Below are 273,413 nucleotides of genomic sequence, written 5' to 3'. Positions count from 1 at the left end.
TAGTTTCTTTGCAAATGTGCCAGAATTTGTAAACACGACCACGCAACTTTGGGGACCGAGAGGGGCGAGGCTGGGGGGGGGGGGAAAGGAGTGGGTCCGGGTGAATGACGAGGAGGCCGAGGGGTGGGCCGAGAGCTGCGAGCAGCTGTGGTTGGAGCTGAATTGCCCAGGCACCGTGTGGGCTGCAGCGTTATTTGTGTTATTCTCTGCAACATCAGTAACAGCCCTTGTTACTATTGTGAGTCGACGAATACTCAGTCTCTCTCGGCCGGGGAGCCTTGCAGAGAGGGACTGCTCCTGGACTAAAAATAACTGGACCCACCCTCTGTATTCCCCCCTCCCAGGGCTGCGCCTTGGGTGCCCTGCCTGGGGGTCAGGTCACGGAAGCCAGAGACTTGCTGGTTCAGAGCAGGGCAAGGGGAGCGCAGAGCATCTGGGCTCTCCTCCTCTCTCGGCTGAGGGCTATCCCCTCCCCAGATACTTACCTCACCATCCCGAGTTTATTTTTTTTTAATTATGTAGAAAATATCCCTGTATACAAACAAGCTTATTGCAGATCTGCAAGATTCATCCCCCCTAACGTGTACGGCCCACCTTTGTGGGCCAGTTAGAGGATGCATTTTTTATTATTCCTGGCGGAGGACTTAATCAGTATGAATGTCTTTGTGTGCGCGTGATATTCATCCCCCCTCTGGCCTCTGATAACCTTCCTCCCTCCTCACCTGTCTGGCTACAGGTTTGGTCAAAGTGTCTGGAGCTGACTGCAATGAATCTCACTCTGGGTCGAGCCCAACCCCAGGGACTTGACCGACTCCGCAATAACATTTGGCGACTTGGGGAAGAACCCCCCCATTCCCCAGGTTCCCTCGGAGCCGGTTTCCAGAAGCCCTTTGGCTTTTGACTTTAAGGCGCCGCGCGTCGTTCCCAAGCCTGGATTCTCTGCGCATCGCACCAGCAACTCCTGTGCTTTGGTTTCTAATTCATTCATTCCACAACTCATTTGGGGCTCCTGTGACTAGGACGCGAAGGAAGGGGAGATAGTAAGAAAAATGCCATAATGCACAGACACATCTTTACACACCTTACGGGGGAACTGCAGGATGTGGGGGGCATGAAGGGGGAGGCGACAAGGGTCCGAATAAAGCAACCTATAGCCTCTTATTTTGAGAGTCACCATCACCGGAGAGAAATCTTTCAAACCCACTGGCGGGAAGGTGCAGGAGCTTGGGAATGGAGACCCAGAGAGGGACTGGCCTTTGCGAAGAAAGCTGGTGAGCAACCGGCTTTCGGTTCCTGGAGCGCTGGGCCCTGGCTCATCCTCGAATCTAACACTTGGCTCCCCCCTCCTTTAATTTTTTTTTCCCTTTCCTTCCCACTCACCCCTCCTTTTCCCCAAAGCTCTCGCCGAAGTCACGACTCTCCCCTTTGAACATCCTTAACCCGCTCCTTTCCGCATCCCTCTCCCGCAGCCGGGGCGGGGCTCCCCGCAGCTGGCGCCAACCCCGCCCCCTGGCGCTCGCAGCCGGGCTCGCCGCGGACCGAGGGATTTTCAGCACCTGCCTCGGTGGACAGCTGCCGCGCCCTGAGCCGCGGGGCCGGGCTCCCCAGCCTCGGCTCCCACCCCAGGGAAGCCTGTCCAGGGAGCAGAGGTTGTCCCTCTCTTTACCTCCCGGCCCCATCCATGCAATTTTAATCTATATCACATCGCCTCCATTAATCTCGAAGCGAGATGGTCCATTAAGTGGGATCTGGGCACCCTTCAAGGCAGAGAAAACCGGGAGGGGCGGGGGGCAGGCGAGAAAACCGGGCTCAACAGCGCCGACCCATAAAGTGAGAGGGAGTTGCAGCAGCTATTGATTCAGAGATTCGTCAGGGTGATTCCCGGCTCTGCAAGAATTCCCCTTTTCAGTTCCTTTGCATGCAGCCCCAAATCCATTATGCACACACACACACACACACACACAGAGCTATGCCCCTCACCCTCCACTCAGTCCCACCCTCTTCTTCAGAAAGGGGTAGAAAGGCAGCCAAAAAAAGAACCCCAGAGCATGCACAAAGTAAGCCTCAGCTCATACTCACAGTCTGCGGCATGCACATGACATAATATTACTTACCCAAACGGGAACTCCTTAAGAGAGAGAAAGAGAAACATAGGGGGAGGGAAGAGAAAGTGGAGACAGAGAGGGAGACAGGAGAGAGGAGAGGAAAAATCCAACAATTAATTTCCAGACATAGTTGGGGGGGGGCAATGCGGTGATGTCCAGGTTTTCTTCCACCCGCGCTGGCTTTTTATCCAGTACAGCCCTCGGTCTATTTCTGGAACACGATCAAACCCTGATGCTATTTTTAGCAAGAACTGAAAAAACCTCCACACACAAAGGCATTTCGCTGGAACGTTACATCCAAAACATTAAATGTGCATTAAGCGCCCCCTCCCCACTTGTTTCTGCACCACCAGACTCGCTTGCATTACTGCAGGTGATGTTTTTCAAAGCGGAAAAAAATACCCAAATATTATGTTTTCCCACCCTCCCGTTAACTCCCGTCTGCCTCTGCCTGTTGCAAGCTCCTCGCAGTCTCCCCAGCAGAAGGCTTTGGAGTGGTTGTATTCTTTTAGAGCTGCCTGTCTTCATTGACCAGATTCCCTGATTGCTGGGGGGCAGAGGGGGGGCGGGGAAAGGGGGTGCTTAGGCCCCTTCCCCAGAGGAGCTTCCCAAGCAAGCTCTGGAGTCTAACGCTATCCACGATGGAGATTCCCAAATGAGGGAGAGGAGAAGAAGCAGAAGAAAAAAAAAAAAAAAAAAAAAGAGCTTCCATACCCTTCCCACGTTTCCCACCCATGCTTTGCAAAATCGCGCTGTGTTTGCAACACACCGCCTTTGGAAATGTATATTTTGAAAGCTGCATGTGCGTGCGTGTGTGTGTGTGTGTGCGTGTGTGTGTGTTTTGCGTTCTAGTAAATTCACTACGAGAGGGCTGGAGAAAATAGACTCCTGAAGGCAGCGCGGAGCAGCCGCCTTGAGTCTCCTCTGCCAGCCTGCGTCAGTCAGGAGCTGCTGACGTCACGCGCAGATTCTCCTCTTCGGTGGGTCGGCTTCGGCGGGGAGGAGGCTCCCGCTCGCACTCGGCGCTTTGTGCTCGGCGCGGGCGGCCGCCACCCGGGCGTGCTGGCTGCTGCGGCCCGAGGGCGGGCCCCCAGCTCGGCGCCCCAGCTCAGCCCCAGCTCGCCCTAGCTCATCCCCAGTTCATCCCCAGCTCGCCCTAGCTCGCCCCAGTTCGCCCTAGCTCGCCCCAATTCATCCCCAGCTCGCCCCAGTTCATCCCCAGCTCGCCCTAGCTCATCCCCAGCTCATCCCCAGCTCATCCCCCAGCTCGCCCCAGTTCAGCCCCGGCTCGCCCCAGTTCAGCCCCAGTTCATCCCCAGCTCGCCCTAGCTCGCCCCAGCTCATCCTCAGCTCATCCCCAGCTCGCCCCAGTTCATCCCCAGTTCATCCCCAGCTCGCCCCCAGCTCATCCCCAGCTCATCCCCCAGCTCGTCCTCCCACCCGCCCCGGACCCCCCGCAGCCCCGCGCGACCCGGCGGCGGCGTCCTTTCCCCGCCCTTCGGCGGCGGCCGCGCCCGCGCAGGCAGGCAGCGAGGGCCGTGACTCGGGTGGATCTGGGCGCCGGTGGGGCAGAGCGCCCTGGCTCCGCGAGTGACGCAGGCGCCAGCTCCTAGGGCCGCGCGGTGCCCCCGCTCTCGCCTCCCCCCCGCCCCTCCCCCTCTCCAGCTCCTCTGCCCACGCATCCTGCTTGGTCTCCCACGGAATCGGCCAGCTGCAGCCTCCCAGAGCTACAGACAGATAGACTCCCGGGCAGGGACAAGCGAGCCTGCAGCTGCACGCGCACACGCACACGCGCGCACACACTCCCCTTTGTAAATGGCCAGCAGCGTTTAGGGGCTCCCCGGGATGGGGGGCTGCTTCCCAGGCCCTGGGCCCCAGGAGTCACGGGGGGGGGGGGAGGGGAGGGCCGGCTCGCTGCTGCAGCCTCACCCCCTCCTCACCACGCAAAAAGGGAACCCACCTCCGCAGATATCCTGATGGCAGGGGAGTCGCCAATAAACAACTTTTGTTGAATGGTGAGGGAGGAGAAAATTCAACAAAGATGCAGATGCTCAGTCCCCAGCGACATGACCAGAACTTTTAAAGACTAGGTGATGGCTTACCCTTTCTCTCTCTCAAAGACCCACAAAGAGACCTTTTATTTTTTTCTTCTTCTTAAAATAATATCCCTGAAAAAGGAGCCCAGTGGATCAGTGCTATTTTTAAACCTATCCGAATGGAGCTTGTTTCCTGAGGGTGACAAAGTGTGTGTGTGTGTGTGTGTGTGTGTGCACGCGCGCGTGCGCACTCACATGCCTCGGTGTGTTGGTTCTGAATCTGAAGGTTTCAGCAGAAGACCTGCCACACCTCAGTATGACAAAGGGTTTAGGGATTGGCGGAGTGATGGAAGTGGGAAGAATTCCTGCAAATTGAAGGATCTGAACAAAATCACACCCTACAGGGATTACCCTGCCCAAATCTACACAGCATCCTAGACCCAATTCACATAACCCTTGCCCGGACAGGCAGAGGGGACACTGGAAAGCAGAGACCTGGCTTGATACCTGGTTTATCACCTTTATTCACCCTCATCCTTAACATTTCCTGACAGTGGTTTCCCTTGATGCCCATAAACAGTCTTCCAGAGGTTGGTTACCACTACAATCTGGGACACCAGGCCTGGGAGTGATCATGGGCGGACCTTCCATCAGTGTGACCTTTAATACCCTATCTTCTCCCTCTTCACACCTTCCTAGGCTTCACCGTAGCTTGCCTCAGAGATTTTGATTTAAGCTTAAGCCCATGGTGTACCCTCAATTCCTGTCTGTGGATTAAGTTCTGCCTACCGAACAGAGACAGAGGGCAGCAGCCCATCAGCAGCTGCTTATTTTTAGCTCCACGAATGCATGTATGAATGTAAGCTAGAATGGGGCTACAGGGGGAGGTGTGCAGTCAGAAGAAGTATCAATGGGAGGTAGGCGGCCCTGGGTGTTGCACTGAAGGTGGCTTATCACATGGTATCATGACATGTGGCCTGATGGACAGGAAAGCTTCCCTATCATGTGGCAGCAGCATTTCAGGGCAGCCCTCTTGGAGTCATGAAAACGCCAGGCTAAGGATGATTCTAAAGGCACAAGAGTGGGTAATGTTTCTGGAGACAGGAGACTAGGTATGTGCAAGCATTAATTCATATAAATGGGCACCTTCACAGAGACCATCTAATTCCTATGTAGAGAGGAGACCACTTAAAATAACGTGACCTACTTACTACGGTGGTTGGATACCATCGTGTCTATGTTGAGATCAAGGCAGGTTCATTTGAGGTCATGGTGGGGTCCCTTGACATCTTTCAGCAAACCGTGACTCTAGCTCTACCAGACGAGGTAGACTTGGAAGTAGAGGAAATGTGCTCAATGTAGCAGCCAAAACTGTACTCCTTGAGCTTTAGTGGACCTGTGGACGCAGCGTCTCCCCCTGCCAGAGGGTGCCCCTCTGCCACCACCGGGTTTTGCTACTGGGATCTGCTACTGGGATCAAGCCTCCTGGTCAGACTGCAGGTGAGGGTGTGCCTAGGAAGCTCAGCAGAAACGTTTGCAGAGAGTTAGTCCTCAGTAGCCAGCCTCCTCCATTTCTCCTCCGCATCACTTGAGCCCCTTTGGTACACGCCTGGACTAGAGCTGGTTGGTGTCCTTGGCTTTCTGAGCTCTCCTACCACCTTTTGCTAAGTGCCATGGTGGCCAATGCCTGTTCAAGCATTCGAGCGAAGCACCTAGGGCATTCATGGACTGATGTGGAACCTCTGCACACGGAAAACCACCTTCTGTACCGCCAACCCATTCCTGGGCATCCCAAGCATGAAGACGACTCATTTCCCCTTATTCTCCCAAGAGGGCCAGTGGGAAGGCTGTTGTCACCAAGCCCTTGTAAAGAACCAAGTCTCCTTTCTTTCAGGGTCAGTGAAGCCCAGAAATGTCCCGCCTCTGTCTCTTGTCTCCTCCCCAAGCACCAAGAAAAATGCCAGTAATTAAAGTACTAGGCTTACAGAAGGAAAAAACTGCAGGTCCCAGGGGATGAACCAAGGGGAATAGTTCAACACCTCTTTGCCTAAAGGTGTTTCCCCGTGAGGTAGTAGACCTATTTGAACCTAAATAAGGGATGGAGCAGGGGAAAAAGAAGCCAGTGGGTTTTGAGCACCAGCACTGTGACAGACACTGTGCTGGGCACTTTTACATAAATGATCCAATACTTGAGGCAACTGTATGGGTGTCATCATAACAATGTTACCAACCCAACTGGGTTGTTGAGTACAGAAATCACTCCAGAAATATTAGTTATTATTCTTCCCAATTTAAAGCTAAGGAAATGGAAACCAGGTAGCTGAAGTGACTTGTCCAAAAGCCTTAAAGCTTGAAGTTGGTAAAACTTGGTATCCGATAAAATTCATATCTGCGTGGCTCCAACACTCATGCCTGTACCACTCCATCATGGGGCCTCTATTCCAGGGCCTGGTCTCTTATATCCCAGTTCTAGGCACCATTGCATAGAATTGCAGATGTCTGGGACTTTCTTAGCAGTGGCCTGAATAATGAAACTGATTCATTCTCCCTTTGCCAGGAGAACCACCCCCCTAAAAGGCCAATCTGTGCGTGAGAAGAAACCCCCTCCAAGTCTACCAAGGAAAGCACCTGCTGGCTCAGCCTCATCCAAAACTCAAGAGATCTATCCAAAGCCAGCCAGTGTGGAGAGGAGATGCAGCAAACTTTACGTCCACCCAGCCATGTTTACTCCTCCACTGAGGAAGCAAGCCCTTTGTGTGGCCCTAGGGAGGAGTTAGAAACCCCCCAGTCCAGTCTTCCAAGAAAGCTGTCTTTAGGGGAGAACAGCAGTAAATATGCATTTGGGTTGGCCAGTGATCCAAGTTCTCCTGTCTTCCTTTAGAAACTGGCATCCCTGCTCATGTTCCCGATTCTGAAAACTTCAGGAGCTAAGGCATTAGCACCATGGGGGAGATGAGCCACAGCATGCGTAATGCAAGCTGTTCTACGATCCCCTTCCCCTGTTAAGTACGTGTTTTCATTACTTACCCTGATCGAGGTACATTCAGTCTTGGGAAATACTTCTTAGAAGCCAGCATATTTGGAGGTTTGAGAGTGACATTTTTAGGGACCACTTGCACGCTGGAAGAAAGGGACTAGAATCCCACCACCAACCCCCGTTTTTTGTGTTGCCACCAGCATTCAAAATTCTCAGCTTTCCACCTCCAAACAATTGCAGTGTTCAACTTCAGAACAGTTAAGACACTATCTCTTCTTCACACACCTTCATTATCAAGGGGCAAGCTCTTTCAAATGCCTTCCTCCCTCCCTACGCTACTCTGCTAGACACCCCAGAGAACCAGATGATAGGGTTTCCCATGCCTTGTCAGATGAAAGGCACATTTGGGAGAAGGGACTCAGAGGGTCACCCAGGAATATCTAGAGTGGGTTTCATGGTGAGGATCTAAGCAAAGACGAGGAAGCCAGAGCAAGCACACAATAGGTGACTAAAGCTACAGAGGTAGTGTGGGGTAGGGCTCAGGATGCCAGCATGCTCTAGTTTAGCAGAGGCTAAATAGAAGAGGACCAGAGCTTGAAAAGCACAGACTATAGGGGGGAAAAACTCTCTGAGGGGTGCTTCAAGATGCCTCTGTGAGTTTGGCTCTAATTTTGTGGTTGATAGACCGTTGCCTACCATACGTGAATTTGGTAGGTGGGAAGAGCTCAATCACGAGTTCATGAATTAGCTACACTTTTTATCTTTTCACTGTTGAAAATGCCTTGAAACTAGCTGCTTGGATCACTATATCTGATAGGCCAACAGGAAAAAAATGGGCTCCACATTTCTTTAATTGGTAGTCCAATAAATACAGGCTGTGGCGCAGAGCAAGAATGCACTAACATATTTGCTGGACTGGCCAGTTTTTTTGTACTTATTGGCAAGGCTATGAGTTAAGTAACAGATTGAGTCTGAATCATGTCATGAGACGAGAGACTTGCAGCTCACCTGTGATAACCCGGCATCTTCCATTAGCTCTGGCTTACCAATAAAAGTGGAAATAAAATGAGGTGGATATGATTTCTGGGTATGGTGGGTTTTCCAAGAACCACACTTTTTGTAGTGATTGTCTTTGAGAAGGAGAGCACAATGACCTAAACAAATTCTGATTTGGTCAATCCTGGCGTCTGTTTTATGGATGAGATTAGCATTGTGAGGCCGGACTAACATCTATCGCTTGGCTGGGGATCCCTGAAGGGCATTTGGGTCAATAAGAAGCAACAGCAGACAAATCTTACAGCCTAACAGGGTGGATCTCATGACCACTGGGCTTCTAGACAGTGCTGGCAAATGTCACTTACCTCACCATCCAGGAACCTGTGGTTCAGAACCCATGAAGAAAAGCCTTGGGCCTCAAATGAGAATGTCTAGAGTGAAGCCATCACAATGTGGTAAAATGAAATGCAAATTTAATTGGAGGGGGGAAAAAAAGTCTAGATGATTCCATCCTATGTTCAGGGGCAGTCCAATTCTGAGAACCTTTCTCCTTCTCTTCTTCCTACCTCCACGTTCTCAGTCAGTCCACACAGTCTTTCACTATAAGCTCTTTCACTATATCTGACTGAGATGAAGGGATTTCTGGTCTTTCCTTCTAGTTTTAACTACGTCACACCCCGATACCTTGAGTACCTTCATTGAGTGTGACTGCTCTGGCAGAGAGTCTTGCACCTTCAATTAGGATGGGCTGTGGCTTTCCTGACCTAGGGACTGACGGCTGGGCTGCTGGGCATGAAGCGGGGATAGGAGAGAGGGGAAACTAACGTGAGCCATCTGAATATAACTCAGCAGGGAACTTGCCAAACAGTGAGCAAAGCCGCTGCCCATGGAATGGGAGCCCGGGAGAAAGCGGGGTGGGTGGTGAATGGAAGAAGAATGGTGATCAGGACGGGGTAATTATGGCGAAGGGTTAAGAGGAAAGTGAATGTAAGCGGCAACATTGCAGAAAGCACGAGGCAAAGGATGAGGTGGGTCCTGGGTGTCTGAGGACTGCTTTGAAAACTCATCTGGTCTCCTCTTGATCACTGGCGCTCCTACAACAAGCAAGAATGAAAGGGATATGGCGTCAGCAACCTATAGTTCATCACTCACAGTTCCCTGTGAGCACGCAGTTCCAGGCTCTCCCCTCCCCTCCTTCAGTGATATTAGTTTGCCTTCCCTGGGAGTGGCCGGGTCTGGGGTGGGGGGTGAGGGGGCAGATCCTCAGGGCTACAGTTGGATAAAGGGATGCTCAGCCTTACCAGCAGATGGCCAAATAGGAGTTCACTTTAGATTGGCAGGTCGGGACCAACTTAATCACCAAGAAGTCACATTTCTGGCAAAGCAGAGCTTGTGGTAGTAACAGGCCATCCAGAGAGACCTGCTTCCACTGGTAGCTCAGGGCCAGGAAGTTACATCACCGACGAATATTTTTAACTGCACCAGTTTCTTTAAGACAGTGACAGCACCCAGAAGGTGCTGCGGAAACCCTACTCTCGGATCTGTTGCGTTATTACCAGGTACCATTCTGATCCCATTATGACATCACTCTGCCTATGGGAGAAGGGGCAGCCGGCAGAAAATCATGAGGCAGGGGTGGAGGAAGTAGGTAAACTGGGCGTGGCTGATGTCCCATTATGGAGATTCAGAGATACAGCAGTGAAATTGCGGACCCAGCACCCCACCCAAAGGGGAACGGGAATCCTGTGACTCGCCCACATCTCAAATCCCCAGAAAGAACCAACGTGGAAATGCTTTGAGTTTCTTCTGCATTAAGTGAGAAAGTTTACATCTTTGCATGGTACAGGAGAGTTGAAATAATATTTGGGATTCTCTCAGGGACCTAGATACCTTTGAAATGGGTGTTGGCGAGAGACGGGCCTTAAGAAAGATAAGTGGCCATGGAATTTCTAATTCCCAAGTGACTCAATATCAAGGGAGCTTAATTATGAGCCAGCTTGAAACAGGGAAAGCAGTGACTCAGGCCAGGATCTATATGTAAAGATCAACGACGTGGCTCCACTGTCTTTATTTTCTGCAGTTAAAAAGCCCAGTCTGGACCTCGGTTTCAACCTGCGTCAACCAGAAAGTCAGAACTGACACTGTGAGTGAAGGTCTGGTCCTGACTCTGCCATTTGCTCCTACCCCAAATCTGGAACATGTCACTCAATATCTTAAATTCCCAACTTCTATAATGAGCGTCCTGCTACCTGCCTTACCCACCTCACAAGATTTTATTTCTAAAATGTAGGTGTGAACATGTCCCACAGATTTAAAAAGGCCTCGCCTCTGTAATGGGAATTCTTCTCAGGCACCGTGGTAGTGACCCCGAGTTCTTCAGTCTGGGCATCACAGCGAGAGCACAGACTGGGCAAGCACTATCATGTACTTAATCGTCTCATGCGCTGAATTTTTTTTAAAAAGCCAGGTCGAAATGCTCTAGAATCCAGGGATTTTAGGGAACAATCCCATAGCCAGGTATCCCCTATTATATTGAGTGGTGAGAACAAGATCCACTTCTAATTTCCCGTGGGTCCCTTGGTTCTCGCTTCTCTTTGAGTTTTCACTCAGGAGAATCCTAAGAACAAGGAGGGCCCCTCAGGACGTCTGCTGGGCTCTGGTGGTGCCAGGAACTTACTTCACCTTCTAGGTTGTGGCTGCCTTATTTGTAAAAACCCCGCCACACGTGGTTGTGGTATTAAATGAGGTCATACAAGTAAGATGCCTGAGCACTGCGATGGCACCCAGGGAACGTTAGGTGAAATTATTAAGGCAGCAGAAGAGGCCAAGCTCTGGAGTCTCATCTTCCTTGGTGCCTCAGGTTACCTTAGTTTCTCCTGGGTTCAAGGCTCCGAGAAGCTCAGATGCCTCAAATGGATCCCCACCCACAGGGCAGGGCTGGAGGACCGCTAAGGAATTTCTACCAAAGAGCCAGTAGAGGGAGCTCCCAGGTAAAACTGCTCTTCTCTAGTCTACATTTGCTTCATTTCTCCCTAAAACAAATCTCTGCCCAGAGGCCACAGACTTTTTCTCTACCAGAGACCTTTTTACTGAGGGAAAACTAGAGTGCTCAGCAGAAGACCCAAACCCAATCCTGCTCTCAGAGAGCCCAGGAGTTCTGGAACTTGGGAGGCACATTGAGTCCCATTTGGCAAGGTTCAACTCTTGGGCTCCAGGTGCAACTTGGTATAGAAAGGACAGTTCCTGTTGGGGCTGAACCAAGGAGATCTGGGGCTGAGACTTTGAGGCTAACACTTCTCTCACCGTGGAATTTGGAATGTGCTCTAGCTTTCCAGTCCCCCTCTCTCCACAGATACCTAGAGTTGTAGGCACTGAAGGACCTTTATTTTAAACTTGTTACGAGGCCGTCATGAAGCCTGGCCACTGTTAAGCAGCAGGGTGAAGGAAATAGTCCTTGCCTGCTGTTAGGAGCCTTTAGACCCAAGTAGATGAGAAGCTAAATGATGGACACGGCATGTCTTTCAAAGACCTAAGGTGCTGCCGGAAAGGGGCAACATGGATTCTGCTGAGGATCTGAGCTGAGCTTTCCCCGTCCCTTCTGTGCTCAGATTCTTCAAGTCAACCAGGTGGCCCACTCTCAGGGCACAAGACCTTTCTTCCTCACACTTAGTTTCTGGCTCACAGTTAATCAATGCAATAGTAGGAGCCCCAAGAGATAGTGGGAAATATTTCTAGTCTTTCTTACAATTAACATCTGCTCACAGCCTGATTTTGATTAGCAGTGGCCTCATTTCTTTTAGGGTACCCACGGGGCTCTGTGCCTCACCTACTTACAGGATGATACATAGCTTAGGAGGAACCCAGAATGAGGCAGAGACTTGACATATAGGAAGGTTACATATATATGAGGGCTTCCTCTCCCTCCTTCTGCTGGCGTGATATCAAGATTAACTATAGCTAATATTTATTGAGTATTTACTAATCTCAAGTACTGTGCTCATAGGTAAGTAGCACCCCATTCAATCCTTACAACAACTGAGTGAAACAGTTCTTATTGCAATTTTATATCATTTTATAGTTGAGGAGCTGGGACTTAGGCTAAATAGCCTGCCCTAAGTCAAACAGCTGTTAAGTGTAGTAGCTGGTATCCTGAAATACAGGGCAGCCCCTCTTTGAGCCCTAGCTGGATTTTCCAGAACAGACAAGAGTGGAGTTCCCTTTGGTATTAGAAGTTTCCATGAGTACGGGGAACCTGGGCACACCTTAAGTCCCAACCAGGACCGATGGAAATATCTGATGTTCCTTCTCATTCCATTGTTTCCTTTTCATAGGCCAAGTATGACCTGTCTCACGAGGAAGAATTACCACCAGGCTGAAGCAGTTCACCTCCTCTTCCCTCTCTCACATAATCCCTTCGACTCTGGACTAACAGTGGACAAGAGGGACTCGTTACATCTTTGGCAGATGCGTCGGACTTCTATAACTTGGGATGAACTGAATGACCAACATCTGGGGACCTAGTTCAAGGATAGAATTCTTTAGGGCTCATGCCTGTAAGGAAAAGGCTCTTTGGGAACTGCCATTAAGAATAACCTGGGGGGAAAAAAAAAGAATAACCTGGGGGAGAGAGAGGTAAACTATGGATTTTATCAGCAGCTCTCAAATCATGACTTCATCAATCCTGATCTGTAACTTCGTTGGGCTCTATTTACCCAACTCTGCTTAAGGGTTAGTGTTGGCCCCTTTGACATGGGGGCTTGGACCATGTAGAGCAAGTGCAGGCTGCAGAGCAAACCTCACAGGAGGTACTCCTCATAATCCTAGATGACAAAGACCCTGCCTTCAATCACCCCATATGCTTGGCTGCTACTACCCACCCTCCTCTTGAAGTCAAGACAAGGAAGCTGTCCAGTGAGAAGGTAGGCTTCTGATGACATGGAGGAGAAAAAAAATGAAGGAGCTACTGCCTTGAAGAGCCTGAGAACCACTGGCGACAGGAAGAAGAGAGGACTCAGGCCCAGTCTTGTCTTGTCCTTTCAGCTCCATGTCTCTAGGACTGACACCAAATGTTTTGACTCATGGAATAAGTTGCTGCTGCCAGCCACCAGTAGGAGCAAATACAGAGGTTCTAATGGGCTTCAAACAATATGTTAAGTTGCAAATCGAAACACAACTTTGGTCTGGATTGTAACTCGGGAGAATTATTAATGTTTTGATTGGGTCTCAGACTCATGCATACAAGGGGCTTATTACGATTAGGGATTTATGGTCTGGTTGACTTCCAGGCCTTGAAATGGATGCACCAAGCCCTCAGCAGGGACCAGACCAGCCTGTATCATTCTGCAACCTGGCTTCATGTGCATCCTGCTTAGTTAGAGAGTATTTATATTTTCCTTGAACTCCCCTTCAAATGCCTAACAGTCCCCCACGAGGGACTTGAACGGGTGGGATATTAGGGACAGAGATGCCTTAAGAATAGAGGAAACGCTAATAACAGCAAGAATCCAACTGACCGCTTTTCATACACCAGGCAGTGTCCTAAGCTCTTCATATGTATTCATTTACTTATTGTAACCACAGGAGGTGGGTACGATTATTATCCCCATCTCATAGATTGAGGAAACAGAGAGGTTACTGAACTTGTCTGAGGTCTCCGAACTATCTAGTAGGCAGGGTTTGCATCCAGGCTCCCTGGCTTGTGTTCTGAGTCTCTCTTCTTAACAGAAAGATCTCCGAAGTGCTGGGAGGGGCTGGGCATGTATAGGTCCCAGGGGAAAAGGAATCCTTATTCAGTCTTGCGTTGTATTTGCTGTCAATTGTCTCTGGAGTGCCAGACATCGTGGGGACAAGTGGGACCAGGGAAACCTATTGTCTGAGGTCTGAACAACCACTGACCCCCTGCATCCCACAACCATAAAGGAAGACTGGTAACAAGGACAAACTTTACATTAGACTCATACATGCTTATTCTTCCAGACGCCTTAGGAGCTCCGTAAGGACAAGAATTATTCAGCTTGCTCTGAGCAGCACTCATGATATTGCATAAATTATAGGGCTGGTCAACTCTGACCCTTGCTTCAGAGATGAGGTCATGAAAGGCCAAGTGAATCACCTAAGTTCTCTAGGTTAGGGCAGCAGAACCTCGACTAGAGCCCAGCTGACACACCTGCTTCCACCAATTAATCACAGAGTCTCTGAAGACCAGGGGACAGACAAGAGAATGTAGTGGTCGCTGATGAGTACTGAAGCCCCTACCTTCTAGAGGGGGAAAAACCCAAAGGTGTTCCTTTAATCTGTCTAAGGGAAGTAAAACCTGGAGGGAGGGTCACCTTGCCCCAGGTCACAGGCCAAAGGAATGACCTCATTGATTTCTGCTCCCAAATGTTCAGCTCACCAGATTCCTTGAACACAATATAGGTGGTAAAGCTTTTAAAATTCTGAGAGTTTATAAATAGCAGGTTAATGTAGAGTGGGAGAAATCCTCATGCCTTGGTGGAAATGACTAACAAAGGAGTTTTCAGGGAGGGCTAGTGGCTATTTTACTATTCCTTAAAAAAAAATCCTCTCCCTAAATGATTCATTTTCCAAATATGTGTTAATTCAATATAGAAAAGTAAGTAGAAGCAAATATCCCTTGTAGTGAACTGGGATCCTAACTCCTGTCCTAGATTGAGGCCACTCCTTGGAAAGCAGATCTTCCCACGCTCAGTGGTTTTTTAATACCCAAGATGTAGTGGTCAGGGTAAATCCTATTGTTCTGAGACCCATGAACCCTAATGTAATCATCCCATGAGCTTCAAATAGGATGAACTGCCACAAAATCCTGGCCCCCTCACCAAACATACCAAGTGTCTGGAACAAAAAAAAAAAAAAGTGGATTTTAATGGATGGAACTTCTTCTATTTCAAATGATATATCCACACCAATTAACATGCTCATATGAGCACATGGATGAAAGGATTCCTGACAGAATGAGACACAGGACAGAGGAATCTGGAACAGGGAAAGGAAGCCTGTGGTGGATTATTGGTCAAGCAAGGGCTTTGTAAGTTCCTAAGAACCTAGGGTTGGTAAAGGTCTTACCAAAGGAAGAATGTGAATTGCTAACGGCCTTTTTTTACCTACTAGACTTGCCATGATGGCAAGCGGGATCCATGTCTTAATTATCTCTGTATCTTCAGAGCCTAGTATATGACATGCTGTCTAGTGGACCCTCCATACATTTTTGTTGAGTTCCCAATTTTTCATGAGGCCAAGGGGACCGGGTAAGGGGTTACTTTCTTCTGTTCTCCACTAGGAATAAAGCCACTGAAACTCAAGATCTAGAAGGAGAGTAGAAGGTCATACTTGCCTCCAAGGAATCCCTGAGGGACACTCACAATGCCCAAGGAGGACTTGGAGATTTGCCCCAGTGGATAGGAGGAAACTCAAGTCTTGCCTCTGGGCTCCATCGAGCCAAACACAGATAATCTTCTCACATCTATACTGTTGAGGTCCAGATCTGTGCTAACCATAGACTGAGCCCCTCTCCCCCTACCTGGATGTCTCCTCTTTTCAGGAAAAGAACTTACGGGCTTGGAGTTGAAGCAAAAAGTCCAGGAAAGTTTCCGAGTCCTCTCCCTGCCTTAGCAGTATCAATGGAGAAGAGTTCCTTTGGCTATCAGAGGGTAAGGTGGGGAAAGATCGATTTTACCCAGCATCTCCCAAGAGGAGTCCCAGCGTATGTGGGAAGGTCTAAGAACACCCTGGTATCTTCACAGGAGGAAGAATCCACCCAGGAAAGAAAAGCACCTGGTAGAAATGCCACAGCACGACATGCCATGAGAAGATGCTCCCACCACTTCTCTGATGTTTCCTTGGCTCCACCAGGGACCAGAGGTACGATCATGAAAACAACAGTAAAAGAAATAACACTAACTCAGTGAGTCAGCATCATATACTTTTGAGGTAGGTACTGTTATTTCTCAAATTTTAAATGTCAAGAAACTGAGGCTTAGAAAGTTTAAATAACTTGTCATAAGTCACATAACCAACCAAATACAGAAGCCAAGACCTGAATCCAGGTCTGTCTGCCTGCAAACCTTGAACTATTCACCATCAGACTGTATTCAGGAAACTGTGAGAGTCCTACCTCCCAGAGTCTACCTCTGCTAACTGAGATGGGAGAGAGAGGAAGACATGATTTAAAAAAAATTGTAACCTCTGCTTATGGGCACACACAGCCCGGTGCAACGCCTGTATCACATACGTGGAATACTCCAGAGTGCTCTTGGACAAGCCACCTAATGTCTCACTTCATTCTCGACAGGGTAGGTATTACAGTGTGAATACTCCCGTTGTTCAGGCGAGGTAAGCAGGCCACAATGAAGCTAAATAATTTGTTCAAGATCACACATTCCCTTGCTTGCTTGAATCTATGTGGTCTGAGGCCGAATCCTTGGCTCTCTCAACTGCAGCACATACCATATATGCCATAATCACGAGACATGCTCAGAGTCAACTAGCGTTTATTAAATACGCACCATGGCCCAAGCACTGTGCCGGCCTCTTTCACAAACAATAAGTAATTATTCATCGATTGGCCTTCCCATCCACTAACTGGGCTGTTGCTGTAGCAGCTTCCAAGTCCCATAAAGGTCACACAAAAGCAGAAGAGTGATTCCTTTCCCTCTTTTCTCTAGGTACTCCTAGTAACTTAGTCTAAGCTAAATGTCTCACAAAGGGGTGTTCTCTCACCTAAAGGACCACGCAAGAACGAAAAACTAGATTAAGGCTGAAAACACAATTCTCAAAGCCCCTGAACCCACGATGGAGGGTCAACGGTGTCTTTGTTCCCTAGGTTGGATGCATTTTTAATGCCATCTGATTTCCACTCTAGTCCACCTCACATTCCTGAGGTGTCCTCTAGCTTTGCTCCTTCGAGGGTAAGGAGGCAGTTGATGACAGAAGGGAAAATTTCCTTTCCATTACGGTCCATCAGAATAATATAGGACTATCTCCCTCTTGACTCTTTGAGCCTTAAGCCCGACTGTCAGTTGAACTGTCGATGTCAGTTGAACCTACTGCCGAAGTCATTTTTGAGAACCTGCTGTTAAATGATTAGCACCGTTATTCATGAAGCAAGCTAAGTTTTATTTTATTCATGTGTAGACGGTGAAATCTAAGTACATATCAGGCAAAGGGTCTGTTTGATGGAGCCAAGCTCAGAAGTGGTGGGGAGGGACCGGATGGCTACTTCATTTCCAGGCCAGGCTCTAACCCAAGGCTTCGGCAGACTCAGAAGGGATCAGCAGATGACTTCTGTCTTCCAAGCTGTGATACTGTCACCATGAACTGGTGGGCTTTTCGCAGAGTGGGACTTGGTTAGAGGAGAAGACAATCCCAATGCATCAAAAATGGAGGCTGCTGAAGGATCTTGTTTTTTTGTTTTTGTTTTTGTTTTTGTTTTTTTTCTCCTGCAGATGGGATTATTGCCTTGATGAGGGAGCATGAGCAACAATGTTCTCAGTCTGGTATCTGGGTTACTTCTCACCTCCTCCCGCCTAGTCTGGCTTCTTGGGTGTGCAATTTGTGTGGTCATACACGGCCCTGTGCTCACAAGGGCTTCATGCTTGGTTTACTACTCTAACGTCATTGTCTTGAAGTTGATAATTTTGCCTTTGAACTTGGGTTTTGTAAGTCAAGTCTGTGGGACAGTGGACAGTGTGCGGGTGGAGAAGATACGCGCCATGGACACGCTCCCCATCCCTTGCTGCCCGATAGTGCTGGCGGTCCCTCGAGGGTAGAGAATTCCAGTGGGAGCTCAAGAGACTCAAAGCCAGGGAGACGCAAGTCTGGGAGTAAGTGGGGGCATTGACGGTACTGAGACGTAGTGCCGCTTGCTCCAGAACTCGCTTCAAACGCGGAAAGACGGCAGTGGGGTCCTTTGCAACACTAGTGGACAAGGGACCCTAACATATAGTTTCTTCTTTGCACCCCCCCGCCCCCGTATTTGCCACCCATCTATGGCAGAAATGATGATGTAGGAGGAAAGGGAAGGACTGGACAGCTAATAGGTCATTTTCCTCATCAGGGAGCCCAAGTCAGAGAGCATTGGTAGAATGTTTGCATTCAAAAAGAAATAAAACCAGTTGAGTACATTTTGTTCAATGTTTCCGTCACTCAGGTAAGAACAGGATACCTACGCACGTACGACTGATGAAATACGAATTGCATAATTCTGGTGAGTCTGCAAATAAATGCTCTTGTGTAGCACGCAACAATATAAAGATGGATGGTAAACTTCATGCTGATAAGTTACATTTTAATTTTTTATTTAGCACAGTAAACAGCAAATAAAAAACACGACAAATTGAGAGAAATACTCGAGGAAAAAAGTTTTATGTTTTAGCGCCTCTGTCAGCACTTTTTTTCCTGCTTTTTGAGCAAGGAGTCCTACGTTTTCATTTTATACTGGGCCCCACAAATTATGTAGCTGGCCCTGCTCCTGCCCTGATTTTTCTTTTGAGAAACGAAGGTGAAAAAGACCAAAAAACCCCCAAAGGTGAAGCCCCGGGGCTCATACAAAGCGCTGAAGGGAAAAGCTGCACTTGGTTCTTCTCCTGATGGGCGGACGGGCACTCGCGGCCGGGCCTGCAGCGCCGAGGACACCAGCGCTCCTGAATGAGTACGAGGAGACCCAAGGCCGGCGCAGGGTCACCAGGTGCACTCAGGGCCCAGACCCGCCCTGAGTGGGGACAGCAGGTGGAGGCGAGCGCGTGGGCAGAGAAATCCGTGCGAGGCACACACTTGTGCCCGTGGGGGTCCCGGCCCCGCAGGCCCCGCAGGCCAGGGGGCACCTGGCACCTGGGGGACCGTGACGGGTGGCTGTGCGTGGGCCTCTGGGGTCCTTGGGATGCACCGCGGGTGGCCGGGGACACCGAGGAGTTTGGGGGCCCGGGAGGACCCGCAGGGCTGCCCTGGCCACCCGCTCCTCGCCCTTCCCGTCAAAAGGGGACACACATTTGCTGACTTAGGTAAAGAACAGAAGTGACTGCCTTCCCAGAGGAATGACGCCAGGGACCCTAGTGGCCTCCGCGGCTGTCGAAGGCTGTCCCTCGTCTTTCCTGGGCACAAGGTGGGGGGCAGTGCCCGGGCCGGGGCTTCCGCAGCCGTGGGCAGTGGGTGGGGAGCACTGGCCCGCTCTCCCTCCTCCCAAGGGGGTCCTCGGGGTCGCAGTCAGCGCCCCCTGCTTGCTTAGCCCGAGGCCTCAGTCCGAGAGCTGCGTCCCCTGCCCGCCTCGCCGGCCTGTTTCGGAGTCGCACAGGGGGCGCTGGGGTTACCCCAGCTCTGGGGGCTCGCCGGCCGGGGTCTGACCTCCAGGCACCCTCCCCCAGCCTCTGTGCCACCCCTGGCTGAGGAGACTCCCTCCTCGGTGGCCCAGCCCAGTGCTCCCCTAGCTCCAGGGTGCACAGGCTGCTACTCGCCGCTTGACAGGCAATCAGCACCCCGTCTCCGACAGCGGGCCCAGTGCAGAGAGCCACTGCCCACCGGCCCTCGTGCTCCCCGAGCACTGCCCACTGGCCCCCGTGCTCCCTGGTGCACTGCCCACCAGCCTCTGTGCTTCCCAGAGCACTGACCGCCAGCCCCCGTGCTCCTCGGTGCACTGCCTACTGGCCGCTGTGCTCCCCAGTGGACTGCCTGCCTGCTCCCGTGCTCCCCAGTGCACTGCGTACTGGCCGCTGTGCTCCCCGGAGCATTGCCCACCTGCCCCCATGCTTCCTGGTGCACTGTCCGCTGGCCCCCGTGCTCCCCAGTGTACTGCCTGCCTGCCCCCATGCTCCCCACTGCACTGCCTACTGGCTGCTGTGCTCCCCAGTGGACTGCCTGCCTGCTCCCGTGCTCCCCGGTACACTGCATACTGGCTGCTGTGCTCCCTGGTGCACTCCCCACTGCCCCCATGCTCCCCGGTGCACTGCTCCCCAGCCCCCGTGCTCCCCGGAGCACTGACCACTGCCCCCGTGCTCCCCGGTGCACTGCCCGCTGATCCCCGTGCTCCCCAGTGCACTGTGGCTCCACAGTCAAATGGTGCCCCCACGTCTGTACTTAAAGGCTGTGTGGGGGTGCATTCCCCCCCCTGGAGATTTGTGTTCCACCTCCCAGAAGTGGCTGCTCTTCAGAGTGGAGGTGATTCAGCTTTCCTAGAAGATCATTTGTAGGGAAAAAAATACAGTACTACCGCTGAGAGTGCTGCCTGCTTCCCTAGATTAAAAAAAAAAAAAAAACCACCAGCCACCCTGCTCTCGACACATGGAATTCCCATTGACGAGGCTCGGCCAGCACCAGGCACTGGATTTTTCCCATGAAACATAAAGCGCGGAATGAAAGGTGCGGGGGCGCCCAAGGCGTGACCTCCTTTTCAGCCTTTTCTACTCTCCGGAGGATTTGAACCCTGGCCCCCAAGGTCAAATGGCTGATGTTCAAAAGTGCCCCCGCCCCCTCCCCAGCTCCGCGTCTCTCCCCCAAGCTGCTTCCTAACAAAGAAGGGCTCAGGCCGTATAATGAAGCCCTGCTGGATTTACTCCGTTAGAGAACCCCTGGAGTCTTGGCCCAAACTCCTCTCCCAGGAGAGCCACCTGTTGCTGGCCACCCTGCCAGGGGCGGGAGAGCGCAGCCCGGCCTCCCAGGCACCCCCACCCGCAGGCCCTGCGCCCCGGCAGCAGCGGGTCCCCTTCGCGCCCGTGGGGACCTGGCGCCCAAGGCAAGGAGGCCGCCTGTGCGGCTGAGAGGCCCTGGCCAGCGCCCCCCACCCCCCGCGCAGCCCCCCCCTGCCCGTCCAGCCTCTGCGGTCCTCAGGCTGCAAAGTTTGCCAGGCGCCTTTTCAGGCGGTTTTCCTCTCCCCGACCGGCCCCAAGAAATCATGCATAAAGATTTCCCTCTACAGGTGGTTGTGAGCTGTAGCAGGTTTTGCTCTTGCAAAGGAAATGTGTTTTGTTTCTGTTTTTCTAAATTTCATTTTACCCACTAGTGGGGCTTTAAAAAAATTTTTTTTTTCCGATCGCACCCATTAAAGAGTTAGCATTTTCCCCAAATCATGAGAAGAGAAATTAAATTCTCTATGCAAGAAATGTTACCACTACCATCACCACCGGCAGGCCCTGCCTGCCTCTCCCCACGCTCCCCCACTTTGCTCTGACTTCATGAAGCCCTTTTTTGCAACTAAATTTTCATGGGCAAAATGATGACAAGAATGAAGAGACTTGGTGAATGAGAATCAATCCAAAATCGGACAAAAGTGGGAGAAGCACCTGCCCACTACAGCATCCCCCTCCTCGACACCCCCCCCCAACAAAACATTAGGATGGGGGGGTGCGGGGGAGCATCCCCTCCCCAGTTTAACACCACAGGCTCCTCTTCCAACTGGCCTGCCTCCTGCAAAAATCACATACACACAACCACAGAAATCCTGCCTGAGAAGTCTAGGCAATTGGTACAAATATAATTGTTCAGTAAAAAAGGCAGTAATCATGGCCAGTCACACAGACCTACTCCTCCAAACATCCACCAACTGACATCATAAACTTTGCAAAAGCCAAACACAAGACAGTGCATGGTAGAACCTACCTTGGCGAGCTCCTTCACTTTTTGTGCAAATGTTCCCCTCCGCGCGCTCTACATAGATTTCTAGGGAAATTTGGAAGGACTGGTGAGGGGGTGGGTGGGGTGGGGGAATGAGGGTAATATAAATAAGGAAGCATTCTAAATGCACCACGCAAAAAGCTCGGGATTTCACGTTCTGTGTCTGCACTCTTCCCGGAGCAAAGCAAAACAGTTCGCGTTCAGTGCCAGACTTGGAGGGAGAGGGAGAAGGGAGAGGGAGGGGGAGGCAGGGAGGGGGAGAAAAGGAGAGGAGAGAGGGAGGGGGAGAGAAAGAAAGAAAGGGTGGGGAAGGCTGAAGGAGGGAGAAGAAGAGGAGGAGGAAATGAGAGAGGGATGGAGGGCGAGGAGAGGGGAGGTGAGCGAGGAGGGAGGGGGAGAGAGGAAAAGAGGGGAAAGGAGGGGGAGCCGGAGGGAAGGAGAAGGAGGCAGCCCCCCGCCCACGTGCCCACCCCCACACCTCCAGGCACCTCCCGAGTAACTGATCAGAGCAAAGAACTCATCGCCCACGTTCAAAAACCGGGCTTGGGGACCGAGTCCCCATGCACACGCTCCCGGGATCTATTTATAGACAGACCCTAATAATATGCATTGCATTCTGAACGTAAATGTGTGTGTGCACGGATCACATACAGTCCCTTTGACAGGTATGATTTTTTTTTTTTTTTGGCACTGCAGTGCGTCTGATTGTATCTGTGTGGATTTTCTTCTTTCTTTTTTGCATCAGGAAAACATGCATCAATTCCGAAGGCGTTGGGTGGGGGCAGTGGTGGGGGTCTCCGTGCTACTCAAACCCTGGCTTCCCCCCTACTCTCGCCCCCCCACCCCTGCAAAACTGGGATATTTGCAGAGTTGGGGCTATTTGAAAAGGCTCCAGCTCTGGCTCAGTGTAGCACGCCCAGTTCCAGCAGTGTGTGCTATTGACCTGCATTGACGTCAGTGCGTCATTAGGTCTCCCTTAGAAACACTGACTTTCAAAAATAGTATCAAATTAATTCAGTTGGAGCCTGGTGAAGAAAGGCTACTAGCTGGAATCAGCCATAAAACTCCAGAATTTTCAGCCCTAGATCTCTGCTTCTTTTTCTAGGAGCCAAATAGGAATCAGATTGTATGGAAAATGCCATTGATGGGATTTTTTTTCCCCTTAAGAAAAGGGACCAAATTAGATTGCAAAACCCAGAACTGCTTTTTTTTCCCCCCTCCCCTCCTTTCCTCTTTTTTTTTTTTTTTTTCTGATCTAAAAATAACCCCTTGCTTGAGCTGACTGCGGTATCTTTTGTGTTGCAGCTCTCTAAAAACTGTTGTTTGGAGCAGTGTGGTCCCGGGGAGGGTGGAACTCAAGTGCAGATATCGATCTATTGTTATTTGCAAAGCCGGGAATTAATTTTAATAAAACAGGTGCACCTTGCGGTGGCAGTGGGTGGAGAGGGAAGAGGGGGCACCGTGGGAGAGATTTATGCCATTCACACTTCCCTGCTTCGTTTTTTTCCAATTCATCTTTTTAAGATATAATTCCCACCCCACGTGTCTCACGTGGCCTCTGACCAGCACATGCAACCCCCATTCATACAAACACAAAGCACCAGCACATCCACACTTGGCAGGGACAGCACGGTCACGGGCAAAGGCTCCGGGACAGTCCTTCCCGCGGCTGCTTGGCAGAGGGGACCCAGCCACGGCCCACCACAGCCGGGGTACGAGGCGTGGGGGGGCTTCACGGAGGTCAGTGACTGCATTATAGGATTCTGCATTTACTAAAAAACCTCCTTTTTTATGGGGCACGACTGCGCTCTCCTCAGAGCCAACCATGCCACTCCCGCGTCCGCCTCCCATCGCACGGTTTTGTACACACCTGTGAATGGTCACATACGTGACTGGAGAGGGGCCGCCCCGACGGAAGCGAGGTGAGCGAGGCTTAGCGACTCGGCAGAGCTTTGGCGCGGCGCGGGGGGGTGTGGATATTAGATTTTTCTGTTCTCGGAGGAGGTAGTTTACAATAGTTTTGCAGAGTCTTCGTTCCCCACATTTCTTGCTCCCCAACCCTTTCTCTCTGACCCACTCTCCTCCAAAGAGCTGCACTTGGGCCTCTCGGTAATAAGAGGATTTGGTTTCTCTGACCCATTCAGTCTTGGGCCTCTGCTGAGACTGTTAATGAGGGGACTACTTAGGACCATTGTGCACAAGGGCCCTCTGAGGAGGCCACTCGGATGGCAAGGGACGTGGGGGGCCTTGGGTGGGGGACAAAGAGAGCCCAAGACGTATTCAAATCATTTGACCTAAACTGAGCGGCCTTACATATTTTGGGGGGTACACCCACCACGTGGGGTTTCCATTTCGTGATTAGTCCTCTGTGCTTATCACGGTTTCCTACAAGACTGAGGACCTTTCCCTGCAGTGTGGTTGACACAGAGGGGGTAACACGTTGTCAACCTCAAGCATGTCCAGACCACACTCCTACCGCGCTGGGCTGGGGGCAGGGATGCGGGGTCACCCGGGAACCACCCTCCGCCTGCGACTCATCGGCCCCTCGATCAGCCCGAGGAGCATTAAGGGCAGGTCAGGAGGCTGTGGGGCTAGAGTTTATCTGAGGACACTTTGTGGTGTCTGGAGGAACCTTCAACTAATAGCAGACTGACCACGTGCCCTTGTCTTCCCCGCCTTCCTTTCCTGGGGGTTCAGGGAAGACAAGGCAACAGCCCGCGGTTCATGCTGTTGCAGCAGCAGCAGCAGCAAAAAGGCGGTGCTCTGAGCAAATCCAGGGTTCCCCTTCTCCCCCAGCCCAGCACTTAGAGACTGTGGTGTAGACACTGATTGCTGGATGCTTCCAGGCCTCCAGGCACCTGCAAGCCACCACCCCAGCTCGCGAGGGCTCCCATACACACTTCATCTCAAATGCATTCATTCACAGAAACACACAGTCATTCATGCACCTGCACACGACCACACTCATTCATATTTTAGCCACAACTGCAGCCCCGAGTTCTCCTGCAAAGGCCGGGACAGCGTACACAGCAAGGACACGCCTTCGCAAGGCTGCGCTCCACCCTCCCGGTTGCACATGCACACACGGCCTGCTGCCTCCTTCCTGGGGGGGGGGGGGCGGGGGGGCAGCTCTGAAGTGTGCAAAATCCTGGCAGGAGTAGGTTTTCGCCGACACGGTGGACTCCCCGGCCTGTATACACACCCGCTGCCCTCGTCCACGACTAGCTCACGCACAAGATGCCCAAGCGCTGGCACAGCTGCAGCCACCCAGGTGGACGAGTGGCTGGCTCTGGCCCTGGCCCGGCCTCCCCCCCGCACCCCCGCCCCCAGCCTGGAGAATAGGGGGCGGAGGCAGGGGCTCGCGGCGCCACCCGGGACTGTGCAGGCCCAGCTGGCGGCTCGGAGCCCGTCCTCTGGGCCTAGGAGCAAGCCCTGCGCAGAGCTGTCAAGTGGCACCAGCACCAACACTTGGCCTTTCGAGGTCATGGAGGTCCTTGCTGGGCTGTGCACCGAGGACGAGAAGCTGGGGTGCCCCCTGGCCCCTCCAGAACCACTCACTGTGACCCTCTGCCCCCAAGGTGACCTCTGTGGATTACTGTAAGACTCTGATCTCTGGTTAGGCCATGGCGGGGGGGGGGGGGGGGGGGGGGGGGGGGGGGTCCCTGGCGGGGAAACTGAGGACGGGAGGGAACGCAGTAGGGTGTTCAGTCCCAGTCCTGTACCTCCCTCTCCTTCCGGCTACGCGTGGTCTGTGGCCGCGGACCGCCTCTAAAAGCCCCAGCTCCTGTGGGGTGGCCCTCGGGACAACTACGGCTAAAGCCCTAGGCGGCGAGTGTGAGCCTGTGTGAGTGTGTGTGTTTGAGTGTGTGGATGCCTCCCGACCCGCCAACACCCTAAATCCACACGCCGCACCGGCCCCGGGGGCGCCCGCGCACACTGCCGTGGGAAGGCCTGCGGATGCGTGTAAGTGGGGCTCGTCTCATGTGCCCAGCGCAAGGTGGGCTTTCCCCGTGGGCTGCGCGAAACTAAAGGCGAGCGGGCCGGGATGCTGCGGAGCGAGCGGTCCTCACGGGCCCCGGGGAGGAGCCGCAGGTTAGCGGCGCACCAGCCTTGTCACCGCGGCCAAGTCGCCGGACTGCTCCGAGCCTCAGTGGTCCCCTCTGTAAAGTGGGGATGAAGCAGCGCCGGCCCTTGGGGTTGTTACAGGGACCGGGTGCAGCAGTCCGCGGGGAACGCCCGACGCAGTGCCTGGCGTCAAGCGCAGCAGGTGTCAGCCGGTCACCGAGAGTGAGCACGCGTTCTACGAAGAGCCGGCGACGGGACACCCGGGACTTCCAAAGGCTTTGAACCAGGACCACCAATAAGACACTCACTTTGTAGCACAACCTGCAGACAGACGGACAGACACACACGGGCCTGCGCACAAACTGAAAGGCAGTTGACCTTGCAACTTGCAGCGCACTTTGCTATTTCGTTCGTTCTAGTTTGTCCAAAAAAATGCGGGTCACCGCCACGTAGGGGGCAACAGGGATCCGGGGGCCTTCCAGGGAGCTCTGTAACAGACACTCGCTTGAAGGTGACCGCATAGAGACGGTCTCCTGCCATCTTCCAAACACGTGTGGTCACCTTAGCAGCGGGACACCAGTCACAGATGCTCCGCAGACGGTGAGGCTCGCTCCAAGAACACCCTGGGCTCGGTGCCAGCCAGCAGGGGCCGGCCGGGGAGCCTAATGAGCAGAACCCGGTGCTTGCTGTGCGGCCCCCCTGGTTGGCCAGCGCCGTTGCGGTCACCCCCGTCTCAGGCGGAGCACCCAGTGCGCGAGGGACAGGTCTGCCATCCGTCAGTGAGCAGGACACCTATTCCTGGCTTCAGGAACCTTCCCTTCTCATGATCGTGACAGTCACCAAATAAACGTGCTGAGTCTCAGACGATGGTAACGGGTCTTAAGAAGAAAGGAGAGAAGGGAAGAGGGGCTGGGAGGACCACCTGTGGGGGACCAGGCAGTCGGGGTGCCTGCAGGCTTCTGAGCAGAGGCCCGACGCGCGGTGACTCCGGTGACTCCTACGGGACCCGCGCCCCTTGAGAGGGCGCACAGGTAAAGGCTCCGGGGCACAGGGGACGTGTTCCAGAAGCAGGAGGAGAGCCAGGGTGGCTCGGCCTAGCACGGGACAGGCCGACGAGGCCGGATGACAGGGCCCGAGGAGTCATGACAGATGTCACCGTAGGTCTTCACCTGCCCCTGGATGTGATGGAAACCCCCTGGAGGGGTTTGTGCTGGAAGGAGACACGGTCTGATACAGGTTTTGAAAGAGTCGCTGTTGGGGCTCCGTGGAGGACGGGAAGGGTCAAGGGGGGCAGCGGGGCTGGCCGGGTCCCCTAGGGGCGGGGAACGTGGGCAGCTCAGGCGGGGTACCCGGTGCGGTGGCAACTGGGCCGCAAACGACATCAGGCCGCGGGCCGAGCTGGCACAGAGCTGCGTCCTCAAGGACGAGCTGGCGGACAGAGCGAGGGAGGAGGGCGCGCTCCGGGGGCGGGGGGGGCGGGGGGGGCGGGGGGGGGGGCAGGCCCGGCTCTGCAGGGAGCGTCAGGCCCCGAGGGCCGCAGTGGCCACAGTGCCTTGGGCGCTGCTCGCTCCTGGGCTTGGCCTCCGGTTCCCCGACACTCGCACAGCGGCCCGTGGGCGACCCCAGCGCCCCGGGGTGTTCCCTCCCCGCGCCCCCCCTTCCACCAAGCGCCTCCCCAGGTGGCCCCTGCGCCTCTCGAGGAGCCCGGGGGACGCCCCTACACCCGCTCGGGTGCCCCGGGCCGCCTCCCCGCCCCCAGGCTGCGTGCACCCCGCAGCTGAGGCGCTGGGGGGCGCCCGGGTCGCAGGTGGGCGGGGGCGCTGGGGGCGGCCCGGGACGCGGGTGGGCGAGGGCGCTGGGTGGGGCCCAGACGCGGGTGGGCGGGGGGTGCGGTGGGTGGGGCCTGGACGCGGGTGGGCGAGGGCGCTGGGGGGCCCTGGGTCGCGGGTGGGCGAGGGGGGGTGGGGGGCCCGGGTCGCGGGTGGTCGGGGAGGGTGGGGGGCCCCGGGTCGCGGGTGGGCGGGGGCGCTGGGGGCGGGACCCGGGATGCGGGTGGGCGAGGGGGGGTGGGGGGCCCGGGTCGCGGGTAGTCGGGGAGGGTGGGGGGGCCCCGGGTCGCGGGTGGGCGGGGGCGCTGCGCGGAGGAGGGAGGCCGCCTTGCACCACCCGCGCCTCCCGCACGAGGCCTCCCCAGGCTCGGCGGCAGCCCCGGGCGGCGAGGGCGGGGGTCCCAGGGCCGGGGTGCAGGGGCGGGGGGGTGGGGGGGCAGGTGCCTCCAGGCGCCGACCGTCCCGCCTCGGCCTCCCTCCCACGCGTGAAAACCGCGCAGCGGCGGCGGGGGCGGGGGCGGCGGGTCACGCGGGCGGCACGGGGCCCTGCGCCGCGGGCACGTGAGGGGGCGGGGCCTGCGCCCAGGATCCCCTCTCGCGGCCGCTTGCGTAGGAGCCTGGCCCCGCCCCGCCCCGCCCCGCCGCGCGCGCCGCCTCCCCAGCCAGCTCCCGCGGGGGCGGGGTGGGGGTGGGGGCCTCCCCGCGACAGCGCCCCCGGCGCCCCCGCCCCCGTACGTCCCGCTCTCCCCGCCCCGGGTGCTCGGAGACGGGGGGGGGGGGGGGGGGGTGCCGAGAGCCCCTCCGGCCGCCCACGCGCCCCCCCTCCCCCTCCGCTGCCGCGTCCCGCCCGCCCCGCTGCTCCGGCTCCGCTCGTGACTGCTTCGTGCCGGCAGGTTCCGCAGCGCGCACGGGGCGGGGGGGGGCCGGGCCTGCGGGCTCCCCTCCTGCCCGCCCCCGCCCCGGGCCCGTCCTCGCCAGCAGGACGCTCTTTGTCTCCGTCCTGCACCCGGTTGCCCCCCGAGGGTGAAGCGGGCCCCGTCCGTCCTCCTGGGCTGCCTCCCCCACCCCCACGCCCACGCCCACCCCCTCCCCCACCCCCACGCCCACGCCCGCCGGCAGCGGAGGGGACTGGGCGACCCACGGCCGGCCCCGCAGCCCCTTGGTCGCGCACGCTCCGGGAACAGCAGTGGAAAAACAAACAGGAGCCTGCGGGAGCCGAGCCAGCGCCGCAGCCCGGTGTCCCCCCCCCCCGCCCCCGCCCCCCGTGGGTCCCCGGGCACGTGCGGCCGCCCCCGCCCCCGCCCCCGGGAAGCTCTTGCGGTTTGGACGCTCTCGCTGCCCCTGGTACCCGGGCGCAAGGCCCGGCTCGGTGCGGCCGCTGGGGCGCGGGGCCCCTGACGCAGAGCTCCCGAAGGCGGCCCCTGCCCCGCGGAGGCGTCCTGCTCAGTGAGGCGGGGTCGGCGCCCTCGGGCTGCGCATGGACCCCCTGGAGAGAGCACCGCGCCCTCTGCCAGCCCGGTGGACGCTGCAGCCCCGCAGACGGACGGACGAAGACACCCCGTCTCCCAAGTGCCAGTGGCCTGGGCTGCAGTGTCCCTGGGAGCGAGGCCACTGCGGCCGCCTCGTGACCTGGGCCTAGGGAACCCAGGGTTCCAGGACACCTCAACAGGCTGCGCACCAATGCCTCGCGGACAAGCTGGATCGGCCCCCACGGGAAGTCTAAGCCGCCGGTTGGGCCTCCCCGGCCCCCCTGTGCCAGTGCCCGCTGGATGTTGGAATCTGGGTGCTTTAAACATTTTTAACATTTAACATGTTTAACATTGGAAACGTGAGGACGTTCTTCAGCAAGCCTGTGATGCTCCAGGCCGACTTACGCGGATTTCCCGTTTCCCTGGATAGCACAGCAACTTCTTTGACTTAGATTTCATGACCTGATAACTGCTGGAAGGGGGGGCTTATGTGCAAAGGGCCCCAGGAGAGGGCTTCGCTGCGTGGGGAGGAAAGGACGGGGCGGAGCTTTAGGATCCTTTGGCCACGTGTTCGTTCATTCGTGATTTTGGGGGGCTCACCGTTCCTAGGTGTAGGGAAGGAAAATTTTTCTCCTACTTTTTAAGGTTCCTCTGCCTGGTCTAAGAATCAAATTGTCATGGGACAGATGAATGGGGGGAAATCACATTTAATTGTGTACACTTCGGGCGTCCACACAGACACGAGGTTCCAAGACAGGCAAAATGGGGCGTCTGTGTCACCTGGAAGTAAGGAGACCGGGGTAGGGGCCTGGGGCCTCAAGGGGAAGGAGTGCAATTCACAGGAAAACAAAACAGAGTACATGTTTGCTGAGCCAGTGTTTGCTTGAGCTTCCAGAAACGGTGGGACATGGACTTTGATGAAACAGACGTGGGTCGGTTCTTCCCGGCTGCCCTTCTAGGTCGTGTTAGGATATCCTATATCCGGGGTGATAGCTCTCTTCTGCGAGCAGAGCAGGTCCTCCCGAAATCCTCCAGGCGGTGGGGGAAGGTCGAAGTTTCTTCCTAAGTCTTTAGGCCCTTTGTGTCTTCAGCTGGAAGTACTCTGCGTAGTAAAGTGGCACCTTGGGGGCAGCCTGCCCTTCACCCCTACACCTGCTTCGTGCAAAGCACTGGGGAAACCTAGTTGAAGTGACATGAGCTCTTATGGGGGTAGTGTGGGGGCCACTGGAACAACAGTGAATGATTATACCGCAGTGAGGCCACTGATTATACCGCAGTGAGGCTAGGGTGCTCCTGAGGTGCGGTAAGGGCAGAAGCTGCTGACCCCTGCCCTGGGGACTGTCTGCGCAGTTCGGTGACCGGGGCCTGCAGCATCGCCCGCAGCTTCCAACAGGCGAGGACCACCAAGGTCTCCTGCAGTTCTGCTTCATTCTGGAACCGCAGGTAAAGGTGCAGCCCTGTGGGACTGGCTGATCCCAGGGGCGGAAGGAGAACACAAATGGGAGAGACAAGTAGTGGTTTCCGCTCCAGAGTGTCCCCCGTCCTAGTCCCGCTTCTTTGGCCAAGGCAAGTCGTGATTAGGCTGCCAGTAAACGGAGCAAGACTACAATCTTCCGCTTGGGGAGGCCGGTGGGGAGGAGCGCTGAAGAGACGGGCCAAACACACGACCCGCCGCGGCCTCCCGGGTTGGCGATGCTTAGGCTGAGAGCAAAAGCACGTTACAGCCGGGGGGTGGGCAGACAGGCAGGAGGGGATGGTCTGCGGTCACGTAGGCCACAGTCTCTGACAGCACTTCGCGGTGCATTCAGGGCAAGCCGGTCACCGGCCATGCGCACTTCCTCCTCCTACATCTCCGTAGAGTAGGGCAGTATTCTTCACCTACCCTCCCTTCCTCTGTGTGAATCTCTTTTTAGGGGCTTGCCCCCCCCCTCCCCCGCCCGGCCCTGTTTCAAGGATTGTCGGTGGAGAAACGTGCTGATTGATATGGTGTATCTTCCTGGAAAAAAAATGGGCCCAAATTACATTCTGGAACCGTGTATAGTAGTTAGACCTTGGCTCAGAACTGGCGTGCTATTAGCTCCTCCTATGTTCCTTTGGCCAAAACAAGTCACTAGGCCAAGTCCAACACCAATGGGGCAAAGAAATATACTGAAAAAAAAAAAAATCCAGCTCTTCTAGTGTCGCAAAAAAAACAAAACAAAACAAAACAACAACAACAAAAAAAACGAGATCAGCAACAGAATTAGGGCCACTCCAAATTTCCAAAATTCCATCTGTATGGCCTTAGTCACAATCGTCCCATGCTCATGTGAACATGCATGAAAAGGTTCTGCTGGGAAAAAATCACGTATCAAGTGCTTTCCTCTAACTTCCCATTCTCCTAGTCCTCGCCTTCAGATTTCCTCCAGATTTTTCTAAACTATCTGATTCCCTCCCCCCATTTTTGAACCTGTGAGGGCTGATCCAAGAGCTGTGGCTGGTGTGTATCCACAACAGGTGCATGCCCACCTGTAGGGAATATCGCAGAAGTTGTTCTTGCTGGGTATGGAAGACTGGGTACGGAGAGATTACCTCTCGAGCACATTCACATTCTAAAATATCCAGATTCCGGATACCTTACGTTAATTTCTGACCTAGGGAGTTGATTTGTGGACCCAGGATTTGATCCGTGAATCTTTGATCTCCCTGTTTCCCACGCCCTCATTTTGGGATCCATCAGGCATGGGACCCTGGGCTCATACGCCAAGAAGACCACTGTTCTGTCCTCCCTGGGGGAAGCCATGCGGAATAGGAACTGCAAGCGTGCAAGTTTCCTAGTCTCCACAGTTGTTTATAACACTTCTCGTTGCCTCTGCACAGCTTCAGGTGCGAGAACAATTCCAGAAACATTAGTCTTCATCCTTTCTTTGGAAAACATACATTTGTCTAAGAAAGAAAGCACAACTTTTTATTCTCTATTCCACAGGCTCAAAGCCCTCAATGGCAGGAAGTTCTGCTCAGTATCTAACTCTAGTCTCCGTGGTTAAAGGCCATCCTTTCTCCTTTCTCATCTTTCACATCTTTGCATAGAGTGAAATCCACTTCTCATGTTGCTTTTATGGAAACCTATTTGTTCTGTGGTCCCAGAAAAAAGAGCTGGTATTGTTTTCTCTTATTTCACATTTACAAAGAATCACAGAATGAGTATGATCGTCCCCATAGGCACGCGCGGTACCCTGAACATTGCCTTTGGAGCCAGGCTCTCTGGGTTCCAGTTCCAGTTGTTCTACTTACTGGGTGTGTGACCTTGGACACGTCCTCAGGCTCTCCTGTCCTCAGTCTCCTCGTATGCCAAGTGTGACTATAGTAGCACGTGTCTCACAGAGTTCTCTCGAGGGATGAGTTCATACGTGGGGGGCTTGGAATAGTGCCCGGCACATACACGCTCAGCAAGTGTTACCTATTATTATCCTTCCTTAGCGATGTAAGACTTGGCCATTGTCTTCAACCCAGACCCCAGGGAGGAACGTGGCACTGACCACGCTGGGGGTGGGGGGTGTAGCTCTTCTCTTGTCTAAGGTGGTGAGGGGATATGGGCACTTGTAGGAACACACAGAGATGGGTATAAGGGGGTGGATTAGTATTTAAGATCTTCCTAGCAACTAGAATTTATCAAAAAAAAAAATTAGTTAAGTAATGGGCTCCTCTGCCATCAGAAGCAGGCAGGCAAATCCTGAATGCCCGGCCAGACTTGTGGCATAGGAAATTCTAGAATTTGAAGAACAGACGTTGTAAATGGTTAGTCCAGGGACTGGATCTCACTGCAAAGGTGTTTCATTTGGGTCGCAAAGTAGTTCTTAAATGAGTTGCCAACAGATTAGGAGATTTTTGCTGAACAATTTAGATTTTTTTGTTTTTGTTTTTGGTTTGGTTTGCAGAGTTGGAAGGTCTGGCAACCTGAGCCTCCAGTCCTGCGTGGGAGTCGTGGGGCTGAGCTGTGGCTACTCCCTTAAGGAGCCCGCTTTGCAGGTACGCAGGCCACCGCCTCCGTCCGGGCCCTCCTCTCGCACTTATGGAACTCCCTGGGCTCCTGTGTATTTTTGAATTTACGGCACCTGCGGCCGAAGGTTCGCAGGGGAGGACAGACGGAAGGCTGTCACCTTTGGGAGGGGCCGACCCCGGTGACCCTGTCCTACTGCTGGACTGTGTGGCGCGGTTCCCACCGCAGCACACACCATCCCTTAAACAGGCCCGCCCACGCCTCGCTGAGCCCGGGGATTCGCACTAGGAGCCCCGAAAGTGGACCTGGGCTCGGGGCTCCTCTGTGACGGGCTGAGGGAAGGCGTCGGTGTCCCCTCCTCACTGTCCGCCGAGCAGCTCTCGCTCCTGGCCCCCGCGAGCCTCAGGCAGCCCGGCCCCACGGGTGAAGGCTCCGTCGCAGGCCGGGCAAGTCCAGGTCCCCTGTGCCGCCGACCCTCCAGCTCGAACAGCCCTGCCTGTTGGCTCACGGGCCGGAGGCAGTGTCCCCCCACCCCGGACGGTGCCTTAAGGGCGAGCGTGCGATGGGAACCCCATACCTTGGGGGTATATTTTTGGGGGGGGGCGGCTTCATTACACAGGCACAGTTGATTCAGTCATTGGCCCCAGGGATTAACCCAAACTCCAGCCCCGCAAAGTCCCCAGAAGTCAGGTCGGAGGGTCCGTTCCAAGCCTCTGCATGCACGTTGGCTCCCCTGGCCGTCCGGCCTCGCCCCGAGGGGCCCTCCCCGAGTCACCTCAGTAGCAAGCTCACGGGGGCTTCTAGGGGGCCTGGTAGGGATACCAGTGCTCCTTTGACATTTATTCTTTTTATCACTGAAGAAATTCCAAGGGTTTTAGGAACTCTGTGCTGAAAGTCCAAATACAGCTCTCTTATTGTCAATCACAGTACCACATCGACATTTGAGTTTTTTTGTGGTAAGATACACGTTTATCATCTAATGTACGATTCAGTGGTATTAAGAACATTTATGATGTTGTGCAACCATTGCCACCATCCATTTCCAAAACCTTTTCATACCAAGCAAACTCCGTACCCATTAAACCCCATTAAACAGTAACTCTGCACTTCCCCTGCCTTCCAGCCCCTCCGGGCTACTGTCTGTTGCTATGAGTTTTCTATTCTAGGAACTTCAGGGAAGAGGAGCCTTGCAGGGGACCCCCAGGTGGCTCCGTGGTTTAGCACCACCTTCAGCCCAGGCCGTGACCCGGGGTCCCAGGATCGAGTCCCGCGTCGGGCTCCCTGCATGGAGCCTGCTTCTCCCTCTGCCTGTGTCTCTGCCTCTCTCTCTCTCTCTCTCTCTGTCTCTCATGAATAAATAAATAAAATCTTTTTTTAAAAAAGCCATGTAATATTTGTCCTTTTATGTTGGACTTATTTTTCATTTAGCATAATGTCTTCAGAGTTCATCTGTGTGGTGGCAGGTATCAGAATTTTATTCCTTTTTATAGCTAAATAATATTTCGTTGTACCTACGTACATTCGGTTTACCCATGCACCTGTTGGTGGACGCTTGGGTTGCTTCCCCCCTTGGCCGTGGTGAATAACACCGCTGTGAACATTGGTGCAGAGCCATCTATTGGAGTCCCTGTTGTCAGTACTTTGGGGTGTTTATGGCCCTGTTGTATATTTTTTAAAAAATTTTATTTATTTATTCATGAGAGACACGGAGAGGCAGAGACACAGGCAGAGGGAGAAGCAGGCTCCATGCAGGGAGCCCGATGTGGGACTCGATCCCGGGTCTCCAGGATCAGGCCCTGGGCTGAAGGCAGTGCTAAACCGCTGCACCACCCAGGGATCCCCCTGGCCCTGTTATATTTTAGTTCAAATTAAATGATAAATGTCCAGCTCTTCTCATTGTTCCGTAAGGCAATAAAAACCCTGGTGCTTCCATCTTACAGATGCAGAAACAGAGCAGGCACTCAGAGCTGGAAACCAGAACCAGCAGCTGGGTCTTTGGGGCACTGTCTTCCTGCTAGACTCCCGGTCCAGATGACAAGGGCTGTGTGTCTTAACACTGATGTGTCCCCAGGACACGTCACTAGGATGCAGTCAACGTGTTTTGAAAGAAACGACAAATGGTTTTCGTGCTTTCCACTCTGACAGTGGTTCTGGCCAAGCTCCTTGTGTCGGGGGCCCTATTCTCCCCCTGTCCCCTGTCTCCCTGTACAATACTGCCCCACCCGAGGGACTCGGGCAAACAAGCCGTTCCCTGTTGGCAGCTCAGTGATGGAGCTGTTCCAGTCCAGCCGCGCAGGAGGCTGTCTGCGGCGCCCTGGCCAAGCCCCAGGACCCAGGAGCGCGTCTTCACCGTCGTGCACGGCTTCCCCTGAGCCCCAGGCCTGAGCCCCTGCAGTTCCGGGGGGCAGGTGGCTCCTGGGGACCAGGCCTCTGGGGGACTGTGGCCCAGGGTTGCTGAGGCTGCTGCGGGCTTGCAGGCCCCCTGAGCCCCCAGGCGCTCCTGGGCTTCGGGAACCTCAACCCAAGCCCCCTCGGGTTTAGAAGTGGAGACAGATGCAGTGTTGGTGGGGACGCGGCGGCTGGGCCATTGCTTTGGAAGGGAGAACAGGGGCGGGTGGTGGCCGCCGTCGGGGCTGTGGGGCCCTGCCCGTCGCCTGCACTGCCCCGCGGGGGGGTGCTGGGGGCTCCTAGGCCGCAGCGGGGTGAGACGGGGTCCTGGGAGAGGCGACCCCAGGCCCAGTGAGGGAAGGGAGATGGGGCACGGCTGCAGAGCCGCGGGAGAGGCGGCCTGGGTGCTCAGGGACTCGCTGGAGCTTCCTGGAGCCCGGAGCTCATGCAGGTGCTCAGAGGAAGCGTTAAAGGTCAGGGGCGCAGGAGGCTTGGGCGGCCGCAGGTGTCCCAGGTGTGGGCTGAGGCTAAGGGCTGAGGCCGCAGGTGTCCCCGCTGTGGGCCTGAGGCCTAAGGCACCGAACACGAAGGTCAGGTGGGAGCAGGGTGCACGGTGCAGCCAGGCAGGAGGACAGGGCTATGGAAGGCCGGAGTCCCTGGGGTGGGGGGGGACGCACACATAGCGGCAAACGAGGGGCCCTGCTCCCCGGAGCAAGGAGCGCTGGCCCGGGCGCTGGAGATGGAAGCCCCAGGGGCCGGCATCCTTGGAGCCCTGGAGATCCAACCAACCGGCTGCGGAATGCCCACAGCCACCGCCCGCTGGGCCCTCAGAGGCTGCAGGAAACGGGGGGCTCAGGGGCGACCCCAAACAGTGCCTGCCTCGCCCTGCTCTGGCGCAGTAGCCCCGACAGGGAAATCAAGGCACGGGCAACGGGGAGCCAGTGGTAAAAACCAGAACTGGATTTCCTGAACCAAGGCTTCCGTGATAAAACGGACTTTCTCCCAAGGACAGCGCGATCGTGGTGATCGTGACAACGTGCCTGGCGGGGAAACCGGCTGCCTGGTCAACATAACTTAAAACTGAAATTTGAGAGGAACAGGGAGGGAAAATATCCATCTGCCGTGGAAACTGGAAACTGGAGGAGCCCGGCCTCAGTGGAGAAGAGAGGAGCGAAGTCCTCGGCTACGCGGTGATGCTGTGACCCCAGACTGGCCGTCGCGTGGCTCAGCCCACCTCAGTCGGGTAGGAGGAGCGTGTCGGTGATGCTTCGGTACTTCAGTCAACAACGAAGAAGAGTCCGCTTCTTCCGGAGCTTGCGGTGGTAAGAGACGCCCAGCAGGCCCCATTCTTCGCTGGCTCCCCCTAACCGTGCTCACGGCAGCCAGCCAGGCTCTTCACTCTCCATCACGCCATCTGAGAGCGCCGGCCACTTCCTCCTGGGACCCTGACCAGTACAATGATCCGATACATGACATCAAGTTGGGATTGTAACGTGAGGCCATTACACGCTCAAAGCCATCCCCGAGGCTTGACTGGGTGACGTGTACGACATGAGTTCTGTGATGGTGAGGATGCCCTTCACGCAAATAAGTTGGACCCATTGCAATGGGCCCAGCAGTAGGACTCAGGTCATTCATTCATGTGAAGGAATACTTGTTGAGTACCCGCTGTGTGCCACTCACTACTACAACTGAGGAGTCAGTGGGCAAATGTCCGGCTCTGCCGGTGTTTTCAGTGTAATGGGGGAGAAAGACGTTAATCACTTAGCTACAAATATAAGTACGTAGGCAGAAACTGTGACAGATCCTTGGCAAGGCGACTCCCAAGTTTCTTCAAGGAGGCTAATATGGAGCAACTTCCTTTGTGGAGGTGACACTAAGCTCAGCCAAGCAAAGGTCAAGGTGGGGGGGAGGAGCGCTGTAAGCAGAGGAAGGGTGTGCCTAAAGATTCTGAGGCTGGAAGGTTTTTATGGATGTTCAGGAAATCTGGGAAAGCCCCCCACACGTGTGGAAACTGGCTTTACGCGCAACGGGGAGGCTTTAGCGAGTTTTGAGAGGAGTAGCATGATTTGATGTCCTACAAGCTTGGTGGCGGTACCGTGGGGAGCACAGGTGGGGATGAAAGGAGAATCAAGTGATGGTGCTGTGGGGAGCCCTGGCCTCTGATTTGGCTGACGGTGTTGGGAGGCTCCCCTTATCCAGGGGCTTCTGCAGCCAGCGTGGGGGCGCGAGGCCAAATGGGCTCATGGGCATGACAGCTGGGTGCCCTGTCTGGCGGATGACATTCCTGACCTGATTCTCCCTTTCAGAAAGATGAGAAAGCAGTGAGGGGAGCTCCCTTGGGGCCTAAGTCTGACCCACAAGACAGAACTTGTTGGGAGGTGGAAGTGTCTGGAGCAAAAGGGGGAATTCCTAAGAGAGAGAGAGAGACATGCGATTTCACGGTGTGTGTGAGAGAGGAGAGGGAGAGTGGGGAGAGAACGGGACAGACACAGGTAGGGAGAGCCGAGGAGACATGCTAGAAAAGCCAAGCTTACGGACTTCAGGAAAGCAGCTTACGGCTACAGATCCCGAGGAAGGAGGGCTCAACAGGTATGGGAAATACTGCAGTAGTGTGCGGGCTTGCCGTCTTCGAGTGTCGCGGACTGGTGGCTGGGACATGGGAGATTTGTCTCACGGTTCTGGAGGTCAGGAGTCCAAAACCAAAGGGTTGGCACACTTGGTGTCTCCTGAGGGCCGTGAGGGAGAATCTGTCCCCGGCCTCCCCGCTCGGCCTGTGGATGGCCATCTCTGGCCTGTCTCTACGCTGTCTTCCTTCTAGTCACACCTGTCTCTGTGTCTAAATTTTCCCTTTTTATAAGGATGCCATCGCGGGGTGAGTGAATGCGGCGTGCTGGCATGCTCGTGAGACCGAAGCTTCCGGGTCAGTGGGGGGAGAGGAGGCTAGAGGGGTGGGACAGCGAAGGCTCTGAGGTCTAGGATGAAGAGTGTGGACTTCATCCTGGAGGCTGTGCCCAGCATGCGTGGACCCCATCCAGGGGATTTAAGGGAGGGGGATACGATTAGATTTGGCTTTTGTGTGGAGAATGGGTTGAGGCAATCGCGAAGGAGCCAGAAAGACTAGTGAATGGGCAGAGGCAGAAATGAGAGAGAGAAGGAGAGAGAGAGGGAGAGAGAGAGGGAGAGGGAGAGGGAGAGGGAGAGGTTGCCGAGGGCTGCCCAGGGCAGTGGAGCGAGAGGGAGGAACCATCACGTAGAGAACTAGGGGGAGAATTCAAGTCTATTAGTGACAATTTGTGAGGGACAAGGGGAGTGGGGAATTTAGGATGACTCCCAGAGAGTGGGGTTCAGGGTGTGAGTGGACCTTAGTGACGTTCGTAGGACAGGGACTTGGGGAGGAAGAGTGGATGTCGGAGAAGATTAATTCTGTTTGGACATGTTGAGGTGGAGACGTCTGTAAGAGCCCGGCAGGAGTACGGGGTGGAAAGGACCGTCTGTGCACCCTGGAAGTCAGGGGCGAGGGCCAGGCTCCAGTCGGGTCCGGGACTGGCAGTGGTTGACGCCTTGCGCTTGGATGGAGTGACCTCGTACAGACTTTGAGTGGGAAAGAACGTAAGGCTCACAAAAAGCCTTGAGGAAAGGAGCTCGTCCATGTGCACCAAAGGAGGAGCCTCCAGAGGCGGCGGTGCAAGACCGAGCTGATGGTCCCGGAGAGGGGTGCGGCGAAGGTGTGGTCGCGGGGTCACGCGGGACAGAGTCACAATATCGTAGGGGACAGCGGTAACTTGCCGGCCTCTGGGAGACCAGGGTAGAAAAGGAACGGGAAGGACACACCGGCTGAGGCGGTCTGGGGGCACTGGGGTCCCTTCCCGCGGTCCGCTTCACAGAGTGGGTGCAGCGAAGGCTCAGGAGCTTGGGCCGGGAGCCACGGGCCGGGTGGGGCCGGGGCGGAGGACGTGCCCGGGACTCGGGAAGCTCGCCGGCCGGGAGACCTCAGCTGCAGGGCCCGAGGACGGGCCGGCCAGGGCTTCTCCATGGGAAAGGCCTCGCGGCATCCAGGCGAGGGAACAGTGACGAGCGGGAGAGGCCAGGGGTACGGCAGGGAGAGGGGTGGTGGGGGACCGCAAGGCTGGGGCCAGTGCAAGGGGAGCGCCCCTCGGAAAGGCTTGTGGGGCGGTGGGGGCGGCCGGGGGACCCGAGAGCCACCTCGGGGCTGCTGTCCAGGGTGTCCTCCCCCGGGATGTAAAAGGTGCTCCAGCTCTGGGGCCGTGAGGGGTGAGCCGGCCAGAGCAGAAGGGGGCTAACTGGGAGCTTCCAGAACAGTCGGAGTGACGGCGGGCCAGACCCCGGGCCGAGGCTCCAGGGATGGATCCAAGGCGTCTGTGAGGTCTTGGGTTTCCACGCCCCGCCGTAGAGGAAGGCACACTCCCCTTCCACGCTGCAGCCTCAGCCTCATCCTCCCATCAACCCACTCACCCTCCCACCCCCTCCATCCGTCAGTTTATCTAGTTGGAATCAGATTTATGCCCAACCCAGAAGTGCCGATTCCGACAAAGCTAACAGGTAGTCACAGACTTTCATCCTTGAATGATGGGTAACTGCCAAGAATCTGCATTTTAGTCTTGAATCTGGAAACAGCTGAGACGCTACCTATGCCGTCCACCTTCTGAGGCGGGCCCCGCGACCACAGCGCTCTTTCACGCATGCGGCTTCGTGCGATTATCCCAGCACCTGGTGACCCGGGCGTACGTGGGGCTACGCTGTCGTTCCATAGCTGATGTAGGTCTCAGTCGATCCCATACCACTGAGACTTCGGTTGTAGTTATAGGAATTTCCAAGTGCTTCGGTACCGAGTGTATTCACAGCCCACCAGAGGGAAGGTGGTACATTCAGTAATAATACTCATGACGGTTGTGGGCAGTCAGCCCCGGGGACAGCAGGCTACTCGGCCGGGAGGAGGCCGGAAGCGACTACCTTAGCCTTGGTAGTAATTCTCTTTCCTTCAGCTCTACCGGGGTATAGGTGGCGTAAGAATTCTATATACGTAAGGTGTTCAGTTCGGTGTTTTGCCATATATAGACGTTATAAAGTGATCATCACGATCAAGCTGATGAACATATCCGTCCCCTCACAGAACTAGGATTCTCCTTTCTTTTTTGTGAGCACACTTCACCTCTGCTCTCTTAGCAAACCTCAGGTATGCGATACCATGTATCATGCCGGCCTTGGCCTCTCCGGAACTTATGTATCCTGTACGATTGAAACTTTGTACCCTTTGACCAACATCTTCTTATAAGCCCACTGCCCCCCAGCTCCTGGCACCCACCGCTCTACTCTCTGCCTCTACGATTTTGACGGTTTTAGATTCCACATATAATTGCGGAATTTGTCTTTCTGTGTCTGCAGTATTTCATTTAGCACGATGCCCTCCGGGTTCCTCCATGTTGTCACAGATGGCAGGATTTCCTTCCTTTTAGGATTTCCTTCTTTTATGTCTGAATAATATTCCATTGTCTGTCCCACCTTTTCTTTAACCATTCATCTCTAGTCAGACGTTTAGGTTGTTTCTGTATCTTAGCTATTGTGAATAACATGCTTTCATCCTGCATCCATCCAACCATCCACCCATCCATCCAACCGTCCATCCATCCATCCAACCATCCGTCCATCCAACCATCATCCATCCGTCTGTCTGTCCGTCCATCCGTCCATCCAACCATCCATCCAACCATCCACCCATCCATCCAACCATCCACCCATCCGTCCAACTGTCCATCCATCCAACCATCATCCATCCATCCGCCCATCCATCTATCCATCCATCCATCCACTGTCTATCCATCCGTCCATCCATCCATCCATCCAACTGTCCACCCATCCAACCATCCATCCAACTGTCCATCCATCCAGCCATCCGTCCATCCAACCATCATCCATCCATCCATCCATCCATCCGTCCATCCAACCACCATCCAACCATCCACCCGTCCACCCATCCGTCCAACCGTCCATCCATCCAACCATCATCCATCCATCCGCCCATCCGTCCGTCCATCCATCCATCCATCCATCCATTCGTCCATCCATCCAACTGTCCACCCATCCAACCATCCATCCATCCAACTGTCCATCCATCCATCCAACCGTCCATCCGTCTGTCCATCCAACCATCCATCCATCCAACCGTCCATCCATCTAACCGTCCATCTATCCATCCACCCATCCATCTGTCCATCCAACCGTCCATCCAACCATCCATCCGTCTCTCTGTCCATCCCTCCATCTGTCCAACCAAACATCTAACCATCCATCCATCCATCCATCCATCCATCCATCCATCCATCCACTCCTCTAACCATGTTAGGCATCAGAAGTTGGCTGGATATGGCACAATGGAGACACCAGATCTAGAATAACACCTGCAATTGTAATCACAGTGTGATTTCCATTACACAATCTGCCATTGTTCTCCAACCCTAAGATATACCTGCAGGAGCCCAACAGCTAAGTCACTGAGGATGAGATGGGGACCACCAGCAGCTTGCTGGTAAACGGGCTCTCAGAAAAGAAAAAAAGGCCTGATTTAAAGTGTTTGCTGGTTCCGTGGTTTCAGCAGTCCCGACACGGCCAAGTTTAAGCTCCCAAAGTGACGTCCCTGAAGATGAAGTTGGGAGGTGATGTTAACAATCGTCACAGTTCTTGGGGATCCCTGAGTGGCGCAGCGGTTTGGCGCCTGCCTTTGGCCCAGGGCGCGATCCTGGAGACCCGGGATCGATTCCCACATCGGGCTCCCGGTGCATGGAGCCTGCTTCTCCCTCTGCCTGTGTCTCTGCCTCTCTCTCTCTCTGTGACTATCATAAAAAAAAAAAAAAAAAAAAAAAAAATTAAAAAAAAAAAAAAAAAAAAAAAAAAAACAATCGTCACAGTTCTTAAGAATAAATGAGAATGACGCCAACCGGTTCCTGCGGGCTCCTGCGAGCTGACGCCAGCGCGCCTGGCTCCGAACTCGTTTTCCAAGTGTTGTGTGGGGCACTCACTACCTTGCGGCTCTCCTAGCAACTGGCCCTGGTCTGGGCGCTGTTGTGTGAGCGAGAGGCCCAGAGGCCCGGCGGGAGTCTCCCCTCGTCCTTCCTGCTGCCAGCCCTCAGGCCGCGGGTCAGGGGGCAGGGGCGCCGGCTCTTAGGCCGCGGGTCAGGGACAGGGGACAGGTGCTGCTTGTCGCCGAGTCCTGGCCTATTTTCCTGTCTGTGGTCAGGATGGAAGGAACTGCCACCGGGTGAACGGAGTCTGCGGACCCGCTGGGAAATACTTTGGCCTCAGACTCCGTCTATTTCCTGACTTCCACGAACTATCCCCCCCCGCCCCGCCCCCCGGCGTACTTACAGGGCACCTGCTGTGTGCAAGCTCCTGCTGACCTCTGCAGGCTTGGCTGCAGGACGAGCTGACCGGGCCGGGCTGGCGGTGAGCAGTACGGACTGTCGCCTGGGCTCGGAGGCAGTCACGGTGGAGCCAGGCCGAACCCACATCGGGTCCTGCCCCCGACGGTTCACGTTTTGGGCTGCGTGCCTTTTTGGTAAGAGCCCTCTTCCGCGTGCGGCCGGGCCCAGGCAGCCGGGGTGCGGACGGCCGACGGAAGGGGGGAGCCAGGGCGCTGACAGCCTCCCTGGGCTGGCAGCACAGCCTGGTCCTCGCCCGGAGCCAGTCCACCAGACGCTGAAGGGTGCGGGCATGGGCGTGGGCTGCAGCCTCCAGCTCTGCTTCGCCAGCAAGGATGGAGCAGCCGGAGATGACCGAGTGCTAGTGGAATACCCCCAGGCCGGGCCAGCAGCAGGGGCCCTGCTGCGGTGATCCGAGGCGGCCCAGCCAGGTCCTGGGCCACCCCTACCCCGGGGATGTGGGCGGAGCGATGTCGGCAAGGTGACCCCGTGGCCTGTGTCCCCTCCTCTGCCTCTTGATGACAGAGGCCCCGGGAGGCCTCCTGGGGCTCTTGGCTGAGTCTGGGAAGAGGTGTCCCAGGGAGGGGGACCTGCTCTTGGGGCCATCTGTCCCCGGGGAGGGGACCAGGGCCTTGGCTGATGGACACTCTTCCCTGGTGCCCTCTGCTCTTCTGCGGCCTCCGCAGGCTGCCTTGGGGGGGTGGGGTGATGCAGGCACAGGTAAGGCCCGTGGGGGGGTTGCTGCCGGTACAGGTGAGGCCGTGGTGCTGCGGCTCCAGGCTGCCCGCCTGGGCCTGGGCGCTGTGACCCGCTTTCCGTGGGCGACGGCCCCCTCCGTCCACCCGGTGCCCACCTGCCTGTGCACTGGGGCACCCCGGTTCCTGGGAGCCCCATGTCCAGGGGATGATCCAGGTGCATGTGCGCACGAGAGACAAGGTCGCGAACGTTGCCGCCGGGAGGGGCCCATGGGAGCAGTGGCAGCCCCAGGCCTGCAGATAGTGATACCAGCGGGCACCTGCCCAGGCCTGTGCCACTGCGCACGGCTCCCCGGCCCAGGAAGGGTCCCCAGAAAGGACACGGCAAGCGGAGCCCAGGGCCCAGCGGCCCATCCACTCGGGGCCCCCAGGGGGCACCTGTCTCGGTGCCATGACCTTGCACTTGAGGCCCTTGGGATGCGCCAGGTAAGAGGGGGTAGAGGCTCGGCGGCCCTCCTCTCCCCTCCCCTCCCCTGCAGCGGGGTGCCCTGGATGGTGGTCGGTGACCGCCCCAATGCGCTCTGCTCACCTCGGTTGGTCCTCAGCCTGGTGTCCAGCTGCCACCTGCAGGACTTGGAGGGTAACGGGTGGAAGCCGGCCTGGTGCCTGACCCCTGGGGCCCGGGCCTCCCGGTTCTGCCGACGGAGGATGGGGGGGCCTCTGGCTTCCTGGACATGCCCGCAGAGGCCCCAGGCTCTCCCCCATTTCTACGACGGTGCGCGGGAAGGCGGTGCTGGGCCCTCCTCCCGAAGGGTCAGCGCCTCTTTCCAGTGGGAAGCGGTACCTCCCTGAAGGGGCTGGGCACCTTGGGACACCGGCTCCCGGACAGGCCCGCATACGAGCGGGGAGGGCCTGCCTTCCCTGGAGGATGTGAACTCTGCACGAAATGGGAGCCTGCTCCAAGCCAGTGCGCCTGGAAGCTTCCCCCCCGCTGAGCCCTCGGGAAGAACAGAACTCCTGTGTGTTGGTAGATGTGCGGCTCCCGCCAGGGCCCTGTTCCCCGGGGAAGCCCCCGGATTTCCTTGGGGAGTGGTCACCTGCAGTACAGAGCTGCTATCTCCCCCTCCTCGCCCTGGGAGCTGTGGAGCATGCCCGGGGGCCCCCACCCTCCACCTGTCACACGGCAGCTCACAAAGCCTGAGGCCTTCAGGCCAAGATGCAGTGCTGTTCGGTTCCATAGAGGGCTGGGAGTGGGAGACGAGGCCCTGTCCCCCAGGTTAAATATCAGGACCCCTCAGCCGCCTACCTGTGGGACGGTAGGGCCCGAAATCATCCTCCACAGTGTGGAAACCCCTCAGAAAGCGACAGGAGGGTGTGTTGGACCTTGTAGAGATCCCAGGAGAGACCGGCTCAAAAACTTCCTTTATAGGGCAGTGTCCTCAGCCCCAGGTGCTTGTGGGATTACCTCAGATGTTAATTCCTGCTGAATAAAGACACAAGGGACACCTGGGTGACTCAGCAGTTGAGCGCTGCCTTTGGCCCAGGGTGTGACCCCGGGGTCCTGGGATCGAGTACCGCATCAGCCTCCCCCAGGGAGCCTGCTTCTCCCTCTGCCTCTCTGTCTGTCATGAATAAATAAAATCTTTAAGAAAAAAATAAGGACACAAGATATGAAACATATGAGGAAGTCCAGCACCACTCATTAATCACCTCAACAGCTTTCTCTGCTCTACCGTGTATCAGGGGTTAGAGATACATCAGGGTACAAGACAGTTAAAAACTTACTACACTGTATGCTGACTCCCTTGGATTTAAATTAAAAAAGATAAAATCTTTGCAGTTGGAGCTTACTTTTAGGTTGGGAGAGATAGACAATAAATATGCACAGCAGACTCGGTAACGATTCAAGTTATGGAGAAGTAAAGCAGGAAAGGGGATTAGGACATAGTGGAGGCCGAGGTCACAATTTAAAATATCATGACCTGGGAAGGCCCACATTCATGCTGAGGTGAGTCAAGTGGGTTTTTTGGGGGAAGAGCATTTCAGATAAAGGGAAGAGCAAAGGCAGATGCTCTGAGGCAGGAGCATGATGGAAGTTTCAAAATAGGAGGTCAGTGTGGCTGAAAAGTAAGAGGGAGAATAATAGATGAAGCCAGAGAAGTGAGCAAGATCGGTTTTTTGGGTAAGGCTTTATGTTATTGCAACTCATTTTTTTTTTTTTAAGATTATTTATTCATGAGAGACCCAGAGAGAGGCAGGACAAAGGCAGAGGGAGAAGCAGGCTCCATGCAGGGAGCCCGATGTGGGACTCCATCCTGGGTCTCCAGGATTGTGCCCTGGGCTAAAGGCAGGCGCTAAACCACTGAGCCATCCGGGTATCCCCTACAACTCACTGGTTTTAAGAAGAGTAATGACAAAATCTGACTTATGTTTTAACAGGAGTTATAATTACTCTAAGATTTTTTGGACCCGATTAATTAGAAGCAAGGAACTCAGATGCGAAGACCAAAGCTAGACAAGAATCTTTGGGGAGCATAAGGAATGGTTTGGGACCATGTGAAGATCTGGGGCAGGCAGTTGGATAATGAATTTCGGGCTAGCAGAGGCGATCTGTGCTTGAGGTAGGATCTTGGAGGTCGTAAGCATGGAGACAGGATCTGAAGCTACGTTAAGTGGGTGAGATCACCCAGGATGTGAGAGGATAGAGAAGAGCAGAGATTCACCGAGAACCAGGGATCCTCAGCGTTCTGAGGTCAGCGGTCCACATGCCCAACAAGCAGAATTCATTCCTGATGAACAAGAAATAATAGTGATTTGAAAAGTAAGAATCTGAAAATGTGTAGGTTGTTAAAGACTCGCGGCCACAGAACCAGGCGAGGTCACAAAACACAAGCGGGTAGAGATGATGAAAAAGAGCCACGCGGAAATCCTACAAGCGAAAGACACCATCACTGCCATGAGCATTCCAAGGCACGAGCAGGAGACTAGACACAGCTAAGAGCTGGTGAGCAGGACAACAGAAGGGAAGAAATCCACCAAGGTGACAAACAGGTAAGTCTCTTCGGGTGGCATCTCTGTTAAATGCTCTCAAGGGGCCAGCTCCTCACCTCCCAGGCCAGGACTCCCTGTTGGAAGCAAACGCGAATCAGGGTCTAGACTTGGAATAAGACTCTTAACATGAAGGAAAGAGGAATTTCTAGATCTGGGCGGATTTGCTGGCAGGACTGAAGACCTCTGCTGACAAGGGCCGACGTCCACCAGCAGGCTAGCGTGCTGGCCTCCGTGACGCCTACCTGGATCAGCTGCGCATCAGTGCCCACCCGAGGGGCGGGGCCCCGGTGCTCAGACTGCTCCCCCTCCCGGAAGGTCAGGCATGCACCGACCCTGAGCATGTGCTGACCGTGCAGCCTTCCCAGGCAGACGCAGTATGCGGACAGGTCCACCAGCCACAAAACCCAGGGATGGGCCGTTTCTCTGCTCATCCTGCGGTGGTGACAGAGACCACCCGGGACTCGAGCGAGTCAGAGCTGGAGCATCGTTGGCTTCTGGGCTGTCCACCTTAGCCCAGTTTGAGAGAAAAAACCACGCTGCGGACCTATTTTGCTCATAAACAACTTTTATTTTTGTTCTCAGTATGTGCCCTTGAAGATTCCAAAATGTCTGGAGTTTCTGATTCTCCTGGGACCAGAGGTAAAAGCCTTGTGCGGAAACACTCAACCTTGGCGCATCGCTCTCTCCTGAGGGGCCAAGCTGGAAGGCCTCAGGGAGAGGAAGCGGACACTCACACCGTATTCCAAGATGGGTAACACAGCGAACAAAGAATTAGTAAAACATAGACTCAGTCTGTAGAGGGCTTCAAATATACATATTCTATATATATAAACCTGTTATATAGGATTTCAACTTATTGTTTCCTTGTGACTTGTAATTAAAGTACAAATGATATAGATGTTGTACACCGCTGATTTCCCCTTCTCGGCCCCCCTCCCTCCCCAACATAAATAACATTACAAAGGTCAGGTGATCCTAAGAGTTTTTGTTGTTGTCAATATTTTGTTTTAAAAATCATTTCCCCTTCCTCCCCTGCAAACTACCTCTGAGAGTTTGTAACACAGCAGCCGGGAACGGACACGACTGGGGACTGCATGGATCTAACGCACAGAGCACGACACGGCTTCTCACTGGCACCAGGCGGGCTTTGGCAGGTCCCACGGACAACAGAGGCTACGGCGGGAAGCGGGGCAGGTGCGGCGCTTTTGTCCTCCGCCAAAGAGGAGGCGGCGGAGGGACCACCGAGAGAAGCCCTAAAGGCATCGAGGTTTTGCACAGCTCCAGAAATGTCCTGGCTCAGTATTTACACAGTTATCTTTCTGCTGCATTTTCCTTTTGAGAAATTTGTGTCGGAGGTTGGCTGGGGGAAAGAAGCAACTTAAAAACCCAAAACGAACCAATTCCCACTTATGTAAAAGTCCCGTTGTAAGTCTTACCCGGTTATTTTCACACACATCATTAGATACTGACAATGACTGGGTTCTTTTCTTACTCTTTTTTTGAAGAGCATGAGAAGAAAGAGGAGAGAGCGAGGGAGCGAGGGAGGGAGGAGGGAAGGAGGGGTACCCTAAGGGGAGCGCCGTCCCTTCTTCAGCATTAGGTGACACTGGATGGTCTGGATTCGGTTCTTGGCCGGGACGAACTCAGGCTGCAGCTTCAGCGTCGATTCATACCACACCAGGGCCTTCTCAAACTCTTCCTGTGAGGGGCAAGGGACAGACATGAGACGTGCTGCCACCGCCCGCCTCTGGACGCCACCGTTTCCTCCATGCTGATAGCGACCCTGCAGCGCCTCCTCAGCGGGTCCCTGTCTCTGAGGAAGCCGAGGCCTGGCAGGAGCACCACCTCCAAGGTCCCCACCACACAGACAGTGAGCCTGGAGCCTGGGAGCCCGGGAACCCGGGGAGGGGGGAGCCGTGCACAGGCTGGACGCGGGGGCAAGAGTGGACCAACACTACCGAGCTCTGGCCGCGGGCCAGGCCCTGTGCCTCTGTCTCATCTGCACAGAAACCCCAAGAACTATGCCTGCCAGGTGCTCCTCGTTCATCTGCCTGAGTTTCCTATTATAGCTAGGGAGCTGGAAGTCAAGTGTCTCAAAGTCACTTACTGTAGAGTTTGAAACAGTTTTTGGTTCTCCTGAGCATTTAAAAATATGAGCATCGTTTGGAAATGATCACTGTCATACTGAAGGCGTTCATGTTTGGCTGAGACCAAGACTTTTTTTTAAAATTTACTTCTGCCATTTTGCTATTTCTTTTTCTTTTTTCTAAGATTTTATTTTTTTATCCATGAGAGACACACACAGAGAGAGAGGCAGAGACACAGGCAGAGGGAGAAGCAGGCCCCATGCAGGGAGCCCGATGTGGGACTCGATCCTGGATCTCCAGGATCAGGCCCCGGGCTGCAGGCGGCGCTAAACCACGAGCCACCCGGGCTGCCCCGAGTCCAAGACTCTCAAAGAAGAGCCCAAACCAAACGGTTAAGTGACTCCTTCGGCAGAATTCCTCGTTCATAGTAGCAACTTTCACATTTACTGGAGACAAAAATAGATTCTTCAATTTTAAGCAGCAGAGGGAAATCTGCACGTTCAGCAGCACCTACCTGGCCAAATTATACTCGCTGCCTTTCAAGTCAAGGATGACACGTAAACTTACAGCATCAAGTCACTCATTCTATTAACCTTTATGGAGAGAACCTTGGGAAGAGCCCCGTGTGGGATGCAAGCTTCAGATGAAAGTGCGTGGCATGATTCTCGTGTTAAATTCAGCCATGACAGCTTTTGGGGGACCCCTGGGATTTTAGGTTCTGAAATCAGTAGCTGTTCCTGACCAGAATGAGGGTTCTAGATGAGGGCTTTGCTATTTTCTCTATAGTATCACCACGAAACTAGTGGCACGTCATCGCTCATTACACGTTCATACACAGACCTCGCGTGTGCCGAGCCCTGTGAAGGGCTAGGAACAGAAAGATGGAAGGTGTCTTTTTCCTGAGGTGCTCAGCGTCCGGGGGGAGAGACAGATACTTAAAAAATTATAAAACAAGGTGAAAATATGGTGGAGACATGCACAGGGCCTTGAAAGTGCAGTGACAGGTACGAAGCCGAGCCTGAAAGCAGGAGGGCACGAGTGCTGATGTCCACGCGGAGTGTTAGGTAAGGTTTTCTGGAACAGGTAATGCTTCCAGAAAACTAGGTAAATCCGACTCTCCTGTTAGTGTTCAACTTACCGGGAGGAGCTACACAGTTGCAAATACTTAGATTTCACTAAGTGAAATAAGCAGTGAATTTCATCACTGTTTTCTTTTTACTTCACAAACCCCTCAGCCATAAAGTGCCCTTTGGTGGCACTGATGATGGAGAGACACAGGACACATAGGAACCTGGAGGCTGTGGACAAGGTCACGAGACATCTGAAAACAGAGGTGCGCCAGGGGGACAGCCAGGCCCAGGACGGGGGGACAGCGAGGCCCAGGACAGGGGGACAGCCAGGCCCAGGACTGAGGACAGCGAGGCCCAGGACCGGGGGGACAGCCAGGGCTGCCACACGCCCCTCCACGCTCACCATCGCCACGTAGACGTTGCCCAGCGTGAAGTGGTTGACGGCGAAGTGCGGCGCGATCTCCACGGCCATGGTGGCTACTATGACGGCGTCGTTCCAGAGCCTGGCGTTGTGCAGGATGTTGGCCAGGCTAATGAGGGGCACGTCCTGCGGCGGGAGGACAGGGGCGAGAAGGAAAGGATGTGGGTTTTGGGCTCTCGTGGCCGGGCATCCTGGTCACGAAGAGCGCGGCCAGCTTTCCCGGGCAGCCCCTGTGGCCTGCTCGCTCGGGGCCCATGCAGGGCTCACGTGGGAGTAAACCGGCGCGTCACTCCCTTCACTGGGCAAGTCCTGCCTCAAAACACAAGGCAGAAGAGTCAACCGAGTAAGCAAGCTGCTTAGTGAAGGCGCCGGTTTGCACCGGGGCAGGCCGTCCCCGGCCGACACCGTCCCGGGCCGCACCGGGAGGCCTGCTGTCGTACCGAGTGTCTGTGTTCCCTAAAGATTTCATCTATTCACCCGTGAGACACAGAGGCAGACACCCCGGCGGAGGGAGCAGCAGCTGCCTGCGGGCCCGATGCGGGACTCGATCCCGGGACCCGGGGCCCCGGCCTGGGCCGAGGGTAGAGGCTGCGCCGCTGGGCCCCCGGTGCCCCTCAGAGCGTGGAGCGCAGGGCCCGGGCATCCCGTGCGTGAAGCGGCCTCCGGGCCCCAGCCAGTCTGCGGACCCACAGTGACAACCGGCATTTGTGAAAAGGTCGAGGTGACCCGGAGCCGCAGGGCCTTTGTTTTTGTGGAGAAGGACGAGTCAAGGGCCAGGAATGGCCGATCACCAGACGCCACGGAGGCTGCTTCGGGTCTGGACGCGAGCGGCGGTGGCAGCGAGACCCCCAGGCCCCGGGACAGGCTGCGCAGCCGGCGTGCCTACAGGGCCGGGCCGAGGTGGGCATCCTCGAGGCCCCCAGGCCCCCCCAAGCCCCCAGGCCCTTCCCACTCGGGCTGAGCACAGGAGCGCGGGAGCGGGGCTGCAGCTCACCTTCATCTGGTGTGGCGCGTAGTGCAGGGCCTGGCGGAGGCAGTCGATGGCCTTCTTTCCTTGGCCCTTCACTCTCCAGTAGAGGGCTGCCATGCTGGAGAGCACCCAGGAAGTCTGGTTCTGCGAAGGGACGAAGGCACAGGCCGTGAGGCCGGGGCTCAGCAAGGGGCCGGCGAGCCCCGAGGCTCCAAGCAGGAGCACCACCCGGGCCGCCGCCTGCGTCCCCCCTCCGCGTGAGGACGCTGCAGCTCCGGGGCTGAAGGTCTGGCCCGAATTCGCTCAACCGCACATGGCAGCTTCCTTCCCGCGAGTGTTCTTTTGGATTTAAATTAACTTATTAAAAAAAAATTCACTGAACTTTTTGAACAGGTAACTCGTTTGCATGTTTCAAAGACCAGAAATTACATGAAGTTGTAAGTGAAAACTCTCCCGCTCTTTCCTGTCTCTATTGGACACAAGGAAACACTATTTTAGTTTTTGGTCCTATGGAACTTTCTAGGATTTCTTTTTTTTCTTTTTTTTTTAAATTTTTATTTATTTATGATAGTCACAGAGAGAGAGAGAGAGAGAGAGAGGCGCAGAGACATAGGCAGAGGGAGAAGCAGGCTCCATGCACCGGGAGCCTGATGTGGGATTCGATCCTGGGTCTCCAGGATTGCGCCCCGGGCCAAAGGCAGGCGCCAAACCGCTGCGCCACCCAGGGATCCCCTTTCTAGGATTTCTTTACAGGTTATGTAAGCAAATACGAATATAGGCTTATACTCCCCACTTTCTCTATGAGGCAACGTATTACTTTTATGTAAGAGGTAACAATCATTTGCACTCTGCTTTTTTTTTTTTTTAAGATTTGAGGGACAGAGAGAGAAGGAGAGGGGAGGGAGAAAGGGAGAGAGAGAGGGAGAGGGGAGGAAGAGAGGGAGAGACGGAGAGAGAGCAGGAGCATGAGCAGGAAGGGCAGAGGGAGAGAGAATCTCAAGCAGCCTCTGCTGAGTGCAGACCCTGACGCGGGCTCAGGGCTAGGCCTGGCCTCCAGGTGCTGAGATCGTGACCTGAGTCGAAACCGAGAGGATTCAACTCCAGATGTGGACACGGGGATATGTGTGTCATCAGCACACACAGCTCCCCATACGCTCGCGACAATTTAATCACCCACCAGAAAGTACCTGGGTCCCTGTTTCCTTACAGCCTCACTACAGTGTTAAACTCTTCGACTCCGTTAGGAGATAAAAAATGGGGTTTAAATATGCATTTCTCTTACGAGTGGAACGGACCACCTTTCATGTTTGACAGCTCTTTGTATTTCTTTTCTGTGAAGTATCTGTTCTTACATTTTGTTCGCTTTTCTGTAAGGTCTTTATTTCATCTATTTAAAAAATTTCCTTATATACATATACGTACTAGGGAGATAGTCCCTTGTCTGTGGTATGAATCACAGATACAGTCCCTCAGTTTCCTGGAGTCTGCCTTTGGACCTATGGTTTTTTTGTGTGATGTAGGTTCTGATTTCTACATAGTTCAGCTTATTAATTTTTTTAAAGAAGATTTTATTTATTTATTCATGAGAGGCAGAGACACAGGCAGAGAGAGAGAAGCAGGCTGCATCCAGGGAGCCCGACGTGGGACTTGATCCCCGGTCTCCACGATCAGGCCCTGGGCCGAAGGCGGGTGCCAAACTGCTGAGCCACCCAGGGATCCCCAGCTTATTAATTCAGATGGCTTCTGGATTTTCAGTTGTAGCTGACAAGATCTTGCTTACTTCACGTTTATCAAGAAATTTTACCATGTTTTTTCCCCTAGACATTTTTATAGTTTCATTTTTTACATTTAAATCCTTGATCCCTTTGAAATTTAACTCGGTATAAAAGACAGAGATCCAATTTTAATTTTCCCAGGTTACTAGGTTGTCTCAATAAAACTTAACAAATAATTCATCTCTCTTCCCCCAGTGAGATGCTACTTTTACCATATACAAAATTTCAGTACTTAATTTAGGTTAGATTGTGGATTTTCCCATCTATTTCATTTGCCCCTTTGGATGCGTGGTCTCTTACTCCCAGCCATTACAGATGAAGCAATCAGAAAACTTCCCCTGCTTTCTACCTTCTTTCTTTCTTCCAATCTAATTTCTTGGTGATTTAATCATTCTTCATTGTCAGGGCATTACAGTATTTACATTCTGTTCTATCACCCTATTCCCCACGTTTGTTTTCCTATTGGTTGTGCACTTAAATACATTAATTGATCACTGACATTACTTTTGGGTGGTTTCCCCAATCATCTCGTGGTTGGTTGAGGTTCAGCCCAATACTGTTGGTGGGAACGGTACTCTGAGATTGTTGGCATGGGCTGCACTGCGCTCCACCAAGATTCACAGGTTGAAACCTCAGCCTCTCGTACCTCAGGATGTAACTGTATTTGGAGATAAGGTCTTTAAGGAGGTAATTAAATTAAAGCGTGAGGCCTTAATCCAGTAAGACTGGGTTTATATGAAGGATTTATAGAAGAGGAAGAGACTTCAGGGTCCTGAGTGCGGAGGACAGCGGGAGGCTAGCCACCTGCAGCTGAGGGGAGCCTCAGAGGAAAGCCACCCCAGGTCCCGGGCCCGGGGGCTCCACAATGGGTGAGAACACATTTCCACCGTTTCAGGTACCCCGTCTGTGGTGCTTTGTTATGGTAGCCCTATGTGTTCAAAACTTTGTCTGCGGCCTTCGTACCTGCAGGACTGCTGGCTGAATGTAAAGCCACGGTTCATTCTTTCTTTCTTTGAATAACACGTGTTGGCATCATTCCCTTGCCTGCCTCCCGGCACGGAGGGCTGCTTCGGAGCAACCTGAAGCTGCCCGATTTATTCCCCCTTCTTAGGGACTTCGTCCTTTAGACTGGCTTCTCAAGGATTCTTTTTCAAACTAAAGTTATCTTTTTTTTAAAGTCAATATTTCATATATATGAAAGAGCATATTTATATAATTATCTATACACATAATAAACGATTACATAAACATACTTATGCTGTAAAACATAAAATGACTGTCCCAGAAGCTGCCACCCTAGTCAAGAATGAACGTTCTTACACTATTCCCATCTCTCGCCTTTTCTCCAGAGGCACACACTGTCCTAAAGGCTGTGTTCGTTATTCCATTGCTTTTTATTTTTATTTATTTATTTATTTCTTATTTTTTTATTATTTATGATAGTCACACGGGGGGGGGAGAGAGAGAGAGAGAGAGAGAGGCAGAGACACAGGCAGAGGGAGAAGCAGGCTCCATGCACTGGGAGCCCGACGTGGGATTCGATCCCGGGTCTCCAGGATTGCGCCCTGGGCCAAAGGCAGGCGCCAAACCGCTGCGCCACCCAGGGATCCCTCCATTGCTTTTTAAAACACCGTTCCATTGCGCACACACACGCACACATATTTGCTTCAACGGTGTCATACTCAGTGTACTCCCTGTGCATTACAGAAGTCGTGTAATAGTGTAAGGAGGCTTCTGGGACTTGAAGTTCTTACTCAACACTCTATTTCTAGAATTCATCCATGTTGTGTGTAGCTTTAGCTCATTCAATTTGCTACACAATTAAATGTCCACTAAGTGAACATACTGTAATGTATTTATCCATTTTTCATAGATGGGGGCTCTGAGTTACTTCCTGTTTTTAGGTTTCCTGTTGCAAAATAATGTGCAGAGTTTCTCTAGTCTAGAGTAGATACCTGGCGGTAGGTAGGACTGCCGGCTTACAAGACATGCAAATGTCCGACATAATGAGGGAATGCTAAGTTGTTCCCTAAAGGTGCCGGAACAGTCTAGCATCCCATCGGCAATGCTTAGAAGTGCTTCTTGCTTTGTAGCCTTTCTACTTCTCAGTATCATCAGTTGTAGTAAAATAGCGTCTTACTGCAGCCTTGGTTTGCATTTCCTGATCATTAGTGGGACTGGAAATTGTTATTTGTGTTTATTGGCCACACATATCTTTTTTCAAGGGAAGCCTCTGTTAATATTTTTTTTAGGTATCTATTTTATTATTTATCTTTCTCATCAATTGGTCTATATGTTCTGCATGTCAGTCTTTGTATGTGGAACGTGTTATACATACTTTAACTCTGGCTTAGCTCTTTCATTTAAAAAATGTCTTTAATTTTAAAAAGTTTAAATTTTAATGTAATTGAATTTATTCACATTTTCTTTTCTACTTAGTGCTTTAATATCCTAAAAAATCATTTTATATTCCAGGGCCAGAAGGATCATCTCCTACATTTTACTCTAATTTTTAAGGTTTTTGTTTTTGATACTTGAGTCCTTGGTTCACCTGGAATTCCTTTGTATGTGTAAGCTATGAGGTGAGGATGAATGAGCTCAGCAATCCCCTCTCTCCCTATTGGTCTCTCCATAGTCCTGTGAATGTCAGAGTATGCTTCAGGTCTTTCTATTTAGTACCCCCTTGTCACTATTTCTGTTTATCCTTGAGCACAGGGCATAATGGCTTGTTTTATAAGTTTTCATAAAAGTAAGGCAATTCTCACCACCTCATTTTTTTCAATAGTGTCATGTCTGTTTCTTACCCTTCCTTGTAAAGGGTTTTTAAGTACCCTAAAAAAAATTTGTTGGTATTTTGATTATAGTAGCATGGACTCTATAAATCAAATTGGGGAAAACGGACATGCTTATGATGTGTGTCCTCTTATCCATGAACATTATAGATCTCTTTATTTAGGTATTTTGTAATACAACTTTCAATAAAGTTGTATCACTTTGTGAAGACAAGGCTTACAAATTTTTGTAACATTTGTTACTGGGATCTTTATATTTTTATGATGATGGAAATTCATTTTGGAAATTATGTTTCCTTACTTTTTGCTGCTGTATAGAAATTTAACTTACTTTTATTGACTTTATAGGCAGCCATCTTGATAAAAATGTTATTATTTCAAAAAATTTGGGCAGCCCAGGTGGCTCAGCGGTTTAGTGCTCCCTTTGGCCCAAGGTGTGATCCTGGAGACCTGGGATCGAGTCCCACGTCGGGCTCCCTGCATGGAGCCTGCTTCTCCCTTTGCCTGTGTCTCTGCCTCTCTCTCTTTCTCTGTATCTCTCATGAGTGAATAAATAAATAAAATCTTAAAAAATTTTTTTGTAGTCTTTTGGGTTTGCTATGTAATAACATAATTTCTGAATAAGATTTTGGTTTTTTTTCTTCCTAATACTTATGCCATTAATCTATTTTTCTTGATTTACTGTACTTGCTAAGACTTTTGGTACAAATTTGAGGAAAAAGTGACGTAAGCATTCTCTTTCATGATTTCAAAGAATTATTTTAAATATTTCTCCATTAAGAATCATCTTTGCGGGACACCTGGGTGGCTCAGTGGTTGAGCGTCTGTCTTCGGCTCAGGTCGTGATCCCTGAGTCATGAGATCGAGTCCCACATCGGGCTCCCCGCAGGGAGCCTGCTTCTCCCTCTGCCTGTGTCTCTGGCTCTGTGTCTCACATGAATAAATAAATAAAATCTTAAAAAAAAGAATCATCTTTGCTGTAATATTTTGTTGATTCTTCTCATCAGATTAAGGAAGTCCTTATCTATTCTTGAATTTGGATTAGCTTTAACATCATAAATGGTATTGTATTTTATCAAATGCAATCTACTGAAATAATTTCATAATTTTAATCCTTTAATTTGGTTGATGAAATAAAGATTTTCCTAAAGTTAGACCATTTTTGTATTTCTGGGATAAATCCAACTTGATCAAGGTGCATCTTGTAAAAGAAAAATAGACGCCATTGGATTTAGTCTGTTAAAATTTGGCTTATGGTTTTCACCTATGTTCATAAATGAGCTTAGAGCATGATTTTTCTCATAATGTCTTTGTCTAGTTTTGTTTTCAAAGTACACTAGTCTTGTCTCAAGCAATCAATTGGGAAGTTGTTCCCTTTTCTGCTAAGAATCTGTTTATATTGAGATTGTATATTTTTTAAAAGTTTAGAATTCATATGTAAAATCAACAGATTTTATATTCTTTTTTTAAAAATTTTTTATTTATTTATGATAGTCACACACAGAGAGAGAGAGGCAGAGACATAGGCAGAAGCAGGCTCCATGCACTGGGAGCCCGACATGGGACTCGATCCCAGGTCTCCAGGATCGCACCCTGGGCCAAAGGCAGGCACCAAACTGCTGCGCCACCCAGGGATCCCCCAGATTTTATATTCTTTGTAAGAATTTTTTTTAGCCTATTTCTTCAACTTATTTGAGTTATAATACCCAAATCAATTTGGGTAATTACATTTTTATAGAAATTTGTCTTTTTTACATTGGTTTTCAAATTTACTGGCATAAAATTGTTAATTGTATCATTTTCTAATTCTTTTTAGTTTTTTAGCTGTAGTTTTGCTTCCCTTTTCCCTCAATATTGGTTATTTGTGGTTTATTTTTTTCTTGATTAATTCTGCCCAACTAGTGCTTCAAAGAAACAATTTTTGGATTGTGGATCTCCATTCTATTTTTGGTTTCTGTTTCATTGATTTCTGCACCTAACAACACAACTCAAAAAAAGAATCAAAAACTGGTAGAAAATAAAATATGCACAAATTCAGAATTGTAGATTTCAACATGCTTCTCAATAACTGATAGAAGAAATACACACAAGAAAAAAATCAGTAAAAATAAAGAAGAAACAAACAATATTATCAAACAACTTGACCTAAATGACATCTCTAGAATACTCTAACAGTAGTAGTACTCTTTTCTGAAGTACATGGTACCAAGGCAGATTATATTCTATAACATATATAAATATATGATATATTAATATATTATTATATAATTAATACTTAAGATATAATATCTATATATAACAAGTATGAGTAAGTTTTAAAAAATTTAAGTCACACAAACTATGTTCATTTACTGCAATGAAATTAGAAATCACTTAAAGAAAGAGATCTGGAAAATGCCCAATAGTTGGAAACCCAAATAAAATACTCCTAACAACTTACAGATCAAACAACTTACAGAAGTTAAAAGGAAAGTTATAAACTATTTTAAGCTGAATAAAGATGGAAATATGACAAAATTTGTGTTATATACTTAAAGTACAATTTAGAGGGAATTTTTAGCATTAAAGACCTACCTTAGAAAAGCAAGGGATCAAATCAATAACCTAAGCTTCCACATCAAGAAACTAAAAAAACCTCAGTGAATTAAATCCTAAATAAGCAGAAGACAGGAAATAATAAAGATATGAGCAGACATAAATGAAAGAGAAGATAAAAACAACAGGGAAAAATCAATGGATCTAAAAACCTTGAGTTCTTGGTTCTTTGAGAAGAACAATAAACTGAATAAATTTCTAGTCAGTCTGATCAGGAAATAAAAGAGAAAAGATAACAAACTATCAACACCAGAATTACGAGAGCATATGTTACTACAGATCCTACAGATCTTAACAGAATGAGAAAAAAACTATGACCAACTTTATGCTAATAAATTCAACAACTTAGATTAAGCGGACAAATTTTAGAGATACAACTAACAAAACTCACTCAAGAAGAGATAATTTGACTATGTCTATTAAAGAAATTGAATTTGTTGTTAGAAATCTCTCACAAAGAACAATCCTGGCCCAGATGGCTTCACTGCTGAATTCTATCAAATATTTAAGGAAGAAATAATACCACTTCTCTATAAACTGTTCCGGAAAAATAAGGTGGAGGGAACACTTCTCAATATACAGAGTGATTTTTAAAAAAAATGTTTTTTTTATTTACGATAGTCACAGAGAGAGAGAGAGAGAGAGAGAGAGGCAGAGACACAGGCAGAGGGAGAAGCAGGCTCCATGCACCAGGAGCCCGACGTGGGATTCGATCCTGGGTCTCCAGGATCGCGCCCTGGGCCAAAGGCAGGCGCCAAACCGCTGTACCACCCAGGGATCCCCTACAGAGTGATTATTAACCTAATAACTAAACTAGACAAAGTATTACCAAAAAAGAAAACCATAGGTTAACACACTTCATGAATATAGATTCAGACACTAATTGGTTTATCAACAGTGGGGAAAGGTATTTATTTATTTTTTTAATATTTTATTTATTCATCAGAGACACAGAAAGAGAGAGAGAGAGAGAGAGAGGGGCAGAGACACAGGTGGAGGGAGGAGCAGGCTCCATTCAGGGAGCCAGATGTGGGACTCCATCCTGGGACCCCAGGATCATGCCCTGGGCTGAAGGCAGGCACCAAACCACTGAGCCACCCAGGGATCCCCGGGAAAGGTATTTATGTTGGTATCTGTTAATTTTTAAGATTTTATTTATTTATTTATTTATTTATTTATTTAAATATTTTATTTCTTTATGAGGACACAGACAGAGGCAGAGACACAGGCAGAGGGAGAAGTGGGTTCCCTGTGGGGAACCCGATGTGGGACTTGATCCCAGGACCCTGGGGTCATGCCCTGGGCAGAAGGCAGACGCCCAACTACTAGCCCCCCAGGTATCCCGGTATTTGTTAATTTTTCAGTAGATCAATGATTTTTGCTTTATATATTTTGAAGTTATTTTATTGGGTATGTGTAAGTTTAGAATTGGTCTTTCTGGTGAATTAAATCTTTTATCATTACATAGTCCTTTTCTGCCCCTAAAAATTTTTTTGTTTTGAAATAGATGTTTTTAGGTAATTAATATAACTATACCTACTTTCTTTTGATTAGTAAGTATTGGGTGCAGCTTTTTCCATTTTTTTCAACATTTATATTATGTTTTAGGTATGAATTAAAAATTTCCAATTTGACATTCTGTGACTGTTACATTACAGAATTTTTAAAAAGATTTTATTTGAGAGAGACCGTGTGTGAGCACATGAGTGGGGAGAGGGGCGGGGGGAGCAGCAGACTCCCCACTGAGGGGGGGGAGCTTGATGCTCTATCACGGACCTACCCCCCTGGGACAATGACCTGAGCTGAAGGCAGATGCTTAACCAACTGAGCCACCCAGGTGTTCCTTGTTACACATTGTTTTTTTTTTTTTTTTTTTTTTTACACATTGTTTTTAAGATTGTTTACTTCTTGGCTTCTATTTCTTATCTTTTTTTGCTGCTGTTGTTCTGATCCTTAAATGTTGCTTTTTTCCTATTTCTTGATTTTTTTGGGTCCTCTTCTTCCTATCTTCATTATTTTATCCTCAAAGGTTTGGGATCTGTGCATTCTTTTTTAACAATGAATCTTAATTCTTTACTCAATATTTAATGTAAAGTCCAAGCGATATATTAATTCATTCCTCCTAAACACGAATAGGCCTTTTGAACACTGTAACTCAGATCAACTCACCCTCAGATACATATTGTTTTGCATGGTATTTTAGTTCAGTCATTTCTCTTAAAAATCCCACAAATTATCATTTTCTACAGACAATGTTTGTTTGGGTTTGCATGCCTGTATCATTTTATTTGCTTGGCAAATCTTCTTCTGTCTCAGACAATCTTTCTTTGGCTTTCATATAGAAAAGTTCCTCTGGACAGGGCTCTTGCTAATAAACTTTTTCCAGTTACCTTTAAATGTCTTTATTCTTCTCTCATGGTAAGGTATGTAATCCTAGGGGGCCCAGTATGCTTTCAAAACTATCATCTGGCTTAGATGGTTGCTATGAGAGAGAGGCTGTCATTTTAACTATCCCTCCTCTGTAGGTAATCTGTCCTTTCTGTCTCCATATGGGCAGAGATCTTTGTCGAAATTTTTCTTCACTGATCTATCCTAAGCACTTAAAAATATTTGGCACATAGCAGGCCTTTCTACATATCTGTTGAATGAATACATTCATGTACTCATGTTGTGGTATTTATTAAATGATCAGATGCAAATCCAAAATCCTATAACCTGCTTTGTGGTACTGTGGCTGGAACTCTGCAAACCGTATTTCTCCTTTGCTAGCAGGCTTCCTGTTAAGGTCTGCAAATGTGAACACAAGGAGACTGGAGGCAAGAGGAGAAGGGACTATGCTTCCTGCTGGCGTGGTGCTCCTGTCAGTGTCACTGCACTCCCAGGCCCAGCCTCACTGTATCCCGTCCGCAGTCAGGCTATGTTCCCTCTTCAGAAGCAGAAGCTCCACTTGCCAGAACTCCTGTGAATGCCTAGATTTAGAAGACCCCACTGCCTACTCCTCATCCTAGGGGTGGGACACAGGCCCAGCAGTTGGCACCACTGGCTTACCCCAGTCAGGTGTTTCCTTTTCTCCTGTTCACCCTTCCACAACAATGTAATCAATTGTCTATTTACTCTTCTACATCATACATACCTGATGTCCTTTCCGTTTTCCTGACAGTACCTTGACTGAAATAGGTGCTTTTAAGATACCTTTGTCTTTGCTGTTTTACTATGATGTAGCTAGGTACGGATTTGTTTTTATTTATCCAGCTTAGAATACAGCATGCTTCCTGAATCTGCTGATTCACTTATCTTCTTGTCTCTATAATATTTTAGGTAATTTTTTTGGGTAATATTTTTGGTAATTTTTTTGGTAATTTTTTTGTAAAATTTTTTACAAAGCTTGCAATTCACTATTCGAGTCTAATTCACCCCATGAATATTTGGCCTAAATAAATAAATATATTTTTAGTTTAAGATATGTCAATTTGTTTTTTTAACTTCCTCATTTCTGATATGCTATTTTCTCAGCTGTGAAATAACATTTTAAAAATATTTCATAATGAGAAATTTCAAGTATATACAAAAGATGACATTGTTAGAACTTCTATGCACTCATCATCCAGCTTCAATGCTTATCCACTCATGCCCACTTCTGATTTTGTCTAAACTCTCATCCACATTAATTTGAAGCAAATCCTAGACTTCATATAATTTCACCAGTAAATTTTCCAATGTGTACCTCTAAAAGACAGAAACTCACATTTAAAATGTAAGATTAATAAAGTTTGCTTAAAATATTGAAAATTGTTTAGTATCACCAATATTCCTATTTTCCTTTGGTTGTCTTATACAAGTTCGTTTGCTCTTATAATGTTGCCATTGGTTAATGTATTCCTTAAGTCTCCTTTGATCTCTAAGGTTCATCCTCATCTATCTTTAACATTTCTGTAGAAAAATGGGATTATTTATCTTGTAGTTTTCCACTGACTGGACTCTGCTGATGGCATCCTCGGAGCCACTGAACAGGCTCCTCTGTCCCCTGTATCCTCGTTAGTTGGCAGTCAGAGGCTTGGATGTCTCGGATTTGACTTACTGAGAAGGGGTGGTGGCCAAACACTTCACAGGTGGTAATATGAACTTCCAACGGTACCACACCCTGTCTGAGCGTACTGGTGAGGTAGCGGCGAGTGATGATCACTGCCAGATTAGTTGGGAGCAGCAAAACTGAACTATGCTAATTTCATCATTTTCAGTTAACTAGTTGGAATATTACTATAAAGAGTAAAGAGATTTTTTTCCTCTCATCAACTCATCATTTACCCCAAAGTACAGTTCATTTAGAAAGGAAGGAAACATGCTTGTTATTTTCTTTTTCCATTAAAAAACAAAAACAAATCTAAGTTGTTCCCATGCATCATCCAAGACCACATCCTTCATGGTAAATTCGAGGGTATAAATATTGTTTAATATAGTTTTATAAATGTGGTGTGTTTCACCCACTCAGTTGCTTTGTTGATTTTTGCTGCTCAAAGTGTTCCATTTTTGGCCAATGGGAGCATATTCCAGTTGGCTCAGAGTTCTGACACAACTTTGTTGACTTTGGGAGCTTCTCTGCTTTCCCAGACTTGGTAGAGGCCATTTCTCCATGGAATTCTGGTTCCTTTTAGTGCAAAATGGTATCTAAAGATCAATATCTGGGTGCCAAGTGTGCTTATCAATACTGGGTTACTCACTGATACTAGTTTTTTCAGCAAATTAAGGAAATGTGTAAATATATGGGTAAGTTTTACCAGTTATTTCTAATTCACAACTATAAATGTTTTCTTAACATCCTCATTCTCACACTTTTCTGTCCTTCACCCATACCTAACCTCTAGTTCTCAACATCACCAACAAAATTACTCGTTTATTTTGCATTGCATACACCTATAATCTCAGGACAATATCAATATTAACAATAGTATTACTGAAAACGAATAAGGTTTTCTTTTGTGCTTAGAGTAAATCTCATTGGGGGGATAGTTAAACAACTATCTTTTAAAGTCACTTGGAAAATTCCCCTTGATGTGGTTAGACCACCAACTGGATACAGAATGGGCTCATTTAATTTTACTTTTAATTACGAATTGCCTTATTAAAATACACAGAGTATTTGTTTCCAAAGTCAAATAGAAAAGATAATGTAGACTCAAGGAAATCTAGCTTCATGCCGAGTCTTTCTGATCCAGTTTCCTTCTTCCCTCAATGGAAAATCACTTAAGAGTATTTTTAAAAGTTACTCTTCCATTTTAAAATGTTTCTCTACATATATCCCCCACCTTGCCATTGTTTAAAAAGCAAAATAGTAATCAGAGATAATGATGTTTTCCACTTTTCTTTTTTCCCCACTAGGTATATCCTGGAGATTATTTCATAGAAGTTTACAGAAACCGTCTTCATTCTTTTTTTTTTTTTTTTGTCTTCATTCTTTTTGACAGCTGTAAAAGACTCCATTCTGTGGACCTTCACACCCAATAAACATCCGCGGAGGACTTTTTAATCAGTCTCCTGTTGCACAATTGGGTTGTTTCCAGTCTGCTATTACAAATGAGGCTATAACCAACAGCCTTATCCATAGGTTTTCTTACATTAATTTTTTTACCATCTTAGAACTAAGATTCCTGAAAGTTGGCTACATGGGCAAATGAACGTATAATTTTGCTAGATACGGTCAATTTTCTCTCCATAAAGGTTATTCCATTTTGGATGTCCACTACCAATGTATGTATAGCAGTTCCAATTTCCCCACAGCCTTACTGAGTCTACCAAACTTGTGGATTTCTGCCAATGTCATTGACAAGAAATATCTCAGTGTAGTTTTGATTTGTTCTTTTTCTAGATTTTGAGATAAAAGCATAGATCATTAACTTTTTTTTTTTTTTTAAACTAATAAGCCTATTTAGAGCTACAAAGTTTCAGGACGCCTGGGTGGCTCAGTGGTTGAGCGTCCGTCTTCAGCTCAGGTTGTGATCCCAGGATCCGGGATCGAGTCCCACATCAGGTTCCCCGCAGGAGCCTGCTTCTTCCTCTGCCTGTGTCTCTGCCTCTCTCTGTGTCTCTCATGAATAAATAAAATCTTAAAGAAAAAAAGGCTATAAACTTTCCTCAAGCACTGCTTTAGCTGCATCCCACAAGTTTTAACATGCTATACTCATTTCAAAATATTTTCTAATTTTGCTTGGGCTTTCTTCATGGGTTATATAGAAATGTACTGCTTAATGTCACCAAAATCGCTGAGGATTTTCCATCTATCCTTTTGCTTCTGATTTTTAATTCCACTGGGGTAAAAAAATATATCATAAATTATTTCAGTATTTTAAAATTTTTAAAAAGGATTTTATTTATTCATGAGAGACAGGGAGAGAGGCAGAGACACAGGTAGAGGGAGAAGCAGGCTCCCTGTGGGGAGCCCGATGTGGGACTTGATCCTGGGGCCCCCAGATCATGACCTGAGCCACAGGCAGATGCTCAGCTGCTGAGCCACCCAGGTGCCCCAGTATTTTAAATTTTAATTGAGGCTTAATTTATGACTCAGGTTATGATCAACCTGGTAAATTGTGTGCATTTTTTAAAAATGTATTTTTTAAAGATTTTATTTATTTATTCATGACAGACACACACACACACAGAGAGAGAGAGAGAGAGAGAGAGGGGCAGAGACACAGGCAGAGGGAGAAGCAGGCTCCATGCAGGGAGCCCGACATGGGACTTGACCTCGGGTCTCTAGGATTACACCCTGGGCCGAAGGCAGGTGCTAAACTGCTGAGCCACAGGGGCTGCCCTAAAAAATGTATTTTAAGTAGGCTCCATCCTAACTCGGGGTTTGAATTCATAATCCAAGATTAAGAGTTGCATGCTCTACCAACTGAGCCATATGCCTTTTCTAAAATGAGAATTGTGTTAGTTTAATGCAGCTTTACATAAATGTTAGGTGAAATTTATTTTATTAGCAAGATGGTTGGGGTGCCTGGGTGGCTCAGTTGGTTAAGCATCTGCCTTTGGCTCCGGTCTTGATCCTGGAGTCCTGGGATGGAGCCTCGCATTGGGCTCCCTGCTCAGCAGGAAGCCTTCTTCTCAGCCCCCACCCCCGGCTTGTGTTCTCTGGCTCTCCTTAACTGTTAAATAAATAAAATCTTAAAAAAAAAAAAAAAAGCAAGATGGTCTATATATATATTTTTAAAGATCTTATTTAAAAATTTTATTTATTTATTCATGAGGCACACAGAGAGAGAAGCAGAGACACAGGGAGAGGGAGAAGCAGGCTCCCTGTGGGGAGCCTGATGTGGGACTTGATCCTGGGACCCCGGGGTCACGCCCTGAGCCAAAGGCAGATGCTCCATTGCTGAGCCCCCCAGGTATCCCAAGATGGTCTATATTTTTACTTTTTTTTGCCTGCTTAATTCTGCCATCTACTTAGAGAGGTTGGTATCTATTATGACTGTAGATTTATTTGTTTCTGGTTAGATCTGCCGATGTTTAATTCTTGTCTTATATAATTTGAAATTATCCTATTGGTTACAGAGTTTTACAATTTTCTATATTCCTGGTGGACTGACCACTGTATCATTATGAATTGTCTTTATCTGTAGTAATGGTTCTTGCCTTAAATTCCACATCGTGTGATGTTAGTACAGTTAAGCCAGCTTTCTTTTGATTAGTGTTTGTATATCTTTTCCCCATCTGTTTAATTTCAACCATTTAATATCTTATATTAAAGTGTGTTACTTGTGAACAGCACATAATTGGGTTCAGTATTTTAACCCAGCCTGATAATGTTGGTACTCTAATTGGAATACTTAGTTCTTTGTATTTACTGTCACTACTGATATATTATACTTATCTCTATCACTTTACAATTTATATTTTATTGTACCCATTTTTATATTTTATATATAACATGTATTTCTATCATATTCCTTTTGTCTTCCTTTCTTGCTTCTTGGCTGAATTAATCAAATGCTTATTATTCCCTTTTTCCTTAACTATACATTCTTTAACTGTTCTTTTAATGATTAGCCTAGAATTTCCAATATGGATCTTTAAATTATTCCAGACTAAAAATATAAATTATGACTTTAATTTTACTACTTTCCTGATAATGCTAAAGCCTAACACCCTGCCCATGTGTATTCACAGGAAAATTAATCTCATGTTAATCTTTTAGCTGTGTTCCCCTGGAAGTCCAATAAAGGCAGCATGTCAGCTATGTTACCAGGCAACACGGTTAGGGTACAGATGACCTGACCACTGCAGGTGGACTGGGAGGACTGTGACGCTTCCTGTCCGCTGATGGAACTCTTGGACTCTAGGCCCATGAGACTGTTGAAAAAGGTACTGGTTCCGACATGGAACTTAGAAATTCTAAACCAGGGTTGTTCCCATACTCACTCACGGGGTCTTGATCCCTTATCCCTGAGCTGTTACTTGGGGCAAGGGGCAGATAACTGTCTCTGGGACTGCTGCCAGGCTGCTAGGGGGACTCTTGGGAAAACACATGAAAGGCTGTACTGCTGGCTTACTGGGTTTCTATTCCACCCTCCTGAGTGAAGGCAAGCCCACATGTGCCCTGCTGAGTTATGCGAGTATAAAATATTTATCTACTGGCCCTAAATCCACTGGCAGTGGATACTGCAAAGTGGTAGCAGCAGCGGAAGGGACTTTCACATCCTTGGTTCAATGTGGCCCAGGCACTGTGACATAAAAGAATGCTCAGGGGGATGCAGATGAACTGAAGCCTCAGTGGGAGCCAACTTTCTCTGAGGCTGATCGCAGAAGTTTGACAGTGGTGTGATAGAGGACAAATCTTTCTCTTGTGGGACTGGATGAGAGCAGGGTCAAACTTAGGCAGAGAAAAACTGCCCACTCCCCCTGCACCGGTCCATGAAATGGAACTGACCAGAAGCACAGCTGCAAGTGGGCTGGCTGGCAAAAATGGCATTGCCTTGGGGTAGTTGATGCATTTGGGTCAAACCAGGCATTGATGCCTGGCAGGGAGTGGGGAAGAGGCTTGAGCTGGACTCCGTGTTTGTGACTGGGGCGGGACTAGACAAGAGTGTGGAGCGGCTAGGTTGGCCACAGATCTAATCAGCATGGAGTGGTGCCCACGAGCCCCTAGCTGGGGAAGTGGGGAGACAAGGGGGAGAGCTACTCTGCACCAGCACAGAGGTCAAACGGGCTATGTGGCAACCTGGCACATGAACTAGCTGCACTGGCAGTGGCAGCTGCATGGTGCACATGTGGGGTGACAGAGGTATCTGAGCATCACATGTGGCAGTGACCTCAGTTGCAACCTGGGGCAGCTTCCCGAGGGTTCTGATGGTGTGTATGGATTTAACCCTAACACAGGGACTGACCAACATCCTCTGCTGACACTTAGTGCAAACTAAAAACTCCCCAGGGAGACAATTATAGATGGGCTTTTTTAAATAGCTATTTTCATTTATTTATTTATGATAGTCACACACACACAGAGAGAGAGGCAGAGACACAGGCAGAGGGAGAAGCAGGCTCCATGCAGGGAGCCCGACATGGGATTCGAGCCTGGGTCTCCAGGATCATGCCCTGGGCCAAAGGCAGGCGCTAAACCGCTGCGCCACCCAGGGATCCCTAGAGGGGCTTTTGAAGAAATAACAAAGGATAAGGACTATTTTAAAATAAAAAAGCAAAAAATAAAGCAAAAAAATAAAATAAAATAAAAAAATAAAAGTTAGAAGCAAAGAGGATATGGATATGTCCTTGTTCTTCTGTGAGCAATAAATGAGAAAGGGGTGCACTGCTTTGTCACCTCTGTCATTTTCTAAGGCCGTAGTTTGAAAATGTGATCTTTGTTCCAGCAGCATCACCCCAGCAGCTTATTAGAAATGTCCATTTTCAGGCCTGACCCTAAGCCCTACCAACTCAGGAAGCTCAGCAATCTGTTGAGTCTAAGAAGCCCTGCAGGTGATTCTGGTGTACCCTAAAGTCTCGGAGGTGTTGTATTAAAGTTAGAAACTCAAGGTCATAAAGGTTGGTCTGTGAGCCCCAGTGGAAATGGTTTCTAGATTAGCCTTCTAGTTCTATTTCCCTGAAAACCTAATAAAGGGGGAATGTTAGCCATTATCAAACATGAGAGTTTATGTAAAAATGATCTCAGTTGATAAACTGTATCTGGATGAGAAGAACTGGAAGTAAACTGTAAACACCTCACAGAAAGGCAGTTTTGAGTTCTGAGCGTCACGGTTCTTATAAACAGCAATGCCCTTTCCAGGACCCAAGGGGCTTTCATAAAAGATACTCAATTTTGTATGGAGCTCAGGACATCCGAGCCAGGCTCGTTCCCACAACATATCATTTGACTTGTTCCCTTGCACCTGAACTATGACTTGGCAGGGAAGGGTGGTGGGCAGAGAACGGTCCCTGGACTACGTAAGGCCTCACTCTGGAGGTACACACCGGATGCTGTTACACTTTCTTATCGGAAGAAGCTACTGCTGTTGCCCTGTGTGGTCATACTCATTTGTATTTAATATTTACCCTTTCTGTTGTTCTTTGCTCTTTCCTGTTTCCATCTGGGATGGCTTTCTTTCCGTCCGAAGAAATTCCTTTAGTGATTTTTAGTGCAAGTCTTGTTGGTAGCATTGCTCAGCTCCTGGTGGTCTAAAATCTTTATTTAACCTTCATTTTTAAAAACAAGCACAATTTCCATAGAGAGAGAAATGCTCAGATTTTAAGTAAAACACTTGCTTTTGACTACCAAAGACATGAATAACTTCCAACACTCCAGAAAGTCCTTCCAGGCTGCTTCCCAGGCAACCTCTGCCCCCACGAAGCAACCACTGATCTGACTTCTATCAACACAGGAGAGAGTTTTGGCTGTTTTAGGATTTCATGTCGTTGGGAATCGTACACTATGCACGTTTTTTGTGTCCCACTCTTTTATTAGCAAGTGAGCTTCATCAGTATGGACGTTGGATCCCTCCAGCTGAATCCATCGTGTAAATATGGCACGCTTCATCCATTCTACTGACTGGCGCCTCACCGTTTCTTGGCTATTATGAATAAATCTGCTGTGAATGCGTTTTATTTTGTGGACATGTATTTTCATGTCTCTGTGATAAATATCTAGTGGTAAAATCCCTGGATAGTGTATGCTTAACTTTTTACTAGTCTACCACACTTTTCCAGAATGTCTGCACTACGCTACACACCCATCGGCGACGTGAGAGCTCTGATTGCTCTGTGGCATCTTCAGCCTTTGCCGTTACCAACCTTCCTCACTTTTGCCCTTCTAGCGCTAGTAGTGCTTCCTGCTTCAAAGTCCCACTATGTTTTCTGATGAGTGTCACTGTATCACCTTTTTTTATTGTTTGCTGTGGCATATTATTTTCCATCTTCACACTTTCAATACTTTTGTACCTAATATTGAAACTGTTTCTCTTATGAGCAGCATACAGTTGGATTAAAAAAAAATCCATTCCATACAAAATGCTTAAATTATAAAATCTTTTTTCTTAACTACTGATATGCTTGGGTCTATACTTCCTATTTTACCATTTGTATTCTATTTTTATGTGCCTTCTCCTTTCCTGACTTTCTTTAGATTAATCAAACGTTTGTATTATTCCATTTTCCTTCTATTAAATTACACTGTAAAACCTTTGTTAGTAGTTAGCCTAGAGCTTAAAACTGTATTCTTACTTATCACAGTCCCATGCAAATTATTACCTCTAGTACTGGCTGACACCAATTAAACCTTAGAACTTTTAAACTGCATTTATTTCCCTCCCATCGTCTGTTATTGTTACCATGAATTTTAGTTCCATGTAAAAGTGAGGCGCCCCAGGGTACTGCAGGTATGATTTTGTACAGCTACTGTTCATTTACATTTTGGTTCCTGGAGTTCTTCATTCCCTCTTGCATGTCGACATTTCTATCTGGGATATTTTCCTGAGAACTTTCTTTAATTATTATTTCAGTGCAGGCCCACTGGTGCCAGATTCTCTGAATTTTCGTTTCTTTGAACTCATCTTTATTTTACCTTAATACCTGAAGGACTCTTTGGCTGGCATAAAATTCTAGGCTTGCAGTTTTTCTTCTTCCAGCTTTAAAGATCTTGTTACGCTGGCCTCTGGCTTCTATCATCTCTGTTGAGATGCTGTCAGTCTCATTCCTCCCCTGAAGGGACCCATGGTGGGTTAAAGATGGGCCATGCATTCTTTGTCACTACCAGCAGATGGAGGACGTTTCCCCTGCCTTTGATTTTGAGCAGCCGCTAGCACTTGCTTGGACCGAAGTGGTGCTGTTGGTAATTCTGGCTATGCACAGGCTCTAAGAGGCCTGCGGGCTTTTGCTTTCACCCTTGTGGAGCCCGGAGCCCTCAGGTAGAAAGATCCAGCTACCCTGCTGGAGAGATTACCTAGAGAGACACTCCCAGCGGCGCCCAGCTATTCCAACCACTCCAGCTGAGGTATCAGACCTGTGAGTAAGACCTTCTTTGGTGGCCAGCCCCTGATAAGTCTCCACGTGTCTGCACTTGCACGAATGACTCCAAGTCAGACCAGAAGAAATGCCCAGCTGAGCCAACTCAGACTGCACAATCTTGAGCAAGTAACAGTTCTGTCTGAAGCCAGTAAATCTTGGGGGTGGTTTGTGAGACAGAATTGGATAACTGAAATAGTGTTTGCTATCCAGAACGGACTGCTGTCATAATAGAAACTTAGCACCTGCGGTGTCAGTTCCGGGCCTGGGTTGAATACAACCAGTGAGCAGCAGTGAGACTATTTTTTTTTTTTTTTTTTTTAGCAGTGAGACTCTTAAGGGAGGCTGAACAAGCATGGAGGAAATTGCTGTTGGAGGCGGGAGAAGGGGCAGGCTTATCTATTGACAAAACAAATGGTGAGGCTTTATCTTGGAATATAGAAAAAATACCTAACAAAGTTGTAGATCTGGCCAGGAAGACTTCCAGGAAGAATGCTAAAGTGACAAAGAGTTTTTTGAAAAATCCTCTCAAATAGGGTATTAAAAGAGACTTAAACAAGAAACTGTGCAGTTCAGAAATCTAGAAAAAAAATAATTTCAAGCTGGGACTTGCAGGGTTCGAAAATGAAACTTTTCAACTGCCAGTTTCCCCAATCAGCATGAGGTTTTAAAGTTATAGAAAAAAAAATCCAGAATGTTACTAGTAAAACTATGGTCTTGGGGTCAAGTTCCAACCAGAAGCAGGGCAGTAGGACCCTTTGTTCCTCCTGCCTCAGAAGGAAGTAAGTCCAGATGTAAGCATCTAAGACTCTCTCAGACAAAAAGTATCTAAAAATCTTAAGGGTATTTACACTCTGGACTCCTATTCCAGGCAGAGAGGGGCCTTCTTGAAGAGACATGGGGTGTGGGTTCTGTCTGGAGTGACTTACGGTTTGAAGGTCTACAAAGTTTTTTAAAGGAGTTGTGCCAGTTTGGACTACAAGGGAGAGAGAGAGGTGGGACCGAGATGAGTGAGCTCTTCAACTGCAAACACAGGCCTTTCCTACGGAAAAGAGACTATTCCGAGAGAAGGGTCAAGGGTTGAAAAACAGATTAGGGAACGCAGCCGGGGAAACCAAAATGGGCCATTATCAAGGAATATTCCTTGTAACTCAAGTCATCAGGGGAACTGCTGACCTATTGCCAGATGGGGTTCAGAATCGACAGGGAACAGTGGTCACTCTGTCTTTCCCATTTCTTCTCTTTTAGACTGTCAGGACTACCCTGTTCCTGCCATACTATTCGTGTCGTGTTGGAAGCTGAATCGATTCTCTGAATCACTAGATTATATTACCACTTTAACATTATATACTAATAACATGGTTAACCATAAAGTAATTCACTTTAATTAAGAAAAAACCTAATTACATAAATATCACACAGAAACAGATGAACATTCTTAGAAAACGTGTTAAATGTTCTCTAGGCTGTATGAAAATGCGTTTGCAGGTATTTTATTTCATGATTTCGAGAAGACGACATTTAAAGTTGTGTTTTCCACCCACAATCTGAAATACCAAATATTCTTCAACACCAGAGGAACACGTGACTTATATCATCTACTGAGATGCCATGGCTGCCAGTACCGCCACCTCTAGGTACCCATGCTAGAGTAAAGAATGCAAGACTGATTAGGTAGGTTTCATCATGGAAGGTAAACAAAGCAGCCAAAGAGAGTACTAACCAAGTGATAGAAAAAGTAATGGAAAAGTGATGGAAGCTTTCAGCGTGGGGTTATTCGATGTCATCACTTTAGCTACCAAGTGCTGTGTAACTAACGGAAGAGGTAAGAGTCACTCAGTGGCAAATATTTGGGGCAAGTTAGTAGGTGGACAGTAGTTTCCAGCTTTCCTACGGGGTGACTTACCTTTTCCAAAACTTTGGCAATTCGCGTGCCAATCTGTTCGAGTGACTGCTGTGGATATTGGTCTTTGCCAAGGTTTTGCAATACCTGGTGTAGGGAAAGATGGCAGGTGAGAGCAACGAAAGGAGCAGGATCTAGGTGACACTGCTGATGCTGAGCTGGACAATACAGCACAAAAGCAAATGGTTGCTCTGGGGGGTATGTGCTGTGGTCCTGCTGGAAGGACACTTTGTTGAAGACACGTGTCAGCCATTACAGCATCCCTTCGGTCCCATCCCACTTAACATAAGCTACAGACATGTAAAACACAGGCACTACAGCAACATTAGAAAATAGAGTAAATAAAGAAAATTAAAACCATCTGTAATCCTGTCACCAAGACGCAACCACTGTTAGTATCTTACACTCATCTTCCAGACATTTTTCTGAAATACTATGTGCATACACATACTACTTCTCACAGAGTATGGGATCCCAGTGTGCATACTATCACCTATATTTTCACATAATCTGAAGAATTCTTCATGTCAATACTACATTTTCCTTGGTAGCTCCACTATATACTATGCTGTATCTGTACATTTATTTAATAAGTCCTCTATTCTTAGATATTTGTGGTATGTTTCTCCAATTTTCCTTCTTGGTATACTGCTTGCTAGGTATACGCTGGGTCTGCTCACCTTCCTTGCCTTCTTAAGAATGCCAACAGGATGAATAAGCCGACCTAAATGTTTCTTACAAGAGCACCTGTCTGATGGCAAGCAGAATGCTATCTACCTTGAGGAGTTAATCAGAATTAAAATTTGCTGGCCATTAAAAAAAGCATAAACTCAATCCCATGACCTGAAAGAAATTAGGCCGGGCCTAAAGCCTCGATGGCAGTTGGCTGAAAAGGCAAAAAGAATACGGCCTGGGCACTGGGCTGCCCTGCACCATCACTGTGGGCCTAAGGCTACAGATGGGCTGAATAAAGCTGAGCACTCACCTCTGTTAACTGACTCTCACCCGTGTAGTGCAGGCTGGCTCGGTTGGAAACCCCGTGTAAGTGGTCCAGCGTGTGCATGCTCGTGGGAAGATTGCCGTTGCAAAGAGGCTCCATCGCTGGCTGCTGTATTGGAGTGGCAAAGTCTATGTGTTCTGTGATGCTGAAAAACGGAGATTACCCCATTAGCCATGGAAAATTTGGGTGGGTGGGGACAAGAGTTTTAATAATCAGCTGATTGTAACTTTAATATGTTACCAGGACGGTCTGGAACCACAGAATCACACAGTGAAGAGACTTCAGATGTCATTTAGTCTGATGTTATTTACTACAAGCATCCAGTGCTTAGCAATAACTATCTGTTGAACGAATGAGCAGAGATCATAGCCCAGGTCAAAGGAGCGGTGTTGGAATCTGAGTCCTGAACTCAGTGATTTCCCAGTCCACTCAAGCTGCTTCCTTACTATGTACCATCTGTCTGGTTTGGTCACTGCCACTGGCTATGTTTTCTCATTGAGGAAGATTTAAACCAGGTGGGTTTTATTCTAGGACTTCTCCTTCCAGGGTACAGACAAGTGATAAATACCCACAAGTGGTTCCTATCTTTTACTTTCCCCTTTATGCACAGAAGCATACCCCACAGAAAAAGTTACCTAAAATTTAAATAGTAAACTTGATTATTTTTTAAAGATTTTATTTATTTATTCATGAGAGACAGAGAGAGAGGCAGAGATACAGGCAGAAGGAGAAGCGGGCTCCCTGCAGGGAGCTCGATGTGGGACTTGATCCCGGGACCTTGGGGTCACGCCCTGAGCCGAAGGCCGATGTTTTAACTGCTGAGCCACCAGGCATCCCTAAATAGTAAACTTTAAACAGATGTAGCTGTTCAATGCATCTCTGTCTTAAGATGTAAGTCCTTTTTGTCATCCCAAAGTGGTCATTTTCCTGCTCTATGTAGGCTAAATGTTACATGCTAGCATATATGCTGATATGGCAAAGTGGCATGGCCAAAATTTATTTCTAGCTATTTAAAGGTTTCATATATATTAGGCAAACATTCATTCATTATTTACTCAGAGCCTACTATCTGCCACACACCAGAGCTATAATAATTTACAAGACATACCCAATCCCTGCTGTTACGGTGTTCATGGTCTAATGTGTGATTCAATTATTACAGATGATATAAAAGATGCAAACAAGGTGCATTGTCAGTACACTACGGGTGGGGGTTGTATACATTTCCCCTCTGCTGATGGAGGAAGGAGGTGGTTAGTGAAGGATTCCCTGAGGATGTAAGATTTAAGTCAAGAGCAGAAGGATGAGTGTGAATGAAGCAGGTGGGAAGAAGGTGGAGGGAACATCACCGCATGCAAAGGGACACAGGTGTGATGGCCCCGACAGGAGGGAAGGTGGAGGTGAGGACATAAAGACATGTAGTAGCAGATCACGAAGGGCTTTATGGACTATGGAAAAGAGCAATAAGAAGTTATTAGAGCATTTTAAGATTTGACTTGTATTTGAGGAAGGAGTCTGAGTACTGTGGGGAGAAGGGCCTGACTAGAGTCAAGTGTGAATGAACCATGAGGCCCAGCTAGGAGGCTCCTGAGTGAATCAAAGTGCAGATGATGGTGATCTGGTTTAAGGGGGCAGCAATAGAGATGGAGAAAAGCCAAAGGCTTTGAAAAACACTCAGAGGGTGGAAGTGGTAAGAATGGGCAACAGACTGGGTCCAAGGGTTAAGGGACAGGGATCCGTAAAGATGACTCCCAGGTTTCCAGCCTAAGTGCTGCTAGAACTATCCACTAAGAATAAGAAACAGGAAACACACAGAACAATGATTTTTTTGGAAGAAGAGCGGACAAAAAAATTAGGAGTCTGGTTTTCCTGAGCTTGAGGTGTCTCACAGGTATTTAGGCAGAGGCCAGGAAGATAACTGGACAGATGCGCTGAGGAAGCTGAAGAAAAATCCAATCTGGAGATTCAAATTTGAGAGTTGTCAATATACTGGTGGTGATATAAGTTCTGGAAGCACGTTGGTCTGACTGGGAGTGATTCCAAGATAAGAAGGCTTACAGGTAAATCCTGGGGAACTCTTAAAGGGTAGAAAAGGAGCCAGCAAAAGAGAATGAGCATCCATGAAGGAAAAAGCAGTCTTGCTCAGCACGTGTCTTGGTAGGTATGTGTAAATCTGGGTTTGCGCTGGTTCCCCTTTGAAGTACACAATGTCAGTGAGAAACCACAGGTTTTTCTGTATCAAACTAAGTAAGTCACACATTTCTGGAGAGCTTACAAAGTGTGGGTGAAGGCACCGAGGAAGGAGGGCACATTCAGCATTTCAGTACAGTGAGCTGCGTCCACCTGCAGCCGGTGGTCGGCCTCAGAACCACCGAGCCTAAACAGGACAACTCTTCTAACAGCTGCTGACCAGGAAGGGCAACCTGAAGTCAACTGAGGCCCAGTGGGTTCGCTGGTACACAAATGCCACGAAGGAGGGAGAGGTTTAAGATACTCACTCAATGTTTTTTGAAGAAACTGCAAGCCAGGTACTCACGATGGCAGTCAGCTCTACCCAGCGGAGTTTGAGGCACTCGTCGGGGCTGGGCCATCCCAGACTCTGGTAGTCACGCTTTTTTCCTAGAAGGAAAGTATGTCATCAATTGACACAACTGCAAAGGAACAGAACCCACAGTGTCATACGCTGGTGATTACTTCACCCAGGCTGGTGTACTTGGAGGTGCCAGTCATTCTTCTAGTCTTTGGGATTTTCACCACCTAGAGAATTAAAATCCTGTCATTCATGGCAAAGGGAAGAAGATTATCTGAATCAAGTCTTGTGCTTAAAGACAGATGATGAAGTAAAAATAAACGAGTCCTTCGTTGGATTTAAGACCGATCAACGTAGAAGCTAAGATATTCTTCAATGTTAACATCTTACCGAATTTCATTTTTACCCCTCTATATTTTGATTTTATAAAGACAAGTCCAACTGAGAAGGGGCATGTGTCACTAAAGCAGGGTTCTTCATCCTGGCAGTGTGGACAGGAGGCTGGTAACGCTTTGTTATGGGGACTGCTCTGTGCATTAGAAGATGTTTAGCAGCATCCCTGGCTTCTACCCTACAGGACCAGTAGTGCCCTCCACCCAGATGAGAACCACGTTGTGCCCTGGGAAGACAACAGGACTCCTGGTAGAGAACTACTGCTGGAGAGAAAAGTGGCAGATGGGGAATAATGATGATACTGAAAGGTGATCATTTATTTCCAGAGCACTGCTACGTACTGTACATCCACAGCCTCATTTCTCAGGTAGGAAAATGAAGGCACAGAGAGATCGAGTGGCTTGCCCAAGGTCACCTGGCTAGTAGATAGCAGAGCTAGGCTCCAGATCAGGGTCTGCCGGAGTCTAACATGTATGCTCCCAATCACTGCACAGTTTAAAGATACACTGGGCTTTTAAAGCTCTGTTAGTTGATACCTTTCACAGGTACTACCTTTTGTGTGTAGGTCCTTTACTTAGATGGAGTCCTCAAGAAAAGAAGAGAACCAAGTCTTGTCCTGGAAGGGTATTCTGCAGGACTTACAATTGAATAAATGGACAGGAAGGAGAACTTTGGTTCTGTGTAACTTTTTTTATAATGTAGGAATTTACCAGTAACAGAAAACTGAGGTATAGGGAGGGCTTTAGATTTAAATAAAATAGAAAAGAACAGTTTGGAAGAGTTTCAAATGAAGCCCGTTTAAATGAATTAACTGAAAGAATGAATCCATAAGTTTCACAATAAAGCTTATTTTTCTATTACGTTTAAGAAATTCACTTGAAAAACATTTATTGGGCATCTACCGTAAGGGACTGGGAACTGTGTCAAGACACTAGGGATGGTGGGGAATAACCTAGCCTGCCCTTGGGTTCACAGTCTACTGAGGAAGGTACACATAACAAGTCCTAAGATACAACAGGATGATGCTAGAGTGAAGGTACAGGACAACTGCAGAGGTGGAGAGCAACTAATTCGGCCTGATGGTACCAAGGAGGGGAAGGCATGCAGAGTCTGAGGTTTGGAAAGAATGATATTTTAGCACTGCTGAGGTGGCAGGAGGGCATTCCAGCAGAGGGAACAGCATGTGCAAAGGCAAGGGGTAAAAATAACAGCATGAGGGCAGCCCGGGTGGCTCAGCGGTTTGGTGCCACCTTTGGCTCAGGGCCTGATCCTGGAGACCCGGGATCGAGTCCCACGTTGGGCTCCCTGCATGGGGCCTGCTTCTCCCTCTGCCTGTGTCTCTGCCTCTCTCTCACTCTCTGTGTCTCTCATGGAAAAATAAATAAAATCTTAAAAAAAAAGAAAAGAAAAAATAACAGCAATGAAGGACAGAGACAGGCTGGGTGTAAAGGGTCTTGTACACCACAAGAAGAAGTTTGGACTTCATTCTGTGGGCAACGGGGAGCCTCTGAGCCCACATCTCTCCATCTTATCCTCAGGAATATTCTAAGAGACTCTGTTAAATCTTTGCTGAAATCTAGTTAGGTTGTATTTATGGCACTTCTTGGTCTTTCAGTCTAGCGGCCCTCACCTAAAAAGGAAATGAAATTAGTTATGCATTATTAGTTTTGCTAGTTTTTAGTAAATCTACAATAGGCCTTATTGACCTCGTCTTCCTCATGGGCTCACAAAATATTTGTTTTATAATTTGCTTTAGAACTTTGCCAGGATTTATCATGAAGCTTAACTCTTGGTAGCAAAGAGAATCCAGATTTATTTGAAAACCAGGATACTGAACCTCTCTGGCCATCTGTCATCTCTTCCCAGCCTTAGAACTTTCCATGTTAGTGATAGTAAGTAGTTCCATGATGTCATTTGCAAGTACATTCAATGTCCTACATGGGCCCATCCACTTGAATCCATTTAACACCACGTAAGTGCTTTCCTAGCTTCTGAACTATACCGAGCTTTATTTTTCACTTTTACAAGAAATTTTTAGTTTTTTTGTTTGTAAAAGTAATGCAGGAATATAAAACATTTAGAAAATGGAAAAGCATATAGAAGGAAAAGAAATCATCCATATTGCTATCAGCACTCAGAGATGACCACTTACATTTTGGTATATTCTCTTCCATACTTGCATCTATGTACTTGTTTACTTTAGTTTCTTTCATCAAATCTAAGAGGTTATAAACTGTAACATGTACATTATTTTATATAGTTTAAGAAAGAAAAACACCACCAATTATTTAAAATCTCATCAGTTGTAAGACAGATCTCAATTGCAAAGATACGGAAACATGAGCAAGTGTAGTCATAATGTGGTCTATTTACTATTTTACAAAAACTGAAGTATTCTCTCTGCTCTTTTATAAACTGCTTTTGTTCACTTACTAAATTACAAGTATCCTGGCTGCACAGTACACAGCATGGACATTATGTAATTTATTTAGGCAATTGCCAACATTTAGGTGATTTACAATTTTTTATTATGATAAGTGACCCCGTGATCAATTTTTGCACTTCTGTCTTTGGCACCTTTAAGAGGATTGACCTAGGGTAAATTATTGGAAGTAAAATCCTTGGTATATTTTTAAGTTTTCTGATATATCTGGTTAAACGATCTCAAAATTCAACTCATTAACTCTGTGTATTGCACATTTAAATACAGTTTGATAAGCAAAAAGGGCATGTTGCTGTTTGTGTTTGCATACCTTTACTAGTGAGGCTGAACATTTTCTCACATTTTCAGTGGCCAACTATAAGTATATGTATATTTGGCGGAATGCCTATGTACTTATACATATCTTCCTGAAATGCTGCATTTTTCTTTTTTGTTTTCTTTTTCATTTTTTAAAGATTTTATTTATTTCTTCACGAGAGACACAAAGAAAGAGAGAGGCAGAGACACAGGCAGAGGGAGAAGCAGGCCCCATGCAGGGAGCCCAACGTGGGACTTGATCCCGGGACTACAGGATCATGCCCTGGGCTCAAGGCAGGAGCTAAACTGTTAAGCCACTCAAGCATCCCCAGATGCTGTATTTTTCATACTGATTTGTAGGTGTTATCTTATTTTTTTTTTAATTTTTATTTATTTATGATAGTCACACAGAGAGACAGAGAGAGAGAGAGGCAGAGACATAGGCAGAGGGAAAAGCAGGCTCCATGCACCGGGAGCCCGACGTGGGACTCGATCCCGGGTCTCCAGGATCGCGCCCTGGGCCAAAGGCAGGCGCTAAACCGCTGCGCCACCCAGGGATCCCTCTTTATCTTATTTTTTAAAAAGGATTTTATTTATTTATTTGAGAAAGAAGAGCAAGCGAGCACACAGGCAGGGGCAGGGACAGTGGGAGAGGGACAAGCAGACTTTATGTTGACTGGGGAGCCCAATGTGGGGCTCATTCCCAGAACCCTGAGATCATGACCTGAGCTGAAGTCAGGCACTCAACTGACTAAGCCACCCAGGTGCCTCTGTAGGTCCTCTTTAGGTGATATTGATATTCTGTGCTTATCACATATTCTATAAAAATATACAAATAATCTACAAAAATATTTTGTTTCAGTCATTTGCCTTTCTATTTTATGGTGTTTTCTGGCGCTGGAATTATTATTTTCTTTTTCTCTCTGCTTTAGGAAGTCCTTTTCCACCTGGAAAGTATATAAATATTCATTTAAATTTTCTACTTTTATGATTTCATTACATTTACTATTTAATGGAATTTTCATTTCTATAATGATGTATTACATTTTGAACAGCCTTTTCCTTGCTACAGAAGACAGATCTAGTAGAGGAAGCACTGCTTTCTTTCTGTAACCTGTTAACACATGCTGTCACCCTTAAATAGTAGAGCTACTGCATACTGTCAACTCCAGTCATGACAAAACGTCTTTTTTGGTGTCCTTTGTATTTCTCACAAGTAACAGATCACTCTGGGATTTAGCCAAGCTGAACCCGTTCTTTATATTTTATTATGTGCCCCCTGCTTCCAGCTTTGGTAAGTACACCAAATTAAATAAGAAATGTCTTCATTCAAATAACTTCATGAAGTTATCCTGAGTTTTTGAAGTCTAAGATAATGAAAATATCCTTTAAAAAAAAGGTATTTTTTAAAAAGAAATTTGATCACTACTATTTCATTGCTAGAAAGGAAAGTCAACTGGGTCCATGGCAATGCGCCTGAACTTAAGAGTCCCAAGATGCATTTCAGGACAACTATGAATCCTAAAAGTATATGACAAATTTTGCTATATATACATTTTTCCTGGGAGTAGTTCTAAAGCATTTATCCAATACTTAAATGAAATATTAAATGTTATTATTTATGGAGTCCTCTCTGGCCGCTTCATTTAAAGCATTTTACATGTATAATTCCTATAGTCCTCCCAACAACCCTGTAAGATGTGATCATTATCCCCATATTAAATTAGACAGTCAAAAATCAAAAGGATATTTAAGCTCAAGATGATAAGAATATAAGCCCAAAAGGCAATGGCAAAAAAGTCAAGTAATGTCAAAACAAACTTTTTATACAAATGACTGTTTCTTTGTTCACTTAGCCCCATTACCTTCTCATCTGATCTCCTTCAAGTCACAAACACATCCCTTGTGAGAAAGGAGGCAGTCAAATCTGAAAAAAGAAACTGGCACATTAAATACTCAAATTTACCTTGTGGCCCAGGAGATGCCACCTTTGGGCCAGTGATTTCCAGGTTTGCTTGGTAACGATGCACATTTTCTGCTTGATTTGGTTCTACCTTTTTCCCAGGAGTTTTCTTATGATCCCCTTTGGGTTTTTTTACACGTTTCACCTGGAATGTTATCTGGAAAATGGAGACATGTTGGGGACAAGTTAGACCAATTATCAATCTGTAAGGGCTGTGGATATTGGTGGCTTTATGAGTAATCAATCCTGGGGCGCCTGGGTGGCTCAGTTGGTTAAGCATCTGCCTTTGACTCAGGTTGTGATCCCAGTCCTGGGATCCGGCTCTACACTGGGCTCTCTGCTCCACGGGGAGTCTGCTTCTCTCTTTCTCTCTCCCTCACAAATAAATAAAATCTAAGGGGAGGAAAAAGATTAACCAGTCCTAGGGGCATCTGGGTGGCTCAGTTGGTTAAGCGTCCGACTCTTGATTTCAGCTCAGGTCAGGATCTCAGGGTTGTGAGACTGAGCCTCGCTTTGGTCTTCACACTGAGTGTGGAACCTGCTTAAGATTCTCTCCCTCTGCTCCTTCCCACCCCCTACCCTACCATACCCCACTTCTCATTTGCGTTATCTTTCTAAAAAAAAAGAAAACAGAAGAGTAACCAGTCCTGTGCTAGAGCTAATTCTCTCCTTCCATTTAATTCTTACAGGTCTAAATGAAAAATGTTTCGTGAAATAAAATAATCTAGCCTTGGAAGGCGTACAGAGGAAACTGAAAATGAAGATGTCTGAACTGGGCAGTTCCAAGCGTGCAGGCTTTCCGCGCGGTTTGACAGCAGCAAGAGCCAGCTGTATACAGGGGAAAGGCTTCCTGCAGTACAATGCCCATGTGAAGGCTGGCTGGGGGGTGGGGGGGCGGATTAAAGCGATGTCACCCTCCTAAGAGAAACATCACACTTTGAAGCCCCCACCTCCACCAAGACGTGGACTACAGTTTGGTATGACTGAGTTGGCCAACTCTCACCCATTCTGTGGCTTCATCATCTTCACTTCTGCAGTCTCCGTAGCAAGAGCTCCTGGCCACTCCATCCTGGGGCCCCTTCTTCAGCACCCGTATACCCTGTAAGTCCAGACGCCGCCCTTTCATCTCCAGTGCACCCCCAAAGCCTTCCAGGGGCCATGCCTGTTGAAATTCATCCACCAAAGCCAGTATCTCTTCAGACATTTTTGTTTCATCTGAATTCTCCATCTCATCAGAACCATTGCTCTCCTCAACCACTGTACCTGAAATTCAAGTGCCCGCATGTCATTAAAAATTACATAGTACTCACTTAAGTGACTCCAATCTTGCTGCTTGAGTACCTCTGGCTCCGCTTAGAGGAAATTCTATAGCCCACCTTCATAAAAATGCCAATCATTACCCTCACAATGCATCATGAGACATTTTTGCTGTGTAGCTTTGTGAAAAGCTTGGATGAGAACAACAGGAGCAGCGAGGTGGCAGGCAGGCACTGATTACATCACTAGTGGGCACAAGGATGGCTATTTAATAGACGTATTATTTTGGAGAAAAAAAAGACCCACTTGCTTCAGATGTAAGACACAGATGGCAAAAATGAAGTTTATTATGATGTTATTTATTGAACATGTGGGATTCTTGAAGCTTTATTCAAATAGCATATGACATATCATAGCTCCATGTGCAGGCCATACAGTCTATCTGCCTTAACTGAACAATGATTTGCTTAATGGGAAATTATCCGAATTCTACATTCAGGCTCCAGTTTTCATTAATAGCTGGTATAAGAAATAGTAATGGAGCCATATAATGTTTTTCCTAAAATGGTTATCAAGACATGATTTGTTATGTTGCTCAAGTTTCTAATGTAAAGATTTCCACGGATGTTTCCCAGTGCAATGGCCTAGAAAAATTATTTCTCCTGAGATGTCAGTGTTTCCGTTGTTATACATTAAACATCATACAACCCCACAGGTTTCCCTCTATGCCTAGATAACTAGAAAATTTAGGGCAAAAATTTGTCTGAATTTCTTAATAGAATGTTTTTCCTTTAAAAACAACTTTATTATTTAACTTTTGCTATTTTGAGTTAATAGCTGAATCTTATATTGTGTGTTCCATGAAAGTCATGTCCAATCTTTTCTGGAAGTAGACAGAGTAGAAAAACAAATAAAATGGAATGCTTCCTTTTGTGACATGTATCTACTGGACCACCTGATTGCTCACAAAATGCCAGCCTACATTATCCCATTTGAGTTATCCCAATACCCTTCAGTTGGTAATTCTGGCTTGTTCAGTGATTTAGAACCTGGTAGGAATAAGGCTAAGGTCAGGAATAATCTTATATCCGTGTTGACAGACCGATAACCATAGTGAGTAACCCACCTTACAAACACATAGTGCTAGTCTCTGGGGTGGCATGGGGTCAGAAAGGTGGCTGGCCGGCAGGGCTGAGAACAACAGAAAGCTTTGCGCCCTACTCATAGGTCTGCTGTGTCACTCTTGGCTCTGGTGGTATCTCTATCTTCCAACCCACTTTCTATTTCAGAGAGTGTGAAGGTCAGGCTGGGAGTACCACTAGAAATCTGTTATTCTTTCTTAAAAAAGCTCTAAGGCTCCACCATTTGTTAACAAGTGACTTTGAAATGTACTGCTGTCCTTTCAAATAAGTTTCCTTTTAGGTTTTTTGAACGAACCTGCTGGTTTTTCCTGATTATTATCATTATCATTACTCTTAATGAAGTTCTGAAACAGCCTAAAGTAAAACAGGAATTTGCAAAAACATTTTCTTTAGTATGTTCAGATAAAAATGGTGAGTAACTGTCTAAATTATGTGGCAAATAATGTAAATGTGGGATTGACAAAGAGTTCTAATTTTCGTTTCTGTTTTACTACTATATCCTGAATGTCCAACACTGTACTGGACACTGAAGAGGCACGACTGTACAATGAGTTAATGGAACTTGGGAATAATTTGGTTTGTGAGGTTCCTGAGGATCTGCTGCTCTTACCTTTGCCTTGTCCTCCTGGTGACTCAGGACTGTGTAAGCTCTAAGGTTTGCCTTGTCGTTTTTAACATGGTGTCTGACACACTATGTGATTTACAAACTCCTAAGTAGCTAACTCAGGAAAACAGCTGGACAAGGTTGCTATAAGGACTCCAAAAAGCAACTTAATTAGAAGAATTGCCTGCTGTCTGACTCATAGCAACAGAGTTCTAAGTTTTCCTGTTATTTCAGCTTCCTCTCCTTCCTTCTCCTGCGGCCACGATGGGATTCCTTTGCACCTGGTTTTGAGACAGGAAAGGCGTTTTGATAGATCTGGCTGCAGCCAAGAGTGTGGGCTTAAAGGAAAGTGGCTTTTGGCCAAAGGTAGACTGCAGGCAACTAATTCCCTGGTGTACAGTTAGAACCACATACGGATGCTGTGTTTGGAAGCCTTATTTCCATTCAGTAACTACTACTATTTACAAAGCATTCTAAATACATAAAAGTTGTTCAGTTGCAAAGAGTTCTGTAAGCCCAGTTCCAAAGGTTAATGCTCCCCTACACCCGTACCATATGGAATATTTATACCATTACTAAAAAGTTCTTAGAAAAAGGGCCTTTGATTGATAAAAACTGGTATTCCAATCAAGAGAGACTATGGAACTTGCTGCAGGCTTTTGTGCTGGCAGCCACTAGTCCTTTCAAAGGCTGTAGGGGTTAGGGTATAGCAATTCCTAAAGAACACCACTAAATAAAGGTAAGGAATGAGGAGATCACAGATGTGCTATGAGTTAGAAACAATAATCCAAGCTTTATTAATTTAGGACCTAGTTATGTGCCTATCTCCATGCTATGAGCTATTTGGTGGTGGTGGTGGTGGGACAAACAGACTCTGAGGAATTAAATACAGTTCAACAACGAGGGGTTTAGGGACGCCAACCCCTGCACAATTGAAAATCCACATATAACTTTTGTTTTTCCCAAAATTTACTAATAGCCCACTGTTGACTGGAAGCCTTACCAATAACATAAACAGTCAATTTACATGTATTCTGTGTGTTATAGGTATTATATACCGTATTCTTATAATAAAGGAAGCTAAAAAGTGTTATTAAGAATAAATAAGGAAGAGAAGATACACTTCAAGTACTGTATTGTATTTATAAAAAAATCTGCATAAGTAGATGTGTGCATTTCAAACCTGTAATGTTCAAGGATAAGTGGTATAATCAAGTTGGAGACACAAAACTATATACATTAAACAATCAGAGAACAATTACATTTAAATATGTGTGTGTGTGTGTTTTTCCTAGAGGAAAGCACAATGGAGTGTGGTTGCAACATGCTTCCTAGAGGAAGGCAGATGAGGCAGGAATTAGACAGGCAGAAGGTCGAGGAGGGCCACCCCAGAGGGAGGAGCCTGAATGCGTACACTCTCATACCTGTATGTACACACACTGATGTGGGCATAAGGAAGGCAATATGTGAAGGCACGACTAATTTCACATGAACTAGAACAGAGAATGTCTATAGATGATGTCAGCAAACAAGATACTTAGGGAAGGTGGGTGACATTGAGAATGTCTGGGAAAATCAGGAAAGGATTCATCATAAAGGGAGCCTCTTGTTTGCTGGGCAGAAGAATAACAAGATGAGAGCCATAAAGTGGCATACGAAGGCCAGAGTGGTAAATCAGTTGGCATAGTCAGGGGTGGAGAAGGAAGACGGAGGACAGAGACCAATGAGAAAGGTATTTTAACAATCTCTATATAAAATTAGATAAAGAGAAGTTGGCTTAGGGTGAGGATTATTAAAGGGGGATATAAAAAAGGGAGGAGAAAAAGGTACATGAAGAAATCTCAGTAGAGAAAAATAGAATTTGGTGGTTAAATGGATATAATGACAAAGAACAGGGTAAGCTCAAAGATGATTTCAAGATTTCAAAGCCTAATGTGAAACAGGGACTTTTTTACTATATGAAGTTTTAGAATCTGTGAAAGTGAAAACAATGCTATCTACAAAGACTATGGAATTAGAAGAGAGCAATAGGACATATCATGTTGGGGTTTCAGACCCTCATTTATTCATGGAAGCATTTGTGGCACAGGTCCAAAAAGGTGCTGAGGGCTCAGAATAGAACAACCCATGGAACTTATGGCCTAGGATAGAATGGATGTAGGAACGTATCTCCATACATTGTCTAATTCTGGAAATACGAAATTCAGGTTTGAAGAGAGGTCTGGACTATAGTGGGATCTCAGAAGGTTTTACATTATACTTGAAGCAAAAAGAAAAAGCAGAATATTAGGATTGTTGCTTGTGGGACAGATGGTATAATATAAACTGAAATCAGAAACCGAGATCCATCTCTCTTATTATTTTACCTTCTTTAACATGTACCATTTTTTTTTTAATAGATTTTTTTTTTTTAACTTTCATTTATTTATGATAGTCACAGAGAGAGAGAGAGAGAGGCAGAGACACAGGCAGAGGGAGAAGCAGGCTCCATGCACCGGGAGCCTGATGTGGGATTCGATCCCGGGTCTCCAGGATCGCGCCCTGGGCCAAAGGCAGGCGCCAAACCGCTGCGCCACCCAGGGATCCCTAACATGTACCATTTTTACACTGGAAAAAGGAGAATAAATATTATGATGTGAAGAGACTGTGAGCACCTACAGTGAGGCTTAGATGAGTTCATGTTTTTTTCACTTGGATGAATCCTATCTCAGGGTACTAGAAAAACTTATAATTGAGCTTGAGTCCTGTCAGGTAATTTGTCAAGAATCACAGGGACTAGGAGAAGTGCTGAGAGATGGTGAGAAGCATATGCAGTCCTCAAAAAGGAAAAGAAAAAATAAAAAAGGAAGAAAAGATGAAGGAGGAGGAGGGGAAAGTGGGGTAAACAGAAGGAAAAAAAAACCCCAGCATAATCTTGCGATGTTCCAGACACACCTGGAGATTCATGGGTAAGTCTGGGTACCACAGTTTTAAGAGATTTTCAAAGCAGAGCACATTGACAGAACCGTGATGTGGTCAAAGTGTCCAAAACCATATTAAATGAAGAACTGAAGAAACCAAGGTGATCCCATGGAAGGAACAGTAGCTGATACAGCACAGAAAAGAAATCAGGCTTGAAATTTTTTTGCTAGAAAGATTTTTCTTTCTTTTTAAAACATTTTATTTTATTTTTTTACAAAGAGAGAAAGAAAGAGTATGTGTGAGTGTGGGGGGAGGGGGAGAGAGTCTCAAGCAGACTCCACGCTGAATTCAGGGCCCGATATGAGGCTCCATCTCTCCACCCTGAGATCAGGGCCCAGATATCATGACCTGAGCTGAAATCAAGGGTCAGATGCTTAACTGACTGAGCTTGGAAAGATTTTTTTTTAATTCTAGGGAGATTACTTTGAGATTGGAGAAGGTCCTAAAAGCTCTAACTGAAGCTGTTCAAGAAAATAAGGACATTTAGCTGAAGGAAGCAAAAACATGTGGGGTAGGGTAGGTAGGAAAAGAATCATCTTCAAATGTGCTATTAACGAGAGAGACAAGACTGACTTTGTTACCTTCAGAGGGCAGGACCGGAGATGAGAAGTCACACTCTAGCTCCATATTAGGAAAGACTTGTGAACAGTCAGGAAAGAAAAGAAGAAAGACTGAGCTCCCTGTGCCTGGAGCAGAAGCCAAAACCCACACAATGATTTGTGAGAGTGCTACTGAGAGGGGATGGAGCACCGAAGATGAGTAAAATAAAGTGACCGTATTGGCTAAGAAACAGTATTAATAATCTCGGAAGAGAGGTTTGAATCTAGAAGTTTTAAGAAGCAGAGAACGAAATGAAAGGTGAGTCCTACATTCAAAACAAAACAGACTGACAGTAAACAGAGGTAAAGATCAGACGTTTGGAGAGATGACCAGAAAAAAAAGTCCTTCCTTCAAAATTTGACTCAAAACATCTCCAGAAAGTCTTACCTGATTAATGCCAACAGGCTTGAGTTCTAGAATGTGGTTGCTGAAGGCAAGCATTGCACATTCTACCTTTGAGAATGACACCACAGAGAAATACGTCCCTGTCTCACAAAGAAAAAGAATATCCTGTGGGATTTGACAAATTTCGTTTCAAATAAAGACTCCACTACCATACAACTGTGGGCAATTCTGTCTTGAGTTCTAGTATTTTCCCTTAAAAGGCAGTGATGTGGTTTTGAAGTCCCAGCATAAAGCTGTAGACTTCCCTAAGATTTCATGTATAAACAATGGCATACTGTTTAAAGCCAGTAATCACAAAGCACAAAAGGCTTAAATGAAATCACTCAGACTAAGGTGCATAAGAAAATGATTCACTTTTGGGAAGAAAACAACAAGTCATCAGTTCTCATTTGCACCAGTGGGTACTTTTAGCTGGGTCAGTACAGTAAGAGAGAACTGGGGATTTTGAGAAGATAACCCAGAAACGCAAACAGATCATCTTTTCTGTAACAGCTCTTGTGCAAACGTCAGGGTTCCCTTTAAGTGAACAGATGTTTATTGAGCAGAATTTGTGTGTGTGTACTCGTGAGGACTGTAGCTCACAAGCAGCCTCTAAGTCGGGAAGCAGAGTCACGCTTATGTGTGCAGAAGTGAACATTTACTGAGCTCCAACTGTGGACTGGGCTCTAAAAAAAATGTTTCCCTGTTATTTCATTTAAATACTAATCACTGGAGGCTTTTTTGTTTGTTTGCTTTTAAATTAATGAGGTAAGGGAAGCTCAGAAAGATTAAGTAACTTGCCCAAGACTTAACAACTAGTTGGTGGAGGTACAAGGACATGATAGCAGCACTTCCGACTAGAGAACCTATGCTCTTCCTTCCGCATCTAAGGCTAAGTGAGGAGTTTTGTACTGTGTGATGAGGTAGTAAAGCAGTGGTTTTCAAATGTTAATCAGTGACACAGTACCAGTCTTTAGCAAAATGAGAAACAAAAAAATGTATAAAAAGTTATAATAAACACACACACACACATCCAGATACGAATTTTTTGAGTAATTTTGCTGACTGTCCATTTTTAAAAAAGACTTGACCTTTATTCTGAGATCACCTTTGCACTTTTTGACATTAAATTTTCTTTGCTTTATAAAATAATGTAACAGGAGATGCTAGTTTTCTTTAAAAATGACCTTACCAATTAAAAAATAAAGTTCTAGTCCACCAACCTCCTATTTCTGAGACCCACAAGGCAAAGCGCACAATGCACGGGGTTACAAGACCTGAGGATGAGTTTTAGTTATTTTATCTATTGACAGTCTTGGACAAGGGACCTAACTTCTCTGAGTTTCAATTTTCTCATCTGTAAGATGGGCTTGATAATAATATCTATTTCACATGCTTAACACATGGTTCGTAAGTTTGTAAATTATATGTAAGTGCTGCTGAAGTGAGCATATGTTTGTAAGTTGTAAAGTATCACAGAAAGGTAATGACTATCATAAGTTTATGGTTACTGGAAAGGGCTTAACTATTATTAATATTCCTTTAAATTTTCCTCCAAAAGTAGAACTTTCAAAAATTCAATATCTATACATGGCTCTTATTTGTAATACACGATGTGCATTGGGAGTTTTTCTCACTCTGATAACCACACTACAGAAAGCCCGCTGGTGTGAACACACCCACATACGATGAATGTAGTGCCTGTGGACTTGTTAGTACCTAGGGGACAGAATTTAGACCTACGGCGGAGGAAAGTGAGTACTGGAGAGTGAAACCAGTAAGAGTCACCATCATCCTCTGGATTGCATTAGCCGTCTCTAGAGGAATCCACCCTGAGAGACAGTCCTCCTGATGCTGAAAGGACCTGGAAAAGGCCCCGTCTCAGCCAGGGCAACCACACGGCCTTTCTGGTACAGGGATGGGATGGAGCTCCATGGGGAACATTGCTCCGTCTCATCTGTGGCGATTCTGAGTTTATCAAGCAGCCTCATGACGTCCCCTCAGTTCTGTGGTTACCTGATGTCTGACGGAGACATGAGGCTGCCAGGCACCAGGGAGGAGTAGCTCCCTCGTACATGAATAAACTGCTTATCTAGTCTAAGAATCCCTCTCTTCAGAATTGGTAAAAGGAAATTAGTTTCCTTAAAGCCCAACGATTTCTGACAGAATTGATGAAACCACTCCCCCCTTTGAGGTCTAGCTTGCTTCTCTTAGACATCTTTTTTTTTTTTTTATATATATATACAATACCACTTAGAAGGAAACATAGACTTTTAATTGCTAAACATGCTAATCCAACATACACAGGAAGGCAAATGCCACGTTTGATTACTTTAACAAAGATTTACTGTACCCAGAAATATAGTTATATAGGACATGATATGTAAGAAGTTCACAGACTGATGGGAGACAAGACACACAAGCACTCGCGCTGCACCAAATGTGCCTTGACAAACAGTGGGAACTGACAGTGTACTGGAGCAATTAAATGCCCAGAGAACTTTGTGAATGCTCCACAGAGGAGGTGACATGTAAGCTGAACCCAGGAGATGCGTAGGAGTTGTCCACATAAAAGAGCAGGCAGGGGCCATCCCCAACCTGTGCAGACACGGAGGCTCAAAGGGCATGGAGTGTGCGGGAAATGGTGAAAGGTTATATATCCTGCTCTGTAGAATGCCAGTAGATGGTACGCTTGGGGACAAAACGAAGGGCCAACCTGCCTCATATCCCACACTATGATACCTGGACTCTTCCGATAGGTAACAGAAAGCCATGGAAAATTTTAAACATAGGCCTTACCTGATCAGATTTGATTTTAGAAACAACTCTTTGGACACACAATATATTGGTAACAGGGGTTGCTTCTGTTTTTAAAACTGTATACCAATTATATGTATTATCTCTCTCTTACACATACACACACACACATACTCCCCTCCACACACAGACTGACATAAAGGACTAGATACGAGGACCTCAGTTATGAAGCTACTGCAATTGCCCAAGCAGAAACGGAGAAATGGAGAAAGTCTGAGTTCGGGCAGTGGCAGAAGGAATAGATGAAGAGATAAACAGATGCGACAGGTCTTGGATAGAGTGGTGACTGGGTGAGTTGTGATGCCATTAACAGATAGCAGGGACAGAAGAATTAGAAGCAGTTTAAGAAATTGGGTGAAAATGAAGACAAGTTTAATTATGGATATGTGAAATTTGATGTGCCTATGGCCCATTGAGATGGAGACCGCTAAAAAAGTGGAAATAAGAGTTAGAGTTGTAGAGAATGTCCTAGCTAAACATAAAGATTTGGAGTCATTGTTATACTCGAAAGTATCTGACACACCAAGAGAGAACACGCAGAGGGTTAAGAAGAGGGATAAGAAAAAAAAAAGGCCACGGTTAAGATCCTGGGTAACCCAACAAATAAAGGGCAAAGTAAGGAATGAGTGAAAGAAATTGAAAAACATGTGCTGAGGATAGGAAGAGAGCCAAGAGCAAGTGACACCCTGGAAGCCAACAGAAGGAAGAGAGAGAAGGAGTGGGGAGTTGTGCAGAGATCCAAATAGAGCAAAGCGGTGAAGCAGGATGAGTACTACAAAGTCAGTCATTTTGGCAATTATGCATCGACTGAAAACGTCAAGAACTGTTTAGTATCGCACAGCTCTAAATGTGGTCATAGAATGGAATTTGAGGAGAGGGCCTGGTAGGTATGTCTGTTATTCCAAATCTATAAATATTACTGGCTTAGTATAAATACAAGTTATTTTGCTTTTTTCAATGACTTACACAGTAGACTACTGATATTGAGGAGAAAGACTGGTATGTAAACGAATCAAATTTGATCTAGCAAAAGAAGACATGGAGGCGAAAGAAAAAAAAAGTGTAAAGAGCTTTTACACGACAGCCTGTCTTCCACCTCACGCCTGTGGGTCACTCCTGTGACCCAATAAATATAATGCGTGGCTGTTAAAAGAAGGAAACTACTGAGAGTAGAGAAAGGCCTAAATTCAAAGCTTGAGAGTTGATTTTACCCCAGAAGCACAGCTCAGGTCAAATCAACTTACTTTCAAGTCTAAGGGCATCTGAGTCCCTCCCTGAATTCTCAACAGAGAGTACGGGCTCCTCCTCTGTTCCTGTCTCTGGGGGTTCTTCTTCGGCAGCATCCAGTGACTGTGAGTTGTCAAAATATTTCTGTTTGTCATGGCTGTTGTCCAGGGTTTTCTCATGACAATCACCTCAATGACAAGAGACACAGAGACAGCATATTAGAAACATCTCTCTTAAGCAGTCCTAGGGCTCGAGGTCTCCAAATATCAGGAAAAGCAAAGAGATGACAGGGTCAGTTTTTCTCCAGCAGAACACACAAAAGTCAGTGAGCTGGAGCACCTCGAGCCAGATCATAATTGTGACTCAAGATTTCACAATGAACTTCAAGTGCTACCCTGCTAGGTTATCCTAAGAACCAAGTGTTCGGGGGTGGGGAGGAAGATTATGACAACAAAGATCAAGTCCCAAGATCTCATTTCCTTTATAATGAACGACTGTGAAATGTTTCTTTAAAAGTGTGAAATATCACAAAACAGTAGTTTTCCTTCTATTTGCCTTTCAAAGGTAGAAACGACAGATTAGTGCCCGAGTAAGCTGGAGACAGGTGGCCTATAGCAGAGAAATGGAGCATCCACTCTTGCACCGCAGCTTACAGTAGAGGTGTATCAGAAGGCAAAGCAACGACTTGAAGCGGGACGGGGTGGCAGGGACCGCAGGTTTCAGGTGCAGTATCACAGAGACATGGACTTTTCTTCTGGAAAACAAATTCTGCTCAGGTAAAGAGCTACTTTAGTATAAAATGTCACACGTGGAATGTAACCGTCGCACTCTCAGGCGCTTTCTGACGCCCGACACGGCCTGGCCGGGGAGCCGGGCGCGCGGGCCCTACCGGGGCTGTGTGTTCCTGCGGACAGAGCCGCTAGCCTGCCCGCGCCGGGATGTGCTACGAGGCTGTGTCTGGGGTGGCGGCGGCCCGGCCGGCTGCACAGGGCTCCCGGCCCGTCCTGTCTTACGTCTGCCGCGCGGTCACCGACGGTGCGTCCCACTGGCAGCCACAGCTCTCCTCTCACCGGACAGTCTCCAGTGTTCCGAGTCACTCCCTCCTTCACCACAACATTCAAACGTGCTCTATCCACTTATTTTCAATAGAAAATGGTCTCAAAGCAATGTCTGTGCCCAGTTAAACTCGCCCGCAGTGATGGACGTGCGCGGAGTCCTTGGTGGATTTGGAGACTCCCTTTCAGAGTCACCTCCAGGAAAGCACTTCCCACGTCACCTCTGTTGCTGCGCCAAGAAACCACAAAGGACTCAGCCTCTACTGCGTCTGGAGGAAGGGGTGGCATGCCGAAGGGGTCCCCTGCACTTCCCGGTTCCACACGGCGGAGGCAGGAGGCGGCCGCGCTTAACAAGGTCACGGCGGAAACCGCAGTCTTGGTTTCAGAGGAGCGCCAGCTCCCAGGCTGACGAGTGACTTGGGAAGAGGCGAACACAAGACAACGGGAATGGGAGGCGGCGGACCGTGACGTGACGCGCTTCAGAGGTTAAGCTTTGAGCAGGGACACCTGAACTCTGAGGGACTTAAAAACAGGGAGGTACAAGTAAGGGAGCCGGTCTCTGTGGGGTGCTCCGGATTTTTCTCTTCTCCTTACCCTTAAAGATGCCTTGGAAATGACGGAGCGTCATTCCACGGGTAAGGAAACAGTCTCGGTGAAACGAAGTAACTTGCCAAGGTCAAACCGTCGGTAAGTGGTGGGCCTGGGAGGTCAGCCACCCTGTCGCCTCCACCGGTCAGTGCTACCTCTTCAGCAGAAAAGAGGCGGCGGCACCGTACGCGGGGGGGATGATGTGCTGAGCAAAGCGACGGGCACGGGAGTTCTTATTTGAGTTTGGGAGATGATGAGCAGCGCAGTCTGCAAGATGGAAGGTGTGTGCGGGGGGGGGGCCTGGAAGCCTGACACGTAGGATGCCGTGAACAGGCACAGTTGCTGTGGTTTTCCAAACTCCTCTGTGAGAGAAGAGAGGTAGAGGATTGGTTTCCACTAAGCCTTCCCCACCCAGTACGCGCAGGCCAGCATGGGAAGCTAAGTACAAGAGCATTAAAATAAGGCGGTGACACCAAACAACTGTACACACCCAAGTGACTAGAATTTACTATGTAATTGGGGTATAAATAAGCATGACTACCAAAAACACAGAGGAAATGATGACAATGATTTTCAAACCGATGTTATTCCCAGTGACTGTTCTCCGCTCTCAGCTTTGGGGAGTTTGCCTCTAGAGCATAGTGCACCTGACACAGGTTGAGAGAAGCAACGTTACAAAAGCAAAGGACAAACCTTTGACACCGGGACTCAGTGAAATTCTGTGTTTTCTGCAGCTGACTTCCTCCTCCAACCTCTGCCTCTCCTATTTTTCTCTCCCACTCGCTTCCCATTATAAAAATTTAATTGGTTTCATCTTTTTAAATGTCTGCAATATTTAAAAATGCCTCATAGGTAATTTATAAGCTATGATGTGCATAAGATCCTGAAGCTAAAATTAGTCCTCCTGCATGACCTCAAACCCAGATGCCCTCTCGAAGCAAGCCTTGTGCATTCTAAGAATGTCTTGTCCTCCAACTCAGGAAATTGGGGTCAACATCGCAGAGAGAGAGGGCAAGAGAGGGGATGGGGGAGAACTGGGAATAAAAAGGAAGAATATGAAGTTTACGTTATATTTGTTGCAAGAAGGCAGAATCAAAATGATCGAGTAAAAGCTACGCACCTTAAGGAGTCACTTTCATTTTCATTAACAAGTCCGAACTTAATATTCTTAAGCTGACACTTAAAGACATACTAGTTCAGTGTTCTGTTGTGATTTATGTAATCATCTAGGCCAATAATCGGAAAGTCAAATTGCCTATTTTTAAAATTGCTCCTTCCGGTTGTCTGAAGAATGGAAGCACTTCAGAAAGAAGGAAAGTTTCTATTCTGTGAGCTTGCAGGAGAGGTCTACTCTAGCTCAAAGGGGAACTAAAAAAGTTGCCTACATGGAAAAATGTCACTTGGCTTCCCAGCAGAGGTGGAGAGGATGTCCTCATTAAGAAACACAAGAAAATGTTGGAGAAAGAAAAATGGAAAGATACCTAAAAAGTAACAAGTCATCTTCCATGCATATGACTCTTAGTTTTTGCTGATGCAGAAATGAGGAGATTCTGTGGCTTAGACTAACCTTGAAAGGTACAATTTCTTTTCTTTTTTTTTTTCCTAAAGAACTACATGATTTAAATGAAATGCTTTAGATAACAAGGTCCCAAATGAAAATGGAAACACTTTTCTGTGCTTAATGCTCTATACTTGTTTGCAAAGCATTCAGCATCTAATTCAAATCCTGACAGTTTGGTTTTTCTTGGAAGTAGGCGACTACACAGCAATACCAACAGAGCATAAAAACTCCGAGTAGGGTATTTCTGATTCTAGAATTGCTAGGAGATCTTAGACATACCAACATACTTCTCTGTGGCTAGAGTATCACCTGCATAAACTGAATTATTAATATTAACCTATCCTACAAGGGTGTTCTGGAAAACAACTAAATATTTAATATATTTTGTCAAAGGCATTAAGCCTCCTAAGGCAAAGGCACAATTTATCCTGTGGCTAAACAGGTTTTCAGAGTAAACGAAGTTCTCAGGAACTCCTACTATTACTAAGGCTACGGAAATCTCCTGTTTTCTGATCATTCTGTTTACAGAGGTCCCCGAATACTTATTTTCTAGAATTGGGTAGCCACTTACTCCTTAAAAAAAAATCCTTACCTTCTGAATCTCGTAAGTTGGCAAGACATTCCTGGTTGGGTACTTTCAGACCCTTCAGGATTAGTTGTAACAAAGAAATGCCACAAATAAATTCAGAGGCATCAGAACTTTGGAAGAGCCAAGTAATGAGAGCTAGTCAGCAGAACTAATGAAGGGTCACGTTCTTTTCGCCTTAGAGCACAGAGGAGCCAGACTAAGCCAGTTGTGATCCATGTTCCACTACTTTCTGCAGTATACAGCAGGGCAAGGTACTTTTACCCTTTTTGTATACCAGTTTCTTCATCTGCAAACTGAGCTTCGTAGTAGTCTCCACTCCACATTGTTGCGGAGATTAAATGTGAGAAGCGAGACCATGAACTAGCACATCGTGAGCTATTACTGCTCTCTGGAAAGCTGCAAAGGAATAAATTATCCCACTGTCATCTCTTTCACCAAGGCCTTTTAACTGCAGCCTAACTCAATGTCTGGTATGAGCAACTGGCTCTAGAAGTTATCAGGGGAGCTGCCTAATTTCAACTGTCAACATTCGTGTGTGTGTGTGTGTGTGTGTGTGTACACGTGCGTGTAAGAGATGATGAAGGCAGCACAGGGTTCATGTCCACCTGGCTTTTAGAAGAAAACAGCAGTTAATTCAGATTAAACTGCCTGGCATATCTGAATCCTAAAAATATTTAACATACTTAGAAATTTGCCTCAGTCTGCTTTGTGCTCTCTGAACTCACTGCCTTACAATGTGAAAACAGATCACAGATTCTATGTTCAGTTAAATCAACGCTCACTCTCCACACTCCACAGTTTGGGTTATGCTGCGACATTTTAAGAAGACTTGCTCCAGTTTCCCCTCCAATTTTTCTTGGTCGAACATACTTTTTCCCCATACAACAAATGAGTCTAAGACTCCTATGCTTCCTATTACATGATGATTTTTCTAAGACATAAATAAACTGATTTGTAATGGGAACTAGAACTTGGTGTGGCTGAAGGCAAAGCAAGAGATGTTAGAAAAATGGCCTTTGTAAACAGTGGAAGATCCTAAAGATATTCCTACTATCCCTGTTCTAACAGGATTATATTATACTCCAAAGTCTCCATTCTTAGGCCTTTAAGAAAAGTTACTTTATAGGAGGCATTCTGGTACATTTAGCCAAATATAAGGTACCTTGGTGGAAAATACAGGTAACACTGTCCTCTTAATAGACTTGAGTGACTTTTTATAGTATTTATCTTTCTCCTTACCTTTCTACTCAACTGCACTCAAATTATGCAACTATAATAACCTTTTCCCCCTATATATAGGTAAAACTGTGAGTGTTTTATTATAATTTTAGATACCTCATAACTTCATGGTATTTATTTCCTAGTAAGATAATCTTTCAGAAAAGGTAGTAAAATAAAATACATCATGAAGTGAACAAAAGTGTATCTTTCAGGGATCCCTGGGTGGCGCAGTGGTTTGGCGCCTGCCTTTGGCCCAGGGCGCGATCCTGGAGACCCGGGATCGAATCCCACGTCGGGCTCCCGGTGCATGGAGCCTGCTTCTCCCTCTGCCTGTGTCTCTGCCTCTCTCTCTCTCTCACTGTGTGTCTATCATAAATTAAAAAAAAAAATTAAAAAAACAAAACAAAACAAAAACAGTTTTCAGTTGCTCACCATGCTATGCAAAATCACTTTCAAAATATTAGCAGGAAATGTTAACTGTGGGTGACAGGTGGGGCTTGGTACCACACAAAATAACAGGTCTATTTGATGAAGAAAGAAACCTTTCTGGGAACAAGTATCTTTATGATTTCTACCTCCAGAAGTTGTGACAGAGGTCCTGTAGACCTAGTTCCATGAGGAACATCCCACGGTATGAATTCAAATCTGACCTTCGTTGCAGCTTTCCCGTACACACTTGAGCAATCAACTTACTGCTCTGTGTCTAGGTTCTTTATCTGAAATGAGAGGACTCCTGGGACACAGCCCTAGTGAAAGCACCTTGAAGAGGGGCACCCAGAGCTCCCTGGGTCTGGCTGAGACCTAGCTTGCTGATGACTGTGCCCGAGGCAGCACTGAGGCTGCCTCACCTTCTCTGCCCTGTGCTGCCCTCTACTCAGCAAAGACAAGAGAAATCACTTCAACAGAAGTACTGGCTCCTTAGACTTGTTCTCATTCGGCAATTACTGCCAAATGAAATTCGTTGCAGGAGGTTTAAAGTAATGGTTATGTACTGGTTGACCTTAAAAGTGCAATGCCAGAAAGAAAACAGACCATATTAAAGATCTGAAATCAGCACCTTCAGAATTGCACAGGCTTTCCCTCCTGGTGAGGTGAAGGAGTCAGAAGCAAGTTTAAAAAAACTAAGAAAAGTCTGTGACCTCAGATACAAGTCAGTGTGTGTGTCTGTTTTCCTTTTACTACGTATTACAGAGCTGAACGCTATCGTGAAGACCACTCAGCCCACATATGGAAGTCCACATTCAGAGCTGCACCGGCTTCTGCAGACCTATACCCCAGCCTCCCTTTAGAGGAGAAAAGGAGAACAGGGTGTAAACTTGGCCTCACTGTCTTCCCACGTGGCCTTCTCTTTCTTAAGTGACTGTGGCAGAGAGGGCAAAGTCAGGGCCAGCTGAGGCACAGACACCATAACCTGTGGTCTGCGGAGGAAATGACTCCAGTGAATGAATCTAAACTCTTGGCAGATACTGTTTCCTCTAGAAATGTGAAATATCAGATTGGATCTCTAAATAAGGGAACTGAACCTTCACAAGTTTACTGTGAAAGATTTTCTCATGCAGAAGGTATACTGAAGAAGAAAGCAAGTTAACTGCCACAGCTGCTAGTAGTAGCAGTAGTAGCAGTCGTTGTCGTCGTCACTGTGGTAGTCACAATATTAAATTGAAATCTCTGGTTTAGTTAAGCCAAGGCAAATTTGTTTCAAGCAACTGTGCAGGGGGGAAATAAACCCAACAGGTTTTCTCTAACTTACTGATTTACCCATAAATGACAGTTTTTCCACGAGGGTCAACAAGGACATTTGTGACTTTCGTTAAATAGAGTGCTTACAGGGAGTGAGGGAAGGCAGGCTATAAGACATGTCAGCTTCTAGTGGACAAGAGACAATGTAATTCCTTTTGTCTTCTCCCTCCTATGCTATGGGAGCTGCAGACCTTTAAAGAGGATCTATATCTAAATACGTACATTGAGTGGGGGTTTGGTGTAAAGCATTCTGGGTAAACAGTGGGTGGATACAAATTGCTCTTTATTACTAGGTCTCCTTAGTAGTTCAAACTTGAAACAGCACCAGCTAACCTGCCATTTAAGTACATTCTATGTGCTGAACAATGGGGGGTGGGGGTGCAGACTGCATGGTGGGCCCGAGTATGAAAATGAAAAAAGGGCTGGTCCCTGCTCTCATTGAGCTCGAGAGGCCTTGTAGGAGAGCTGCCTCTCCTATACAGATGACTGTAATGGAAGACACAGGAACTGAAGGAGGGCAGGTAGAATGATTAGTTATGGATTACTTATAATCAAGGGATCGGGCAAGGCAAAAGTGGGCCTTGAAGGATGGGTAAGATTAGGGTTTTTGTGGAGGGGAAGGGCAAGATGGAGGGTGAGGAGAAGAAGCTGTAGAAAACATGAGGAAACTCATGGATTGAGGAAAGCGGGATGAGGGTAGTAAAGAAAACAGGCCATCCACACTATCATCCTCGCATATTATGTTGTTACGATTTCCACGAACTTTGCCAGAGGCAGAATGATATTAAAGTTTCATGTGGTCACTGAGCTTAAATTCAGCACATCTATTTGAGTCAACCACACACACTTGAATTGGTTTCACTCAGTTTTTAATACTTAGAATAAACCTACAAACAGGTGGTAGGGGGAGGGGCTTAAATTACCTAGGTCCCCACAACCTTTGGGGTTTATCATTTGCCTCCCCTTTCTCTTACTCCAAGTGAATGGTCACCTGCTGACGTCAAGGAAAGGAATCTAGCAAGAAAACCGATCGATCTTAACTCTGGTCCTCTTCCTCAAACTACAAATGGGGTCACAAAGACATGCATAGTGGGGAAGGGACCTACCGGCAGAAGCACTTACTTGTTGGGCATATCAGCTTGGCGTTTTTCCTATTGCAAGGGTACTGGTTAGGTCGAGGCTAATAAAATCTCAAAGCTACTTGGTCTTTTTTTTATTCCTCAGGGTAAGTGAATTATACTGATGTCTTTCAATGAGAACTCAAGACCCTAGTTATTCCAGAATCAAGAAGGACTTGAACCTCATATGTGAAAACAAAGAATGTTAGCAATTGTCATTTTCATTGGTTTGGGTAGTGAGTAGGACATTTAAACCAAGGTTATTTTTTTTAAAAAGGCCACTTCAGTTCCTCTACCACAGAGCATTTTAAGTAGGGCCTTGTGAACTCCAGAAACAAAGTTCCCTAGTTGCCTGACTACAGATACCACTTCGTGTGGATGTGATTAAGACAAGCCCCCTGAATAGAGCATGGCTAACTCTAAGTATAGACAGCCAGTGCACTAAATCAAGTAGAAAGCATAGAGAAATAAATGGTGGTTCACACTTTTTCCTTTTATGTTACCAAATGAAAGTCACCTGGAGGCATTCACCTTGGCGGCCACTTTGCATGTAATAACATGGTTTCTAAGACCTTACTGTTTCCCAATTCTTAACATTTATGCTTTTTAAGCAGTGAGAGAGGTAGTGAATTAGTTTCATTTTTTTGTTCATGTTAGGTTTTTCCCTAGCTATATTTCACATGGACAAGGGAAACATAGCTAGGTTATTATAGGTGCAGTAGGAATAGGAACGTTTGATCAACACCTGGTACACTATCAACTGCTACTGATTTCCAGCTCTTTTTCCTGAAGTTTGATATGCTCGTTATTTTTTTATAATAATCACTTTGGATATATGATCTGACTGGGTTATTAATCAATGCCTGATAGCTAAAGAGATTTAGATCGCTTTGAGTTTGGCAAATTTTAAGTGGCAAATTTAGGCTTGTTGTTATAAAAAGTAACTGAATGAGAAGACAAATCCAAAGCTGTGATCTCTTAAACAGCCATGAAATTTTGATTTAAATTTCTCTTGCGTTTTCAAGATCATAACTACATAAATCTTGGTGGTTAAGAAAAAGTAAGAGATTACTGAAATTCTCTTGGTGAAAGAGCCCAGTATGTTAGTATCAAGTACATTTGACTCCTAGTAATAACAACACTGGAAGAAAAAAAGAGGAAAAAACCAAAGCATTCCACAGTACACATACAGATGCCAGGTATCCTCAGTCACATGTATTTCAAAACAAACTAATGTTTTTTTCTAGTGATTATCAGGTTCAACTGCTTTATTTCCATTGGGCCATGAAACAGAGTAGACATTATTCAGTGATTACATTTGTAAAGGGGTTTAAAGATTTAGTGCTCATTGTGTGAAACAAAAATTTCAAAACTGGGAATTCATTTCAAGTAGTTAGCTCACAGAACACATAAGAACTTACTGAGGCACAAATCACTTAAAAAAAAAAAGCGCCCATTCTACCAATGCAGAATGGATGGGGGTGGGGGGGAGAGGGAGAGAGGGAGAGGAAGAGAGAGAGAGAGAGAGAGAGAGATATCTGCATTTAGAATAATCTTTTTGAATGGGGAAGGTCATGCAAACGTTTTGCTGTATGATTCGGCAAAATCTCTCTAAAAACATGAGCAACGATGAATGGAAGTTGAAGATTTAAAAAGAAAGACAGCAACCAATGAAGTATGCCGAACTTAGGACTATGAACTTCCTATCAGGAGACTGATGTACAGCTGCAGTGACAGACCATATTAAAAATGTCTTGTTTGGGGAATCCCTGGGGGGCTCAGCGGTTTAGCGCCTGCCTTCGACCCAGGACGTGACCCCGGGGTCCTGGGATCGAGTCCCGCATCGGGCTCCCTGCATGGAGCCTGCTTCTCCCTCTGTCTGTGTCTCTGCCTCTCTCTCTCATGAATAAATAAAATCTTAAAAAAAAAAAAGAAGTCTTGTTCAACACTAAATAAGGGCTCGATAAAACAGACCCCATCTTGCTCATCCTTTGTATGTTCTTGTAGGTGTATAATCACTTTATCCATAGTGGCATGGGCGCAGGAAATCACAGTAAGCTCCTGATGTAGAATGGAGCCTACATACAAAGAAAGATGTTTATTTTTTTTAACTTTTTTTTTAAACAACGGTTTTTTTTTTTTAAGATTTTATTTATTTATTCATAGACACAGAGAGAGAGAGAGAGAGGCAGAGACACAGGCAGAGGGAGAAGCAGGCTCCATGCAGCGAGCCCGACGTGGGACTCGATCCCGGGTCTCCAGGATCACACCCCAGGCTGCAGGCGGCGTCAAACTGCTGCACCATCGGGGCTGCTCCCCCCCCCCCTTTTTTTTAAAAGAAAGATGTTTAAATATAACTTCCAACCCCATCTGTAGATAAGTGATCATAAAATATGATTAATGACGTCATCAGTGGGTATCCTCACACTATGCACAGAGCAGAAAGGAAGCAGAACTGTGCTCTAAACTTAATTTAGTACCCGAAAATAGAACTGACTTCCTTTTGGAGACTCAAGATAGTAACCCTAATACTAGTAGAGACCATTTGCACACCTCAAGTGTTAAGCTCTGTAATTCAGAGATATTATACATTTATTTTTAGATCAATGAATAAAAAAGTATTCCATAACGGAGTAACAACCTCCAGCGCCATCCCATCCTCTCTGACGTCAAGAAGTGTTACTGAAGTGTCTATAGTGACAGCTCCGTTGCTACCCTCGGTCTCGGTCCTCCTGGAACATCAGACAAGACTGCAGTGATTCAGTTCCCACAGGCCACTGAGAATAAAATCACTTGCTTTGTGTACACTCCATGCTGAGGCTTGGAATACCCTCCCGATGGGTGCCCTCTTGCTTCACTCACCTGGCAAAATTTTCTATTTTATTCCAAAAATAGTTATTTTCAATATTTCTAACAGGTGAATTTTTAAAAATCTTCCTTATTTGCAACCTATTATTAATGTGTTTCTAAAGAATGTTTGTTGGTATCATTATCTACTTGCTTTAAAGTTATTTTAGTCACTGACTGACAGGCTGAAACATGAGGTATAGTTTAGAAACTGTGCCAAAGCTCTAAAAGTAAGAGCTCATTTTAACACTTCTATTATCCTAAGCTTTATTCTTGTTGTTTTAGTGTAGCTATCTCCCCATTTACAAAAAATACTTCTGATAAAATGAAGTCACCAATGACTTTCTAAACTGTTAAACCCAGAGCCTTCCACACTATTCATCTGCTGATTTTTCTGTAGGTACCAGCACATTGTTTACATAATGTTTCTCTTTAGAGGGACTCTCTGTTTAATCTTATATTGTGTTAAAAGGCGAAATCAGTAGCATTTTTCATAAACCAGAGGTTTGATGTGCTAGTTATGTATTTTTCCTAATGCCCATCAGAATAAACCATAAATATTGGGACGCCTGGGTGGCTTGGCGGTTGAGCATCTGCCTTCAGCTCAGGGCGTGATCTACAAGTCCCAGGATCGAGTCCTATGTTGGGTTCCCTGCACGGAGCCTGCTTCTCTCTATGCCTCTGTCTCTGCCTTTCTCTGTGTCTCTAATAAATAAAATCTTAAAAAAAATCCATAAATATTAAAATTATTTAAAAATGTTAACCTAAGTCCCACCTGAAAGCTGGTGCATTCTCGTGATATCTGTATGACACTTGGGGAACTGACATGGGACAGACTATCAATTTCTTCTTCCTTCTCAAACTCTGTTCTTCTGACCTTCAGGACCTAGCTGCCCCTTGGCTTTCCCAATACCCCTCTACTCCTTCACTAGCTCTGCTCCTTAAATGCTGTATTTTCTAGGATTCCATTCTTGGCCTTTTCCTCTCACCTTGCACATTCTGAGGGAGCAGAGCCATCTCTAAATGAACATGTCTATCTAGCCTTACGTCAATGTATAAATGCTTTCTTTTCCGTATTTTCTCTTTTAATTAATGACACTGACATTTATGCAGTTACCAAAGTTAGCACTTCTCTGGTCAACTCCCATTCTGAGCCCACTGCCAACATTATCCACAACACCCTCTGCCTCTCTTCACTCTGATCTGACTACTGGCCTCTTGTTTCACTGAGAAGTAATCAAAAGTCCACACCTATACCTATATATTGCCCCTGCTCCTACCTAAAGACAATCCCTACCCTACATTTGTGCCTTGGATCCCACCTCCCAATCTACTCAAGAACTCTGCTTCTACAGTTGGCTTCTCTCTGTTTTTGAGTCTTAATTTCTCCCCCTTTACGGATCAGTCCAATGCAAACATTCTGCAAAATTTCTGTTTTTAGAACAAAACCAAAACCAAATTTATCTTTAATCCCACATCCCTCTTTAACTTCCATCCCTTTTTTCTGCTTCTCACTATAGCAAAACTTCTTGGAAGAGTTGCTGGCCCTCTCCACCTCCTCACCTCCTTCACAACCCATTTCATACAAACTTTTAGAAGACTGCCAACAACCTCCATCTTCCTAAATCCAATGGCTTATTCTCTGTCCTCAACCAACTCAACCTCTTAGGAAGCAACTGTGTGGTACAACAATAGTGATATAATCGATCACTTCTCAAAACACCTTCTTCATTTCTGGGACAAGATACTTGCCTGATATTACCACTGTCTAGCTTTCTCTTCTCAGCTTCTTAATGTTGCCTGGAATGCCCTGGTAATTCAGTGTTGACCTACTTTCCTTTTTATATTAACCACAGAGGTAACTTCATCCAAGCTCATGATTTAAAACACCACCCATAGGCCCATGGCTCATAGATTTTCATCTGTAGCCTGGGGCTCTTCCGTGACCATCATGACACTCATATATCTAATTGCCTCCTAATACCTGCACTTAGACATTTAATAAGCAATGTAAACTTAACACTTATAAAACCAAACTTGTTTTTCTCCCTAAACCTGCTCCTTCCTCAGATTTTACTATCTCTTTAAACAGCATCAATGGTGATTACAAATATTAAATAGCAACAGTTGCTCAGGTCCCAAATTTAGGAGTCACCCATGACTTCTCTTTCCTCCATTTCCCACGTTTCCTCTGGTAGTGTCTTGTTGGTTCTATTTTCAAAAATGCATCCCAAATACAATGGTAGCTTCTCACCTCCACTTTCACTTGGCTGGTCCAAGGCAATACTATCTTTCCCCCCTGTTTTTGCAACAGCATCTTAACTGGTCTTCCTGCTTTTGCCCTTACCCCATCACTATCTATTTTCAATATAGCAGCTAGAGGAAACCTGCTAATATGTGTATCAGATCGTTTTTCTTCTCTGCCCTAAACCTTTCAAATCATATATCTTTATCTTAGAATAAAAGCCCAAATTATTAGAATGGTCTGCAAGGCAGAAAACATATGGTTCTCTCCTCCTCCCATTCATCTCTGCTTTCAGAACTCTCACAAGTCCACTACAACCATACAGGCTTTCTTGCTGTTCCTTGCAAAAGCTTTTGCAACAACTACTCTCTGCCTGCAATGCTCTTATGCTGTATGTCTGCATGGCCTAAACCCTCACCTCCTTCAAGTCTTTGCTCAAATGTCACTTTCTCAGTGGGGCCTTTTTGAACAGTCCACTTTGAATCTCACTTGGCCTCCTGCTCTGCTTTCCCCTTAGCACTATCTTCTAACATATTAAATAATTTCTTTATTATATTTATCATCTGCTCTCTGTTTCTCTCCACTAGAATGAAGCTCCCTAAGACCTGGAGGGTTTTTTTCTGTTTGCTTCTAGTTCCTAGAATAGTGCCTGGCACACAAGAATAAATGAATGAACAACTAAGCCACACTCAAGTTTCCTCTAGGCTAAAAGAAAACATCCTCTTGCTTTAGAAGGTTATATCTACCATCCAAATTCATTTTTTCTTAAATGAAAAAATGAAAATGCAAATACAGCCACCAGATCTGTGTACAATCCAAGGCTATAGGGCAATCTAATGACACAAAATTCAGAAGGCAACTTGCCAAACTGAAAGGGACTGTTTCAGGTGAGCTTTTAGGATTATGACTGCCCCCATAATCTAGTTCAGGTTCATGTTTTATACAAGGATGTATCTATCTGTTTTGAGTGATGACGTAAAAAGTACAGTGATTATACCACTTTTATAAAAATATCTCAAGAATCTACAAGTACCAAATTATTTCAGGCATAGCAGTGGCATAGGTTATGACTTGTTGGGAGTAACAGAATTATGCGCAAGAACCACACTGGCCTTGGAAGGCAAAGGATTCAGATTTTAGTCTCAGCTCTACCACTGAGTAACACTTGAGTAACTCAGAATCTTTGTTTCTAGATTCATAAAAAGGGACCTTTTCTTGTTCCTCCCTACCACATTGACACTTGTCAAAAGATTATCTGTGAACCAAATAATTAAAGCCCTTTTTAGTAAAGAAATATGAAAACCTAAACAAATTACATACGTTACATTTGCCTTGGTTCCAGAATATGCTTGCATTTTAGGATTTTGAAATCTGTAGTAAATTAATCAAAGTTTTAATTCTTCATACAGAAATACATGGAGTGATGTCAACTAGTAGCATATTAAAAATGCTATAAAAATTGGATCTTTAAGATTATATCTTGTTTTTTAAAGCAGACACCTTCATTAATTTTTATGAAGAATGTCATAAAGCAAAGGTCCCTAATTGCAGGTAGCATATGCTGGATAGTCCACAGGAGGGCAGCAAAATGCAAGGTTTCTTTTTCTTCAATATCTAAACTCCAGATAAAATTGCTTTAAGCTACAAGTTCTAAATCTATAGATATTTAGGTTCAAGAACAGACTAAAACCATAGATAATGAAACAAATTATAAAAGGAGATAAGATCTAGGTAAATAGATACTACCATACAGAAATACTGCAATGACCACACAGGACAATCCTTCTATACACTGCAACAGATATTAAAGCTCACATACATGATTTGGAAATTCTTTTATTTTTTTTTTTCTCTAGTGGTGAAAGTTTTCATATAAATATTATAGAAAAACCTGCATAAAATTCTAAGTCTAAGCATACTGGATTAAAGTCTGAGTTCTACTGTAAAACATTCATCCATCATTTCTACAGATCTGGGTCAATATTTTTAAGTGGGTATGTGTCCTAGTGAATTATGAAAAGACCAGGGAAATTGTGGATTAGATGCTTAATTATACTCAGCAAATATCAATGCCATTGCCAGTAGCATACCTGTAAGCATCTCATGTAAATGAAATCTAATAAATATGACCTACCATTGGTCTTATGTTTTATAACAAAAAAAAACATACTACTGGATGAAAAATACTAAAAAATAAAAGTAAAATCATGCATACAGAGACTAATAATAATAATAAAATAACCTAGACTGCCTAAATAGTAAAAAAGGTCTTTGTTAGATATAACTTTTTGATTTGCAAATTAATGAGGCTGAAGGAAAAGTATTTAGAAAATATTCTGGAGGGATCCCTGGGTGGCGCAGCGGTTTGGCGCCTGCCTTTGGCCCAGGGCGCGATCCTGGAGACCTGGGATCGAATCCCACATCGGGCTCCTGGTACATGGAGCCTGCTTCTCCCTCTGCCTGTGTCTCTGCCTCTCTCTCTTTCTCTCTCTGTGACTATCATAAATAAATAAAAATTAAAAAAAAATTCTGGAGTAATAAATGCTTGGAAAATCCATTACATGTATTTCTGGACTTCTCTACAGATTCAATATTTAATCATTTTGCTTATATTGTTATTAAAACTTATTTTCCATTTTTGGCCCTTAGAGAAGATCATCATCGTTACTTCATGAAGTTTCATTCTTTGTGACACCTTTATTTTTTTCCAATTAAAAAGAAAAGTCCTATTTTTAGTGCTGGGCACTGAAAAGAACTTACACATACTCAAAAGCACTGGAAGCTTATTTAACAGATTTCATATTACTTTAAAAAGAGCCAAGTATGTTGTTATTGAAGAATGAGTTTGTTAATAAAGTGGCACATTCAGTTCTATTGAAGTTATTAAATCAAATTGTAAAATAACAAACCAAGAAATGTGGTAAAACAGCATGTATTTCATAACTGCCAAGAAAAATGTTTAATCAAAACTGAAAGTGCTGGCTTCTCTTTTAATAGTCAACTCAGGAGGAGACAATTTAAAAATCAATCTATTAAGTTTTCCTCCCCAGCCTCTTTGAAATTGGGGTAGTGACATAAAACTACCTATAAAACAGAAGAATTTCTTAAATGCTATTCAAAGGAGAGAGAAAGAGATGATGTCAAGGACATGCTATATAAGAACATAACACACCTCAACACATGGCAGTCAGTAAAATGATTTCCAGATTAATAAAATTTTGGAAAAACTGTCAGATATGTAATTATGCATTGACACGTTTTGCTAAAAGTCTTTATAAGTGGAAACATTTTATAAGATTCTGTATTTTTAAGCTGAATGAATCAGTATTGAAAGGTAATAGAATACATGACCCGTGCAGACATTCCAAGAAACTTAAACTGAAAATATATGTGAAAAATTCCAGGATCACTTATGAAAAGCAATAAAATACTTGCTCGTGTTAAACACACTGCCTACAATTTTATCATTAAGTTCATACTACTCGGGCAGCTCCAGTGGTGCAGCAGTTTAGCGCCGCCTGCAGCCCAGGGTGTGATCCTGGAGACCCTGGATGGAGTCCCACGTCAGGCTCCCTGCATGGAGCCTGCTTCTCCCTCTGCCTGTATCTCTGCCTCTCTCTCTCTCTGCATCTCTATGAATAAATGAATAAAATCTTAAAAAAAAAAAAAGTTCATACTACTCAAGAGATTATACTATATTATAGCTGCTATAAAAATAATTACTAACATGGATCTTTTTTTTATTTTTTATTTTTATTTTTTATTTATTTATGATAGTCACACAGAGAGAGAGACAGAGAGAGAGAGAGAGAGAGAGGCAGAGACACAGGCAGAGGGAGAAGCAGGCTCCATGCACCGGGAGCCCGATGTGGGATTCGATCCCAGGTCTCCAGGATCGCGCCCTGGGCCAAAGGCAGGCGCCAAACCGCTGTGCCACCCAGGGATCCCAGTAACATGGATCTTTAAAGAAAACAATTTGTTGAGGATTAACAATAGCTGTCAGAAAAATTATTTAAGAAAGCCTTTCTACGAGTAATTAGTTATTTTTGATCTTGAAGAAAAGCTTATCTGAAAAGCTTTTAAACTGGTAGCTTTTCAAACAAACTTTCACAAGAGAGTGACTTAGGTTGGAAGGGAGTAAGGGCAGCTGAAATTCGTCTTTAATACAAATCAAATGAATTCCTTGATTACTATATGGAAAAAGAATCATAAGCCTTGTTAATATCTTGAAAACTTTATACTGTCATAATAAAAACTTCAGACAGATAATGTGTCACACAAGTAAGTTAACTTTATGAAGCTTATTTCAATATTGCAAAAATGAAAAAGCAAAAGGTAGACAATCATCTGAGGATATAGAAATGGTCATTATTCAGAGGTTTTCCTCTTTTTTTCATCAACCATTTAGTAAAGCTCAGAGATAGCTAGAGGACATGAAACTGTTTACATTTTCAAATATAATTTGTTCATGGTTTCTGTGGAGATACTTGTTGCTTTGAAGTTGCAGCTTTTCAAGGCTGGAACTTGGCAAAGCAACTGTGAATGCACAGGATTCTGGTGGAAAAAAGTAATGCAAAAACACTGTCAAAGAAAAAATCAATATTGAAATGAACTCAGTATTATCAATGAAACCGTAAACTTAGAAAATGCTATCGCATACATTTCTATCCATCAGGGGGTACCAGTGTTTACTGAGGTGTTAGCAGACGGTAGATTATCTTCTAAGGTAATTAATTGAAACGTAAAAGGGCTAAATTAAAAAAAAATATTAATGAGCTTTTGCTGAAACAACTAAAAAAAAGTATTCCTTTTTCCCTAGTCAAATTATTTTCTTTTATTGTACTGGATCTAATAATAGTAATAACTGTGGGATACCTGGACAACCAAAACTACAATACTACAACTTCATAGATTTGTTTCAGGTTATTAGGTTCCTGAGCTAATTGAAATTATTATCTGGGGAAAAAGCTCAAGACAACTGAATTTTCTCTCTTGACATGAGTGACATAAAATGAAATCCTAAGCAAAAGCATGTAAAATATTTCTACAGAAAAGGCTTTTTAGAAAAGGATCACTATATCTATATCTATATAGCATGTAAAATATTAAAAAAAGCATGTAAAATATTACTACAGAAAAGGCTTTTTAGAAAAGGATCACTATATATACACAATTTTTCTTTTCAGTAATAAAGAAATCAAGAGAGGCAAGGGAGATGACAGCATGTAAAAAATATAAGGGACTCTATTAATAAAAGCAGCTCATCAAAAAAAGTGAAATTCTGCTTACAAGGCTGTTGTTACATCATCTAAGGAATTTAAAAGACCATTACATATTTTCTGAAATTATGTGAGAAGATAAAAGATTCATAACTCGCTCCTTTAAGGCTGAAGTATTTTGTATCTATTATGAATTTCTAATGGCTTACTTTTACCTAACACCTATCATGTGATACTGATTTTACTTAATCCTACCAACAGGTCTATGGGACAGATTTTCCCTTTCATTTTATAGATGACACAAGTCAGACTGGGATTAGAAATACAGTAATGGCAGAGCTAGGGCTCAAACATGAACGTGTAGGACTCCTGCACTGCTAACACACTGTCTTAGGCCTTCAGCATTCATGCAAGAACTCTAGTTTAGATTATGTTCAGTACCCATCCACAACCGAGCTACAGAGTTATGTTGCTGCTAGACTTTTGGTGTCTTCATTAAAGAAATCATGCTCTGATACTTAAAAATATAAGCACTGCTTATCATTTCATTAAAATCCTAAGGCAGTCTTGTACAGTGAATCTGGAAAACCAGTTTGAGGGATTTTCTTTCCCTTAAATGAAGGAGATGGACTGATGGTGCTCTGCTTGAATATTACAATCTTATTGGAACATTAACAAAGCACCTGCTATGTGTTCTATCACTGCAAGGTTCTGAGGATCCCCATTTATGTAAGCCTTACCTTTCATAATTCACATCAAACTTTTTTTATTCTTATAGAGTGGAAGTTAAGTAAATAACTAAATATAATGGAACATTTAAGGAGTTCTAACTGATGAATTTACAATAGTTCAGATACTAACTCAAAAAAATTTTTTGACCCAGATGGACACACCTACGCACATGCATATACCATGGTGGCTGTGGGACAAAGTGGAAGAATGCAAGAAGAGACCACTTAATGTCAGGGGCTACTTGAAAGGTGCAGTCAGGATCTGGATCACTTTCAATGAAAGGCAAAGGGGTGTATTTCAGTGAAGGAGGAGAGAAAATCTGCTTCAAATCTTACTGTAGATTGTCTTTATGGATATAAAATATATCCTTTATCATTAATATTGGTCATCAAGAAACACCACAGATTTTGAGGAGCAGAAAAAAAAAGTCACAGTCTATCAATCTTAGTTGAATCTACTTTAGTTAGCCTTTCTCAACTAGGCTTCTGGGAGAGAGTTAAGCACAATATCCTAAGGCATCTATATGGTAAGTAATGAATTAATTTCCTCCCATACATCTAGAATTATACTAATTATGTAAAATCCCTAGGGAAAATGGAAAAAATCATTTTCTGTGTTCTGTTGATCAGAACATGACCCCTGGTTAAGCTCGTCATTTTGCCAACATTTACCAGTTGCTTACCACTGCAAACAGAAGAGGTGATGTTGTATAGGAAAGGATAAAACTGCATACAGCGTATCAACTTGAGGCTGTTTTCACATTCTGGGCATTTGGTGGTTAATTTCAAAGCCTGTCTAAAGGCTTCAAGTGCCCCACTGATATTCTTCAGAGCAAGGTAAGCATTTCCTAGGCTTAAAAATGTCAGGGGCTGAAAAAAAAATCAGAAAAATGTTAGTGAATTAATGTTTTCTGAAAGTTATAAAGCTTTTAAAGTATATGTCTTTTGGTTTCTTTTAGGTTATCCCATAATAGTTAATGGCTGACTGTCCATTTTATTTATATCAGCCAATTCTACACTATAACAATTATTTTTACCTTTTTACTAAGATACATATACATATAGTGTATAATATACACTAGTCTTAAGTGTACAGTTCAAAGAATTTTTACATGTGTATATATCCCTGTAACCACCACTCATCTCAAGATATGAAACATTTAGAATGTTTCTAATACCCCAAAAGATTCCCTTGGGCAACCCAACCCCAATCCCAGATGTGACCACTGTAGTGATGTTCTATCATCATACATTAGCTCCACCTGTTCTTAAAATTCATATAAATAGAATCAAACAGCATGTTCCTTTCCATGGATATATAATCTGTACCCTCTTGCAGATTCTTTCACTCAATACAGTATCTAATGTTTAAGAAACTGAATGTTTTTTGTGTGTCAGGTTTTTTTTTTTTTTTTTTTAATGATGGGTTACTTCTATCAGGTGAATACACAGTTTTGTTTATCCATTCTCCTATTGATAAGCATTTGGACTGTTTCCAGTTTTGGACTATTTTGAACAAAGCTACTACGAACATTCTTGCAACTATCTTTTGACAGATGTATGTACTCTTATTTATCAGAGATATCAGTAAGAGAATAAAAGGCAACGATGCACAAAACATTCCAGATTACAGAGGCACAATCTAAGCAGCTCTAAGATTACATTTAAAATTTTACTTAGTGGCTTATTCCCAGATGCAAAATTAAAGCCCATACTTAGATTTCAAAGTGTCTTTATATTTTTACTAAAGGAAATAAAGTGTTTATTACTATGGCCAGAATGATGGCTGTGCAAATATCTTGAGATAAAGCTAGTTAGTATATTTGGGAAAAAAGTGAATTCTCATCAGTTCATCCAGAAAATAACTACTGAGTGTTTACCAATGTTTTAGGGACTGGGGATACAGCAGAAAATAAGAGAGTCCCTGCCTTTGTGGATGTTTTAGTCAAAGGTCACAAAACCATGGGGGTATCACACAAGTATGAGAAGAATGTGATGGAGAAGAGCATAGCAGGGAAGAGATGTTAAGAGACCAGAGTGGGGAACGCAGTACCATTTAAAGTAGATTAGGAAGCAAAAGACTTACTGAAAAGTTAGAATTTTAAAGGATTTTAAGGAGATGAAGCAAATTATGAAGAATCTTGGTGGAGTAAAGTATTCCAAACAGAGAGAACAGAAAGTGCCAAGGGGCTGAAGTGGGAACATGCCTAGTATGTCCAAGGAACTGCAGAGGTAAGCAAGGCTAGAACAGAATGAGCAAAGGAGTGATTTCATGGGGATGAGGTCAGAAAAGTAAGAAGGTCGAGCGGGACCTTCTACACTAATATAAATTCTTGTCTTTTACTATGAATTATGTGGAGTGCCATTGCGGAGATTTGAACAAATGACAACATGTGACTTTTTAGGAGGATCTTACTGACTGCTGTATTACTAATAGACTACAGGGGGACAAAGCCAAAAGTAGAGAAGTTAGGCAGGGGGCTAATGAAATAACTCAGAGAAAAGATAATGGTGTATTGGATCAGACAGCAGTGGAGATGATGATAAATAGTACAATTCTAGGTGTATTTTGAAAATATCAGCAAGGTTAGTTAATAGACTGAATTTACTCTGGGAGAAGGAGAAGGAGAAAGCTCAAGTTTTCATCCTGAGCTACTAGCTTTACTGTTTCCTGAAATGGGAAAGACTGAGAAGACTGGAACAGTATAAGTTTAGTTTTGGCCTTTAGTTTTAAAGTGTGTTTTAGACATCCACATGGAGATGGTCAAGTAAGCTGCTGGATAAAGCAGTGTGCAGTTCAGAGCAAAGCTGACAGGTAATTCAAGAGGGAAATGCTAGGGCTTTCAAGATGTGCTGGAACAACTGGGTATTTATGTGATATGAACTTTGATCCCCACTTCACATTACAAAAGATATTAACTTGAAATGGATCACAAACCTAAATGTAAAAGTTAAAACTACAAATCATCTAGAAGACAACACAGGAAAATATTTTAGTCCATTTGAGTCAACTATCTAAAGACAAGTAGTAGAGGGGTGCCTGGATGGCTCAGTCGGTTGAGCACCTGCCTTGAGCTCAGGTCACGATCTCAGGGTCCTGGGACTGAGCCCTGTGTCTGGCTCCCTGCTCAGTGGAGTCTGCTTCTCCTTTTCCCTCTGCTCCTCTTCCCTCCTCCCCAACTTGTGCTCTCTCTCACTCACTCTTCTCAAATAAATGAATAAAAATCTTAAAAAAAAGAGAAGTGGCAGACAGCAAAAAAAAAATAGAATTAATTGTTCTCAAATTTCTTGTAAGGATACCTTAAACTTAACAATAAAAACCAAAGAGAAATGATGGGCAAATTTAAGGGTATTTTTATTTTTAAAAGACAAAAAGAAATTATTTTTAATGTATGATAGAGTTAAAGTCTCTGTATAAATAGTTTGTATCAAATTTTAAAAGTTAAAAAAAAACCTAAATTCTAACAAAACAAGCAAAATGCATACACAAACTTTTAATTTAAAAATACAATTAAAGGGATGCCTGGCTGGCTCATTTGGTGGAGCATACGACTCTTGATCCCAGGTGTTATAGGTTTAAACCTCATGCTGTAATCAAAAATTTATGTTACAACACAGAAGTGAATTTTTTAAAAGTAAACTTGCTTTGCAAGTGTTAAGTCAGAGGCACTAGGACATGGCCAAAGAATGTGAGCTCTGTGGCCAATCTCCTGGAGTTCAAATAAATCCAAGCTCTGAGACTTTTGGTAAATCTCTTTACTGTTTCTTTATCTATCAAATGGGTAAATCCTATCTCACAGGGTTGTTGGGAGGGTTACGTGAGTTATCACATGTAAGGTGATCAGTATGGTGCCTGGCTCTAATAAACAATGATAATAAAAATTAGCAGTTAATTCAATTGCCCAATTCTGGTGAAGCTACACATGAAATGAATACTTTCCAACCTTGATGATGGCAACATATATGGTCCTAAATCTTTTGGTAGACGTCTGGCATTTTGTGTCAAAGCCATCAAAATATTTATTTTCTTACTGACTTAATAATTCTACTGCTAGCAATCTTTCCTAAGAAAATCACCTGGAATTCAGAAAAAGCCTTATGCAGAAAACCATTACTGATAATAGCTAAGCATTATCAGCAACCTAAACATCCAACAGCAGAGGAATAAGCTGTGATACGTAAATTCATAAGCAGCCATTATTGATGGCTAATAAAAACTATGCGGTACAACTTTTTTATATGGTGAAGTTTTAAAGATCACCAGTGCAATAGTGTTGCAACACTATGAAAGATCTGAATAGAAGAAAAACTGACAGGAATTATTTCCAAATATTGAGAGTTGGAAGTGGGGTGCTGATTAAGGTGTATTTTTGTGGTATCTATTCTGATCCACTGATTTATCTTTTTATTATTACTGTAGTACCACAGTATTTAACAACTAAAATTTTAGTGTAATTTTCAAATACAGAAAGGCAACTCATCTCTAAAGGAGCTCTTTATTCTTCAGAAGAATATTGCCTCAGTGTCTTGGCTGGTGGCAGTGGAAAATGAAACAAGTATCGGGGGAACACAGCTGTGTTGAGCCTTCCCTTTGGGTGCCCAATCATCACATCCCATATATAGCATCTGTTACCACTGTACCTGCACCTGGCACACAGCAAACATTTGATAAATATCTCATATACTTCTTTGGCACCGAGCCTGCTGTACAGTATAGCAACTGTAAACTTTGGCTTAAAATCTAGTGAATTTGTGTATTTCAAGGGAAACTCTTAACAGGCAATATTTTCTTCTCATACTTAAAAAATTAGTTTTGAGATATCACAAATAAACCTCAACCACTCATGCAAACTTCTTCTAAAGTTTCTTTGGACATAAAACTTATAAACATGTAAACACCAGGTATAAGAGCAATTTAATTGTATATTTATTATAACTGTATTTCATCAAACCTAAGATGTCATCAGTTGTAACATGCATCCTTATTTCAGAGATTTTAAATTTTGAAAAAAGAAGTTGTACCTTAGGAACTGTGAACTAGAGTAATTAACTACACAGCAGTGATTAACTCCACCGGCTGCATGTGGGAGGTTTGGGGCACGAACATTAATTCAACTATCTATTCTTATCAATGCAACCTTTAAACTGTGTTCTGGCTTGATTGTAAAGATATCTATAAATTAAAGTTGTAAAACAGTGTAATATTAAGCAGCAGGCATACTGTGATGAGTAGGATAAAGAAAGAACCAGATGTTTCAGACTGACACAAAAAAGTGGCAGTATATTTTAGCAGCTATGCCATTCCTATCTAAACATAAGTTCCTAAAAATAAATTAACCACATAATTATCAATTTCACTCATTTAAAATAAAGAAATGACACAATAAAGAGAACTACAGGCTAATATTTCTGATGAACATACATGCAAGAATCCTCAACAAAAGTGAATCCAACAACAAATGAAAAAAATTCTTTCCCACAATCAAGTGTGATTTATTCCTAAGATACAAAGGGGTTCAATATTCGCAAGCCAGTCAGTGTGATACATCACATCAGTGAAAGGATAAAAACTGTATGATCATTTCAATAGACACAGAAAAAGCATTTAATAAAGCAAGACATCCATTCATAATAAAAGTCCTCAACAAAGCAGGTCTAGAGGGAACACAACCTGAACATAATAAGAGCCACATATGAAAAACTCAGAGCAAACATCTTTCTCAATGGGGAGAAACGGAGTTTTCCCCTAATATCAGGAACAAGACAAGGATGTCTACTCTCACCACTTTAATTCAACACAGTACTAAAAGTCTTAGCCTCAGCAATTAGACAACAACAAAAAGAAATAAAAGGAATCTAAATCACTAAGGAAGAAGTAAAACTATTTAGAGATGACTTGATATCATATATAGAAAAGCCTAAAGACTCCACCTAGAACATTACTAGAACTGTTAAATGAATTCAGTAAAGTCCTAGGATACAAAATCAATGTGCAGAAATCTGTTGCATTTGTACGTACTAATAATGATGCAGCAGAAAGAGAAATTGAAAAGACAATCCCATTTACAACTGTACCAAAAATAGTAAGATACCTAGGAATAAGTCACCAAAGAGGTGAAAGACCTATGCTCTGAAAACTATAAAACATTGATGAAAGAACGTGAAGAGAACACAAACAAATGGAAAGACATTCCATATTCATGAACTAGAAAAACAAATACTGTTAAAATGTCTATATTATCCAAAGCAATCTACACATTGAATACAGTCTCTATCAAAATACCAACAGCATTTTCTGCAAAACTAGAACCAAAAAAATCCTAATATTAACATGGAACTACAAAAGACCCTGAATGGCCAAAGCAATTTTGAAAAAAAAAACAAAGCTGGAGGTGTCACAATTCCAAACACCAAGTTATGTTACAAAACTGTAGTAATCAAAACAGAATGGTACTGACACAAAAACAGATATATAGATAAATAAAACATAATAGAAATCCAGAAATTAACCTGTAATTATATGGTCAGTTAATCTTCAACAAAGCAGGGCAGAATATCTAACAGAAAAAAAAGACAGTCTCTTCAACAAATGGTGTTATGAAAACTAGTCAGCAAATAATAAAACCGGACCACTTTCTTACATCACACACAAAAATAAACTCAAAATGGATTATAGACCTAAATATGAGACCTGAAAACATAAAACTCCCAGAAGAGAACACAGGTAATAATTTCTCTGTCAACAGCCAGAGCAACATTTTTATAGATAAGTCTCCTGCAGCAATGGGAATAAAAGCAAAAATAAACTACTGTGACTATATCAAAATAAAAAGCTTCTGCACAGTGAAGGAAACAATCAACAACACTAAAAGTCAATCTATGGAATAGCAGAAGGTATTTGCAGATGACATATCCGAAAAGCATTAGTATCCAAAATATATAAAGAAGTGATAAAAAACTCAATACCCAAAAAACAACCCAATTACAGAATGGGCAGAAGACATGAACATATATTTTTCCAAATAAGACATCCAGATGGCCAACAGACACATAAAAAGATGGTCAACATCACTCATCACTAGGGAAACACAAACCAAAACCACAATGAGATGCCACCTCACATCCCTTAGAATGGCTAAAATCAACAACACAGGAAACAACAGATGTTTGGCGAGTATGTGAAGTAAGGGGAACCTTCTTACACTGTTGGTGGGAAAGCAAACTGGTGCAGCCATTCTGGAGAACAGTATGGAAGTGCTCAAAAAGTTAAAAATAGAACTACCCTATGAACCAGCAACTGTACTACTAGGTATGTATCCAGAGGCTACAAATACATGGATTCAAAGGGACACATGCACTCTGATATTTTCAGCAGCACTATCGACAACAGTTATGGAAAGAGCCCAAGTGCCCATCAATAGATGAATAGATAAAAAAGATGTATTTATATTCAGTGAAATATTATTCAGCCATCAAAAAGAATGAAACCTGGCCATTTGCAATGACATGGATGGTGTTAGAGAGCATAATGTTAAGTGAAATAAGTTAGAGAAAGACAAATACCATACGATTTTACTCATACGTGGAATTTAAGAAACAAAACAAGCAAAGGAAAAAAAGAGAGAGAAGCCACGGAACAGACTCTTAGCTATAGAGAACAAACTGATGGTTACCAGATGAGGAGGTGGTCAGAGGGATGGGTGAAACAGCAGATGGGGATTAAGGAGTGCACTTGTTGTGATGAGTACCTGGGTGATGTATGGAAGTGCTGAGACACTATACTATACTATACAACTATAGTTGTACACCTGCAACTAATATAACACTGTATGTTAACTACAGTGGAATTAAAATTTTAAAGAAAGAAATTAAATATGCCTAAGACATACCCAGGAGTAAAAAAGGGAAGATAGAAAGATAGAAAAATATGATCAGCATGATTCTACATTTGCACAAAATAAATCAATATAAAAAAATAAACACCTCAAAAATAAGACAAAACAAAATCTGTTTTATGCCATCTCAAAATACCTAAACTCTACTCTGATAAAAATATGAGATTTTTTCATGAGTTCTTTTTTTATGCCTTCCCCAGAAAAATAAAATTGTATCCTGAATTAGAGTTACCCCACATAGTACATGGAACTACAAAGAAACATAAAACCTCACCTCAGAGCTATTAATGGCCAAAGCTTGAAGTAGTAGCTTAGTGGCATCAAGATGGAGGCCATAGTGAATCAGAAGGTTGGCCAAGTTCACAAGAGGAATGTCTTGGTATTGAAGTGGAGCCAAATTCAAAGCCCTCTGAAGACAAGCAATAGCAAAAGTGCTGTTTCCTACTGCTCTCCAGTAGAGTCCAGCTTCATTGAGTATCAGCCAGACGGGGGCATTCGGCTGAAAAACCCAAAATACCTCTAATTAATACAAGAATATGGTACTAGTTCTTTTTTTTTAAATTTTTATTTATTTATGATAGTCACACACGAGAGAGAGAGAGAGAGAGAGAGAGAGAGGCAGAGACACAGGCAGAGGGAGAAGCAGGCTCCATGCACCAGAAGCCCGACGTGGGATTCGATCCCGGGTCTCCAGGATCGCGCCCTGGGCCAAAGGCAGGCGCCAAACCGCTGCACCACCCGGGGATCCCTATGGTACTAGTTCTAAAGAGGATTTTTAATGCATGCATTTTAACTTTTTATTACAATTACTAAGCATTTAAATTTCAGATGTCTAAAGTAGGTGACTTACCTTATTAATAGCGTGAAATAAGAATGACCCAATTTCTTCTTCTGGGATAGTATAGTTATTAATACGGGAAAGTAAAATCTGAAAACATCAAAAGGAATACTGACTCAATTGAAAATAGTAGGGAAGACATTTGAAAGAATTCTATAGATAGCAGTCTTTACTTGAGCTCCTTAGGAACACCTGATTTGAATAGGTATTTATAGTCATCAATATATATAATATATGAGGTCATCAACATACCAACAGGTGTTGACCTGCTTGCATGAATGCCCTAGTTTCCTTTAACTAAAACATGTTAAGGATGAGCACTGGGTGTTGTACTATATGTTGGCAAATTGAATTTAAATAAAAAAATTAAATAAAATAAAACATGTTAAAAGATATATACCACATATACTACTATTAAGGAAATATACCATATCCCATTAAAGTCAACCTAAGTATCCAAAATTAAATGAGAAATTATCCAGAAGACAACAGCACGTAATACCTGATGCAACAGAAATCTTCTATCTTTCCTAGCTGGAAAAGCACCAGATCCTTAATTACTCTATATTCTAACAACATGTGTATAACTGTGAGCAACTCTAAGGTAGGGATCATGGTCTATTTATCTTTCCTAGAATTCCGAACAGTGCCTGGCACTTAACATTTTTTGCCTCAGTAAATGTTTGTTAACTGTAAGTAGTAACTGTTGAGAGTTTTAAAACTAAGTTTTTAAAAAGGTGGTTGTGATGGTTTGTTTTCCCTGCAAAAAAGCATTTTTTTCATTTGCATCTGTAGAATTGTATCCAATGTAGAATTTCTAGTCAGTAATAAATTTCCAAGGACCTTATACAAGGCCAAAGTGGGGTTGGTAAGGTCAGAAAGAGAATCTTCAAGATTTTGATTTATACAAACTCCTGGAGGCTTGGAGGATGCAAAGCTAAACTGAAGTGGTCAGAATGGCCTCCATTTTGTGTTGCTCATCTCTGTAGTGCTCTTAGTGAGTGCTCATGTGGTCTGCTTAAACAGCAGCCCTGAAGCACACACGTTCCTGGCACTCCTTCGATAGCATGAATGTCTTCTTAATGATTCCACCAATTCTTTAGCTCTATCCTTGGTTTTAGAAACTTCAAATTCAACAACTGCCTTCTATCAAATTTTTGTTCCACCTAAGAGGCTTGTGAAGTCACCCAGAATGGACGGCAATAAACACCAGCCTAAGTGAGCCTTACTTTTCGTGCATGGTCATCTGGCATTTTGGCTTTCAGATCCATGCGGACCTCTAATTCTTTGACTAAGTAGGACAGAGTCTGGCTTTTTCTGAAGTCAGTTATGGAACAGTCAGGGGTTTGGGCCTCTTCTTCTGAAGAATAATCATCACTGTTGAGTTCGTGGATCCTGGCACAAGAAAAAGGAACAAGATTCATATTTTCAAAGTTTGGGTGATTTCAAGATAAAGACTTAACCTTTCAAGTCCAAGGCTGGTGCTCTCAAAGAACTGCCAGATGACAATCATGCAGAATCAAGTGCTTTGCCAAATCCATCAGCACTTGCCTGAGTCCTTTGTTTTCCGGAGGCAGAAAATACGTTGGCAGTTCCCCGCCAATAGGGACTCTAGGATAGCTTTCTGCACAATCTGTTCTTTTAGGCCAAAGAATATGCTGTTTGTCCTAATAAAGAGAGAAAGTGTCTCATAAATTTCTTTGGATTCAATATTTCAACATGCTAAATAAACTTTTAAATATAAATATACTAGCATAACTGAACAATGTAGTATTTTAAGATAACGTAGACACTGTGGTAGACTCTAGAATACTCTGAATTCTACTGAAGAGTATAGTTGAAGTCAGTAATTCTACCTGCTTTACCATAGACTGGATCAAGGCTGGGCAGGCCTAAGTTGGCTAAATACAGTGAGATATAAGGAAAGGCTTGCTTGAGGCTTCTGGGAAAGAGTCAGTCTTAGTCTCTTATGCCACATAGCAACAAAGAACATGGTGCTCCAGCTGCTGCTGGCTGTCACCTCACGACCATGAGGAAGACAAGCTTTAGGAACCAATACTGTGGATGGCAAATTGAAGAAAAGGAAAGAAATGGGTCACTGATGACATCACTGGTGCACTGAGTCAACCAAACCCAAAGTTTGCTCTGATCTCTGGACTTCCTGTAGTATGAAGCATATTTTCTTTTAAGCCAATTTGAGGGAGAGTTTCTGATTTATACCTGAAAGCATACATAAGCTTATAAAACTGGCACAGAAAATTACTTTTCCCTGAACTAAGACCTTTTCTTTGCCAATGTCAAAGTTTATCAAATGTTTTGATTTGTAAAATGTTCATTTTTTTAAAAAAAGATTTTATTTATTCATGCGAGACACAGAAAGAGAGGCAGAGACATAGGCAGAGGGAGAAGCAGGATCCCTGTGGGAAGCCTGATGTGGGACTCGATCCCAGGACCTTGGGACCCCGGCATCATGTCCTGAGCCAAAGGCAGATGCTCAACCACTGAGCCACTCAGGTGTCCCAAAATGTTCATTTTTTAAAATATAAGTAACACACATCAAAGGCTTACTAAACTTAAATCTTGAAGCTATCAAACTTTGGGAATTTATATTACATAGAATTAAATCTAAGTGGCTATATTAATTGTTAGAACAAAAACTCAATTAAATTCTGAAAATTTAAAACTAAATAAAAAATACATGGTATCCCCATGGGCTGACATACAATTATTTCTTAGCTAGCTCAGAAACACATATTTATTGGGGCACCTGGGTAACTCAGTTAACCATCTGCCTTTGGTTCAGGTCATGATTCCAGCAGAGTCCTGGGATCAAGCCTAACATTCTCTCCCTCTGCCACACCCCCTGTTTGAGCTTGCTCTCTGATAAATAAATAAAATCTTAAAAAAAAGAAATTCATATTTATTAACTTATTATCTGTATCATCTGATAGAATGTAAGCTCCAGCAAAAAGCTTGTGTACTATTTTCACAGTACCAGCCTGACACACAGATGGGAGCTCAATAAAAGAATGGTGATTAAAAAGTGAAACATAGCTGACCTGTGAACAGTACAGCGTTGAACTATGCAGGTCCACTCACACGTGGATTTCTTTGATAAATACAGTGTAGTATTATGAGTTTTTTCTTCCTCATGACTTTTTTTCTTTTTTTTAAAGATTTTATTTATTTATTCATGAGAGACACAGAGAGAAAGAGAGGCAGAGACACAGAGGAGAAGCAGGCTCCATGCAGGAAGCCTGATGTGGGACTCGATCCCGGGTCTCCAGGATCAGGCCCTGGGCCGAAGGCAGGCGCCAAACCACTGAGCCACCCAGGGATCCCCTCCTTATGACTTTCTTAGTAACATTTTCTTTTGTCTAGCTTCCTTTATTCTGAGAATACAGTACATAATACCTATAACATAAAAAATATATGTTCACCTACCGTTTATGTTCTCAGTTAAGGCTTCAGTCAACAGTAGGCTATTAGTAGTTATGCTTTTGGGGAATCAAAAGTTATATGCAGATTTCTGACTGCATGGGGGGTTGGCTCCTCTAGCCCTCATGTTGTTCAAGCATATACTTAGGTCAAGTTTAGAAACTTTCTAGGGTTGGTAATTATACTCAGAGCTCAAAGTTCTGGACTAAAATCAGTGTCTATATGCCCCACTTGATTGGGAAGAAGACCTCAAGGCAGATCCTGTGTCTTGCTAATCTACTATCTGGCAGAATGACTTCCGTTTAATAGAAGTTTAAGTGTCTGCTGAATTAAGCCAAAAGGTGAGCCATATTAATCAATGAAAGTGAGGGCCACTGCCTTCAGAAATCTTGTCTGAGAAAACTCCCTCATCATCCTTTATTCACTTACCCTATATGCATCAGAATCCCTGCCCCAGATCCAGAGAATGGAATGGGCTACGGGAGAAGACTTGACCAAATCACTGATATCACTCTGATTTGCCTGGACATCAAAATTCACAGACATCATACTGGAGGTTGATGAATCCTCACCAAACTAGAAAATGAAAAGACAAGTTTAATCAAATTGGAAGCAGAAAAGAAGTTGTGACTAAGAGTTAACCCAACCCAAAACATCAGTGAATACTCAAACCCAGTAGGAAATCTGAAAGTCAGTAATAAAGCAATCAGATCTTCGCATTTTCAGAACTAGGCCCCAACCCTATTCTCTCAGAAAATACACAGTTAGCAACCGTCAGTCAAGTGTGCCACTGGAGTACGAGAAAAATGCTATGGATTTCCCCCCCCCTTCTTTACTTTTTTAGTGCCCCTTTCTTCCTTTCCGTGATTTAGTCTCTTTTAGGTTTAAAGATGAGGTGATTATCCAAGAGGTTTGACTCATTATTCCCTTCCCCTATCTAGACTAAAGTGATCGCTACTCTATAGAATTAATGTGCTGTGGTAGAAGCAAGGAAATTTGAGAAAGGGCTTTCAGAAGTTTAATATAGCTATGTTTCAGGTACTATAACTATTAGACAACCAACTCCAAATATAAATCCAGCCTTCCTCCGAACGAAGGTAAATCAATATTGGATACTGTTTCGGGGATACCACAATTCCTGTGTATTTCTAAAACTTTGTTAGATGGGAGGGAGTAGAAAAGAATGGATTCTTTGAATATATAGTAGAGATGCAATTTATGGAGTATATAATATTAAAGTTACCCTGGTACAGGGGAGTCTTCCATGGTCTCTCTAGAGACCATCATGATATCCAGGCGTTACCTTGGTTTCAGTCTATATCATTTAAAAATATTATTCCTTTTTTTTCCCCTTAAAATAATGCTTGGATAAAAGACAGGGAGCTATAATCTCAGAGCTAGAAGTCTGATCTCCTTTTACTGTGTTTGAAAACTAAACATGGAATATTGCTAGTTGACAAAAATCATGGGAAGCTTTTGGTCCCTATTACTACTTTTCCCCTCAATGTCCTCTTAATTTTTGCTTCTTTTTCTCAATGAGGTCTGGTTTTTTTTCAGAATAAAGAGTACTAATTCTTCATGGTTTGTCCTGCTACAAAAGCTGTTCTGACCTAGTAATTATTTTAACTACTTAGCTCTGGAAATTCCAGTATCTATGATTAAAGATGTGATAGGTTTCAATAGGATGGGATAAATTTTACTTTATTTCCAACATCCTTTTGGATGATATTTGGAACTCTGGTTGTGCTTACTATTTATATCAGCACCACTTAGATACTATCTGGTATCATTATAAATACGTGTTATTTCTTCCCAATTGGTTGGGCTAGGATTGTATGTGTGTGTATATGACTGCATGCAAATATATGTATATGTACACGTTGTATATGTATGGGTATACACAGAGACAGAAAGAGAAAACACCCTTGCTCAGAGCAGTAGTGCTTAATAAAAATTATCCATTGATAATGATCGTTTTGTTAATGTTTTCAGTTGAAGCAACATAATGGGACTGATGACTTCAGGAAAGAACATGGCTACTCTTTCCTAAATTTTGAATTGCTAGTCTTACTCTAATAAGTTAAAAGGGAGAGGAAGGCTTTGAGTTAAATACTAGTAACAGCCCAAGCTAGCTCTTATGGTAAAGGAGAAAAGAAACAAAGACATATGCAGCTAGTTCTTGGGGGAACTAGAAATGTCATGCATGAAGTAACTGAGTACTATATGAAATCTGACTTCACAAACATACTCAAAACCTTAAATTAGTTACAAATTTTGGGGATCAAATATACAAGGAATTGAGGAGGGAAAAGCAATATTACTCTTAGATGCAAAGATATAAGAAATAGAAGAGACCAAGAAAAAGACCTGAACGTAATCCACATTTTCAAAAATATCTCCACGATGGTAGCGCACAGGTTGGTCCCATTGGCAATGTAAACTATGCTGCTGGTTGACCAGACGACATATCTGATGATTTCCTGGAATAAGGAAAATTAGAATTGTTGGGAAAGGACAGCACTGCCAACACGATTTCTTTGGTCTGAGTCATTTAGTTTCAGAGCCTGGCAGAGAACCTTCATGAGGTAGGGGGAGAAGGGTGGCGGCAGGGATGACATTCATTAATGGTTAGCTAAATTAAATCATTCTAAAGAAGCCTCCGTTTCTCCACCTATAAAAAACAAAGGGGGTTCACAAAATCACCAAAATATCTTCCTGTAAGTATATTCTGGTTGTAGGGTAGTACAGAGCAAGCAGTAAATAACCCCAGGAACTGAACATACACTTTACACTCAAAACAGCCAAAAATACCTGTTAGGTAGATTGTAAATGCACTTTAAATGTTCACAGCCAAGGCTCAAAGATTTAAGAGGCCTTCCAGATCAATATATTTATCAAAGGAGAAGTATATAATATAAAGGATTCTATTAATTTATTATTTGGTGTCAGCTGTTAGATCGGCTCCCTTAGGGTTTTATCAGAAATGAAACATTCTGGATATAACCAAGTCACTGATATCCTGCCAACTCAAGTGCCCTTGGACAGTGGTTCTATTTCTAAGTCATGGACCCTAAAAGATTTTAATAAAAGCTAAATGCCCTCTTCCAGAAAAAAAATTGTGCACATACATATTACTTGCAGGTAACTTTGGAATCAGCCTGAAACTAATCTATTGACCTAGGTTAAGAATTCCTGCTTGAGATAAATTCTAGCCTAAAATCTTACTTCTAAAATAAAATATTTGTTTTTTAAGGGAGCAAGAAAAATAAGAGAGTCAGCCTTACTGCCAATGTTGGCTTGACAGTGTGGTTGCTTTGTTTCTAGGGTGTGTCTGGCTTGTTTACTTGGTGTAAGGCCATGTTACTCACATTGTGTTTTCAGACCAGCAGCAACAGACATTAAATAGGAGCCTGTTAGAACTATATAATCTCAGGTCCTACTACCTCAGACCTACTGATCTGAATCTGCATTTTAACAAAATCTCCAGAATGGCATACACACTAAATCAAAGTAGCCCGAACAACTGTAGTTAAGAACTCTAGGATCTGGGCAGCCCTGGTGGCTCAGCGGTTTAGCACCGCCTTCAGCCCAGGGTGTGATCTTGGACACCCGGGATCGAGTCCCACATCAGGCTCCCTGCATGGAGCCTTCTTCTCCCTTGGCCTGTATCTCTGCCTCTCTGCCTCCCTCCCTCTCTCGCTCATGAATCAATAAATAAAATATTAAAAAAAAGATTAAAAAAAAAGAACTCTAGGATCTAAAAGATTTAATTTTTACTTTAAAATGTGAATTAAGAAAAAGCTAGAGATCAAACAAGCTCCCCAGGCCTGCTGGTTTACCTGCTATGATGACTCAATTTTAAGACCGAGGGAAATAAAAAACAGAACTTTATACTACATACTACTTTAGGGCTACACAAAAGTTATGAAAGCAGAGCATGCTAGAAGTGAACTTCCTAACCTGTCTTTAATTATTTGCAATCAATACTTACCTAATTGTGCCTCTTTTGCCATCTGTGTCTCATGGATGATATTTCTTAAGATTTGTTCCTCCTGAATCAGCTTATGTTTTTCTAGGATCTCCTGCTGTCTCAGGTAGTGGTCATGCTGTTTTTGGTATTCTTTCAACTCATTCAGTGTTCGCTGGAGGGATCTTAACATTTTTTAACACCAGGAAAAAGTTATAGAGCTTTAAAACTGAATTTTTAAACCCAACTTACTGCATACATTTTCTGGTCCCTAGCAATAATTGCTATTTTTCCCTTTTTACATACAACACAAATTTAAAAATAATGGGGCAAAAGAAATCTATTGTTTTGTTAAAACTTAGAGGCAAAAAGATGGATGCAAAATCCTTCCCTTATATATATGACTATCTTGATATTAAATGCTGTGTTGGACTGGTCAGGTACCCAAAATATACATAGCAACATACTATAAATCTTTACATATTCAACAACTACTTCCCTTCACAAAGTCTGTGTTAGTTCCACTAATATTCAAAGCCACCTTTTCATCATTTCTTTTGATTCTACGTAAAGACAAGGTTAAGAGAAAGGGCCAAAAGTACCTTGCTCCTTGGGTTTGTGGATTTGGGGAGAAACCATAGAAATCTAGCTTAGAAAGACATATTCTCTACCACCTGCTATCAGTAAATCAGCTGCCTGATTATATATAGTCACAAAATCCTTTCGTCCTATTACATTGTAACATATGGAAATTTAGGAGCTGTACAGATGATGTAAAAACCAATTTGCTCAGCCAGAACAAGTTCTGATCAGGTGTAACAGAAGCCAGGCATAAATAAGTAAGCAGTCATTCCTTCCTTTTCACATTATGCTTTAACTTGATTGGAAAATAAGCAAATGCAATAGTTTAGTGAGTTTCAAATCTCCATTTAATTCTTTACTAATCAAAGTTGCCTCAAAACACTGAGGCTAATTCCATAAGAGAAGAATAATTCACTGCGAGTTATGTGAAGTTTCCTAACTACCCCTGCTATTTATGGAATCAAATACATTTTTTTTAATTAAATATACTATAAGGATGAAGTACAACAGAACTTCATCACTGTGCAATTTACAGAAATCTGATTAAAATATGGGCCAAATGTTTCTCAATGTTACTTAACTAATATAACATTAGTCCAACCCTAGCAGCTAAAGGGGAGAAAGATCAACTACAGCATGTAGAAGTGATTTTACCAACAATGTATTCTGTGGAAATTAAAACGTAACGGAATTACTGAGTACGAGGCAGTACACCCACACCAACTTACTAAAGTAATCCATGGTCAAAGCGTAAAGACCTAAATGACAGAGTTTCCTGCAAACATTCTCTAGTTCTGGAATTCATACTATTAAAAGATTACTCCACACAACCTCTGAATTGTGCTAACCCTCCTGGATCTGGAGAAAAGGGATAGGATTCGCATACTAAAGAGGTATTTCTAATTCTAAGGAACCAACTGATACTTACTTACATCACCTACACAGGTCTAACCTAAGGTTCTACAGTGCTAGGGCTTCAGTGAAATTTTGTCTCCCAATTACCTATGTTGAGCTTCCAATTTCTGCTCGAGTTTCTGCTGACATAGGACAGCATGCTTCCTCTTTATAGCTTGCTCAAACCCAGGTTTGGCCTGCAAAGCATGGTCATAACAGAGCACTGAGTGGTTATACTCTCCCAGCATCTGAAGAGACAAAAACAAACACACACACATACACACACATAAGAGAAAAAACGTTAGCCACGGTGTGGTTGGATCGTCCAAACCCCCTAACGGCTTACAAGACCATACTTATATCTCACTCTACAGTGAACATTATTTTTGATCAGTACCCAATTCCACCACGTAAGATATACTATAAGATTGCTTAACTAGAAAATATTGCTATCTTAAGAGGTGTACTCTGCACGAATTTAAGACTCCTATCAATTTAATTATTTTTCTTTTTTCTCAAGAAGCTAGGACAATTAGGCTATATTATTGTGTTAAGGTATTTTCCCCCTCATCATTTCATTTCCATTCCCTTTTCCTTGTTCAGACCAAAAGAAGAAGGGGAAAAAAGGCATTTTTAATTGAAAATAAAAATTTTAAAAAAGAAAGGAAAATAGCAACTGGTCTGGCTTATGAAAACAAAAAGTTGTATTTACTGCATATATATTTCCCAAAGTGTAATAGCTGGTGAAGAAGTCACTGTCATCCAGAGCTGCGTGGACCACTACAGCGGCATCTGCAGAGAAGTGTGCCCTATGCAGAACATTTGCCAAGTTGACCAGGGCAATGTCTTTATTGTGCCTAAAAGAGAAGGAGAGGCGCAATTAGATGTAAGGAGAAAAGCACGTGCTCCATGATTCTGTGTAACTACTCGACAAGGGAAAATTACATTTGAAGTTATTGAACTTAGAAAAATAAGTTTGAGTGTACTGACAGATGGAAAAAATAACTTAAGAAAATCATACTGTTACATTCTTATAACTGATGCGGCTTATTCAATCTGATAACTACAAATTTTGCCACAAAAATAAGGTCTGGCAGGCATTTTATGACTTTAAAATGTATTTAGGGCTCATTATTTGCTTTGAGAAAAATTTAATTTATGCTAATTCCTCCAGGCAAGGTCCTTATATTTAAGTCTCAAGTGAATCAGAGGGCGTCTACATTATATATCCTTTCCTTAATGGAAATCAGAAGAATATTATGCTATTATCACTGTAAACTCTTTGACATCTGCCATTTTTTGGTGATGGGACTAAATTCTTTCAACAGGGATAGAGGAGAGTCTAAGTACAACACAATGCTTCTTCATATCACTTTCTTATGTGGAGAATCAGAAGTCCAGAAAGGGAGAAATCTTACCTGGAAGAAAAGTGAAGTGCTCTCATGGCACATTCCACTACTTGATATGGCTCATTCTTTATTCTCCAATAAAATGAAGCCATGTTATACAGTACCCATGAGGAAGAATTCTAGACATTAAACAAATAAAATGACAATGAAACACAACTCAACACACCTTCTTCGATTTAGAACGTGCAAAATGAGCACCTTTACTATTCTGTCTCTTCTGAAATTTAAGATAAAGAACAAGACATTCCAGCAGTGAAGAAGCAGGGGACAAAGTACCAATAAACTACACTTGTCACAAGAGTGTCCTGATCATCAGTTGAGCAAGTAAGCGCCTTCAGGTGTCATCTCCACAGAGAGACCATTCCACTCCAAGCTCTTGTTCCAAGGGGGGAAATTAAGCTGAAAAGCCCACCGAGTGGCCCAAACTTGTTGGTTCCTATTTCGGGACTTTAGAAGTTACGACCTAACCTATTTAGAAATGCCGTTGTTCTAACATGAAATTCCTGAAATTGACTAAATTTCCTATTTATTTAAGTATCTGAATGAGGGTACATATATAAATAGCAAATGACAAGCTGTCCGTTTAGTAAAAGATGAATTTTATTTGTTCTTTTGTCATCTGTATTCACAATCCAAATCTTACCTGCTAAAAATTATGTCTTTAGTATAGAGTAATAAGTGTATTATTTAGTGAAGTTAAATAGGTTTGTTCCTTCTGCGCCTTGATTTTTCGTCTCATAACACATACTACTTTTCAACCACACAGAGGTCAAAACAATGAACTGGACCACGACCACATAAATAGTTTAAGCCCATGAAGAGAAGTTTCAAATTCAGCATGGCAAAAAAAAAGTCATATTAAGTTTTTTAAAAAGTCATAAAGTTTAAGATATATTGAGAAAAATATTTATGACACCATTGTTTACTATTTTTAATACATAAAGAGCTTTAAAAAGAAAGACAAAAATACAAGAGAAAATATAAGAGAACATGGGCCAGAAACATGAAGAGACAATTCAAAAACACAGAACAATGGTCAACTAGCAGGTAAAATGTAAAACTTAACAAAGAATATAAATCTAAAAAATACAAATTTTCCTTTTACAAATATGCAAAGATTAAAAAGAATGCCAAACACCATATTAACTTCAGATATTAACTGTAGAAATGTTAGGTGAGCACAGCATTTCTGGGGGACAGTTTGACATTTATGTAAAAAGCCTTAAAAATATGATTACCCTTTGATGCTTACAATCCCATTATTAAAAATTTATCTTAGGGGTGCCTGGGTGGCTCAGTGAGTAGGTTAAACACCCAACTTTTGATTTTAACTCAGGTTATGATTTTAGGGACATGAGATCCAGCCCCATCACATCAGGTGCAGAGCATGGAGCCTACTTCAAGAATCTCTCTCTCCCCCTCTCACTGCCCACCACCTCCTTACCATCCCCGTGTTGCTTGCTCGGTCTCTTAAAATAAATTATAAGATTAACTAAGTCTTAACTATAGAGATGTGTAAAAATAAAAATACAAAAGACTACATTATAAAACAGTAATTATCTGAGTGTTTTTTTACTTTCTCTTTTATGATTTTTTATATAGTCTGATTTTTTTTTCACAAGGACAAATTGTTTTCTTTAAAAATAGTTATTTTAAAGATTAAAATGAAGTGTAATTCTCATTAATCAGCCTTAAGTATTCTACTTTCAAGGGATGTATACAATTTGTAAGTGATGCAGATGAAGGTGTAACAGTATGTGCAGGTGGTTAAGGGATATGTCACATCCTTTCAGAACTGACTTATGACTTGCTTTTCAGTCTGTTCTGATAACCTTTGAGAAAGTTTTTTTTCAAATCAACAATGCTTTGATTTTTATCTCTTACGTTCAGACTTTCTATCATGAGTTGGGCAAAAAAATTGAATAAAAATTCTATATGAACAGGTGATAACACCATCATAAGTAGAATATTCTGTATATTATAGAATATTGGAAGTAAGAGAAAAATAGATCTTTAAGGAATAAGTTTTTTCTATAAGATTTCTCATAAAATTTCCCCCACAAATCTATAGATGTTTGAATGTCACTGTTAATACCTTCACCTTCTTTTATTTAAGCTTTTTTTTTTAAGTTTTTATTTATTTATGATAGTCACAGAGAGAGAGAGAGAGAGGCAGAGACACAGGCAGAGGGAGAAGCAGGCTCCATGCACCGGGAGCCCGACGTGGGATTTGATCCCGGGTCTCCAGGATCGCGCCCTGGGCCAAAGGCAGGCGCCAAACCGCTGCGCCACCCAGGGATCCCTACCTTCACCTTCTTTTGAACTGTTTTTTTCCTTGGCTCTTAGGACACCACATTCTTCTGGACACCCTTCTGGATCTCTTTGCTGACCTCTCCCTCTTTGCTTCACAGCGAACCATGGGAGGACCAAGGACTCAGAGTGGCCTCTTCTCACACTTCACTTTCCTCCAGATGACCTCATCCAGTCCCATGGCTGCGAACAGTCCCTATGTCATTGTCCTCTACAATATATCCAGCTCTGGCTCCTTCTGGAGTTCAAGTCTCTCTCATCTAGCTATTTCAAATTTAATGTGGCCCCAACAGACTCTATCTTCTCTTCCTGCTTCCCAACCCTGCTCCTCCTTCAAGTTGCTCATGCCAAAACTTCAGGAATTATCCTTGATTTCCCTTTTCCCTCATTCCCCACATCTAACTCATCAGCTTCTAAACATTTCCTAAAATAGTTTAAGTCCCTCCCTTTCTAATGCTAACCACTTAGTCCAAAGTATGTCATCTCTCTCCCCAACTATTGCCAGCCTTAGAACTGGTCTGTTTTCAGTTCTGGTCCCTTCAGTCATTTTTCTATACAAGTTTAAGGGTATATTTTAAAAAATATGAATTGAATTATGTCATTCCTCTGCTCTAGCTTCCCAGCACTCAGGTCTCAGCCCAGAGTCCTCACCCTAATTTTCAGAGCCTACACAGTCTGGCCCTGGTCACCAGGCTCTAACCTTACGGACCTGCATTAATTTTAAGTCACCTGTTATAGACTGAATCTTTTGTGTCTCTCCCTGCCCCCCCTCCCACCATTTTTATGTGGAAGCTTTACCCCCAGTGTGACTGTATGTGAAGACAGGGCCTGTGAAGATGTGGTAAAGGTTAAATGAGGACATAAAAGTAGGGCCCTAATCCAAGAGGGCCAGTTCCCTCATAAGAGGAAGACACTCCAGATCTCTCTCCCACTACATAAAGAGAAGGGGACATGGGAAAACACAGTGAGAAGGTGGTCATCTGCAAGGCAGGGAGAAAGTCTTCACCAGGAGCCAATCAGTCTGCACCTTATCCTGGACTTCCCAACCTCTAGAATTATGAGAAAGAAGTTTCTGTTGTTTAAACCACCTAGTCTGTGATATTTTATGATGACAGCCTGAGCAGACTACACTACTGAGCTCATTAAGGCTTCAGAGCCTTTGCCTTAGCTTAAGAATACTCTTCCTTTATCTCTAACTTTGGTCCCTGTCATTCAGATGTTAGCTTAAACTTTGCCTTTCCAGAGATGACTCCAACTGTTCAATCTAAAGCAGCCACCCAATTACCCAATAATTAAAATTATTTTAATTTTCTATACAGAACTTACCACTATGATCTACTTTTTAAAAAAAAGATTTATTTATTTATTTATGAGAGAGAGAGAGATTGAGAGAGAGAGAGAGAGGCAGAGACACAGGAGGGAGAAGCAGGCTCCATGCCGGATGTCTGACACGGGACTCGATTCCAGAACTCCAGGATTGTGCCCTGGGCCAAAGGCAGGTGCCAAACTGCTGAGCCACCTGGGATCCCCTATGATCTACTTTCAACTTAACCATCCTCTGAAATATATTTTATTTTATTTTATTTTATTTATTTTTTAAAAGATTTTATTTATTCATGATAGACATAGAAAGAGAGAGAGAGAAGGAGGCAGAGACACAGGCAGAGGGAGAAGCAGACTCCATGCAGGGAGCCCGATGTGGGACTCGATCCCGGGACTCCAGAATCACGCCCTGGGCCAAAGGCAGGTGCTAAACCGCTGAGCCACCCAGGGATCCTCTGAAAGATATTTTAAATCCTACATCAGTTTTACCCTCTTACTCATCAAGTTCTGGGGATGAAATGTGTTACATTATCTTCAGAAAAACAAGATGAAGACAGTAACTTAGCTATAAAAATCATCAAATACATGTATATATAATGTATTTGAATAAACTCTATGCAAATGTTATCCTTTCATTTTATGCAGTACCATTACAATACTGCTTTGGGGGCGCCTGGGTGGCTCAGTCAGTTAAGCATTTTGCTCCTGGTTTTGGCTCGAGTTGTGATCTCGGGGTTGTGGGATCGAGTCCTACATCAGGCTTTCACAAGGGGTATGATGTCTGCCTGAGATTCACTCTTTCTCCCTCTCCCCAGCTCTCATGAATTCGCTCACTTGCTCTCTTTCAAATAAATGAATGAGTGAATGAATAAGTGAATAAATAAATAAATAAAATCTTAAAAAAAACTAGCCTGCATTTCATGGTACTCTTCAGGTGCAGAGTTAAACAAAACAAAACAAAAACAAACCCTGTTTTCTAAATTTCTGTTATGCTGAATGATATACTTAATTTTTTGGGTCCTGTTATGTAATTTCCTATTAATGTTATTTTTTTAATTTTTCTTAATTTTTTTATTTAAGATTTTATTTATTCGGAGAAGCAGGCTCCCTGTAAGAAGCCCGATGCGGAACCCAATCCCAGGACCCTGGGATCACGACCTGAGCCAAAGGCAGACGCTTAACCACTGAGCCACCCAGGCATCTCATGTTTTTAGAAGTATATAGTACTTTAAAAGAAGATTATAGTGATTCTTTTCTTATCCAAAGAATAGCGATGATCTAGAAACTGTAGGTAGGTATTTCTTTTTTTTTTTTGAATTCAGATTTTTGTTTTATTTTTATCATAAATTTATTTTTTATTGGTGTTCAATTTGCCAATATATAGCATAACACCCAGTGCTCATCCCGTCAAGTGCCCACCTCAGTGCCTGTCACCCAGTCACCCCCGCCCACCTCCCCTTCCACTACCCCTAGTTTGTTTCCCAGAGTTAGGAGTCTTTCATGTTCTGTCTCCCTTTTTGCTATTTCCCACTCATTTTTTCTTGTAGGTAGGTATTTCAAAGGCACTAACAAATTTTCTTTCACATTCAAAATATACAATCTACCCTACAAGCTCTGTTGCTTATGTTGGCTTATAATTTGTTTTTTCACGAGTCAATTTAATAAAACTTTTGGCATCCCTTCCTAAAGGGGACTAGACGGCCAATGTTTCTCCTTAGCTTTGAACCATACAGTTTATATTAATGTAATCATATTTAAAATCACTCTAGAAAAAACAATCTAGGCAGGTTATTTTCTGAGGAAAAAAAGACCTGTGCTCAAAGAGTCTCTGGCTGTTTCAATCACTGATGACTTACCTTCTGCAGGCCTTCGTGAATGAGGTGACCTATGTCATCTATACTTCTTCCTAGTCGTTTAGATAAATATGTGAAGATTGGATCTTCTTTAGGTAGTAGAGGTGCAGAAAGATTAACTCTTTCTTGTACACCCTGAAGAGAAGAAGAAAAAAATTGGAAAAAAACAAAGCACAGATACAGAAAATGGAGATCATAAGACAAAAGCTCACAATTAACTCAGTATCTTATAGGATTTCTTTTAAAGGAGTTTTAAAAGGTTGGATATGTTTGTAAGATTATAAAGCTATTTTGAAGGGGAGAAGAAAGAAAAATATTAACAAGCAAGAGACTAAATTACAGAAAAAAATGTAAAAAAAAAAAAAAAATTCCAAATCTCTCTACTTACTCGCAGGTGTTGAAAAGCATGTATACTATATGGCAGTTCTAGAATTTTGGTACAATCAGGTTGCTCAGGGTCTGGAGGGACAGGAGATTCTGTGTCTATATAATCTTCAGGGCTAAAATCAAGAAGCCGGGAGCAATAAGTGAACAAAAGGTAAAAAAATGTCTAATTTTTCCCTAATTGAACTATGCCATCAAAGCATCTCATCTTTACAACCATTATTAGTCAACATTCAACCTTCTTCACACAGCTACTCCTGGAGTCAATATTTTAGGACTTTAACTTAAGGAAATAAATCAAGAGAGAAAATGGGAGACCAAAGAATGTTAGGATTATGAACTTTTTAAAAGCTTTTTAATATTCTTCGTAGAAAAAAAAAAAAATATTCTTCGTAGAAGGGCAGCCCGGGTGGCTCAGCAATTTAGCGCTGCCTTCAGCCCAGGGCATGATCCTGGAGACCCGGGATCGAGACCCCCATTGGGCTCCCTGCAGGGAGCCTGCTTCTCCCTCTGCCTCTGTCTCTGCCCCTCTGTCTCTCTCTCTCTGTGTCTCTCATGAATAAATAAATAAAATATTAAAAAAGAAATTCTTCCTAGAAATTTAAACCAATTTACATTTCTGTTGACAGCCTCTCCAAATTTTTACCAGTTATTGATTTTTAAATATTTTTTCCAATTTGATAGGTGAAAACTATCTAAATGGTTTACTTATTTGATTTTACTGAGAGGTTTTCCACATGTTTATTGGCCATTTCTATTTCTTTTACTATAAATTGTTCAACCATCTACTGTGGTATTATTTTAAAGTGATATTTAAGAATTCTATGTGCAGTGTATTTTGAACTTTCAAATTTCAATAAATCCATTTGTCATCGAAGCTTATTCTCATTAGATACACAAATTCCTATTGATCTGAGAAAGGTCTATTCAGGAAAATGTTAATTGTATTTTTGGAAAGAGATTTTCTTTACCTGATGTCTTTGCTTTCCAAAGTTATGTATGTGCCATCATACAGATCCAGGTCCCCTAAGGGCACCTTAGCTTTGATGCAGTCTGGATCCTCTTTATTATGTCTCTGTTCCAGTCCTGTATCTCTGTCCTCATTCTCTTCTATATGAATTTTTTGAGCAACTAATTGCTTCTGTTGAGAAGACAACAAGAACACAATGGATTTTTCTAATATTTCATTCTAGATACCACATAAGAGAAAGGAGAATTTAACGTGAAGTCAGAGAATCCTCTCTGAAGGAAGACAAGGATTGCGAACACAGCAGTCTCCCCTTATCTGTAGGAGTATATTCCAAGACTCTCAGTGGATGCCCGAAACTGTGGATAGTAGCAAGCCCTATATATACTGTACTTTTTCCCTATACATTTATACTTGTAATGAAGTTTAATTTAAAAATTAAGCACATAAGAGATTAACAACAGTAACTAATAATAATAAAATAGAACAATTATAACAATATACTGTAATAAAAGTTAAGTGAATGTAGTCTCTCTCTCTCAAAATATCCTATTGTACTGTACTTGTCCTTCTTGTGATACTGTGAGATAATAAAATGCCCAGATAAGATGAAGCGAGGTGAGTGATACAGGCATCGTGACACAGTGTTAGACTATTACTGACTTTCTGACTATAGGTCAGAAGGAGGATCATCTGCTTCTGGACCACAGTTGACCCGGGGTAGTGTAGTAACTGAAACCACAGAAAGTGAAACTGTGGATAAGGGGGAATTAATTAGTTAATATAAATAAGCTTTTCTAACAGGTATCCATATATAGAAAGTAACAGAATATGACATTTACAACAGAATTCATAATATGATCTCTGACTACCTATAAGGCTGCATCTGTCTACTTAACTTCCCTGGCACAGAATGGCTCAGCAATTAAAACTCCGTTCAATTGTCCACACATATTCAGTCATTCAAGACATCCAGCATGTTCATACTGCTGACTGGAAAAATTTCCCCTAATGCCTTGTACCCAGGTGAATTCCTGCTACTCACAATTTTTTTTCCAAACATATAAAGAAATTACTTAAAAAACCTATGTTTCCATTACTTAAAAACCTATGTTTCCATTAACCACATCTATCATATGATAACATTTGCCACACTCATTTCAGATTTTTTATAAAGGAAAAATAAAGTAGTTGAAACCTTTCTTTACTGCCTTCAAAATCCCCCCTCCCTTCCCAAAGTTACCACTATGCTGAATTTGTTTGATGTATCATTTCTGTATATAACTTTATAAAATATTACTGTATTACTACCCTTATTCTCTTAAAATATATCTATATCAATATATATATATATTTCCATACATGTGTCCCAAATCAACATCTAGCATTGCTTTGCAAGTTTAAAAATATTATGTAAACAGTATCACACTATGTCATTCTACTACTTATTTTTTTAACTTTACATTATGGTTTTGGGATTTATCTGCAGTGATCAGTATAGCTCTAAACTTTTCATTTTAACAGATGTATAAAAACACATTTCTCCATTCTTCTGTAAACCTTTAGGTTGCTTCTTTTTTATCTTTTTGCTATTAAAAATGCTGTGATGTTCTCTTATAAAAGTCTCTGTGCACACGTATAAAAGATCCAGCAGGGGTAAAAATGTGGGAAGCAGGGGTCATTATAGGATGTACATTTTCTGACTTGTGCATTATTAATCAATTACTAATCAATCTGCCTTTCAAAGTTGTTATAACCGCTAGAATTCTACCAGCAAATTGCAGTAACATCTATATCCCCACAAACTCAGCAACATCACACTTTTTAATTTATGTGAATTTGATGGGCATTAGCTGTTATAATTATTGGGGTAGACTGTATTTACTATTAATGAATTTGCTGCAACTCCTTCCGAAGGGTTGTACACTCACTGTTCTGCTGAACTTCGGTGTGGCCAGTATAACTTACTTTGACAAACGCTAACTTGAGAAGTGCCATTTAATCCTCTGTTGGGAAACATTTTTAGCAGCAGCGTATGCTTTACTATGTTCTTTTTTTCCCTCAGGTACTGAGAATGGCAACATGCCAGGCAGTGGCTGTTGTGTCAGCCTGGGTTCTGGCACTTGGACCAGAGTGACATTTAATATGACCTTATTGTTTTAAGCCACTAAGATTACTGGGATGTTATTAAATGATATGTTTCCAATTGCTCATTCCCTCCGGACTCTTTTCTTGTAGGTAGGCTATACTACATACTGCCCTATGACTTGGCCATGTGACTTGATCTGGACAATGGAATTTGAGTAGAAAGGGTGTCACTTCTAAGTAGAAACTTTAAACAGGTTTGTGTGCTTGGTTACTCTTCCTTGAGCCTCCACTTTCCTCCATGATATGGCACTGAGATTTTTGGGGCTGTTTGTTGCTAATGCAAAAGTTATCAAATACTGCAACAAAATGTAGCCTATCTTAACCAATCCAATTATTAATGTAACTGAACATATTTTCATGTTTGAGATATTTTATAACTCAACCTTCTAAGTCTGCCTATTTTTCCCGTTTTTTTTTCAATGATTTCCATAAATTTATGAAGAGTGAGTCTGTAAACTCATTCTTTATCAGTTATATGTACTGCAAATATCTTCTCCCAGCTTACAGCTTATGTTTTAATTTTGTTCATGGTGTCACTTGCTAAAGAGAACCTTTTAGTGTTAAGATGCTTAGAACTATGAGTTGTTTTCTTGTGATTTGTGTTTTTAAGGAATCCTTCCCTATTCTAACGTCATAAATAAAATACTGATGAAAAACTTAACAAAAAATAAAGAAAGGGCAAGTAACAGAAATGTAATCTACAGTTCTAATTCTTGTAGTTTATTTGTTAAAGAAGTTGGGTTATTTGTTCTGCAGAGTTTGCCAATCTACAGGATTTTGCTGACTGCATCTCCTAGGTTCATTTAACACATCCCTTTCTTTGTCCTCTGTATTTCCTGAATATTGATAGCACAATCCAGAGGTTCTTAACTTTTTTGTGTTATAGACTTCTTGGCAGTCTGATGAAACCTGTAGACCCCCTTCTCAGAGTCATCTTTTAAATATGTAAAATAAAATATATAGGATGATGAAGAAAACCAATTATACTGAAATAAACAACACTGGAAAACATGATGGTAGATTCATATTTCTTTTGGCAAAAGTACTTGAAAGGTAGCAATACTCTTAAATTTCTAGTATGTTTGCCCATATATTTTCCAACAGGATTTTAATTTATTCAGTTACTTTTACCTTCTCCTAAACATGACAGAAGAGTCTAAGCTTTTAACTAATCACTGAACGTGCTTCAACTCAACTATATATTATTTTTATCTGGCTTTACCTTTCAAAGTGCAAACAATAAGTAAGTGTAGCAACTTCTTTATCAGTACTTTTACTAATTATACAGCCTATGCACGTCTACTGGGTTTACTTTTTCTTTTGTAGAAGTAAATCTTTGATTTTTTTTTTCTAAGTGAGAGTCTGTGGTAAGTAAACTCCGTCTTTGTCAGAAAACATCTCTGCTTTGCCCTCACTCTTGAATGATGGCTTAAAAGAACATAAAATCCTAGTTTGATTGTTTTTCCCTTAGGACTATTGAGGCCATTCCTCCACTGTCTTCTGGCACCTTAAGAAGTCCATCTAGTTGTCACTACTTTGTAGATAAATAATATTCGTTTCATGGCTGTAAGTCTGTATTTCACTAACAAATTTATATCTCCAGCCTGTACCTTTATCCAAGAGTCTCTACTACCTTAATAAAAAACTGATGGGGTCAACATTTTTCATTTTTGTTTTCATCAACATGGTGAATGGCATTTTCCCCCTTCACACACTCCCATTGAAGTCTTTTTATATCATACTGTCTCTTAAAATAGAATGGCAATAAATATATACAATGTGTATATGCACCTGAAAATAAAAACTATTTTCTGCACCACTGCATTTTTGAACACTGTGTTTACATAACAGATAAAGCTTCCAAGCATGAAGCTGTATAAATATACTTATTGTCTTATTCCTAGTTTTTCAAAAAACTAATACTGTTTGTTATTAAGTGAGATCAATGATAGAAAAAAATAGGTCAGACTTTATTAGTACTAAGAGATTTCAAGTTTTCAAGGCACAAAGTGATTAATGCTTTTGCTTCATCATAAAAACACAATATAAGATGACCCTACTTGGGAATTAATAAAAAATACATCTTTAGAGAGTACTGAAACCATTTTTTTTTGTATTTACCCAAACTCTCCAAGCATACGCACAGAGATTATTCCTTTTCATAATTGATGGAAAAGCTTATACATGGAATCTCTGGTTCAAGGATATAGTCAGTCAATAATCAGGCAAAATCCAGGTTAGTCTGTTTCTCTTACTGCTGCTCAAATGTCACTCTAATTAGATGTTTTTAAAAATGTGATTTGAAAGTAATATACTCCTATGAAACTGAGAAGAACTGGGCTTAAGAAACAATGTGCTTTCATTTTTCTTTGAATAAATAGCTCCTGTGAAATGCAACAAGTTTCAGCTGCATGTCACATTCCCATTGCCTCACCTCCAATTCTTTGAGGTAGTTAACTGTTGTTTCTTGTCTCATTAATATGACTAAGTCATGGGGATGCTTCAAGTTCATTGGTGAATCCACCTGCAAGCAAGCAATAAATAAAGCTCACATTTCATCAACATTTGCTTGGATTCATAAAGTTTCCTTTAATATGCTTTAAATTACTGTTCAACCACCATTATAATCAGTGTTAGGTGCTCAGTAAAACTCAAGGAGTACTTCAAAAGTGACTGTGCATAAATTAGAGCAAAGAGAATGATACGTATAATAGCTGCCCCTTGAATTCCAACATTAAAGAGTAAGCTTTTGAAGCAAATATTCTAACTTGGTCAGTTATATAAAAAAATATTCAGGAAGAAAAGTATTTGGCAATGAATGATAAGGTAAATTCCTCAAAAAGATAATCCACACCTAGAATAATAAAAAAGGAATTGTCTTGACAGAATATTCCATTTCTTTTTTTTTTTTTTTAATATTTATTTATTTATTTATTATGATAGTCACAGAGAGAGAGAGAGAGAGAGAGAGGCAGAGACACAGGCAGAGGGAGAAGCAGGCTCCATGCACCGGGAGCCTGATGTGGGATTCGATCCCGGGTCTCTAGGATCACGCCCTGGGCCAAAGGCAGGCGCCAAACCGCTGCGCCACCCAGGGATCCCAAATATTCCATTTCTGAACAGGCTTGGAGTGATAAAAGGAAAATACTAAAAGCACCTATATTTTTGAAGGCTATCTGTAGAAGCCATAAGTCAAAGTTAATATAAAATAATCTTGAGATTTATTATTTACAACTCATGTTCTCTGGAACATAAACAAGTGACTATGTTGTGGAAGATGTAGGGAAAATGAACCTCATGCTAGTAGCAGGCTTATAAATTTGTTCTTGTCTATCAATAAGGGAAAAGAGAAGGGTGCCTGGGTGGCTCAGCTGGTTAAGTGTCCGACTCTTAATCTCAGCTTAGGTCTTGATCTCAGGGTCGTTCCACTCTGGCCGTGGAACCTACTTAAAAACATAACAATAAGGGAAGAGAGAAATCCACTGTCTAAATGGGATACAAAGGGCATCTGGGCAGCTCGGTTGGTTTAGTGGCTGCCTTCAGCTCAGGTCATGATCCTAGGGTCTTGGGATTGAGCCCTGTATTGAGCTCCCTGCTCAGCAAGGAGTCTGCTTTTCCCTCTCCCTCTGCCTGCTGATCCTCCCTGCTTGTGCTCTCTTTCTGTGTTAAAATAAATAAAATAATAAAATAAAATAAAATAAAATAAAATAAAATAAAATAAAATAAAATAAAATAAAATACAGAAAGACTAGATCTATGGTCATGGAAGGATGTTCACAATGTATAATTAACTAAAAAGAAAGAGTAATAAGTATACTATGATATTTTAAAGAAATTGCATGTATATATTTTTATAGAAATAGGTATACACATGCCTCTATACACACAAAACTAACTTTACAGTGGTTTCTTTTGGGAACTGGGATAAAGAAGAGAGGCCTACTCATGTTTTATATACTTGTATATTTTTAAACTGTTTATAATGTATACATAATACATTTAAAATAAAGAGAAAACAACACACGTATGCACACATATACATGGTTTTTGAATTTCAGAAAAATCTGGCCTTGGCATCTAAGGGATGAGATAAAGTTCCTGCTATTCCATGGTGCTAGACTGGAGCTGTCAAATTACATACCAGCCCTTCAGGAAGTTCCACTTTAAGAAAAAACTCTCTTTTGGTAACCTAAGAAACTGGTATCAGCTTAACTAATCAAATTGAGAAATAGTTTTTGAAAATTTATTTATTTGAGAGAGCAAGCATACAAGAGAGCCAGTGGAGCAGCAGGGAAGAGAGAGAAAATCCCCAGCAGACTCTATGCTGAGCACAGAGCCCAACACCGGGCATCATCTCATGACCCTGAGATGATGACCTGGTTTAACAGACTGAACCACCCAGGTCCCACTACAGCTAGTTTTTTAAGCAGGGAAGGTAGGCTTGCATAGATGTTGGTGATACAAGAGCCTATTAAAACAAAATTTTTTAAAAGATTTTATTTATCTATTTATTTATTTAAGAGCTGAGCCCCCCTCCCCCCAAATTTTTTTAAAGAGGTAATAAGAACATGAAATAAAGTTGGACAGTTGTTTTAATAATATGCATTAAATTGGACAATGTTAGGTGACTACAGATAAAACTCATCTGCCTTTGCTCATTCAATCATCTCACAGATGCCAGGGGAAAAAGAGATGCTAGTCCAGAGTAACTTCCATACTTTCATTGCAATTATTTAAACTACATAATTATTATTATTTAGTTATGAATGCTTATTATAGCCCATGGTCTTGCTTTTAAGATGAGATCCCTTCACCCCTCCCCTTGGCCTTCCCACTATATATTGGAATCCATGTCAGAACTAGACTGACTGAATTTAAAAGGCACTAAAAATAAAATAGCAAGGCCTATAGTATTTGACCACCTGAGATGCAAATCTCCTTTATCAAACAAAGCTAGCAAAAGCCATCAAGCAAAATGCTACGTTTATCTCAATAAGAAAATTTTGCTTTTCTTTTCATAGTATTTGAACATATGCCCAACAGTCAAATGCATGTGGGACAGGGAAAGCTACTATAATGGGTTGAATATGGACTGATTTAATTCCAAAGCCTGTCGATCTTTTTTTACAACACGGAATATATTACACCACACTGTAATTTTTACAGAGAAGATGTAAAAGCTACAGCCAGTGGCCAGAGTGCAAAAGAACTTCATAAGGAGGCCAAAGAAAGTCTGCTTACTTTGCTACTTTGTCCAGAACTTGAAGAGGTAGCTATTTTACACATGACTCTATAAGTATTTCTCAACAAGATTTTAAGGAAAACAATAACAACAAAACCAAAAAAAAAAAAGGGGGTAAGGGAAGGAATGCTGGAGTATGATATCCCAATTCCAAAATACCTAAACAATCTGTTCACTTGGAGAAACTCAAGAAGAATGAAAGAATGAGATCAATGAAGATTTACACTGAAGAAATACTGAAAGCACCATCTTAGTTTTAGATTAAAAGGATACTAATCAGGGCTTTATCATATTTGCATAGCATGGGATTGGCCACCATTCAATTGTGAGGAAGTTCTTTTCACTTCCTAAAAGCTTTAAGTTGAACAAAGATACCAGAGCTAAAGGAGGTATAAAGATAAGATTATTAGCAGAAGGAAGGAAGGGAGCCCAGACAGCTGTGCTTCTCTTTTTGACATGGCAGCAAATGGCATGGATCTTTGCCAGATAGTGTTGGTTGCAGATTTATAGCCTGACATGTATTTTTATTGAGGTAACCTCAAGTTCTTAAAATTTAAGACTTTAAAATTATCTTTGGCAAATGCCAATCAGCTTGAATTTCTCCCGTCTTGAACAGTTCCCCTGCTTAGGTTACAAAGAGAGTTTATTTGTGAAGATTACAATGTCCATTCAACGAATAAAGGTTTATTAAGCCTCTATAAACCAGGCCCACTATGTCAATATTTGAAGCCTATGTATTCCAATTTTATACACAATGTGGATGCCTTCAAAATCTTCAGCATTTAGAAGAGGCTGTTACCAGCCCAGGAGCAAAAAGTGACAGGAATTAGAGAGGTAGGTTAAAAAGGACATGACACATACATTATATCTCAAAGCACCTTATTAGGGCTTTTTTTCACAAGGGACAAGCAACCCTGCAAACTTCTGTTACTTCATAGTATAATAAATGATGGTTGTAATGACCTGAATCATAAAGAAAAAAGGAATTATTTTCAATTGGTTCTACTTAAGATGGTGAAAAGTATGAAATATATTTTAGAGCAAAGTTTATACTGCAGAGAAAAACTGACCAAGTATTTGAAAATTGGCTAAATGGACTTGTATTACACAGAATGATTCATTCTCTAAGAGTTCTCAACTCAATTTCATTTTCCTCTGGATACATTATATAAGTACATGTGTCCAATTATATATAATGGCAGTAAATATCTTACTAAGTTCATTTTCATAGATTTCAAAATTTGCTGCTGTCTCTATCACTAATACCTACATGTCTAATCTGAAGCCCTAACTCTTATGAATTTAGGAAATTCACATGGTAACAGAGGGAAATGTAACAATATAACAATGATTACTTCACTGCCAAATCAAATAAAGGGTGAATACTTTAAACTTAAAATAACCAGGCTAAGGATATAAACATTTTTGAGTTCTATAAGAGCAAGAGTGAGTCCCTCACCACTGGTCCTTTATGACAGGAAATTGAGTGTTTCCATATATATTAATTCCAGCTCTCATATGCAACTTCTTCTTCACATATGCTGGACATTCTTACCTGTTATTTTTTTTTAAATAATTTATTCATTCATTCATTCATTCATTGAGAGACACAGAGAGAGGCAGAGACACAGGCAGAGGGAGAAGCAGGCTCCTTGCAGGGAGCCGGATGCAGGGCTCGGTCCCAGGACCCCGGGGTCCCGACCTGAGCCCAAGGCAGACTTCCAACCACTGAGCCACCCAGGTGTCCCTTGCCTGTTTTTTAATGGTATTCAAATAAGTACATGAGTGTAGCATTACTGAAATCTTATAATACACCATACCCATTTTTTAATCATTCCCCGTAATTAGAAAGTAGAGATGGATTATTTTAAATCTTTTATTCAGAATTTTTGATTATTTATTGAGACTGTATGATGGAAAACATAAATAAAAATCTTCAAAGCAATGAAGATTTTACTTCTACCTTAAGTGATTCCACTAAGTGGGCATTTATTGTTTTTGTGTTCTAGTATCTGCAATCCCCTTCTTGTGGCAAAAGCACCTGCCTTGCTTGGGTGGAAGCATCCTTCCCCACATGGGAAGCCCTAATCAGTGGATTCCTTTCCCTTGGTCACAGTGATTATTTCCGAGAAGGGGCATCAACCCAGTGGTCAGCTGGTTCTAAAGAAACTGTAGTCTAAAACTTTTGTTTGACTTATGGGAACTAGCCATCTTGTAGTCACAGGGTGACTGGGAATGGGGTTAAAGAAAGAGAGAAATGAAGACAGAATAAACCTATCATGGCTATAGGCTGTTTCAGCCCTGGATCAGATTGTATTTGCAGCACTTAGAATCTGTTCAAACATTCCAATAAAAATTTTCAATACCAAAGTCTTGATGGTATTTCCAAACTTTGGTGAATTTTCTTAGGTCCTCTACCTAGGGTATCTTCTTACCCTCGTGGCTCTTTTCAGACTTCCTATCCCTTTGCACGTGCTAATTCTCCTACTTGGAACACACATCGATCCTTATGTTTTTGGCGAAGGCCAAATGACTGGGCTCAAAGGACATTTCTTTTGTGAAGCCACATCCTTCTCTTGAGTTTCCACAGTACTCTTTACACACTTCTTTTTATTTTAAAAATTTTTTTAAATTTTTTATTTATTTATGATAGTCACAGAGAGAGAGAGAGAGAGAGAGAGAGAGAGAGGCAGAGACACAGGCAGAGGGAGCAGCAGGCTCCATGCACCGGGAGCCCGACGTGGGATTCGATCCCGGGTCTCCAGGATCGCGCCCTGGGCCAAAGGCAGGCGCCAAACCGCTGCGCCACCCAGGGATCCCACTTCTTTAAAAGTATTTATTACATTGTTTAATTACTGTATGTCTGTCTCTCCAAAAAATTTTTTTAAAAAAATTTCTTTCTACTTCCAGTACTTAATATGCTTTCAGGTACATGTTAGACATGAACACTGTTGACTGCTTGTTGAAGTTGTCTGATGTCACATTTGTTATAGAATCCATCTCCATCGGGATTATCATTCAGTGATGACTGACTATCTGCAAAGGAGGCAAAGTGGCTAGGCCTCCAGGAATCATGAAAAAATAAGTCCTTGACAGGTCTATGACCAGCTGTGTGACCTTAAGCAAATCACCTTCCCTATGCAGGCTTCCATTTCCTCATCTATAAACTGAGGGGGAACCTAACCTGATGACTCTGAAGTTCCTTATACCTTTTACATCCGTCCTCCATAAAAGATTTAACACTACCATAAAAGCGTCACCTTTTGCCAGTCTCACATCACTGAAGCAATCTAATGTTCAAATGAACGAAATGATCATTCTTCCAATTTGCCCATATAAATTTGCACTCACTCTAGGTGGGGACTCTTTCCAAAGTTGTAGCTAAAACCTTCCTTCAAACTGTCAATTTGTCAAATTAAACCAAGGTTCCAATTAGCAGTGGCTATTTATTTGAGCAGTTAGGTTGTTCATTGTATCATAAGCAAAATCAGCTCTCCCTCTCCTTATGCCACTTAAGCCTAACAAAGTTCAATTGAAAGAAAAATCTCTTTTCTGATCATAAGCTAAATATATATGTTGCTGTAAAACCAAACACATTATGGGTAATTTAAGGAAGGAAATTAAAATTACACAAAATGTCATCTTCCGAGATATCCGCTGTCATATAATTATGTCAGGATAACTTCTCTGCCTGTTCACACACACACATACACACATAGCTAATTTCCTGGCTAACCAGGAAATTACTTTGCTATTTTATGCTAGAAATCACTGCTGTAAAACACCACTGAATAAAGTTCAACTTGATTACACACACACAGCTATGTAGATAAATATTTTTACAAAAATGGAATATTTACTATATTATATCCTTCCCTTTTCCACTCTTTCCTAAATTTTATCAGATTTCTTTCTCAGGAATATAGATCAACATCACCTTATTTAATGGTTAATATCTTAAAGTTATTTATCCAGTTTCCTACTAATTAAAATTTGGGTTTTTAGTTATTCTGCATTTTTAACAATATTGAGATGAGTATCTATAAATTTTTTTGATTGCTGCCTAATTATTTCCTTCCTAGAAAAGGAAATGCTAGGTTCACTTTTGAATTTATATTTTTTGCTAGCTTTTCTCTAAAACAGCTGAATCAACTTAAATTTCTAACAAGTCACGGAGTTTCTAAACACTCAAGAACACAGGGAAAAGGGTGAATACATTTTAATCTCTTTGCTGGCCATAGATTTTTCTTCTTTTGTGTGCTTATAAAAAAATCTTCCTCATTGGCTCACTTTAAATCCATCTGATAGTTTACATCACAATTTTATGAATGATGGTTTCTAGAAGGGCAGATTCTAGGTGATTACCTTCTTGTGTTTTCTGACTCCTTCAGCAAACACGTATTTCTTTTTTTTTAAGTGCTATTTACAGATCTTGTTAAGATGAAACTTTTGAGTGCTATACAACATGTATTTATCAACAGAAAATAACGTAATGACAAATAAGCTTAGGTCTGAGGAACAGTCTTGTAGCTTTTCCTTATATATTCATAAAGAAAAAAACTCTTCTCCCATACGTGTGTGGGGGGGGGCAGGCAAAACACTTCAAACAGGTAATTTCTTTTGCATTTTCTTGTTCCTTACCTTACTCTCCTCAGATTTTTATCTTTTTCTCAAATCGAATTCACTACCCTTTTCAAAAGACTGCCCAAAGAACCCTCACCTTTGTGACCCCTGTCAGGCGAATGCAGGGGCAGGTAAGATGAGTTCAGAGGGATGGAATGAGGGAGACAGAAGTCTGGTGCCTGACTTTGCGTGTAATTCTTTCTTCGGGATTCAAGTCTAACCACCAAGAACCAGCATCTCCCTTCTGGTCAGGAGAAGTTCAAGTTCACAAACAAAATACTAGACCAGCCTTGGCTCTGGAGAGGGACTTACATGGGCTCCTGGCTATAATAATTTTCAAAACTTTAATATATGAGCAGATCTTTTACTAGAAATACTTAATATCAGACCAATAAAACATTATCATTATGAACTGTCAGGATTTGGAAATATTTTTGTTAAAGATGACATTTTTGCCATTAGGGTACTTGTATAATATGGTATTTTGTTTTGTTGTTTTTAAGATTTTATTTATTTATTCATGAGAGAGACAGAGAGAGAGGGGCAGAGACACAGGCAGAGGGAGAAGCAGGCACCATACAGGGAACCTGATGTGGGACTTGATCCCAGGACTCTGGGATCATGACTTGAGCGGAAGGCAGATGCTCAACCGCTGAGCCATCCAGGCATCCCTATAATATGGTGTTTTAATGAGAAATTAAAAACAGCCTCAATTTTTTAATCAGATACCAGGTTATGAAAACTAATATAAACTTTAAATAAATGAAAATACTGAATCTTGACCATCACATGATTTTTATGGCCTTATAACTATATTTTCTGAAGTTCTACCCTCAGGTTTTAACTTCTCATTTCCATAGTTCTTGGAAGATAAAGCTGTAAATGCTTAAGTGCACTTAAAACAATCTAGGTATTTGATGTATATCATATCTAGATTGGATCATGTACAGTATTGCAGCCAATTTTTTTTACACACTATTTATTTATGAGAGAGGGAGGGAGGGAAGGAGGGAGAAAGAGAGAACAAGCAGCAGAGACAGAGGGAGAGAGAATCTCAAGCAGACTTCATGCTGAGCACAGAGCCTGACACAGGGCTGGATCTCATGACCCTGAAATCATGACCTGGGCAGAAATCAAGAGCCAGACACTTAACCGACTGAGCCACCCAGCCCCACTTTGCAGCCAATTTTATGAGAACATTCATATCACACAATCACCAGGTCCTAAACTGAAAGCGAGTTAATAACCATTTTCAACATGAACAACAGATGAACAACTTCTTATAAAAGCGCTACCAGTCTACATGTTCTGATTTGTGTCACCAGGAAACATGCAAATGACAAAATGAATAAAGTAGACAATTTACAACTTTACAAGGAAAGAAAATGAAATGCTGGATCAAGACTCAAGAGTCATGGATATTTCTCATTGGTATATTTATGATATTCTTGTAAACTTAAACAGAAAAATGTCGCTGTGCAGTTAGAGCTATTTTATATTTAACTCAGAATTGACTCTCATTCCAGTAGCTAATATTTATCAAGCACAGAATAATGGCCCGACAAAGATGTCCATGTCCTAATCCCAGAACCTGGGACTACTCAGAATACACAGCAAAAATTAATTAAAGTAGCTAATGGAGTTAAGGTTGCTATTCAGATTACTTTAATTAAGACAGAGACTATAACCTGGTTATGCAGGTAGGCCCAGTGTAATAATCACAAGGGTCCTTAAAAGTGGAATAGTTAGGTCAGAGAGAGAGAGAGAGAGAGAGAGATGTGCCTAAGGAAGAAAGGTTAGAGAAGGGGACCAAGAGCCAAGGAATATGGGTGGCTTCTAGAATCTAGGAAAGGTAAGGAAATGGACTCTCCCCTAGAACTTCCAGAAAGATATGCAGCATACTGTCCCCTTGATTTTAGCCCAGTGAAACATGGTTAGACTTCTAACCTACAGAACTGTAAGATGATAAATTTGTTGTTTTAAGCCACTAACTTTGTCATAATTTTTAACAGTAGCCAATAGAAAACTAACACAAGTACCCACAAGTTTCAGACATAGTGCCAGGCTTAATGGTGATAAATAGCCTGAAAATTCTTAGATGGATACTGTGCACTGAATTGTGTTTCCCCAAAATTATATGTTGACGCTGTAACCTTCAATGTGATGGTAATTGGAGATCGGGCTGTTGGAAGGTAATTAGGTTTACATGAAGTCATGAGGTTGGGCCTTATGACAGGATTGGTGGCCTGCCTTCTCTTTCTGCCACGTGAGGACACAGCAAGAATGCAGCTGGTCTGCAAATCAGAAGGAGAACTCTCACCAAAACCTGATTACTCTGGCACTCTGACCTTGGACTTCCAGACTCCAAAACTGAGAAAATAAACTTCTGTTGCTTAAGTCACTCAGTTTATGGGATTTTGTTATGACAGTCAAACTAAGATTTGTTAATTAAATATTGGAAAAGGGACACTAAAATGAGTGCCAGAAATTGAACCTTAATTTTATCATTACTCAGGTGATGGCAAACTCAACAGCCAGGAATTTACTTTGCTTTTTCATGCTAGAAATCACTGCTGTTAAGTCATCACTGAATAATATTCAACTTGATTATTCATTACACAGTAGTAGTATTAACACGCGGGGAGGGTGGGATGGGTCAGCTTGACTAATCTCTTTTACTGCAATCCCAACAAGTGTGAAGTAAGCATTAATGACAAATGTTTAATTTTTCTATGAAGATAACCAAACTATAAGTTCCTTTATGTTCATACTTCCACTGATGGCTACAATACTGTTTCACTAAAAGCGATGGATGAGGTAAAGGGTCTTTCACTAGAATGGGATTATATAAACAAAATTTGACGTATCCCAAACACTGCTGGGTATGTTCAAACACTCCTGATGCAGTCCTTTAAAAGGAGGATTTGACAATATCTAAGAAAATTAAATATATATTCTTCAAACCAGGAAATTCCATTTTAAAGAATTCATCTTACAGATACACTCAATACACTCACAGAAGTTCACTCACTGCAGTATTGTTTGATAGTAAAAGTCTGGAAATAATCTAAATGCCTATCATTAGGGAACTGGTTAAATAAACAGCCATACAACCAAATACTATGCATTTTTAAGGATAAAGAGAGTAGCTTTTCATTTCTAACAGATGTCTACCTCTTATCAAGTGAATAAAAGCTAGTCATGAGACAAAATATTTCCAGTTGTGATTTTTTAAAAAATCTATACGAGGGTTTGCACATGCATGGGAACTTTCTGGAAGAATACACAAATAATTCTGTGATTGCTTCCAGGAGGAAGAACTGTGAGTAGTTCTGAAACTTTCACTTTCCATTTTATGTCATACTAAGTAGCTTGAATAAAATATTTTGAACTATGATCATGTATTTTATAGTTTTAAATTCAATTATAAAATTAAAAAATTGGTATTTTATAGGTAAAACTATAGGAATATTTTTCTTTATATTGGTAGTAATGCTTAGCAGTAGAGATGCGATCTGAGCTGGAGTTTACACACTGCCACTTCCTATCTGCATGGCCTTGGGCAAGGAGTTTAACCATACTTAGCCTAAATTGCTTTACTTTATTAGAGAGGTCAATACCCATATCTTACTGGGTCTCTATGACAATAAAATGAGATGTGAATATGAAAACACTTGGTCAAGCGTTCAGTGAAATAGACATGAAATTTTATTACTATTAAAGTTAACTGTTCTCTTCCTGTAAGTGGCCTGAGGTGACCTATGAAAATGGTTCGCTATTCGCTTGACCCAGAAAACCCTTCAAAATCATGCAAATTAAGAGATTCAAATCTTCATGGTCACTTTAAGAACACAGGTGAAGCTGCCCAGGCCATCAAGGGTGTGCATATCTGAAAAGCCACCAAGTATGTGAAAGACATCACTTTGCAGAAGCAGTGGGTGTCATTCCATCACTACAATGCTGGAGCTCGTAGGTGTGCCCAGGCCAAACAGTGGGGCTGCACACAGGGTAAATGGTCCAAGAAGAGTGAATTTTTAGTGCACATGCTTAAAAATGCAGAGAGTAATGCTGAACTTAAGGGTTTAGAGGTAGATTCTCTGGTCATTGAGCACATGGGGGTGTTAAAGCCCCCAAGATGTTGTGTAGAACCTAAGGGCTCAGAGTCAGATTAACCCATACGTGAGCTCTCCCGGCTGCATAGAGATGATCCTTACTAAAAAAAGAGCAGATTGTTCCTAAACCAGAAGAGGAGGCTGTACAAAAAAAGATATTCCAGAAGAAACAAAAATTTATGCCCCATGAGTAATTCTGCATAGAACAAATGCAAATAAAAATAAAAACAGGAAAAGAAAGTTACCTGTTGACTTTATTCTAATTAGAGTCTCTTCCATGTGACTCCAATGCAAACTCTGTGAAGGCAGGGACTGTATCTCCCTCACAGCTATAACTCACGTACCTAACACAGAAAGCATTCCCATATGCGTTTAATGAGCTAGCTAAGCCTGCCAAGTGTAATGGCACACAAAAAGCTCTCGGCAAATTCTTGCTCAAATAAAAATGTTCCTGACTCCATTTGACCACTTTTGGCATGTACCACTCTCTTTGAATTTTACTAAAGATTAACAACCCTCTCAATTCCCTACCAAGCAATTAGACTCAAGGTAGAAAGGCTGATGGGGGAGGGGTCTTGCCAGTCACCTGATTTCAATTTAAATAACTAAGTGCCTCACTGGGTAAGTGAAGACTGAAATAAAATGTTAGTAAAAAATACATAAATGAGTTCTTTTCAAAAGTTAGACTCATGAAGTAGTTAAATAAATATGGGAAGCGCAATTTGATCCAGTGAGAATTCCTGGTAGCAGGTCTTGAAAACAAGTATGTACTTTATAGCTTATATAAAGCTGTCATGATGGTATAGACTTTTAATAAATGCTTCTTTTGTACATGCTTAAAGAAATGTCTTTTTTAAAAAAGATTTTTATTTGTTTATTAATGAGAGACACATATATATATAGAGAGAGAGGCAGAGACACAGGCAGAGGGAGAAGTAGGCTCCACGCAGGAAGCCCGACGTGGGACTCAATCCCGAGTCTCCTGGGTCACGCCCTGCCTGGGCTGAAGGCGGCACTAAACCGCTGAGCCACCGGGGATGCGCTAAAGAAATGTCTTAATGTTAAATGACTTACCTAAATTTATACAATATTCAATAATTTAAATAATGCCACAATCTCAAAGTTCTTTGCGCATATCGTCAAAGGTATGTACGTTGAAGAGATAATATATCCAAATAGCCAATTGGAATTTAGGTTATCTGAGGCGCCATTTTACAACTCTGGTTTAGAGATGTTACATTTTCAGAGAAGTCTTAGTTTTTCTAGACCTTTCACTTTTAACGGAGAATGAAAGAACTGCCCTGCCCCCTTTAAAGTAAATGCACTGTGGAGCGCCTGGGAGGCTCAGCCCATTAAGCAGCCAACTCTTGATCTGGCTCAGGTCACGATCTCATGGGTCATGGGATCAAGCCCCAGGTCCATGCTCAGCGCGTAGTGTGCTTGGGATTCTTGCTCTCTGTTCCCCAGCCTCTGCTCACACACACGTGCATGGGTGTGTGTTCTCTCTCTCTCAAATAAGTAAATAAATCTTTAAAAATGATTTAGAGTAAATGCACTGTGCTTTCTCCAGACTACTAAAAATGATGGTGGCTCATCATTGTGCTGATATGCAAGAGCTATTACTAGGGTGAATAATTGCTTGCACACATACATACTGGTACTCTCCCCTTCTCTCACGTATTCAATATTTCCTGAGTGTTTATGGTGCTGTAGGCATGCAGTTTCCTCACTGAACATAACAAAGTTCTATGAAAGAGTTAATATTCTCATAGAAAGACCGGCAATAAAATATCTATTATGATAGTCATTGGTGCTATGAACAAAAAGAAAGCAGTGTAAGATGATGTGCTGCTGGGGGATGGTGTTTCATATAATGTCAGAAGATAGGTGATATGTGAACAGAGACTTGAAAGAGAGGGGATGAGCCATGAGGATGTCCACAGAGATTTTTCAAGCAATGGAAAAGAGCAACTGGGTGCTCTATAGAGGCCAGTATGGCCAGTATGGCTAAAGCGCAGCACACAAGAAGGAAAGTGGTATTTGGGGCAGAAAGATGGCCAGGGGCCAAGTCCCAGATCTTGCAAGGGCCTTATAGGCTGTGGTAAAAACTCGTAAGTTTTATCCTTAAAAGTATAATGGGAAAGCACTGAAGGTTTTCCGATGCTCTTTGCTTCTCTTCCTCTACAACCCTTGAAGGAATGACAGGACCAAATTTATAATCTGGGGAGAAGAGACTCTATGGGGCAAAAGTGGAAGGAGACTGGTTAGCAGGCTACTATGCTTAGGTTTAAGAGGAGGATGAAGACAGTCAAGACTAGGGTTGCAGAAGTAAGGGTGGAAAGACATGGCTTGCCATAGGAGACATTCTGCAAGTCAAGTTGGCAGGTTACTGGTAGAGTAGGTATGGGACAGAAAAATCAAGGAAGATTCTGGACCTGAGCAATTGGGTAACAAGTATGGTGGGGTGGGCAATATAGTTCAGCTTAGGATGTGATGTATCTGTGATGTCTAGTAGACAGCCAAGTGGAGATGTTGAGTGGGCAACCGCATAGGAGTCTGGCGTTCAGGGAGAGATGCAGGTATGATTTGGGAGAACCCTCAGAACACACACATCCCCTTTTATGCCATGAGACTGCGTAAGATCACCTGGTGAGCACATCAGTATCTAAGACTCATGAGGAGAAGAGGAATTCAGAAGAGAATGAAAAGTTATGGCCAAGGATATAGAAGGAAAGCCCAGGGGGGTATGTCCCAGAAGCCACGGAAGAAAATAGTTCGTTAAGGTCTGAGGACAAGTACTGGCCGGGGTGGGAAGTGGTTGAGAGAGAGAACGAAGAGCTGAGCACTGAATCTGGCAATAAGGCAGGCCCTGGGATACTGTGACAAGAGGCGGGTGGATGAAGGACTGCCTGCAGTGGCTTTCAAAGAGACCTATACAGAGAGAGGGAAGAGAGCCCATGAGCACAAACAACCCTCTGGAGGTGCTTGGCTGTAAAAAGCCACCCAACAGGGGCATTCCCCTTGCTTTGGCCACCATGGAGTCTGAGAAGCAGGTAGGGCTCACACCCTGCTCCCTACGCTCAGGAGTGCAGAGCTGTTCTAATTTTTGACCTGACATGCTGGCAAGCCCTCTTATTTCTCACTGTCAGAGCGCCTTCTGTTCATTTCCACCAATGCTGCTTCTAAACTGCAACAACTGCTGAACCCCACAGCTGACCCTAATCCTCCCTCAACAATGCAGCTGCCATTTCTCATCCATCTCGCCTCTGCCCTTTTTGATGATTATTTTCTTTTTTTTTTCTTGTCTCTTGTCACCTCTCCTCATTTTTCAATGCCTGAGCAATAAAGCTGACCTTTTAGATAGATCATCAGTGATAAAGGATGATTTCCTTTGCATACACAATCTGACCACAGAAGACAGGCCAAGAGTGATCTCTCAAAGTATGGCTCCTCTCATGTCCATACGGCATCTTTTCTGAAGGCCTAATGGCTGACTCATTGAGGAGTTGCTTGGAGCTTTAAAGATCTTCGAGGAGGCTGAGGCCTCCACAGAGAAGACGGATATGGCCTCTCCCGGCATGGAGCATGTAGTAGCCCAGTAGGGCATTTACATAAGTAAAGAGACATATGGCATGGCAAATGCCTTTCTTAAGGAAATAGAGGATATTATGAAAGCACATAGAAAGAACGGCTTATTCAAACTTGGGCATTAGAAGCTTTCCTGAAAGTGATGTTTAAGTTGTGAAGAGTAGTGAGTTTTAGTGAGATTTCAGGGGAAGAATGTGTGCAAAGGCCCAGAGGCAAGTGAGAACAAAGCATAACTGGGGACAGTGACAAATGTTAAATATGGCTAAGGTGTATGTGTGTGTATTCTCTGGTGAAGGTGGGGCACTCAAAAATGAGCAAAGATGGGATCCCTGGGTTTAGCGCCTGCCTTTGGCCCAGGGTGCGATCCTGGACACCCGGGATCGAATCCCACGTCGGGCTCTCGGTGCATGGAGCCTGCTTCTCCCTCTGCCTATGTCTCTGCCTCTCTCTCTCACTGTGTGCCTATCATAAATAAATAAAAATCTAAAAAAAAAAAAATGAGCAAAGATAAGGCTAGAGAGGAGGGGCCAGATCACAAGACACATTACAGTAGGACCATATCCTGGGATACCACCAAACTAACTGCTCAAAGTAGCTTCCCTTGGGGAGTGAGAATGGGGAGAGGTGGGAGGACTTTACTTTGTTACTTCAAATACTCCCATAACAATAGGCATTTATTTTTACAATGCCACACATTACTTCTGTAATTCAAATCCGTAACTAAAACAAAGAAGGCTTTAAAAGGTTAGTCTAATTGCACTGAGAATGGATCTGAAGCAGGACAAGACTAGGGCAGGGAGGGCAATTAGGAACCTGTGGCAAGAATCAGGTGGCCTGAATTAGAGCCACAGTGGTAGCTTATTGGGAGGAAAATGTAATTAGAATAAAATGGAAAGATATTAGTAAGGAATAAAGGAGACAACCAGATTTCTGACTTGGGCGAATGGGTGGATGGTGAACAGTGGGATCTTTCATTCAATTTGGAAAAAGAGGGCACGACACAGGTGTAGGTAGGGTAAAAATGAGCTTAGGTTTGGTCATATTAAGCTTGAAGTACCGAGAAGACATTCATACAGAATGAAAATTATAGAGGTACTGATCTATAACCCTGGAGAAAAAAATGTGAGTTACAGAAAGAAATGTGACTATTCTCTGCCTATATACGGTAATTTAAGTCCTGAGAAAAGACAAGATTGCCCAGGTATATGTAAAGAGTAAATGGCAGCCCCGGTGGCGCAGCAGTTTAGCGCCGCCTGCAGCCGGGGGTGTGATCCTGGAGACCGGGGATCGAGTCCCACGTTGGGCTTTCTGCAGGGAGCCTGCTTCTCCCCCTGTCTGTGTCTCTGCCTCTCTCTCTCTGAATAAATAAATAAATCTTTAATAATAATAATAAAGAGTAAAAACAGAAACTGGATATAGAGAAATATGTAAAACTGAATTTCTCAGAATGATCTGTGACCCATCTGTATTAAATAATCTCCTGAAGGGTTTGATAAAAATGTAGAATTCTTGGCCATTCCACCACTTTGTGGCCTGGAAATCTGTATTTTAAGTAAGCACCCCAGACTACTTTTGTGCAAAGTAAAGTTTGAGAACTGCTGATCTAGAAAATGAGTGGAGGAAGAAGAGCCAGGGAAAAGGTGGGAAAAAGGTTAAGAAGGAACTGTGTTCTGCTCACCCCAATAAGAAGTGAGAATTTCATGTCACAGCCAATGGAAAAGTATGTATCTATCAAAGCGCAGTGGGCTGCTGAAAAATAAGCAGCCAATAAATATTTGTTCAATAAATAGTTGTTCAGTAAATATTTGTTCAGGGACGCCTGGGTGGCTCAGCAGTTAGTTGAGCATCTGCCTTTGGCTCAGGTCGTGGTCCCGGAGTCCCAGGATCAAGTCCCACATCGGACTCCCTGCAGGAAGCCGCCTCTCTCTGTGTGTCTACCATGAATAAATAAAATCTTAAAAAATAAAAAATATTTGTTCAATAATAAATAACTGGGAAAAGTACAGTTATAATTTACCTCTGTATATTTATAAGCACCTATTAACTACTAGAAGTTTAAACAAAGTTAACACCTGGGTAATTTATAAGAAAAAAAATAACAGTGGGAAGTCTTAAAAAAAATGAATGAGAATCACTTTGATGCCAACATGTGGGACAAATTGCAAAGGCTTAGCAGGTGCCTAGGAAGTTAGTGAATAAACCATCATTACCTCTAAGGTCCAAGTAAATCCCTGAAATGTATAAACATGGAAACAACAGTCTGTGACAAAAAGATGGGCTCAGTTTTGAAAAGTAACAGATTAGGGCAGCCCGGGTGGCTCAGCGGTTAGGTGCCGCCTTCAGCCCAGGGCGTGACCCCAGGTCGTGGGATTGAGTCCCACGTCGGGCTCCCTGCATGGAGCCTGCTTCTCCCTCTGCCTGTGTCTCTGCCTCTCTCTGAGTCTCTCATAAATAAATTAATAAAATCTTGAGAAAAAAAAAAAAAGAGAGAGAGAAGCACCAGAATAAACTTGTCAGCTTCATAGTGTCATCTGGATGCCCTCTCCCAGATTAAGTAATTACTTAATGTCAGATCCAAATTAAACCACTCCTTTACTTATAAGCTATTGAAGACCAAGAGATAAAGATTTAGCCTGTTTGTCCAACTACATCTGATAGCTCTTGCTCAAGTCACATTTGCTGAAATAATTGCCTATCAAACACTTCTGCCAAGGTTGCTAGGGTTTAGGGCATCAGTTTTGTTAGAAATTTCATTTGTTCTAAGAAGTTAAAAGGATCTGTACTCTAAACACATCTGCTTGATAGAAGGCAAAATGATTAAATAACCCCAAATTAATTCACACCTATTTCTGACCTTCCCTCTCCCAACCCACTCTCAATTTAAAGTCACTAAACATTCTGCCGAGGTAAAGCAAACTAGACAAGACTTTTACTTCATCATTCATGTTTTTCCTTTTCCTTTCTTTTTATTCCTTCATTTCTAGGTATTATGAAAGGCGGGGGGAAGCACTTCGAACTTACTGAGTACAAAGTGCTCACCTGCAAGCTCCTGCAGATTTTTACTTACTGCGATGCTATTTATTAGTTGTGTGACTTTGAGTAACTTTCTCTCCTGAGTTATACTATATATCCCTTAAGAATTTTTTTCCAATCTAAAGTTCTATGGTTTTAAGATTAGAGAAGAGGGAAACAGTAGCCAAGAAAAGAAATATTAGGATGTTTTAAGAGTTGACAATGATTATATTCTTTATTTACCTAAAGTTTTAGACCTCCACTTATGGAGAGACTATCCAAAGGCACTATTTTTTTACTCAAGTACCACTTCTTGAATTCAATAAATCTAAGACAAACTGGTAACATTTCAGGAATTCATCTGTTAGCTGGTAATTTAGCATATGAAACACTGTTTTTTTTTTTTTTTTCCCCCACAGAAATGATGTAATACATAATGGTTAGGCTCTTAGGCTAATTCACAAAAGTTCATTTAACCTTCTATTCAAGTGACTTTCCAGACGGTTTTGATAAAAATAGAAAATAAATGTTGCCATACTAGATGAAGAAAAAAATAGAAAAAAAGGAAACGAAAAAAAAAAAACCCACAAAATTTATCTTAAAGCCTATTCTTCACAATGAAATCAATCAAATGATCCATTGACCTGGTTACGTATAGATCCTCCTAATATCCATATTATAATAGCTCATTACATTACTTCAGTCCACGGACCCCAGGGATCCTCGTTTCAAGAAAGCAAGGTATTCAGGTACAGGGGACAGTAGGGAATCAGAGGTATGCCAAAGCCCGAAGTTGGGAGAGAAGCATAAAGTTGAAGAGAAGAGGAGCACCTTTTCTTAGCTGTTCCCTGACTGCAATGGGAAAGGAACTTAGAGACCAGAGCATTCTCTCACATCCCAGCTCTAGGACTCCTTGCACGATGCTCTGGGGAGATCAGTGGCAGTAAACGCAGAACCTAAAAACATGTAAGAGATGCTTCCCAGCTCAGGCAGGGGTTGTGGAAAGGAGCAAATTCCCTGGGCTGCCATGCTAAGTGCTCCTGCCAGAAGCAACCAGGGCTGTGACTGTGAGGAGGCCACTGCAGGAATAGCTGCTTCCTTGCTCTGATGAGGCCCCATTTCAACCTCCTCACAGATCTAGGTCTTCCAATACATTTGCATGTTCGCAAGTCTGCAGTCCGTAACTTGTGGGTGCCTATCTTTATCATTTGCTAAGGCTTGAAATAGAAATACCAAACAAATGTTCTCCTCTCCTGGGAAGAACTGCTCAATGTACTTAAAACTTTAACTATAGTGATGTTAAATATCCCTATGTAAGTCTATACTTGGGGCAATTCAGATTTTTGACTCATGAGTACTTGTGCAAGTTCACTATGGAAAACAATTATCTATGATATGTAATTCGGACAGGTTCAGATATCAGTCAATGGGTTTCAAAAGGTATTTGGCACTCTAATATTCTATGATTGCTCTATCAGTGTGCCCTTAGCCCTCTCCCTGATATCAGACCACTTTAAAACTAAAATCACACTTCTGTTCTCAGATACTACAACCAAAAACCAGAAGCGAGGAATTTGGTATGTCAGGTATATACGTATGTATATAATACTGTGTGTGTGTGTGTATATATATATACACAGACACATATATAACACATTTAGTGTTTTGTTTCTGAACCTATGAATAGATCTGCAGTATATCCAAGTCCATATGCTAAAAGGATCTTTCAATTCTTTAATAAACATCTACAAATATGAGCATTAATCACAAACTAAACTGAGGTTTGGGTTCTGCCTACGTTCAAGTTATTGCCAAGACAATATATGTGCAGCCACCTGCGTGGCACTCAGAAGCTGATCACCTATTCAACTCTCTTAATTTGTAAGTGTTGTTTTTCTCCTCAGATTAAATCTAACTTTCCTTCTCTAGCCTCTTGTTGTTGTTATTGAGGTTTAATTTTATTTTTATTTACTTATTTGAGAGACAGTGAGCACTCGAGCGTGCATGAGCTGGGGGGCAGGCAGAAGGACAAACAGACTCTGCTGAGCTCGGAGATCATGACCTACGCTGAAACCAAGAGTCAGTTGCTCAACCAACTGAGCCACCCTGGCAGCCCCCAGCCTCTTCTTGTTACGCTGCAGACATCAACTTTATTTCTTCTGATATAAAATTTTGTGGTTGTCAACTGAATGTTGTAAATGCTATAAAGTATTGGGAAATTCACTGAAAAAGAGAATTGTTGAAAGCTTGTAGTAAAGGAGCCTTGCTTTCCTAACTTTAAGGCTACTTACTGCAGGGGTGACTGGGCAGGCAGATTTCCAAAAGGGTCTCCAGATTTCTCCCTTCCTCAGGCGAATCCCTAGTATCCCCTACCTTTCCCTACTAAAACATAAGTATCCAACGTGCAAAGAGAAACAATTCTTTTTTTTTTTTTTTTTTTTAAAGAAACCAAACCAGGCTCTACTTTTCCCGCTGCAATATTCAGCAAATAATACATTTCTACTCGCTTTCACTTTTCAGATGGGCTACTTCCTCGGCTGAGCGGCAGGACACCAAAATGGGAAGGAGAAGTCAATGTCATAGCGTATAAATAGCTGTGGCCAAAAACAATATTGCAGAAGAGCCAATAGGAGAAGGGCTCCCCAAATTGCAGCAAGGGTGACTTAATTCCACGCATCCCTTCACGAGGGCCTCAGGGACAACTATCATCAGGAAACAAAAGACAAGAGGGTGGGGGAGCCAGGACTCCCTAATGATTTCCAATTTGCTGTTAAAGAAGTGAACCTGCAGTGTTTTTTAGGTTTTTCGGAGGACGCACACCTATCTGTTAAATCTCAGATGGTAAGGCCACGAAAGAGGCATGTCTTCCAACGCAAGTTAGGCACAGAGAAAAAGCCACCCCGTGGGGAGTCAGTCCCCCACTCACCAATACTCGACACCGACTTTTAAACGGTTTTTTGGCTCATTTGGCTATATTTGGGGTGGAACCTGCCATCAGGAGGCAGAGCTACACGCGAACCTCAGTCCGTGCAAAAGCCGACCTTGCCCGCTACGCGCCCTAAGGAGCACGCCCTCGGAGCCGGGGGAGCTCCCCGACCCCCACCCCCCCCCGAGGGGGGACACACGAGTCACTCGCTCCACTGCCTGAAAGTCCGCTGGACTTTCCAGGCTTTGCTCTCAGCCGCTGCGCGTCCTTCGGGTCCCGGGATTCCGTGGCGGAGCGCACACGCGCGCTGTGCAGGCAGCAGCAGCGCTCCAAAACAAACAAACAAACAAACCAAAAAATGAAATAAATAAAAACAAATAAACAAAAAAAAAAATGTGGGCAGTCAAAGTTAATGTAAGGAAAGCCTGCTGTCCTCGGGGCGGTCCGTCCGTCCGGGCACACGCGCCTCCAGGGAAGCGCACGTCCTCCCGGGGGCCAGGTGCGGAGACCGCGCCGAGTGCACGGGGCGCTCCCCGCAGAGCCCGGGCGGCCGGGGTCACGGCGGTGCCCGGACGGGCTGCGGCACGTGGGGGAGGCGGCGGGGGCCTCGGGGGCCCAGGCGGTCACGGCGCCGGGCCCGCCACCTGCTGCCCCTGCCCGGGGAGGGCCGGGGCCGCGACCCACAGCGGCCGGGATAACCCACGAGCGCTCCCCAAAACCCGGACACAGCCTGTCCCCGCGCCGCCCCGCCGCCGGAGGGCTGGGGACCGCGGCAGGCCTGGGCGGGGCCGCGCGGAGCCCGACCTGGGCATCCCCCTTCCCCGGGGCGCGGGCGGGCGGGCGGAGGGGGTACGCCCTGGCCGCTACCTGCTGCTGGATCTTCCCGTCCTCCGTGACGACCCAGTGCGTCGTGGCCAAGGCGCCCCGCGCCGCCACGCTCAGCAGGGCGGAAAGGCTGAGGAGCCAGCCTGGGCCGGAGCCCGGCGGCAGCGCGAACCGGCCGCGGGGCCCTCCTGCCGCCGCCATCTTGCGCCCCCGGCCCGGCGGCTGACCCCGGAAGCGGAAGCGGGCCCCCGCCGCCCGCCATGTTGGGGAGGTCGGCGCTGGAGGAGGAGGAGGAGCCGGGGCGGCCGCTGGCTTCAGGTCGGAGACCGCTCTTCTGTGGCTGTTTCCTGCGCGCGGTGCGGCCCCGCGGCGTGGGAGTCCGAGGGGGCTGGGGGTGGGGGGAGCCCCCGCCGGAAGGAGCGCCTCTGTGTGCGGGGCCAGGCGGGCCTGTATGCGCGCTTAATAAAACCGAGGCTCCCCTTTTATCTCACTGCTATTTCCGGCGCTGTCCTGCAGCCGAGAAGAAAGCGCTCGGGGAAGGGCTGGGCGCCGACCCGGGCTGTGGAGCGGGCGTCCCTCGGGGGGGGGGGCGGGGTCCGAGGGGCGCGGGGGACGGGGCGGTCCGGGGGGGCGGGGCCAGGGCGCGCGCGGGGCGGGGCCTCGGGGGCGATCGCGGCGGGCAGGGTCCCTGGGGCGCAGTGGGCGGGGTCCGGGAGGGGCGGTGGGCGGGGCCAGGGCGCGCGGTGGGCGGGGTCCCGGGGGCGGTGGGGGCCGCCGCCGCCGCCGGGGGTGGGGGTGGGGGGGATGCCCGAGAGCCGCACACGTTCCTGGGCTACCCTCCTCCCCGCTGTCTGTGTCCCGCGCAGGCGGGGGGTCAGCCCTACGGCCCAGGGGTGGCGGGGCCAGGCGAGGTCGGCGGGGCCGCGGCCTTGGCACCGCCGGGCGGACTTAGGAATGCACATTCTGGGGCATGTGCGTGTGCAGAGGCGACCCCGGCGTCCTGGGATGCGCCCCCGCCGCGGGCCCCGCGGGGAGCCTGCTTCCCTTCCGCCTGAGCATCTGTGTCTTAGAAGTCAATAAAATCGTTAAAAGAAAAGACCTACAGAAGCGCGCACCTGGGCTCCGCTCCCGCTCCGGGCGGAGTGCCTTCCGGGGCAGCACTTGCTCGGGCTCCCCGCCTCAGGATCCCCGCCTCCGGGTGTGCGGGCCCCGCCGCTGTCCGCGCCCCGAGGCGCCCGCCCGCGCCCCAGCCTCGCCGCCTCCTGCGGAAGCAGGGGCCGCAGCGCTGCTCTTCGGGTTTGGTCTTTTATTTTTTATTTATTTTTTTATTATTATTTTTTTAATTTTTATTTATTTATGATAGTCACACAGAGAGAGAGAGAGAGAGAGAGAGAGAGAGGCAGAGACAAAGGCAGAGGGAGAAGCAGGCTCCATGCACTGGGAGCCTGACATGGGATTCGGTCCTGGGTCTCCAGGATCGCGCCCTGGGCCAAAGGCAGGCGCCAAACCGTTGCGCCACCCAGGGATCCCGGGTTTGGTCTTTTATTTGAAAGTAGCTTCTCTTAGAGGATGGAAGCCACGGACATTCCTGTCTTACCTGCCCTTGGCGTCTAGAGCCCTGCTAGGCGGCGGGTGGGGAAATGCAACCTCCGGGCAGCGTGCAGTCCGGGGGCTGGGGGGGGCCTGGGGGGACACTGGGTGGGACCTGGGGGCAGTGGGGGGACACTGGGTGGGACCTGGGGGGCCTGGGGAGACACTGGGGGGCCCTGGGTGGGACCTGAGGGGGACACTGGGTGGGCCCTGGGGGGACACTGGGGGGACCTGGGGAGACACTGGGGGCCCCTGGGTGAGACCTGAGGGGGACACTGGGGGGGACACTGGGTGGGCCCTGGGGGGACACTGGGGGGACCTGGGGAAACTCTGGGGTGACCTGGGGGGACACTGGGGGGCCCTAGGGGGACACTGGGCAGCTGAAATACCGGTGATGGGTGCGGAAGGGTGCAGGTGGAGCAGAGAGCAGCCGCCCGGGGAGGGCTTGGAGTGGGGGGCCGGGGGCGGGGGGGTGCCCTGCGGGCGACAGACAGGCGAGCCCTACAGGTGAAAGGGGGACCAGCGCCAAGGGTTCCTTGTACGGGGTACCTGAGCGTCTAGGCACGGGCAGTAGGAAGCGACCCCGAATTCTGGAACACAGACGTGGGGAGTCAGTGTCCCCGCTCTCAGCGCCTTACCTGCAGTAAGTAAGTCCCCTTACCTGTGTCTGACGCTGCAGAGTCGAGGCACCGTCGTCCGCTGTTCAGTGATTTCACCCGCAGCGGCGCCGCCAACCGGGAACTGGGCCGAGACAGTGTAGCTAATGCGGGGCTGACCTCCGGCCCAGCTGACCCCGGAGCCTGAGCGTGGCTGGAGGGGGTGAGGAATCCGAGAAGCCCCGACATCACAAACGTGTGCCCTCGGCAGTTTCTCGGACACGCAGGGGCGTAAGGCTGGGACGCGGCGGGATCACAGCCGCCGTAGATTTCACAGCCACGCGCGCCTGCTTTCCCTGCCTGGCGCCCCGCTGCGGGGATGCTGCACTAGTGTCCTGCTGTGGACCAGACCAGCGGTCTCCTGCGGACTCCGTGTCCCCCAGGGATCATGTGAGGCTGGGCGCCTCCTTCAGGCTCTCAAAGTCAGCCCTTTGCCCGTGTGCCTGGTGTGCCCGGTGTGCCCAGTTCCCTTGCTGGCTGCTGACTCCAGGGCTGCCCACCATTCCTTGCTACCGTGGCCTTCTCGTCGTGGCAGTTAGTCCCTCAAGGGAAGCGTGAAAATCCCCACTGCGACTCTCTGCCTTCCTCCATTTCTGATCTCTGGGCTGTGACTGATTGATTTATAGATTTTATTTATTTAAAGATTTTATTTATTCAGAGAGACACACAGATAGGCAGAGACACAGGCAGAGAGAGAAGCAGGCTCCATGCAGGGAGCCGGATGCAGGACTGGATCCTGGTCTCCAGGATCACTCCCTGGGCCACAGGCAGATGCTCCACCACTGACCCACCCAGGCGTCCCTCTAGGCTCAGATTTAAAGGGCTCATGTGATTAGATAAGATCTGTCTGAATAATCTCGCTTTTGATTAACCCAAAATCAACTAATTTGTTAACCTTCATGATGTCTACAAAAATTCCTTCTTGCTGTGTATCATGATGTATCACAGGCATGATGTCATGTTCACATGTTCTGGCCACATTCAAGGGAGGAGATTTTATGAGGACAAGGATCACTGGTGGTCACCCTAGAATTCTGACTGCCTCGGGTCCTGGCTGCCAAATTCTGCCCCACTAGTCTTACTGAACTGTTCTAGGCATTGCACACTACCACATAGCAGTACTTCTGCTCATCCTGTTCCCGGCCTGAAATCCTTTCCTTGCTTTCCCTTTCCAGATCTATTATAAGGTACAGCTAGTCTTCTGGCAGGTATAAGGTGATCTTTCATTGTGGTTCTGATGTACATTTCCCTGATGATTAGTGATGGTGAACATCTTTTTGTGTGTCTGTTGGTCAACTGCATGTCATTTTTTTTTTAAATGTTATTTGGGTCCTCTCTCTGCCCACTTAAAAAAATATATATTTATTTTTGTGCACATGTGGTGGAAGGGAGGGGCAGAGGGAGAGGGGAAGCTGACTCCCTACTGTGTGGAGCCCAGTGTGGATCTCCATCCCACAACTCCCGAGATTCTGACCTAAGCTGAAACCAAGAGCGCTCAACTGACTGAGCCACCCAGGTGTCCCCCTCTACCCATTTTTAAATCAGATTATTTGTTTCTTGTGATTTTTTTGGTGTTGAGTTGTGTGAGTTATTTATATATTTTGGGTATTAATGCCTCAGATACATCATTTGCAAATATCTTCTCTCATTCAGTAGGCAGCCTTATCATTTTGTTGGAGGTCTCCTTTGCTGTGCAAAAGTGTTTTTTTTTAATTTCGGTATAGTCCCAATACTTTATTTTTGTTTTGTTTCTCTTGCCTTAGGAGACATACCTAGAAAGTGGTCTTGTTTCAGTCTTTTGCATGTAGCTATTTCCCCCAACACCATTCATTGAAGAGACTGTCTTTTCCCCATTGTATATTCTTGCCTCCTCTATTGTAGAGGAGATAAGAATACTGATAAAATGGGTTTATTTCTGGGATTTCTATTCTGTTCCACTGACCTATGTGTCTTTTTTTGTGCCAGTACCATACTGTTTTTAATTATTACAGCTTTGTAGTATGTCTTGAAATTTGGGATGGTGATACCTCCAACTTTGTTCTTTCTTAAGATTGCTTTGGCTATTTGGGGTCTTTTATGGTTCTGTGCAAATTTTAGTATTACTTTAGCTCTGTGAAAAAGATTGTTGGTGTTTTGATAGGGATTGCATTGAATCTGTAGATTGCTTTGGATTGTAAAGACATTTTAACAGTTCTTCCAGCCCATGAGCGTGGAATATCTTTCTATTTGTTTATGTTACCTTAATTTCTTTCATAAGTGTTTTATAGTTTTCAGAGGACAGGTCTTCTACCTCCTTGGTTAGGTTTATTCCTAAGTATTTTATTCTTTTTGGAGTAATTGTAAGTGGAATTGTTTTCTTAATTTCTTTTCCTGCTACTTCAGAATTAGCATATAGAAACACAATTGACTTCTATGTATCCTCACTTTACTGAAATTATTTTTTACTTATTATAGTTTTTTGGTGGAGTCTTTAGAGTTTTCTGTGGATAGCATCATGTTATCTGCAAATAGTGACAGTTTAACTTGTTCCTTACCAATTTGGATGCCATTTATTTCTTTTTCTTGTCTGATTGCTGTGACTAGGACTTCCAGTACTATGTTGAATAAAAGTGGTAAGAGTGGACGAGCTTGTCTTGTTCCTGATCTTAACAGGATATGCTCTTAGTTTTTCACCATCGAGTATGATGTTAGCTGTGGGTTTTTCATAATACGGCCTTTATTGTGTTGAGGTATGTTCCTTGTAAACCCAGTTTGGTGAGAGTTTTTATCATGAACAGAAGTTAAATTTTGCCAAATGCTTTTTTCTGTATTTTTTGAGATCATTGATTTTTATCCTTTGTTAAAATGTTAAATTTTTATCCTTTGTCAATGTGGTGTATCATATTGATTGATTTGCAAATATTGAACCATCCTTACATCCCTGGAATAAATCCCACTTGATTGTGGTGACTGATCCTTTTAATATATTGTTGAATGCAGCTTGCTAATATTATGTTGAGGATTTTTATGTCTATGTTCATCAGAGATCTTGGCCTGTATATTTGTTTGTTTTGGTAGTACTTTGTAAACTCCTAATTCTTTTTTCAGTTATATATTGTTAGCATCTGATGTCAGGAAGCATTTCCTATATAAATATACTTGTATCTTCCAGAAAGCTTGGTTAGTTTGACTTTTACTTACTATCTCTATAAAGTATAGAATTTTTGAAGCTAAGAATTAGACAATGGTAAAATGAACTTTCTGGATTATTTCCTCCTTTGGGCCATTTTATCTGAAAGTTGCAGAAAATCTCCATAAGATTTTATTCCTTAGAGAAAATACAAGATATAAATATACCTGAGAGAGTTAACATTCTGTTTTAAAATCTGGTTACTGAGGGACACCTGGGTGGCTCAGCGGTTGAGTGTCTGCCTTTGGCTCAGGGCATGGTCCCAGGGTTCTGGGATTGAGTCCTGCATTGGACTTCCTGCCTGGAGCCTGCTTCTCCCTCTGCCTGTGTCTCTGCCTCTCCCTCTGTGTCTCTCATGAATAAATAAATAAAATCTTTAAAAAAAATCTGTTTACTGAATATCTTTTGCTTCTTGGTAAACCAGCTTAAATTTTAGTGGCTTAAATGTTTAATTTTAAAACACAAGTTAGTTATGGCTGCAAGGGCTATAGAGATATATCTCCCCAACAGCTATATGCAAAGTGAACAGGATTTTCAAAAGGGGAGGCTGTGGATACCTAAATATAGTAATTTCATTTAGAAGTAGTTTGCCAAATAGATCAAGCAGTCTGCAGCATGAGGACTAGATGGATGAGGCCAAATGTCCAGTCAGCCCAGGGTTCTAGTTCACAGTGACACCAGGGCTGCTCTAATGGTCAGCTTCAAATGAATTTTCCTGATACAGATTTATCATACGTTAATTTATTAAAAGCCTTGCAGCTGTTAATATATTTGGGGAGGACAGTTTCTATGGGGTAATTGTATTGTGACCCTCCATTCTGTAAGTAGCTGATGGTCATCCCTGCCCCCACCCCTGGATTTTATTTCCACATACTCTCAAGTTTCAGTATCCTCACTTGATGACAAATCCAGGTTCATTCTATTCAAACCTTTTGTAAGTTTGTGCTTTTTTGACCTCATCACCTTATTAGCAAGCTAGATTTTAGTTTTTCCTCATAGCAATACCATCCCCTCCCCTTTTTAATTTGGTCTTCTCTGTTCCTTTTCTACTTATTTCTTGAGAAATAAGTGAAGCTGTATGTAATATTCTATCGAGGCCTTGTCTCAGATCTTGTTTGTAATATCAAGTCTTTATGACTAGAATTTTACTGGATTTTCTTATTTGTGATTGTATTAATTAGTTTTAGAGAGTAAATGTACAACTAGGAATCTACGATTTCTTAGATTTTTGATAAATTAGATTTCATTAGTCTAAGTTTTAGTTTCTATCACAGTTGTTAGAATTCAATCTCATTTGCTCTTTTCCACTCACACAGAACTGCTTTGAGTTCTTCCTAAGGGTCCTAACATGGGGAGATCATGTTGCCTGGGGAGCACACAAGTGGATGGTCCCGTACCCAACTTGGAGGAAAGGCTAGCTTCCTGGGGACAGTGAAATCTAGTCTGATCTGAAAGATGAATCTGTTAGCTGGATGAATGGGGGTGGAGTATGGGGGGGGGTAGGTAACAGTGATTTTCCAGACAGAGGGAATATGCTTCAGGATCAGAGAGCACAGTGCCCTCTGAGTTATTGAAAGTAGTTCCTTGTCATAGATGAGGAATTTAGGAATCCAGCGATTGAAACTAGGAATCTAAAAGCTTTAGGATAGCCCCTGGCCCTCATTTTTATTGTTTTATTTTAGTGCAGCCTGGTGCTCTTAAAGCCAAGTGTTCTGCAGGTTTTGTTGCTTCCATCTCAAATGCTTTTCCCCGACATCTTCACTAGGCTGGCTCCAGATCATCATCCAGGTCTCAGCTCAAAATACTTCTTTTGGGACGTTTCCGGTTTTTTTCTATGCTAAGTCACACTGGAATGCTTGTTTTCAAACTATTCCTCTCTGAAATCGGCTTATTTATCAGGCCCTGCACAATATGATGTGAGCTCCCATGAGTTTGCCTCTGTTGTTCACCACTAAATTCCCAGAATCTAAAACACTGCCTTTAAGTTTTTATTGAAAGCTTACTATGTAGCAGGTGCTGTTTTAGGTAGCTCTGATTATCAGTGAGTAAATACAGAAATCCTTACCTCTGTGGCGTTTGAGCCCCATTACATTCTATCAGGGAGAGACGGAATGAACATTACAAGCAAACTGTACGGTGTTAGAGGTTCGCAAAGGCTCTAGAGGCCATGTGGTAGGGTAAGTGGGATTTGGAGTTTTGGCAGGACAGAAAGGGGTATTGCAGTATTTAAGATTCCTTGAGAAGGTGATCTTTGAGCATCTGAAGGAGAGACAAATAGATCTAAGAGAGTGGCTAGAGGGAACAGCTGGTGCAAAATCCCTGAGGCAGGAGTGTCTTTGCCTAGCCTCTAGGAAGTTAACTGACTGGGGCAGTAGGATGGGGAGGAAGGATGGCAGCTGAGGGCAGGGATGAAAGGCCATGGCAGTGTTTTTGATTTATATTCGGAAATGAGCCACTGAACAGCTTTAATAGGAGTGGATCTCTGCTGTCATGTTTAGAACAGGCTGTAAAAGAGTCAAGTGTAACAGCAGGGAGATCAATTAGAAGGCCGTTATGAAACTCCAGGCAAGAAATGACGGACACAGAGATTTGGCCGTCTCGGCATACATGTGCCAGTAAAGCTGTCGGCCTGGATGTAATCACCACGGGAATTATCTTTTCTGATCCATTTAAATTTTGGCATTAGGACACTCCTACCCATTCTTGGTGCTACTTCAGGAAGACTTTTAGTAAAGACTGGTAGTTAAGAAGTTCCGACTTGCTTTATGTATTAACTTGAAGATGGAAGTTACTTATTTCATAATGATTTGGCAAATATGTATCTGATGTTTTGCTTCAATAAAAATAGCCAAATCCTTTTTTTTTTTTTTTCAGAAGAGTGTATCGGCTTTTAAAAATACATCTCCAAAAAGAATTAAAGATAATTTGCAAGACTGAGCTCCTTGAAGGGAGAGCCATAACTTGTCCATCTTTTATTTTCATGGTCTGATACACTGCTTGGCACAGGAGAAGCGATCAATGTTTAATGGAGTCATAATCATAACACATCAAGACACAAAACAAAATTACAAAAGGAAATTTATTTCAAAAGCATAAGGGAACATTTACATTTGAACAAGGTGAAAACAGGTGTCTTGCAAAAAAAAAAAATCATGGCATGAAGTTTTTCTTTCAAATTTTTGAAGCAAAAATAACCTAAGTTGTTGTGCACTATTGCCTTAGGAAAGGTAGGTAGAGGGAACAATGAGGTGGTAAAGAAAGGAACACAGTCAACTCAGTATCAAACTTGAGAAGGTAAAGTCACTTCTGCTCACCTCTGAGTTTACAAATATGCTTTAAAAAAGAAAAAGAGGAAAAGTTACATTTAATGTTCAAATTTATATAACTGTAGTCCCAATACAGTTTCTGTACTTGAAATGGCTTTAGGCCACGGCTGATGCCTCTGAGGTCCAGACTATCTGGTCACAGTTTTCAAATGGCAATTCCATGTTCCTATGTCTGCTCAGATTCCAAGGGAGCTTAGGTTCAGCTCATACTCTTTTGGAATGTTTTAGAGATTATTGCCACCACTCCATAGTCAAGCTGACCAACTTCTTTTGCTCACTTGTATCATTCTAGTCTTTAAAAATATTTTCCCCATAAACATGTGCAGTAATTCTAACAAAGGGGTGTTACTTTTTTCCCCAATGTAGAGGTAACAGTAATGAAGACACCTGCATTAGAATCACAAACTATTCCTCAAAAAATATGTCAAACTACTAGAAAATGTCATTCAGGCATTGAATTTGAATAGCAAACTTGGGGAGGGAAGATTAACTGTGGAACAAAAATATATGAAACATTCGAATGCAGAGCAAAGGGCCTAGGCTACTAAAAAATGCCCATGACATTAAACACTCCACAAACCCCCCGTCTGTTGTTTTAACCTAAAGGTTCTATTAGCTAACTTATACAATAATTTTGATTAATAACCTGAGAAGTTAAAATCTTGAAAGTGGCAAAAGCAAACCGAGAGAGCATCCCTTGCTTATTGGTACACCATGTTTTCAAGTCACTTTTCCTGGGTTGCCCTGGTTATTAAATCCCCAAATTCTAAATTATTCTATCTCATCCTGTAGAAACCTATATGTACATCAGATTCAATATTTTGGCTGTATTTCTCCAGCAGGGATCTCCAAATTTATCTTTGAAAATGCAGCCTTTGTTTATTTTTAGTTTTAAATAACAATAATCATGTAAGTGCAACTGACTCAAAATCCCTCACTACTGGGAGGAAAACCTAGGCAACAAGTTAATAATGGATTCAGTCTCAAAAGGATCATCACCGTGTCAAAGACTACCCGTTCCAGGAATTTTAAAAAAATGATTTATGTTGTGTAGTCAAGTTTCACAGCACGCATGTATATATACACACACATATGCACGTAGGCTTATGTACGTATGTATATTATACATACACATTTCTATTCAAATAGATCCCATAGTCAAAAGTTTATATCACAACATATGGAGAAGAGTTAAGTAAGCAGTGCAAAGCAACCTACTTCCTCCTCAAAATGCAATGTCATTTCTACATTTTAAGAAAGCTGGTAAGTATTTTGCTTTTATAACACTAGGTAGAAAATGCCTAGCAGCTTTATTATAATTAACAATGAAAATAAAATGTTAATGATTGACCATGACTCTTCTCCATATATTGGGGGGGGGGGGGGGGGGGGGAAGAGGGTAGAGGAAATCCGTAACCCTTCAACTGATCATCTTTACCAGTTATCAGAAATATACTGAATTTCATTACATTTTAGTCTTGAATAGCTTTCAGTAACAAATTACCAAGATGTTTGAAAGTAAAAGATTCACAATATGAAGTCTGAGTAATGATGATATTGCAAAAACAAGTCAAGATCGTGGACAAAGCATCCAAAAATATCACTGTGGTTTTTACCTTGGACACAACCATGGTCTGTTACAAAAGTAGATCATACATACAAAGGTATAAAGAACATTAAGTTTTTAGCTGAAGGCAGCAGTCCTTTTAAAGGGACATCCCCGGCAATCCAATGAGTAGTAGAATTTAAGTATATTAAGCTCATGACAATGCTGAAGAATGCGATGTCTTATTCAGTAGAGTCTTCCCCGACTACGATTTCCTCGTGCTCCCCAGCCTCGGCCACCTCTACTTCCCCTGAAGGCTCCTCTCTGCTCTACGAAAAAGCGAACAAGGGTTTAGGTCCTGCTCAGGACTTCATGGCACAGCAGAAACAAGAAATGGAGCTCGTAGCTTTGAGTGTAGCAGTCGGCTCTATAAAAGCGGCGCTGGTATTACGCTAGTCTACAAATTCAATCTGTACCTAAAACCAGGGCAACGTATATACTAAAGCACATATGGCAAGTTGTCAAAGAAGTTCAGAGTTGGTACCCAATTATATGTATCCCACTACCAAGATATCTCAAGATGACAATGTTATGACTACATTTCTTTGTTCTTTATTTTGATGCCTATCACTACTAAAGATAGTTAAATGATAACAAATTCTATATTTAATATGGAATTAGCAAAAAGGCCATTGGCCTTCCAAAGATTGTGCTACAAATGCAAAATGTCTTAAATTATCAATGATCAGTTTTGAAAAATTAGGCTAGACTGAAGAACGTACTTTTCAAATGCAGTGAATAGGCAATTTGTTATGGTCATAATATTTCAAGCACCTGGACTCACAAAAATGCAGATATAAATGCCAACAGCTTTTCTCACTGCTTTAATCAGCTGCTCAGAGTACAGCCAGAAAGGTGATTATGTATACAGTGTTTAGATCACGGATGTAAATTAAGTGTATCTTTTGCAGAAAAATTAAGTCACTTGTGTCACAGAGTAGAATGAGTCTTTGATTCATTCATTGGTTACTCTCTCTTACAGCTCCAGAGAAATATTCCTTAAAGGAGTCTTTCTTTTCTGGAAAAAAAAAAACTGATTAAAATTATCAGCCAGGTTGGACTTTTTATCATACATAACAAAGAGTCTCAAATTTCTAATTCCAGAGATCAAATCTCTTCATTGAACTTTCAGACTTCCTCATTGTAGCAATCCTGTTAGGAGCAATAAAAACCACCTGGGATTGCCAGTTTGGATCCATAATGTCGGATGCTTATAAAATTCCTATTAAGTCCATGTTGCAATCTTTCTTTTTGCCATTATGGCTAGAAATATAGTTACCTTATTTGGGTAATGTTTTAATCTTTTTTTTCTTTCTCCAGCAACCCTGAGTTAGAAAACTAGCCCTTTCCCCAACTTAGCCAATATTTACGTTTAACAGAATGGGATCTGACTCAAAGTCATGGTCACTCTTTAATGTCGTGGCACATTCTCCTAAGTTGAACACTTTGAAAGCCGTGTAAATGAAACCACCATATTTATTACTCCCTGAACATATCCAGAAAATCATAGGTGGTCTGAGGGTAAGATGCTCCCAGTAACTGATGCAGGAACTACATCAGGGAGTATGTAGGCAGTGAGACTTGCATTCTTTTTTACTGTTTAAGACCTGGCCTCATCCATGCATATGTTGGCACATTTCCTCCCAACTGTACTCATTATAAAAACCATTTCAGTTAATTTAACAAACCACTTAACAAATTAACATCTTCATAGATATCATTATTACCTAGAAGCTAACTGACTACCAAAATTGTTTTTCAATCAATACACAGAACTGAGCTACCCTCAATTGTTCAGCTATATCTAATGAGTACGTTACCCACACTGTAAAAACATGTTGTTTGATATGGTTATCTTTTCTGTGCTACTTCTTTTGGATCTGCAAGGGATGCGGCCATTTCTACAGTTCAGGGAATCTCCAAATACTCTTTTTTTGAAGGGCTCCATCCTGAGGCACCATTCACTCTGCACTTTCAGGATCTTTGCAGTGGTTTCAAGCTTACATTACTAACTTGAAAAACCACTGCTTTCAGTTAAAATTATACTTTATTTTTACATTCTAAAAAGGTAAAAGATGAAGCACACAAGTCACAAAATATAGCATGTTTAGTACTTCTGGGTTACTGGACAGCTCTGTATGCAGGAGGGAAAACTAACCATGAGTAGGTGTTTGTAAATACTTTGATTGAAAATGTACCAGAAAGTTAACTGAGAGACCTTGATTAGTAAAGTGATAAACTTGGATAAGGAAAAAAAAAGTCTATATATGCCTGCCTGTACTCAAAGATCAAACACCAAATCTGGTTTCTCTTCCATGATGATGAAGTTCAGGCCTGTGACACTGGCACCATCTATTTCTTTCACTGTAATAGGACAGTATAGTAATACTACCTGGTTTTCTAATAACCAAAAAGAATCAAGTTCCTAACCCCTCAGCATACATGTCTTAAACAAAAACAAAACAAAAAACCATAAAGCCATACAAGCAGTCTTTAGAAAAAAACAAAACGTGAGCTTGGCTGACACAGAAAAGTGAAATTACAATGATCGTGCTAAATGTGGTTAAGAAAATCCAAGCATTAAATGACAGTAAGAACACAAAACATGTTCTCCCCTCCAATTTTGAGGCAATGACATCCAGAAAAAAAAGCAACATGCTTCTTTCTTTGGGACACATTCTCAGTTCCCTAAGATAATAAAAAAGATGGAAGAAAACTTGATGTAAATAGGTCCACCAAACCTCGTCTCTAGGATCAAGAACTGTTTTCAACTGAATGAGTGAAAGAAAGCCAAGAAAACTCTTGAAATTGCTACTGTGAGAATACTATAACCTATTAACATTCAACTCCAAAATGTAAAATGCTACCAGAAATTTTGCTACTTTCCAATAAAAAGTCATTGTTCAGTTTGTTTTGTAATTCTGTTTATGACCGCCACCCTAAATAACAAGATCGACCCTTTTAGGAATATTAAAGTGGGGGTGTCTGGGTGGCTCAGCGGTTAAGCATCTGCCTTTGGCTCAGGGCATGATCTTGGGAGTCCCAGGATGGAGCCTGCTTCTCCCTCTGCCTCTCTCTCGCGGTGTGTGTGTGTGTGTGTGTCTCTCATGGATAAATAAATAGAATCTTAAAATAAAAAAAGGAATACTAAAGTGCTGTTATTATCAGACAAAAACGACAATTCACAGGCATGTTTGTTCTGCCCTTGTTACTTTGAGGACTATGAACTGAAGTTGTAAGGGACTCAGATTTTCTTTACTGACAGTGAAAAACAATTACAAGCAAAGGCTTTGCATTTTTCCCATCTCTTTTTCACATGTACTGTGTCACTGGATTCTCACTACCAGGCAGGCAATGAGCTTCATAGCGCAGAATCCTCATGGAACCTCCAGAGTAACTCACCTGCCTAAATGACAACACAATTCCTCTTTGTATTGCCATAGCTCCTAATTACTTTCGTTTAACTCAAATGAGGGTAGTATTGAGAAAATAGTTGATTTTAAGAATAATTCTGATAGACACCACATTAAATCATACAAGTGAAAACAATCTTTGTTGCAATGAAGTAGTAGAATCCTTTCCATTTACAAAATGTTTTCACAGATACTCTCTCCCCCCTCTTACTTGAAGTTTTTAAGAGTTCTGTGTTATCCCTATTTTCCAAGTAAGAAAAGAGGCTAAGAAATGCACATTTACATAACAAGTAAAAAGAACTCAGTGATCTTTGAGTGGAGTGGAAGGGTCATTTCACAATCTAAAAACTGCCTTTCTATAATCTGTTCAGGTATTAAAGGAATTTAGCTTTTGCACGAAGACTTTAATGTCATGATTATTTTACCTTGGAAATGATTATAAAGAGTATGTGTTTCAGAATGTGCTTTAAGAATAATTACTGCAGAATTAATTCTGACTGGTAAGACCAGTCATAAGCATATGTGGTTGTATTATTAACCTCGGTCTTCTTAAAGCAGGATCAAGGAGCGGACTTGGTGATATTTTCATCCATTCTTCTTTGAAAGAATCTATGAGGGTGTAAGTCAAACGAGCCAAACCTCGCTTCTTCCACAGCAGCGGGAGAGAAAGGACTAGTGGGAAGCTTTCCTGGCACCAATGGCTAACGCGGAGAGGGAGTCTGCACTCTGGGCAAGAGGGAGAGACTGCAACAGGACACATCTTCCTTGCCAGATGACACTCTTAAACATTTGATTCCACTTCCATGCATTCTCCTTTTGAAATACTTAAGAAGATGGAAGGACAAGCAGGAGGCAGATAAGGTCTAAGAGGGATCATTAAGATCACCACATCTGTCAGCAGCTGTATCTACTCCCGAGGGAGAATGCATTCAATGTCTTGTCTTGAAGTTACAAGGAAAACCAAGAATGGATGCTTCATGCCAACTTCCATTGTTTTCTTCCTTCCTCTGAATACAAGAGGCATATTTTTCTAAGTTCTTTTCTAAGTATTGCATGCTCAAGTCAGTGAGCCCAACAGGGAGGGTTAGATAGGAACAGGGGAACTTGTTACCCCAATGGCTCTAGTTCCCCAAGCTAACTCAGAAAAGTCCGTGGAAAGAGGTATATGTTAGTATAGATCATTATTAAAATCAAGTATGACACAATTTCTGCCTAATTTCTCATATTGCTTGTACCCAAACGGAAACGCTCACCATAATTAAAGTTGCCCAAATTGCTGCTATATTTCCCACTAGGAGGATTATATATCTGCCTGGCATCCCTTTTTGGTCCTGCTGGAGATTTCTTGGGTGGTGAACCGGAAGTTGTATCTTCATTGGCTCTCTTTTGCCTACAATGGTAAGAACGGCAATAAAAAAATTCTATTACCGGACGCTATTAATACACTTGTAATTTAGTGTATCACTCACAAAAGACATCCTAAAGATGATACTCATATCAGAAAAAAGGAAATACCTTTTGAGTTATCAAATTATCTGTGCCTTAGTTATACAGACAATACCAGAGGTCATTTACAAGGCTTTAAAATAATCTGGAATATGTAGCTACAAAGACTGTAAGGGCAAGTGACTGAGTTTGTAAAACTTGTCAGAAGTCTAGTTATGTCATAGGAACACAGACAAGCCTGAAAATTCCAGGGTTGTATTCCACTAGTTTATTCCATACATACTGCAATTAGACCTTATATCTTAAGTCATGCTTCTAATACTCATACTTTAACATCTTATTAAGATTATTTAACTGATAAGGTACCATTTTGTGTAGTAAATGTAACAACTGAATTCAGGTTTTCATACTTATAAATCGTGAATATTAGAATACTTAAATCTGTTTTAAATATATCTTACCCAATTTCAACCTTCTGTACAGGTTTCCAGGATAATGTTACTGTGCTTTTATAAGAAGGAGGAATGTGGAAGAGATCCTGAAAAGACAAAATGAGACAAGATTTTTAATATATTTGGTGGTATTGGGGGAGGGGGGAGTGGTGGTGCGGGCAGGAAACATGGAGACATCTTAAAGACAAACTTTAGGAGAGAGTAAGCTCTGATCTATCCTTCCTGTCCACCTAAAAAAAAATTGCAAGAGAAAAAACAAACACAATTATGTTTACAAATTGCACCTATTACACTTTATTAATGTCATTTTGTGTACATCACCTTCAACTGTAGCTAAGTTTTTTTTTTTTCCTTTTTTTAGATTTTTGCACAGATGCAGTCACCAAGGTGCTTTAAGGGAAAAAGAATGGTGTAATCTGCATTTGCTTTTGCAGACTTTTAAGTGGTTAAAAATTTGAACAAAATTAGAAAACTAAAGACCTGGCTAATCATATTCCTAAAGATCTATAAATGACCAGTAAGGAAAAAACTCACAAGATTTAAATACCAAATTGTTAGTATGTGGTAATGCAAATGTTTGCTGAATTTAAATGATAAAGTAATCCAGAAATGAAATAACCTAATATGCTATCCTCAAAACTTGGATTGTCTAAACGTATTTATTCTTAGTATTTTGCCTAACATTTCTTACCAGTTTTTGATTTCTTTTTAAAAGATTTTATTTATTCATGAGAGACACAGAGAGAGGCAGAGACACAGGCAGAGGGAGAATCCGGCTCCCTGCGGGAAGCTCGATGTGGGACTCGATCCCGGGACCCTGGGGATCATGCCCTGAGCTGAAGGCAGACACTCAACTGCTGAGCCACCCAGGTGTCCCTTGTTTTTTTTTTTTTTTTTTGAAGATTTTATTTATTTGAGAGAGAGGAAGAGAGAGAGAGTAAGCAGGAGCAGACTCTGCACTGGGGGCAGAGCCCCATGTGGGGCTCAGTCCCATGACCCAGAGATCATGGCCTGGACCAAAACCAAGAGTTGGACACCCAACTAAGCCACTCAGGTGCCCCATTCTGATTTTTATATACAGGTAAAATTTGATTGAACTGTGTTCTTGGGCAGCCCGGGTGGCTTAGCGGTTTAGCACCACCTGCAGCCCAGGGCATGATCCTGGAGACCCAGGATCGAGTCCCATGTCAGGCTCCCTGCATGGAGCCTGCTTCTGCCTCTGCCTGTGTCTCTGCCTCTCTCTCTGTGTCTCTATGAATAAATAAAATCTTAAAAAAAAAATAAATAAATAAACCGTGTTCTTTCCACAGTTAAATATACTAATAAAAAGCACCTTCTACTACATGAAACTGAAGTCTACTATGCCAGATAAAGGTAGAGAATTAGTCAGTAGTAAAGTCCTTTGGATCGAAAATGCTTGAAGCTTCTAACTGTACTGATTTAGCATATGATACTGTTATTAAGGAAGGGATTTTACTGTATTTTTTTTTTTTTTTTTTACTGTATCTAAATGAGAAAATTGGGATGCCTGGGTGGCTCAGCGCTTGTCTGCCTTCGGCCCAGGGCATGATCCTGAAGACCCAGGATCAAGTCCCACATTGGGCTCCCCTGCAGGGAGCCTGCTTCTCCCTCTGCCTGTGTCTCTGCCTCTCTCTCTGTGTCTCTCATGAATAAATAAATAAAATCTTTAAAATCAATCAATCAATCAATCTATTTGTGGTAATCATTTCACTATATATGTATGCTAATCATGTTGTATACAGTGATGTGTGTAAATTATTCCTCAAAAAAATCTCACATCTTAATATATGAATTCATGGTTTGAAATTACTATTTTTAAGTTTGAAATAAGTGGTGGCTATGATTACGGGAAGAGCTCAAATGTCCATTGACTGATGATGAATGGATAAAGATGGTGTGTGTGTGTATGTAGCTACACACACACACTCACACACTGGAATAATACTCAGCCATCAAAAAGAATGAAATCTTGCCATTTGCAACAATGTGGGTGGAACTGGAATGTAGTATGCTAAGTGAAATAAATCAGAAAAAGAAATATGATTTCATTCATATGTGGAAAGTTCTTTTAAAAAAAGATTTATTTATTTATTTATTTATTTATTTATTTATTTATTTATTTATTTATGATAGACATAGAGAGAGAGAGGCAGAGACACAGGAGGAGGGGGACATATGTGGAATTTAGGAAACAAAATAGAGACAGGGAAAGGGAAGGAAAAATAAAGTAAGATAAAAATAGGGAGGCAAACCATAAGAGACTCTATAGTTAAGAGGGATGAGCTATGGGGATCCCTGGGTGGCTCAGTGGTTGAACATCACCCTTCAGCTCAGGGTGTGACCCCGGGGTCCTGGGATCGTGTCCTCCATCGGGCTGGGTTCCCTGCATGGAGCCTGCTTCTCCCTCTGCCTGTGTCTCTGCCCCTCTCTCTGTCTCATGAATAAATAAATAAAATCTTAAAAAAAAAAAAAGAGGGACGAGCTAAAAGAGTGATGGACATAAAAAAAGATACTTGGGGGCACCTGGATGACTCCGTTAAGCATCTTCCCTCTGCTCAGGTCATGGTCCCCGGGGCCTGAGATTGAGCCCTTCCTTAGCAAAGAGCCCAATTCTCTCTGTCCACCTTTCCCTCATGCTCTCTCTTGCTATCTATCTCTCACTCAAATAAATAAATAAAACCTAAAAAAACAAAGGCACTTGTTGGGATGAACACAGGGTGTTTTATGTAAGTAATAAGTCACTAAATTCTACTCCTGAAACCAATACTACACTTATGTTAACTAACTTGAATTTAAATTGAAAAAAAAAAAAAAAATAGAGAGTAAATGGTTTCTATTATCAACATTTTCTCAGGAGATAAGAGTATTCATACCTCTTCTCTTTCCAGGACACTCATCCCTTACTGTTTCACTGTTGCATTCTCTGAAAAGTTTCTTTCTCTTCTGATTAAAAGTAATTATTGCATGGGATTTTTAATTTTTACCAGATTAGTGTTAGGGTTTACCATTAGTCCTAATTTTGTTACTGTCAAGCTTTGTGCTCTACCTGGCTATAATACTGTTAACTTATAGGAATAGATGATGGTTACTTTGTTGTGATCTCCCCCTCCATCGTCTTTTGTTGGGTTAATGGATACATGGGGAGGGTAAATAGAGCTGAAGGATATTATGCCTTAATAGTAAGGTAAGACCTTAGCCTACAGTACAGAAAGCTCTCAATTTATTACATAGACAGTTAACAGAAAAGACCACAGGGAAACATTTCATGGGCCACACAGGCTCGTCCATCCTTAATGTAAGCAAAGCAGGGTTTCACTGGCCATTTGAAAGGAACTAACAGACCACTAGAACTTAAATCAGTGAAATTTCTTTTTTTTTTTTTAAATCAGTGAAATTTCTGAATCTAAATGTCTTTGGTTCAATGCTTTGGGCCACAGAAAATCTGCAGGCCTCCTTTTGTTTGCAGTGTTTTTGCAATAACTTTTAAATAAAACAATATATGACTTTATGACAGCTACAGCAATGGCACTTGGTATTGTAAAAAGCATAAAGCCTTAAAAGGCCAAACATCTGGAATACAATGGTATTTCCCTTTAACGGTACCATTAAAGACCTAAAGACACACGGATAGTCTCTTGCACTTTCTAGGTAGCTGGAAGGACTGGGTAAGAAAGGAATGCTAAAAATAAAAAAATTAAAAAAAAAGCAAAAAACCCAAAACCAAACAACCCCCCCCCAAAAAAACCCCAACCCACTTACCTTGATTAAAACATTAATATTATTTGTTATTTTCAGTGCAACAACTTTAATCTTGTTCTGCAAAAGGAAAACAAAATTAAAGTGCCAATAACTTTTATGAAGCATATCCCATTCCAATATAGAATTAGAATAATTACACTTCTTTTTCAGGATCATTTCTGCTTATTCCCACTTCTAGACTCTAAATGAGTGTAGAGATGGCAAAGCAAATAATCTTTCTGTTCCCTTGACAGGTTAGAACATTGAAGTGTTATCACCATTTATCTGAAAAAATGAGTGAAGGACAGCTCATATTCACATAGGGGTCGTTTTAAAAGTCATCAGCTTAAGTTACGGGAAGACATAATGAAAGCTTACTATCTCATTAGAACTGGGATGAAGACTGATCAGAACAGGTGAGGTCGGAGAAATGCAAAAATCCCAACACAAACACACATATAGTCTGGTACAGAATTGGCAATTTAATCTTTTTTTCAATGTAAATTGGTATTTGGTTTTCAAAAAGGTAAAAATTAAAATATCACAAACATCAATTAAATATTTGAACAAAATGTACTAAGAAGAGCCTAGTGAAAGACTGGTATGTATCTAAGTTTGGTAACACTTCACAAACTTGGAAATACTTGAAATATTTCAACAAGGATAAAAATATAGCTTAGCAAATAAATAGGCAGAAACTCTTCTAACATCATTCTGTATCTTCAACAAAGACTTGTATTACCAGTTCAAATACAGTCAAATGTTACATTTCAACATAAGAATCGAGCCTGGATATGTACTACGTGCTGGCTATTATAAAACATTTCCTTATAAGATGTGACCCAGTATTCTTACCTCTTCTGTTTTTAAGGCCTCGCCTGTTTTACCCTGCAGAGCCAAGCGAAGTTGTCGGATATAAACCTGCAGACCCCGTGCAAAGTACTGCAGCCTAAATAAACAAGCATTGGCTAATTAGCAAATCACTTCGTCAACTTTGCTTTTAAACAGAGAATCTTCTACTACAGCTAAATGTTCTTAACTAGTAAAGATAATTTTTAAAGGAATTTTAAAAATTATCAATATATGATCACAAGAGATACATAAATAAGTGAAATAAAAGCAGTTTTCCTTTACCAAAAATGCGAGTAAATCCATACTCAACCTGGCCAGGGAAAGATTTGTAACACTGTTCTTGTTATGTCAAAATGCAAGGCATGGTCAGAGTGAACCAACTTCAGGAGCCACGGATAAGAATCAGGTGGCCTGGGTTCTACTCTTTCAGTGGCCAACTGAAGGTCAAGTGACCTTAGACAAGTCACTTTAACCTCTATGTATTTATCTGCTAACAAGGGATGTGTTTGACCCTCAAGGTCTAGTTAAAAATAAAACCAAACCGCAGATTGGAGAATTTATTATAAACACATATAAATCTCAAAGACTTCAAAGTAATACTTTTTTCAAGTCAAGGCAGTATATAGCCTTCCAGGAACTCTGCTTAATAACCTGGCATCATTTTTTAATTTTTGGAGTAATTTCTTAACTTGCTGCTTCTGATCAAATGTTTTACCAAGTATTAAACCATTGTCTTACCAAAGAGTAGAGGATGGTAACAGATGATGCAAGTGGCCAACCATTTCAAAGTTTAAGATGTGAAGTTGTTAATAAAATGATTCAATATGAAATGTGTTCATGAAAATAACGTATGATTTCTCTAGTGTTGCTCCTCTAGAACACTCTAAGACATTAACCACGAGTTTACAGAGTATCCACGATGTGCCAGGCACTGTGCTCAATGAGGCAGGTGCTGTTATCATTAAGTAACTGCTGGAAGTTAGAGAGGTTGGGAACCTGCTCAAGATTATAAAGCAAGTGAGGAGAGTGAGTCTGTTTTTGAAAAAGTTCCTTCCCTGACCTGGATTTGTTATGCCACAGGTTTATATACATTCCTGTTTGAGGGTGTTCCATTTTGTCCCACGGGGTAAGGCAGGGTTGGGAGACAGCTCTTGTAAAAGGAAAAGAAAACCAAGGGAATATCAAGATAACCATCATCTTTGCCAACGATCGGACCACTTCAATTATACATCACCTAATTTTAAAATCTTTCAGTTTTTCTGCATTTAGCTTGGCTGTTAAAAAATCTGGAAGTTTTCTGCCCAGCTGGTGGAAGCTGTACAACAAACATTCCACATAGCTGAACTGCAGCTTGGGTTCTTCATTACCAGCATTCTCCCCATTTTCTGCTTCTTCTGGAGGGAGAGGCATGTACTCCTAAGAGATAAAAATATAGATATTTACAATCTGCTATAAATGCTCTAATTATAAACATACACTGAAGTAACTGCAGGGCATGCTTTTAAGGCATGAAGCATTAAAAACTACCAAAATCAGAAATTTAGGTAAGCTATCCCTTCTACTTTTTGGATCAATGATCTAGCCTCCTCCACATTAGATAGCTGCTGCTACCACCACCGCCACTATTACTACTATTATTACTGACAGTGAAGTAGATAACCTTTATTAAACACTTATACAAATGAAGTAACTGAAGTTCTGAGTGTAGGTAATTTTTTTTTAAACATTTTATTTATTTCTTCATGAGAGACACAGAAAGAGGTAGAGACACAGGCAGAGGGAGAAGCAGGCTCTCTGCAGGGAGCCCGACATGGGACTCGATCCTGGGACCCCGGGGTCATGCCCTGAGCCAAAGGCAGGCGCTCAACCACTGAACCACCCAGGCACCCCTGTAATTTTTCTATGGTGAAACAGTAAGCTGAAGAATCAGGATTCAATCTAGATTTGCCACCAAAAGCTGATGCTTTTAACCATTTTATTAAGGTAATTCCAAAAATGTTTTATGAACATTTTCCTACATTGTTTGACTCTCATTACGTTACAAGTACTGCCAAACGCATTCGATACCAGTGCTGCGAGCCCCTGGTAGGCGTTACATGTCTGGAAGAGCTCCAGATGCTGGATGACTCCCTTTATCACATTATAGGTCTAATGCTTATCACTCATTGTGTCAGGTATACAACTGCTTACATCCAACAAGGAAATCACTTGGTGATGTTGAAAATGATTTTAGCAGATGGCCTATTTTCTCCAAAATTATGACTTGAATGACTTTATTTCCTAGCAGCTATAGCTACTTGGCCTTGTGCAGCAACCTGGAGCAAATGTGAAAAATATTTTGATAAAGGAATACCAAAAAGATCTACTATAAAAACCCTGTTATCTTTTATGCAAAGCATCAACAAAAGAAATGCCGAAGATTTTCTTTTAAAAGTAGAGAACATGTGGCCCGAACAACTAAAAACACCTGCTAGAATCATTCTAATTACTCTACCCAATCTGAATTTCAAAAGTTGGTTCTCTAGAAATTACACCACACTATTAGACTCTGGGATTACACACTGACTATGCCATAAGAAAAGAAAAAAAGTCCTTACCAATAACTTGTCAAATAGTTTCCTTAAATTTGTTTCTAGCTTTTCCATGTCACCACAAAATGAACTCATTTCTGCCAAGAGTTTCAATACCTAAAATACAGAATTCACTGTTAATAGCATTTTTTTTGAATGAGCAAGGGCTGTAAAATAATGATTCTAGGTAACTTTTTAAGACTTTTGCTACAGCTTAATATTGTACTATGAAGAGACACTTAGGAAAACTCTTAACAGCAAAGAATTATTTACATTTAGAATGGGCTTCATTTGCTATTAAAGTTAGTCTCTGGACACTAACTCAAAGTATTGGTAATTGCAAGTATTCTTGAGGTCCATCTCTCCTTTACTCAATCCCAGTCTAATAAGCCAAACCCAGGACATCTGAAGCAAATGACAGTGTCCGTACACAGTGGGACTCTTGTGTATTCCAAAAACCTATGAGAAAATGGCACATACATTTCCACATTTCAGCTCAATTCAACAATCATTATTAAGTGCCTTTCAGAATCAGACTCTGCACTAGACTCTGGGGCTATGGAGATGAGTCAGTTAAATGTGAGATAAATGTGAAGTGTTACATGTGCTGTGGAAAAAAAGTATATGTACACTATAGTTCAGATACAAGGGAGAGAGTCATCAACTATACTGGAGTAGGGATAAAGGATATTTTGTGTTAAGCCAGTTTAAATCTGATTCTATCAATTATGGATAGAGATAGGAACAGTCATGAATTAAGCACCTTATTTAAAAGTATTAAAGCTACAAAGAGTAAGAGAATCATGAACACTACAGGCAGTGCTTTCCCAATGCAACAAACTTTCATTAAATTCATAAAGCATTCCTATGTGATTAACCCTGAGACAGATTACTAGCTAGCTCTAACACCTTTACTCTCTTAGAAATCAGGTCTCTACCTTAGTGGCTTATATTTATGTTAAAATATGGGAATGCCTTTTTAGTACTAAAGAAGACATTTTTCTCTTACCTCCAACTGTATATCAAGACCCTCCACTGGGGTAGTCAAGGAACTGAGGTTGGGAAGAACCTGCTCACAGAAGTAAGTCACAAACCTTGTGGAATGCACATTTTTCTGTAAAAATCCAAAGAACAATGAGTTGTCAAAAAAGGCGGGGATATTCTTTCACATAGAATAGTATATTATTTAATAAATGCTGAGCATGACAACATCAAGTACTGTGGCTATAAATACAATACAGTGCATACCCCAGAAGCAACCTTTGTAGGCTAAATACACTGTTGCAAAGTAACCTGGAGCACTGGGACATCTATCTGTTTTCCTCAATAATCATGTGAAATTTCTGGGGATATTTTAGCATTGAATTTTGTAGACTGTTCAAAAAGGAGGAGTGTTTTTCAAACGATTCTATGCACATCCTGGAAGATTCATGCTCAGGGGAATCATAAAGCCAGAGATAAAGAGCATATTTACCTAGGACAACAATCTGTTAAAAATTTTTTTTAAAAAGCTAAATTACTAAACCAAATGCTTTAAGAACTCAGCCAAACCATAAAGTATGATGCAAAATCCTCTAGACTTTAAAAATGTCTCTAAACAAGACCTTAAAGAAATTTCTTGTGGTTTTGGGATCTCACCAACCCCACTAAGGCCTCCAAAAGTAATATTCCCTCCACTGTGTTACTACTTTATGCAAAAGTTTGCGGAGAATGCTCAAGGGAGTATCTACAGAAATACCAGCTTCAATAGAGTAATCAAAATACCAAGTGTGTAAAACAAAGAGCTCACAGAGAAGAGGGGCACCGCCTGCCGAGTGCACTGTAAGAGCCTGTCCACACAGTCGGGGTCCGAGGGGTTGAAGGTTTGTTCTAGGTCAGCCTGTTCAGCCACCAACTCTACGAGCTGCTGTCTTCCACTCACTGTCTGTAAGCTTTTTAACCCAGACAGTATCTTCATGAACAGGACAAATTCTTCACCAGTCACATCTTCTAGGACCTAGAAAGAGGTAATTTAGAATTACAGTACTATTATCACTTCAATAGGAAAGAAAGAAAAAAAATAGGAAAGATCAATATTGAAACAGTCTAAGGAATTTACTTCAGTTACTGAAGTCAGATTACTATTAATATTTCTGAAATACTGATGAGAGGACAACTTTTAGCTTCAGTCAATTTACCTTTAGAGTACACTATGTGTTCTTGGTGGGGTGCTGCATTGTCTCCAAAAGGGCAAAAGTTGGTTCCTGGAAAACTGTACTTTTTTTCTTATTTTAATGGATAAAGTACAGATACACAAACTATGCATAAATAGATATATCTGTGGCATTAGAATTTCATAGGAGAACGGCTAAGAAAAATTAGTCTAAAAAGGCTCTTTTGGGGGTGGTAAGCAAAAAAAGTAGAATTCTGTATTTGACTGTCAAATCAGATTCAATTTCTGGTATTTAAAAGCAGCTTGGTGGGCAGCCCGGGTGGCTCAGCGGTCTAGCACCTGCCTTCGGCCTGGGGTGTGATCTGGAGACCCAGGATCGAGTCCCACGTTGGGCTCCCTGTAGGGAGCCTGCTTCTCCCTTGCCTGTGTCTCTGCCTCTCCCTCTCTGTGTCTCTCATGAATAAATAAATAAAATCTCAAAAAATAGAATAAAAGCAGCTCGGGGAACCTGGCTGGCTCAGTAGGTAGAGCATGCATACATCTTGGGGTTGTAAATTCAAGCCCCACATAAGGTACAGAGATTAAATAAAATCTTTAAAAATAAACAAAAGCAGCAATAAATCAATTAGCCAATTAATTCACATTAATATGGCAACTGTATACAAATTAGGAGACCATGCAAGTCTTAAGTGCTTTCCAGGAGTAGGTCTTTTTTTTTTTTTTTTTTTTTTTTAAAGATTTTATTTATTCATTCATGAGAGACACAGAGAGAGGCAGAGACACAGGCAGAGGGACAAGCAGGCTCCCTGCAGGGAGCCCGATGGGGGACTTGATCCCAAATCCTGGGATCACACCCTGAGCCAAAGGCAGACAGACTCCCAACCACTGAGTCGCCCAGGCGTCCCCTGCATGAGTAGGTCTAAGCCTTTCTGTTCACGGACCAAAGAAATGAGCAATCATAACGTACCCCACTGTTTTACTAGCTGGGGCATGGGTGAAATGTTGATATTCCCAGCTGGAGAGCTGCTCCATTCGCTCTTATCGAAGAACTCTTATTAGTAAGCAAGTCAGTGGTACTGTTAGAGACAGCTGAATTTTCCTGAACATATATATAAAAGCAATGATTTTCAAACTTTGGCACTTTATGAGTGAAAAGTTAGTTGTGACACATCTTGCAAATCTTAGCATCTCTAACTACACTAGATGCTGGGAGCACAAATAGCATGGTATCCTGGGCTACAGTCATAAGGGGTAAGACAAAAAACCAGACATTTCAATATATTTCCTTGTCATTTTGAAATGACCCAGAATACTACAGAAGAATATCCTAAAATTGGGGAGAGGAATGGAAATTACGTAAAATTTCCTGAAGGAAATGATTTGTACAGAATCCTTAAGAATACATATATTTGGAGGGTAACACCATGAGAAAGATTTAAATGTGATCACATCCCTTTAAATCAACATGCTGATTCATCATTAGTGGTGACTAAAGTGCAAAATGTAAGAAAAAGCTTGACATTCTATGGTGGTTCTAATGGAATATATCATTTTATACATAAGCTACATACAGCATTAAAGAATACTGCTAATTTCAAATACACTCTTTTGTTTTCGAGAAGTCTTGCCAAATGATGACTAAAGCTTACCTTTTTGGATTCAGTTAGTATAAGTTCCTCTACTTCCTTTGTTAAGACTTCATCTGGTAAAGTCTTAAGTTTTGTAGAAAGGAATTTGATTGCCCGTTCTCTAACAATGTCCTCTCCTTGAAGTATTTGGCTAAACAAGCCACCTAAAGTCCCTGCAAGACAAAACACTCGTGTGTAGCAAGTCGGTTCTATATCTTAATGGAGTTTTCCTGTTTAACTCATTTAACAGTATTTCTTTTCTGGTGAGTTAATAAGCATCCTGAATATCACGGCTTCTGGCTAAATTAGTTAGAAATTTTTACAGCCCCAACCATAACAGTAATCACATGCTTTGTTCATGGATTCAGAATCAGCTTGAGAATGACTTTCTTTTTAATTATTATTAATAAAAATAAACTAAGGTATTTTAGAGAATCTCTTTAATGTGGGAAAGGGAGTCTTCCAACAGATTTCTAATAGAAAAGTTGTATCTGTTTTTGCAATTACTTCTGCTGGTTTTTTGAGTCACAAATATCTTTACCAAGCAGCTTTTTTAAAGAACACTTAGAACTTTTATGAAATAGATCAGTGGGTGAATCTGACTTTAATCCTTAATGAATAATGTCAATTATTATTATTTTTTAACACATCAAGCACAAGTGGGCCCTTACCTTTTGCATCCATCTTAAATATACTTAACAGGGCGTTGTTTACTAAGTTAAATTCTGCAGAGTCATCTGGATAAAGAACAAGTAGTACAATGTATGAATGCAATGAATGAAAAAATACTTGCTTTATTTTCAGATCTAAGGTTCAGCATAGTTTCTCACAGATTATATTGAAAGCAGACATATAACTAAGCATTCTTCTCAAGTACCAAGAAAACATACCCTATATCAGGGAAAGCTTTATGTTAAGATAGTACAATTAAGAAAACTACAGGAAATTGGGGAGAAAAATCATGATACAACAAAATTCCCAAAAGAATCACTATGTCTTATAAGCAGAATTAAAAACAAATAAAAACATTAGGAATTAGATAATCCAATAAGCTTCCTAATACTGAATGAAAAAAAAGAATTTTAATTTCGATTAGAGGTAATACTCTTAAGTCACAAAGAAAAAAAAAAGCTAAAAAGAGTCATTTTTTTTCAAAGACAAGTTATATTTAGATAAAAGAGTAATAATAAGAGAATTCCTTACCTGTCTGCAGAAGTTGGGTTAGTATATCTGCCACTCGGGGAAGATTTTCTCCAGTGGCAAACTGAGGCAGCTCTTTAATTGCTTGCCGTCGAATCTGAATATAATTTCATACAAAAAATTAACCAAATATTATCATCAACAGAGACTTCTAGCAGTTTTAGAAATAATTTACTCCAAATTAATATTCAAGCTTCACAGTATAATTAAAAGTGTGGTAGGAAGTGATGTTAAATACAATTACCTGATTGGAACAAATCAAAACCACAACGAGATCCCACCTCACCCCAGTGAGAATGGGGAAAATTAACAAGGCAACCACAAATGTTGGAGAGGATGTGGAGAAAGGGGAACCCTCTTGCACCTGTTGGTGGGAATGTGAACTGGTGCAGCCACTCTGGAAAACTGTGTGGAGGTTCCTCAAAGAGTTAAAAATAGACCTGCCCTACGACCCAGCAACTGCACTGCTGGGGATTTACCCCAAAGATACAGATGCAATGAAATGCCGGGACACCTGCACCCCGATGTTTCTAGCAGCAATGGCCACAATAGCCAAACTGTGGAAGGAGCCTCAGTGTCCATCAAAAGATGAGTGGATAAAGATGTGGTTTATGTATACACTGGAATATTCCTCAGCCATTAGAAATGACAGATACTCACCATTTGCTTCAACGTGGATGGAACTGGAGGGTATGATGCTGAGTGAAGTAAGTCAATCGGAGAAGGACAAACATTGTATGTTCTCATTCATTTGGGGAATATAAATAATAGTGAAAGGGAATATAAGGGAAGGGAGAAGAAATGTGTGGGAAATATCAGAAAGGGAGACAGAACATGAGAGACTCCTAACTCTGGGAAACGAACTAGGGGTGGTGGAAGGGGAGGAGGGTGGGGGGTGGGGGTGACTGGGTGATGGGCACTGAGGGGGCACTGGACGGGATGAGCACTGGGTGTTATTCTGTATGTTGGCAAATTGAACACCAATAAAAAATAAATTTATTATTAAAAAAAAAAAGAGTTGTTGAGTTTAAATATGATTATTCATGCCAAGGCCAAGCAGGCTGTCAGGCACATAGAAGAAACTCAATAACTATGTGTTGAATAGATAATTATTCTAAAGAGTGTGCAAAGTAAAAAAAAAAATAAAAAAATAAAAATAAAAAATAAAAAAAATAAAAAAATTTTTACCTGATTGGAGCAGACAGGTTTTGAGATCATAAACAGCAGTTTATATATACTGATTACGGTATAGCTGTTGGGCCTTTACTATCTTTGGGCATCTACTACAGATGGCTAGAGTGGCAATGACCTATCCAATAACTGTATTTACTTTAGAATGTCCAGTATAGAAACGAACTGGGGGTAGTGGAGGGGGAGGAGGGTGGGGGGTGGGGGTGACTGGGTGGCGGGCACTGAGGGAGGCACTTGACGGGATGAGCACTGGGTGTTATTCTGTATGTTGGCAAATTGAACACCAATAAAAAATAAATTTATTATTAAAAAAATAAAAAAATAGAATTTCCAGTATAACTACTTAATACAACATCTGTGAATAGATTCTGTACTTAATTCCAAATTTGTGGTCTTGATTTAGTTTGAAATGAAAATGGATAGAAGTTGTATCTAGCGAATTGTGCATAAAATGTTGGCAATTCACTAATTTCATTTGAAAAGCCAGGAGGTGATAACTGAAAATTCTTAGGAACCTGTATCAGCAGCCAGAAATGCTGACAGTTAATTATGTTTCAAGGAAAAACTATTTATTCTTATTCTAGTAGTCACATGTAATGATTACACAGACCAATTATTATTTTTTTTTCTATGCATAGGAGTTAGGAGTGTTGAAACTATAGGATGTAACACTTAATATTTTAAATATCTAAGCAAGTACAAATTGAAAACAGTCTAATTTCATGTGCACAATGCATAATAATCCATTAAAAATGTGATAACAGATAAGCAAAACATTTTGTGATTCTATGCCTTTTTCACAGTTGAAAGGTGGTGAGAGAATACATTTTCTTTCCTTTTTTTGAGAATACATTTTCTTAAACATAGATTTAAATCTCAGTATGGCATCATGCTGAACCACACTGCAGTATTTCATTGTGCACTGATATGACTGGTGCTTCAATTACATTAGCTGCACAGAGAAAAAGTCTGAAAATGGCAAGTGAGACATCTGAAAGCTTGTTGAAAGCATCAATCATAAACTTACTGATACATCTTCATCCTCACAGAGGTCTAACTGTGCATTGATAGCAGAATCAGCCAATTCTGGAAAATGTTTAAAGAATTTCGGAATAAACTGGGCTGCTAATCTTTTTTCCTTTGTACCACCTTTCACACCATCTAGTATCACTTGATAGGCATCTTTATGCTGAAAGAAAGAATAAAGCAGAAAAACAATTTTTAAGAATGGGAAGCTAAACAAATTTGTTTGAGTCTGCTATAAATTAGAAAAGTTTTACATAGGCTAAAAAGTAGGGCTTATTTTTGGAGTTTTACTGCTTAAATTGGACACCTATCTTCCTACCATCTTCTCCCCTGCCCCCCAAGCATTATTTGTCAATTGGGGAAGAGAGAAGGACGACTTGAATTTTAAATGGAGAAAGCAAGTAAGTTTGTTGACACACCGCTTCTTTCATACTAGTGATTTCTGACCCTGACCTTGTGACCGTATTATGGTTTAAATATAATGAATGTCATAGAATTCTCAAAGAATTGTGTTACATTTACTTAATCATATTCATCTGATTGCAGTTAGCAATGATGAAGGTGGAGAGAATACCATCTTAAAATTAAGCAGTAACAGGAAGCTTAGGAAACTTTTTTAGTTTCATTTATTTTACAATACAAAATGACAATTCATTCTAGATAGTCAACCTTGGATTAAGATAGAGTCTAATGTCACATATTTAACTTTATATTAGAATAATACATTCAAAACTCATTGGTTTCCTTTTACTTATTTATGAGAAAGAGAGAAAGTGTGCATACGCACGTAAGTGCACACACGCATGCACACTGGAGGTGGGCAAGAGGGAGAGGGAGTCTCCAGCAGACTCCATGCTCAGTGCAGAGCCCAGCAAGGGGCTTGACCTCACAATCCTGAAATCACGACCTGAGCTGAAATCAAGAGTTGGATGCTTAATCGAGTGAGTCACCTGGAGTGGATACCACTCATTTGTTTCCTTTCAAAAAAAAAAAAAACCTTCAAAAGTGCTTCTCTCAGATCCTCATGATGTGAAGAGTCAACGAGTTCCCAATCCCTCTTACACTCTTACCACCAAACTAGTCCTTTTCTTTCTTTTTTAAAAAAAATATTTTACTTATTTGTTCATGAGACACAGAAAGAGAGGCAGAGACACAGGCAGAGGGAGAAGCAGGCTCCTCACAGGCAGCCTGATGCATGACTCGATCCCAGGACCCTGGGGTCACGGCCTCAGCCGCAGGTTGACGCTCCACCAATGAGCCATCCAGGCGCCCAAAACTAGTCGTTTTCTTAAATGACAATGAGCAGGCTGGCAAATAATAAATCCTGAGATTATAGATATATTTTCTGTTTGGACATATGGCTAAAACTTCTAATTACTGAAATGCATTAAACATTATAATAATACCAAATGTGCACTTAGTGTTTTTACTCTGTTCAACACAATGTTCTAACTGCTTTGGATGTGCTTTAGATACTTCATGCCACCAAAAGGAAAATAACCAATAGAAATCCAATGGATTATGGAATTGCCCAAACTTTAGTTTTGTAGTAACTTTTCTCATGGACAATACTAAGTGGAAAAAAGTAAAGCAAAATGCGAAGTTATTTAGGTACAGTAGGATCATAATTAAGGACTTCACTATCAAAAATAGTGTTCTAGTATCAAAAGGCTATGGTCACAATGAGACCTTTTAAAGGCATAGGTTTTAATATGTTCTGCAAAAATATTAGATTAAAAGTTCAAATACTATCAACCTATCTAAAAAACATAAATTCTAAAAATTAGTTCTAAAAAACTAAAATTCAACCGATTGATGACTCCTTTTAATATCTTAAACATAACTCCAACTCCTAAATAAGAAAAATTTCTCTGAATTAATTTGCTTCTTCATGAAATGCAGACACAAAATCAGTCTTCAGGAGTTACTACTTCAAAAGTATATTATGTGCTTTTTAATGCAAAGGTTTGAAAAATTATGGCTAACTTCTCTACCACTGTACATTCTGTGGTTTCCTCAATCTCCCAGAGAGACTTCATAAAATCGCAGTTTTAAACAGTTTTGATGTCCTTACTTTTTGCAGGGTATCAAATCCAATTTCCTTTAAATCAAATAAAGCTTTACTTATAAAGCCTTTTGAAGAAATTCCTTACGTTGTCTAAAATTAAATGAAGAATCCTTACTTCGAACAATTCATTCTCTTGCTAAGAAAAAAAAAATCTGAATAGAATAAAAAGAAATCATTAGCAACATGTATTCAAAGCCTACTGGGACTGAGTAATGCCTTGTATACATGCCTCACAGAAATCCTGTGATTTAGGTGTTACTACTCTCCCTAGATTTTGCATGAGAAAACCAAAGCTCAGAAAGTGAAATAATTTGTCTGAGCTAGCTACATCGCTAGTCAAGTAGCAGATCCAGACCTGAACATAGTTCTGATGGGCTCCAATCAAGACCTTTTCCCAGTACCAAGCTTCTTTAAGTTATGAGATCTCTGTTAACAACAGAAGAGAGGAAGAAAGAGGAAGATCCTTGCCAGATCAAGGACATAAAAGGTAAAATCTGGGTCCTAAATACAGCCTCCATACGGGCATGTACACTGACATACAGCATCCCAAACACAGCAAGTGCTTTGAAAAGTTAAGCATTTTAACATATTCAAACCAGAAATCAAAGTTTCTACCACTGGTAGGCATCAGTTTTATCAAATAATTTCTATAAATGTTACGAATAGACTTCAACTGATTACCCTTTATAGAATGCAAAATAAAATGCTCTTCTTTGCCAGTTCTTGTCTTCAACTGTAGCGTAGTGACAAGACTTTTTACAAAATCTCCCTAAACTTATTACTTACAGTTTTCAAAGCAGGAAACAAAATATAGGGGAGATCTTCAGTGATCACAGTGATTTAGTGACAGGCAGACTGTAACCATAATAAAGTGCCCCAAATACCACATGGTACTGCTTATTTTTTTTTCTCCTACAACACAACAGTATATTTCAGCTAGATAGATTTGTGATCCTAATAAGTTTTAGTTGTAAATATTTTCATGCATCCTGAAACTACATATTTGTGTGTGTTTTTAACAGCAAATTTACAAAGCAAACTCTAAAGAAATCACTAAAATATTTTCAAGTAAAAAGCTACGGTAAGATCCACGTTCAGCAGATTTCTACAATAAAAAAATTTGTGACAGGGATTGTCAAAACACAACCAATATATTTAAGTGATCAGTGACATGCCAGGTAAAGCCATGTTTGAGACCAGGATGCAGCTTCTAAGAAATAAACAACTGGTTTCTCTATTAAGATTTATTTATTTGAGGGGGGAGGGGGCACGCTCGTGAGCTGGAGTGGGAGGAGCAGGAGGAGAGGGAGACTCTCAAGCAGACTCTGCCCAGCAGAGTGCTGCAAGGGCCTGGATCTCACAACCTGAAGACCATGACCTGAGCCGAAACCAAGAGCTGGCTGCTTAACCAACTGCACCACTAGGTGCCCCTAAACAATTATTTCAGAGAAGGAACAATGTAGTTTCAACATATTTCTCAAGTATCACATAAAAAGAAAACAGATAACGCAAGCTTTATTTACTACTTTCTTAACTCAATAAACCTAGTTTGTATGTAATGTGGCTGACATACAGATGTACAACATAGTGATCGGACAGTCCTACGTATTACTCAGTGCTCGCTACAATTAAGTGTAGTTGCCATCTGTCACCATCCAATATTATTACATTATTGACAACAACACTTTTACTTATTTTTCAGAGATTACCAACTTGGCTGGTCTGTGATTTTAGCTAACCATGCAAAAAAAAAAGGCACCAAGAGTGCTATTTCATGAACTTATAGAAGTCCATCAAGCCTACAGTCTTCCGTGAAGAGCCAGTATACTCCCAGGTAAGAGAACAAAGGAGAATTTGGGAGTTCAGGCATTACTGAGCTTAGCTCAGCCTAACTGCCCCAGTCCCTTCACAGGGGTTTGGCTTTTTTCTTTTTTTAACTTAAAAAAAAATTTAACTGCATAATACAAAACTAAATATATCTAAATTTAAAAATTAAATAAATTCACAAAAATTAGAAACAAATGTAAATAGTGGACCACAGCTTGCTCTATTATGGCCATTTGGGTGCTCTAGGCAGAGTACAGTGGGAAGGGGGTTGGGGAGTAAAGGAACACACAGCGGAGGAAGGAAAACTGAGGAAACAGAAGCAGAACCCAAGTAGGGGGAAGGGGAGCTGAACGGTAGGTGGAAAACAGGAGCTACAGGAGGGAAGACGACAGGGAGACTGGAAGGTTTTGAGGCACTGTATTATGCTTCAGTTAGAATTTATCACTTGATGTTTGCTTATTAGAAAACACACTCATGCTTTAAATATATGATGTGAGCGTATAAAGTTCTCATCTTCATTTACATTATGTACGCACAGTAATTACATTGATGTAGGATTTATTATATAGCACATTACATTAGTTGTGTAATTATTAACTTTATTATTAATTATACTTGCTCTTTCTCTGAATGTACTTCTACTTTAAAGAAAAAAATGTCTACTGAAAAACAAGGCACAGTGTGAGGAGAGAGACAAAAAATAAGTCTTAACCTCAAGACTTTATAATTTAGTAAGGGGATAAGAAAAGTCCTCAGGGAAATAAAATACAAGTCTCAAGTATTATAAATGAATTCACAGCGCCAAGGAGGTTCATCCAGAGAAAGATCTGATCTGTTTGAGGAAAATTTGCCGATAAACCTCGGAGAACTTGTGTTTTTCCTAATATATTCCAAAAGCATTATTCTCAAAGGAGTATTGACAGTAGCGAAGAGGGCACTCCCTTCATGGCAGCAGCACGAGCAACTTGGTACTTAGCTCTTTGACAAAGGATAAAAATAAACATTAGAAGTTCTAGACTAAAAATTCAAATATGGTCTCCGAAATGTTCAGATAGGTACCTGCCAAGAAATGACCCTTGACTGTAAACCTTGTAAGTTAAATGAAAATCAGGGTTTGGTACACTAAGAATGTAAACTCTCATTAAAAAATCATCAGGGGCGTTCCTTCCATTAAGTTGGCTCTTGCTTTTAGTTAAAATGCACATGCAATATCCTGAAACCCACTATCTTTTTCAATATGCGTTTTAGGATTTTTCTCTAAAAAAGGAAAAGTTATTCCACAATAGGGCAGAATTAGTAGCCACTACAATTTGGCCAGCTTCAGTCCTCGCAGAATTCACTGTCTGAGGCTGACAAGTCCCTGCACTTCATTACGCACAGGTCTTTTCGTCTCAAACAGTTGCCTGACAGCTGTCATTGCAGTGTCGTGAAGGTGCCGATCTAACATCCTGCTAAGGAATCGTGCTAAAATTTTAGCAACTAGCAGTGTTTAGCACGCGGTAGGCGCTCAAAGAATGTACTGAATAAATGAAACCGTGGGTCTTCACTGAAGCCTGAATGAAAAAGACCCTCTTCGTTTTTTTTTTTTTTTTTTTTTTTTTTTACAAACATGTCTCTTAAACGCTCTTTCCAAATTGAAAGCATATTTATGCCTTGAAAAAGACGTTTCTTGAACGTCTTGAGGGAGAACTCTCACTCTTACCTGGTATTTAAGATTAAAGATGACACTAAAAGGAAAACGTCAGCCACTCTCAAGTATTCAGGACGGATCTGTGAAATTCCAGTTTGGATTCTGTTTGCCCTAAGACTCTAAGTAGGTGGCTGTCAACTTTTTTTTTACTATACAGCACAAAGTGAGGGCACAGGTATGGGACATGACCATGTCTACTGCTTCTAGTTTCCCTAAAAAATTCCTGACGTACGTCTTTGGGAGGCATATCCACAAACTGAGAATCACTGTTCTAGCTTCTACCTATCTCCTCAGCTGATCCGCGGTAAAGTCAATTTCAGGAATAATTTGCCACAATCTTCCTCAACTCTATCACGATGAAGGAGAATACCTTCACTACTAAATCTTGCTAGGGACAACAACGACAAGATCAAAATATGACTGATGATGGGTTTTCTAACCTTGTCTTACTGGGCCGAAAATTCCTCCCTGGGGGCTGACCTACACTCACCTGTCCTACATCCTACAACACGCCCTCGGTACATTTCTCACTGACGTCTTCAAACTTCCCTAACAGATGGAAATATACAGGGGAGGAAAGTAGCCTGGTACTTTACGCTGGTGAATCTGCAACTCTGGGGGAAGCTTAAGGAAGGCCCCGACATCCCAACTCCGGTGGTGGTGTTTGGCTCAAAAAGAATTTACCTGAATTACGCGTGTCCAGAAAAAGGGGGCCGGGAGGGCCGGGCCAACGACAGGACCTGCCACTTCCCACTCGGCCGACAGAGGAGCAGGGGAATCACACGGGGTTCTAAGCACCGAGAAGACGCGGCCTAATATCTCTAACAACACTGATCAGCCGCGCTTCTGGGGGAGCCGCTTCTTCTCCACCAAAACACGCCCCCCTCCCAACTCCGTAAGTTCAGTGGACTGGGGTCCCTGAAAACTCGCAAAGGAGCCCAAGTTTGAGCCCACGCTCAAACTGTGTCTTGAGGACACACTGCGGGGGGCTCCTGCGGCGGCTGTTTACAGCTGCCTGTCCCCCCCTGCCCCACCGGTCTGTCTCCTGCACAACACTTTCGGGAGGGGGGGGCACCCATCCTTCTTATTTATCACTTTCCGGGCGTAAGGGAGGCACCCATCCTTCTTATTCACCACCTTCCGGGGGGCACCCATCCTCGTTCACCACTTCCTGGGGGGCACCCATCCTTCTTATTTATCACTTTCCAGGGGGAAGGGGGGCACCCATCTTTCTTATTACTTCCTGGGGGAGCACCCATCCTTCCTATTCACCACCTTCCGGGGGGCACCCACCCTCGTTCACCACTTCCCGGGGGGGCACCCATCTTCCGCACCCTCCTCACTCACCCCTTCCCGGGGGGGGGGGGCCCAGCACCCATCCCCCATCCCCCCCCAGGGCCCGACCCAGGGGCGCCCGGGGAACTCTCCAGGCCTCAGCCCGCGCCCCGCTCCCGCTTCTCCCAACCCGCGCAGGGCCGCTGTTGCTTCGCCGTGTCGCGGCCCGAGAGCTCCCGGTTGGCTGGCCAAGGGCGGGGCTGCGCGGGGAGCAGCGGGGGGCGCGGGGGCGCGGCGGGGGGCGGGAGCGGGGGCCGGGCCTGGGGGCGCCGCCGAAGGCCGCGGGCGCCGGGCCCTGCAGGCCGCGGGGACCCACCTGGCCCACTTGCTCCGTGGCGTCGGCCAGGATGCCGTAGTTGCGGTAAAGCTCCTCCACGCTCGGCATGCTGAGCGCCAAGCCCGGGCCCGTCGCGCTGTCGTCGCGCTCGCCGCCGCCGCCGCCGCCGTCCGAGCCCGCGACCCGCACCCTCACACCTCCCGCCGCCGCCAGGGCCGCCGCCGGTCACCGCGCTCAGCCCGGCCCCGCCCCCCACGTCTGCGGAGCGCCCGGCGCGCAGGGAGCGGCCTCCACGGGCGGACGGCGCGCCGCCGGGGCCGCGAGCGCCCCCTGCCGCCCGGCGGTGCAAAGGGAGGCGGCGGCTCCAGCCGCGCGGGCTCCTGGGAGCGGGGAGCGGGGAGCGGGGAGCGGGGGGCGGGGGGGGGGGGCTCCCGGCGGCGCGGAGGGCGACCCCGGAATGCAAGTCGGCTCGTGGTCCACGAAGGCGGCTGGGACGGTTCCAGCGGGGAGCCGCAGAGGGCGAGCCAGCTCACTGTGTGCAGAGCACGCTCCCGCAGTGGTCAGCAAACACTTGGGCTCACACGAGGATCGTCACCGCGGGGGCGCCCCGGGGGCGCTCAGCGGCGGAGCATCGGCCCAACGCTCAGGGCGTGACCCCGGGTCCAGGGATCGAGTCCCGCCTCGAGTGCTCCCTCCTTTGCCTGGGTCTGTGCCTCTGTGTCTCTCACGAATAAATAAATAAAATCTGCTAAAAAAAGAATATTAAAATAAGTAAATAATAAATATGAAATATGAAATATAAAGAAATAAACAAACTAATAATAAATGGATATAAAATATAATAAATAAATAAATAAATAAATAAATAAATAAATAAATATAAAAAGGGTGCACAAGGAGGAATTGCTGAGGTTTGGCTCGGTTTTGTTTCTGACAGATGTGCTTAGAGACGTGGGCTGCCGAGGGCCCGGCTCTCTCTGTCCCCTGAGCCTGGGTCCCTTTGGAGGACTCCAATGCCGGTGGCCGGAGATGCCAAGCCTGCTGCTGAAGGCGTGCTGAGCAAGTCTGGCTCTCCTGGGGCCGCAGGGAGGAGGTGGGGACCTGGGGACCGACCTGCATCCCGAGCTGCTGCGGGAGCCAGGGGGCGGGCCCTGCGGCTGGGAGGTGAAGGGCCATCCAGAGGCCCACCCCAGGGACCTTCTGCCTGAGAGTGACAAAGCCCCGTGACAAGGGTCAAGGGCAGCAGGGACAAGGCGGTGATGGAGGACAGTGAATCAGCCCCTCCTGGAGGTCCACACGGCGGCCCAGGCCTGAGACCTGGTTTCTATCAATGTCTGGAGTGGGGCCCGGTGGAGAGAGAGAGAGAGCGCGCGCGCCCCGTGCAGGCGGGGGAGGAGCACAGGGAGCCTGACTCAGTCTCCCTCCAGGACCTCAGGATCGCCACCTGAACAGAGGGCAGCCGCTGAACCCCGGAGCCACCCAGGCGCCCCCAAGCCCTTCTTGGGTACTAATGTCCCCTCTCCTGGCTCCCCTAGTGCCCGGGAGGGCTCAGAGACGCCTTCCAAAGCTAGGGATGCGGGGCAGAGGGGCAGGACAGGAAGGAGGTCCCAGCTGGAGCAGAGACCTGATTGCAAATCAAATTTGGCCTGAGGGTTCACACGTTGGCATGGGCAGTTTCATTTCTGAGCTGAGGACTGTCTTTTTCTAAAAATTCTATTTATTTATTCATGATAGACATAGAGAGACAAGCAGAGGGAGAGCAGGCGCCTGGCGGGGAGCTGGATGAGGGACTCGATCCGGGACCAGGGGTCACCCTGAGCCCAAGGTGGACGCTCCATCGCTGAGCCCTGGAGCCTCTCCTTCAAACCTAATCTTCCCTGACTTTGCAGGTAGCTTTATTGAGCAGCACGCCCTGCGTCCTCGGTGGCGTCTGTCTGTCCGTGAGCATGGGCATCGGGCCGCTGAAGTCGTTCTCACTCCTCGCGGACTCGCTTCTGGAGAAGCCTTACACCATTTTTTTTTCTTTTTAAGAATTTTTATTTAGTTTTGATAGTCACACACGGGGGGGGGGGGGAGAGAGAGAGAGAGAGAGAGAGAGAGAGAGAGAGGCAGAGACACAGGCAGAGGGAGAAGCAGGCTCCATGCACCGGGAACCCGACGTGGGATTCGATCCCGGGTCTCCAGGATCACGCCCCGGGCCAAAGGCAGGCGCCAAACCGCTGCGCCACCCAGGGATCCCGCATTGCAGCTGTTTGTATACACCGCCACTAGATAATAAGAGTTGGGACTATTTATTATCGGGCAATAAATGTTAAATAAATGAAGGAATGAACTAAGGAATAAAACAAATTCAAGCTTTTCCGACCAGTTTATTACAGTATGGCAAGTGCTTCTACAGATCCCTGGGCAGTAGGAAGTTTGTACTCTGTTTTAATTTTTATTATTTTATTTTATTTTTAGGCAAACCATTCCCTCTTTCTCCTTCCCTCCCCTTCCCTCACCTACCTACCAACCAGTGGCATTTGACCTTGTCAATTGTGACACGTCCAGGGCCATGACTACCTTTGAATCTATTTATTTTGTAATTTTGAGATTGGGTTTAATTCTCTCTTAAATATATGTTGAGAGGCTTTTTTTTTTTTTTATATGTTGAGAGGCTTAAGGGACCACCTCCCTCCCCTGCCATTACTTTATATGCCCTGTACTTTGGATCAGTCTTGAGAACCTACATTCTGAGAGCTTTTGCTTTATTTATTTATTTATTTATTTATTATTATTATTATTTTTATTTTTATAAATTTATTTTTTATTGGTGTTCAATTTGCCGACATACAAAATAATCCAATTCCTGTCTTCCAAGGAGGCCTTTTTCATTCTAGCAAAAGAAAAGATCATGGTTCCCTAGAGATACCAGAGAAAGGTTAAGGGCTGGCTGGGCCTTAACTGAACTAATGATCGCCATTGAGTGTTACTGTGTGCCTAATGCACACGCGCTGCAGCAAGAGCCAGGCCTGCGTCTGCCTGGTTTCGTCCTAAACGCTGTGTGGCACCTTAACCTATGACGACCCTGCCCAAGGCCGCTTCTAGCACCGTCCCCATTTAAGAGATGGAGAAATCAAGGCGCCCGGTGGCTCAATTGTTAGGCATCTGCCCCCGGCTCAGGTCATGATCTCAGGGTCCTGGGATCGGGCCCCTTCTCCCTCTCCCTCTGTCCTCCTGCCAATTTGTGTGCACGCTCTTTCTCAAATAAATAAAGTCTTAAAAAAAAAAAAAAACAGAGAGCGATGGAGAAACCAAGGCACAGAGAGGTTAAATACCTGCCCAGGATCACTTAGCTGGCAAGTCGCAGTTGTGGGGTTCACACCCAGGCTTTCTGGCTCTGAAGGCTGTGCCCCTGACCACTACACCCTCTGCCTCTTGGTTAAATGTGTTTATTTCTTAGACATGTTAAGCCGTGCCTAGAGTCTTGCGGTTCTCTGTCAAGGCACATCCTCCTCATCCAACTCGGGTCCGGTCAGGGGAGGCTGACGTGCTGCTGATCGTAAGCAGGTCAGGCCGTGGAGGAGATTAAGTGGAGCAGTGGATGGTCGTGCCAGGCCCACGGTACGGGCCGGGCTACGTGAGCTCCCTTCCCTTGTACCGTTTTAAGATCCTCTTCATTTGTGTTTCGAGAGCGAATGGTCTTTGGTTACTACTCCACGTTGGTCTCCGGAGGTACCCGCACATGTTCTGGGGGCTCGGAAGCCGACACACGTCATTTCGGGGGCCACCATTCAATCCACTGCATGGGGTTGAGAACAGGTGCTTGGGAGCCAGCCCTGATTCTGGCCGTGCTGCGTCCTCCGTGGGAAGAGACCCTTCAAGGGAGGGTCGATGAAAGGGTCTTCGTCCTGCAAATCAAAGGCGAGGGATTCCTCTCGTCTCCCTCCCAGTGTCGAGAAGATGACAACCAAAGCCAACTTCCTTTCCCTGAAACTGCAGTAAGCTTGCATGCATCAGAGTTCTCCAGAGAAACGGGAGCAACAGAATGTGCACCCACACGTGTGTTATAAGGAAGTGGCTCACGCGCTTCCGGAGCCTGGCCCGGCCAGCTCAGAGGTCTTGCCCGCACGTGGACGCTCAGGACATCGCAGTCCAGCCCACGGCAGTCTGCAGGGGAATTTTTTTCTTACTTGAGGTCGGATTTTTTTTTTTTCTGGTTCTGTTCAAGCCTTTAACTGATTATACGAGGCCCACCTATATGGCAGAGGGCCATCTGCCTTATTCTGCTGATTAAAATGTTAATCCCATTGGAAAACCCCCTTGTAGATACACCAAAAAGGAAGTTTGAGAAAATATGTGGGCATCCCTTGGCCCTGTCAGGTTGACATGTGAAATTAACCGTCACAGGGCTTGATTTACCACTTGGTCCTGCAAACATCGGTTGGGGACCCATTGGGTCACAAAGCCCAGGAAAGGTCTTTGTTTGCGGTTTATACAGGGCAGTGTGTTTCATAAATATAGTCTCAGACCAGTTTCTTAATCACTAACCAAGAGTGAGAGGACAGCCAAAGGCAAAGTTGAATTGTTTAGCTCCCGAAGCGCAATCTACGGAGGGTCAGCTCACTTGCCCCCACTGCCTGCCACCTGTAGGAGCGCAGCAGGCCCACAGGTTACCCAAGGGGGTCCCTGCTCCTGAAAAGCAGTAGAGGGAGACTCCGCAAGAGGTTACCAGCACTGGATTGGAACCCTGACCCAGGAGGCCGATCACACTTTGACCCCTGTGAGTTTCAGTAAGTCACTAAACTGTTCCAAACCTCAGGGTCCCCACCTTGAAATGGGAATAAGAATTATTCCACAGCGGAGGGTTGCTGTAAGGTGAAAATGAGAGCATGTTCCCTAGAGCCTGGCACATAGTGATGGCCTAATAATAATAATAATAATAATAACGACAACTGGTACCACGCTTTGACATGCCCCCAGGCATCCCCACTTACAGATAATACGACTGAGGCTGGAGTAAGACCAGGGCAAGGCCAATGCCAGGAGTGTCTATTCTTAAAGCTTCTTTGCCAAGCAGCCAGTTCATCTTACTCCCTCGGCCTCTTTTCTCTATCTTCAGGTAAGAGTAATTCCCACACGAATGTGTTGTGAGGATTGAAAGGATGTCAAGTACTTTGGGGATGAGCAACTTGTTTTATTTTAAGGAATTTCGGCCTGTGCTTCAGTTATCAACAGCTGGCATTACTTACTTCGTTTTTTTGAAAAAGCCTCGCAGTTGAACACCGTGTTTTGCAAAGTGCTAAAAGCTCTGGAAATTTGCTCTTGATTTCTTAAATAAGGAGTTTGTAAAACTCAAACAATTGATAATCCCTCCCTAAGCTAAAGAAAGTTCACTTTGTCTCAAGTGGGGTGCCTTCTGCAGAAGGTCTTTGTTTGCGGTTTATACAGGGCAAAGTGTTTCATAAATATAGTCTCTCTCTCTCTTTTTTTTTTTGTATTTAAGATTTTTTTTTCATTTGAGCATAGTTGACACATGAGGTTACATTAGCCTCAGGTGTACAACACAGTAATTCAACGTCTCTCTACGTCATGCAGTTGCCACATGCGCAGTCCCCACCTGTCACCCTACGATGCTCTCACCGTATCATGGACTATACTCCCCATGCCGTACCCTTTACTCCCATGACTTATTCATGCCATAGCTGGAAGCCTGTATGTCCCGCTCCCTTTCACCCATTTTGCTCATCCCCCATCCCTCCTCTTTGGCAATCATCACTTTGCTCTCTGGACTTACAGGTCTGATTCTGCCTTTTGTTTATTCGTTTGTTTTGTTTTTTTAGGTTTCACATATTAACGAAATCACATAGTATTTGCCTTTCCCTGTCTGACTTATTTCACAAAGCACAATACGCTCCGGTGCCATCTGCGGTGTCACAAGTGGCAAAATCTCATCCTTTTTCATGGCCAAGTAATATTCCATTGCATATAGACGGCCACTTAGGCTGCTTCCATACCTTGGCCACTGTAAATAATGCTGCAGTAAACATGACGGTGCATATATCTTTTAGAGGTAGTGTTTGCATTTCCTCTTAGAGTTAGTGTCTTCAGGGAGTCCAGGTGGCTCAGCGGTTTAGCGTCGCCTTCACCCCAGGGCCTGATCCTGGAGTCCCGGGGTTAAGTCCCATGTCGGGCTCCCTGCATGGAGCTTGCTTCTCCCTCTGCCTGTGTCTCTGCCTCTCTCTCTCTCTCTCTCTCTCTCTGTCTCTCTCTGTGTCTCTCATGAATAAATAAATAAATATCTTTAAAAAAAAAGAAACAGAGTTAGTGTCTTCATTTTTAACTGCAAACACAGTTAGTATTTACTGTAAATACCAGTAGCAGAATTATTGGATCATATGGCATTTTACTCTTGATCATCAGGACACTTTTGTGAATGAACAGTGATCAAGGCACCGTGGAGCCTGGGGCTGCTCCCACCTTCCTAGCTTGGATTGCTTGTTTGCTGGGGGGCAGGGGGAAGCAGTTCTCAGAGGGTGGAGAGCATGTGCGAGAGGGAGGGACAGTCGCTGAGATGACGCAGCATCTGCTGCCCATGATTATGGTAATGACAATTCCAAAAGTGACACTTCGCACCTCAAGTATTTTCTCTATACCTTGTGCTAAGTTTTTTTTTTTTTTTAAGATTTTATTTATTTATTGAGAGAGACACAGAGAGAGAGAGAGAGAGAGAGAGAGGCAGAGACACAGGCAGAGGGAGAAGCAGGCTCCATGCAGGGAGCCCGACGTGGGACTCGATCCCGGGTCTCCAGGATCACGCCCTGGGCTGAAGGTGGCACTGAGCCACCCGGGCTGCCCCTGTGCTAAGTGTTTTCAATGCAGGATCTCCCCTTTCCCCCTCCTGGTTTGTAAAGTACAGGCTTAATTCTGTGCCGTATCAAAGGAGGCAGGAGGTGACATGAATTTCCAGGCTTATTCAGCTTGATTGCGGACAGAGGTGGGATTTGAACTCAGTCAGATCCACCTGACTGCAGAGCCGGAGCTCTTAGATTCTGCAGTTTTGTGTCTTCTCCCTTTTTTTTTTTTTTTTTTTTTTTTGCCATGGCAGGAACTGAAGCCAATGGAAAAAAACTCTTCCCCCCATTTGCTTCCCCCCCATGGAGGATGAGCAGATGCTGTGCTTCTCTACTCCCTGCATGCTCTCCATTCATTAAGCAGAACAGGCCTACTGTGTGCAAAGAGATGAAGGGAGCTAAACAACATGCAAACTAAAAAGACAAAACAATTGCCATAGACTGTGGCGGGTGCTGTGATACAGAAGGACACGGGTGCGTACGGTGCAGGGGGTAGGGAGTCCCAGACTTCTGGGTGAGGGGCGCCTGGGGGGCTCAGCGGTGGAGCCTCAGCCTTCAGCCCAGGGCGTGACCCCGGGGTCCCGAGATCGAGTCCCGCATCGGGCTCCCCCCATGGAGCCTGCTTCTCCCTCTGCCTGGGTCTCTGCCTCTGTGTGTGTCTCTCATGAATAAATAAATAACATCTTAAAAACAAAATGAAACAAAAAGGCCTACAGGAGAAGGAGCCAGTCCTTTGGAGAGTGGTCCAGAAGGGGGGGCTACTTGCACGTGCTAGCTCACTTACCTTTCAGTGTCTCCCGCTCTTCAGCATAACTGGGGATAACTAGTAAAAGCAGGATCGTGAGAGTTTCATGAGCTCGGGTGGAAGGCGTGCATCGTGGTCGGCAGCTGCTGAGCGCCTGGTGTCCGCCGTCCTGGCAGCGGCAGTGGTGGGAGCTGCTGAGTTCCCAGGGGCTTGTCTTCACCTGACGGCCCTCCCTCTGGGCCTCTGGTCCCCGGGGGGGGGGGGGGGGGGGGTGCGGCACGAGCCGTTTCCACCCCTCCCGGTGTCAAGCCCCGTCCTGAGACTCAGCCCTTGGCCGCTTTCACCAAAACAACCAACCAACCAACCCGCACCTGCGAACAGGGGAGCACTAAACAAAGGCCTGTGAAGAAATGGCAAAAACAACTGCGTTCTGGCGGAGGATGCTAAGTGTTTAAAGGCCCCTTTGCGGGGCGCCGGGGGGCTCAGCTGGGTAACCCCTTCGGCTCGGGTCATGATGTCAGGGTCCTGGGACGTGGGCTCCCTGCAGGGTGGGAGTCTGCTGCTCTCGGGGCTCCGCGCCCCTCCACGCCCCTGCTCCTGCTCCGTCTCTCCCTTCCTCTCCCAAATAAGTTTTTAAAAATCTTAAAAAAAAAAAGACAAAAATTAAAGCCCACTTTACTGAAGACTTGGAGATCCTGTGACGTTAGCACTCAGAGCTCCATGGTTTCCTGAGTTTCCCCTTTCCTTCTGTGGCCTCCCTCTCTCTCTCTCTCTCTCTATCTCTCTCTCTCTCTCTCTCTCTCTCTCACAGAGTAGTTTCTCACCCACCCTGTACGTAGAGGCTTAGCTCATCTTTGTTGCTTGAGCATGTCACAAACGCGCCTTCTCTGCACCCACAGCACCTTGGGGTGTTTTCCCTAAACTCAGGTGGTGCTGTTACTAGGAAACCTGGTTTCCTTAGGCTCAGGCTTGCGAGGCTGTAGGAACAGATATCTCTGAGAGCTCAGTGGCCCCAAACAAGAAAAGATGGGTTTGTTGTCCATAACATTGTCTTTCAGGGGTTTGTGAGACTTTTTTCGGGGTGGGGGGTGTAGCTGACACACGATGTTATATCAGCATCAGGCGTACAGCGCAGTGAGTCCACATCTCCGGAGTCCGCTGCGCTTGCCGCAAGGGTAGCCACCACCTGTCCCCATGCAACAGGACATCACTGACTCGATCCCCGCAGATGTAGGTTTGGGTGACCCTTTAGGGCGGCCACCCTGCGTACGGAGGCTCCGAGTCGCACTCTCGGTCTGTTTGCCAGCCTGGAGGAGAGCGCGTGGGAGGGCGCCCTGCCCACTTAATGCTCCCACTCAGGACACTGGTGGCCGCATCTCAGGGGCCCCAGCCAGTGAGATGTTCTACCGAACCAGGAGGAGCAGAGAGCTACAAGCCTCGCTTGTGCCCCAGAGGAGAGGGCAACGGGACATTGGCCAATCGTGGTCACGTCTGCTGAGAAGTCGATCTTGACTTGATGCAGAAAGGGGCTCGTAGGGCAGGCTGGGAATCTAGCACCCGGCCTGCAATCTGGGCCCCTTGCCTCTGGAGGAGGCGCCGCCGCCGGGGAGCCAAACGCCTGTCCAGAGCGTGTGTCCTGAGATCGCCACCACCCGCCACCACCGACGCCCCATGGAAGCCGGCCGAGGAGCTCCCACTTCATTCGCACCAAGTGTGGTTTTGCTTCACAAATGGAACACAGTGGAGGTGCAATCCTTCGAGTTCCTTTTTGGGGGGAGCATTTCATCTACATCGAACTGAGTATTCAGGGGGCACATTGAAGCGCTTCCATAGCATGTAAAACACAGAAGCTCAATGCATCTTCACTGCGGGGAGTCAACACAAGTTTAGCTTTTGGGAAAAATCTGTCCACGGCTGAATTTAAGACAAAGGGCCTGGCAAATGCAATCCTTTGGGGCCGGCCTGGCCGGTGGCGGGGCCATCAGGCCTCTGTCACCAGTGCACAGACAAGCCACCCCCCAGCCAAGCCCACTGCACCTGCTGAGTATCACGCAACAAACAGCGCTGAGTGCCAGTGTAACCCACGCTGATGTCAGCCTGTGGACCCCCCAGCCTTCCTCCCGGGCGCTGACCTTGCTCGTTGCACCCTGGCTCGTGCATGTGACCGGCTCTGTTTGAGCCGGCAGGGGCCCGCTGGACACTCGGGCACGGGGCTGGTGCCGCCAGCGTGCGGGGTCGTGTGGTCCCGCCTGTGGAGGGTCGAGCACGGGGAGAGGGGGGCTCTGATGGCGGCCTCCCTGCTGAGCCCCCTGTGGCCCCCAGCCGCCCCCCTGGGGGCCGGAGCCCAGGAGATCAGCAGCAGCAGGACACGCGAAGGGCCCTGGCCCTGCTTGGTGCCCGCGGGCCTGTCCCGGGGGGCCATCGGGGCTGCCCACCGTTCCGTCCCGATGGCTCGGCTGTGCCAAGGCTGGGCGAAAGCAGCCACCGACCACATGCAAGGGATACACGTGGCCGTCTTCCAAGAAGACCGGATTCTCAAAACCACGCGCGGCCCGCTGAGTGTGGCTGGTGGCCGCGCTTTCCGGGTCTGTGCTGGCGGGAAAGCACCTGCTGGCCTTCCTACCCAGGCGTCCTCACTCCTGGGCACGTCCCTCTGCAGGTGACCTCACCCTGGCAGCTCCCGGGGGGGGGGAGGCGGGGGAGGTGCCCTCGATCCTCGGCCTGGCCCTGGAGGATGAGCAAGTTGGCTGCTTGTGTTTTTAGCCTCCCTGAGCTGAGAGGCCGCAACAGAAACGGTGGGGCAGGGGCCAGCTCCCCGGTTCGGTTGGCAGTGAGTGGGGGAGACTCTGCTCCCGCCCTGGGGCTCCGGGCTCCGCCAAGTCTGGGCAAAATGACTTCAGGCTGCATGAGAGGCAGTCGGAGGTGATGTAATGAGGCGTCCTCGCCGGGGAGTCTCGCCGTGTCATTAGGAAGACTCAGCTGTCCCCTCAAAGTGGTGGCTTCTGACCCCCAATCCTCAGATTGCTCAGAAGCCCTCATCTTTCCTGGAACTTCTACTGGAATTCCTAGAACTCTAAGTAATGGTCTTCAAAAATCAGAATTATTGCATACGGAAGGGTTAATCATCAAGGAGTTAGAGAAGCTGCCTGTTACTGCGCTGGCAGCATGGCCCGGGCTGGACTCAAGCTGCCCAGAAGCAGATCCTGCCCCCCCAACCTTGGGCAAATCGCTGGATACTCTCAAGCCCAAGTTAACTCAGTTATAAAATGGGGATAATAATACCCTTCACCTTTATGATTTTTGTGATGATTGGATGATGCCATCCATGTAAAATAGCTGTCACAGTGCCTGGTATATATTAAATATTCAGTAAATTGCAGCTTTTATAATTTTTGACCCATTGCCAGTCAATCCCAGAGAATTTCTGAATTCCGTAGATTCTAATAGAACACTCGTTCTAGGGGCGCCTGGGCGGCTCAGTCAGTGAGGCATCTGCCTTCAACTCGAATCATGATCTCAGTGTCCTGGGATCGAACCTCGCATCGGGCTCCCTCCTTGGTGGGGAGTCTGCTTCTTGCTCTGCCCGTCTGCCCCTCCCCACAGCTCGAGCTTTCTCTCTTTCTCAAATAAATAAATTTAAAAAAAAGAAAAAAAAGGCTTTATTTTTATCTCCTGAACTGTTCTAACCACTCTAACCCGTTTATTTGCCTGGAAAAAAAAGGAAGGAATTATGTAGCTCGGTAATAATCTCAATTTAAGGGGGAGGTAAGTGAGTTTGAGGTGTTAGGTTTTCTTGTACGGTTCCGATTATCTTTATTCTTGCCCAACAAAGTGGTAGGAGACACACGCCCCCGTCTCAGCCTACAGGTCTGGAAGACGGGCAGGGGCACAGCCAGTACAAGACGTTGCTAACATTTAAGTGTCGCACACAATTTCGCAAGAAGCATCCTGAGATGTACCCGAAACAAGCTCACTGGAAAGTGCTCTCTGGGGGGACAGCTGTGGGGAAGAGGAGGAGTAGGAGGGGACAGGGGAGCAGTCGGGGTGGGATTGAACCCCCACAGAGGTGTCGTCGCCCCATCAAGTGGCCAGGCGCCGGGTGGGGGCCCCCCAGGACGGCCACGACCTTGGGCAAGGCCGCTGTCCTCATGCCCTGAGAACGGGTGTCAGAGTGAACCCAGCTGTGAGACTTCGGGGGTTGCCACTGCGTGCTGGAGGCTTGGGGGTGATGTGGGTCCACGACACATCGGTGTTCACGGCACCAGCTTCCACAGAGTGCCAGGCGGGGTGCTCCGGGCTGCCCCCCACATCCTTCCTCCAACCCGCAGAGCAGCTCATGAACGCAGCTGCGATGTGTCCAGTGCCGCCTTTTTTTTTTCTTTTTTAAGATTTTACTTATTTATTCATGAGACACAGAGAGAGGCAGAGACCCAGGCAGAGGGAGCAGCAGCTCCCCATGGGGAGCCCGACGTGGGACGGAACCCTGGGGTCACACCCTGGGCCGCAGGCCTGCTGAGTCCCCAGGGGTCCCTGTTCAGTGTCCTTCAGGTGTCGCTGGTTCACAAGCTCCAGGTCATGTAACTTTCCCGATGGCTCATTAAGGTTGGAATCCTTGGTTGCATCTGGTGGAAGAAGAGAAAGTCGGATGAGGAAACTGGAAGGTTTCCAGTTCCAGAAAAGGCGACCCGTCAGGGGCCCCCAGGTAGCCCATGGCCCAGGCCAGGCCCGAGGTTGGTGAGGGTGGCCGCCCTGAGGGTCCCAGCCAGGGGGGCTGGGAGGAGGCAGGCCGTCCTGGGGACAAGGGGGCCCCGGGGACAGCTGAGGTGCAACTAGAAGTCCCCGGGCTCTGGGGCCCTGGGGTGCTCCCGGGGCACCGCAGGGGCCTGAGCTGGTGGCTGGGGGGTGTCCAGGGGCCCCTGGAGCCCTCCCCTGGGGCTTGCTCCCCAGGCCTGCTGCAGGGAGGCCTCCCCCCCCCCCCCCCCCCCCCCCCCCCCCGCCAAGCTGGCCCAGGCTGGGGGAGGCAGCAGGTTCCGACCCGGAGGAGGCCCGGGAAGTGCGCCCGAGACGTGCATGGGGCCGAGCGGGGCTGGCGAGCTGCGGGCCGCGAGGTGGCGCCCGGCCTCCACTCCCGAGGCCACGGAGGCTCGGTCCCCGCGGAGCCGGGAGCCGGGAGCCAGGAGCTGGCGCTCTGCGCCCAGGGAGCCCCAGTCCTCGGGTCCCTGGGGGAGCATCCGTCTACCCTTGCAGGGCCCTGCCGAGCGAGTGGGGATCGTGCTCACTAACGGATGGTAACGAGGGGAGGGGACTGTTTCACTAGCTCACGACTGAGGGCGAGCAGCTGCCCAGGTGAGCAGCTGGAGGGACCTCAGGCCTCTGACGACAGTTCTGGCCTCCGTCTGCGCTCCATCAGCCCCAGCGTTTGGTAGTGGTGACCCCGAGTGTGCGCTGTGTGCCAGGCGGTGGGCAAGTCCTGTGTAAGGTTTGCTTCAGGTAAAACTCAGACTCCCCCCCCCCCAATACCAAATGTCAGGTGATGGATGTGTTAACTTTCATAATATAGGCGGGTACAAGTGACCACATGGTACTCTAAATATTCTGTCAATTAGAACAGTTTATTTTATTTTTTTAAAGTTTGTATGTATGTATGTATGTATGTATTTATTTATTTATTTATTCATGAGAGACATAGAGAGAGGCAGAGACCCAGGCAGAGGGAGAAGCAGTCTCCATGCAGGGAGCCCGACGTGGGACTCGATCCCAGGACCCAGGGTCATGACTTGAGCCAAAGGCAGATGCTCTACCTCGAGGCCTCCAGGTGTCCTGATAACTCAGTTTAAAAGAACTCCTAAGACCCGGTGAGATAAGCACCACCGTTCTCCCTCATTTAAAAAACAGGCAGGGAGAGAAAAATAGCATGTGATCTCACTCATGTGTGAAATCTAGAAAATAAGGCTCTGGATACAGATAACAGATCGGTGATGGTCAGAGGCAGGGGGTCGAGGGTAGGCGAAACAGCTGAAGGGGGTCAGAAGGTTCAAACTCTCAGCTGTAAAATACATAAGCCCTGGGGATTTCCTGTACAACCCGGTGTACAGGTTTATAATTATAAATTAATTTATAATTAAATATAATTATTTATACTTTTAAATTTAAATTAACGGTTACTAATACCGTATTGCATATTTGAAAGTTGCTAAGAGAGTGGATCTAAATGTTCTTGTCTTAAAAAAAAATAATTTGGGGGCAGCCCGGGGAGCTCAGCGGTTTAGCGCTGCCTTCAGCCCAGGGCGTGACCCTGGAGTCCTGGGATCGAGTCCCATGTCGGGTTCCCCGCATGGAGCCTGCTTCTCCCTCTGCCTGTGTCTCTGCCTCTTTCTCTCTCTCTCTGTGTCTCTCATGAATAAGTAAAATCTTAAAAATAAAAATAAAATAAAAGCAAGAAGATTGAGGGATAGAAAGGCTAAATAATTGCCAGGTTACGGTTAATAAGAGGTGGGACAACTCTTCCTCAGTGGATGGTCAGAGCCTTTTAAGATTGATGCCACCTTTTCTGGAGATGCTGAGAGAAGCAATTCTTTAATCCATTTATTTGTACTTTTGCTCAGTGTTTCTCTCCTTTTCTAGTCCAGCATCTGCCAATAGAACTTCTTGCCACGATGCAAATGTTCGGTCCAATATGGCAGCCAAGGGCCACTTGTGGCTTTTGAGTCCTCGAAATGTGGCTCGTGAAACAGGCACTAAATTTTATTTTATTTTATTTATTTTATTTATTTATTTATTTATTTATTTATTTATTTATTTATTATCTAAATATTTTATTTTATTCATTTTATTTTATTTATTTTTATTTTATTTTACTTTATTTTTTTATTTATTTTTAAATTTATTTTTTATTGGTGTTCAATTTGCCAACATATAGAATAACACCCAGTGCTCATCCCATCAAGGAGGCACTAAATTTTAAATGTTATTTGATCTTAATTACTTTAACTTGAGGTAGCCACGTGTAGTTATTGGCTACCTTGTTAGAGGGTAGAGCTCTGGATGTCTGAGTGTTCACTGAGGCCTGTGCCCTTGGAAAAGGGCTGGATAAATACGTTTCAAGTGTATGAACGCACGAGTCGGCCTCTGCTTGTGGGAAGCCTTGGGGTCTGAGCTAGCTGGAGGTGTGGGTGCCATTTCAGGAAAGAAAGGAGAAGAAGAGATAATCAGGTTTGCAGGCATCATCCAAGAGGGGAAGTCAGCCTGAAACAAAAGACCGGGGACCACGTCTGGAGTAAAACAGCAAGCTAAGGAACACCGGTCATCACCTCAGGTCGCTGTATTTTATTTTTCGTTCAGTGGTTAGGAATCAAGTCTCAAAGTGCAAAGGAAACTGGGCTTCATGGCGAGGACCCTGAGGAAGGGAGGGGCTGAGGAGACTGTATCCCTCATTACACAGGGGAGAACCTAGGAGGTAGATGGGGCGGCAGGACGATGGCCGGGCTCCTGAGTTTGTATTGGAGGGAAGGGAACAAAGATATCATCCTAGGGGGTTAATAGTCTGGAGACTCAATTAGGCCACCAGGTATAAACTCCGTTCCATTCATAATCCTTACTTTGGAGTTAAAATGCAAGAACTGAGAAGAATACTGGCTCTTTCCATTTTCCTATGGAGTCTTTCTTACCTAAGGCTCCGGCTCTCTCTCTCTCTTTCCTATGGACCTAGTGTAAATTCTTTATCGTCATCATCATCATCATCATCTTAAGCCGTTGAGCGTATCCTGAAACCTAGGGTCTAAGTGAATTACATTGTCAAATCCTTCAGCAGAGGGAGATGCTCTTAGGTCACATTTACTGAGCACTTATTATGTACCAAGTCCTCTAACTCCTTAAATGTTCACAACCTCTCCGCTCTCCACGGGCAGGTGCAATTATCACCAGCATCATCATCATCATCATCATCACTCGATTTCCAAATGAGGACGCTGTGAATGGAGGGGTTGAGTAACTTGCCCAAAACTATACAGCCAGGAAGCAGCAAAGCCGGGGTTTAAATCCTGGGCACCTGGGCTCTAGAAATTATATCGTACCGTCAGGTTCTGAGAATTACCCTATAGGTATTGACTCTTCATCTTCATAATAACCCTATGAGCTGGAGAGTTTAATGATCAGGCCCATTTTACAGGCGAGGAAGCTGAGGTTTAACGAGGTTCGGTAGCTTGTCTCCAATCATACAGGGAGTTAGGGCTGGCGTCAGGATTTGAACCCAGGCAGGTGGACTTCAGTAGTCACGCTCAAAAACCAGGTGGGTGGAGATACTGGGCTGAAGAGTGTCCTCGCACCCCCCACGCAGAACCCCAGCACGTGATCTTATTCGGACTTAGAGTCATTGCAGATATAACTGGTCAAGATGAGGCTATAGGGGAGGACGTGGGACCTTGATCGGTGGGATGGGGTCCTTTTGAGTAAGAGAAAGAGAGGCACCCAGAGGCACGGGGCGGGGGGACACGTGAAGGTGGAGGCTGACACTGCGGTGACAGGTCTGCAAGCAAGGATGGCAGCGGTGGCCAGAAGGAATCTCCCCGGCGGGTTTGGGGGGCCGCGTGGCCCCGGGACGGCCGGGGGCAGAGCGGGCCATTGAGGGCCCTTGGTTCCACCTGCCCTAGGATGCCGGTGCAATGGGGGTGTGTCCTGGGCCAGGGGACCGTTGTACAGCTTGCTGATCCACCCCGAGAGGCCGAGGCCCCAGGCGTCCCCGAGAATGAAGGTGGACCACGCGTTTAGTGGGCGGCGGGCGAACAGGCCTGAGTGCAGGGGAGGCGCCCGAGCGGCTGCCTCAGTGTCCTCTGCCTTCTCACCCCGTCGGAGGGCGGACGGCTGCTTGGCTCCACGCCTGCCCACACTGGTTAAGGCCCCAGCTTTACAGCCAGGCTCCCCCAGCCCCTGGTGGCCTTGGACAAATTCCTCACTAGCTCCCTGCCTTGGTTTCCCCGTCTGCAGGAGTGAGGGTGGCGAGCCTTCAACCAGAGTGCCCTCGTGAGGCTTGAATGAGACACGACAAGGAACGCCCCGGCCTTTGGGTTGCGCTGTCCTGGTGGCAGATGGCAGAGCCATGGCGGGACGGCAGGGCCTCCAGCCTGGTGGCTTCTGTCCTGGGGCTGGGCTCGGTGATCAGAGGGCTGAACCTACAGTGTCTGAGGTTTTTGCAGGTCCATCATCCACCCCCTTTTTGGCCCTTTGCAGATTTAAGAGCTGGAAGCAAGGAAGTACTTGCTATGCTCTTTGCTTTCCTGATCCAGTAGGTGGCAATCAGCCTCCGTCATCATCGTCCCTGCGTCCTGCACAGGGGGTGTCCCCAGGGGGCCACTGGGAGTGCTTGAGGCCCTCCGACTCTTGGGAAGCACTAAGCGCCCCTCAGGGCACAAACAGGCCTTCATGTCCATCCCAGAGGGGCTTTCCTGAGCTTTTCGGGTGATTTCCAGGCCCAACACAGCAAGCACAGATACAGAAGTCGTAGTCGCATGAGACACCTTCTATCTCGTTAGCAGAAAATGAGGGATTATCCTGCGGATTCCTGGTCCTAATGGTTAAGGAGCGACCCTGCCTGCCGCAGACCTCGTGGGGTTTTGCACAGCGTCTCCCCAGCTCAGTGAGGCTTTGATCCCCAGCGTGGCACACCGCCGCCCCCCCACCCTGGGGAGCTCCTTAGCCACCCCCCCCACCCGGGCATCAGGCCCCCTCCCACACCTGCGTGTCGGCAAGCCGCCAGGTGATGCCGAGACTCATTCAAGTTTGAGAGGTTCTGCTTCACAGCATCTCCGGAGAAAAGGGTCCCCCCCGCCCCCCAGCCCAGAATGAGCTCTCGCTGACTCAGCCGAGAATAATTAGCCAGCGTGGCCATCAGGTGTCCTGTCCCCACGGCGTCCTCAGTCCCTGAGGGCCTTAGAGCCCTCGTCCTATGCAAGGGCTTTCCCTGCGCCTTAGCTCAACCCCGGTCACTGGGGGCACAGGTGTCCTGGCGACGCGGGATGAGGCGTGAGCTCAGGGCTCCTGAGGCCACCGACACCGGGCTCAGTGCAGCAGCCGGTTCCCTCGCACCTGCGGTGTCAGCCCGGGTCAGGGCCCGGCCTGCGCGGCCCTCTGCTCGCCCATCCTCGCAGGTGGCGACTGCCCAGCGACCCTCCGCCCTCCCTCGCTTCACCCCATCGCATGGCCTTGGGGGTCCCCTGTCATCACAGGGGCGGGTGCAGCACGGCGGCGGGGTGCTCGCACAGGCGCCACAGCCCCGGGCCTTTGGTATGTGCAGTCGGCCCCGAGCAACACGAGTTCGGCTGGCACGGGCCCACGTGCAGGCGGATTTGTGTGTGTGTGTGTGTGTGTGTGTGTGTTTTATAAGAACAGTGCTGCTAATGTATTTTCCTTATGATTTCCTTCTCTAGTTTACTTGTAAGAACACAGTGTATCACACGATGACATACAACATACGTGCTAAACGACTGTCTAGGTTGTCAGTAAGGCTTCCGGTCAAGAGGAGGCTGTTAGCAGTTAAGTTGTTTTTTTTTTTTCTTTTTTTTTGGGGGAGGGGTCGGGTTGTTAAAAGTTATATGTGGATTTTCTTTCTTTTTTTTTTTTTAATATATGTGGATTTTCAACTGCACAGGGGTTTGGTGCCCTTCATCCCCCGCTTTGTTCAAGGGCCAACTGTATATTGTTGTAATTGTCCTATTTTTTTTTATTAGCTATTGTTCATTCATCTCTCACCGTGCCTTATTTATAAATTAAAAGTCATCCTAGCTATGTAGGTGTGCCACAGGTGTATCATAGGAAAACACACAGTATGCACAGGGTTTGGGATAGTACCTGTGGTTTCAGGCATCCACTGGGGGCCTTGGAATGTCCCTCCCGAGGATGAGGGGAGTGTGCTCTCTCTCCTAGAAATAGGAGCTGACATTCCGTCCTCACTACGTCTCAGGTGGTCGGCTACGTTGAATGTGCTGGTTCCTATAATGCTCCTTGCAATTCTAAGGAGCCGGTACTATTATGGTCACCATTTCACGAACGAGTGAACTCAAGAGTGGAAAGGCGGACACACTGGTCCGAGGCCACGCCACTGCTAAATGTGTGACTGATCTGGAACTATACCCCAAGCCAGCAGGACTGCAAGCCTGAGAGCGTGACCACCACAGCTTAGGTTCCCCCTGGGGGTTGTATGAATTCCTGGTATATGTGCCATTTTAAAACATTTGCCTGCAAATTATTATTTATTTTTTTAAAGATTTAAAAAAAATTAAAAAAAATTTTTTAAAGATTTTATTTATTTATTCATGAGAGAGAGAGGCAGAGACACAGGCAGAGGGAGAAGCAGGCTCCATGCAGGGAGCCTGATGCGGGACTCGATCCTGGGTCTCCAGGATCAGGCCCTGGGCTGAAGGCGGTGCTAAACCGCTGAGCCACCTGGGCTGTCCTTGCCTGCAAATTATAATCTACTTTTCAGTAAATCCTTTTTTGACTTAATATTATTAATTATTAATAAATCAGGACAGTGTCTTCCCCGATGGTTAGTCTCTTAGTGCTCACAAGGGTTTCCTATAGTGGCCATAGGTGCCCTGAAGCGGATGGCTGCAAACTACAGAAATGTGTTCTTTTCCAGTCCCGGAGGCTCGAAGTCTAACATCAAGGCATCAGCAGGGCTCTGCTCCCTCTGAAACCCGTAGGGGAGAACCTTCTTCATTTTTCCCTTGCTTCTGGTGGTTTGCTGGTAACCCTTGGCGTTCCTTGCTTTGCAGTTGCCTTGGCCTTCATTAAGCATTCTTCCCACACGTGTCTGCGTTTTCTCTTCTTACAAAGGCCCCAGCCATAAATAAAGGATATTTCTTGGCTAACGGGCCCACTCGACTCTAATACGCGGTCATCTTAACTCATTACATCGGCAATGATCCTCTATCCAGATAAGGACACGTTCTAAGGCACTAGGATTAGGACTTCAACATCGTTTTTGGGGGCGGGGGGGATATAACTCACCCTATAACAGCATCTCCTAAGGTAGAATAGTGGCCAGGCTTGTGGGTTCCAGGACCAAAGTGCCAGGGTTCCAATCCCGGCTCTGTCACATAAGAAGCAAGTTGGACTAACTGAGCCTCACCTTTCGCCTCTGTAAATCAGGGGAATCTCATAGGGATGTGTCAGGAGCTAACACACCTAAAGACCTACCTAGAACGGCGTTGTAGTAGAAACTGCAGGCGTCCGTCCCAGATCCCTCTACAGCCGGTGTGCCCGTGCCCACCAGTCGTCAACAGCTCACACCAGTGGCCTTCAGTGGAGAATCGTCCTTGGCTGCAGGACCCACCGTTCTGGGGATCCCCTGGTTCACTGACCGAGGCTAGACTTTTTCTGAGACTTTATCTCCTCTCTTTCCTAATGTTTACTCCCTTATAGATCCTTCCTGAGAGCATGGCCTCGAGATGTCCTGTGCGTCCGAAGCCCCGCCTCGGCTTCCGCTTCTCAGGGACCCTGTCTGACGTGAGTGCCCGGGATGAAAGCATCAGGTTGATGTTGTTATCATTTTCAAGGAGCCGGGAATTAACCTCCCAGTCTTCCTGCCTTTTCCATGATTTGGTACTGCAACTATGTCTACTGTTCCTGCCACTAATCTTGTAATGACAAGAATGGTCAAGGGGCACCTGGGCGGCTCAATGGTTGAGCGTCTGCCTTCGGCTCAGGGCGTGAACCTGGGTCCCGGGATCGAGTCCCACATCGGGCTCCCCGCAGGGAGCCTGCTTCTCCCTCTGCCTGGGTCTCTCATGAAAAAAAAAAAGCCACCCATACACACTGATGGCTCCGGGGCTGAGAGGGTCTAGGGGAAGCTGCTCCGTCATTGCCTCTGGCTGCCTCGCAGAGCAGGTGTGGACCCCAGCGCTTCACCCCGCCCGCACCCTGGCCTGCTAGGGCTCTTCCTGGCTTCGGGGGTCGGCCTGTCTCTTAGCACTTGCTACTCAGTCATTTGCAAAGAGAGCAAAGTCGGCTGTGTAACAGGATGGGGGGGTGGGTAGTCACTGTTTGCACATCAGCCTCACACAGTGCCACCTGCCTGTCCCGGGGTGGCTGCAGACACCGGGGCCCAGGCTGCAGACCCTGGGCCCCGTCCCCATTACTGGTGTCTTCGCGAGCTCCACTCGCTGAAGGACCAAGGTGTGACGGGCGGCGCGCGGTAGATGTGATAACATGGAGATTCATTTTAACCCTTGAAAACTCTGAAAGGGGGTGTGACATCCTCATCTTACTACGGAAGTGGTCAGAGAAGTCAGGACCGTTCCCTGTGGCTGTGAAGTGGTCCTGTGAGGCCCTGACCCCTGCGACCTGCTGGGAAGCAAGCTAACTCTCGAGTCCCCTCTAGAAACTACTTTCTCTGAAGCGCCCAAACCACAAACCACTGATTTCCTCCTTGGAAGCAGCAGCGCTTGTAAGAGCTGGGGTGCTATCCCCCGCCTGGCCCGGGGTTCATATCTTACCTCCCTGAGTCCTTCTTTTCCTTTTTTCTCCAGTCGGGGCTTAAAGTTTTCTCGTCTCTTTTTACTTCTATCTGCCACCTGATGCTTAAGCATCAGGTGGGAGGGGTGGGGGTGGAGGGACGGAGGCCTGCTTGGTGGAGGCGGTTAGAAGCCAGGCTTGCAGGCCAGTAGATGCCTGCCCCCTCCCCTCCCCCTTCCTTCCCCCCTCCTCCCCTCCCCCCTTCCTTCTCCTTCCCTGCTCCTCCCCTCCCCCCTCCTTCCCCCCCTTCCCCTCCACACTCCCCATCCTCCCTCCCTTCCCCATCCCCTCCCACTTCCCTCCCCTCCCCCTTCCACTCCCTCTCCCCTCCCCTCTACCCTCCCTGCCCCTTCTCTCTCCCTCCCTTCCCCCTTCCTCCCTCCCTTCCCCCTCCTCCCCTCCCCTTCCTCCTCTCCCCTCCCCCTCCTACTTCCTTTCCCTCCCCTTTCCACTCCCCCTCCCTCCCTCCCCTCCTCCTCCCCATCCCCCTTCCCCAGGGCTCCCTGCTCCCCCAGCTGGGTCCCTGCCTAGGCCCGACACAGACAGCAACAGTAGTGGTGGGAAGCGGCCACGGCCTGGGCCCTGTGAGGCAGCCTGCCTGTCCTCCTGGCTCCGGACCCCGCGGGGCCACAGGTGAGCTTGTCCCCTCTAGAGATGCATTCACCCTCTGATGGCTTCAAATAATACATTCAGAGCAAAGACTTTTTTTTTCAGCTCTCCCACATCCTTCATCCTAGTATGAGGCTGTCTGCTGGGCAAAAACTCAGTGTGCCTTGAACGTTGGGCTCTTTTTTTTAAAAAAAGATTTTACTTCTTTATCCATGAGACCCAGAGAGGCAGAGACCCAGCAGAGGCAGGGGCAGGCTCCCTGCGGGACTCGATCCCAGGACCCCGGGTCACACCCTGTGCCCCCAGGCCTGCGGCCCTTCCCGCCGCCTGCTGTGCTCCGCATCCCGGGCGGGTGGCAGCTGGGAAGGCTCTGGGTGCAGGTGCCCAAGCTCACCCACACACGGTTTCTAGAGGTGACCCTATGCTTCTTCCCAGGACCCAGGGGCCCATCTGCCTGGACTCATGGCTGCAAGACACAGGAGTGCAGCTGGTGGGGAAGGAGAGCTCAGCAGCCGGGGAATCCGAGGGGCAGCGGCGACAGGTCCTAGAAACCTGGGACCTGACAAGGGCCAGACGAGGACCAGGACACCACCAGCCCTCCACTCCTTGTCTTGCTGTCTCCTGCTTTCTTTCTGGACATGGCGGCTTTGCCCTCCTGTTTTTTCCTTCCCATCAAGGGAAGCCGTGGTGACCAGTAGCTCTGCTGTGTGCGACCCTCTGACCTGGGAGAAGGCTTGATCACACTCTGACCTCAGGCCTCCGAAGGTGTCTGCTCGGTTGGGGGGTGATGGGAGGCTCAGCTGGGCCCCCCGAGCCAGTCATAGCCAAGTGGGTGAGGCTTGAGCCAGGGCCCCATCCAGGAACCAGTATTAGTGCTCATGGGGTTGGGCTCTCTATGAATGTGGCCACTCCGTTATCAACGTCACAGTTAGAGCTTTCATGTAGGGAGGGTGGGCAGGGAACGACATTTCCACCAGGAAGCAGGTGCCACACAGACCAAAAGACAGTAATCTTCCTGTCCGGGCTAACCCTGTCTCCTCTCATTGCATTTCATGTACATCTTCCCCTCAGTGTTGATCCTGAAATGAGATATAAGGCAAATCTATGGATTTTTTCCCCCCAGTTTTTCCCACCACCTTTCCAAATACAAGGCAATAGAAGTTGACAAAAATATGTAAAAAAAAAAATCCAGTTGAAAGCATCTCATTGGACTGGTCAAATTTGACAAGGAGAAGCATAAATATGTACCTTGCTATATCCCCTAATTAATTCACTCCTTGAATTAAAAAATAATATATTCTTTACTGTTGAGTTTGTTCATCATTTGTGCCCATCCCAATGGGTTATGGTTCCGAGCTCTTTCACCCAGTCTACCCTACAGTCCTCAGAGGTCTCCACCTGATACTAACACCTTTACGTCACTGGTGGGATGTTAGAAATCTCCTTTTTTCTTCTTTTCATAACAACTCCTGGAGCACACTGTGTTTCATAAAGTAAATAGGAGTTATTTTTACTATGAAACCCTGCGCCTTCTGTTCCTCCTCCAGGTTTACATTTGTGGCTTTCCTGATGCAAAGGGATGTTCTTCTGGTTCCAGCGATGGTTTTATCCCATTCATCAAAGGATGCACACTAGATCAGCAGTCAACAGAATAATAACCATAATAGCATCAATACTTGCGGAGGGCTTGCCAGGTGCCAGCTACTGTTGGTTTTACATCTTTCAACATACATGATCCTCATAACAACCCCGGGAGTTTGGTACAATTAATGTTCCTCCTTTGTAGGTGGAGATGGAATTGAAGCATCCTGTTATTCCGTCTCTTAAGTGGCCAGACACTGTCAAGAGATTTAAGATCTTTTGGAAAAACTTGTTCTACTTCCTCAAATACTTGACCTATCTGTTGAATAAGGACTGATTGGTTTAATTCACAGTGTCTATTTTAACATAAAGAGTGGAAATGAGGGGGTCCCTGGGTGACTCAGCGGTTTGGTGCCTGCTTTTGGCCCAGGGCACGATCCTGGAGTCCTGGGATCAAGTCCCACATCGGGCTCCCGGCATGGAGCCTGCTTCTCCCTCCTCCTGTGTCTCTGCCTCTCTCTCTCTCTCTATGTCTATCATAAATAAATAAATAAATATTAAAAAAAAAAGAGTGGAAATGATCCTGGAACGATGTCCTATTAATTTTGATTAGTTACCCTCAGATTCAACTAGTATTTCTTAAGTGTCTGCTACGTGCTCTAGACGTTTGCTTGATCCAGGAGTCCTGTGAAGTGGGGGGGGGGTACAGTCTCCGTTTCATAGATGAGGAAACTAAGCCTTAGCTGGGTCACAAGATTGCCAAAGTCACGTGCTCATGGCTGGGCAAGCCAGCGTTCGGACCAGGCCCGGCCCACGATGGACGAGCTCAGGGCTCGCCGTCACGCTGCTTAGTGAAATGAATTTGTGAGCTGTTTGCCAGTTGGCCGAGCAGACTTTAACAGAGAGGGGAGATGGGGGGTGAAGGACATCACGTCCTTACCGGAGGAGAGGTGGGATCCCGTGGGGGTGTGTGGGGATGGGCGTAGGAAGAAACCAGGGGGCAGATGGCATAGGCTGCCCTAAAGAGTGCCAACCAGTTCTCTGCCTTCGCTGCCCAGAGAGGAGGCGAACATTCCCATAGCTGACGTTTCTGGAAAGGTTTTGGCGATCAGGGTGTTAATCCTCTGTGTAGTCACAATTACACTGTAACTACCAATTATGGGAAAACTCATCATTTTACTGTAATGTAATTACATTAAATAGCACCAGTCATGTCAGTGCAAAGACTGGGGCAGCCTCTAATTATCCACTGCACCCAGACACCTCAGCCTGGATCGGGAATAATTGGTGTAATGCAGTTTTGCCTTTTGGGGTTGGCCTCAGTTTTCCTCGGAATAAAGCTTTTCTTGTCTTCTGATCCTCGTGTGTGTGTGTGTGTGTGTGTGTGTGTGTGAGAGAGAGAGAGAGAGAGAGAGAGAGAGAGAGAGGTTCAGCTGTGCTCATGGTCTGGAAGCAGATCTGTTAACGTGCCCAATCTAGGTGTGACTTACTATTTCCCTCAACAAGAAGGGACGGGGTGGGGGTAGCTCCTCTTACAGGTGGCGAGCCCCCTGAGGAACGGGATGACCTTTATTCTTCTCTCACGATTGCATGTGGGACAGAGAATGAGAAGAGTTGCCACATCCTGAGTGCCTCCCTCATGCCGGGACGTGCCAAGCACTTTACATATGTTTTATTTTTAATTCTCAAAACAGCTCTATAAAGGAGATACTCAAATCCCTGTTTAATAGAAGAGGGAGCTGAGGATGAGAGACGAAGCAAGTTGCCCAAAGCCAAAGAACTAACACTAACAAGCAGTAGAGCCCAGCTTCATGCTGTGGCCAATGCCCGTGCCCTCTCCACTCCTTCCAGAAAGAGGCTGGCGCAGATGGAGCCAGGCTACACACATTTGCATGTGACGCTGGTCCTTGACTTTCTGCTCTATTTCGTCAACTTCTTCAGAACTGGAGCTCCAGCTTGCTTGGTTTCTAAAAACACCTCTTTCCTTCCTATGTGATAATCCAAATCTTTTCAGGGTTTGGTGATTGTGTGTGTGTGTGATGTGTACATTTTTAAAAGGTCGATCGGTCGTGAGGTTGATATGAATGAAGATCCTCAGGGAAGACCGAGGTCTTCAAAGGAAAAACCGAACTACTGTGAGGTGAAGAGACCCAAAGGTATGATAAGGCTAAACACGGCCTTATTGTAAAAGTTTCTTTGGTGTTTCGATGTGGGAGTGATCTGATTTAGAAATTAGAGGAGTGCAGCAGATGTTGGGATTTGCATTCACTTGTAATAAAGTGAATGGGGTGGAGGCCCTGGTGGGTTTTCAAGTTATAACAGCTGGGACCAGTCTGTTGTATTTGCAGACACATGGTGCTTTGCTCGGTCCTCGATCGATTTCTTCTCACCCTAGAGGCAGCAGAAGCAAGAAGAGGCACCCCTGTTTCAGAGATGGAGACCCTGGGATGGGGGGCGACAAGAAACCAGATTTACCTTGGGAGGGCATCAGCACAGGTCACTGTTGTGAACTGAGGTCCTGAGAGCCCCGCCTGATGGGTTGGTTGGTTGGTTGGTTTGTTTGTTTGTTTGTTTGTTTATTTATTTATTTATTTATTTATTTATTTATCCGCCTGATGGATTTTAATTAACCTTTAACAGAAACAGATATCCTTTTAGTGGAGGTGAGCAGCTCCAGGTACCAGATGTGGGATTTGGAGCTTCCTCCGAAGGATGAGCCTCACCTTTGCAGATGAATTTTCTGTGCTTCTATGAAGCATCCTCATAGAGGCTTTTATTGGTCCCTGTGGAATCAGGGAAGTTCAGCTTTTCTGCCTGGACGTTACGCTAGTCAGTGAAACTGCAACAGGGCTTCTTCATTAATATCTGAAAGAGAGCTGTTACTTTGGAAAAACCCTCAAGTGGCTTCACGGAGAGGGCCAACTGGGATGCACCCCCCACCAGAAGATGCGGAGGAGGACAAAGCTGGAGCCCAGAGGACAGAGTCCTTCAGGAAAAATCCAAAGCATAAAAGCGACACCAGTGGGAGCACTCCCAGCACCGCCGTGAGTAGTTATTATAGTAGTTACTGGAATAACCAACTATCCAGAGAATGACATGGAGTTTTCAGGGTTAATAGAATTCCCTCTACATTTTGATCTGAATTCAGTTTTTGGCCTCCTTTTCTATCCTAAAAGGAATCAATGCTTCTGATAAACCTCAAACAACTGGAAGGGATATAAAATAGGAGACGCCCTCCCTCCCCCTTAACCCTCCATATCACACCCTTTAGGACTAACAACTGTAGGCGATTTCTTGTGTTACCCAACCAACATCATTTTAAGTAAAAGCAAGCATATATTTCTGTGTGCATGATTCATACTCGTCCTATATTTCCACAGTTATATTTTGGGCATTGTTCTGTATCATTAACCATAGACTTTACCTTGTTTATGAAAAAGTTATTACAAATTGTTGCTGTGCACGGAGGCACTATTATTTATTTTCATTTCTTATCAGTGATCATTTGAGTGGTGGTCATTTTTTTCTTTATCATTTTTTAAAAAAAATTGTTGTCATTGCAAATAATGCCACCTGCATGCTTTTTGTATGAGTCCATTTGAGAAACCCGAAAACCAGAGCCAGAAGTACCTTTAGAGATTGACAAATTCAAGTTCCTTTATTTGCAGGTGAGAAAATGGAGATCAGACAAAGAAGAGAAGTGACGTTCTCAGGCTTATAGATTCTATTATGGTTTGGCCATGTATAGAACCCTGGTTTCTTGACTCCACAATCTCCTGCGTTCTGGAATTCAGATAAAAAGTGACTATTGTGCGCTCACTTGGTTAAGCATCTGACTCTAGATTTTGGCTCAGGTCATGATCTAGGGAGGATGTGAGATCAAGCCCCATGCTGGGCTCCATGCTAAGCATGGAACCTGCTTGGGATTCTCTCTTTCCCTCTCACTTTATCCCCCATCCTCCCTTCTCTAAAAAAAAAGTGACTGTTGAATATGGCTTGAAATAAATATCCTGTAGGCTGGGTTTGCCATTCTTCCATTATATAGTTTTCTGTTGGGGCTGCTGCATATGGATGTGCATGTTGTGCACCTCACAAAAGCACCCAGACTAAGAGGCAAGTGAGGCCTGAAATCCACAGTGAGCTCACCTTGCTAAGCCCTGCAGTGGACCTTGGTGCTGCATCAAAATGATTTTCCCAGACTGGACACTTTTCTCAGAATTACCCCAGAGCACCTCATGGGCTAGCAGAGAGCCTCATTTCTGAGATAGATACTTGACTCTAGATCAATAAAGCAGCTTATTTTATCTTATGCAAGGATGCAATACCATTTATTGTAGTAGAAATAGATTTCCAGTATTGTTCACACTCTCTCATCCAGTCTTCCGCGTGGCTGACAGTTTGCATTCGATAGATAATTGTGGAGGATGAGGGCTACCACATACTATCGTGGGTGGGTTAAATGTAAGAGCCGAGTGTGGCGGACAGAGAGGTCTCTCATGGGCAGAAGGTCTTTATTTCTTTGTGGTTTGGTATCAGCTTTCCGGAGCTAATGACGTTCCTGTCTTGTGAAGCGATTTGTCCCAGTCGGGATGAGCCTATTTTTCAGGTAAGTTGTAGCTTGAGCTGCACACTCCTCCCTGCCTATTCCCGCTCATATTCCGCGCTCTGCCTCTGAGCCGCTAGCCTTCAGATTCATGTCACAAGAAAGCTGTTCAGCTAGAGACTATTTACCCCAACAGCTCTTGCAAAGTTATCTTACTTTTTGGACACTGATTCTTATTTTGGGTGTAACGACTCTTATTTTTTTTAAACCTCAAAATGCACTAACAAATGCTATAAGGGGTGATACTCCAGCATTACAGTTACAGGCGAAGAGACACCAATTCACTGTTTCAACAGATTTATTATTCTGTGTTAATTGTTTGGATATCGTTGGTCAGAATGAAGTATACTCAATTTTTTCCCCATTAAAATGAATAAAAATATTGTTTTGTTTAATGACTCTCTGCATAGCATGGGATTTTCAGGAGTGAATTGGAGTCATTAAACAAGAATAGGTATAATGGATCACGGCCAGTTGAGATCAGGGGCCATGGCTTTTCATTTTTACGTCGATGGTGCTGCAAACAAGCATGTAATAGGTCTTCAGTAGAAGTTTGTAGGATGAATGAATAAATCCTTTTTACAAAAGTGCAGGGGAGATATTTTCGAATAGACACTATGGGGATTGTGCAGCATAACCTCTCCTTTTCAAAATGGAAATGTCCTTTTTGGCATTTCCTTATTTGAATTGCCTGGGAGCGATGGAGCAATCCTACTGCAAACGGAGGTTGGACGTGCACATATTTGTTTTGCACTGGAGTGATTTAGTGTTGTTGTGTTTTGCTCAGGCTTTTTGAGAAAGGCTAGGCATTGGGTGCCCTGGTGGGTAAAGAAGGGAACATCGAAGTGGTTGTGCAGGAAGAGGAGTGGAGGAAGCATGCGGCGCTGGGCAATCGCCATTAGGAGGGGTGGATCAAGGTTGTAGGGGGCAATCATTATGAAAAACTAGAGAAGTGTGGAGTGGGGATGGTGGGGGACCAAGGAAGAGGGGAGCTGGTTCTGGGGGATTTCTAGGGAGAAGGGGGAGGAGGGTCCAGCAAGCATTAGCCTGTGGAGATGTGGGAGCTGGGGTGAGGGGAGGCAGCTCAGTGGGAACAGGCAACAAGGTCAGGGCTTTGATTTCTACTGCTTAAGAGAAGTGAGATAGAGGAACACAGAAACACAGAGAGGGATGGAGAGAGGAAGAGAGATGAGAGATTCACAGACCAAGAGAGAGAAAAAGAGAGAACGAAAGAGCAGGGAGAGGGAGAAAGGGAGGGAGGGAGGGAGAATGAGCCTAAGAAAGACATTTAAGGGCGCCTGGGGGGCTCAGTCGGTTAAGCGGCTGCCTTCAGCTCAGGTCATGATCCTTGGGTCCAGGGGTTGAGTCTTGCATCAGGCTCTCCATTCAGCGGGGAGTCTGCTTCTCCCACTCCCTCTGCCCCTCCCCCCTGCTCACGCACGCTCTTTTTCTCTCTCTTTATAAATAAAATCTTAATAAAAATCTTAATAAAATCTCTCTTTTAATAAATAAAATCTTAAAAAAGGCATTTAAAACAGAAAATAACCAAGACTGAGACAGACAGAGTCAGAGAGTACAGCACGTAGGTTGCTCTGCTGAGAGAAGGCTGTGATGGGACCTGGAAATGCAGCATATTAAGCACCTGTTAAAGAGTGGGAGCCCTGAAAATTGTCCCTCCTTCCTAAAGAGGAATGCACTCTTGTCACCGAGCTGCCTGTGGCCCTCGGGTCTCTACACACTGTGGTTACACACTCTCATTCTCCAACCCACTGGCTCATCCCCTGCGGGCTAAAGAGTCACAAGCCAAATAGAGGCACTCGTAAGAGGTAATAAGATGAGAAGCCAGGGAACGAGGGCCTTGGTTAGAGAAACACACACACCAGCAAACACTGGTTCCTTGGATGGAGGTGACAGGAAGGCCACCACCTCAAAAAATACCCCTCAGAGTCCTATGTGATGTTGCCTTGGGTCTTTTTTACTTTTTAAAATCAAAACCCATTATGGAGGCAGAGAAATTCCTTCTCTCTGGGTGTAGGTCGAGATGAGGATATTCCTGTTAAATTTTGGGAGTTCAGGTTCTTTTTTCTGCTTCAGCTACTAACCGACTGCTTTCTTGGCTACTCAGTAAAACAGCAGATCAGAAATAATGTAAAGAGGGAGAATCTAGCACTTTCCTTCATTAAAGTGTGGTGGCACCACACGGGACGCTGGAGACCATTCTGGCTCCAGGTTTGGTGAGTGGGTAAGATATCCCACGTCAGCTCTCCTGCTGGGGCCCACGCAGGGTGTTCCATCCTAGCTGGAGACGGAGCAGCCCTGAGGCTGGGGACGGGACACCCACCTGGTGTATCCACCATGGTCTCACTTCTTGTATCAGAGGAAGGATGGTGGATGTTTGTGGGAATAAGCCATTTGTGGTTTTGTGAAAACGAGTACCTCAGATTTGAAAGCCAGTGTCATTTGTGTGTCTTCCTACATGTGGGTACAAACTGTTAGGTCTAATCTGGTGTGGCCAGTAGACCCGAGAAGACCACCAAACATGGAAAATAAATATTTATATTTTTGGCCTGAGAGTGGGAAAGGCTATTTTGTTTTTCACGGGCCAGAAATCAGCTAAAGAAAGGGGCCTTGCAGCCATTCACAGTTTTAGATCTTCAATTTCCATTATCAATTAAAAGACAGTAAACTCTTATCCTGAATAGAAGTGCAATTAGATCTAATAATGAAATCATCAAGTACTATTGAGGTGGAACTTGGCAGTAATTAGTTTTTTGATACATAAATACAATTTCCAAATGCAATTTGTCCCTAAGCCCAGGCTGCTGATTCAATTCACTGTGTTTGCTATTACCAGGGAATGCGTGGTGAGGTATATTCCAATTCATCAGGGCTGTGTCTCTCCACAGAGAATGAATTGACTTGCCTGACATCTGAAATTACTAGTTGGACATGGAGAGGAGGTGTTATGTGACTCCTCTGGGAACTGGGAGTGGAAGGGGGTGCCCCCCTACCCCAAATCTCATTGACATGCGAATCACTCACACAAGCTGATCCTCTCTGCTTGTCCTGTCCTGTCCTTTGCCCATGTCTGTCTGTCTCTCTTCTCTTGCCTTCTTGACACTGCCTTTTCATTCATTTACTTTTGTCTTCATCCATTCAATGACGACTGCGGGTCTACTATACTGTGTAGGGTGCTGGGAGGTAGCAGTAAAGAAAGGAGATGCAGTTCCTGCCCTCTGGGGACTGTTAATCTAGTAGTCAACATTGACTAGTTCTAATTGTGGTAGTGTTATGAAGGGTCCCATGAGAGTGTAACATGAGGTCTCTATCCTGGTCTCAGGGCTCAAGGAGAATTTCCCTGAGGAATGGACATTGCAGCTTTGATCCGAGGTGTGAACAGGATTCAGGCAGATAATTTAGAGAAGGCCATCCGGGCACAGAAAAGTCTAGAAGGAAATTTAGTACAATAGAGATACAGGGAGAATGCCGGGGAGGCAGGAACAAAGGCAGGAAGCTAGCAAGGGGGCAGGTGGGTGCGATGAGGCTGTGTGATCGCAAACAGCCAGATCACTCGGGACCTGGTAGCCCTTGTTGAAGACTTTACATTAGGAGCTGTTTGAAGATTTTAAAAATAAAGGAACAATATGATCCTACTCTTTAGTTGCCAGGCTCCCCTTAAGCTCCATAATGATGTACCTCTTAATTTGGAAGCTCTATTTGATCGCTCTTCAAGTCAGCTTCCGAGATTCCAGCTGGGAGGAAGGTATACTGAACCGCAGACCCTGGACCGGTGACTTATGATGTCAGAATTTCAATGCTTTAGTGCTATGAAGCCCTGGCAATCATAATCAAAAATACTTCAGGCAAAGGTTAAAGATCCAAGTTATGGATTCATCAGATGAGAAAAATACCAGCTTCTATATGAATGGATGTATTTATAAAGTTTTGGCAGAGGTATTTCCCCCTTGCTGCTGCCATCCTAACCCAAATCCACCTAAGGGAATACTCAGGTCATTTTTATCCTCTCCTTAAGCCCTGGGCTATGGAGGGCCGTAGGGCTGACTTTGGGTTCTCTCCTCGAAATACCAGAGCAAAGCGTCTGCTGACCCAGTTTTCTAAATGAATGGAGACTGTACTTTTGGTTGTCCCAGCGTGTTGGTTAGGAGAGGGTAGGCTGCTGTAACAAAGAGCTCCAACAGGAGAGCAGTTAGAACAAAAAAAAGTCTATTTCTCCTTCATACAGCGATCCTGATGTGAACAATTTAGGTCAGGGGGAAAGTTCTGCTCATCTCCGTCATTTCAGGTCCCAAGCTCCTTGCACGTCATTACTCCTTTACCCTTTGAGACATTGTTATGAGCTGCGTAAACGATGCTAGGTTGTTGCTACACTGAGATGCCAGCTGGGGAGAAGATGGAGTAGAGCTGGAGCCCCTCCGCAGGCATTCCCGGATATCTTAGGCGGCACGTGTTGCTTCGGCTCACGTTGCGTTGGTGAAAACTCAGCCCATGAGAAGAACTTAGTCACCCGTGGTGCATCTAGCTGCAAAGGAGACCGTGAAATAGAATCTGCATGGCTGGCTGCAGTTCTATTACTATGGAAGAATGGAGAGTGGATTTTGATGGATGGCTAAGATTCTCCGCCAGACCCAGTGTGGGAGATCGAGGGCACGGTGGCTCCAATTCTTCACATCTCCCTGTGTCCATACTCTTTGCGATGAGATATTGAAGCTTCTTTCATCAAGGGGTGGAGTCTGTTTTCCCATCCCTTGGTTTTGGGCTGGGCTTGTGCTTTGCTTTAGTCAATAAAATATGATAGAAGTGACAGCACGTCAGCCGAAGCCTGGGCCTCGAGAGAGCTTGTATGTTCTCCTGGACCCCCATCTCCACAATCAAAGCCACCCTTGACCAATTCTGATGGCTGGTTGACTCCCAAATATGTGAGAAAGATAAGCCAAGATCCACAGAGCTGTGTACCCAGCCCATAGCTATCCACGGATGCATTAGTGTGTTCACTTGGGGGCCAGAAGAGCTACTCCGTGACCCATAGACCCATGAGCAATAATAAATGCTTACTGTTTTTAGCCCCTGGGTTTGGGGTGGTTTGTTATCTCAGCAAGAAGTAACCGATGCATCCCCAGGGATTTTCTTACTATCACCATGTAGTCTCTGAGAGTGATTAGAGAGGAAAGATAAAAGGCATGATACCAACACAAAGGGATGTTAAACTGGGAGTTTTGATAGAAGTAATGAGATAAGATGGCCTTCTGTCACCAAAATAGGTTGTGTTATGGACCAAACAGTAAGAAGTTCAAGGTTGAGGTCCTAATAGATTATCTAGATATCACCAGATTGAGGGCATAAAAGGATATTGAATAAAGATGGGGAAATAGTTTCCAAGGACTGTTTTCTAAGAGCACGTTCCCCAAAGCAGAGGCTACAGTGGAGTGGAGTGCCTGCTTCTTCCCTCAGATCTAGTACAAGAGACTTCAACTGGACCATTTGGAGAGCTTGCTATGTGTTCTCTGCAGTTGGGGGGCAGGGAGGACTAGTCGACCTCAGTCTTACCGGGAAATCGATAGAACAAGAGGTTAAGTGGTGAGTGCTTTCATAATGTAGTCTGGCAACTTGATGTATTTTGTCACTGGCGTACAGTCCGAAAGCTTTAAAAGTAGAGCCACGTGGGAGTGTCTAACCCATGGACCGAACGTGGGCTTTGTACACCAGAGAGCACGTAGAAGAGTCAACTTCGATCTGGCGGAAGCGGCCCCCCTTGAGGGTGACTGTACCCTGGTGGAAAGAAAGCTGGACGCGGTTCCTGGATTGGTGGGGTGACACGGGGAGTGGTTCAGGTTGCTGGAATAGAATATATTTGCCCAGGTCGGTGGTTCTCAAGCAGGGGCAGTTTGGCCCCCGAGCAGATGTTTAGCGCTGTCTGGAGACATCCTTATTTGCACTGGCATCTAGAGGGCAGAGGACAAGGGAGCTGCTAAACACCCTTTGATGCGTGGAAAAGCTTTCCGCAACAAAGGATTATCCAGACCCAAATGTCAATAGTGCTGATTGAGAACTCTGGCTTAGCTCAAGTGATATTGGGGGGTCTCTGGGAATGAGCAAAAAGCACCTGCGAGAGCAAGCCAGGTTTAAACATGTGTCAGGCTCTGAGCACACAGAACCATCTCAGGTACATGCCAGTCACGTGAAAACATTCCCAATCCCCCAACATCCCCAGCTTCCCTGCTTCCACCCTCCACCTCCCCAAACCCCTAGCACCACTGTGGGGACGTCAGAAACCTCAATGGTCAAGAAGAGGAAATACAAGGGAACTGCAGGTGGAGAAGGTAGGAAGACCGCGACCCCTTTTTCACTGCAAGTGGGTTGTTCGCAGTCAGCTCTCGCTGAGGTAGGGAGATTTATCATTAAATTTGGCTTAGAGTTTGGAATATTCCACTTTAGAATTATTGAGTTAAGACTGTGTTTACAGTTTAATGTAACCCTAAGACTCCCTGGAGCGAGCAGAAGTGTGTTGGGATCTACTTGAAATTTTATCCAGAGCTTTCTAAAGGGATATTGGGATGAAAAATAAAATAAAGTTGCTGATTACATTCCCTGGGTCCTGCCTATTTTATATACCCATTACCTCAGCAGTTACCGGGCAGCCACTGTGAAAGCTGGGAGCTGTCATATATATTCTCTTATTTAACCATCAGAATTAAGGGGAGTACGTATGTTCCCCTAGTGTCGGAAGTGGCAAGATTCTTCTTACGTTACAGGGTGGAAACTGGGGCTTGGAGAGTGGAAGGGCTTTGACCAGATCGCATGCCTAGGAGGGTGGCGTGGTGGGACTGACGGCAGGGGAGTACGGGACGCGGGTTCAGGGACACGCATTCACTTTCAGAATCCTGGAATCCCACGAAGGTAGACTCCGGCTCGAGCAGCCTGTTGCACCTCCACGTTAGCGTGGCCGCCCAAGAGCGAAGAGGAGAGGTTTTAATGCGCTGCCTTCCAGCTTCCCCAAGCAGTCATTCAGCTGATCTTCCCGGGATGGGTGTGGGGAGAGAAGAGCCCAGATCCAAGTAAGCCTCTCTGTAGCCTCTAATTGTCTGTTCAATTAGACAGATGTGTGTCCTTTCCTCCTGCAGGCTGCCCGACAGCATTCTTCATGGCACTTTCTAGAAACCTGCATCACAGCCCATGTCACGTTGTTTTATAATGATCACTTTTCATGATTTTTTTTTTTTGTCTTTTAGGTAATCTTCAATCTGAGGCTCTTTGCTTTACTTATTATAATTTTTTTTATATCTCTAGTAGCCCTACATGCAGTAGACACATAATAAGTGTGGAATAACCCATTTACTGACCCCTGTCTTCAAGGAGTTTCCAACATATGGTGGGGAAACACACACAAAAAAAGAAAGTTGTAATATAGTATAAATGTTATTATTTCTGTTTAAAAGTACATATATGTCAGTACGTGGACCAAAAATAATACCAGAAGAATTCTGCACCAAGTGGTCAACAGTGGTTACCTTGGTGAGGTCAAATTACGGGGGACTTTTTTTTTTTCCTGTGTAATGTATTTCTAGAAGATTTTATACTAAGCAGAAGTATTGTAGCCATTTGGCATTTTAGTATTCAGTCAAGGAATATAATAAGACATAAATAAGAGAGAAGAAATAATATATAATGCAATGTTGTATGTGATTAGTTTTAAAATGAGTCAGCATGCGGCAAGCCTGACAGAAGTTCAGGAGGAACTTCAGACTGGCCTGGGGGCCATCAGGGAAGCCTCTAAGAGAAGGACTTTGAATCTTATTCATTATTCAGGCCTTTGAAATGTATTTCCAAAAAGCATCCCAGTCCTGATCTTCCTGTTTGGTCTCAGGATCTTGGTGTTGCTTTCGGAAAAGCCATTGCCATCTGTTTTTGGAAGCTGGCACCCACAACCGGCTGCTAATTTGGACTTCTAAACCACTTTAAAAATTAATGGCTTTATAAAAGGTCTGCAACTCCCTCTTAAGAGTTTAATATCATATTTATAAACTCAGACTGTGTTGAGCTCCAGCATATTGCAAATAATTTACAGTGTTGTCCTGCTCAGAGCATAACTAATGTGGATCCACAGCTGTGCAGATAACTTTTCCTATCAGCGGATGATAAACTATAAGTGGCCCCATTTGGATGCGGGGAAATAGTCCAGATTTTAAAAGCTTCATCGGTGTAACTGGGAGGGAAGTTGTACAGCCATGGCTTCTCTTACCTGGAGATATCTCAGTAGCAGTAAATATGGCCAGCCTCATTGCTACTAATTCTTATATGTAGGAAGAGTGGGCTGATCATGACCTTTATGGCCCGTTGGTCTGCTTGCATGAACGCTTTCCCGTTTAGAAAGTGGGTCACCCAGGCCAAGGGCCCTGAGGTTAAAAGGCAATTCCTGGAATGCTGCTGGAATGGTTGGACTAAGATTTTGGATCTGGGGTGAGTTGTTTCCTAAGGAGGAAATGCATAGTGGGTATGTGTGTGCCTTTTACTTGTGTCTCAAGATCGCTTTAGCAAATTCTCGGTGCGTCTCAGGATCCTGGAATCCAGCTCTGCGCTTCCCCAGCAAACAAGGTGTGAGGTACCTGCCTTCTGGGTCATGGTTCCTGCCTAAGATTGAATCCACCTGCATCTTGAGAGTCCTGCTCACATTGACTCCGTGGACAGCCTGTGGGGTAAAGTACCGAGGCTGCGTGGCGCTAAATTCAAGTTGAAACCCAGCTGAAAATTTTACACACTGTTCTGTTCAGCTAAGTTGAGTCTGTGTCTTCCCTATGATATTTACTCATTTTTTGTCAAACATTAACTAACGACCACCTCCCAGGGGCTAAGGGTGGTAATTGGGACTAGGGACGAATGGTCACACACACACACACACCAGAAACAAGCACCTTTTGTTCATTCTCTGGTCTCAGTCAAGAATTCCCTTTGCACTTGTGAACCTGGTACTTTGGTATCATTTCCTGGGTAAATTGAAGCGATTGTTTTTTTTTTTTTTTTTTTAAGATTTATTATTTAGAGAGAGAATGAGTGAGAGAGAGTGAGTGAAAGACAGAGAGCGTGCACAAGCTGGGGGCGAGGCAGAGGGAGAAGCAGCCTCCCCACCAAGCAGGGAGCCCAACATGGGCTTGATCCCGGGACCTGAGCCGAAGGCAGACCAGACACTTGACAGACTGAGCCATCCAGGCACCCGTGAAGACTTGCTATTATTTTAAAATTGTATCCAGGTGAGTCCTGATTCCTAATGAATTGCCCCAGAAACCACCATGGAAGGCAGGAGAGAGAAACCAGGTTTTGAGAGAAGATCTGGGCTGGCCTGTTCCGACTGTCAACTGGGGCACCGCACTTGTTCCTATTTGATATGTGGAGTCTTTGATAGCTTAGGTGATTTTGGTGGGGGTGTGGGTAAGTATCCCTTTCCTCCCTCTCTCTGCCTCCATGGGAGAAAAAGACCTACCCACACACTGATGTGGAGCTCGGCTGTATGATTTGCTTTGACTGATCGGGTGTGAGAACGAGTAACAAGCTGCCACTTCTGAGCTGCGGTGAGGCATTGCTCTTTCTATTTACCCCACTGGTGGCTTTCAAAGTCAGCCTCAGGAAGAACATGCCCTTGGCAGCTGCTGCTCCTCCAGCCTGGTCCCCAGAGTGAGATGCACGAGGCCCAGCCAGATACACATTAATAATAAATGCTTAATTTTATGGCACCGATGTGTTTGTGGTCGCTTACAATGCAGTAGTAAGTGATACGACTGTCTAGCTAAGATCTCACTTAGAGGAAATGTTTGCCAGTTTGTTCATTCATTCATTCAGAAAATATTGAGTGCCCTGTATACGCCAGACAGAAGACTACTGGGGCAGGTGGTTTTTAAAACCTGTTGGCTTTGCTCATCACCTTGACTTTTGCTCTTTAAATGTGATGCAAAGCGGTTTATATAAGAAATAAAATCAAGACACACCCTCAAAGGAAAAATAGCGCTGAAATATCAGTTTAAGAAGTGACAACAAATTAATGTCAATCATGTGCAAAAAATAAACAAGCCATATGCAAATATATACATAACTCAGAACAGTCTTTTGCAAAAGAGATGCCCGGTGAGGAGAGGGCCGGCTACCAGGATTTCCCGTTCTCGTTCTTGCTCTGGGAAGTGTATGCCGAAGAAACCCAACCAGGGTCCCTGACAATCTCAGAGACAGAGTGAGGCTCATATGACAAAACTAGGTTTCCTCTGCCCTGAGTGACTACAGCCTATCTTTCAGGCCTGCGGAAGGTGCCAGAGCTGATCTGAATGTATTTAGAATGAATCTTCTTAATGATCTGTCAAGTTCAGTGGAATTGCCAGGCCTGGGCTTTAATAACTTCCTGGTTTTTAGTACCTGAGCCTATAAAGATGACATACGGGCCACAGAGGATATGAGAGTGGCCAGGGTGCAGCGAAAAGGCGGGTGCAGGGGAATTGGAGCTGCCACTAGGATAGGTGGCACATGTAACCGCGTCCATCTGGGTCTCCGGTTGTGTGCCTGTTTTTGCAGCTAGAGACCGAGGACACACAGGGGAGAGGTGAAGCAGCTGGGGCAAACTCAGAACACAGAGCTTGACTGTGGAGGCCTGCTGGCCTCCTCCCTTTTCACAACGCCTTCCCGAATCCTGCCTTCTCTTGTCCCACACTCACTTCGTCCCCATCCTCTTCTCAGTCTGTCGTATTTTCTTCTTTCCAAGTCATCGCTCTTCAGTTGTCCTCTAAAGCAGTGTCTTGGGACTCAGTAGTGTTTAGAGTTAAAAGGAGCAGCAGTCCGGATTCTTCATTTTATAGACAGGGAATCTGAGACCCCAAGATGGGTGGACTCCAAGTATATCACCCAGCTGGTCAGTTGACCAGGTCTCTTGACCTCAGACAATGCCCCATCCAGTACTGCAGTGGGAATTAATCTCTGCCAAAGGCCTGAGACATTATCATCACCCTGAGACTCTTGAAAAAAAAATATGAGAGACACGAAAAGATGAAGGTATAATCAAGAAAATTCACGTTTGAAATATAGCAAGTGGGAGGATATTTCTGGACTAAAGAGACTTCCAGTATCTCTCAAATTAAGCTCTGTCTGCTATCTCTTAGTCTGCAGGGTGGGGGAAGGATCTTTTAAAGTGAGAGACCCTTCAAACTTGCCTGGTGTGAAAGAGGGGGCTGTCTCTTCAGAAGTTCAGTTTGCACGGACACCTTGAGGACTCTAAGCCACGGTAAAAGTCCCGTACTGGCAAGTTCTACCAAAGCAAATGTGACTTGGCACTATTTTGAAATATTAAGGGAGATTTCCCCTTTCATCCCTCATTTTTTATATCCCTAGGTGCCCCCCTACACACCCCCCAGACATCAGATAAGGTGTTTTATGCTTTACCGCCTTAGTGAAGGACCGACCCAACAGAAGGCAGTTAGGACAAAGAATCTAGGTCTTAAGGGGACCAAATAATGAGCGAGGGAAAAACTTCTATCCACAACCTGGACAAGACCTCTGGAAGTGGAGAGGAGGAGGGTTGGAGAGAGAAAGAAAATTTAGAAAATGGCATTTTGGGGAACTGTGCACCTGTCCACCCTTTGCTGAGTCCTGGTGCAAAACAAAATCTTATACGTGAGTTTGGGGCTCCATCAGGAGAGAGGAAATCTGGTATTATATTTATTAACTAATGTGACAAGGTACTTCAAATAATGAGGATTTACCTAATTCATGCATCTGTGAGTTGGCTGGGAAACAACTGAAATGAATTTGCCTCAATTTGGTGGTTCTGCTGAGCTCAGTTGTTTACTCAGATGATTGGGTGTCGGCTGGGATCAGATGATCCGACTTGTGCTTGTGTAAGTGGAGAGGCTTGGCTCTGCTCCACGTGTCTCTCATCCTCCTCAGGCTTGTGGTCCAGCCTGGGTATATTCTTAGGGCTATAGTAGAGGCACAAGGGAGTGAGTGGAAACATGCAAAGCCTCTGAAAGCCTGCCCTTGGAATTGGCACAATGTTTCTTTTATCTAAATTAGTCAAGAAGAGTCATGTGACCGAATCACAGTCAAGAGGCGGAGAAACGTAGTCTACTGGAAGAACTGCAAAGGGTAGGACTACAGGGAGAACCAAGCCAGATGCACAGTTGACCATACTACTCTTCTCTGAATAGAACCCAAAGAGAGGGCAAGACCTTGGCATTCCATGGGAGCAAATAGTTGTATTATTTGTCTAGAAAATAGTTGGGCTTTAACTAGTCATACAATTTACCTGCACCCCATAGAAATATTTCCTATGGGCCATGGTGTAGAGGTAACGCAAAGAGATGGACCTGAAGGGGCATCAAATGGTCATAACCCGGCAATGACACACTGGTTTAGGGGCTGTGGACCAGGTGGAATGAAGGATAGTTATGGTACGTGCCTATATGATCTATGATAACCATAGACTGATTGATTGCCCTCTTACTCCCAAACCTTGGTGCTATGAAAACTTTCCAGAATCTAGATATAATCTCTAAAAAAGAAGGGAAGAAAAAAAAAAGGGAAGAAGTGTGTGTGTCAGGTGGGGAATGGGGAGGAGTAGATCCCACATTAGCTGAGGTTAAGGTTCTTTCTTTTTTTTTAAAGCTTTGATGTATACTGAAACATCGTATATTTTAAACTCACTAAATAATTCATTTGAGTGTGCCAACGGTAAGCACTCCAAATAATATAGACCGGCACTATCCATAGAAATGTAATCTGAGCCACATGTGTAATTTTGAGTTTTCAACAGTCATATTAAATGTAAAAAGAAACAGGTGAAATGAATTTTAATATGTTTATTCAACTCAATATATAAAATATATGAGCTTAATTTTTCATCTAACTGGAATGGTGCATTGAAATAGAAATTAGTTTCTAAAATCACATTTCTAGCACACCTGACTTGCTGGTTTGCAACTGATACCAGCTTTCCCTTCTTGTAAATCTGTTCACAGGTTCTATTTTCTGACTCATTCCGTGCTTTCATAGGCCTCTATATTTCCAACATCAACACTAGTAGTCGGCTTTTCTGTCACCAAACAATATTTCTTCTTTCTTTTTTTTTTTTTAAGATTTTATTTATTTATGCATGAGACACAGAGAGAGGCAGAGTCACAGGCAGCGGGAGAAGCAGGCGCCATGCAGGCAGCCTGAGGTGGGACTCCATCCTGGGCCTCCAGGATCGCACCCTGGGCCGAAGGTGGCGCTAAACCGCTGAGCCACCCGGGCTGCCCAATATTTTTTCTTTTATAACTCCATCAGAGTTAAAATATAAAATATAAAAAGAAATGGTGGCCTTGAGATGCAGAGGCTAGCTGAGCAATTAAACTCACCCACTAGGGCAGCCCGGGTGGCTCAGTGGTTTAGCGCGACCTTTGCCAAGGGCGTTAACCATGGAGACCGGGGATCGAGTCCCATGTTGGGCTCCCTGCATGGAGCCTGCTTCTCCCTCTGCCTGTGTCTCTGCCTCTCTCTCCCTCTCTCTCTCTCTCTCTCTGTCTCTCATGCATAAATAAATAAAATCTTTAAAAAAAAAATAAACTCACCCACTACATGACTTGGTCTGGAACACCAGCCTTGTGACTCATGGTTCAAATTCCTACTCAATGGCCATAAGAGTTATTTCACATTCAGGACTTTCTATATGGTCCTCAAATATTAAATCCAGGAATGTTCAAAGTCTGTTGTGCATTTTTTTTTCACATCTGAGCCATCCCCCAAACTCCTACACTTCTCCTACCTCTTCGTGATGAAGAAAGTCAAGAGTAGATTGGGAAGATTTCAATGAATATTTAAACATAACTCCATTTTTTCCTCCTTAAGGATGCTTTCCGTCCTAACACCGACACAGTTTCAGGTGGTGCTAATAATACATTCTAATAAATCGAAAAATGAAAAAAATTTCTTGGACAAACTTTACTTTCAGCTTTGAAAACAAACTATGTCTGTCAGGCCCAGCCAGGGGCTGGGGGAATGGCTTTGTCCACCCTTTTCTCATTCTCTGGCAGTGCTAAAAAAAAAAAAAAAAGAAAACAAACTATGCTGGAGTTTCATTCCTGAGATTACGAGAGCTATTTTTTTTTCTCCAACTAAAAAGAAAAAAGGTATTGGCTGTGGAGGGTAGATCTGTTGAATTTAAGAGTTTCCTTGGCAGTGGAAAAGCTCCGGGTAAATAAGGGGCAGATAAAAAGGAAGACGAACCATTAAACAGATCTTGTACACTTTGTCGAAATAGATTATTTAAATTTTAAAAAGGCCCTGTGAGGCATTTGGCGTGATCACATTGCATAATGTTCACTAACCATCCCGTAACGTAGGTGAGTTTCCTTCTTAATTCGCTTGGCTCTGCTGGAACTTTGTGGGGAGCCATCCACCTGCAGAGGATATGTGGACATCTACAAAATCAATTCTGGTGGAAATGGTCAGTCATTATTCCTGTTAGGTGGTTGCCAGGCAAGGGGCTGCTATAGGATGGAACAAAATTCTTCCTTCTTGGAGGCTGGCTCTGACGGTAGGGCTCCTGTGCATATAATGAGAAGTTCTCTGTTGAGTAAAAGTGAGGCAGTTGCTTGGCAAATACTCAGTTCAACATGGCTCCTGAGTTCTCAGACCAGAACCCTTGTTTGTGTATTGGGCTGGGTAGTGGAAATGGTGAAGGGGATTAAGAGCATTTGTCATGATGAGCACTGGGTGACGTAGAAGTGTTGGATTGAAGCTTTTTGGAAACTCCCCAGTATCAGATCCAGCGTGTTCCCTCTCTTACCTCTCTCCGAGTCCTCGCCATCCCCCAATAGGAAAAACACGCATATCCTCGTCCAGTGTCGTGCACATCTGTGAGCATCCCAAATCATTAACCCCTGGGTGGAAATCATGAACCTAGAACCTTTCTCATTTCCCCTAGAGGAAAAATATTATTTCTTTCTGGAGAGAATGGAGAAGTGTTAAGGATGGAGTGGATTGTCCTTTTTCTCTATCTTTTTGACTTTTAATTTTTTCAAAATTTTAATTCCAGGATAGTTGACATAGTGTTATATTAGTTTTAGGTGCACAATATGGCAACTCAACACTTCTCCATCACCCAGTGCTCATCACGATAAGTGCTCTTAATGCCCTTCACCTAGTTCACCCATCCCCCCTCCTACCTCCCTTTTGGTAACCTTTTGTTGTCTATAGTTAAGAGCCTGTTTTTTGGTTTGTCTCTCTTTTTTTCTTTGTTCCTTAAATTCCACAGATGAGGAAATCATTCGGTATTTGTCTTTCTTTGACTGACTTATTTCACTTAGCATTTTACTCTCTAGATTCATCCATGTTGTTGCCAATGGAAAGATTTCCTTCTTTTTGACAGTCCAGTACTATTTCATCGTGTGTGTATATCTGCCGTTCTTCTTTATCTGCTCGTCTATCAGTTGGTGCTTGGTCTGCTTCCAAAATATGGCTTTGTAGATAATGCTGCAGTGAATACAGGGGTGCGTATATCCTTTTGAATTAGTGTGTTTGTATTTTTTGAGTAAATATTCAGTAGTGTGATTACTAGGATGATCATAGGATGGTTCTACTTTTGATTTTTTGAGGAACCTCCATACTGTCTTCCACAGTGGTTGCATCAATTTGCATTCCCACCAACAGTGCAAGAGGGTTCCTTTTACTCCACATATTTGTCAACACTTGTTTTTTCTTGTGCTGTTGATTTTTTGCCAGTCTGACAAGTGTGAGGTGGTATCTCATTTTGATTTGCATTTCCCTGATGATGGGTGATGTTAATCTTCTAGTCATGTGTCAGTTGGCCATGGTTGTCCTTTTGTCTTGATTGGGCTGTGCCAATCAAGTGGCTGTGCCACTATTAATAAAAATAAAGGAGGAAAAATCCCCAAAGCTAAGTTTTCACATTGTAATGGATTGGGTGCTCATATCCTGCTGTGCTCCTTTTATGGAAGTAAAAATCAAAGCTCACCCAGGTTCGTTGTTTAGCCAAGATCTCACAAGGAGTGAGTGGCAAAATGTGGATTAAAAATTTGTTTTGCACATGAGAAAATGCTCTGCATCGCTTGCCATCAGGGAAATACAAATCAAAACCACAATGAGATCCCACCTCACCCCAGTGAGAATGGGGAACATTAACAAGGCAGGAAACCACAAATGTTGGAGAGGATGCGGAGAAAAGGGAACCCTCCTGCACTGTTGGGGGGAATGTGAACTGGTGCAGCCACTCTGGAAAACTGTGTGGAGGTTCCTCAAAGGGTTAAAAATAGAGCTGCCCTATGACCCAGCAATTGCACTGCTGGGGATTTACCCAAAGATACAGATGCAGTGAAATACTGGGACCCCTGCATCCCGATGTTTCTAGCAGCAATGTCCACAATAGCCAAACTGTGGAAGGAGCCTCAGTGTCCATTGAAAGATGAATGGATAAAGAAGATGTGGTTTATGTATACAGTGGGATATTCCTCAGCCATTAGAAACGACAAATACCCACCATTTGCTTCAACGCGGATGGAACTGGAAGGTATTATGCTGAGTGAAGTAAGTCAATCAGAGAAGGACAAACATTATATGTTCTCATTCATTTGGGGAATATAAATAATAGTGAGAGAGAATATAAGGGAAGGGAGAAGAAATGTGTGGGAAATATCAGAAAGGAAGACAGAACACAAGAGAACTCTGGGAAACGAACTAGGGGTGGTGGAAGGGGAGGAGGGCGGGGGGTGGGGGTCAATGGGTGACGGGCACTGAGGTGGGCACTTGACAGGATGAGCACTAGGTGTTATTCTGTATGTTAGTAAATTGAACACCAATAAAATATAAATTTATTATAAAAAAATAAAAATAAAAATTTGTTTTGTTTTGCCTTGTTTTCTGATTCCAGCAGTCATGCTATTTCCACAGTATTAGAGCAGTGGCTTTTAGATCTGGCCCTAACTGATAAACACACATTGTGAGCAAAAGGGGAAAGGAGCTATTTAAATTTGATGCCGACACTGACGGGGTACATGACGTGGAATGTGCTGTGCAGGGAGAAAGGAGGCTGCATCCCCTCCTCCCATGTGAGTGCTCAGCCCGCAGCTGAGGCACTGGTTGGATTGAGAGAGTTCAGTAACGGGTATTAACTCAAATGACCAAAGCAGCAATGGATTCCAGTTCCATTAGAGCTCAGCCTAAAAGCACTTTCCTTCCTTTGAGGGAAGATCAAGTGAAAGGCAGTTGCCAGACTCTTCCCTGTTTCCTGGAATCTCATGATGGGCCATGAGCGTAGGCGTGTTCTTGCGGTCCTAGATGCAGCCAGAGAAGGCACTCTTACACTGCTGCCTGGGACTATGAGCGTCTCTTTCTTTAAAAATACAGTTTGCCAAAGAAACAAAACGAAAACCCAAAACAGTTTGTCCATGTGACCACCTGAGGAATTTCAGAAGCCAGGTCCATCCTTCATCCTTCTCTTTGAGCTTGATCTAGATGCAGGCATGGGACTGATTGATTGATTCATTTAATGAACAATAGTTAATTAGCTCAGGAAGGAATTCCAGAAGCCAATGTGAGACCCTCCGTCTCCCAGCTGGGTTCTTATTAGAGTCAAGCTCAGGGGTGATGGACTAATCTATTTCTTCATTTATTCACCTGTTTTCCAGTTGGCAAATCTGTGTGCTTGGCAATGTACTAGGTTAATGTTTCCAAATATGTGTTTTTTGTAACACACTCTCTGTTTTTAACACCGCACAAAGCTAAACGCTGTTTATTAACGGAGTGTTAACTGTGTGAGAAAAATGTGTAGCTGTCCTATCAGACTCATCGTTTCATGATTATCATTTCTTAGCATGTAGCTAAAACAGAACATTAGAAGAGGATAAATTGAGAGACAAAAGTAAGCAACAGTAGATGTGAGACTGGGTGTCTGCTCATCAATGGGAGCTCTAGCCGTTTCTGTGTAGTGCCTGGCTACAGAGTAGGTGCTCAGTACACGTGCCTTGAATGGCCGGAGTTCCTGGGCCTGGCACGCCCACCGCTGGGCTGGAGGGCCTTTTTGGTAGACGTGACTTTTCCCTCTGGCTTACCACGGCTCTCAAAGTTGGAGCTGGGAACAGTTTCTGTAAGAAGCATCAGAAATTTAAGGATGAATAATAATAATGGTATCAATAATAATAATAACAGCTATGTATTGAGTGTTTCCTATTGTCTAGGCCTAATTTTAGGTGAGAACACACACATCACCTTTAATTTCTAATCTTCACTATGACGCTGGGCATGATTTTCAATATTCCCTCTTTACAGATGAGAAAATAGAGGCTCAGCAAGATTACGATCGCTTAGCTACACGTACTGGAGCAAGAAGAGGAGTCCTTGGGTACCTGACACCAAAGCCATTTGACACTCTTTCTTTCTGTGCGATACCATCCACTGAAAAAAATTTTTTTCTCAAATGTGGCTAATAAAGCCATCCAAATTCTAATTTGTGTATCACTTATCTGATTACAGTTCAGGACTGACTACATCAGAATGCAGTTTAAAATGGCTGAGTTATCTCCCGGACACAGTTGGGAAGACAAGAAATGATACCCATGCCGCCATCAAGCCTTCCAATTATATTTTCCATTTCATTACACACACACACACACACACACACACATGCACACACCAGCCAGCTTTGAGCTCTTTTGAAAAACCTTTGAACTGTGGGTTTTACATTAAGGCTGGATCTTCCAGCTTTAGGGTGAGGCAATGGGAAAAGGAGGAAGTGAGGGAAGTCAGCAGAGATTTGGTAAGATGGGATCAGGGGACCATTTATATGACCTCAAGACAGGAAACAAACGTAATATAGAACTCTGCTCCGGATTGTAATGCCTACGCTTGCCTTTCTTTGTCATCCCAAAGGAGGGACACTCTTCAATGGAGCTCCACGGGGCATCCCCAGAGTCCTAACCACTTCACATCAGCTCCAGCCTTTTCCTCTGGACTCTGTATGGCAACTATCTCTGTGCGGGCTTTGATCAGTTTAGGTCCCAGCAAGTCCAGCACTGTCCTGCCCCACTTCTTGCCGTGGACATCTCTGACGTCATGATCGTGACTATCAACCAGAATGGATGCAACCAATGGATGTGACGTAGTCCATGCCCCGTGGCACTTCCCGTGAGCAATGGGAGACAGAAACTGATGAATGAAATGCTCCCCTTTATTTTCCTGGGAATGGTTCTGAGATGCACTTTGGTAGGTGTCCAAGAAGGTTCTGGTGGATCCAGTAACCAGTGGCTCGTAGTGGTGGCCAAGTCAGTAACACAACCTCATGTCGCTCTTCCTTTTTATTTTACTTCACTTCTCCTATCCATTATCTCTTCCTGTTCCCAGGGATAATGTGTCCAAGTAAACTGTGCCCACACAATAAGCCTTTGCTTTAGGCTGTTTAGAGGGGCAACTCAGGCAAAGAAGGATTCTAAGAGAAATAATAATGAATAACTCAAGTTTGCATAGCATTTTGCAACGTACTAAGCTTTTTCACACAATATCCTTTTTATCTCGCACAGCTAAGTTACACATACATGTACATAGATATGAGTATGCAGTACTGGGATTATTATTATCCTCATGTCCTAGATGAGATGGCTGAGATTCCAAGAGTAGAGGGTATGCAGAAGGTGATGGTAGAGCTAGAACAAGAATATTGGTTTTCGAGCTCTTCGTCCAGTATTCTTTCTACTTTCACCACATTAATGGAAGACTTGCCTAGAATTTTGAAAAGTGGAGCAGTATCCTAGAATTTTGCCTTTTCTAGGCTTCGATAGGCAGTGTATTAAAGTACAAGGTGTATACCAATGAGATTATTCAAATGACCAAATGTGTCCACTTAAATGCAGTTTCTATATCCTGAAACTTTTCTTAAGCGAGTTCTTCAGTTCTTTCACTTTTGTGTAGTTGATTTGAGGCCAGCCTGCTTTATGAGCACCTCACGTCCTCAGAAAAATACTAAGAAGGTATGGATATTACTACTACCCATTTATTAAGAGGCGGCTGCTGCCCTAAGTGCTTTTCATGGTTATCCTGATTAATCCTTCAAGATCCTGTGAGGCAGGTACCATTAGTATCCTCATTCTGAGATACTGAAGCACAGGGTCATTAAGTAATGTTCCTAGGGCCACACAGCTAGTAATTGATATAGTCAGCATTTGAACTCAGGCTGTCTCACTCCAGAGCTCACACTCTTAAACATTATGCTATACTGTCTGGGTGAAAAAGTATATTTAATATTGCTCATTTTGTTATTTTATATTAAATGATCACTCTGCTGCCCAGTTCCCCCTGAATCTGGGAGAGGGTGGTGAAAGACTCTTTCTTCTGCCAAAATCCACTTTTATCGACTGCTCCCCCTGCCCCAACTCATCCCCACCCATCCCCACGGCCTGTCCCCCCGCCAGGAAGGGGTGATGGGGGGAGCCTTGCTGCAGGACGGGGGCAGGGGGGGAGCCTTGCTGCAGGTCCTTCCTCCTGGTTCCCATCCAGTGCTGGCGGCCGAGTTCTCAGTGGAGCCACAACAATTGGATTATTATTATTATTATTTTTTTAAGATTTTATTTATTTATTCCTGAGAGACCCAGAGAGAGGCAGAGACACAGGCAAAGGGAGAAGCCGGCTCCATGCAGGGAGCCCGATGTGCAACGTGGGATTTGATCCTAGGACCCAGGGTCACGCCCTGGGCCGAAGGAAGGCAGGTGCTCAACCTCTGAGCCACCCAGGGATCTCCTCCTGGTTCTTTTTTAATTGTACCTTATAAGGCAGATAAGCTGCCATGCGGAGTGGTTGGGGGGGGGGGTGCCGCCACTGCCAAGCTGAGGTTCATTGTCCTGAGGGAATCTACAGATGAAGATTTAGGTCCAGGTGAGAGCAATTGGGTCATTTCAGATCAATTTCCAAAGGTAACCCTGGGCCTTCTCATAGTTCCTGGCAGTTGTTGGCCTTAAATCTAAGCAGTGAGGAGCTTAGTCCCCATGGACACTGACCTGAGATAGACCCAGACGCCTTCAGGCAGGGTTTTGGTCTTGCTTGTTTTTTTTTTTTTTTCTAAATTTTTATTTATTTATGATAGTCACACACAGAGAGAGAGAGAGAGAGAGGCAGAGACACAGGCAGAGGGAGAAGCAGGCTCCATGCACCGGGAGCCTGACGTGGAATTCGATCCCGGGTCTCCAGGATCGCGCTCTGGGCCAAAGGCAGGCGCCAAACCGCTGTGCCACCCAGGGATCCCTGTCTTGCTTGTTTTTAAAAATTTTTATTACATTTTCATTTTAATTCCAGTAGAGTTAACATAAAATTATGTTAATTTTAGATTCAACGGTTCTGTGTATCACTCGGTGCTCATCATGGTGACTGTACCCTGCATCCCCTTCACCCACTTCACCCATCACCCACCCACCTCCCCTCTGTGACCATCAGTTTCTTCTCTGTACTTAAGAGTCTGTTTCTTGGTTTGTCCCTCTTGGTCCCCCCCCTTTGTTCATTTGTTTCATTTCTTAAATTCCACAAAAAGCAAGATGATATGATACTTGTCTTTCTCTGACTTATTTTGCTTAGCATAATACACTCTAGCTCCATCCAGGTTGTTGCAAATGGCAAGATTTCATTCTTTTTATGGCTGGATGATATTCCATTATATATATAATATTAAATAAAATTATAAAATATTATATAAAATAATATTGGAATATTGGAATATATATATTCTTTTTTATTCATTCATCTGTCTATGGACACTTAGGCTGTTTCCATATTTTGGATATTGTAAATATGCTGCAATGAACACAGGGGTGCAGTTGTAAATGGAATTGCTTTCTTAATTTGTCTTTCTGTTGCTTCATTGTTAGTATATAGAAATGCAACAAATTTCTGCACGTTGATTTTTGTATCCCCTGACCCTACTAAATTCATTTATGAGTTCTACTCGTTTTTTTGGTGGAGTTTTTCTATTATGGCATCACATCATCTGCAAATAGTAAAACTTTTACTTCTTCTTTACCAGTTTGGATGCCTTTTATTTCCTCTTTTTTTTTTAAGATTTTATTTATTTATTCATGAGAGAGAGAGAGAGAGAAAGAGAGAGAGGCAGAGAGAGAAACAGGCTCCTCACCAGGAGCCCGATGCAGTACTCAATCCTCGAACCCCAGGATCGCACTCTGAGCCAAAGGCAGAGGCTCAACTGCTGAGTGCCCCCGGGCGTCCCTTCTTTTATTTCCTTTTGTGTGATAGGGCTAGGATTTCTAGTACTATGTTGAATAAAAGTGGTGAGAGTAGACATGCTTGTCTTGTTCCTGATCTTAGGGAGAAAGCTCTTAATTTCTCACCTTTGAGTATGATGTTGGCTGTGGGTCTGTCGGGTCTGTCTTTGGCAATTTCAACGAGCCTGTGGAGTGTTTTGAACTGGGAGAAGCCACTTCGCTGGAGGTGACAGATTTTGGACTTTATCTCTCGGTAAAAGCACGATAGTTGTGCACTGTAGCCATTTAGTGAACTTAGGAAAGCTGTAAAAATCTGCCCCCCCCCATGATGATGATTATGTTAGGAGTCGAAGTGCTACATGGAGGCTCATAAAGTGATGCCAGGCCTTGGTGTTGCTCACTCCAACTTCAGAACTCCCTTGCTTTAAGAGCAAATAAGGTCAGTCCTTACCCAGAAGTCCTCCTGCAGACCCAAGGTCATCCAGGTCACATATTGAAGCCTGTTTTCCAAACATCTATTCCTGGGGTGCTGTATCAGCTAGCTTTTGCTGTGTAACAAATCACCCCAAAACATCATGGCTTAAAACAACAGCCATTTGTTTGCCTCATCCTTCTGTTGGTTGGAAATGTGGGTTGGGTCCAGCCAAGTGGCTTTTCTGTTCTCTGCTGGATTCACTCAATTATCTTAATCAACTTCCAGACTGTTCTGTGGCTGGTTGATTAGCTTGGCCTCAGCGGGGGGTTGCTTATCTCTACTCCCCTGGACTGTCATCCTACAGCCAGCTAGCCCAGGCTTGTTCACGTGGCCAGGAGGCAAGATTTTGAGGCAGTGTGGAAGCTGCAAGGCTTCTTATAGTTTAGGCTCTGGAACTTGTATATGATCTCTTCCACCACATTCTTTTGCTCAAAGCAAGTCACGAGGGCAGTCCTGATTGGAGCGATGAGGAAACAAATTCCGTCTTTTGATGAGAGGCTCTACAAAGTCATGTTGCAAGAACTGTAAATATGGGGAAGGGAATAATTGAGGCCATATTTTAAAAGCAATATTCTACAGCCTGAGGAAGGCTTGTGTTTTCCTCGGGATAGATTCTTTTTTGGACAATGGAGCCTTAGTTTTTAAGCCTGAGAAAAACACTAGACTGCATTTTTTAAGATTTAAAATCAATGAATTAATATATGACATTTTAGTTTCAGAGGTAGAATTTAGTGATTCATCAGTTGCATGTAACATCCAGTGCTCGGTAAAGCATGTGCCCTCCTTCATGCCGTCACCCAGTTATCCCACCCACCTCCCCTCCAGCAACTCTCAGTTTAGACTGCATTTTTTTAGGAATTTCAAAATAAAGGCCTAGAAGTTAGGGATCTCCATGGGACTGACAAAAATGCCCTGTTTATCTCTGGGTATCAATGCAAGTACTTTATGGAGCTGTGTTCCCATGGATGTTCTCTTTGGCTCTTAGACCGTACTCATAGCATTTCTGTTGCTAGGCCTTCTGTCGTCGTCAAACTAATACTATGAATTATCACCAAAGGACAACATACCCAAATCTTCACTACTTATGAATTAATTACTTACGTTTTGATTTATCTGAGGTGATCCGATCAGTTGCTCTGTTGATATTTCCATATTCACTTCATTTATACCTTTTGTGCATGCAGATTTTACTCAAGGCATGAAGCTATCTCTGCTGTTGAGAGAGTTTGAATGTGTGAAGCTGGGCTTATGCGGCTCTTTCTGAATCAGCCTCATTGACAGTCTGCTTAGTCTTTGTGGGAAGTGGTGTAGGAAAGGGCCATAGGCTGATTGTCCAGAGTCCAATTTTTATATGGAAGATACATTAAAAAAATCTCTTTCCCTGGTTATCGTACAAACGGACTTCAATGCAAATGTCAACAAATCTGAGTTTTTTAGATTACTCACTCTTTTTGGATTGATCCCATCTGTTTCCTTTTTTACACGAAAAACTGGGAACTGACTGCACAATACAAGCATGGTGGCTTATTTATGGTTTTTGATATAGTCTCTTGCATGCTTCATTGTGCTTTATGAAACTCTAATCTATTCAGATTATAAATCTTCTCTTCTGCTTTTAGGACGCAGCTTCCTGCAGGATCCAAAATGTACTAAATATTAAGGTGGTGGGGATCCCGGGGTGGCACAGCGGTTTGGCGCCTGCCTTTGGCCCAGGGTGCGATCCTGGAGACCCGAGATCGAATTCCGCGTCGGGCTCCCAGTGCATGGATCCTGCTTCTCCCTCTGCCTGTGTCTCTGCCTCTCTCTCTCTCTCTGTGACTATCATAAATAAATAAAAAAATTTAAAAAAATATTAAGGTGGTAAAGCCTTAGAAGTATACTGTGGGATTTAAAAGTTAATCTTCTACTAATAAGAACCTATTATAAGACGGGCACTGCGTAGGCACTTTAAATACACGAACACATAAGTAAATAATTTTCACCGTACTCCCTCCATGTAGGTTTTGTCATCCTTATTTCACATATGAGGAAACTAAGGCTCATAGCAATTAAGTAACTTACTTGAAAGAGCACAGAATCAGTTTGTCACTAAGCTGGTATGGGACCACGGTCAGCCTGATTCCAGAACCAGTTATTTCTGTATTATGTCGGAATTCTTAATATGATAATGGCCTTTGACTGCTGAGGCATTGCTATCATCATTTTGTGCAAACGTTCTTACTCTTTTCCTGGTGGAAGTAGGGGAATGGATTCTCTTACCTCCCATCTTTGTGATTTCATGGCATAGCTACAAGATAGAAGTAATTTTTAAAAAAACTCACATGAGATCAGAATAGTAGACATTGCACAAGCCTAGGGACAAGGCATATCTTCAACCTGAATTTCAAATGGAACAATGCATATTACTATAAGATTTCTCACCTACTAGCGTCTTCTAAAAAACTCTAAGCATAGAGTGGTGGCAAGACTGCTAGCTTCTTTCTTGGCCCAGAATTAGATCTTGATGATCTTCCAAATCCTTGATGATGTTCACAAATGAAGGCACCAACTTCCTCTTCCTAACACATCTCATTATTATTATTATTATTATTATTATTATTATTATTATTATAAATTGAAGTTGGGTTACATCAAAGCTGTTCCTGTAAATCACATTATCAGCCCCATGGAGGTACTTCAGCTTCCTTCTGCTTCATGGATTATTTTCACTCCAAGGCTGTGTATTTGGCTTCTGCGTTCTAGTTGAAAACCAGAGGTTTTGCTTCAAAGCTGTTTGGTTCCAGCACAGCATCTTCTGAGGGTGTTGTATAGAACAGCATTTCTCAACTGTGCTCCCAAGTCTGGGAGACCCTCAGACCTTAACAACACACTGCAGTTCATGAAAGGTTCAGAAAAAAGGCTGCACTTAACATGTCTGCTTAACTGTTTAATGCCAGGCAGGAATCAAGAGCTCCGTTTTCCACCTGTGACATTTAAGTTGCCTGTTATATATCTGGGCGGAGATGTCCAGGGACAAGCAGATATGAGTCAGACACTCGGGGGTGGGGGGGAGATCAGATTGAGAGATAAATGTTAGGGAATTCATCAGCATAGGGATAATCTTCTTTTACAAAATTTTTATTTTGATAAGAGCACTTAACAGGGGACCTATCCTCTTAACAAACATTAAGTGTGCAATACATTGTTGACTGTAGATGCATCATTGCACAGATTTCTAAACCTGACTCATCTTGCTCAACTGAAATTTTATGCCTGTTGATTAATAACTCCCTCTTTTTCCTTCCCCCATAGTTCCTGAGAGTCACCATTCCAGTCTTAGATCCTAGCATATGGATGTTTTCTAATGCTATGGGATTCTCTCAAGTGTAAATAAAGAGAAGAGGGCTGAGCCTGGACCTGGAACACTCATGGGAAACACACGACTCTAAGGGGTAATAAATCACATTACATCACATGGAAGGTTTTAGAACATACACATAAGGGGAATATATTAATTATTATTTTATTTTTTTAGAAGATTTTATTTATTCATGAGAGACACAGAGAGAGGGAGGGGGGCAGAGACATAGGTAGAGGGAGAAGCTGGCTCCATGCAGGGAACCTGACGTGGGACTCGATCCCGGGACTCCGGATCACACCCTGGGCCAAAGGCAGGTGCTAAACCGCTGAGCCACCCAGGGATCCCCTAATTATTATTTTAAAAGTTGAAAATTGACCTAAGTAATATTAACTTACATTAAAAAAAATACTAAGTATTCAGTGCATTTAAATTTAATTTGGGACCTAAACATTTCAAAACAGTGACCGCTTTGCTAAAAATAATGGATTAAAAAGTTCTTATGCTCCGAACCAGACCCTCTTCTCAAAAGTCTGTGAATAGAATACACAGACTTGTTTCATTTACGGGCTCTTCTCTTCGTGCTTTCTGTAGAAACTCCTTGATTTTAGGTCTGGATAGTTGGATTTGGCTGGAGAGGTTGAAGGGAAGATAGAGGAAAGTTGAGGAAAGAAATAAAAATGCGAACCCAAATGAGCAAGGGGACATATTCATAGTCACACATACACACAGAGAGGAAGTAGGGGGGAGGTAAAATGATTAATACACGTGTCACTGAAGGAAACAATGTTAAAACACATTCATTGGGGCCCACACTTGATGGGAGACAATTCAGTTATAACAGTCATGCCTTTTGAAGATAGTCCTATGGTTTCCCTGACTTATAGAAACTGTGATTTTTTTTTTTGGGTGGTCTTATAAAATGTTGGGGGGGGGGAACCTCATGGAAGATGAGAGTAGGGCTTTTTAGTTCTCTGTTCTATTTTTCAAGTTCTTTCTCAGATCTCCCAGGTTTGCAGACTCCTATCCTGCCTGGTTTTCTCTATTAAAAAAAAACCCAAAGCACCAAATACTTCATTCACTTATTTATTCACTGATAGATGATTGAGGTGTTCATTCAGCAAAAACTCATTAAACATTTACTGTGTCATAGGAACTCCTAGTGTTGGAGACACAGGCATAAACGAGAAATATAAAAAATTCTTCTTCCACAGAATTTATGTTCAGGTGGGGAGGGGGGGAAGGGTTAGAAAATAAATGAATATAAAAATTAAGTACCCGTGTTGGATGGTGGCACATGCTACAGAAGAAAATAAAACAAGAAAGAGGCGGAGTGGTGTTGGAGTTGAATTTTAAATAGAGTCATCAGGGAAGGTGTCACTGACATTTGAACAACGGGCTGGAGGTAAGGAGGGGAACTGGGTGAGTATCTGGGGGAATGTATCCTATTTGTTAGAGAACTGGGGAGAGGGGGGTGCTCACTGCATAGAAGTATAAAATTACTCACATTTCTGATGACAGGGAGAGGGGTGTGGGGCAAAGACCTTCTTGGAGTCCTGCCTGCATGCCCGTGGGAAAAGCCAACCTGGGCCAGGGGTTTTGAGTAATTCCATACAGAGCTGAAGGCTTGGGGCGCCTGAGTGACTCTGGCAGTTGAGCATCTGGCTCTTGATTTTGGCTCAGGTCGTGATCTTGGGGTTGTGAGATCGAGCCCCATGTCGGACTCCATGCTAGGTGTGGAGCCTGCTTAAAAGTCTCTCTCTCTCTCCCCCCCTCCCTCTGCTCCTCACCCTTCCTCCCTAAGAAAACAAAAAACAAACAAACAAAAAAACCCAAACGTGAAGGCTCTGCTGCTATCTGGCTGGTGGCAGCCAATGAATTGAAATATTGTAAAAAAAAAGTTGAAGGCTCCCAGGACATGCTATGATGCCAGAGGCATATGAATATCATTAAGAAGAGAGAAAAAAAATAAACACCATAAGGATTCTTTTTTTCTTTTTTTGTGCAAGATCTTTCTTCTAAGTCTTACCTTGGCCTCCACCAGCAATGCCTCCCTACACCGTCCAATCTGTGTTGGGTCTGGGCATTGGTTGGTCCTCTGGCAGGTCTGATAATGCTCCCAGGTCCCTATGAATTAACCTTCATGATAAATGTTAGGAGCACAACCAAGGAGGTCTGTCTAGGTTGGTTGGAGGAAGTCAGAGAGGACCAGGAGCTTCCAGTATTCCTCCTGGGATACCCCGACTCCTGAATCTCTAGTCTTTTCTTCATGAGCTCTAGATAATCGTGTCTCTGGCACCAAGGTAAGGTGCTCAAGGCTGGCAAAATTCTTTGTCCTTTGTCGTGCTTATATCTCTTATGGTCTGTTTGTCGGCCCTCATCTGTCTGAATGTCCCCGTTGGTTCCCTAAGGAGTCGGGTCACTTGCTTAGTGAGTTAACTCTTTCTTGCCCTGGTCTCCAGGATTAGACGTCCCCAGTTGGGAACATCACGTGTGCTGTATAGACTGTGTCGAGTGCAAGGGCAGGGCATCTAGCCAAGGGTGCAAATAGGAGCTCAACTCCACTGGTTTGCTGGCCAAGCTGCGTGCCCTGCCGTGGAGCAGAGTCCACCTGGAGAGAGAGGTCCCCTTCCTAAGTCCCCCAGAGGCATTAGTCAAACCATGTCCCCTTGTGGCTGCAATCACCCTAAGGTGGTGCCTTTTTAAATTCGCACAGTGGAAATCCCGGGGGGGCGGGCCAGCAGCGACCCAGTTCCACTTTTCAACGGCGTATCTTCACAACCGTCTCCCCCTCTATCTTTTTACGTGCACAAGCAGACACACTCAGCGGACCTTGTGCGTTTGTGTGGTTACACGTGCACACATCTCCCGCATTCTGTGGTTACGAAACACTTCTTGAGCTTCTCACATTCGGTGTCATCGGAGCTGTGGGCTATAATTATGCCGGGAACAAGCCAAGGTCATTTTCCACCTAATCACTTCCGAGCGAGTGACTGTCACCGAAGCAAAACCAGGCCTGGGTTATGTGCCCATTTTAATGTTTGACTAAAGCTTAGGATTATAGTGATAAAAAGGGCCTTGCAGGGCCATCCTACCTCTAGGAGGTGGGTTACCTGGATCATTTCAGAAAGACTTGGTCACTTTGTAAGATGTGACCAAGTGACTTTGGTCACAGAAAACTGACTTTGTAGGTCACTTTTCTGGATCAGAAAAAAAAAAAAAAAGAGAGAAATTGTGGTTGAGGCTGAAGGGCAAGTTCTGAGCGGTAGGCGGGGGACAGGTTTGTGATAGAAACATTCGGACCCGCTCCCAAAACGGTGAAGTGGCTGCTCCTCCACTTTTGTGTGAGCCAGGAACTGTATTTACTGCATTGTTTGGGGCGTCAGAGCAAGAGCTTTGGAGCCAGATTTCTAAGATCGGAATTTAAGTTCTACCCCGTACCTGCTGTGTGAACTAGACTATTCCCTTAACTGTTCTGTGATCCCGTTTGCTCATCCCCACCTCCACAACCATCGTCACCATCGTCCCCTAACTCAGTGGCTTTCCCCTACAGCTGGGTACTACGCTCCTTTTGTCCGTAGTTCTTTTCCTCCCTGTATACTATTGCCTGCCAAGTTATTCTTTTCCTCCCTCTAGACGTTGCCTGCCAAATTATTCCCAAGCACCAGATTGGGCTTTCCTCGGTGTCTGGGTTCCTCCTGAGTAGATATCCTGGATACAGGCTGTTTCAATTCAGTTGGATCCAAAATTAACAGACTGTGTTCCCTACAGGAGGAGAGAGTTAGGGGTTTAATGTGTCCAGAAAAATAAACTCATAAATTGGATAAAAAGAAAATACTACTTTTAACGATCTTTGTGAACTTATTTGGATTAGGGTTTAAAGAAAATAAATAGGCATTATGTGCATCATAAAAATGATAGCTATCTTTTTTTTTTGATAGCTATCATTTTTTGAGCATATACTATGCCCTAGGTACAAGGCTGGGTTTTTGAATCTTAGTGATGCAGCTAGACGGGTACGCTGACCCGGAAATGCAAGGACGCCGAAATGCGCACAAAGGATAGCTTGGGTAAGGGGAGCGTAATTCATGCTCTTTCTGTGACAATTTTCTCCTATATATTGGTTTGATCATTTTGCCTGACTTTTGGATGCCCTAGGTATAGGTATAAAGCATAATTTAGCCTCAGATGGTAAAGGCACCTTTGTCCCCCCCCCCCCCCCCCAGTTAGCATATTATTTTGTCACTGGGAAAGTAACACATAATCAATATGAAAAATTTTGAAACAATAGAAAAGCAAATTGTCTAAGTTCATGCTGATCTGATAAGTGAAGAGTCAAGGCTCAGTCGTCTTTGGGAGTCTCAACCGGTTTTGTATGACACCGTTACCCTATGTTGGTGACTCACACACAGGGTCAACTTCATTATTGTTTGACGTACTGATGCCTCTCAGCTCAGGTCCATCTGTCTTTAACAGGTTAACAGTATGAGACTTTTCTTGGCCAAATAGGTAGTCAATTTTGGGGACAGTAACAACCTCACTATAGTAAATGTAACTGGAAAGACCAGTGATGCAAAAGGAACTGATGTCTGTATGTGATAAATTGGCTGCTTTTAGGGAATATCTTGCAATCTTTAAAGTCATGTTTAGCTTTATGGAAATGCTGTCAAATTATACTCATATTGGTAAAATTTTTGTATACTGTTTGGCCGAGGAGGAATTACTTGTAGTTTCCCAAACTCTACTCCTGCTGAGGATCTTTTCTTTTCTTTTCTTTTCTTTTCTTTTCTTTTCTTTTCTTTTCTTTTCTTTTTTCTTTTCTTTTCTTTTTTCTTTTCTTTTTTCTTTTCTTTCCTTCTTTCTTTTTCTTTCTTTCTTTCGAGAACTATGCTTTCAGATGATGCTAGATAAATACATCATCACATTTAGTTTCCTTGGTAAATATTGGTTTACTTCTCTTTTTAGTCATAATTAAATTCAATGTAAGCCCCGTGAAGGCTTCCTTTGATTCTTGGTTATACTTGTCTTACTAATGTGTGAGCTTAGTCATGTTATTTAATTTCTTTGAGCCCGCACTTTCTCACCTATAAAATGGAAATAATAAAATATTCCTTAGAGGTTCATTGTAAATACTAAATTTTAATGCATCGGTGATGCCCAGTGTTCAACAAATCTAGGTCCACAGTCTCATATTCAAAATTTTGAGATCCAAAAGTTGTGAAAATTGTTTTCTTGAAACCCTCTTGGTAGCAAAACCTCAACTGTCTGTTCTGATTTTCCTTAGCAGAGAAACTTTATTTAATGTGAAGTTATTTATGGTCTTTATCCTACTCCATGTGAATATTTGTAGGTTTTTGCATAAATATAAGTGTTTGATTACTTGTGCTGTTTCAGATCCTTGTAGGAGTGTTACGTAATATCCAATTTACTAACTTTCTGAAATATAAAAATTCCTGAATTCTGAAATATGACACAGCCCCTAGGATTTCTGATAAGGGATTTTAAGCCTATATTTGTTTCCTGGTTTCAGAATGAATGAATATGATTTTTTTTGTTATTGGCTTATTCTAGTTAATATTGCATGTGGTCATTTTGATAAAACAATCTTTAGGATTTTTTTCCATTTTTTGAAGGGATATTTTCACATTGTCTGAACTAAGGTTTATGATTATGACTTCGTAGCTTCCCTAGAATTTAGTCTTGACTAAGACAGACTTGACTAAATCCTAGAACCCAGTGGGACTTATAGTAAGATAAAAGAAAAATTCCAAATTCTGCGTTAGTTTGAGTGATTGAAAAGAGGTCCTTTCTCATTAGCTTTAGTAGTTACTTAATAGATACTCACTGAGAAGAGTTGAAATCCCAAGAAATATGCATGAATGTTAATGATTGTACGGCAGTAGATGGAAGAATGAAATTTAATAGATTCTCAGCTTCTCTGAAGATTCTTCAATTGGACATCTTTTCAAGAAAGTACAATCTCTGCAGGGCTTTTGGTCTCTCTCTACAAAAGTTACATTTATAAAAAGACAAGTCAACTACTGTCTTGATTCTTGTTATACTTAAACATTATTATTCTTACATTTAGCATTGAATTTCTGTATTTATTGCTAGGAATTGTGGAGGCCTGCGGAAATTATAAATACAGATATACAGCCAAAGGTGGTAGCCAGGCTCTATCCATGATCCCGAAGCAGTCTTGTTCTGCTGCCAAGAGCAGAAGCCACTTGCTGAACTGTAACAAAACCGAATGATCAATTGCCTGAAGTGCCTGTAGCTCATTTAAAACAAATTCCAGGTTTAATTGAGCCTGTATTAAATAGATCATCCTGTATTGAGAGGATGTTTTTATACTTTAAGACTTGCAAGAGAGACTATCAGTAGTATTCCATATATGTGCTGAACAGACCAGTATAATTCACAAGCTACTAAAGAGAAATTATTTTGTAGGCTGTGTAGTCACCGGGTAAAAACTAAAGTAATTTATTTAATTATCCTTTGGAGGGCTCTCTACATTATTTTTATGAATGCAATAGAAACATTGAAAAGCCAAAGGAAATAAGAAATTAACTTACATGAAATTTGGCTTATTAATTTTCCTTTCATGTAGAGATGTATTTTATTGTGTTTAGAACAATGTAATTTCAGAAGCAGTGAAAGTGTCTTAACTCATAAAAGGAAGCAAATGGAAATGGGATCGGAGAAAACATATTCTGAGCCTTTGAAGAGATGAGGGATTTTGACATGTCAAGGTGCTTGACTTTGGTTCTGAGACCACTGTTGGTGCAATTCTGTTCTAAGACAGAGACATGTAAAAGCGTCGGCGTGGGTCTTAGTAAAAAAAATGAGAAGTAGTAGAAGTGTGTTTTAATTCCTCCCCTTTATTCACCTTTTCTTCCCCTCCCCATCCACGGAGCACTGTCACCTTCCCCAATTCCCTTCCTTCTCCTTTATCAAACCAGCCCTCCCAGGAATGTTTGAATTTGAAAGTTTTCCTTAAATTATAGAATGAAAGTCCCTTTTATGTTTAATATGATTACAAGAGCTACAGGTTTAGGAGATTTACTGTGCAAGAGGATTATCTTGGTGCTCATGAGATCATCCAGTGGGCATGCTAAAAGAATGTCCGATTATGGCATAGAACTTTCTGAGCTCACCTTCTGTAGGAACATCTAGTAATGACTGGAATCTTGCATCCTCTCTTGCCTTCCGCCAATCCATTTTTCACCATGAGTCAGATGGACTTTCTAAAACTACAAATCCTATCTAATTCTCCCACCTATGTAAAACTGTTCAATGGATTTCCTTTTTATTCTCAGGAAAGAGGCGGAGGGTTGCAACATGAACTTGGAGGCTCTGTAATAATATGGCTTCTGTGTACTTCCCTCTAATCTCTGCAGTCCAGACACCCTGGCCTTGTTTTAATTCTTTGAAAACTCCAGGGTGGTAGAGAGTAGGTTTTATTTACTGTGTTCTTTTTAGTGTTTAGCCCAGTGCCATAATTAACAAATATTTCTTAAATGAGTAAATGAAAGAGGGAATGAAATGTTAGTGTCAGTGTAGTCAGTTTTGGTAAAACTATCCCCATTCATGATATTGTTCCTCATTCCAACAAATATATATTGACTCCTTACCACGTGCCAGGCACTGTGCGAGGTTCTGCTAAACAGTAATTACAATGTGTAATAACTGTTGAGAATTTCGGGTGGCCTCTCAGGGTGGTCATAATTACGGGTAGAGTTAGAGATGCAGGTGCGCAGGAAACTCTACCTTTTTGCTGCTTTCAGAATAGACAAAAGGTTTAATCTCCAGGGAGGCAGAAATGCTTTTAAAACAGAAGCAAATTCTTTCAGAAGTGTTCTGTAGTTTTTAGGGTATAGATCCTTTACCTCTCTGGTTAGGTTTATTCCTAGGCATTTTATGCTTTTGGGTGCAATTGTAAATGGGATTGACTCCTTAATTTCTTTCTTCAGTCTCACTGTTAGTGTATAGAAATGCCACTGATTTCTGGGCATTGATTTTGTATCCTGCCACACTGCCAAATGGCTGTATGAGTTCTAGCAATCTTGGGGTGGAGGCTTTTGGGTTTTCTAGGTACAGTATCATGTCATCTGCAAAGAGGAAAAGTTTAACTTCTTCTTTGCCAACTTGAATGCCTTTTATTTCTTTTTGTTGCCTGATTGATGAGGCTAGGACTTGTAGTACTATATTGAATATCAGTGGTGAGAGTGGACATCCCTGTCGTGTTCCTGATCTTAGGGGAAAGGCTCCCAGTGTTTCCCCATTGAGAATGATATTTGCTGTGGGCTTAAAGACAGCCTATAGATGGGAGAAGAGATTTGCAAATGTAGATAAAGGGCTAGTATCCAAGATCTATAAAGAACTTTTTAAACTCAACAGCAAAGAAACAAACAATCCAATCAGGAAATGGGCAAAAGACATGAACAGAAATCTCACAGAGAAAGACATAGACATGGCCAACAAGCACATGAGAAAATGTTCCGCGTCACTGGCCATCAGGGAAATACAAATCAGAACCACAATGAGATCCCACCTCACCCCAGTGAGAATGGGGAAAATTAACAAGGCAGGAAACCACAAATGTTGGAGACAATGCGGAGAAAGGGGAGCCCTCCTGCACTGTTGGTGGGAATGTAAACTGTGCAGCCACTCTGGAAAACTGTGTGGAGGTTCCTCAAAGAGTTAAAAATAGATCTGCCCTATGACCCAGCAATTGCACTGCTGGGGATTTACCCCAAAGATACGATGCAGTGAAACGCCGGGACACCTGCACCCCGATGTTTCTAGCAGCAATGTCCACAATAGCCAAACTGTGGAAGGAGCCTCGTTGTCCATCAACAGATGATGGATAAAGAAGCTGTGGTCTCTGTATACAGTGGAATATTCCTCAGCCATCAGAAAGGATGGATACCTACCATTTGCTTCAACGTGGATGGATGGACCTGGAGGGTATGATGCTGAGTGACGTAAATCAATTGGAGAAGGACAATCATCATATGGTCTCATTCATTTGGAGAATATAAAAAATAGTGAAAGGGAATAAAGGGGAAAGGAGAGAAAATGAGTGGGAAATATCAGGGAGGGAGACAGGACATGAGAGACTCCTAACTCTGGGAAACGAACAAGGGGCAGTGGAAGGGGAGGAGGGCGGGGGGTGGGGGTGACTGGGTGACGGGCACTGAGGGGGGCACTGGACGGGATGAGCACTGGGTGTTATGCTATATGTTGGCAAATCAAACTCCAATAAAAAATATACAAAAAAATAAAACAGAAGCAAAACACTAATGTTTCTTTCCAAGATGAAGAAATTAATGTTAGCCAATAGTTATGTTTAAAGAGTAACATGTGAAGAAATACCTATGTCATTCCTACTTTGGATGTCATCGGTGAAGAGACCTGGGGCTGCACTGACTCATTTCCTTCTGCCTGTTTCATCCCGGGCCTAACAGGAAGGAGATCACGGGCTGCTCTGAAAGCCCATTCCAAGTCCGAAGCATTAGGTGCGTTATTGTGTCATTTTATAAATGATGTGCTCAAGCGTTCACAACTGCTTTGGCACAAAGTAGCAGAATTACTATCTTTTCTAGAGGGAGTTGGGTGTAGTGGAGATGGAGTGTGTTAGGCAGAAGCTAAATTGGAACAGATCTATTTCTACAGAGGGATTCTCATGGAAGGAAATGTAATGTTTCTTTTGGATTCATAGTAGGTTTATGGCTGTTGCATGACTTGATCCACATTGGCTTTTGGGGAAAGGTTTTTATCCCTCTTTTGTACTAATAGTGTGTCTGTGCAACAGATAAATACTGGAGGGGTGGTATGGATATATATATATATATGTGTGTGTGTGGTAGGATTTGCTTCCTTTTTTCTAAAAGTCAACTAATTTGACTGTGACTATCTTGAATACTTGGCTATTTTCTGCTAATGGTACTAAATTGGCACAGGGTTGGTCATGCACATGTGTCAAGCCAGACTTATAACTTTATAACCCCAGTGTAGAAGTAGAATTTTGAAATTTTAGAAAAGAAAAGTAAGACTCAGGGTATGTTTTTTTTTTTTTTTTTTTGCCAAAAAGAATAATTTGTATAAAAGTAACTTAATGGTAAATCATCTCTTTTGTCTAATTTGTGAGCTACATGCAGTAGTATCTCCCAAAAGGGGTCTTCAGTCTAGTGAGTTTTACAAAAAGAAACTCATGTTCCTCATTTGTAGTAAGGGTTGTAATTGTCTGCATCTGTTAACCAATCTCCTATAATTTCACATTATAGCCACAGTCTTCTGTTTAAACATTATAATACTCCACTTGACACAACAATCACCATTGTCAGAGTCATAGAAAACCCAGGTATAGAAGGCCTCTTAGCTCCCTTGTCTTGGTTTGTTTTCTCAGTGAAGGTACCTTTTATCATCTGGTTATTACATGTATGGTTAAACGCAAGCTTCAAGACAATAATATTCTCTCTGGATCATGTATGGTCATTTCCAGTGTAGGATATAGCCTAGAAAGTGGCTCTATTTTAATAGAGTTTCCAATCAGAGACCTTTTATTTTTATAGTTCTGCACCCATCTGGGAAATATATACTACCCATCTGGGAAACTTACAATGTGGATGAACAGGTTAGAGTCCTGAGAAGTGCTTTGGTAAAAAATTGTTTTTTATTTCTCTTAACTCAGCATTTCCTAAACTTAGTTGACTTTTGAACCCCTTTCAGTAATACCAGCTAGTATCCCACTATGGAAAAGTTGCTCTTTTGGTTCAAACTGTTGAATATAGGTTCTTCTAACACTTATAAGTCAATTTGGGATTTAATTCTGGGAGTGAGGGTGTATGTCAGCTCAAGACGTCTCTCACCCTGTGGGGAACTACCAGGGTGGTCAGTTGGGTTGGGTTGGTTGATCTGATAGCATCGGTAGAGAGCCTGTTCTGTCTACTGTGCTTCCCATGCAACTTTCTACTCTACTGAGGAGGACAACTTTCTCAGACAGAAGATGAAGTGTCTTTGGAAAAGAGTATAAAAGTAGTTATCTTTTCCTCCTAAAACCCAAACATGAAATTAGGCTCATTTGGGGGGAAACTTTGATTCAGACATTTGTTAATAAGCTTGTTAGGGATGTGAAAGTCGTGGTACCCTTACACAGCCAAGATCAAGGAATAGTATAATATTATATATATTATAATAGTGTGTGTGTGTGTGTGTGTGTGTGTGTGTAGTATAACTATGGTATAATCATAGTATAATTATCAGAAAACAGTATAAACATGGGGCAGGAGGGTCCACTCAAGGTCACAGAGTAGGGCTGGTCATGGTAGAGTTAGAGTGTTTACATCCATTAGCATGTAAACACTAGAGAAACTCTAAGACTGGTGTGTGTATATTCATATAAATTTGCAGCAGCTTGGTTTAACAGTAGGTTGAATGTGTTGGATGAATTCATATAATGCACTATTCCATTCCAGAAATTTCATCTTTGTCTTTAATGTGTATTCCTAGGCAACCTCTATCACTGCCTATATTGACAACATACTCCTATTTCACTCCATTTTGTTCCCAACATCCCTTCCTGCAGCCGGATGACCACTCCAGGGAAGTTTCTGTAGTCTAGGGAAGAATGTAGAGTCACAATCAGCTTCTTACCAGAGTCTCCTCCTTAGGTTTAAAGTGTTCCCTGTGGTATTAGTAAAATGGAAATAATTCCTGCTTGCACAACTAATACAGAGGAGTCTGGTGCCACATCCTTCCTGGTCCTAGGTGTTGCTTGAGCTCTGCCAGAAGAGGAAGTGGTCAGCCCCCGCCTCATGCTCCTCAAAATGCTTCCTGGAAGGATGGTTGATACCCGTGTCAGTGAAGCCACTATAGAACCAGTTAAACAAACTGGTTTGGGCCCCTTGGAGGAAGTAATTTGCACTGTCAGGTGTGAGGGAGAATGGCTTTTCTGCAGGAAGGAGCTTGGATGGCATAAGGGAGAAAAATGGCCCCGAATGAAAAGGTGAATAAAACCCTCGACAGTTTGAAATTCCTTTGGAGGAACCAGGGAGTTAAGCATTTTCTTTCTTCTCCCTTTATCTCTTGTCTGTCTCATATTTCAGTTTTATTGTCCCTCTTTTGCTGCCTATGGTGCTGAATTATTATGAGCCCCAGACTTAGTTTAACCTTAGCTGTTTCCTGACCCACACTTTCTTTTAAGGTGAATATGACGCAGATTACTTCTTTCTCCGCTGTCGTGACTATTATTAAACCTTTTACAATCATCATATCTAATTTCTTATTATGCTTCCCCCTCCCCAACGCACGGGGCCCTGGGTCTGACAGGAAGAGCTCAGGCACCATGTCTGGCTGAACTAGAACATCAGAGTCTAGAGCAGGGACTCAGCAAGTGTACTTCTTTAATCGGAGAAGGATGCTGCAGTGGTTCAGAGTACTCAGGGGTGGCCTTCTCTGAAGAGATCAGCCTCAGCTGGACATGGGTTCCGATTCTCACTCTAAACTGAATACTTGTATTGCCTGCAGGCAGCTATTTAATATTACTTTCATTTCCTCATCTAGCACTATTAGGCCTAGCAATATCTATCTTATAGGATTATTGTGAGTATAATATGAGATAATATGAAAAATTTAACACAGAGCATGGCACAGATGCTCAGCTAATGCTCCTTTCCTTATCTGAACAGCAGTGAGTGCTGCCTTAATGCTTCAGAGGGACATGGGTAATTTTTGATGATAAATTTATGAGCCTAGGTCCTTTTTGTCTATTATTTCTTCCTGATATTTTTTTCAAGCGACAGCAGTTCTAAGATTTGATAGTTGGGCTTTCTAAAGAAAGCACATAGTACAGCAAAAGAAACAGTCAACAAAACTAAAAGACAACCTACAAAATGGGAGATTTGCAAATGACGTATCAGATAAAGGGCTAGTATCCAAGATCTATAAAGAACTTATGAAACTCAACAGCAAAGAAACAGAAAATCCAATCATGAAATGGGCAAAAGACATGAACCGGAATCTCACAGAGAGAGACATAGACGTGGCCAACAAGCACATGAGAAAATACTCCGCATCACTGGCCATCAGGGAAATACAAATCAAAACCACCATGAAATCCCACCTCACCTCAGTGAGAATGGGGAAAATTAACAAGGCAGGAAACCACAAATGTCGGAGAGGATGCGGAGAAAAGGGAACCCTCTGCACTGTTGGTGGGAATATGAACTGGTGCAGCCACTCTGGAAAACTGTGTGGAGGTTCCTCAAAGAGGTAAAAATAGATCTGCCCTATGACCCAGCAGTTGCACTGCTGGGGATTTACTTCAAAGATACAGATGCAGTGAAACGCCGGGACCTCTGCACCCCGATGTTTCTAGCAGCAATGTCCACAATAGCCAAACTGTGGAAGGAGCCTCAGTGTCCATCGACAGATGATGGATAGAGAAGCTGTGGTCTGTGTACACAGTGGGACATTCCTCAGCCATTAGAAACGACAAATACCCACCATTTGCTTTGACGTGGATGGAACTGGAGGGTATTGTGCTGAGTGAAATAAGTCAATCGGAGAAGGACAAACATTATATGGTCTCATTCATTTGGGGAATATAAATAATAGTGAAAGGGAATAAAGAGGAAAGGAGGAAAAAATGAGTGGGAAATATCAGAAAGGGAGACAGAACACGAGAGACTACTAACTCTGGGAAACAAACTAGGGGTGGTGGAAGGGAAGGAGGGCGGGGGGTGGGGATTACTGGGTGATGGGCACTGAGGGGGGCACTTGATGGGATGAGCACTGGGTGTTATTCTGTATGTTGTCAAATTGAACACCAATAAAAAATAAATTTATATATATAAAAAAGAAGGCATGTAGTAGCGGAACTAAATATTTTATTTGGAAAAAGCTCTGGACTATCCAAGTTGAGAGACAGTGTGGGAACTAGCAGGTCATTCAAACAATGGTGGCAGATACAGGCTGAACACCGGCATGCGTATGCTAAAGAATGTACGTCTGAGATGGTGAGGATCAGTCCTTGGTGGTAGTGTTGGTGGTGGTGTTGGTGGAGCCATTCTAGTGCCTGAGAGGGTCGAGTCCGGGCGTGTGCTTTAACCTGGGCCTGGTTCTGAAGAGCTACATCAGTTTCTGGCTCTACAAAATAGGCTGATTTCTGGATGAGCTCAATTAGTTGGGAATAGGAGGCTTGGTGGGGAGGAAGAAGACAAACCAAAGGCTGAGTTTCACAGACTTGGGCAAAAGTGTGTGTATGTGTGTGGTTAATTGGGAGAGATGTGAGGAAATGCTATGCCTGTGCCTTGGATGCACAGGAGATCTAGTGTCATGGTTAAGGCTTCCGCATTGGACATGGATTTTAGGGTAAGACTGTTTATTTTCTAACATATCAAGACGTATGGAAGCAAGAAGGGCTTGCAGGCCGACTCTTTGCTCCATTTCCTGTGATTCTCTTGGTTTTGCCTTTCCCAGGCAGTAGGCTTAATTTCAAGTGGGTGGAAAGATAGCAGCAGGAGTTCTGGGTGCTGTAGCTAGGCCTGGGTGGCTCCAGAGCCGTAAGGGAGAATAATTTATTTCTGTGTCTCTTCTGCAGGAGTGAAAACTCTTTCTGGAAAGCTCCACAGCACACTTCTCATTTTTTCATTGGACAGAATAGGTTTGCATACTTACGTGCCCATCTTTAGACCAATCATGACGGGTGAGCAAGATGATAATGATTCACTCCAACTAAAAAAGATTTCTCTGGGACCTTGAGATATGGAACCCCCGGAATACTTTGAGGGAAGAGTGGACAGATATCTGAGCAAACTGGAGCTCTGCTAGAAAAGAGCCAACAGCATTGGCTGCACCTTGCTAGCTCCTTTGAGCCTCAAATTTCCTATCTGTATCATGTGCATTTGTCACTTGCCTAGAGAATGTTAAATGAAATAATGTGTGGTAAGCACTCAGCACAATACCTGTTACAAAATAAATATCTAGTAAAGTGGCAACTGCACTTGGCCGTTGAGATACCGCATTTATTGGCTGCAGACCTGGTTCAAAGCCCTTAACTGCTTTGTGTGACTCTATGTTCCTGAGAAACGTTCTGAACTTGTCCCGACTGGCTAAGGAACCAGAAGAATATGGAGATTCTAGTAAAGTCTTTTCATGACTCCTCTCTGGAGGGTTGAATCCAGATGGCAATGTCACTGAAGATGGCCTTTGGTTCACTTCTGGCCCACGCGCGACCGTGCACACGCACATTGTGCAGAGTGTGTTTAGCTTTTATTTTGCTCTCGCAGTACTTGGCTGAGCACTTCAATTATTTTTAAAGTACCAGTAAAGTATGAGGAATACGGTGAGAGAGCAAGACTGAGCCACGGGAATGTCGGCAGGGTTGCAACACTAGCTCCAGGCAGTGCCATCACTGTGCCCCCGGGGCTGTGTCCCCCGGGGCTGTGCGGCTCTGTGGTGGCCCTGCCTGTCCATGGCCTTCAGAACAGGATACGAACTTTGCACAGGTAGCGTGCGAGAGCAGGGCACGTGATTTATATGCCTTTGATTAGTTCTCTTATACTTACTCCTTCCTGAAACGTGTGCATGTGGATTCTTCGTGGCTTAATAAAAGGCAAGACAGGGCAGCCTGGGTGGCTCAACGGTTTGGTGTCTGCCTTCAGCCCAGGGCCTGATCCTGGAGTCCCGGGATCGAGTCCTGCATCGGGCTCCCTGCATGGAGCCTGCTTCTCCCTCTGCCTGTCTCTCTTTCTCTCTGTCTCTCATCAATCAATAAATAAAATCTTTAAAAAAAAAAAGGCAGGACAATTCACACTTTACCATTTTATCCAAGGCAACACTATCAGCACGTAATGGGGACTACAACGCTCTGATAGCAACTGTGTCTGCAAGGAGTGGGCTGTTGTTAGAATTAGAAGTGAATTCTTGTTGGCTTTTTAGAAAAGGAGAGGACAAGTAGTTTTCTTAGGAACAGCTCTGCAGTGTGGAAGTGCAACGTGGAGGCCGCGTCCGCTAATTCTGGCATGAGGCTGCTTGGGTTCAAATACCAGCTACTGCCGTCTGTGCAGTTTTGCTGCCCGAGTATCCCCGTCCTCCGCTGTAAAACGGGCACAATCATAGACCCGGTCTCACGGGGTTGTTTGGAGAATTGCTGAAGTGATACACGTAGAGACCTTAGATGGGGGCCTGTGAAGGTGAGCTGAGACCAAGCCGCGGGAAGCCTAGGCGCTGGGGGTCTGGTGCGCTGCGGGCGGGAAGGCGAAGCGGTGCAGCCATGGTGGACAATGGTGTGGAGCTTCCTCGCAAGGCTACCTGACCCGCCAGCCGGCTTCTCTGGGCATCCAGAGGACGGAGCTCGGACGTGCAGGTGCAGCGCTGCTCGGGGGAGCCGTCGTGGGGGCCAGTCGCGCTCCCCAGCAGACCCGTGGGCTGGGGGCTGGGTGACACCAGGCATGGCCCTTCAGCCTGGAGGAGGAAGTGAATTCTGCAATATTCCACAACGTGTGTGGCCTTGGAGGACGTGGTAAGTGAAATAAGCCAGGAAGACCAGAAGTAGGTGATTCCACCTGCGGGAGGTCTCTAACATTGTAGGGCCTGTAAGGTTAAGGACTAGAATGGCAGCTACCTGGGGCTGAGCGTGATGGGGAGGCATGAGAGTTCAGTTAGGGCAGGCGGATGCGCTCCAGGGGTTGCTGTCCACTGTTGTACCTGTGGCCAACAATAACGTGTAATAATGTATTATGTATTTAACTGTTAAGAGGATAGGTCCCATGTTAAGTGTCCTTTTTTTTTTTTTTTTTTTTTTTAAGATTTATTTGAGAGAGAGGGAGCGTGCATGCATGAGCCAGGGGAGGGTCAAGGGGAAAGGGAGGGGCAGAGAATCTCCAACAGCCTCCCTAGTGAGCGTAGATGCCGACACAGGGCTCCATCCCATGACCCTGAGATCACAGTCTGAGCTGAATTCAGGAGTTGGACGCTTAACCGACCACGCCCCCCAGGATCCCCCCAGGTGCCCCCCATGTCAAGTGTCCTTAACACACACACCGAGTAAACCTTACCCCAAACCCTACATGTCAGATATAGTGACGATGAAGTATTCAGAGGAAGGGACAGATATCCATGAAATGTACTTATTTTTAAGAAAGGACTCTATTGGAAAAAGCAATGTTAGTATCCTCCACCACAGAGGGAAAATAATTTCTCTGAAGCTTTTTCAAAAATTCTTATCATTTAACTTCAACTCATTATTATTTTTGTTGTGACAAATGTGTACAGATACTCTTTTTTTTTTAAACATTTTATTTTATTTGTTCATGAGAGACACACAGAGAGAGAGAGAGAGAGAGAGAGGCAGAGACACAGGCAGAGGGAGAAGCAGGCTCCATGCAGGGAGCCCAACGTGGGACTCCATCCCGGGTCTCCAGGATCACGCCTTGGGCTGAAGGCGCTAAACCGCTGAGCCACCCGGGCTGCCCTGTACAGATATTCTTTAAATAAAAAAAGTTAGGGGCGCCTGGGGGGCTCAGTTGGTTAAACACCTACCTTCAGCTCAGGTCGTGATCTCAGGGTCCTGGATGGAACCTGCTTCTCCCCCTCTCTCTGCTGCTCCCCTTGCTTGCGTTCTCTCTCTCTCTCTTTCTGTCAAATTAATTTACAAAATTAAAAAAATTAAAAAGTTAGCTGTGATAATCATTATTATTATACCTCTCTCATAGGATTTTGACATTTCTAGATATTTGATGCAATTTGTATTTTAATTCCAATTGATCTTTTTGCATTGAACTGCATACTTTTTTCCCCATGGCATTTTCATGCCTATTCTCTGTCCTTGCAGCAACCTGTCAGCTAGCTAATCAGAAATAATTATCTGTACCTACATTAGAGCAATTCTTTAACTCTACAGCACTTTTCTAATGATTCGTGTGCCTCCTCTACCAGGAGAGTACTCGCACGAAGGCGGTGCGTGGAGTGGGGATGCAAGCAGCCGCAGGTACGAGATACCACAGGTGACAGCAGCTTATATCATAATGACGTATATTATTTATTTAACAAAAGTTGTGAAGGAATATTCAGCGGCTCATTCATAGCATTAAAGACCCAAGGTTTCCCCATCACCCTAAAGGAATTGATGCATTTTCCTTGTGTTTACATCCTCATGGTCACGAGATGATTGCGGCAGTTCCAGGCGCTGTACCCCCAGCATCCCGGGCAGGCGGGGAGAATGTGGGAAAGGGGTCTCCTCTTATTGGTGAAAAGTTATTCCGGAAGTTCACTCCACATCCCCTGTGCCAAAATTACCAGAACTGTGTGGCACAGTCAGACCTGGATGCAAAGGAGGTTGGAAAGGAGGATATTTGGTGGGGTGTCTGGGTGGCTCAATGGGTTAATTGTCTTGACTTCCCCTCGGGTCAGGGTCTGGGGGTCCTGGGATTGAGCCCTGAGCTGAGCCCTTCATTGGGTTCTGTGCTCAGTGGGGAGTCTGCTTCTCTTTCTCTCTCTGCCTCTCACCCCTGCTTGCTTGTGCACATGCACACGTACATTCTCTCTCAAATACATATCTTTTTTAAAAAAAGAATATTTAGCAAAGGGAATGATTGTCATGATTCATTCAGAAAAATCATGATTTGTCTCATGGAGGTGG

At 44.4% G+C, this 273,413-nt stretch overlaps 3 protein-coding genes and 4 long non-coding RNA genes across 13 annotated transcripts; 3 read left to right on the top strand and 4 right to left on the bottom strand.

Moving 5' to 3' along the window:
- Nucleotides 1-8,570: 8,570 nt before the first annotated feature.
- On the bottom strand, nt 8,571-9,741 carry LOC144292820 (uncharacterized). Its single transcript, XR_013360216.1, has 2 exons — nt 9,416-9,741; nt 8,571-9,208 (listed from the first exon to the last, which is right to left on the bottom strand). It is a non-coding gene; the product is annotated as an uncharacterized LOC144292820 (long non-coding RNA).
- On the top strand, nt 9,701-18,458 carry LOC144292819 (uncharacterized). 3 transcript variants are annotated; one of them, XR_013360214.1, is made up of 5 exons: nt 9,701-9,929; nt 12,446-13,697; nt 15,673-15,781; nt 15,875-16,423; nt 18,280-18,446. It is a non-coding gene; the product is annotated as an uncharacterized LOC144292819 (long non-coding RNA). The 3 variants fall into 3 exon arrangements; XR_013360215.1 differs by having other exon boundaries at nt 9,703-9,929; nt 15,875-15,992; nt 18,280-18,439; XR_013360213.1 differs by having other exon boundaries at nt 9,703-9,929; nt 15,875-18,458.
- Nucleotides 18,459-42,379: 23,921 nt separating this feature from the next.
- Nucleotides 42,380-45,338, bottom strand: LOC144293451 (uncharacterized). Its single transcript, XM_077864512.1, has 2 exons — nt 44,899-45,338; nt 42,380-44,287 (listed from the first exon to the last, which is right to left on the bottom strand). The coding sequence occupies exon 2, from the start codon at nt 44,043-44,045 to the stop codon at nt 43,008-43,010; it is 1,038 nt and encodes a 345-aa protein (XP_077720638.1). The 5' UTR covers nt 44,046-44,287; nt 44,899-45,338; the 3' UTR covers nt 42,380-43,007.
- A 1,852-nt stretch (nt 45,339-47,190) lies between these two features.
- On the bottom strand, nt 47,191-163,830 carry TTC17 (tetratricopeptide repeat domain 17). Of its 3 annotated transcripts, XM_077863663.1 has the most exons (25): nt 163,647-163,829; nt 141,711-141,800; nt 137,133-137,302; nt 136,166-136,277; nt 135,781-135,912; nt 130,301-130,410; nt 129,595-129,739; nt 128,991-129,130; nt 127,431-127,591; nt 125,807-125,919; nt 123,869-124,015; nt 121,553-121,668; nt 121,231-121,396; nt 120,014-120,091; nt 119,438-119,662; nt 111,952-112,138; nt 92,372-92,542; nt 82,366-82,625; nt 81,366-81,519; nt 76,235-76,355; nt 73,722-73,881; nt 72,740-72,823; nt 51,216-51,335; nt 50,204-50,347; nt 47,191-48,342 (listed from the first exon to the last, which is right to left on the bottom strand). In XM_077863663.1, the coding sequence occupies exons 1-25, from the start codon at nt 163,803-163,805 to the stop codon at nt 48,211-48,213; spliced, it is 3,597 nt and encodes a 1,198-aa protein (XP_077719789.1). In that variant the 5' UTR covers nt 163,806-163,829; the 3' UTR covers nt 47,191-48,210. The 3 variants fall into 3 exon arrangements, with proteins under 3 accessions (XP_077719789.1, XP_077719790.1, XP_077719791.1); XM_077863664.1 differs by lacking the exon at nt 92,372-92,542; XM_077863665.1 differs by lacking the exons at nt 47,191-48,342; nt 50,204-50,347; nt 51,216-51,335 and adding an exon at nt 72,196-72,479 and having other exon boundaries at nt 163,647-163,830.
- Nucleotides 136,231-139,372, top strand: LOC144292817 (uncharacterized). Its single transcript, XR_013360212.1, has 3 exons — nt 136,231-136,315; nt 137,355-137,517; nt 139,194-139,372. It is a non-coding gene; the product is annotated as an uncharacterized LOC144292817 (long non-coding RNA).
- LOC144292816 (uncharacterized) lies at nt 163,779-180,963 on the top strand. The gene is made up of 2 exons (XR_013360211.1): nt 163,779-163,922; nt 177,923-180,963. It is a non-coding gene; the product is annotated as an uncharacterized LOC144292816 (long non-coding RNA).
- Nucleotides 172,081-201,059, bottom strand: API5 (apoptosis inhibitor 5). Of its 3 annotated transcripts, none has more exons than XM_077863667.1 (14): nt 200,877-201,058; nt 193,642-193,803; nt 191,427-191,520; nt 190,895-190,960; nt 190,245-190,396; nt 188,233-188,439; nt 187,453-187,557; nt 186,471-186,560; nt 185,108-185,289; nt 183,877-183,970; nt 183,043-183,099; nt 179,272-179,348; nt 178,618-178,754; nt 172,081-174,220 (listed from the first exon to the last, which is right to left on the bottom strand). In XM_077863667.1, exons 1-14 carry the CDS (start codon nt 200,943-200,945, stop codon nt 174,138-174,140), a joined length of 1,575 nt encoding a protein of 524 aa, XP_077719793.1. In that variant the 5' UTR covers nt 200,946-201,058; the 3' UTR covers nt 172,081-174,137. The 3 variants fall into 3 exon arrangements, with proteins under 3 accessions (XP_077719793.1, XP_077719795.1, XP_077719794.1); XM_077863669.1 differs by having other exon boundaries at nt 172,081-174,215; XM_077863668.1 differs by lacking the exon at nt 172,081-174,220 and adding an exon at nt 174,278-174,969 and having other exon boundaries at nt 200,877-201,059.
- Between the last annotated feature and the right edge of the window lie 72,354 nt (nt 201,060-273,413).

Source organism: Canis aureus, chromosome 21, assembly GCF_053574225.1.
Source record: "Canis aureus isolate CA01 chromosome 21, VMU_Caureus_v.1.0, whole genome shotgun sequence".
Classification (NCBI taxonomy): Eukaryota; Metazoa; Chordata; class Mammalia; order Carnivora; family Canidae; genus Canis; species Canis aureus.
This window is presented reverse-complemented; position numbering and strand designations above follow the sequence as displayed.

What these genes read in the sequence shown, in the direction of transcription:
- LOC144293451 (XM_077864512.1), bottom strand. Translation starts at nt 44,045, where the DNA reads ATGGCACCGAGACAGGTGCCCCCTGGGGGCCCCGAGTGGATGGGCCGC.
- TTC17 (XM_077863663.1), bottom strand. Translation starts at nt 163,805, where the DNA reads ATGGCGGCGGCAGGAGGGCCCCGCGGCCGGTTCGCGCTGCCGCCGGGC. An exon ending in GTTTCTTCAAAAAACATTGA is followed by an intron (nt 73,882 to 76,234) that starts GTGAGTATCTTA and finishes TCCGTTTTTCAG; the next exon opens with CATCACAGAACACATAGACT. An exon ending in GTGAGAGTCAGTTAACAGAG is followed by an intron (nt 72,824 to 73,721) that starts GTGAGTGCTCAG and finishes TCCCTACACCAG; the next exon opens with GTATTGCAAAACCTTGGCAA.
- API5 (XM_077863667.1), bottom strand. Translation starts at nt 200,945, where the DNA reads ATGCCGAGCGTGGAGGAGCTTTACCGCAACTACGGCATCCTGGCCGAC. An exon ending in CCACGGAGCAAGTGGGCCAG is followed by an intron (nt 193,804 to 200,876) that starts GTGGGTCCCCGC and finishes TCTTTCTTTCAG; the next exon opens with CATAAAGATGCCTATCAAGT. An exon ending in TTTGGGCAACTTTAATTATG is followed by an intron (nt 174,221 to 178,617) that starts GTGAGCGTTTCC and finishes GCTTTTTCGTAG; the next exon opens with AGCAGAGAGGAGCCTTCAGG.